The sequence below is a fragment of the Notamacropus eugenii genome, chromosome 5 (genome assembly GCF_028372415.1).
Source record: "Notamacropus eugenii isolate mMacEug1 chromosome 5, mMacEug1.pri_v2, whole genome shotgun sequence".
NCBI classification, from domain to species: Eukaryota; Metazoa; Chordata; class Mammalia; order Diprotodontia; family Macropodidae; genus Notamacropus; species Notamacropus eugenii.
The window spans coordinates 30,887,655-31,119,138 of record NC_092876.1 but is presented as its reverse complement, the minus strand read 5'-3'; the positions used below and the strand labels follow the sequence as shown (position 1 = coordinate 31,119,138).

Sequence of the window (231,484 nt, the reverse complement as noted above, 5' to 3'; positions counted from 1 at the left end):
CACATTTTTAAGTTTAATTTGTATCATTTACATTTTTCCCCATCACTTTCTTAAGCCTAGACTATCAACAAAACACTAAATCAGTTTGGTCTGGTTTGATCTGATCAGGTTTTCTGCTTTTTAATCCCTGGCCATTTCTGAAGTATAAGTACTCATTCTGAAAATGGAATTATTGGGTCTCTGGTTGACAGTGGTTCCTGCACAGCCATCAGGGCAGGAATCTTTGGGTCTCTGGATATAGGGACTAACATGCCAAGGACTAAAGGAGAACAAAATTCTGGGAAAGGACACATTCCTCTTCCCTTTTCCCTGGCCAACTGTGTCCTAGGAAGAATAGCTAACCCCAGAGTAATAAACAGACACACACAGACACACACACAGACACACAGACACACTCACAAACACACAGACACACACACAAACACGCATAGACACAGGCACACACACAGACACACACAAACACACATAGACAGACACACACACACAGACACACACAAACACACAAAGACAGAGACACACAGACACAGACACAGACACAGACACAAACACATACAGACACACACACACACAGACACACTCACACACACAGACACAGACACACTCACACACACAGACACAGACACAGACACACACCTGTAGTATCTGATTCTCTGTGTGCTCTTAGAGGAATGCTTTCTCCACTTCCTGCCTCAGTTTCCCCATCTGCAGCATGCCAGCTCTGTCGCCTACTAGTTTGGGCAAAGATGACCATGGTAATAACACCAATTTGAAAGTTGACATTTGCATGACAATTTAAGGTTTGTGAAATACTTCCCAGGATCATGTCCCATTAAATCTCAACCAGCCCTTAAGGTACTCAGTGTAGGCATTACTATTTCCATTTCAGAGGATGAAGTCGAGTTGCAGAGACTTTAAGTGACTATTGGTAAGAGACAGAGGTGGGGCTGAAGCCCCAGACTGGCTCACTTGGAGTTCTGGGATCTCAGTCTGGTGATTCCATAGCCCTTCAGGGTTCCCAGGGCTTGTGGGAGGAGGACAAATCACAGACCAGGTCAAATGTGAAGACAATTAGTGATGTGTGGAGTGGCCTTCTAGCCTCCCTATACCTTCTCCTTGCCCCCATTGGGATAAGTAATTCAGCATTCCTGCCTGTGCCTGATGCCCTGGCCCTTTGTCCCCAGTCTCTCCAACTCTCTGGTACAAGGAAGGACACTGGATGGGAGAGTCAGAAGACTGGGGTTTGAGTTCCAATTCTGCCACTTAGTTGCTATGTAACCTTGAGCAAATCACTTTCCTACTCTGAGCCTCAGTTTTCTCATCTGAAGAATGGGGGTAATGTTTACCTCACAGAGTAGCTATAAAGAAAGTGCCTCATGCCCCGAAGCGGCTCTACTCGGATTGAGGTGGGGCCGAAGGGTCAGACTGATTTCCCTGGTTTTAAGGGCTCTGGGGGAGAGGTAACAGGTCAGGTTGGGTAGTCAGCAGGGAGCTAGACTTTTCCAAGTTCTTCCTCCCTCCACTACTCATGTCTTCCTCTCCCAGACTCACCTGGCCCCGCAGATTGACATAAGGAGCAGAAGTAGGTCCACATGGTCCCGCTCTGGACAGAACTCGGTGTGCCCTGCCTGTCGGATCCCTTCCTGGCTGAAGCTACTCTGAGCCCTAGGGAATGAGGCCACCAGGGCTGGGGGATTAGCTCGAACTGCCTGTCAGCAGCTTTTGGGCACTCGTCATTGTCCCCCTCCGGGGCACCGAGGGCTGGTGGTTGCCCTGGTCTTGCACTGACCCATCCTGCCCTAGCCAGGGCCCATAGGATCTTAGAACTAGATGGAAAGGAGAACTCCCAATACCAGAACCAGAAGGCTGTTAAACCTGAAAGGACCTTAGAACACAGACTACAGAACACCAGAACCAAAAGGGGCTTTAGAACACAGGCTGTTAGAACATAAAAGCTAGAATATTAACCCAGAAAGGAACTGAGAACGTAGACTCTTAGAGCTGGAAGAGGACTGAGTACACAGAGGTTCCTAAGATTATAGAATATAGAACAGTCAGAGTTGGAGGGACCTTAGAACACACAAAATAGAAGTTAATCCTGGAAGGACCTTTGGAGACCCTGCAGGCAGAGTTTTTCATTATACAGATGAAGTACTCAAGGCCCAGACAGCTTGAGACTTGCCCACAGACACAAGGCTAGCCACTAACAGAATCAGGACCAAACCTAGGTATGTGGATTCCCAGTCTAGTAGGCTGGCTTTGATGGTACTCTCTAAGCCCTGGCTTCCTAGTTCCCAGGAACTTCTTTGCCTTGGGTGGGCTCCAGTGGGATTGGTGGGAACAGGGACTCTGGATTCCCTTCCCTTGGTATGGGAGGATGTAAGCGAGAAAGAAAACATCTCTCCCCCTCCTCCCCTAAAAATGCCCCATCCCCCTCCTTCCCTGCCTACTCCCAGCCACCAATGGGGAAGTTGGAATTTGCTGAGCTTTAGGAAATAACCTTTGGGCAGGCAGCCAGGCTGGACCCTGGCACTGAGTCCCCATGGTAGGGAGGTGCTGGGGATGGGGCGAAAGGAGGGGGCAATGGCCAGCTGTCTGGGCCTTCACAGGGGAGCCTTGGATCCCAGCTTCCTTTGGCTGTCAGGGTCTGCAGAAAATCCTTTGCTCCACCCTGGGCTGCCTCTGGGACAGCCATGGAGCAGAGCCTCAAAGACCCAACTCAGTTTAGGGAAAAGATTGAGATCAGAGGGCCTAGCAGGGTGGAGTTGGGCTAAGCATAGGGTTCAGTCTTGGAATGTGGAGGGTTTGTGGAAGGGGTAGGTAGGGGAAGGAGCAGGCCAGGGATCTCTGTAAACACAGGACATCCTGTGGAGGGGAGGAGAAGGGAGGAGATGTGGGGATGGAGGACTTCCAACCAGCCTGGGGACAGCCGGCCTGTGGGCATATCCACCTTCCACCTCAACAGCTCCCTCTGCCCTAGCCTGGTCAATGCCAGCCACAGGGCCTGACTCATCTTCTGCCTCACGGCCCTTGATCCTTCCTTTCATATCTGCTCAGTCTTGTCTTTTTCTTCTCTGAGCATCCCCACAGAAGCCTGACCCTCTGTTCTCAGGGCCCCCAGGTCTCATCTCTCCCCTCATTTGTCTTCCAGCCCTACCCCTCTGCCCCCTCATCCAATATTCCTCCAGTCCAACAGGAAAGCATATTCATCAGGCCCTTGTGGAAAAGCGGGAAGCCAAGGGGGTTTGGGGGCATCTCCGTCAAAGTGCTGGAGGGGACTGGCAGGGACAGAGGCCCTTTGAGTAGGGTAGGAGGGCAGCTCGCTCAGGAATGGTGTGGGCTCTGGGAATGTGGGTGGGGCGGGGAGGGGGGGGACTGGACAGAGCAGGACTGAACACAATAAGCAGTCTGACTTCGCTCAAAGCCTGTCTGAGCAGCAGGGTAGGAGGGACCTTCAGGACAGTCACCTTCTTTTATTGATAGGGAAACTGAGGCTCAGGGATTGGACATGTCCAAGATCATAAAGTAAGTAAAAGGAGACTATGCCAGGTATGGAAAGAGGCTTACCCAGGAAGTCTGAGGAGGGAGTGGGGAACACTTGGGATCTTAAAATGCAGCCTGTTGTAATGAAAAGAGGCCCAGGAGAATCCCAGTTGCCTTATCTGTACTGTCTGTGTGACCCTGGGCAGATCCCTTCACTTTTAGGGTCCTGTTTCCAGTTCTGTCAAAACGAAGGGTTTAGAAGAGATGCTCCTCCAAGTTCTTTTCTGCCCCTAAATTCCCTGTCTAAGGGACCCTCCCAGCCCTGACATTCCCTGTTCTAAGTGGCCCTCCCAGCTCTGACAATCCCTGTTCTAAGGCCCCTCCCTATCCTAACATACCCTGTTGTAAGCCCCCTCCCAACCCTGTCATTCCCTATTCTGAGGACTCTACCAGGTCAGAGTGGATGGTGTCTCCCAGCTTGGACTTTCTGTGTTCTAGGGACCCTCCTGGCTCTTATCGTCTATTTCTAAGACCCCCTCCCCACCCCCTCCAATTCCATCATTCAGTCATCTGTGTTCTAAGAGTTCTTCTGAAGGCCATGACCCTCAAACCCCATGACAGAGTAGGTGAGAGTCCCCAGAAAGAGCAAGGTTCACTCTCTGGACAAGGGTGGGAGGGGATTGAGTCTTGTCCTGCCCCAGGGTTCCTCCCCCTCCCAGGTCCCTCAAAGGCCCAGCCCATTTCCCTCCTGGGAGGGGTAGGATCTTCGGGCTCCCTGGCTCCGCCCTCCTCCTCCTGAATCGGGCAGGAAGCTGAGCTAGAGAGGGTGGAGGGTTGGGCCAGGCCCCGTCAGACAGGAAGGGACCTGTTCAGGGCTCACAGGCAGCCTGAGGATAATAGCACTTAGATCTTGAAGGAACTGAAAAACCCATCGAGTAAAGCCCTGGTATTTTACAGATGAGGACATTGAGGCCAAGGAGACCCAAACCCATCCACAGTCCCATGGCTAGCCCAGATCCACAGACTCTCAGCTAGAGTTGTTTCTGTTTTGTTACTGGACCATTTCCCCTAACCCCCTCAGTTTTTCATAGAGACTCAAGTATCTTCTCCACTCTAGCTCCCCAGCCCCATGCCTAAAAAACGGAGGTTTCTCCCTGGTGCTCATCCCCTCTTCATCTCACTGGAGACCAAGAGCACAGGTGAGGGAGGGCGCCAGAAGGGTGGAAGCCTCCTTAATTCCTGGAGTTGGGCTATTTTCCTTCCTTCTACCCCAGCGTGGAGGTTATGGTGCAGGATTTCTTTTTAAGCATCTTTTCTCCCCAGGGCTCCGGCTTTGGCCAGCCCCAGCTCCTCCCTCCTTCTGCCCTCAACCCACGTCCTCCCAACCGCCCCCCCCCATCTCCCCAGTCCCAGGAAGGACGCGAGCGCCCCGTGCCAGGCCGCTGAGTGTGCAGGGACCCCGCCCAACCCTACTCATTCCAAAGGACTAAGTGGCCTGAGGAATGTGGCCCAGTCATAGCTCCCACAGGCAGGGGACAGACAGATGCACCATCTTGTAGGCGCACAGAATGTCACACACAGCCTGATGGCAAGTGCTCAGAATGTATGAGAGCGGGAAGGGACCTTAGGACATAGCAGAGACTGCCCAGGTCCTTACTGAAGCAGGCTTAATACGATAGAAAACTGTTCCCCAAAGTGGAATGGGCTGTCTTGGGAAGCAGGGAGTTCCCCATCACTGGACATCTCCACCTGGAGGATGACCACTTATTAGAGTTGAGGACACTTTCCAAGTGTCCTAGAACTGGGGACTGTTTTAGGGAGTCTTTGAGATCCAAACTACTTTAATCATAATATTAAGATCTTTAATTTCCAATACAGTAGATTATCAATAGCTACAATCCATAGCCCTTAAGAAACTTCAGAAACCAACTCTTTCATTTCCCAGTTGGGGAAACTGAGGATCTAGAGAGGCAAACAAAAGGGGTGCATGGTCTTCAATTTTTAAGAGTGTAAAAGGGGCCTGAGGCCATAGTTTGGGAAAAGCTACAGTAAAGGACATTTTTGCTTGGATACAGGGGTGGGCTATTGAGCAACAAACATTTATTAAGCCACCTGAACCAGTTCCTGCCTTCACATGCTAGGGTCTTCCACTCCTCTCTGCAGAACCACCATTTTGGGAAGGACTCCAGCCATGAATCCTTCCACTCTCTCCAGACTCTACCCCCTTCTCTTCTAATGTCTTGAGCCTCCCTTTCCAACTTCAAATATTTGTTATTTTCCATGATTAAAATGTAAGCTAGTTGAAGATGGGGGCCACCATACTTACATTTGTGTTTCCAGAGCTTATCATATAGAATTTGGTACACAGGAAGCTTTTAAATGCTTCATCCATCCCCCCATCCATCCATATTCTACCGCACTGAGGTCCCTCTTAGTTCTGAGATTGTATATTATTCAGTGTGACCTTAGAACAGAAAGTTAAAACTGGATGAGGTCTTAGGGAAACACATCTATTCCAACCATCATACAGAAGGGAAGCTGAGGACCAGAGAAAGTGAGAGACTTCCTCAAGCCCACACAGAGAGTTGGAGACAGAGTTGAGACCTACAGATCACAGGATCCAACCTCTTCATTTCCCAGTTGAGGAAACTGAGGCCCAGAGGCAAATAACCTTTCCCTGAGATTACCTGACAAGTAGCAGTAGCAAGGGTCAATAATTCACTTTAAATATGCACAGATGGGGGGAGGGAGAGAGGGAGAGAGAGAGAGAGACAAGGAACAAATTGTTTCATATATTAATTGTTTTCATCTTAAAAACCGTCCACGCTTTCCTCCCCACAATTCCATGACCCCCCCTCACCCCTACAGTCTGTAACAGGAGGGGAGCTCCCAGCAGCTCTAGTCCATTTCAGGTCTCTTGGGGGCAGGCAGGGAACCATTTCCCTACAAAGTCTGTGTACCCACAAGCACATCCATGAGGTAATCTAGTTCAGACACGTCCAGCCCTGGCCCCTGTATCTTGTCCTCTGTTTCCCCAGAGTCTGTTTTAAGATTGGGCCACAGTTCACAGTCATACATGGAGGTGTCAATGTCATCAAAAAGACCCTCCAGTCCATCCTCCAGGAGGAGCTCCAGGGACCCCACAGGGGCTGGCCGCCCAGGATCCAGGCCCAGGTCCGGGGGCCGGCTAAGGGGGGCATCTTCAGGGAAGGCTGTCTGGGTGTCACTGAGGCCCTCAATGTGACTCAGGTCATCCAGAAGGGCTGAGACAGACGTGCACAGAGGGGCATCAGGGACCACTGGGAAGGGGTCAACAGGAGCTGGAGAAGGGGGTTCTGGGGCAGAGGGCTCCAGGGCCATAGAGGACTGAATTCTCCTCAAGGTGTTGACCACCAGGACAAGGTGGCGGAGATCTGGCTCGCCCCTCCGAAGGCCATGGTGGAGTTTGAATATAGACAGGCTGAAGAGTGAGCTGGGGGGCAGGGGTGCTGGGCCAGCCCCCTCCTCAGGGCTTGGGCTGGGAGTGGCCTCCTCTAGCCACCAGTCCTGTGAGGTCAGGTTTTCCTCCTCTTCCTCCTCTCGCTTACGTTTCACTCCTTTGCACAACATGGGTCTGTGGAGAAATGGGGGTATGGGGTCAGAAAATGGTCTTTTGTGAGCATTCTTTTGGTTCTCTCCATCAAAGGACTCTGAAAACCCCTCTCCTGATGCCTTGGGACAATGAATCCCAGAAAATTAGCGAGAGACCTTCTAGTGCAGGGAGTCTTAACCTGGGGTCTGTGAACATTTTAAAAATATTTTAATAACTGTATTCCAATACTAATGAATTCTGAATTCTGTGTTTTATTTCATACACTTTAAAACATTATTCTGGAAAGCAGTCCATGGGCTTCACCAGACTGCTCCAGGGGTTCCAATACTAAAAAGGTCGACCCTCACTCCGGTATAATGGCCCCTGGAGCCCCTTCCAGCTCAGACTAGGATCCCAAGTCACAACACCGCTGGGCCTCAGTTTTCTCTTTTGTACAACTCAGATTGGCCTGCCAGGAGCCGGGGACCCCTCCTCTCCTTCCACAGAGCGGGGCGCGGGCAGTGGGGGCTCGGAGGACGGGGCTCGCTCTGGGCCAAGCAAGAGTCAAGGGCAGAGGCCGGACGCCCCTGGGGCCGGTCGGGTCAGCTGGGAGTGGGGGAGGGGGCAGCCTCAGAAGGCGGGCGCCCCCGGCCCAGCCTCGCTCGGCTCCCCGCCTGGCCCGGCCCGGCCCCGCTTGGTTCCGGCTCCGGCTCGGCTCCCCGCCCGGCCCGGCCTCCGCTCCCGCTTCCGGCCCGGCCCGGCACGGCTGCGGCGGCCGCGGGGGCGGGTGAGTCACGCAGCCGGAGCCAGGGAGCCGGCGCCCCCGCTCCCCGCCCCCTTCCCCTTCCCCGGGGCTGGGGCGTGATTCACCCCGGGCCGGAGCAGGCGCCAGCGGCAGCGACAGCGCCCCGGGTCGGGCCCGGCCTGGCGCCCGGGGAGCCGCGCCGGGAGCATCGGACGCCGCCAGGGGATCGGACTCGCCCGGGATGGCGATCCCCTCTCCGGCCCCCAAAGCCTACCCCCTTCCCCCCTTCCCCTTCGCCTCATTTACATACCCAACTCGTCGGCTGCCAATCAGAGGGTCCGCGACGCCACCAGCAGCCAATCAGGAAGCGGCAGAGGCGACCGCATCGCTCGCTCGCTCACTCCTCCCGCGGCCGGCCCCTGGGTCGCTAGAAGCTGCACTGGCCCGGGCGCGCGGTCGTGGGGTTGCTACTTTCCTCTGTTTCTGCCCCGCCCCTGAGAGGCTCCGCCCCAGGAATTCGGGATTGGTTCGCTTCCGTGATGGGCGGGGCTAAGAGGGAGGCGAGGCCATCCAGGGGCCCAGGTTCCCCGAGCTGGATTCCCCAGGCCCTGAGGCCCGGGACGGGGGCACTCTCTGGTTGGCCAGTCCGTGTGTCTTTGGTCTCAGCTGTCGCTTTCCGGGCTAGGGAGGGCGAGGGCGGGGGTCCGTTCTTGGGCTTTTGGGAAGGGTTGGATGAAGGAGCTGAAGAAACGGATTCTCCCCCACTTCCCCCTAAAAGGGGCTGGGTCCTCCCCTTCTTGCTTGGGTTGACAAGACCCCCACAAGCACCTGTTTAGCTAGCCCACCCCCTTGGACCATCCTTTCCTCCTCATTTTTGCCACAGAGACTCTGGCACCGAAGCTGGACCGAAAGGCCCTGAGGGAAATCGTAGAGCCCTCTCCCCCTTCCCCCTTGCCATCACCTTCCCGACCCAGCCTCCTTAAAAAGCCTGCTAGAGCGAGTTCTGGGGGGGTGGGGAGGGAAACCCTGGGAGCATAGTCTAGGTCTCTAGGACTCGGTGGATCTGTGCGGGATGGAATGGAAAATGCCTGGGGGCTCCGAGGCCCCGAGCTTGAATTTAGGCTCTGCTCCAGGCAGGGTAGACCTGTGTGACCTTGGCAGATCACTTTCCTTTTCTGGGTCTCCGCTGCAAAATCAGGGCTGCACCAGATAGTTTCCAAGGCTTTTGCAGGCCCAGACTCCTAGGACCCTTCCCTCTTTTGGACCCAAGTCCCTGCTTCGAATGAGGAGAGGCTTGAGCTCTTGAGGTCGCTGGGGCTCTGCCATTGGGCGATTCCAAGCAGCTGAGTCGAGCCCTGTCCGTCCCTAACTTCTTGGCAGCTGGGGAACAGATGAGAGAGGCCCCGACGGAGGGGAACAGTGGGGCGGAGTGGGGGGAAGGAGAGGAGGGCCTGCCCAAGGCACGGAAACGAAAGTTACAAGAAAACGAGCGCGCGCGACCTGTGGCTCCGAAGCTAGAGCACCCCGGGGGCTTTATTAGAGGGAGAAACCAGAGTCTTGGGGCCAGGAAGGGAAGAGCTAGCAGGGCCCCCGGGGTGGGTGGGGCAGGTGGAAGGGGCCCAGCTAGACAGCTTTCTCAGGAGTCCTTCCAGCAGTGTCCAGACTGTATCCTGCACCACAAACATACCCCTTCTCTTTTCCCCAACTTGTAGTCTGGAGGAGGGAGAGAATTCTGCAGAACTATCCAGCTGGTCCATCCTAGACTGGAGGGGAGCCATGATCTCCCCACAGCTGAGTAAACTCTCCTCACCAGACCCTGCTTTGAGGGCCAGCTCCTGGGGTTGAGGAGCTCTGCCAGCCCTTTTACACCCCTCCTCCTAAACAAAGTGGGGTAGTAAGAAGAAAGGAGACACTGAGTCAGAGCCTGTCACCACTCTTCCACAAAGCCCCCCTCCCCCAGCAGAAGAAAAGGATTTCCTCCTGTATTACTACACCCCGATATGAAAAACTTTTGGGTTCCAGGACTCTTTTCCATTCTTAGAAATTATTGAGGAGGTACTTCCCGACCAAGAGCTTTTGTTTGTCGAATATCAATCTCTATTTACCATGTTAGAAATTAAAACGTCTTCGTATTATTATTAAAAGTTTTAACATTGCAGACTTCCAGAAAGGGCCCCAGGGGTTCCCCAGGGGTGCACTCTTTGAGAGCAGAGGATTTGAGGTAAGTTTCTTCCTCTTCCAACCCTAAATTTCCCCCTAAAATGTGGAGATTGGATGAGATGATGTCTAACTTCCACGACTAAGTCTAAACTGACCACCTCACCCAGGAGTACCCTTAAAGGCAAGGAGGGCCTGGTGGAGAAAGCGGAAACACCTGCCCCCTGCCCCTATAAGGCAGGCTACCTGTTCCTATCCACCAGAGGCTCCAGGCCAAAAAGCATGATGGGAAGAAGAATGGATTAAAGGGACATTATAGAATTTGAAAGTTTTATTCACAAAAAAAAAAAAAACCCAAACAGGTAAAATAGGTCTTTTCAAAACAGAAAAAAAAGGTGTGACCACAAATAAAGATTCCTTTATCCCTGTTGCACTTCATCAAAGCCTCTTTGGGTAGGGAAGGGGGTGATCAAGCACAAAGGAGGGGGGCAAAGGAGGGGGGTACTCCTGGCCAGGAGGGGGGGAGGGGGGAGGAAGAAGATGTGATTTCTTACTGTTTCCATACCTGTCAACCTTGGGAGTTGGGTGGAAGGGAAGGGGGGGTTGGTCTAGAGCCCCTCCTCCTGGCAATCTGGACTTTGTCTCCCCAGAGGCCCAGGCTCCTGGCTTTCAGCCCTGCCCTGCCCCCTTTTTTTCCCCAGGCAGTTACTCAACCCTGAAGCCAGCTTCTTCATGGGATATGAAGCCAAATTAAGGGAAAAATTAGGGAGTACCCGGGGACCAAGCTCCTAGGAGACTAACTGGAGTAAGAATAGCAGCCCCAGAGTGCTTGGTCCTTGCACACCATGGGCCAGTCAGGGTGATAGGGGGAGAGGAGGAGGGATTCCCTGGCAGCAGCTTTGGCTGTGGGAGGATGAAGACAGGGGGAGCAGTGTTCCATCAAGCCATCAAAAAAGAGAGATACAATCTGTTTTTTTTGCCATCAGCAGGCCCTGAGACTAGGCCAGGAGACTTTCCCAAGTCACAAGGAAGCTTCACTACAGCTTCCTGAGATAGGAAATCTTTGGAGACCACTTTCTTGAAACTCTTCAGAGGTAAGCAAGTATCTAAATGAAGGGTTCAGGGTCCTAGGGGACTTGGGGTCTTGCCCCACACCCCCACAGTCTTATGATCCCTTGATGATTTCCAAAATTTGATCCAGTTCAGTCCAGTCCCATTCTGTCCCAGAGGAGGAGGCAAGGGCAAAAAGTGAGGGCCAAGAATCCCTTTCCACATCTGATGTGTCAATGTCAGGGAAGAGGTCATCAGGAACCAGGTTTCCAAAGTACCTGTTGCCCATGATCTCAAAGCTGCCTAGGGCAGGTTCCTCAACTCTGACAGATGGGGAAATTGAGGCCCGAAGAGGGGAAGGTGTTGGCTTGCAGTCACTCAACAGATCAGGGGCAGAGGTAGGGCTACAACTCAGATCTGGGGGCTCACAGTGGTCTTGTGTGATTCTTAAGCCTCCAGCTTATCACCTCCAGCTCTCTGAGGAACTTGTTGGCAGACTGGGCAGTTGAGGGTAAAAGCAGCTCCAACCTAGGTTCCTGGGGCAAGGCTGCGCTCCTCTCCAGGTTCATCTCTTCCCTGATGTGGTTCAGGGTGTCTGTGATGAGCACTTGCCTCAGGAGGTTTGGGGGAAGGCTAGCTGGAATTTGTCCATTGAAGGGCAAATTAGGGTCTGGCCTATGCCAGACCTGTTGGACATGGAATAAGGGGCCTGCTCCTGGGACTCCTTCCCGACCTCCACCTCTTCAGGATCTTGGTGATCATCCAGGTGCTTTCCATTCACACCAACCACCATTGTCCCTTTATGGGAGAAGGGGCAGGAGTTAGGAGACCCTGCTTGCACCCCACAGGGTCCCTGCTGAAAAGGGTCCCCAGAGAGCCCCGAGTCCTAGACAAGTCTCTGCCACTGACTCGATATGGGGTCTCCGTTAAGACTCTTACCAACTCTAAGTCCCCCTGTAATAAAATAGTGGGGTAGGATTGGAGACTCTGTAAGGACCCTCTTCTGAAAACTGGTAGATGGATTGGACTTGGCAAGGAAAACTTGCCCTATTGTTTTATCCTCAAAGATAAATTTGGGAAATGCCCAGGATTTTGGTTTTATATTATTATAGTGTGAGAAACAGGCTGAAGCAATGGGTAGAGAGAGCTGGCTTCAGAACCAGAAAGTTCTGGGTTCAAATCCTACCTCAGACAATACCTATGGTGGGACCCTGGGTAAGTAACTTAATTTTTAATGCTCTTGGCAACTCAAGACTATTAATTACTGAGAAGGTGCTGACCTGCATAGGTAGAGGGATTAGCCTCATTTGGAATCATGAATTGAGACCTGGAAAGGAACAAAGATATCGAAGTTATTCAATTTTCCATTTTACAAATAAGGAGATTTAGGCTGAGTGGTTCAATGACTTGCCCATGGACGCTTGTTTATAGAAGGATTTGAACTCCCGTCTCTGACACTCAGTCCAGAATGACATCCACTGGGTCTTCTAGGAGTTCCTTTTACCAATAAGATCGAAAGCCCTTATCCTTTTAATATCTCAGTAATCAGAGTCCTCCCCTACCCCCTCCGTCTTCCCCTCTTCCCCCTTGATTTGGACCTCTGTTAAAATACTCTGTCACCGCTTGTGAGTAGTAAGTAGACCTTTCTGGGGCTCAGTTTTCTTATTTGCAAGATGGTTTTTAAGATCCCTTCTAGGTCCTATGATTCTGATATTCCAGGACTTTGATCGCCCGGGGATCACTGCAGTAAGGTCCCCTCATTTTACAGAGGGGAAAACTGAGGCACCAAGAGAGGGAAGGACCTTGCCCGAAATCATTCACTGTCAATTCAAGACTAGAAACCAGTTCTCTAAATTCTCACTGGACAAACCTCAAATAGTTAAACAAAGATGCGCAAAGGACTCATACGTGCCCCACCCTTGGGGCTAAGTACCCATTGGAGTATACTACCTTGCTCCGCCCCTCCCGCCTTAGAAATGTTCAGACAACGCCCATTTGGGCCTATTCTCCAATAAGAGCGCCTCATCCTCTCCAAGCCACGCCCAGAGAGGCGTAGCCCCTTTCCTTTCCCGGAGGCTATAGGGGAATGAAGTGCGGGTTCTGTTTCTGGAGAGAGAAAATGAAACCATTCAGGTGGTGGACTACAACTCCCAGAAGACCATTCCATCTGCAGCTGTCTGGAGCCTCTGGCTGCTCTCTAAACTGCTTTGAAGAAGGAAAAAAACCCATCACACACAAAAATGTAGCAGGAGCTCCTCCCCGCTCCCCGAAATTCCCCAGTCATCCACCCCCATCCCAGATTACTGCTAGAGAAATTCCGAGGTTCTTTTGGGTGAGAACCGGGGAGTTTAAGCAGAGACACAAGCACCTGGGTCCTTAAGCGAAGGGGTGGGAGAAAGGGGCCCCTTCACTTCTTCCTCCTCTCTCTCAGATAAGGCCTCTTCTGATTCTGACTTCCCAGGGCTGTAAGACCTGATCTGATTCTCCCAGATCTCCAGTTTTCTCCTCGACCCCAACTCCATTCCCGGAGGTCTCCCTGCCTCCTCGCAGCTCTAGTCTGATCCATAATAACTCATACGTTTGAATAATGCCTAAATTTCGCAATATAAGAACCATTATCCCCATTTCACAGGCAAGAGAACTGAGACTCAAAGGTTAAAATGCATGTTCCTGGGCACACAGCAAGTTGCACTGGAGAAAAGACTGGAATTCGAACCCGGGTCTCCTCAATCCCAATCTCACTACAGCACGCTGCCTTTTAAAAAGGGCTGTTACAGTTTCCCCATGGGCACCCACCTCCAAGAGTTTGACTTTACCTCACTATCACCACCCCCTTCTGATTCTGATCTCCCAGGGCTCCAAGACCTGGTCTGATTTTCCTAGATCTCGTCCACTTCCCAACCCCTCCAGTCCTCCAAATTTTCCTGCCTCCTCCTGACAGTTCTAGTCCAAGGGCTCTCCCTGCCTCCTCCTCCTCCTCCTCCTCCGACCACCCCCACTCCAGCTCACCAATCCCGGCTCCTTGGCTCCGGATTGGAGAAGGGGCAGAGGCGCGGAGCCTGCGCTTGTCACACCCAGGCTGCCCAGCCCACAGCCCGGCAGCTCTCTGACAGGTTAAAGCCTCCCCCGCGCCACGCGCTGATTGGCTGGGTGAGGTTACCCCTCCAACTACAGGTGATGCTCGTCTGCACTCACTCCTCCTCTTCCCTACCTGCCCTCCAGGCCATTTAAAAACCTGAGTCGCAAGACCACCGAACTAACTAGCCTCCTAGTCCTGCCTCCCGGTGTCGGGGTGGGCCCCGAGCCCGGAGGAAGGAGGTGAGGTGGGGAGGAGGAAAGTTATTTTTCACTAGCTGAAAGGGGACCCCTCCCGACCCCTCCCCCTCGCACTTGGCGGGGTCTACAACGCAGGCGTAAAGAGGCAGCTAACACTGCGGACCGAAGCCCCGCCTGCAGCCAATCGGAGGGGCCGGAGGCGGGGGAGGGGGAGGAAGCGTGGGGTCGCCTTGGCGACCAGCATCCAGCCTTTTCGGACGCCCCGAGGCCCCGCCCTGGAGGCCCGAGCCCTTGCATGCTCACCCTACACGTGTACGCACACCCCAAACGTGTACGCACACGTGCACACACACTAATCGACAGGTACCCGAGGGAATTGAGACTGATAAGGAGACAGAGACAGATTGGAGAGGGGAGATAGACAAGGACTGAGACGGGGAAGGGGAAATAAAAGAGGAGAAACAGAAAGGGAGACAGACGGGAGTGGAGAGGAGGGAGGAAAGGAGAGGTAGATAGACACGGAGGGACAATGGAACAACCAGCGAAGTGAGAGAGAGAGAGAAAGAGAGAGAGGGAGAGGGAGAGGGAGAGGGAGAGAGAGAGAGAGAGAGACAGACAGACAGACAGACAGACAGACAGACAGAGACAGAGAGACAGAGAGAGAAACAAGGGAGGTGATATAGACCAGGAAGTAAAAACAGGGAAGGCGAGATTGGAGACAAAAGACAGGAGAGACAGGTGAGTCAATCAGATGGGGAGACAAATACAGGGAAGGAGCCAGATGTAAGGGAAGGAGAAAGTTATTCTGTTATTCCGCCCCCCCCCCCCTGCAGATGCATTCCCAAAGCATTAATGAGGTGTTAAACTAACTGTAGAGATAATCTCACTTTTCAGATTAAGTCCAGAGGAGAACAATGGGGTTTAGCTAGAAGACAAATTAGCCAGCCTCAGGGGACTCTAAAAAGTGAAACCCTAAGAAGTTTAAGGTATTGCAGACTGCTGAATTGTGGCTTGAGACCCCTACTGGGAGGGAGAAAGCAGAATTTCCCAGCTCTATCAGCCACATCTGTCTCCTGGACTTGCCCAGAGGTGGAGCCCCTCCATCCAGCCGAGAGTTCCTTGGTTCCAAAGAATTTGAGGGCTGAAGGGATACACATTCCAGGCAGATGTGGACACAGAGAGACAGTCCATCATGGAAACAAAGCAGCTTCAAGGCCCTTGCCCTGGCAATGGAAGAGGATCACAGCCTAGGAGCTTGGGATGTGAGAACTACCATGCCTTTCAGGACTAGGAGTTTGTTGTCTGCCAGACGAACAATCTTGCAGACTGAAATTTGAGCGTACTCTTCCCGCGGACTTTGTATTTGTGGGAGAGTGATCTTCAAGCTAAGGGGGGGAAATGTCACATACTTACTGTTCTAACCACACTGTCTTCATCAATACCTTTTTTAAAAAAGGTTAATTAAGCCTACAAGATGGTTACTGAGGGCTTGTAAGTTATAGTGTTAGGAGAAAAGACCCATAGGGTTACTGAATCTGAGGTAGCAGCTGCCCCTCTGAAAACCCAACCCTGCTGAACAAGTATTAGAAATAAACCAGAGGGGTACTACATGGATAAAGAGGGAGAGAAAGAGACACAGAGATAGATATACAGAGAGAGACAGAGACATACATACACAGAGAAGGAAGGTAGAGAAGTCCAGGAGTCTGTATCACTCAGCACTTGGTACATGATCCTTTATTGTTCTGTTTGCTGCTTTCCCCTCATGACCCCACTCAGCAGTGGGCCAAGCCTTGCTCCTTCTCACCCATGGTCCAGCTAGGTAGGGGCTGGGCTCATGGTACAGATGCCTTGTTCTCCTAGGTATACTGATGAGAAGGGTAGATGCTATGTCCATCATACTCGGTTGTGGTGAGGCATCGAAGCATAAGGTGTCCCAGGTCATGTTTGGAGATCACTCTGAAGGGACCCCGTCCATCCACAGTCACATTGTAGGCCCCTGTCAGTGGTTGGTCCCCAGCTGCAGTGGGAAGAGGAAGGGAAAGAAAATCTTGAGGATCAACTTCCCCTTTCTCTCTTGTCCTGTCTAGAAAGGGGGATAGATGGATGTTCTCCTGGTTCTGAATGAAGACATCTCCTGGGGACCAGGGCTTAGGCTCATAGACTCAGAATCAACTCAGATACTCTCTCTTTACAGTTGGGGAAACTAAAACCCCAAGGTCACATAGTTGAGCCAGGGCATGGATTAACCACCAAATCTCAGAGTTGGAAGGGACCTCAGAGGTTACTGGATGAGTTTAAGAACTTTTTCTTTTTCACCCAAGGGACATCCTTAAGTAGGTATGAACAAGGAAGAGCCCAGGGCCTGCCTCCCAAAGTCACAAACCAATGTGTGGAGGCATCACAGCCACATAGTGTAGACCCGACTCCAACAGCAATTTATGCATACGGATGTGGTCATCGGTCACTGCCTGGAGCCGGGCAGGGACCTGAGCTGGGTCCCACAACAGGAAAGCTGCAGAGAGAGCAAGAAGGGGACAGTCTTACAGAATGGAGTAGACAGCCCTGGCCCAGCACCCTGAGAAGTGGTCAAATACCATCTATTAAAGACAGGGAACTCATTCCCTCTGGAAAAAGCTCATTTTACTTCTGGACAGCTCTCATCATTAGGAAGCCTCCTCCCCTCCCCATTAGAGAATCTCTTTTTGTTTTTAGCAGTTTTTAATTCATAAGGAAATTTTAGAAATACAAGAAGACAGAAAACCTTTGCTGTCTTAACACCTATATAATTTGGCTCAAGTTGGTGTTCCATCACAACAGGTTATATGTAAATTTAGATAAAAATTTGATGACGGTGTGTTGTGTCCACTAGTTTCACACTTTCTCATACTGTTTGGGTTTTATTTGTGTCTTCATTAGGAAATTTTTGCTTGTTTGTTTGCTCTGATGTTGAGCTAGCATCTGCCTTTCTTCTTTCTAAGGTTCCTAATTTTCCCCTCTAGGGGCAAACAGAATAAATCTAATCCCTCTTTCACAAAATAGCAATAATAGTTTTAGCTAACATTTTTATAGAATACTTGTTATATGCCAGGCATTGTGCTAAGCACTTTACAAATATTATCTCACTTGATAATAATGATGATAAGTAACATATAATACCTACTATGAGCCAGGCACTATGCTAAGTGCTTTAAAAATATCTCACTTGATATGAGTGATTATAATAGCTAACATTTATATCGTACCTATGATGTACCAGGTCAAGCAGTATCTCACAACAACCCTGGGAGATAGGTACTATTACTATTTTCATTTTATAGGTAAGGAAACTGAGGCAAATAGGTTAAGCAACTTGCCCAAGGTCACACAACTAGTAAGTGTCTAAAGTCTTCCTGACTCCAAGTCTAGCCAATCCTGGAAGATAGGTACAAGTCTAGCCAATCCTGGAAGATAGGTACATGTCCTTCTAAACTATTTCTATTCCAACTAAATATCCCCAGTTCAGTCACCTGGCATGGTCTCCAGACTGCTCTCCAACTTGGCTGCTCTCCTGTGGACCCCCTCAGTCCATATTTGAGGAAGCCACTCATAACCCGCCTCAGATCCTCCACCTTTTCCAATCCTTCCCCTACCCCCCAAGATGGGCCCCAGGCTGGCCAGGTTTCCAGGCTGGGGTTAAAGGTCCCCGCTCCACCCACCCGAGGTACAGGCCACGACCTTGTCCACGCCATGGGCCTTCATGGCGGCCACAATGTTCCGGGTGCCCTCTGACATCACGGTGGTGGGACCTTGGAGGGGAGGACAGAGAGTGATGGTCACTGGTTGGAGGGGGTGGAGGCAGTGGGAGCGGTGGAGGTGGTGGGGGTGGTGGTGGCTGAGGGGGCCGGGGCACAGGAATAGGCCGGGGGCACAAGGGAAGTTCAGTACTCAGGTCGCTGCCGGTGCCCAGCAATATAATGACAGCATCCTGCCCTGCCACGGTCTCGTTCACGTTGGCTGCTTTCAGGACATCACCCACCACCACCCGGGCTGGCTGAGGACCATCAGAAGGTAGCTTGGAGGCATCCCTCACCAGCACTGTTACTTGGTAACCTGGAGATGGAAAAGAGACAACAAGAGAGATGGAGAGGTCAGGTGTTGTCTAGTGATTAGGAACCTGGGACTCTGCATCTTAGAATGGCCCAACATCAACAAACTAGAATTTATTAATCACATACTGTATGTCAGGCACTGAGCTAAGGATACAAAGACAGGTGAAAGACAAGGCTTGCTCCCAGGGAACTTGAAATCTAATGGGGTCCCCAAAAGAGGAGACAATATGCAAACAATGAAGTACAAATGAGATATAGATAGGATAAATCAGGAGTGGTCTCAGAAGAAAGGCACTTAGATTAAGGAAGGCCTGGAAAAGTCTTCACACAGAATTTTAACCCACCAGACTATGAGAGGCATGGTTGGTACGATAGAAAGGAGCCCTGGATTTGGAGTCAGAATGCCTGGGTTCAAATGCTACCTCTGACACTTACTACCAAGGTGTCCTTGGGCAAGATACTTAACCTGTTTGCCTCAGTTTCCTCATCTGTAAAATAAAGGGGTTGAACTAGAGGGCCCCTGAGGTCCCTTCCAAGTCTGGCTCTGGGATCTCATGATCCTAATTCCCTCAGGAGGTAAATAATGCAAGTACGAAACAGGAGGGAAGGATCCGAATTGAACATCACAAACCCAGAATTCTCTCCCTTGTCACCTGCATCAAGCAGGCTTTCCTCACAGCTGCCCTTTGAGAGAGGCAAGGCAGATAATACTCTTGACATTTTACAAAGGAGTAAACTGAGGCTTAATGACTTGTTTGAGGGCTGTCTGATGAGTATACGTTGGAGCTCCAGCTCCAGCTTCGACACCAGGCTCCCCCTACAACAGAGGCTGTTGTCCTTATAGAGATTTGGGAAATGAAGGCCCAGGGATGTCCACATGTCCAGCCTGCCAAACCCTCTTGTATGTTCTCCCAGGGTGTAATCCCGGTGGTGAGCAGCAGGGAGAAGCTGGGGCAGGAGGAAGTTGGGAGAAGAATGACTCAGCAACTCCCAACTTCCTCACCTCCCCACACTGCCCCCCCTACTCCTGAAATACTAGTCAGCAAGAAATCCTTCTCTTTCTTTCTGCCCCCTCTCTCTATCACATGTCACAAAAGGGGATCCTTGGACACTGGGAGCTGGGAGGAGAGATTCTATGGGTTGGATATTGCTTGGGGAGTATCCATTTCAAGGGCACCCAGGTGGGGAGGGGTGGAAGGATACCAGAGGCACCCCCACCTGCCCTTATGGGGCCCTCAGATACCCTGTTATCTCTCTCACCAGCTGGGTCAGTTAGTGCCTCTCCCTGTTGCCAGGTGGTCTATCTGTGGGGCTCAGACTAGGCTCGGAGCTGGTGTCATTAGCAGGGGCCCCCAAGATCCCCTCCCAATACTCTCCTAAAGGAGCATTTACCCCCCTTCCAGATCCAGCCTCTTCTCCTGGCCCAGGCCAGAGCTGTAGCTCTGGGTTGTTCCATTCCAGAGGCCAACCTTATGAAATTACTAAGTCCCATGTTGGAGACAGTGTTACCCCGTGGTGACTTCTGCTCATAATCCTCCTCCCAGAAAACTAAGTGTTCCCTATGACCCAGCTTTGCTCTGTGCCCTACCCCTATGTGCCCCACAAAGATCCCTAAAGAATCCCCTTGGCTCTGGCTCCATCCCCATGTCTCCCACAGCCCTATCCCCATGCCTCATTCTCATGTCTCCACCAGATCCCCACCTCTCAGTTCCCTGTGTCCCAGAGTCCTATTTTGCATCTCATTTCCAAGTTCTCTCAGAACCCCCCTGTGCCCCATTATCTTCTCCAGGGACCCCTGTGCCCATTCCTGCTTTCCATGTGTCCTTCAAACTCCCTACACCTCATCCATTCTCTTCTTCAGAATCCCTTTTGCCCTCCCCCCAGTCCTCTCACTTAAATCCAGTTCACTTGCATGTCATGGCATCACCTCCCTGGTGTTATGGTCCTCTTCGAGAATGAAGGACAAACAGCAATTCCCTCCCCTCCCCTCCCCACCCCAGCTTTCTGTATTCTGTCCCTGTGCTAATCTTCATACCCGTCCTGTGCCCTCTCCGTGTGCCTCTTCTCCATGCCTCCCTCAGCCCTGGGCTAATCTCCAGGCCCTCCTCTAGGCTTTCTACGCCCTCTCTTGTGACTTTTCTCCATGCCTCCTCCCCCCCCCCCCCCCCCCCAGCCCGTGGGCTAATCTCCACGCCTCCACCCCTCGATTTTCCTCTAACCCTTCAGAGTCCCGCAGCCCTTCTCTGCGTCTCCACAGAGTCCTCAATGATGTACCCCATCCAGGTGACCCTTCACCCCCAGATCCCAGGGCCCTTCCCCCATGCCTGCTTGCACAGCCTGAGCCAGAGTGGCGAGCCCGGTCCTGCCAGTAGCTCCAAAGATCGCAATCTTCTTGATGTTCATGCTGCCAGGGACCGGGGATCCACTCTGAGAGAATCCCGCTCGTAGCCGCGAAATAACAGACCCGGATCTAAGGTCCCGCACTCTGGCCGCCCACCCCACCCCCTGGGGAGGCGGGCCAGCGAGGAGACCCCGCCTCTACACACGCCTCCCCCTCCCACCCCGCCCACAGATGGGCTGGCACGCGGTCCTCGTTAGCCCTGGGGTTTTAATTTAAAGGTCCCTGTAGTAGACACAGCCCGCTCCTTAGGGTTTGTCTGGAGAAAGCACAGAACTGGTAGTTCACTCAGAGAAATCCTCTACACCTTTATTTTACAGGTGAGGAAACTGAGGCAAAGAAATGACTTCAATTTAATACAAGTCAATTTAATTCAGCCAAAGTGTGTGCAAGGCACTGAGAGGATGTCAGAAACCAAACAGTTCTGGTCTTCAAAGAGCTTTTTTTCGGTCAAAGTCCAAGATAAAAAGTTGGGGATATATGTATGTATTGTCCTCTCCAGCCCATGTTTCCAAAAATATATTCCTAAAGCAATAAGTCTGACTTTGCTACTCCCTTGCTCAGTAATTTCCAGTGGCTCCCTCTTGCCTCCAGAATCAATGCAAAATTCTCTGCTTGACTTTTGAAGCCTGTCACAACTTGACTCCAACCCACCTTTCCGGCCTTACACATTTCTCTCCTTCCCCCTTTCTACAAGCCAGTAGAATGCAAGCTCTTGCCTGCAGAACTCATTTTGATTTTGTCTTTTTATTCCTAGCAACTAGCACAGTGCCTTGAATATATGAAGTCCTTTGTAAATACTTTTTGTATTGCCTTGGTTTGGAACTGATTGGATATGGGGGTTGGGGAGACAGAGGAAAGTATCAAGGATGACCTGAAGGTTTTGAACCTACGGTGATGAGAAGAACGATGGAGCTTTGGACAGAAACGAGCAAGTTGGTTGGAGGGACATATTTAAATAGAAAGACATTCTCTTTGGGGTCTATGGGGCTTGAGGAATGTGAACATGGAGCTGTCCAGCAGATAGTTGGCATTGTGGAGTTGAGGAGAGAGATTAGGGTTGCTTATTGAGGTATGAATCCATGAGAGCAAGTGAGAAAACAAAGAATGAAGCATGGGTTAGGGGGAGGAGAATCAGTCCCAGGGCATAACCTTGGGGAATTCCTACAGCTAAAGTGTAGAAGATGGATGAAAATCTAACAGTGGAGACTAAGGAAGAGGTCAGACAAGGAGGAAAACCAGGAGAGGGCAGTATTGGGAAAGCCCAGAAAAGAGTATCCTGGATGAAGGGGATGATTGATGGTGTCACAAGCTGCAGAGTGGTCAAAAGAGTTAAGGCCCAGGAAAAAGCCCTTGCAATCAGTAATTACAAATGCATTGGTAACCTTGGAAAGAGTGGTTTCAGTTGAATGATGATTCAAAGTCAAAATGCAAAGGGGCTGAGAAATGAGGAGATAGTAAGGAAATAGGTGATATTTTTACTAAGTTATAAAAGAAAAGATATAGCACGATAGCTTGAGGGAAGGCAGAGTTGAGTGAAGACTTTTCAAGGTTGGGGAATCTTGGACATTTTTGTAGATGGTGGAGAGGAGAGGTGAGAGGGGCAAAGGGGTAAAGCTCCTGGACATGGGAGGGGTAGGATTAAGAAAGAGATTGTGGAGACATTGACTTTGGCTAGGAGGAGAACTACCTCTTTCTCCCAGACTGGAGCAAGAGAAGGGAGAGTGGGGGGGGGGTGTTGTAAAGAGGGGTTTTGAGGTATAGAATAGGGAAGAAAAGTGTGTGTTGTGTTCGTCTTTCGCTGCCGAAGAAGACCATGCCATTAGAGAAATAATGACATGACTTGCACTTGACTTTGTTTTGAGTGAGGCAGGGCTGTGCAGGTCACCAGCCTCACTTCTCCTCCAGAGCCATCTGAATCCAGTGACCAGATGTTCATCAGGATGACTGGAGATGACCCAGAATGAGGCAATTGGAGTTAAGTGACTTGCCCAAGGTCACACAGCTAGTGAGTGTCAAGTGTCTGAGGTGAAATTTGAACTCAGGTCCTCCTGACTCCTGCACTGGTGCTCTATCCACAGAACCACCTAGCTGCCCCAGGGAAGAAAAGTAATCTCATGGCAAATGACCTTGATTTTTAGTAGAGGTGAGACTCTGGGAGATGTGGGAAAGTTGAGAAGAATCTGAAGAGAGAAAACTGCTGGGAATGTAATTTTTTAAAAAGTCAGTGAGAAAATAAAAGGACTATGAGCAACAGGGATGGTCCAGTCCTGATCAGACAGCATGAGGGTTTCCAGCCAGCATAGTTGAGTGACCTGTAGCATATGAAGAGTGGGGGAGGGGGATAGAAGGGGTGGTCCAAGTTTGTGGTTCAGAAATGTATGACAAACGTGTAAGGGATTCAAAGGTGGAGGAAAGTGTGAAATTTAACTGATCAGCCATTAGGATGCAAGACTGTGAAGGGAAGGGAAATAGAGCTAAAGTATGGACAATTAACTGGGAGAAGTGGGAAAGGAAAACACTGGAGGTTATGATGAGGATGAAGAATAGGGCTGGGGAGGATGGAAGGCTACGATCAGAGAGGTGAATTTCAATTATGGAGATAACAGTGATGGGTGATTGTGAGCACTCAACGACAGGTGACTACCTTGTGGGTGTCTGAGGTGGAGTGAAGTTGTAAGTCCTGGGAAGTGAAGAGATTGAAGATCTGAGAGGCCAAAGTATTCAAGGGGACATCAACGTGCATACTGATATCCCTGAGTATGATGTCAGGAGTTGGGATTGAGAGGAAGACTGTAAACCAGATACTAAACTCCTCAAATAAGAAAGGCTAAAGGTTTGCTGTCCTAACAGATGAATATCACAAAGATCTTGACCCATGACAGAAGGAGTGAATCTCAGAGGGTGTCGGGGGCAAAAGGATGGTTTGGAAGCGGCAGTGAAAATCAAGGAGTATATTTACTTCTTCCTTAGTTTAGTGTCACCTAGTGGGGGCATGAGGGAAGCACTCTTCGATGGAGATGATGGCCAAAGATGCTTGGTCTTTCAGAGAGAGAGCCAGGTTTCTCAGTGTGAGAAGCTAGAAGAAGTATAAGAAGAAGGGGAATCCACAGGGTGTGGTAGAACTGGAAGGGCAGAGATCAGAGACTTGAGAGGGCAGAGAACAGAGTCTGGGGAGGGCAGAGAACAGAGATCAGGGAAGAAAAGATGAGCTAGATGGGAATAAGAGGCAATAGCGAAAGATGAGTTTCTCCCAAAATCATACTTAAAGTTAGTCATGACACACCCAGGTTTCCAGAATCCAAGTCCAACCGTTCCTAATGCAGTAACTTGCATCTGTGTATCTCTTAGCATCCCTATTGCTTGTCCTTTTGCTTCCGAGTGTTAACTTCATGTGTCTATCAGTCGGTCTGTGTGTGGAGTCCTTGTCTCTGTCACCTGTTTCTTTCTGAATTGGTTTCTGGGTATCTACCCCTGGGTTTATTCCAGTCGGTGTCTCTGTGTGTGTGTCTTTCCTAATGTCTTGCTTTGTGTCTGTTTCTCAGTCCCTCAAGCTCTCTGCAAGCCTGCCTTGGTATTCACTTGAGAGATAAGCCCTGGAGACTAACAGGAAGGGGAGGACTGGAGGGGAGAGACTTATAATAAGGGGGATCTGAACTGCTGAAGCCCACTATCCTTATTTCCTTTGTGCCAGTGGGTCATGGTTGTACAGAAGTAAAGGCTGTTTCTGTGACCTCTGCCTCTCTCTTAGCCTCAGTTTCTCCTGGTTGTTCAGTTGTGTCCCTCTTTGTGACCCTGTGGACCATAGCATGCCAATAGTGGGCGCGGGGTTTTCTTGATTAAGGCAAACGGAGGTTAAATGACCTGTCCAGGATCACACAACTAGTAAGAGGTGTCTGAGGGTAGATTTGAACTCAGATCTTCCTAACTCCAAGCAGCGCTCTGTCTACAGAGTCACTTAGCTGCCTCTTTTCTTCAGTTCTATGGCCAAAATCAAGCCCCGCCCCTTGGGGGGTGGGGGATGTTAGGAAAGATTAAATTTAGAAGGGGAGTGAAAGTGTTTAGAAAGCTCATCACTAGGAGCTGGAAGTCAGGACTTCTAGTTAGGAAGTTCGTGATCCCAGACAGGAAGTGGGAGATGGTTCCTGAGATGAAGGGTAAGGTAAGCCGGGACCAAGCTGGCGGGACTGTGTCTCTGGCTGGACTTAGGGAGGCTCCAGCTGGTGAGCACTGAGGGTGAGAGTCTACTGCTGGGTCTGCTGTGATGGTGGTGGGAACTTGGGTCTTGTGTGAAAGGGGTCAAGGTTGGGAAGGGATGAGTAGGTTTTGACGGTGGGAATAGAGGTATAGGATAAAAGGGCCTCAGACTTAACTTGGGGGATCCAGGCTAGTGAAGGCTGGGGTGGGGGAGGGGTTGAGAGTAAGAGGAAAGTGGGGGACAAAGTCTTGGGAGCTCCAGTCACATGTGATTGAGGGGGTCACGCTAGAGTGGAGGGTTTCACGACGATGGAGGGAGGGGGCTAGAAAAAAGGGACTCTGTTAGCTTGGGGGATTCAGTTTAGTGGGGGTGGAGTGAAAGAAGAGCATGTGGGGAGCCAGGAGAGGGGAGAACTCTAGGTCACGTGCCGCTGAGGGGGTCAGGATGGTGAGGAGAGAGGGGCTGGTTTGGGGGATCCAGACCAGTGCGAGTTGGTGCTATGAGAACAAGAAGTACAAGGAGTGGCCGGGTCCCTCATCGCGTTTGGATGACGAGGTCAATGGTGGTGGAGAACTGAGCAGAGGGGACTTTCATATGAGCTCCAGGGGTCACATGTCAGGCTGAGTAGGGCATGAGGGGGTCCCTGGCCAAGTGCATGTTGGAGGACCTGGGGGCCCCAGGGGCCAATCGAAGGCGAGGGGTGAGGGGGCAGGTCGCTGCCGTGGATCCCGGCGGGCGGAGGGGAGCGCGGGGAGCTGGGGGCGGGGGGCCAGCGGCGCATCGGCGGTGGCTGCCGCGGCGGCGGCGCATGCGGCCCAGGCCCAAGCCCGGCGGCGGCGGCGGCGGCGGCGGCGGCGTCCAGAGGACCCGGGGCCAGCCCGAGCTCCGGCAGCTACTGCTGCAGCAGCTGCAGCGGCATCGGAGGAAGAGGAGGAGGAGGGGCGGACAGAGCGGAGGCAGCGGCTCGGGCCGGGCAGGCGCAGGTGAGACCCTGGGGCAGCAGGCCCTGCGCCCCAATTAGGAAGAGATGAGGGTCAGGGCTGGGCCCCTGCCTGCCTTCCCTTTCCCTCCGCTACGCTACGACCCCCACCCTGCCCTGGGCCGCCCGCACCTGCGGCCGGGAGGGAGGTGGGGGGAGAGAGCTGGAAGGCATCTTCCCACGGGCATCCGCGCCCCCAGTGCTCACTAGCCCAGGTTCCGCGGGCCTGGTACCTCACTCCCTGTCCCCCCCACCCCGTAATCTGAGGGCAGCTGGCCTCGGGGGTGCATGTGTGTGTGCGGGGATATTGGGACACGTGTGCTAATTGGATCAGTTCCCTTGGGGTCGCTGTCTCTGGAGGACTGTGGGACAGGGCAGGGTCAGGATGCCCTCCCAAACCCTTGGAATCTGGCTCACTCTCTTCTCATTCCGTGGTCATCTTCTGCTCATCCTAATGTTTCAGAACTGCAGTTTGGGGTGGGGTAGGTTTTGGACCGGAGGTTCTGGGGCCTGCTGGGGAGGGCGGATCTGGAAGATAGAGACCAGAACAGTCACTTCCCCGCATTCACACACCCAGCCCTAGGCTCCCTCCAACCCAGTCCTTGCTCCCTATAACCACGTGGTGCTTTAGACATCCCCAGGATGTCCCAGTCCTTGCCCTGTCCCTGCCTTTCTGTGATCATGACAGACCCAGGAGAACATTTGTTATTTTCCGGATCTGGCTCTTTCCCTCCCCTCTCCCTTATCTTGATCTTCAGAGAAAAGGGTAACTTGTCGCCCTCTCCTTCTGTCCTCCTCCAGAGGTGAGTGTTTGAGAAGCAGGGACTCCAGAATGAATGGATCATATACCCACAGGGCATATCACAGTATTGAGTCTCCTCCACTTCACCTTATCACCCCCAAAGCTAACAGAAAGAACTTGTTACTGTCATAGGAGTAAAGAATTTAGAATTGTCAGAGGACTTAGAAATCATGTGGTCTATAACTTTCATTTTAGAGATGAGGAAACAGAGATGAAACAATCCTGTCCCTTACATTCTCAGGCCCACCCTGTTAGTTTGACCTCAGGCTCCCTATGTTGTTTCTCCCGACTTCCCTTTCCCTAACTCAGTCTCTGAATGATCTTTCCCCTGAACCAAAGAATCATAGAGTTTAGCAGGACAGAGCTGCAAGAAACCTAAGAGTTTAGCTTCTGATCCTTTGATCACTTTCTGTCCTTTCCCAGCATTCTTAGCAAGAATCCTCTTGTCACATCTTCAGGCTACATGCTCTGCCCCCATTCTCTCACTACCTACTCATTTTCCTACCTGTAGTATCCTCAGCTTCCATTCCTTCTCCTGTCTTGAAACTGTGCTATCAAAGGCTACCTATAATCTCTTGCTAAATTCCTTTTTCTAATCTTTTTTTTTCTCCTGGATCTTTGAGTAGCTTTTGACATGGTTGCCAGCATCTTCCTTCTGGATACTATCTTCTTCCTTGACTTGGGTGACATTGATCTTTCCTGGTTCTTGTCTTCTTTGCAGGGAGTCATCATACACTTTCATATTCTTTCAACATACAGTCGTACTATTGCTAGCCAGCTCCTACTTCTTCCTCACCTAATCCTCATGATTTTAGAAAATCACCAGCTGTCACCTGGAAAATCATCTCTGTTCCTGCTTTTAGCCCTGTTCTCTCATCTCCATCTGCCCCAGTCTTATCCTTCCCCAGGAATCTACACAGCAGCACCCTCCTCTTGCACAGGACTCTCTCAAACTCTCATTCTGTCATTAGTCAGGCACGTAATGGGCTCAATGTTTGATTAACAAACTATCTTTCAGCTTAGACCTTCTCTGTTGGAACACTTTCCTTCTTCTGCTACTCAGGGAAAACTTGGCTCCTCATCGAGACACTGCTTCCTTGGGCATTCTCTCCAGGATGCCCTTCCTCATTCCACCTCCCCCATCTGAGTTACCAGAAATAGAAGATATGCTCCTTTCTCCTCAGGGTCATTTCCAGACCTTACCACTGCTGCCATCACTCAGAATCCTTTCCTCTTTTGAAGTTCTATGTATTTCCTTATCAGTTACCTCAACTGCCATGAGTTACACCTTTACTCACAGCCACCTACAGACCCCTTGGTCTCACCATCACCCATGAATGTTCCATTTCCATGACAAGAATTATGAAATCCTTTATCTGGCCCATAATAGTCTATCTTTCCATCTCTCCCTGACTCTCACCCCTTCCCATTCTATTCTTTGCCCTTACTTCACTTCTGGTTCCTCCATCCCTTCTCCAAGAACATCATCTTACCTTGGCTTTACTTTACTCCATTCCCAATCTTGACCTGGAGTTAACCAGGTCAATCACACACCATCCTCTACTTTCTTGACCACTTGCCCTGTCACAGCTTATGTCTTTCTCAACCCTCAGCATGCATGGGTTTCTCCCACTCTCTACCTTCTCCATTCTTACTCATTTGAACAATTTTGGTGGAGCTGAAATAGTCACATAAACCCCCTGACTGGATCTACCATAAATGGATATCATCCAATCTCAGTTGGGTTCTCATTGCCACAAAGCAATACAGTTTACTCTCCCCTAACAGACTGTCAGTAAGTGCTCCAAACCTTTCTTCTCTCCATAACCTTCCCACACTTCCCCTTCCCACTTCAGAAAAAGACCCCCTTGAGAAAATCAAGACCATTCGATGTAATTTCCCTCTCCTCTACTACTCTGTATCTCATGATCCTTCCACATCCTTCGTCCTCTCTTTCTTTGCCCCAATTTCTTCTCCTTGCTAAAGCAACACCCTGCATTTGTGCCCTCCATCCCATCCCTCCCCTTTTCTTCTAGCAGCTCCATTAAGAAGCATTTATTAAGCGTTTACCCTGTGCCAAGAACTGTGTTAAGCACTGGGGATATGGGGAAAGACAAAACCAGTTCCTGCCCTTAAGGAACCTGGGAGAGAAGAGGGACTGAACCTGGCCTTTCAGTGGCACCTTGAACTCCGAGGTGGTGAAGGGTCTTTGTCCCAAAGCACGTTTTCCAAAACTTAGAATCTTAGAGAAAGGTTTAGAGCACCCAGGGGTTAAGTGGCCCATCCAGGACGTGTCAGAGGCATGTTATGAAGCAAGGTCTTCCTGGCTTTGAGATCAGCTTTCCCTCTACTACACCATGCTGCTTCTCATAAACGAATAAGTACATACAAGATATGTATGGATGTATGTACACATACAATATACATACAAGATGGAGGGTGACTAAGTGGGGAAGGCCCCAGCATAGGAACAGCTAAGTGGTTGAAATGGACAAAGTACTGGGCCTGGAGTCAGGAGGATTTGAGTTCAAATCTAACCTTGGACACTTACTAACTGTGACTCGGGGCAAGTCACTTAACTTCTGTCTGTCTCAATTTCCTCAATTGTGAAATGGGGATATTAGTAGCCCTTACATCCTAGGGTTTTTGTGAGAATCAAATGAAGTGATATTTGTGAAGGCTTTGCACAGTGCCTGGCACATAGTAGGTACTATTTGAATGCAAGCTATTATTATTTATTCAAGCATTGTTATAGAAAGTCTAGTTATTATTACTATCTTCTCCTAATCTTTTGACTCCTTCCTTGCTTCATGTCTGTCTCATCCCTAAAATGTCCTAACCTGACCACAGGCTATCATCATACTTATCCGTCCACCTTTTCATAGAGAAACACTTAGAAAGAGTTGTCCATACTCATTGCCAATCTTTCCAGTTACTTTTCAACTCATTGCAGTCCAATTTTCAACCTCATCACTTAACCAAGCTTCTTTCTTCAATGCTAGCAAAGTTCTCTATTTAAAAAAAGTTCTTGCTAGTTTTTGCTTTTATGTCACCTAGGTTTCCTACTTCATCCTTCCCTTCCCTGATCCCTTCCAGGGGGATATTTTTTATAGCAAATAAAGAAAAAAAAGAAAGAAAGAAAAAATGTTGAGCAAAATCAACCAATATATCACAAAAGTCTGAAGTTGTACGCAGTGTCTCATACCCATGTCCCTCCACTTCTGTTAAGTGGGGCTTCTTTGGAGCCAAGCTTAGTCACTATAATTCTGGGCATTCCATTTGTACTGTTTTGTGTTTCTTTCTCTTTTCATTGTTAAAGTCATTTCATGGACTGTCTTTTACTTCTTTTTGTATTCCTGGCAAATAGTAGGCACTTAATAAATGTTTATTGATTGAGGTTGTACATTGCTTTCCTGACTCTTCATCTTTCACTCTGCAACAGTTCGTGCAAGTCTTCTCTGGCTTCAATATCTATCTACATATGCTCTGAATGATTCCATTCCATGTTATCACGCACTTCTAAGAAGGAGCCTCACCAAAGGCATAGGACCCCATGTCTGAGTCCTCATAGCCCAGTGCCCTGTGCCATCCATATTCATAGCACAGTAATATTTCATCACATTTGACATTACGTACATTTTTCAATATTACATTATATATGACAGTTTGTTTGGCCATTTAGGCATTGACTTTGTTTCCAGTTCTTTGCTGTCAAAGAAAGTGCTGCTATTGATATTTTGGTGTGTAAGGGGACTTTATTTTTGTCATTGACCTCCTTTAGGTAAATGCCTAACAGTGAGACCTCTGGGGCAAAGGGCATGGACATTTTAGTTACTCTTTTCAATATTTGACACTTAGACTACCCCTTCCTCCTGGATGTTCTCTTCTCCCTATTCTTTCTCTTGGTTCTCCTTGGTTCTATGTATCTGTTCCTTCTCAGCCGCCTTTAATGTCCTACTCCTTCCACTTGTCGATATCCCCAAAGATATTCTCATGTCCTCTGTCTCTCTCTCTCTCCCTCTCTGTCTGTCTCAGAGGGGTTAAGTGACTTCTCCAGGGTCACACAGCTAGTAAATGTCTGAGTTGGACTTGAACTTGTGTCCTCCTGTCTCAAGAGCTGATGCTTTATCCACTGCAACACGACCTAGCTGTCCCACCCTTAAGATTCTCTCTTGAGTTTTCTTCCTTTATCTCTTTCTGCTCTTGCTCTTGGTGATTATCAGCCCCTATGGGTTCTATTGTCATTCCTAAGTCCATGACTTTGGGGTCTACATATCCAACTCTCCTGTCCAACCTAAACTCTGTTCTCACATCACCAAGTGGGAAGGACAGCTAACCCACTGGGTAAAGATAGCTATCTCACTGGCAGTCAGGCCCCACAAAATCTTGAATTCAGAATTCTAATAAGATAGAATTCAATAGTGAGTAATGGAAAACTTGACATGCATCCAAATGGTCAGGAAAAAAAAGATAAAAAGAAAAAAACGAAAAACAAATACAGAATGGGGAAGGTGCGTGTAGGCAGTTCTGAAAAAGAGCCTAGGGTTTTAGTAGACTACAAGGTCATGTGAATCAGCAGAACGATGGGCCTGTCAGGAAAATGGATGAGCTTTGGGGGTGCATTGAGAGAGGTGGAGCTTCTGGGAACGCGGAAGTGAGGGTTACAATGTCATCTACCCTAGTCAGACCACAGCTGGACTGTTGTGGTCACAGTTTAAGAGGGCATTTAATAAGCTGGAGTGTCCAGAGGAGACCAGTGAGCATGAGGGAAGTCTTTTAGCCCATGACATGAGGACCATTTGAAGGAAACGGGGACGTTTAGTCCAGAGAAGAGGGAAGCGTGGTAGCTATCATCAAGGGTTTGAAGGACTATCTTGTGGAATAAGGATGACCTTTCTTTTGTTTTACCTCAGAGGGCAGAACCAGGAGCAATGGGTGGTGAGGGTGGAGTGAAGGGAGTAGGAGACCAAAAAGTGGTTAATTTAGGTTTGGTTTCAGGAGAAACTTCCCACCAATTAGGGCTGTTCCCACGTGCAGTGGATTGCCTCAGGGTCCCCAAGTACGGTGGGATGCCTCGGGAAATAGCAGGTTTCCTCTCAGTGGATTTCTTGAAGCGGAGGCTAGAATGATGGTCACTTGCTAAGTATGTTATAATAGGGATTCCTTTTGGGTCTGGGTTAGACTGGATTCCACTGAGGGTACATCCAAAATTCTGTGATTCTTTGACCTCTATATTGGACATTTTCCAGTGGATGTCCCATAGGCATTTCATCTTGACATTCACAGCAGAACTCTATCTCCACCTCCCTCAAATGCACCCCACTTTTTAACTTTTCTCTTGTCATTAAAGGCACCATCAGTTGTCTAGGTACCCAGATTCACAAGCCAGGTGTCATCACCTATTTTGCCCTCTCCCTCCGTTCCCGTGTCTTTAAATCTTGTCGTATCTCCCAGTTGGCTCCACTCCACTCACAAGGCCACTATACGCTCTCCCTTGGACTATGGAGAAGCCTTAGACTGAGTTTCGAATCCTTCCTCCGACATTTACTAGCCATGTTACACTGGGCAAGTCATTTAAATTCTGTGAGTCTCAATTTCCTCATCTGGAAAATAACAATAGAATCTATTCCACAGGATGGTTGTGAGGACCTGATAAGTTGATAAATGTCAAGCACTTTGAGGACCTTAAAGTACTGTATAAATGCTGACTAATATTATTATTGTTATTTCCCTGCCCTTATTGTCATTTTGCTGTTCCTAAAGCAGAGCTCCAACTATATTACTCACTTACTCAGGAAACTGCAGTGTTTCCCTATGACCTTTAGGATCAAACACAAACTTCTCTTTTTGGCATGTAGGGCCCTTCACAGACTGACTCTAGCCTCTCTCCTTCCCAGGCTTATTCCCTTTCACATCCTTCATTGCCACTGCCTTGACCTACTTGCTGTTCCCTGGTTCTCACCTTCCATTTCCTCGTCTCCTTGTCCTGTGCCTGTGCACAGGCTGGCTGTCCCCTGGCTCTGGAAAACTCTTCCTCTTCCCCTCTGCTTCTGAGGATCCCTTACTTCCTTCACAGGTCAGCACACAGGGTACCTCCTGTATGGGGCCCTTCCTGACACTCCCCGGCAATTGTATCCTCCCCTCCAAATATCGCTGCTCATTCACTTTGTAAAGATTTTGTATTCATGGGTCTGTGTATCTGTTGTGCCTGCCACCCCAATAGAATGCAGTCTTTGAAGGCAGGAACTATTTTGGTTTTGTATACCCAGTGTCTAACTTACAGGAATAGGAAGTGAATTTGAGATGGCCATGTAGTTGACATTACTGATCTACTAATTCAGATTAGCACCTCCTCTGTGGTCTTGTAGAGTTGGACAAATGCCTAGAACTCTTCTAGGTGAAATGACTTGCCCAGTGTCACACAGCCAGCATGTGTTAGGGGAAGGACCCAAGTCTTGCTAGCTTTGAGGCCACAATGCTTCCCATTATTGGATGAATGTTGGGGTCACCCCAAGCTCTTCTCTGTATCCTCTCCTTTGGTGAGCTCATCTGCTCCTGTGAGTTCATTGGTCACCTATGCCAATAGTGATCCCTAGATCATATACCGAGTCCCGATCTCTTTCCTGAGCTCTAGTCTCACATCTTTCATTGCTTGTTGATCATCTTTTCCCACCAGCACTGTAGATGCAACATGTCCAAAACAGAGTTTCGCTTCCTCCCTGAAATCCACCCCTCTCCCGGTTTTCCATTTCTCTTCAGGGCATTGGTATCTTCCATCTCACTCACCCAGGCACATAGCCTACAAGTCACCATTGACTTTACATTCTCTGAGTCTCCTAAAATCTAATCAGTCACTAAGTCTTGTCCATTCTATCTCCGTAACATCTCTGGACCTTGCTTTCTTCCACCTATTTGGGTGGATGACCCACATCATCTCTTGCTTAGACTATTACCCTAACTGGATGCCTTTTTAGCTTTCATTTTCTACCCCCTCCAACCAATCTTCCACGAAACTGTAAAAATAATTCATCTAAAGCCAAATCAGACCACGTCACTCCCCTGCCCAAGAATATCCAAAGGTTCTCTATTGTCTGTCGGATAAAATAAAAAAAAAATCCTCAGTGTCATTCCCGTTCAGATTCCAGCTAACTTTTCCAGGCTTTCATGTAATTCTCCTTTGCACACTCTGTTCCAGCAGCTACGTGGCACAGTAGATAGAGCAGTTGGACTTGGAGTTAGGAAGACGAGTTCAAATCCAGCCTCAGATATTTACTTACTAATAATGACCCTAGGCAAGTCATTTAAACTCTTTGCCTCAGTTTCCTCATCTGTAAAATGAGGATAATAATAGCGCCTACTTCCCAGGGGTTGCTGTGAAGATCAAATGAGATGAATAGTTGTAAGATGCTTAGCGCAGTGCTTGGCACCTCATAAGCCCTGTAGAAATGTTAGCTTTTATCACTCCTCCTCCTGTCATTAGTTGGTATTACCTGAACTTGGTCTCGCAGCTCCCAGCTCCTGGTCTCCTCACTGTCTCTTTCTCACTTCCCCTTCTTAGAATCCCCTGCTTCCTTCAAGACTCCACTCATGTGATACTTTCCTCCTCTGGACAATCTTTTCTGAACTCCTGAGTTATTACTGCTGTTTCCTTTCTCTTCAACTGATTGTGAATAGAAGCTCCTTAAGGTCAAAGGTTGTTAGTTTTCCTCGGTAGCCCAATTGCCCGACTCTTATAAGGCATTTCAGAAGTATCGTTGGATGGGGTCATGTAGGATGGAATGGTATGCCATGGGCATGACCTTTCCAGCCTTAGCTGACATGGTTGCTTTTCGTGGGCTCTCCTCCACAGCCAGACCACCCAAATCTTCATTCCTCAGACATGCTTTATGCTTTCTCATCTCCATTCTGTTTCTTAAATGGTTCCCTGGGCTCGGTGTCTTTCCTCCTGCCTCAGGAGGAAAGGCATCCCAATAGGAAGAGACTGTTAGCCCTGGCCAGCTCAGAGGGTTTGGATTCTAGGCAGTTCCCTATCTCTGGGATTCAAGGTCAGTCACTTAAGGTCTCCTCATCTGTAAAATAGATGGCATCTTCCAGCTCCACATCTGGATGCTCATCATCTACATAATTGGAACCTCAGTTTACTCCTCTGTAAAATGGGAAGACTGACCCCCATAGTCCTTTCCAGTCTTGTGACTTCACAAGTTGGTAATGAACATCCCTCTTGGATGACACATACCACTTTTTCTGCCCCTCCTTAACAGAGAGAATGTAGAATAACTGCATTATAGTTATTTGTGTGTGTGTTAGGATTTACCAAGCTCTCTACTTCAGGCTTGGCTCGTGGTGCCAACGTCATGTTTTACTGAATGAATGGATGACTGAATGGGGAAAATTGGGCATGGGAGCAGGGATGCCACAGACTGCTTAGGTGAATTGATTTCAGGCATGCCTGAGGCCCACGTCTGTGCTATGAAGAGGCTGGGGTTGGGGAGAGCGGAGCTGATAGTGCTGATCCTGGACTGAGACATTTCTAATGGATTTCCTTCTCTCCTTCCCAAAGGCCTGCACATTCCTTGATGGCCCACATGCCAGGGGGCCCGGGGGAACTGGACAACATGGAGGGGCCTCCCTCAGTCAACAACAACAATCCCACCCGATGGGAGAGCCCTGAGCGGGCCTGGGATCGGGAACCCACAGCGGCCCCCACTGCAGCTTCTGGGTCAGGCAATGCAGCTGCCTCACTCTTCGAGTGTTCCCGAATCAAGGCCTTGGCAGGTGGATGGTGGGAAGCCAGGAAGCTGGGGCAAGTAGGGACCAAAGGCTAGGGAACTGGAGGCAGTAGGGGTAGAAGTCTAGGGAGCTGGAGTCAAGTGGAGACCAGAGGTCAGAGAGTTGGAGAAGAAGTCAGAGAATTGGGGTGGTGGGGAACTAGAGGTCATTGGAACTGTGGGAGGCAGGGACAGGAGGCCTAGGACTTAGGGATGCAATGGGCTGAGAGGTCTAACCAGGTTGGGGAAGAAGCAGGATGACTTTGTTTCCTAGATGAAAGGGAGGCGGTGCAGAAGAAGACCTTCACTAAGTGGGTGAACTCTCACCTTGGACGTGTGGGCTGTCGAATCAGTGACCTGTATGGAGATCTGCGTGATGGTTATGTGCTAACCCGACTTCTGGAGGTGCTGTCAGGGGAGCAGCTGGTGAGGACAGACTGGGCTGGGGCTGGCTGGGGAGCAGGAGGCCCAGGGACCTGGACCCTAAATGTGGTGGGTGAGAAAGGACTATGTCTGCATTCTTTCTTCATCCCCTTCCTCCCTAGCCACGACCCACACGGGGTCGGATGAGGATCCACTCCCTGGAGAACGTGGACAAGGCATTGCAGTTCTTGAAGGAGCAACGTGTCCACCTGGAGAATGTGGGCTCCCATGATATTGTGGATGGGAACCACCGGCTCACCCTGGGGCTGGTCTGGACCATTATTCTTCGCTTCCAGGTACTCATGACCCAGAATCGTCTCCACCAGGTTCTGCTACAGAACCTTGGCTCTGGAGCTGTCCCATGTTCTAACCTTGAAATTTCTCACTGGAGGCCAATACAAGAAGTCTAGAATTCCTGTCTTCCCTGACCTAGATCCCAAACCCAGTGCCACACATAAGAGTCTCAAATTCTTACTCTGACCTCAAAATTCAATTCTCAAGCCTTGATCCATGAACTTGAGATGCTTACCATGACTCAGAACTCAATCCTAGAATCCTAATATAGATCTTTACAGCTCTTGCCATGATCTAGAACTCAGTCCTGCAACAACTTTCCACATTCAGGAATCTGGAATGCTCACTGTGACGTAGAACTCTTGACTACAAGTCTGGAACTCTTATTCTGACCCTGAATTTAATCCTAGTATCCTTATCTAGGAGTTTTAATCTTTAACCCTGATTTAGGACTCAGTCTTAGAACCCTTACCTGTGAATTTGCATTTCTTAACTAGAGTCAGAATTCTATTGAAATTCCCAACTGGAAATAGAACCCAACACAAGCATCTCCCCTCCCCCTTCCCCGGGACTTTTATACTTGCCTTGACCTAGAACCACTACTTGGGAGTCTAAAAATTTTTTCACTTTGACCTAGAACATTTTCCTTCCTGGCAGCCCAGAACTCTTACGGTGACCCAGATTCTAAAACTTCCCATGCCTCGGAGGCTACAATTTTCACCTTGACTCAGAACCCATTTCGGGAGCCTGAAAACCCAGAGAATCTGAAACTTTCATTCTGACCCATATATGATCCCATAACTTCTATTAACTATAGGACTTTCTCCTCTTTATTTTAGAATGCAGGTATAACAGTGGTATCCCTGCCTTAACTCTTACCTCTGACTCCCTGGGAGTCTGAAGTGCTTATTCTAACTTAGAATTCATACCCAGAGATCTGAAAAATTCTCTCTGACCTAGAGCATTCCTCTACCTGGGAGTCTAGTACTCTCATTCTGTCCCAGAAACAAACTCAGAATTCTCCCCTGGGAGCCTTAATTCTTTTTTTCCCCCCACTAACAATCAAGCATTTTTTTTTCGTTCCTCCCATATGCCTCCACCCTAGCTGCATGCTGCTGTACGAGTCACTTGAGCGCTGTCTGCCTCAGTTTCTTTAAATGTAAAATAGGGATATTAATAGCCCTTCCTTTCCTATATTGTGAGGATCAAATAAGATGGTATTTGCAAAGTGCTTAGCACAGTGCCTGGTATCCAGTAGGTGCCAAATAAATATTCTTTCCCTTCTCTTCCCTTCTCAAATATTCGTAGTCAAGCAAAAGAAAATGATCCTATTGGCCATGTCCAAAAATAAAAGTGTGTCTCATTTTGCATATTTAGTCCCTTAGCTCTCTGTCAGGAGATGGGGAGCATTATTTAACACTGATCATTGTATTGATCGGAATTCTTAAGTCATTCAAAACCATTTGCTTTTGCAACATTGGTGTTATAGTATAAATTGTTGTCCTGGTTTTTCTCACTTCACTTTGCATCAGTTCATACAAGTCTTCTCAGGTTTCCCTGAACCCCCCCCCCCCTTCATCATTTCTTACAGTACAAGATTATTCCATCACATTCAAATACCATAACTTGTTCAGCTATTCCCCAATAGGAAAACCATTTAGTTTCTAATTTTTGGCAGCTATGAAAAGAGCTGCTATAAATAATTTTGTACATGTAGGACTTTTTTTCTCTTTTTTTATCTCCTTAGGGTATAGGCATAATGGTGGTATCCCAGCCTTAACTCCTACCTCTATCTCAGGTCCCAGTTGTAACCTGCCCCCACCATCTGTATTACACTCTGTCTGACCCAGAACGCACTTTCCTGATGGAGGCTGGAACTTAAAAAGTAGATTTCATTGATATATTTTATTTTTTAACATCACCTGTATCTTCCACTCGATGTATTCCCCAATCCCTCCCCCAAAGGCATTTTTTTATAATATGTATTTTTAGAAATACTGTTTTTTTCTAATTACACATAAAGACAATTTTCAGAATTCATGTTTTATGAGATTTGGAGTTCAAAATTTTTCTCTCTTCCTCCCCCAAGGGCAAGCAATCTACTATAGGTTATACGTGTGCAATCACGTAAAACATATTTCTCCATGTCATGTTGTGAAAGAAGAAGCAGAAGAAAAGGAAAAAAACTACAAAAAGACAATAAAGAAAGTGAAAATAATGTGCTTCAATTTGCATTCAGACTTCATCAGCTCTTTATCTGGGTGTGAATAGCGATTTCCACATGATAAAGAATTTTTAAAAGAGGAAGAAATAAATTCAGCAAAATTAATCAATATATTGAAAAAGTCTGACCTTATTTCTACGCAGTTTCCCACCCATGAACCCTCACCTCTTCAAAGAAGTGGGAGAAAGTCTTATATTTCTTCTTTGATACCAAGCTTAGAGGCTGGAACTCAGAATCTGAGCCAGTCCCAACCTAGGGGCCCTTCTTAGGAGCTTGCGGTGGGGGGGAAATAATTTGGGATCTATATCCCATATCCACAAGAACCTTGATCTAGGACTCTGCCCTAAACCAAAGTCTAATTCTAGTAATTTGTTCATCCTAGAGTCTGGATCTTTACTTTGGTGAACTCTAGCAGCAAGACCCCTGGCACACACAGGAGGGCTTGTTGTACAGGTTCTTAGATCTCCTTTTCTAAAAGGAAAGCAACTTTTGAGGGGTCAACAATCTACTTTAATCAAACACATATATCACTCACTTAATTCAGGGAAAAAGTCAGCACCCTGAACTTCAGAGAAAATACCAACAGAGAAATAAAGACCAGCAGACAGGGCTTCCAACTATCTGACCATAGAAAATACATACATCATTACTAGAGAGAAACATCAATATATGAGTTTTCAGAGCTAGGGGGCATCTTAAAATAACTGCCTGGAGTCTCAATTGGCACAAGAATCTTCTTCCAAAAAATAAGCCCCAAAGCAAAACCTCACTTCAGAGTCTATATACTCTTCTCAGGGCTGGAGGGCATGACCCTCCATAACCCAGTGCCTCACTGAAAATCAACAAAATTAAGGTGTCTGAGGCCTATTAATGGGTGGGGAAGATCTTTAACTCCTCCTCCCTCCCACCATTAACCTCACATTAACCTTAGATGAACTCATGAGATGGTTGAGAACAGCACTACCTCAAGAGCTTGGGCCTCCATCCTAATCCTGATACAATTTAAGTTATTTTGACAAGCCCTTATTAAACACCTTCTGTGTACAGAGAACTGTCCTGGGGGCTGAGTAATAGCTGACATTTCTGTAGGCTTTCAGGTTTAGTAAGCTCTTCACACATATGATCTCCTTTGGTCCTCACCATGACAGAGCATGCATCACTATTCCCATTTTACAGGTGAGCACATTGAGTTTCCAAGAAGAGAAATTGCTTGTTCCATGATCACCAAGGTGGCTTCAGTTCCCCTTGATTCCACAATCTTTGCTGGTCCATGCTGGAAGCTCCAGGATCTAAAGCCAAAAATCTGACCTCCTTGAGATGTTTATTGCTATGAGAATTCTTGAGGTGCCCTAGAGTGTATGTTGGTTCAGACATCATCCTCTCCCAACTTATGTCTTCCTTCCTCATCCCAGATTCAGGTCATCAAGATTGAGACGGAGGACAATCAAGAAACACGGTCTGCCAAAGATGCCCTGTTGCTCTGGTGTCAGATGAAGACAGCGGGGTAGGGGCTCCCCTGCCCTCTTCTGGGACCCCCTTCCCTTCTCAGAGTATGGAAAAGTCTTCCAGTGGGGAGAGAGGGAGGGAGATATGGGCTGGGAGGCAGACTGCAGAGGGAGGGTGGATGGGAATGGGGGGGCAGAAGGTGCCTGATGGGTGAAGTGGCCTCTCTTTTCTGTCTTTCTCTGTCTTTCTGACTTTGTCTATTTCTCTCCCTCTCCCTTTCTCTGTTTCTCTCCATCCCCTGTCTTCTTTCCACATATCCACTTTTCTTTCACTTTTGTGCTTTTCTATCTAATTGTCTTTTTGTTCCTCCCCTTCTCTATTACTCCTTGGATCTTGGTTCTTTCTCTGAGTCTTTTTTTTTGCATTTTTATTTCTTCTCTCTCTCTCTCTCTCTCTCTCTCTCTCTGCCTCTCTCCCTGCCTATCTCTTCCCCTTTTCTGTTTTCTTCTATGGATGTGCTGTTTCCTGTCTCTTCCTATCTCTCTTTGTTTCTGTGTGTCTCTGTCTAACTTTCTGGGCTTCTTTCCATCTCTTTTTTCCTCCCTCTGTCTCTGTCTTTTATGTTGGCATCAATTTCTGCTTTGTTCTCTTACTGAATCTGTCTCTTTCATTTAATTTTCATTTCTGTCTTTCCATTTGACTGCCTCCTTGCTTCTTGGTCACTTGTGTCTGTGCATCACCCCCCCCCCCCCCCCCGCCCACGCCACATTCTGTCCACCCTCAGTTACCCTGAGGTGAACATTCAGAATTTCACCACTAGCTGGAGGGATGGCCTGGCCTTCAATGCTCTCATCCATCGACACAGGTAGATGCTCTGCCCCTTGTTCCTGCCTCTATATACACAGATATATGGAAAAATAGCTCTCCCCACCAACCACACCCCTTGCCCTTCCTGGCACTGGTACAATGTTTCATTCCTCTCAGGCTGGGAGCCATTCTGGGTCTGGGGCTTCCCTGTCCACACACCTCCGCTTTCACTGCCCTCCCCTCTCTGTTCCCATTCCCAGGCCAGACCTAGTGGACTTCAGCAAACTCACCAAATCCAATGCCACCTACAATTTACAGCGGGCGTTTCACACTGCTGAGCAGCAGCTGGGGCTGGCCCGTCTACTTGATCCAGAAGGTGAAGTTTCTTCTCCTGCTGTCCTAGAACTCTTCAGGATCCTCACTTCAAATCCCTTCTATCCTAGGTGTAGCTCCCAGGAAATGAAAACATAGACAGTCAGAGCTAGAAGTAATGTTAGAACATATAGCATGTTGGTGCTAAAATGGACCTAAGGGTTGGAAAGGATTGTTCAGATAGGACAATTGAGGGCCAGAGAAGGAAAAAGCAGTTCTTAAAGTCAGGAAGCCAGGGAAAGAGAGGCAGTCTAGCCTGATGGAAAGATAGTCAGCCTCAAAGCCAGGAATATGGAACTTCCCAGGAAGGAAACTCTTGAAGATACTGAAGTCCTCCAGAGAAAGAACTGATAAATAGAAATATGTATAGTATGGTTTTACACACACACACACACACACACACACACACACACACACAATTTTGTGTCTAATGGTAGCCATCTCTAGGGTGAGGTGTGGGAAGGGAGGGAAAAATATAAAAAGTACACAGCAGAGAACAAAAGAAAATATAGAAGAAAGCGTAGAAAGCTGAGCAGCCTCGAGAATGATGAGTAGTACTTATTACATAGTTTTTATTAATTACTTTATTTGTTTTCAGTTTTCTACAATCACTTCCATAAATCTTAGATTCCCCCCCCCTTCCTCTCCTCTCTCCCTCCCCGAGACAGCATGCAATCTTATATATGTTCTGCACATGCATTCTTATTAAATACATTTTCACCTTACTCATGTTGCCTAGAAGAATGAAAATGAATGGGAGAAACCATGAAACACAAAACAAAACATAACAGAAGAGAAAATAGTCTGCTTCATTCCGCGATCTAATTCCAGAATTCTTTCTCTGGATGTGGAAGACATTTTACCTCAAAAGTCCACTGGGAATTTTTAAATTTCTAGCATTGCTGTGAAGGGCTAAGTTTACCAGAAAAATTCCTCACACACTGTGGTTGTTGCTGTGTACAAAGTTCTCCTGGTTCTGTTCCTTTCACTCAGTATGAGTTCATATAAGTCCTTCCTGTTCATCATTTCTTATAGCACAATAGTATTCTATTACATTCATATACCACAACTTGTTCAGCCATTCTCCAATTGGTGGGCATCCCCTTGATTTCCTGTTCTTGGGCACCACAAAGAGAGCTGCTACAAATATTTATGTACATGTGGGACCCTTTCCCATTTTTGTGATCTCTTTGGGATACAGTTCTAGAAGCAATATTGCTGGGTCAAAGAGTATGCACATTTTTGTAGCCCTTTGGGCATCTTATATAGTTTTAAAAAGTGTAATCAGTGTGAAATGTAAATTTATGGCTTTGTAGTGAATCCTCTTTGTAGTCTGTGCTGTGCACGTGGTCTTTATGTACTTAAGTTCAAAATGTATAATTTTTTTAAAGGACACTAACGTCCAGAGAAGGTGCTGACTTGTACTGGTAGAAGGAGCTTATCATCAGGCACTTCCTTTAATGATAAAATCACTGGTCAAGTTAGAAAAAATACAGAGCTGGACTGGAACCTGGGTTCTTAAACTCCACACTTGATGTTGTTTCCACAACAGGAGTGGAACAAGACTAGTGTTTTATGGGTATGAGGAACTCCCCAGGTCAGAATCTTCTTCTCCCAACATAAGTTGTCACTTTCTCATAAGACTTATGGTCTTAGAAAGTTGCCTAGAGCATTGAGGGGTTAGACTTGCTCAGGTTCTCTAGCCAGTTTGTGTCAGAAGAGGGACTCTAACCCAAGTCCTTCTGGCTTTGGGCCCAGCCCTTTATCTGCTACTGTGCCTTCTTTCACTTCTCCAGTGACTCTCATCCCATTCTCTGCCAAAAAAATTTTCTAGTACTTTTCCAATATCTGGTTACCAAGTTGCGTTCTCTTTCCCAGGGTCTTGTTCCCTGGGCCCCTAGAGTTCCCTGTTTTCTTCCTCCTGCCTCCCTCACCTCAAACCCCATTTTTCCCCCACCCTCCAGATGTGAACATGGAAGCTCCAGATGAAAAATCCATCATCACCTATGTGGTATCCTATTACCACTATTTCTCCAAAATGAAGGCTCTGGCAGTCGAGGGGAAGCGGATAGGGAAGGTATCCAGGCTTGGGGCGGGGGGGGGGGGGGGGGAAGAATTGATGAAAGTCGTAGGGTAGCCCCGTCAGCCTCCCCACCCCAGTCCTCACTGTCCTTATCCCCTTTCCACTGCTGGGTTAGGTACTGGACCAGGTGATAGAGATTGGGAAGATCATGGAGCGTTATGAGGAGCTGGCCTCAGAGCTCCTGGCCTGGATCGAACGGACTGTAGCCCTCATCAGCAACCAGAGGTTCGCCAACTCTCTCAGTGGAGTCCAGCAGCAGCTTCAGGCTTTCACTGCTTACTGCACCCTGGAGAAGCCCATCAAGTGAGGAGCATCAGAACTAGACAGGGCTGGGATGGTATCCTTGGGAGAGGCTCAAGAGAATGTTGGAGTAGGGTGGTGGTGGGGTGGAGAATGGAAGTGGTCCTCATGTTACAGGAATGGTGTTAGAAGCAAACTACCAGGAATGAGAAATTATGGGGCAGAGTGCTGAAGAGAGAAAAATCTCACCAAGGAGCCCTGACTCATTTCCCCTTCCTTGGATTTTAGGTTCCAGGAGAAAGGGAACCTAGAAGTTCTACTCTTCAGTATTCAGAGCAAACTTAGGGCCAGCAACCGGCGTCTCTATGTGCCCCGAGAAGGCTGCAGCATTTCCGACATCAACAAGGTTTTGAGATGAACACAGGGCTGGGCTTGGCATGGCATGGGGATGGGCTTTGGTGGGACTGGGGTTAGAAGAGCAGGCTGGCTGGGTTTATGAGGCGATTGGGTGGCTGGGTCTAGAAAGGCAGTGACTTCACTGAGACTTCAGACTGAGAGCGATAATGCTGGGGCTGTGGAGAAGGGAGAGGAACCAGGTCTGGTAGGATTAAAAGGTTGGGTTTAAAGGGTGAAGAGAATCTGGTTTTGAAGGGGGATGGAGGGGCAGGGTTTGGGGAGGGAAGAGAAGCTGAACTTGAGGACTGTCTTTAGGGAACAGAGAGCCCGGATTTAAGATAACAGAGAAGGTTGATTTGGGGGATGGTGTGGTGAATTTGGGGAGGAAGATGGGGCCGAATTTGGGGGATGCAGGTCTGGGGTTGAGATTCTGTCCCATGTCCCTCAAACCCTAGGCATGGACACAACTAGAAAAGGCAGAGCATGAGCGGGAGGTTGCTCTTCGATCAGAGCTCATCAGGCAGGAGAAGTTGGAGCTTTTGGCCCAGAGGTTTGACCACAAGGCAGCCATGAGGGAGAGCTGGCTTAGTGAGAACCAGCGCCTTGTGTCCCAGGTAACGAAGCAGCACAGGGCAAGTTTCTGGGGGGTAACCAAGAAGGGTTCCCATCCCACCACCTCCTATGCCATTCCCTTCCCCTTGTTTATACCCATCTCTGCACCCAGGACAACTTTGGCTATGACTTACCAGCGGTGGAGGCGGCCATGAAAAAGCATGAAGCTATCGAAGCAGATATCTCATCCTATGAAGAAAGGATACAGGCTGTGGCCGACTTGGCCCAAGCACTGGCTGGAGAGGGTTATTATGATGCACGACGTGTTGCTGCCCAGCGCGACAGTGTCCTGCGCCAGTGGGACCTGTTGACTGGGCTTGTGGGAGCCCGAAGGACTCGGCTGGAGCAGAACCTGGCCTTACAGAAAGTGTTTCAGGAAATGGTCTATATGGTGGACTGGATGGAGGAGATGCAGGTGCCTGTGGGCTTGAGACTGATGGAAGAAGGCTGAAGGCAGAGATTGGGGTGGGGTGGCGGGAGGCGGGGGGAGAGACAGATAAGCAGACACAGAGAGAACAGAGAGAGACAGAAGGACAGACAGAGACACACAGGGAGAAAATAATAGAATAAGAGGCAAAGAAACGGAAAGATTGAGAGATAATTATGTAGTACTTTCAGTTAGGGTTTTACCTCATCAGAGGAAATACTCACATAGAAGGAATCACAGAGTTCCTTTGATTATTTGAGTTTAATGTTTGCAAAGCACTTTGCATTTGAGCCTCACAACTCTGTGAGATGATGTTAAAGGTGATATTCTGTCCATTTTAGTGATAAAGTAACTGAGTCATACATGATCCTACAACTATAATGTCTCAGAAGGTAGGATTTGAACCAAGGTCTCTTCTGGGTCATTTATACAATCTTGCCTTTCATTCAAAAGATTGAGAAAGAGATAGAGAAACAGAAGTGGGGGGGTGGGGACAGACACACACACACAGAGACAGAGAAATGTAAAGAGATTCAATTACAAGTCAATTCAGTCCAACCACAGTCAGTTAATCATCTAACAATGTGTGATGTCCTGTATTTTGCACTGGGAAAGATTTTTTAAAATTTACCTGGTTCCTTAATTAAGGGACACGCAGATGAGGACAGGGCCCAGGAGGTAGAGGCAGACAGGGCAAGACTGGGGATTTACAGAACTAGGGATGTTTACCCTGGAGAAACAAGACTTAGGGAGAACTTCAGGTGGTTGGGGTGTGGGGCAGAGTCTCTCATGACTGGGCATTAGGCTTTTTCCATCTTACTCCAAAGAACAGAGCTAGGATCAATGGCAAATTTAGGTTTGAGGAAAGGAAAACTTCCTGACAATTAGAGCTACCCCAAAGTGAAATGGGTTATTTGGGGAGTGAGTTTCCCAGGACTGGCAATCTTCAAGCAGAGCCTGGGTGACCACAAACTGAGGGTGCTGTAGTGAGACCCTGGAGGTTGATTTGGTTCCTTCCTTAAGTACCCTCTGAGGTCCTTAGAGCCTCTTGGAATCTATGAGACCAAGGGACAGTTAGAGAGGCAGCTACAAGAAAGACCAGTGAAAAAGAAGGAGCTGTGAATAACTGAGCCAGAGCTCTGCCATGTGTCCTTACCTCTGTCTCTGCCCAGGCCCAGCTTGTGTCCAAAGAGTGTGGCCAGCATCTCTTGGAGGTGGAAGACCTGCTACAGAAACATGGGTTGCTAGAGGGGGACATCACAGCCCAGAGTGAGCGTGTGGAGGCCCTCAATGCCACAGCACTGAGATTCTCCCAGCTACAGGGTACAGAGGAAAAGGGTGGCTGAGAGCTTCCCCTGGGGCACGGGAAGGCAGGAAGAAATATTCAAAGGTGGGATCAGGGGGACTCCCAAGGGTAGCAGGACTGCTGGGTGAGTGGGTGTGGGTTAGAAACCACTTTGAGTGGATCATAAATAAGGTGGCAAGTAGGTAACCATTATTTGGAAGTTCACTGTGGAATGTACTGCCAGGAGAGGTAGTGAACTGTCCGTTCTGGAGAACATAGGATCATCAGGGTTGGAAGGGATCTTAGTGATGTCACCTAGTTCAATCGCCTCATTTTTACAGATAGGGAAACTGAGGCCCAGAGATGGGAAGTCACTTACCCAAGGTCACACAGCTAGTAAGTGGCCAAGCTGAATTTTAAGCCCGGGTCTTCTAACTTCAAATCCAGTTTTCTCTTGTCGGCATCATGGTCTCCGAGTAGAGAATGGATGCCACACTCCTTCCCCACCTTTCACCTCCTGACTGTTGCAGGGGCGGTTCAGTTTAACAAACATTTATTAAATCCTTAGTAGGTGCAAGACACTGTGCTAGGGCCTTGAAGAGAAACGGAAATATTCTGGGAATCTCCCCTGCTGACTTCTGTGATCCGAGAGATACACGCTTCTCTGATTCTCTCATTCTCAAATATCCGGGGTTTGGGTGCTTAGGCACAGGGTTTCTGCTGAGCTGAGACGTTCCCAGGCAGGGCTCTAAAGGTCCACTTCTGAAGCTTAGGGACATCAGAGATGGGCAGAGACCGGCTCAGACCAAGACTTGAATGCTCTATGCATTGCTTTGCCCACAGGTTACCAACCCTGCGATCCACAGATTATCCGAAACCGAGTGAGTCACGTGCACGGTTGCCTGACTGAGCTTCAGGAACTGGCGGGAAGGCGGCGGGCAGAGCTGGAAGCATCCCGGACCTTGTGGGCACTGCTGCAGGAGCTGGAGGAAGCCGAGGCCTGGGCACGAGAGAAGGAGCACCTCTTGGAGAGCAGGGCTAGTGCTGGAGGCGGAGGCCCCCATGACCTCCCAAGCGCTGCCCGCCTTCTGGCCCAGCACCGGATCCTACAGGGAGAACTAGGTGGGCGGCGGACACTGCTGCAGCAGGCCCTGCAACGGGGGGAGGCATTAACCGCTAGTGGTAGCGGTGATGCTGCAGCGATGGGATTGCTGGAGAGGGCAGCAGGTGCCCGGCGGCGTTGGCAGCGGCTGGAGGAGGCAGCAGCGAGGCGGGAGAGACGGCTGCAGGAGGCACGGGCCCTCCATCAGTTCGGAACAGAGTTGGATGGGCTCCTAGCCTGGCTGAGGGATGCGTACCGCCTGGCAGCCAGTGGGGACTTTGGGCACGATGAAGCATCAAGCAGGCGGCTGGCACGACAGCATCGGGCTCTATCTGGAGAAGTGGAGGCACACCGGGGAGTAGTGGCGGGCTTGCGAAGGCAGCTAGCAGGGCTGGGCGGAACAGGGCGTGAGGCAGCCGCGGGCGCAGCCGCTGGTGGCGTCATGGCGCTGCAGGTCCGTGTGGTAGAGGTGGAGCAGCTGTTTGCGGAGGTGGCAGAGGTGGCGGGTCTGCGGCGCCAATGGCTGAGGGATGCCCTGGCTGTGTACCGCATGTTCAGTGAAGTTCACGCCTGCGAACTCTGGATTGGCGAAAAGGAGAAGTGGCTGCTAGCCATGCGTGTCCCTGATGACCTTGATGAAGTAGAGGTTGTACAGCACAGGTACCAGCCCGGGTATCGAGGCAGAGAATCTCAGGGGAAGGGAGGCGGGGCACAGACTGAGAGGGAAGGACCGAGCCAAGGACTCCCTCTGAAGGACACAGGGCTGCTGGCCTGGCTAAGCATGCCCCTTCTCCCCGGCAGATTTGAAAGTCTGGACCAGGAGATGAATAGTTTGATGGGGCGCGTGCTCGATGTGAATCATACTGTCCAGCAGCTGGTGGAAGGCGGGCATCCCAGCTCCGAGGAGGTGCGCTCTTGCCAAGACCATCTCAACAGCAGGTGAGCGCTTTCCTGTTTGATCTTCAGCCTTCTCTCTGTGTGACCTCTATCAAAAAGCATTGTAAGAGCCCACTCACTGTGTGCCACGCTGTGGGCGAGGCACTAGGAAACAGGGGCAAAAGTGAAGCCATCCCTGCCCTCCGGGAGATTCCTTTCTTCTGGGAAGAGGATATATAACCTCACATTTAGTCATTGAGATATTGACAAATAAAATTAAGGGCATCAGGAAAGGCAGTTGAGCCAAGCCACGGAGAAAATGAAGGATTCTGGAAAGGCAGAGATGAGGGTATGCATTCCAGGCGCCAGGGAGATAGCGGGGGAGGGCATGAAAGTGGGACACTGATCATAGAGTGCTGGGATGGGGAGTCATCTGAAGTGGAACCGGTCAATCGTAGAGGACTTACAGTGTCAGAATGGGAAATTGTATTTTATCCTAGAGTCAAGTGGGAGCCACTGATGGTTTTAGAGCAGGGGAGTCAAGATCTGTAGTTTAGGACAAGTCAAACTACTCTCTAGCTCTGGTATGTTGTGTATTGAGCTTCCTTCCGACTCTGACATTCTGTGTTCAAAGTTCTGTTTCTACTCCAAAGTTCTGTATTCCAGGTTCTCTTCCAGTTCTAAAATATAGTGTTCTAAATTGCGTTCCAGATCTGTCTTCTGTATTTTAATCTTTCATCTAGGTCATAATGTTCCTTATTTTAAGCTCCACTTCAACTCTTATATACTGTGTTCTAAGCATCTTTCCTGCCCTGTCATTCTACGTTCCAAGCTCCATTTAGCTCCATGGTGCTTTGTTCTAATTTCCTGTCTAGTTCCCAATATTCTCTGTGTTAAGCTCTTTTCATCTCTGACATTCTTTATTCCAAATTTCCTTCTACCTCTGACATTTGATGTTCTATTTTCTAAGCTCCCTTCCAGTGCTCTCATTTCATATTCTAAGTTCCTTTCTGTTCCTGACATTCTGTGCATTAAGCTGCCTCACAGCCTTTGACATTCCTTGTTCTAAGTGCTCTTCCAACTCTAGTTCTGCAGCTGTATATTCCATTCCAAGCTGGCTTCAAGCCCCTGTGAGTTCTGTGTTCTTAACTGCATTCTAGACCTTGACACTTTTGGTTCTAAGCCTCCTTTGAGTCCCTGCCATTCTGTCTTCTCAGCTTCCTTTCAGCTGTTGACATTCTGTCTTCTAATCCCCCTTCCAGAGGACATTCTGTACTCTAAGCTCCTTCACAGCCCTCGGCATTCCTTGTTCTAAGCCCCCTTCCAGCTTGGACATGTCTGGGTTCTGAGCTCCCTAATAGCTTTATTGTTTTCTGATTCGGTTTCTTAGGTGGAACAGCATTGTAGAGCTCGTGGAACAGCGGAAGGAGGAGGTGAACTTGGTTCTCTCTGTCCAGAATCATCTGCTGGAGTGTGCAGAGGTGAAGAGCCAGGTCCGAGAGCGGCGGATGGCAGTAGAAAGTGCACCGAGAGCCGGTGGGGCCCTCCAGCGGCTCCTCAGCTCCCTCGAAGCAGCTCTCCTGGCACTGGAGCCCAGGCTACAGGCTCTGAGAGAGGAGGGAGAGGCTCTAGTAGCCCGTTACCCTGCCCAGGCCCCTAGGTTGCAGCCAGAGCTAGAAGAACTGGACCTTGAGTGGGCAGCCCTGGGTCATGCAGCTCAGAACTGTGGGGAGGCCCTGGCCACTGCAAGCCGGCTCCAGGGATTCCTACATGACCTCGATGCCTTTCTTGACTGGCTGGTGCATGCCCAGGAGTCTGCGAATGGTGGAGGACAGCTGCCAGGCTGCCTGGAGGAGGCAGATAGCTTGCTGAGCCAGCATGCTGCCCTCAAGGAAGAGATGGACCGACGGGAGGAGGATTTTGGGCGCATCCAGGCAGCTGGAGATGCTCTGGCTGCAGATGGGGCTGAGCTGGGACCTGAGCTGGCCCTGGAGGACTGGCTGCCCCACTTGGAACTGGGCTGGCAGAAGCTGCTGAGTCTGTGGGAAGCCCGCAGGGAAGAGCTGGCCCAAGCCCACGTCTACCAGCTCTTCCTTCGAGATGTGCGCCAGGCACACACTGTACTCCACAACCAGGTGGGGGCAGTGCTAGCCTGCATGAGTGTGGAGGGGCTGGGGCAGGGAAAGCGCTCCCTGAAATTGAGCTTTCTCTGGATAATCTGGCAAGATTTGTGGATTACCTGGGGAGGATGATGCGGATTTAGCAGGTGGAGAGTTATTGTGAATTCACTCGGAGGGAGAGGGTAGCCTATGCGTTATCTGGGACAGGCAGTGTGCATGTTCAGGTTAGCTAGGGGGTAGCCAGTTAGTGGACTATTGGATTGAAAGTGTATGGATCTTTCAGTGTGCTAGTTTTGAGGTTATCTGGGGAAGATCCAGTTTATATCTATTTTGGGGGAAGTTTTATGTGTTAATAAAGGCCCTGCTATAGAGAATAAGGCTAAGCAAGCTCACTGGCAAGTACTGGGAACTGGAGGAAAAGGAGGGTCCTGGTCCTGCCTCCCCTTCCTGATTAACTCTTCACTTCCTCCCTGGAGGCTTGGACTTGAGTTCAAATCCAGGCTGACACTAGCTGTGTGACCTTGAGCAAGTAAGTTACTTAACTTCAGCCTCAGTGAATTCAACTGTAATTATGGGATAATGGGGCAGCTAGGTGGTTCAGTGGATAGAGCGCCAGTGCAGGAGTCAGGAGGACCTGAATTCAAATTTCACCTCAGACACTTGACACTCATTAGCTGTGTGACCTTGGGCAAGTCACATAACTTCAACTGCCTCATCCTGGGTCATCTTCAGTCATCCTGATGAATATCTGGTCACTGGATTCAGATGGCTCTGGAGGAGAAGTGAGGCTGGTGACCTGCACAGCCCTGCCTCACTCAAAACAAAGTCAAGTGCAAGTCATGTCATTATTTCTCTGATGGCATGGTCTTCTTCGGCAACGAAGGACGAACACACACAATTATGGGATAGTAATAGCACCATCATCTCCCAAGGGTTGTTATGTGGATCAAACCACATAATATTTGTAAAGTACTTAGCACACTGCTTGGCACCTGTTATGTTGTTCACTTCAGTTCAACTCTTTGTGACCTCATGGACCATAGTATACCAATACTGGCCATGGAGTTTTCTTGGCAGATACTGGAGTGGTTTTCCATTTTCTTCTCCAGTAGATTAAAGCAAACAGAAGTTACGTGACTCCACACAGCTACTAAGTGTCTGAAGCTGGATTTGAACTCAGATTTTCCTGATTCCAGGTCCAGGACTTTAACAAGCCACCTAGTTGCCTACTTTCCTTTCTACTTGGCACGTAGTATATACACTTACTAAATCTTTCCTTTCTTCCTTCACTTTTTCCTCTGTATCTTATTGCCTTCTTTCATTCCTTTTTTCTTCCTTCTTCCCTTCTCTTCTTTCTATTCATCCATTCTTCCTTCTTTCTTTTATTGCTTTCTACATTCCTTCTTTCTTCTGCCTTCTTTCATTTCTTCCTTCCTATCTTCCTTTTTCCTTTCCTACATTTCTTTCCCTTCTTCCTATCTTCCTCTTTCTTCCTGTCTTGTTTTTATTCTTTCCTTTCCCTTCCTTCCTCTTTTCTTCTTTCCTTGCTTCTTTCCCCTGCTCCACCAGGAGACAGTGCTGTCAGGCCTGGAGCTACCTGGGACAGTGGAGACAGTAGTGGAGGCCATCAAGCGTCACCGGGACTTTCTGACTACCCTGGAGCTAAACCTTCAGAAGATCCAGGTGGCGGTGCAGGCAGGAGAAATCCTGCGCAGGCAGGGAAATGTCTATGCTGAAAAGGCCCAGGAGCACAGGGTCCAGCTGCTGCAAAAGTAGGGACTCCTGGCACCTCACTGAGCCCTGCACCCTCTGCGCATGCCCCCCTTGGGCTGGGGAGGGAGACCCCACTGGGACCCCAACACCCTAGAACTTGCCCAAGAGGGATATTAGGGTGACACCGGGCTCCGCCTCCCTGGCCCTATCTGGACAGGCCCCAGCTCTGTCTCTCTGCCATGTCTCATGGTCCTTGTGCATCTCCGTGCTGTCTTTCTGTCTCTGCCTCTTCGTTCTTCCCCTTCTCCCTTCCTCTTCTCTCTGTCTCTCTCTTTGCCTCCTTTCTCCCCCTTTCTTCTCTCTCTCCCTTCTCCCTCCCCCATATAACTGTTTCTGTCTGTATATCTTTTTCTCTCCCAATCTCTCCTCCCCTTAATATATCTTTCATCCTGTTTCTCTTTTCTGTCTCTGATGTCACATTTTTGTCTCTCTCACTTTCTCTTCTGTGTGTCTCCCTCTCCTTCTGAAGTGCCCTCCTTTCTCTCTCTTCTCCCCCCCACCCCCATCTCTCCCTATTAGGCTGTGTCACCTTTTCTGTCTCTCCTTGTCTCTCTTTTGTCCATCTCTCAGTGACTTTTTCCCTTTCCTTCTTGCTCACAGACTCCTCTTTTTTCTGTCTCTCCCTTTCTCTGGGGGTTCTTTTCTGTCTTATACTCAATGTTTCTCTCTCTTTTCCTCCCTCTGATGTCTTGTTTGTCTCTCTGTTTTTCCTTCTCTGTGTTTCTATCTCTGTCCATGGGAGAGAAAGCAAGTGAAGGGTTCTTCAGTAATGAGATCATGTGCCTGGGATTCCCAGGCATGCCCCCACTGGGGCTGACCCGGGCTTCAGCTCTGCCTGTCCTGGCCTAGGGGCTCACTCTGGGTCTGTGCCAGAGGAGGGGGGAGGGGCAGCCTTGGCCCTCCATGGTCTTCAATGATCCTATGGGTTCTCACCCCCACCCATCTGGAGTGCCCAGAATTCCTGGTTTTCACCCCAGCCTCAGCCTCCTGCCCTCTCATTCTGCATCCCTCCATCCATGACCACCTTTTCCTATCTACCAGTAGGGCTCTCTCCCCCTTACCCTCTTTCTGTCTCTGTCTCTCCTGCTTCTTGTCTTTGTCTCTCCCTCAATCTTCTGTCTCTAGTTGGTCTGCCTCTCCATCTCCCTACTTTTCTGTCTCTTCTGCTTTTCTTCCTGTGCTTACCTCCCTAGGACTCATTCTGCCTCTTCAGCTGTTTCTTTCAGTCTCCTTCAGCCTCTCCTTCCTACTCCCTTGCTTGCTACTATCTTTCCCTATCCTTTTCTCTGCCTGTCTTTGACCATGTGACTTTCCTGCCATTTTGTCTTTACTCTCCACCTCCCTCTTTGTCTTATTTCTATTTCACCCCATTATTCTCTGCCTCTTCCATATCAGTTGTCTCTTTTTGTCTCTTACATTTCTCCTATATTGGACTCTATCCTCTGCCTCTTGGTTTCTGCTAGTTCCCCTCCTTCTCTGTCTCTCCTCTCTCTCTGTCTGTCTCCTCCCTCTGCCTCTATCTCTCTGCCTCTATCTCTCTGGCTCTCTGTTTCTGTCTCTCTCCCCACTCTCACTTCTCTCTTTCTATTCCTGATTCTTTGTTACATTCTCTTTCATTATTCCTCCTCACTTCCAACTCCCTGGCTCGTTCCTCTCTTCTCTCTTTCTCTGCTCTTTCCCCTTTTTTGTCTTCTTCTTTCTCTGCCTCATTCCCTGGTCTTTGCACCTTCTCTTGCTTCACCATCTCTACCCCTTTTGTCCCTGTCTCTGTCTCTTCCATTTCTTTCATCTCCGATGGCAGTCCACAGTGCTTTGTCATCCAGCTCCCCTTTCCTCTCCCCTTCCTCTGCTTGCCAATCCCTGCCCAATCCCCTGACGGTCCCCCTGGTCCCTGGGGCACCGAGCACCCCCTCCCCCGCCCCCCAGGAGCCAAGAAACTCAGCTTCGGGCCCAGCAGTGGATGCAGTGTCTCTGTGACCAGTTGGAGCTGCAGCATTTCCTAAGAGACTGTCAAGAGGTAAGGGGGAGGGGGAAGCAGGGGACACACTGAGTGAGCCCGGGATGACTGGAGACTCTCAGATCCTCAGCTGTGAGAAAAAGGAGAGGGCGAAGTTGGGATGAGAGAAACCGGGGGGAAATTCCCAGACTGAAGCAGGAAAGATCAAGGTTAGAGTGAAGGAATCCTCTCCTAGGAGTAGCCTGAAAAGAGCCAAAGAGGGGGGTCTGGGAATCGGGTCTTCTGGGTCTTTGTTGGAAGTCCAACTTCGTCCCCCTCCCCACTTCTCCCCATATTTCCTAGGGCGGGGGGAGGGGGCCGAGGGGAGAGGAGGAGGGAGCGGAGAGAAGGGGCAGGGTAGAGAATGGTCTAGAGCCACCAGACGGCGCCATCATCCCATGCTTCTTCGATGACTGCTTGTGAGGCCGGGCTAGGAGGATACCTTGGCAACTTTGTTTCCTAGCAACGTAGACCCCTCCTTCGCGCGTATCTGCGAAGGCACGTGAACTTGGGGGGAGGGAGGAGAGCTGGCCAGTAAGTTAGAGCAGGCTTCCCGCAGCTGAGGGGTGGGAGTTGGGGTGCACAAGGGGAGTTTGTGACCTCATGGGGACGGGGGCGCGAGCGGGAGGAGATGCATCCCCGCCCCCCCATCCCTGTGAGGCAGGAGATGGAGGGTGAACAGACTCCTCCCCTCCTCGTGCTCGGCTCCCTCAGTAGGAAGAGAGCTAGGTCTGAAGTCAGAGGACTTGGGTTCACATTCTACCGCCGTCGCCTATTACCTGCGTGACCTTGGGCAAATCATTTAACCTCCAAAGAGGTTAAATAAAAAGCCTCTAAAGAGGCTTCAGTAAAAGGGGAGGGTTGAAAGAGTTGGACTTGAAGGTCCCTTCCAATCCTGATGGTTGATTCATCTTCCAGCTCCTTGTCCCCACTTTCCGCCCCTCCCTAACCCCAACCCTTTCCTAACTCTGTGACCTTGGATAAGTCTCTTGACCTCTGTGAGCCTGTTTCTTCGTCTGTAAAATGGGGGTAATCATACCTCCCAAGACTCGTGAGGCTCATTAGATGAAACATATCAAACGCTTTGCAGACCTCCGGGGCGATACATAAATGTCAGCTCTCCGTATGATGACCCTCCTTCCCGCCTCTCAGTTAACTATCTAATGCTTCCCCCCTCCCCGTCTCCGCTCGCTCTCCTTCCTGCCTTGGTCCCTCCATCCTCAGCCTCCCCTCCTGATCCCCTCTCTCCATTTATTCCCAACCTTGAGCATTCTCAACCTCTTTCCTCGTCCTAAACCCTTCTCGTCCCGCTACCTCTCTCTCCTTCCCCCACTGTCGCCTCGAGGGCTCCTTCCACCCTCCTCCGCTGGGTCTCCCCTGTGCGCGCACCCTTAGAGACAGGAAGGTGGGGGAAAGGGGAAGAATAACCAGCGCACTTGCGGGACCGCGGTTGGGGGGGTGGGGAGGGGAGGGGCGGTGCGGGTGCGCGCGCGCGCGCGCCGTGGCTGTCTGTGCCCATTGCTGCAGTGGCTCAGGGAGCACCGCCTGCCGCAGGTACTGCGCGCCGCTTCTGGGCTGGGGGCGCGTAGAGGAGGGGGCTGGAGCGCGCCCCCGTGAAGGACGGTGGGGGTGGGGGAGGAGAGAGAGCGCGTGCGCCCCAAGAGGGCGGGAAGGGGGGTATCCCCCCCTTAGGAGAGGATGCTGTCCTTGGTGCTGAACCTGCGGGGGGGGGAGTGTTGGGGGGGAACTGGACTCGTGACTGCACTGGTCGCTGAGGCGGGGGAGGGCAGCTCTTGATGGGATAGGCCCCAGGGGAGGGGGCAGCTTCTTATTCAATTGCCCCCCCGGGGGGAGGGGTCAGCTGGCCTTCTGATTGGCCCCTGGGAACTATCCGTGGTTCTGAATCAGCTCCAGGGGTGGGAAATTGCAGGGTCCTCTAATCTATTCTTGAGGAAGTGTTGTGGGGTTTATGGGGGAGGGGGTTGCGAAGTGTCTTTGGTGCGTATAGCGTTCACAACTGGCCTTGGCAGTGGTGGTGTTTGGGGGGAGGGGTGCGGAGCTGTGACTTATTTTCCCTGAGAGTGATGAACTGAATTTATTTCTATGCTGTGGTTACCTTTTGGGGGGGGAGGGGGTGTTTGACTGTCTTTGTCTGATGGATATGGCTGGGCTAAGTGTTGGAATTGACTGAGGGGGGTGTGAGGTAACAGAGACCAAATCATTCCTTGATTTTTTTTTTTTTAAGTCGAGAAGCATTATGACTAGTTTTCTCTTGGTGGTAGTGGTGGTGTGTGTGTGTGTGTGGGGGGGGAATTGGAGGAGAACTGACCTAAATTTGGCCATATTTTGGGAGAAGGTTGGTGACTGGCTTTGCCTGAAGTGGCAACCTAAGTCTGTCTGTGATTGAGGAGAGGTTTACTTGGGGGTCCAGGAACTGGACTTAGCTTTGGGTGGGGCCTGCAACCTATTTTGCCTTGGAAGGGGTGAACTGCATCTGCCCCTATTTTTTGTGGGGTAGCTATGGTTGGAGGGGGCTTATGGCTGCTTTGTCTAGGAAGGAACCTGGATCTCACTTATTTGTTTCAATTTGGGGGGAGAGGGCTCAGGTAGAGACCTAGATCTCTTTTTTCTGTAAGGGTTTTTTTGTTTTTTTGTTTTTTGTTTTTTGGAGTAGGGAGGAGTATAAATGATTTTGCCTGGGTAAGAGATCTTGATCTGAGAGTTTTTTTTTTTTTGGAGTGAGGGACTTGTAACTGGCTTTGATCCTTGGGCTTTTGAGAGAGAGCAGATAACTCTGGTACCAAATTTGCCTAGAGACTCAAGATTCTTTCTCGTTGGAGGGAAGGCCTGGGTTCCAGGATGTAAAGGAATGTATACGCAGGCAATGGTGGAGTTGTTTTTTTCTGGGAAGGGCAGTCTTTTGCTAGCTGCCTCTCCTCAGGGTTAGACAGAATGGAGGCACCTCTACCACCCACCTCCAGAGGAGATGGGCCCAGAGGACCTCTTCAGATCTGTTCTAGAAAGCAACCTTGCAAATCCTACAGCTTATTCCCTTGAGTAGGAGGGGAGGGGATGGAGCAAGATACATAGGGGTCCCTGGGATCTGAGTGCTCAAAGGCCTCAGTTTGGGGCCTGTTTTGGGGAACTGGGAGTGAGGAGAGTCAGAGGCTTTTGAATAGATGGATAAGGAGTGGGGGGGGCTAGGTTTGGCTGCCTCTTACCAAGGGTTCCCCATCCCCCACCCTGCCTGTGTGCAGCTGGATGGCTGGATTCATGAAAAGATGCTGATGGCTCGGGATAGTACTCGGGAGGAAGGTCACAAACTGCGGAAGCGATGGCTCCGGCACCAGGCTTTCATGGCCGAACTGGCCCAGAATAAGGAATGGCTGGAGAAGATTGAGAAGGTGAGTGGGGGAAGGGCATCCTCATACTCACAGAGCATCTGCTGTCCCTCCCCTTCCCTCATGGAGCTCCTGGGTAGAGAAGATGCTTTGTAAACCTTAACAACAGAAATGGAAGGGGCTGTTATTGAAAGCTGAAGGACAGCCTTGAATGGTGGAGTCAGAGGCCCTGGGTTTGAATCCGCCTCTGCTTCTCGTTACACTGGGTGTCACTGTCTCTTTGTGGGCCTCAGTTGGCTCATTTGTAAAATGATCAATGTTCTTTAAGCTCTCTTTCAGCTCTAAATCTGATAAATCCTTCCCAGCCTGAGCTTTGAATGAAATTCACCAGCAGAGGGCCCTGGGGGAGCAGGCTCAATAGAGCAAGGCTCAGCTGTCCTCTCCCTTCCTCTCTCCCTGGACAGCCCTGAGGATGAGGGAAGGTGACACATGTCTCCCAGATGTAGGGCTCAAGGACCAGAAGGCCTGGGATCTGCTGAACTCTGCCCATCCCCCACTTCTCTTGTCCCAGTGATGTTGGATGGAAAGGAGGGTGGTGAATAGCCCCCATGGCCCTCTCTTCTCAACTCCTGGTTAAGCCCTTTCCCAGATCCAGGGGCTCAGTGTGCTTGTAGAAAACATATTAAGTTTGGGGCTTCCTTCAGAATTTGGCTTCATCCCCTGCAGGCCCCAGACAGAATCCTTGGATTCAGACTTCAGATCCTACTCTCATGGTTTCAGTCCCAAACTGAGCTGCTATGTAGTGGAATTAGGAAAGCACAGGCCAGCTGTCTGGCCTTCCTGAATTCCATCATTTGACCAGTCTTGATGACAGCAGCCCATTTATTATCTCTCTACCCACGTATCTGTGTCTTTCCCTGTGTTATTTACTCTTTCCTTGCATATTTCCCTGGTTGTATGACTCTACTATGGGACTGTCTTTAATGTATAAATCTCCTCCTGTATGTCTGTGTTTTTCCCCTGTGTCTCTTCCCCATATGTCTGTCTGTTTGCCTGCATGTGTCTGATCCTTCTTCTGTGCCTCTCTCCCCTTTCTCTTCTGCTCTGTCTTTGCCCATGTGTGTTCCATGTTCTTCTTCCCTGTGTATATCTCCTGTTGTGCATGTATCTTTCATTTCCTGTGTGTGTCCCTCAGTGTGTGACTGTTGCCCCCCTCCCTCCTCCAATGTCTGGGTATGTGTATCCCCCTTTCATTATATATCGATTTTTTCTCCACCTTTGGGTCTCTGTCTTTTTCACTGATGTTGTTGTTGTGTTGTTTTGTTGTGTGTGTGCACGCATGAGTGTGCCTAGCTCTGGCCTTGATTCCTGTCCTCTCCCTCTCCCCCTTGCCCATTCCTATTGTATATCTCTGTCTCTTGCTGTGTGTCTCTCACTCAACCCTGTCTGTCTCCTGTGGCAGGAGGGCCAGCAGCTGATGCAGGAAAAGCCTGAACTGGCGAGCTCTGTCCAGAAGAAACTGGGGGAGATTCGGCAGTGTTGGGCTGAGCTGGAGAGCACCACCCAGGCCAAGGCTCGGCAACTGTTTGAGGCCAGCCAGGCAGACCAACTGGTCCAGAGCTTCGCCGAGCTGGACAAGAGGCTCATGCACATGGAGAGTCAGCTTCAGGGGGTGGACCCTGGGGGAGACCTGGCCACTGTCACCAGCCAGCTGAAGAAGCTGCAGGTAGGCTGGGCCAGGAAGCCTGAGCTAGGGGCTTTGGAAGGGATGACCAGGGCTGGTGGAAGATGACCTTTCTCATTTTGGGGGACAGCTCCCATTTCTTTAGAGAAGTGGGGAACTATGAATGTGAAACACATAATACAACATCAAATTTTTCTGATATGTGGTTCAGTTTTGCTGAACTTTTTTTCTTCTTGATCATATTTCCTCCTCTACTTAAGAAATGGATCTCTGGTTAGGAGAGAAGGAAAGGGTACATTGGGAAATATAGGAGACATAAAATCAAAGTACACACATAACACACAGACAAACACATGCGCACACACATATATACGTACATATATACACACACATACATACATATACACATATATATATGAGATAGACCAATCTAAGAGTCATCTGCAAAGAGAAGATGGGATCTAATGAGTTCACCAAGTAAGAGTATATAGAGAGAAGAGGCCCCAGAACCTTGGAGGACACCCACAGTTAGGTGCATGGTATTGATATGAATCAATCGAAATTGAAAAGGATTAGCCAGACAGATGGGAGAACCAAGAGAGTAATATCACAAAATCCTGGATAGGGGAGAGAGGGAAGGTGGTTAGCAACGTCAAATGTCAAAGTGTGCATATGAGTGTACATATAGGGTGTGAGAGAGAAAGAGACAGAGAAGAGAATTATTAAACTGAGTGTATGGGAAACCAAAGTCCAGAGAAGAAGAAAGAAAGAGAATGAAATTCTCATTTACCTGTTGTTGGGCCTGGACAGAGAAAGAGGGAAACAAGGACACACATATCACATGCTACAGCGACAGAGACAGAGAATGACGGAACCATGCCTTACTCAGGCTAAAACAGAGAGGATGGTGTGAGTTGTGGCTTTCTGACGCTGTGTCTCTCTCCATAGCTCTGTCTTTGTCTCCATGGTGTTCCTCTCTTCGTATCTGCCTGTCTCCGAATCAGTCAGTCAACGAACATTTATTAAGCACCTGTGCTAGACTGTGCTAAGCAGAAAGGACATGGAAACAAAAGTGAAGCCAGCAATGAGCTTATTGCGTTCTGTTGGGAGGAGAAAGCAGGTCAATCTATGGATATATACAAAATAGATACAAGGTGATGTGTGTGGAGAGGTCATGAGCAGTTGATGAGATCAGAAAAGGTTCCATGAAGTCCGTGGTGCTCAATCTGAGTCTCTAAGAAAAGGAAGGATTCTGAGAATCATAGATAAGTGGGTGAGGGCATTCCAAGAATGAGGGACAGCCTGTACAAAATCCCTGGGATGGGCAGTGGACTGCTTTACGTGAGGAACACCAAGAAGGCAATTTTGATTCAACCATAGAGTATGTAAAAAAAAAAAACCCAAGAGATAGAGTATGTGAAGGGAAGAAAGTATGAAATAAGGTCAGAAAAGTTGGATGATTGAGGTTTTAAAGAGTTTTAAATGCCAGGTATTTTATTTTATTCAAAAGGCAATAGAGAGCAGTGGAAATTTATTGAGAAGGGCCTAATGTAGTCAGATCTATGCTTTGGGAAAATGTCTTTGGCAGTTGTATGGAGGGTAGATTTAAAGTTAGCAAAGCACTTTATATGTATTATCTCATTTGATCTTCATAATAACGTTATGAAGCATTATCACAGATACAGAAACTGAGGCTGAGAAATTCAGTGAGACTTATTCAGGATCATACAGCTACTTGAAGCAGAGAAGATAATTTAAGGGGCTAATGTAATTGTTGAGGCCAGAAAAGATGAGAACCTAAATTAGGGTGCTGGTTGTGTGGGTGGATTTGGGGACAGATGTGAGATGCTGTTAAAATGTTGGTAGCAGATTGGCTACATGGAATGAGAGTTAGGGAAAAACTGAGAAGGGTGCCAAGGTTGTGAACCTGGGTGACTTCAGAGATGATGGCCTCCTCTACAGTGTTAGGAAATTTCAGAAGATGAAAGGATTTAAGGGGAAAGACATAGAGTTCTGTTTTGGATAAATTGACTTTGATATGCCTGAAGACTATCCAGGTAGAAACGTCTGATAGGCAGTTAGTTGGTGATGCCACGCTGGAGTTCAGGAGAGAATCTAGTGCTAGATATATAGATATGGGAGAAATCTGTATGGGAATGATGATTAAATCCATGGGAGCTGGTGAGGGGAGAGAGAAGAGGGTCCTGGAAAGGGCCATGGGGGACACCCACAATTGGGGGCACGATCTGGTTAAAGATCAGTCCCAGATTAAGAAAGATCAGTCACACAAGAACCAAGAGAATTGTCACAACATTCCAGAGGAGAGAGAATACTTGGTAGCAGTGTTAACCATGTAGAAATATCTCCCTTTCTGCCTCTGTTCTTATGACACTGTGTCCTTTTTTTCTCTTGTATCTTGGCCTCTCTGTCTATTTATGATACTGTATCTTTTTCTTGACTGCCTGCTTCTCTATATGATATTACGTCCATTTTTTTCTTGTTGGTATACCTCTGTCTCTATTTCCAGTAGTGGTCATGGGTTTTCCTGATTACAGAGGGTAACATTATATCCTTCTACAATCTTGGAAATTCATCAGTATGTATTTATTTCAGTGTCTATTTCAGGTCTCTTTTTCATTCAGGACTACAAGAGAGAGACAGATGGATGAGGTGAAATTTCTGCCCTCAGGAAGCTCCTAGTCTAAGGAAGGAAAGAGCCATGAGGAGTTAATTCAGGGTCTCTATGTTAACTGCTTTCTGCATGAGACAAAAGTCGAAGGCTGGAAAATTAAGAGGTGGAATGGGAGAGGGTATTGTCCATGAGGTTGGTCAGCTCAGACTTCTGAGAGGAGGTGGTCTTTGAGGCAGAATCCTGGGATGAATGACAGTGAAGTGTTTGGGTATTTAGGAGGAGACCAAGTACCTCAGAATGATGTGTTCCATCTTGTCAGAGTGAAAGAAAAAGAGGCTGATTCTCTCTTCCCAAGACTAAAATGTATGTAGCACCTTTCAGTCTATGTACAAATCTTTCCCATACCTACTCTGACTTCAGCAATCCCAGCCTCTCTCTGCACCCCTGCCCTGTGTACCTTCTCTTCAAGAACAGAACACAGTGTCCCAGGGATCCCAGAGGACAAAGCCTCCTGCCTGTTTCCTTTCTAATTATGTGGCTGTTGAGTACTGGGGATCCTGGGCTGCATGGTACCAAAGAACATTTCTTTAGCTGTCAAGAGAACTTTGAGACAGATGGGTGGTGCTTTCTAGATGAGCTCCAGGTCACCATAAAGAGACTGTAGTCTCTGGGTAATCCTGGAGCCTGCTGGTCTACCATCCCCAGCAGTGCTGATTGGCAATTCAACCAGTCTGAGAGCCAGCACCTCACCTCAGCTACCCCCAGCAAGGTACCCCTGGCTTGGCCTCCCAGCTCCCACTCTGGGCCAGCTCTGGGTGCGGCTATTTCTGAGGACTCTTCCAGAAAGCTGAGTCACCAGATTCAGTCCTTGGGTAAACCCAGGCAGCTGAGGGGATCTCAGGGTGGGAGACACACGTCATGCAACCACTCTCGGTCTCTGAAGTCCAGATGCCTACTGGCCTGTCTGCTTGTGCTTTCTTCCCTCCCTTAGCTCTCCCATGTTCCTGTTGCCCCTTAGCCTCATTCACTATCCCAGTCTCAACTTGAGGAGATGTGCTGCCTCTAGTCTCCCCCCTTGATGTCATCATGTCCAGATGCGTCTATATGTGTCCAGCTTACTCTTTTTCCCTGTCTCTGTGCAACACTGTATGGCACTCAGCCAATTTCTCTCCCTGTGTGACTCTACATCCTTTGTCTCTCTAGGGTGGTGTCTCCGCCTCTCTCTGTACAGGTCTCTTGGTGTTTCTGACGTGGCCTTTCTCTCTGTGTCCCTCTTTCTGTGTGCTATTGCCGATGTCAATGTCTCCGCTGCTTTGCCAGTCTGTCTGTCTCTGTGACACTATCCATCTGAAAAACAAGGTACCCAGGACTAGATGGCCTCAGAGAATCCTTCTAGGACTAGATGTTATGATCCTGTGCCTCAGTTTCCTCAATTGCAAAATGTGACAGGAGTGTCTTTTGATGCTTATCTGCTTCTCTCTCAGCATATACTTTATCTCTGTCTTTATGTATTTTAGTCTGCTCTTTGTCATTCATTCATTCGACAGACACCTTCTCAGTAAATCAGGCTGTGTGAAGAATGAGCCATTTGGAGGTAGAAGAGAAGGCAAGGAATAAGCATTTATACTATGTGTCAGACACTGTGCTTAGTGCTTATAGTCTCATTTGATCCTCACAACAATCTTGGGAGTTGGATGCTGTCATTATCCCCATTTTGCAGATAGGGAAACTGAGGTAAACAGAAGTTCAGTGACTCACCCAAGGTCACACAGCTAGTAAGTGGCCAAGCTCAAATTTGAACTCGGGTTTTCCTGACTCCAGGCCCAGGGCTCTGTCTGCCATACCATTGGCTGCCTGCCGTTACTTCTCTGGCCCTCCCCCAGTCAGGGCACCTGCTTTTTTTGTCAGCCTGCTCTTTTTTCCTCTCTGTTGCCAGCACCCTAAGACCCGGGAACATTGAGAGGGGAAATGAGGCACAGGGTACCACCAGTAGGCCCCCAGGGGCCTTGACTGTCCCTGCCCCCCATCACCGCCAGTGGTCCCTTCCTGGAGGTAGTAGGGAGGGAGGAAGCCATATGGTGGAGGCAGGCCCAGAATCCAGGTCTTCTGCCTCCCCTGCAGGACCCAGCCAGCTGGTCTGGCTGCTGCTGGGGCTGCTGCTGCGGGGGAGGTGGCCTGTTTTCCTGCTTTGGAGGAGGCTAGTGGGAGGGAGGGTGGGGAGACGAAGCATAGAGACAATGGAAAATGCCTTGGAGATTCTGCAGCTGGGAGGAATTCTTTCCTGGTCTGAATCCTTCCACCACCCCACCCCCATTAGGGGTCTTGGTTGCCAATACTTTAGCTCCGCATATATCCTGTCTCCTCTCCCCTCCCCCACCCCCATCCTCAGCTTGGCTGCCTCCCTCTCTTTCTGTCTCTGTTCTTTCCATTTCCACCTTTCCAAGTAGCTGACGTTTCTCCTTGGCTCTCCTGCTCAGACCTCACTTAACACACCTTCCTTCTCTCTCCTCTTCCCTGTCCCTTAGTCCACAGCCTCTCTGTGTGAAGAAGAAAAAAAGTGGCAACCATGGCTTTGCAAGGGATGGGGGAGAAGAAAGGGGACCTGGGGTGGCAGTCGGGACCCCCTTTTCCCGCAGTAGCAATGAGGGTGAGACTAGAATCACCAAATCAATACATATTCCTTAAAGACCTACTATGTGCTAGGTACTGGTTTACAGAGACAGAAATGAAATATCCCTGCCCTCAAGGAGCGACCATTCTAATGGTAGGGGGAGGGGGAGGGCAAGGTGTACACACATATATGTAGATACTGAATACCTATAAAAAATATGAGATAATTTTAGGGATTAAGGTACTAACAACTGGGGGAGATTAGCCTTGACTCTGCTACTAAAATGCCCTTCGTGACCTTGGGCAGGAAGCTAGGTGGCGCCATAATGCACAGAGTGTTGAGGCTAGAGTCAGGAAGACTCGCCTTTGTGAGTTCAAATATGGCCTCAGACACTTACTAACTGTGTGACCTTGAGCAAGTCATTTCACCCTGTTTGCCTCAGTTTCCTCATCAGATGATCTGGAGAAATAAATGTCAAATTACTCCAGTATCTTTGCCAAGAAAATCTCAAATTGGGTCATTAAAAGTCAGACATAAATTAAAGCAACTGAACTTCGCCTTGGATGTTTCCATTTCATCCTATAAAATGGCAGTGAGGAGTAGGGGAAGTATCAGAATTAGTGGCTTGAGGCTTTCTCATCAGAACCAGCATTGATGCTTTCTAGATTTCATGAGCCTCATTGAGCCTCAGTTTCCTCATTTAGAAAACAAGATTGCCCCATGGAATAGTGGATATAGAGGACAGTAAGTGGGATAGAAGCCGTGAAGTCACAAAGGTCCAGATTCATGTCCTGCCTCTGACAGGTCTTGGTTAGGAGAGCCTGGGTAAGTCCCTTAATCTCTAAGTGTTCCAGACAGTTCTCTGAGGCAGTAGGTTATAGAGGGATTGCCCTCCTACAGGGTGTGGGAGTTTCCATACCCAGGCATTCCTAGCATTGATAAAGTCCCAAGTCTGGACCAACCCTCTCCTTCCCCTCCTTCTTAATGGCTTGTTGAGACCTATGCCTATTAATAATTAGAATGGCAGAGTCAGAGGTCATTGAATCCAACCTCTTCATTCAGTCAGTCACCTAGCATTCACCAAGCACCTACCAGGTGCCAAGCACAGGGCATACAAAGACAAAAAGCAAGTCTTGCTTTTAAGTAGCTTATAGCCACTTTAGAGAAGAGGGATAGTCCCAGAGAGATGAAATCACACAGTTGGCACGATTTGAACTCATTCTTCCTGAATGCAAGTCCAGCACTCTCTCCACTACACCACATTGCCCCATGTGCCTTCCTTGAAGGGATGATATTTAACTTGGACTCTCAAGGTTGCTGAAGATCAAAGGGGAGGATGTTCCAGGAATGCAGAATGTTGTGATCAAAGGCACAGAAGAGAGAAAATGTGAAGCTCCCGAGGGAAAGAATCTGACTCCCAGAAGAGGAGAAAGTCAGAGGGAGTGGCAGAAGCAGTGAAGAGCCCTGGCATTAACAAAAATCAGCCCTTGTTTGGTGGCCTGGGGCAGGATGTTGGATTTGGCACTGGGTTGGAACTCCAGGCCTGATATTTACTTCTTGGGTGGCTTTGGACAATGTACTTAATTTCTCTGAGCCTCAGTTTCCTCATCTGGACAAGGTGGGGTATCCTACTAGATAGTCTGTAATCCTCTCTGGTCTCTGCCTGGCCTCCAGGTAGGTGATAGACTGACCTGGAATCTGCCTGGTTGAGTCCTGGGGGTAAAGGAGTATATGGCCTGAAGGAGGCTTTGGTTGGCAGAGGACCTGCCTTCAGGCCTCACCTAAAAGGAAAGGGTCATACTTGATGGCCTCTTGGGTCCCTCCATGCTCTGCATCTAGGGTCCAGTGATGGATCTCTCCTCTCTGCCCTGCATCTGCCCACAGACCATGGAGTCCCAGGTGGAGGAGTGGTGCCGAGAAGTGGGGGAGCTTCAAGCCCAGACTGCAGCCCTACCTCTGGAACCCGCGAGCAAGGAGCTGGTGGGGGAGCGTCAGACAGCAGTGGGCACTCGCATCGTGCGCCTCATTGAACCCTTGAAGGAGCGGCGGCGCCTCCTGCTGGCCTCCAAAGAGCTGCATCAAGTAGCCCATGACCTGGAAGACGAGATCGTAAGTGGCCTGGGTTGGGATGGATGGATGGGGAGGGGTGTCCCCATGGAGGACTCCAAGTTCAGTGGAAGTTAGCAGAGGAATTGTGGAGCCAAAAGCTCAGCACTGTTTCATGCTGCATTAAGACAGCCATGGCATCACACTCAGACCACAGCCAGAGGATCATGTTTAGTTGTGGGCCAGCCATTTTAGAAAGAACATTGACCTGGTAGCTGTCATCAGATACCTGAAGGGCTATATCACATGGAAGAAGCATCAGACTTGTTCTACTTGGCCCCAGGGTATAGAACTGGAAGCTTGGGACAGAGACAGTTTGGAGGTTGATGTAAGGAAGAACTTCCTAGTGGTTACAGCCTGCCCCAAAGTGGGATTGGGTGGCCTCAGGAGGGAGTGACCATTCTCTCCCTGCAAGTCTTCAAGCAGAGGCTGGAACATCACCCACTGATGAAGGTGTTGGGTGGACTAGCCGACCTGTGAGGCCCTTCCAGCTTGGAGATTCATTGAGGGTGGAGGTTGGGGGGAAGACGGCTGTATCTTGCCTTCCTTACCCTGCTTTCCTCCTCCTCTACCAGGCATGGGTCCAGGAACGATTGCCTTTGGCGACTCAGACCGACAAAGGAAACAGCTTGCAATCTGTGCAGCAGCTGATTAAGAAAAACCAGGTGGGAAAGGGGTCTTGGAAGAAGGGGAGGGAAGATGAAGAAAACTTCTGGGGTCGGGTGATGATTGATGGAGGAGAGCAGGCATGGTGTTGCACTCAAAGAGATGTGGAACACTCAGATTCATTCTGGCTCATTTGTCAATACAAGCATCACAAATGTTCAGGTTCCTTAAGAGTATATCCAATATGGCAGATCTTTGATAAGCTTTACTTTTCTTTGGCTGGAAAAAAAGAGAGATATGGAAACTGCCTGTACCTAAGAGTCCCTAACATTGATTTTAAAAACCACATATTGGCATCATCTATGTTCTACTTTATTTTTATTTCACTTGTTATGTATTTCCCAAATATGTGTATTTGTGTTTGTAATGCTATGTGTTTGATGCCTCTGTGAGGATGGGAAAGGTGAGGAGACAAGAACTCAATTGTACTCCTAACTTATGGCGCAGCTTCTATCCACACTTCAATTTTCCCTTTTATAAACTAGAGGAGACATCACAGACTACTGTCTTGGATTTAGAGTCAGAAGAACTGTTAGAACAGCTTTGACACTGGGCAATTTGCTTAACCTCTTGGTTCCTTTCCCTGCTAAAAAAAAAAAAAAAAAGAGGAGGCATCAGGGCTTTGGGAAGAGTCTATTGTCCTGGGCTTGGAACCAGAAGTGCTGTTACAATCCCAGCTTTGACCTTAGGAATTCTTTGTGCCTCAGCTTCCTCATCTGTAAAATGGAAAAGTCAGATCAAATGATTCCCAGTTCTAAACCTTGCTCCATAATCCTAGTGCTAGGATGCCCTATGGGGGTTCCCCTCACCCTTGCTCCAGGCAGGGTCCCCCTGCATTAACGCAGAGGGATTGGGGGGCTGGGGGAGGAGCCCACTCTTCTGCCCACTCAGCCCGAACCTGACCTGTCCTGGCATTTAACCAATGTGCTTTTAGCAGCAACAATATATACAACATATATATATATGTAACAATAATTCATTACATTTATTCAGCATTGTGTGACTGAGACACACATTCAAAAACAGTTGTCAAAGGTCATCATTGCAGGAACTTTACCCCACCCTCCCCATTTTACAGATGAGAAAGCTGTGGCTCCGAGATAGGAATTCTCTTGAAATAAGAGCTTTGGAGAGGTGCAAAACTGAACGATGTATGGCATCCAAGGAGGAGACTTCCTGGAGGAGGTGACCTTTGCAGTGGGCTGAATTTAAAGTGAGAAGGCCTGGGTTTGAGTACAAAGTGAATCTCTTACTTGCTGTGTGACCTTGGACACAATCTGTTCCCCTTTCTGGGCCTCAGTTTTACCTTCTGTAAAAGAGAGAATTGGACCTGATAATAATCTTAAAGCTCTCTTCCAGTTTTCCCCGACTTGGGGAAAAGAAGCAGAGTTAGTTGACTTGCCCAGGGTCACACAACTAGTTACGTGACTGAGGGCAGATTTGAACTTGGGACCTCCTGACTTCAGGGCTGGCGTTCCATCAACTGCATCACCTAGCTGCCCTGGTCTCTTCTCCTTTTAAATCCTCTCATGCTATATTCCCTTTCTGAGCCTCAGTTTCTCCATCTGTAAAGGTTAGATGACCTTGAGCTAACTGTGTCTGTGGCCAGGAGCTGAGCTGGGACCGGGTTTTCACTTGGTGCTCTTCTCTCCCCATGCCAGAGCCTCCGTCGCGACATCCAGGGGCACCGAGGCCGGGTGGAGGAAGTGTTGGAACGGGCAGAGGCCCTGGCCTCCCTGCGCAGTCCTGAGGCTGAGGTGGTGAGCCAGGGCCTGGAGCGCCTTCGGGGCCTGTGGAGTTCCCTGCAGGAGGAGGCTGATCGGAGACAGCAGGTGCTGGATGCCGCCTTCCAGGTGGAGCAGTATTACTTTGATATGTCGGAAGTGGAGGCCTGGCTGGGGGAGCAGGAGCTGCTGCTGCTGAGTGAAGAGACAGGCAAGGTTCGCCTGGGGTCTGCCAGAGGGAGGGAACCAACCCCCATTATAGCCCCTTTCACAGCCTCAGAAAGGAGGGGGGAAGGCTCAGGACACCAGAATGGTCTGAGTATGGGATTTCGAATTGGGAAAACTTGGGGTCCTTATCTTCTCTGACCCTCAGCTTCCTTCTCTGTCTAATGAGAGGGGTTGGACTTGATTGACTCTAGACCTCTGATTCTGTGAATGTCTCTGGGCCTCAGTTTCCTCATCTGTCAAACAAGGGCCTCTAAGGTCCCTTCCCTAGTATCTTTGGAGGTCACAGTGGGACAGTGGTCTGATCCCCACCCACCCACCTTGTTGTCCCCTCTGGGCCTGCAGGATGAGCAGAGTACGCTTCAACTCCTGAAGAAGCATTTGCTGTTAGAACAGAGCATTGAAAACTATGAGGAAAGCATTGCCCAGCTGTCCCGCCAATGCCGTTCCCTGCTGGAGATGGGGCACCCAGACAGGTGGGCCAGGTCATTGACCAGTGCTCAGAGAGCTTACATGTAGAGGGGGAAATGTGGCCCTGCTTCCTGAGTAGAGAGCCCCAGGTCTGGGGAGGGGTCCCTATTCTGAGGGAGGAACAAAGACCCTGCCCCACATACTGGGCAAAGCCCAGGGCAGGATGGTCCAGTGAATAGGATGCAGTCCCCAGAGTCAGGAAAACCTGAATCCAAATTCCACCTAAGCCACCACCTGTGGGACCTCTCTGGGCGTCGATTTTCTCCTCAAGAATTGATGGTCTAGAGGTCCTTCCTAGCTCTAGCCCCTGATCCTCTTGTCTCACAGTGAGCAGATCAGCCGGCGCCAGTCTCAGGTGGATCGTCTATATGTGGCCCTGAAGGAGCTGGGGGAGGAACGCCGGGCACGCCTAGAACAGCAGTACTGGCTGTATCAGCTGAGCCGCCAAGTGGATGAGCTGGAGCATTGGATTGCAGAGAAAGAGGTGGTGGCTGGCTCTCCGGAGCTAGGCCAGGACTTTGAGCATGTCACAGTGAGTGCAGACTTGGGCTGGTGGGGCCTGGCGGGGATCCCCAGGAGGAAGCCAGAAAGGAAGAGTGGAGGATCTGAAGACAACCTTTGAAAAGGCAAAGGATGAGAATGAGCAGGGCCCCAGGGGTCTAAGATCAGGAAGAGGAAAGTATAGTGGGCACTTGGGTAGTTGGGACCCAAACTTGGACCAATACTCAAGACAGTGGGATTTGTCACTTGGGAGCTAAGAGGAGAGGATTGAGGAGGGGATCTGAGATCATTCAACAAGTCATTCCATCTCACCTGAAAGAGAGTGACCTTGGGAGAATTGTCCCTCTGAGAGGGTCCCAGGCTAGGACTGGGCTCAGAGAGCCCCTGCCTCTACCTATACATCGGGGGATGGGGAGAACTTGGGAGATCATAGAGCTAGAAAAGATCTTAGAGATGACTGAGTCCAATCCCACCCCTCACACCTCCATCAGGTCCTTCAAGAAAAATTCACAGAGTTTGCCAGCGAGACGGGTAATGCTGGGAGGGAGAGATTGGCTGCCGTGAACCAGATGGTGGACGAGCTGATCGAGTGTGGCCATACAGCCGCCGCCACCATGGCTGAGTGGAAGGATGGGCTTAACGAGGCCTGGGCTGAGCTGCTGGAGCTTATGGGCACTCGGGCCCAGCTGCTGGCTGCCTCTCGTGAGCTGCACAAGTTCTTTAGTGATTCCCGGGAGTTGCAAAGCCAGATCGAGGAGAAGCGGAGGCGGCTACCCCGCCTGACAGCCCCACCGGAGCCCAGGTCCAATGCGGGCAGTATGCAGCGGGCCCTGAGGGCCTTTGAGCATGACTTGCAACTGCTTGTGTCCCAGGTGAGGCTCAGCTGAACAACCCTGTTGGAAGCTCAGTTCCAACTTCTGTGAAGTGGGAATAATAGTCCCCACACTACCTACCTTCCAGGGTCAGCATGTCAGAAGGGTTTGTTTAGTCTTAAAGTACAAGAGAAATGGGCTTAGTGGCAATAATTAAGCCTGGAATAAGGAAGATTTGCATCCAGATCCCAGCTCAGTGACATCCTAGCTATGTGACCTTGGATAAGTCATTCCCTTAAAACTCCTTCTCTCTAAAATGGAGGAGGAGAGGCATGGATTAGCTCTCCATGCTGTGATCTCAACCATATAACCCTGGGCATGCCACTGTTCCCATGTGGGACTCACTTTGTTCTTCTGTAGGGTAGGAATAATAGTATCCCTCCCACAGGAATGTTATTTGTTGTTTTTTTGAGGCAGTCAGGGTTAAGTGACTTGCCCAGGATCACTAGTAAGTAAGTGTCCGAGGCTGAACTTGAACTCAGGTCCTCCCGACTATAGGGCCAGTGGTCTATCCACTATAGCACAGATCTATGTCTTGCATATTAACATCTCTATAGAAGCCTTGAATAAGAGGGATCTGAGTTCAAATCCCAACCCTGCTCTTGAGCTGTGTGACTGTATACAATCATTTCCATTCTCTGCTCTCATTTCTCTCCTTTATAAAATAAGGGAGGTCGGACCAGTTATTCTCCAGGGGCCCTCCCAGCTCTTGGTCCTGCGGTCCCTTAAGAAGATATCCAGGCAGCCTGATCAGTTGGCTGGTAAACAGGTCCCAGAGAGCCCCAAGCCCAAACCTGGACAGAAATGCCTCAGGGACAAGGGCAGGACCCAGAGCTTTGGAGCCTCCCAAACCAGGACCATCAGCTACCGTACCTGATCCAATCGGCTGCTGCCCAAGGGAGGTGGTTTTAGTGGCCAAATTGAGGCTGCAGAGTAGGGTTTGCCCAGGAAGCCTCCAGACTTAGCTCCTCTCTCCCCAAGGAAGCCTGCTCAGGGACGACTGGGAATTTTACGACGTCAGTGTCACCCCTAGTTACTGAGTCAAGCTCCCTGTGAAAAACCCCAGCCTCATTTTGTCTAAAAAAGGGGAGAAGAAGGCATGTTTGTCTGTACCCGTGTTCTAGAACGTTGAGTTCTGCCAGTGTGCAGAGGATGGTGCCAGGTCACCGGGGGAGGTGACCTTGTGGACATCCCAGTCTGGCAAAGGGGTCACTGGAATAGCCAGAGTGCTATGTGTGCATCATAGAGGGAGAGACCAGGAGCCTGCATGACATGCCAGGGGAAACCATGTTACTAATCTGGAGCCAAGCAAGAAAGATTGATGATGATGATGATAGTAATAACAGCCAACTCCGACTTAGGGCTTTACAACTATTGTCTCCTTTAATCTTCACAATAACCCTAGGAGGCAGGTGCTGCTATTATAGCTCGTTTTATAGATGAGGAAACGGAGGCAGGCAAGTTAAGTCAATCAGTAAACGTTTTCTAAGTGCCTACTATGTGTTAGGCACTGTGCTAAATTCCAAGGGAAAAATACACAAAAAATATGAAAAGTGAAAAATAATATGCTTTGATCTGCATTCAGACTCCATCAGTTCTTTCCCTGAAGATAGCATTTTCCATCATGGGTCTTTTGGAATGTCTTGGATCTTTGTGTTGCTGAGACTAGCTAAGTTATTCACAGTTGATCATTGTTAACAATATTGCTGTTACTGTGGACACAGTGTTCTGGTTCTGCTCATTTCACTTTGCATCAGTTCAGGTAAGTCTTTCTAGGTTTTTCTGAAATCCGCCTGTTACTCATTTCTTACAACACAGTAATAATTCATTACAGTCATATACCACAATTTGTTCAGTCATTCCCTAGTTGATGGGCATCTCCTCAATTTTTAGTTCTTTGAAAGCACTAGAATTAAGAAGGGTTGGGGAAGGCTTCCAATAAATGATGGGATTTTAGTTGTCACTTAAAAGAAGCCAGGATGGTCAGTGCTCAAAGTGGAGAAGAGACAGAGTTCCAGGACTTAGGGAGAGCCAGAAAAAATGCTCTGAGTTGAAAGAGAGCAAGCCCCTGGCTCACTGAACAGCCAGGAGGGGAGCGCCACTGTGTCAAAGAGGATGCATCAGGGAGGAGAGTGTAAGAAGACTGAAAAGCTAGGTTAAGTGACTTGCCTAGCAGCACACAGCTAATAAGTCTGAGGCAAGATTTGAACTCCGGTCTTCATGACTCCAGCCCCAATGCTCTCTCCACCAGGAAGGACTTCATGGGATTTTGAATTTAAGTGCTTTAAGGAACAGAGAGAGAAAACATTCTGGGAACAATGAAAGACAAGAATAGATCCTTTATATATGTGTTATTTTGTTGATTTTCACAACCACCTCTCACCTTATGAGGTAGGTGATGTTATTCTCATTTTAGAGAAGAGGAAATGGAGATGCAGAGATTTTAGGTGGTTTGGGAAGAGACACATAACTGATAAAGCATTAAAAGTGATATTGGAACCCAGGTCTCTTCAGATGCCGAGTGCACTGCCTTTTCCCCGGGTAACCTGTGAGAGCACAGACACAGTGGGTGGAAAGCCCAGGACATGCTGGGGGTCACCCAGCAGGGCAGGGGAGCCCAGGACATGCCGGGGATGACACAGCAGAGCAAGGTCAGAAGTGGCACCAGAGTACGGCTCCCTGGACAGCTAGCCTAGGGCTTTGTCAGAGCAGGGACCCTGTCCTCTCCTTAGGTGCGGCAGCTACAGGAGGGGGCGGCCCAGCTGAGGACCGTGTATGCGGGGGAGCATGCTGAGGCCATTGCAGGACGGGAGCAGGAGGTTCTTCAAGGCTGGCGGGAGCTGCTGGCTGCCTGCGAAGATGCCAGGCTGCATGTCAGCTCCACAGCAGATGCCCTGCGTTTCCACAGTCAGGCCCGAGACCTGCTGACCTGGATGGAAGGAATTGTGGGCCAGATTGGGGCCACTGACAAACCCAGGTGGGGGCCTTCCCACCCTGCCCCTGCCCCTGCCCCTTCGGACAAGTGACCCAGGCAGGGACTCAAGGGCCAGAGGGAGGGCCTGGAGGCAGCTCACCCCTCATCCAGTCTTTCACAATCAAGCAGAGAATCTCGGAGCTGGACAATGCCCCAGGCGTCAGCTAGTCCAGTTTGAAGAGGAATCCTCCAATCTGTCTAACAGTCATCCAGTAGTCCTAGTGATAGGAACTTCCTTCCCATCTCCTGAAGCAGCCCATTTTACTGTGGAACATCTCTGATGACTAGTGTGCTTTCTTTACATCGAGTGGGAACTGGCTTCTCTTTCCTGAGCCCCTCTCTCCTCCCTGTATCCCAGGGATGTGTCGTCGGTGGAAGTGCTGATGAACTATCACCAGGGCCTGAAGAGTGAAATTGAAGCCCGGGGCCCAGAGGTGGCTTCCTGTCTGGAGCTGGGCCGTTCCCTGCTGCTAAGCAAGAGCCCTATGGCAGATGAGGTGGGGAGGGGCCGGGGGGGCGAGGGGGACCCCCCACTATTGCACTAGGGATTGGGACACATGGGAAAGATGGGGAGTCCTTGGGGACCTTGTTCCCTCCTCTGATTCTCCCCTCCCAACTCACCCCCCTCCCCTGCAGATCCAAGCCCAGCTGGACAAATTAGTGTCTCGGAAGGAGGCAATGACAGAGAAGTGGGACCAGCACTGGGAGTGGCTGCAGCAGAGTGAGTGGACCCCTGAAGCCCCCCTGGGCATGGCTGCTCCATGCTGGAGGAGATAGTCAGTGATAGTCAGAATGACGGGGGAGGGAGTATTCAATGGTGGGTAGAGAAGGGGTCAAAATATATCTTGAACAGGAAAATCTTTTTTGGGGGGTACTGCTCTTAATGAAGCGGGGAGGGGTTTCTGACCTGGGGACAAGCAAAGGACTAAGGCTTTCTGGGGGTGGTGGTCAGTGTTAGTGTCATCTCAGGTGGCTACAGGTCAAGCATCAGAGTAGAAGATGCCAGCCACTTACACACACCTAGTTATAGGGCAGACCTCATTTTCTGATGCCCACTGGCAGCCACTGGCAGGCTCTCATTCCCAGGGGATAGCAGATGAGGGAGACAGGAGTGGGTCAGGCATCTGGAGCCCTATCTCACCCCTTCTGGGGTGGAATGGGGCAGGGGTGGAAGTGAGAACCCCCTCTCTCCCTCTCTCCCCCCTGCCCCATACTCCCCTCAGTGCTGGAGGTACACCAGTTTGCACAGGAGGCTGTGGTGGCCGATGCTTGGCTCAATGCACAGGAGCCTCTGCTACAGAGCCGAGAGCTGGGCAGCAGCGTGGACGAGGTGGAGCAGCTGATCAGGCGGCACGAAGCCTTCCGCAAGGCAGCTGCGGCCTGGGAAGAGCGCTTCAGCTCTCTTCGCCGCCTCACCACGGTCAGCCCTCCCTCCTCCTCTCCTTCACTCGCCTGCCCCTACATGGCCCTGGGGCAGGGCAGCTGACTATCCTCCCTCTTCCTTATCTAGATCGAGAAGCTGAAGGCTGAGCAGAGCAAGCAGCCCCCCACGCCTCTCTTGGGCCGCAAGATCTTTGGGGATCCTGCGGAGCTGGCGGCCAAGGCAGCGCCCCTTCTGCGGCCTGGGCCCTATGAACGAGCCCTGGATCCACTGGGTAGGAGGAGCCCGGAACCCCTGGCCATCCCCAGCCGACTGGACTCGCCTCTGGCTGAAGGCCGAGCCCGGGTGGGCTACGTGCGGCAGGAACTAAAGCCTGAGAGATTACAGCCCAGGCTTGACCGGCTCCACGAGGGCCCAGGAGAAGCATTGTCTGGGCTTGGGCTTGGGGCTGGGGCCGGGGCTGGGGCTGGAGCTGGGGCTGGATCTGGAGCTGGGGCTGGGGCTGGGGCGGAGGAGGCCTTTGGACCTCGGCGGGAGAGACTCGAGTCCCGAGGTGCAGCCCCAGTGGAGGTCACGGTGGAGCGGGCCCGACCGGAGCGCCAGGTATCCACTGACTTGGAGGTGGGACGGCTCGAGGAGCTGCCCCGGCGGAAAGCAGAGAGGCATCCGGAAAGGCAAGAGTCCATTGAACCTGAGCCTAAGCCCACTGCCAGCCTTACCTTGGGCCGCTACGAGCAGCAGGAAAGGCGGAGGGAACGCAGAGAGAGGAGGTTGGAGCGCCAAGAGTCCAGTGAGCAGGAGACCCCCCGGGCGGACCCTGCAAGGGGGTGAGTCCAGTCCTTAGGGGAGGAAAGGCCCCAGCTTCGCGTTCTGCCCCGCCCCTCCCCCCAAGATGAATTGTGCCAGATACCCGGCCAGGGGGTGAGTTGGACACCTGAGGGAGGGAAGGCTCTGGTTTCTGTTTCGTCCTGCCATGTTCCTCTCCCTGAAGTTGAATTGTGCCTGTTGGAACTGTCAACCACTGTCTAGCTGGGTGCTCCTCTTCTCCAGTCTCAGCTTCCTTATCTGAAGAAAGGGTTTCTAAGCTCCCTGGGAGCTCTGACATTCTGGGATTCCATGGGTAAATGCAGAGCATTGGGCAGTCTGAGAAGCTGGCTTGAGGTTTCCCTGGGGCTGTTCTATATCCCTTGACTGCACTCCCTTGGCTTTCCTGGGCACGGTGCCTTTCAGCCCATTACCCTCCCCCACTCCCCATGTCTCCCCATTTATCTCAGGACTGGGATTGAGGCTCCAAAGCAGAGAATAGAACTGGATTTGATGATTAAGCCTGATCCCTCCTAGGTGCCTTAGGGCTGAACTGGCTGTTTTGGGGTCACATCCTAATATCAGGATGTCTCTAATGTTAGGATTCTGAAACCTGAGCAACCAGGCATTGCTGCTGTGTAATGTCAGGATGGGGTGTTCCATCCATCTGTCCATCCATCCATCCATCCATCCATCCATCCATCCATCCATCCATCCATCTGTCCATCTATCCACAAGCATTTATTAAAAAGGCTACTACTGTACACCAGGCACTAGGCATGCAAAGTTTTACATTATTTTTAAAAGAAATATCTCAGACACATTTAAGTAGATCCAAGATAGCGAGATAGAAAGCCTTATGAAGAGTTTGTTATGGGCCAGTATCTAAGGGCTGAAGACCCAAAGACAAGTCTGGCAGCTGAATACTGGTTAATTTAGGAGGGGAGATTCTAGCCGCTGGGGGAAGGGGAGAGAAACAGGAGAAGGCGAAGTCTTGAAGGAGGCTGGATCCCACCCCTCGGTCACACCCCATCCCTGTCCCCTCATGCCCACCCCTAACCCTCTCCTACAGGAAGGCCACCCTGGCTGACATCGTGGAGCAGCTACAGGAGAAGGAGTCGAGCACAGGACCTTTAGCCAATGTCACTGTCACTGCCACCGCGGGGGTAAATTCGGCAGCCAACAGAGGCAGGGCTGAATGGGTACAGGGCTGAATGGGTACAGGGCCTCAGTGCTCACTGGCTAATGATACCCCTACTCACAATGCCTGGGCTGGCCAAAAGAACTGCACCTTGGTAGGCAGGTTTCCATCTGTAGGCCAGGCCTGTCTCCCCTACAGCCCACCCTCTCTCTTGTGTCCCCCCTTGGATGGGAACACCCCCCCAATCAAAACACTTGGCTTTGGTCCATCTGTCTCCCTCCCCACACACACACCTGAGCACCTTCCTCTCCCTGAACCTCAGCTTTCTCATCTGAACAAGGAGGGGGCTAGATAGGATGACTAAAGAAAGGCCCAGGAGATCTTGATTGGGAATGGGGAGGGGGTGCCCCAGAGAACCCCAAAGCCCACAAGTCTTCTTTTGCTCCTCCAGCCCTCGCTCCCACAATCCCGGGAACTCCCACCCTCATTCCCTGAGCGGATGCCCCGGCCTGACCGACCCCGTGCCCGTGACCGGCCCAAGCCCCGAAGGCGTCCTCGACCCCGGGATCCCAGTGGCGAAGGTGGCGGCGCCGGGCGGAGGTCTCGCTCGGCCCCAGCCCAGGGCACCAGTGCCCCGCCTCCTCCACCACCCAGCCACACTGTACAGCGAGAAGGCTTTCTGCTTCGCAAGAGAGAGCTAGAAGGGCCCAACCGCAAGGCGTCCAACAGGTGAGCCAGTGCATAAGAGGTCGAGGTCTGGGCATCCTGAGCTGCGTGGTCCAAGCGGGCCTCCTCTCCCTCCATCTCATCAGTGTTCAGTCAGTCAGTATGTCCTTTCTGGTCTCTCTCATGAAGCTGACTTCTTCAGGACTGGCTGAGCAGAGATGACCCTGGACCCTGGGCCCTGATACCCCCTAATCTCCCCCTCCCCTCAGGAAACTTCAAGGAGACAGGTTTCCAATCTTGATTGAGGAAACACTTCTAATGAGAGATATTTCCAAGTAGAGCAGGTTGGGGCCGGGCATATAGCAGAGTATGGGTGGATGATCCTGGGGCTTCCTTTCTGAATGTTGCTGGGGTGCCTCCCACCTCTAAAATTATGTGATTCTGAGCAACTGGGAAAGGCAGGGAGCTGTCCATACAAGTGCGTGCTCATTCTCTCACCACTCACAGGTGGTGTTGGTGGGGTATTTGAATGCTGTAGACAGGATGCCCTGGGTAGGTCACTTCTAATCTTATCTGTGTGGTTCTGGAAGGCAGATTGGGATTTCCATTCTGACTGGGGAGATGGGAGACACCACTCTCTTTTTCCCCCTCTCCCCAAATCATGAAATCCAGTGTAATAAAATGCCTCAGGGCAGAACCTAGGGCTAGAATCCTAGGCTTAGATTGGACGGAGATGTAGCTGGTGATTTGTGGCAGTCTGATGGAAAACAGGGAAGCCAGTTTAGGAGGCTGACTCAGCAAATGAGGCAGGCAGGGAAGGGCTCGGGCTGAGACTTGCTGAGATCATGGACTCTGCCAGCCAAATACTCCTTTCTGCCCGCTTCCCAGGTCATGGATGAATTTGTACTGTGTGCTCAACAAAGGTGACCTAGGCTTCTACAAAGATGCCAAAGGCCCGGCATCGGGTGGCACTCATGGAGGAGAGCCCCTGCTCAGCCTGCACAATGCCATCTGCGAGGTGGCCAGCGACTACAAAAAGAAAAAGAATGTTTTCAAACTCAAGTAAGCTTGCCAGCCCAGCCCAGAGGTGGGAGCCAGGAGACTCTGGGCTCCAGCTGAAACTCAGCCCTTGATTTTTGAGTGACTTTGGGAGAGTCACTTCCCTCCCCAGGGCCTCAGGCTGTTTATTCAGTCATTCCACAAGCATTATTTAAGTGCCAGCTATGTGGAGAACATGGGGGGGTGGGGAGAGATACAGAGTCTGACTGAAGTCTAGCCCCTGTTCTTAGGAACCTTACAGTCTAGTAAATGGACAAGGGTACAAACAGGTTACCGTGATACATGATATTTCATAAGTGCCCTTGAGTGGTTCAGAGGATATTGTGAGACCCATTACACCACTGGAGTAATTGAGGAAATCTTCATGGAAATGTGGTTCTTGAGTTTGGCATTAAAGACTGGGCAGTGGTGGGTTTGAATGGAATGGTCTGCCAGGCTGTGGTTTGGGGTGACTCGCCAAGGGGATTGCCCCTGGCATCCCTAAACTTATGCCTCCCCATCTCTCCCTACAGGACTCATGATGGCAGCGAATTCCTTCTCCAGGCCAAAGATGAGGTAAGAGATGGCCTTCATTTAAGAACAGGAGGATGTAGAGGGAGTTAAGACCGATCATCTCACCAGAGTCAAGGGCAGGGCCATTAGCTCGTGGTCAATTCAAGCACTGAATTCAACAAGCATTTATTTCCCATTAGTCTTGGGAATACAAAATGATAAACAATATAGTACCCTAGAGGTATTATCACATCATATTCTAAAAGGGAGAGGTAATGGGTGTTTTTCACAGAGTCGGCATTTAGTAAAATGCTTTTTGAATGAATGAATGAATGGCCCAAAATGTGCTCAAATAAGACAGAATGTGATAGGGGATCAAGGGAAGATCAGAATATTGGAGGTGGGAGGAAGTGCTTTCATGGTTGTTATTTGTTCCTCATTGTTGATCAAGAGCTGAGTTTGAAAGAAAAGGTTTCTGGGAGGGGAGTCGTTAAGGATGCACAGGGTCTGAATGAGGCTGGATAAGGTTGGGAAACAGTTTGCTTAAAGCAGAGGGTAGAGCAGCCCAAGACTGGAAAGGGAGGTTTTTATTCAGATTATGAAAGGCATTAAATGTCAGTTTAAGGAATTAGTAATTTATTCTTCATGTGAGAGAGACCCACTAAAGTTGTTTAAGAGGAGAAGAGTGACATTGTAGGATTTGTGCATTAGGAAAAGGACGCTAGCATCTTTGGGCTGGTTAGGCAGGGAGCCTCGTTAGAGGTCTGTGGCGATAGGGTGCTGGGACAATGCCTACCCACTCTTCTCAGTTCTTTAGGAAGTGTCTGTGAAGGGCTGCCCTACCCCCCTTTTATCGCCCTGATTTCACTGTGTCACCTTATTCCCCCTTCTGGCACACTGACCCCTTTAGAGCTGTGTCTAGAAGGGATGTCTGTGCTCTGCAATTGGTTGGGAGGCATGGGGGGGGGGGGGGGTTAGAGCAGGGCTCAGGCTAGGCCTTCATCCCTGGTCTCGACACTACCATTACCAACGCCAACCTGCCACCTTCCCAGGAGGAGATGAAGGGCTGGCTCCAGGCCGTGGAGAGCTCAGTGGCGGAGCATGCAGAGATCTCCCGTTGGAGCCAGACACTGCCCACCACATCTTCCACTGATGAGGCTAACCCAAGGCCAGAAGGCCCAGCCCCCCGAAGAGCTAGTGGCCGCCGAAAGTGACCCTGCCTTAGGGTCTCCAGCACTGCTATGGACCCAGGCCTTACCCCAGTGGGCGTGCCCATGCTGAGGGCCCAGAAAACCACACAGACATGTCTTCCCCCCCACCTTCCCCACCTCCACCTGCCTGGGCAACCTTCTCCCTTGGTGATGTGGAGAGCTGCCTCCTGGCCTGAACCTCTCCTCTGCCCAGTGGGCCTAGAGAGACCTGGACATTGAAAGAAGGGGGACTCTCCTGGGAGAAGGGTCCTAGTGCCCTCTCCTAGGATGGGGGAGGGGGTCCTCATGCCATCCACCCCTTGCTGGAGGCTCGCCCTCACAAGCCATATTGCTGTTTCTGCCCTTTCCCCAGGGTTTTGGGCTTCTTCTTTTTTTTTTTTTATGCAATAAACGAGATGGGGGGAGGGGACAAGGGGCAGTAGTTTGGGTCAGAGCTGGGGAAGGGTGAGGGGAGAACAAAATGAGCCAAATCTCCCTTCTCTTCACCCTTCCTACCCTCCAGGGTCCCTGGCCTAGAGGAGTGGGCAGGAGGACCCTCAGATCTGTGGGAGCAATAAAGCCTGCCTCAGCCCCATATTTTTTCAGGGGACAGGGAGCACAATGCTGTAATGAGATCAGGGTGGGTGGACAGAGGCCTGGGGGGTGGTGTGAGGCCTATTCCCTCCCTGGGAATACAGGGACCCCCTGTGGGGCAGCCAGCCCAGGGTGCTGGGGGTTGCGGGGGTTCCCTCCTCTGCCTTTACCTCACTTCCAAAGCTGCCTTGTTCTGCCTAAGAGCCCGGTCGGGTGAGGGGAGGAGAAGAGGGGATCCCAGAGTCTAAGCCCCCCATACCTCCTCCCATGCTCAGTGACACCTGGTTCCTTTTGGTCTCAGTTTCTGTTTGCAAACCTCCATCCTTCCATTGGCCTCCCTCTCATCCACCTGTAGAGACTCCAATGTCTTTCCATAGGGTTTGGGGGGAGGGTCGTAATCCAGCCTGTCTGACTCTGGACACCCCCAACAAGTGGGAAGGGGAGCTCCTGAGGCCTGCCAGGCACCGCACGGCTGGGTGCTGCTGCCCCTGCATGCTTCAGGCTGGAGCCCTGCTCCTCCATGCCGGGCACCCTCCCCTAGCCCTCAGGAACAGGGGCTGGCCCCGGGAAGCCCCAGGCTGGGGAGGGGGGCAGGGGCGGGCAGCGGCCCTGGCGCACTGTATGCACCTTTAATAAACCCTTACTCTGTCCAGTCTCTGCTTCTCCATTGCCGCCCCTTCTTTTTGGATTGGGGTGCCTGGGGGTGGGGGGGCTTGGCAGGAGATAGGGTCCCCCCCTTAGGGCTGGAGGTGGGGTCTCAGAGGCCCCCAACCCCAGCCTGCCCTGCCCGGAGGGCCCACGTCTGGAGGCCAGAAGGCTCCCCACGCAGCTCCCACAGCCACAGGAGGTAGGGGGGGCCCGCCTTGTCACCCCACTTTTCAGAGCAGCAAACAGGCTCCTGGGGAGATCAGGCGCCAGGAGAAAGACCATAGGGGGTTCAGTGTCTGAGCCAGGACTTTGACATTTCTGGAAACCCGAGCCAGAGAAGGCGTGAGTCCTCGGGCCCTAAGGGGAGACCAGAAATCTGGGGGCCTCGTGCGTTTGAGCGGACAGGGAATTGTTTTCGGGGGCTTCGCGGACACTCTTCCGGCCCTTTAAGAGGCGGGAGCTGTTGCCGGACGGGCGGGGCTTCTGGCCAATGACGGCCGCTCTTGGGAGGCTTCGGGCCAATCGGCGGGGGTGGGGGCGGAGCCTCTCCGAGACCCGGAAGCTAGCCCGGCTTGGCCCAAGCCATGGCGGCACCGGGCACTGTGGGCCTCTCGGGGGCTGCAGGGGAGCCGGGCCGGGGTCGGAGCGCGCCCGGGGAGGTCATCCACCTGAACGTGGGGGGCAAGAGGTGAGTCAGGAGGCCGGGCCCGGGGAACCCCTGGAGAGCGCGCGCGTCCCCGCGCTCTTCGCTGCGCCCATCTCTCGGAGGGAGAAGCTGAGGCCGGGAGGGAGGGGAGGAGGGGAGGGGCGCTGGGGGGGCCCTCTGCGCGGCCCCCACTTCCGGTGCCCCCTCCCCTGTCACAGCCTCCTCCTCCCTCCAGGTTCAGCACCTCCCGCCAGACGCTCACCTGGATCCCCGACTCCTTCTTCTCCAGGTGATGGGGGTGATGGGGACCCCCCTGCCCCTCCCTGCGCCTTCCTTTCACCTCGGGGACCCCTTCACCCTTCTCTGCTTCTTTGGGGAGCCCCCTCCCCCTGCACCCCTGGGGGACTCCTTCATCCCTCTCTGCTTCTGGGGACCCCCCTCACCCTGCACCCCTGGAGGACCCCTCCCCCCACTTCTCACCTCCGGGATCCTCATCCCACCTTTCATTGCTTCTCTGGGGACCCCCCTGCCTCCTACACCCCCGGGGGCCCCTGACCCCCTGTCTCCACTTCCCCGCAGCCTCCTGAGCGGGAGGATCTCCACTTTGAAGGATGAGACAGGAGCAGTGAGTTTGTGGGGCCCAGGCTGGGAGAGGGGGAGGGGGTGGAGGTGGGGGGCCGTGCCCTCCTCCGAACCCCCTCCTGTGCCCGTCTTCCCCAGATCTTTATCGACAGGGACCCCACGGTCTTTGCCCCCATCCTCAACTTCCTGCGCACCAAGGAGCTGGACCCCAGGTAGCCCCCCTGGGGAGCAGAGCAGGGGGCGCGGGTGGGGGAGGGGCCCTGGCCTTGTTCTGACCCGGCCCTGCCTCATCAGGGGTGTCAACGGCTCCCTTCTCCTGCACGAAGCTCAGTTCTACGGGATCACCCCTCTGGGTACGTGCACACCCCCTCATCCCCCCCAAAAAGGCATTTGTGAAGCACCTACTGTGTGCCAGCAAGAGGCAGATGCAAAGACAAGCATCTGCCCCCAGGGAGCTTCCTGTCTGGTGGGGCTGGAGAAGGAGGATTCCCAGCCTCTTCCTGGGGGAGTGGAGGGCTCCCCGTGTGGACCAGGAAGCAAGGACTGCAGGAGGTGGGGGAGGAAGAACTTGGGATCTGAACTGAAGTCCCAAATGAGGTCAGGGACTGGGGGAGGGGAGGGAGCGTGGCTGGAGGAACTGGGGAGAAAAGGATACCATGGGCCAGAGTGAACCCAGAACCCTTTGTGGAGAAGGGCACCTTCTTGTTCCACCCTGCCATCCCTCCTCAGTCCGGCGATTGCAGCTCCGAGAGGAACTGGACCGATCATCCTGCGGGAATGTCCTTTTCAACGGATACTTGCCCCCACCTGGTAGGACCTGGGGATTGGGGGGGGGGGGGGCGGGGAGGAGGCAGGACAATAAGAAATCATCGAATTGATGAGTGCCTCTGTGCCCAGGGGCATGATGGGAGTTGTAGTCTGAAGTGGGTGGAGGAGGGATGGTTCCTGGGAGGCCCCTGTCCTCAGTCTAAGCCTCCACTGGGTCCAGATTATGAGGGGTTTTCAGTAAGAAACCAGGGGGTATATTTGATCTCAGGGATTAATAGGGGGAGGTGGAGGGGGTGGAGGTGGGGGGCCGTGCCCTCCTCCGAACCCCCTCCTGTGCCCATCTTCCCCAGATCTTTATCAACAGGGACCCTGGTCTTTGCCCCCATCTTCAACTTCCTGTGGAGAAGGAATCTCCATCTTCCAGTGGAGATTCCTGAGCAGGTGCATGGCAGGGGACTCGCACCCACCACCACCATCCCCTCCTTTTCTAGTGTTTCCAGCCAAGCGGCGAAACCGGCACAGCCTGGCGGGTGCCCAACTGTCGGGCGGCCGCCCGGCCCCTGTGCGCCGCAGCCACACCATGCCCCCCAACTTGGGTAATGCAGGGCTGCTGGGGAGGTTGCTGGAAGACAAGGCACCCACACCCCCCACAGGTACGTCTCTGCGTGTTGATGGTGTCCCCACACCAGGCTGCCCCTGAGGTACTCCTGACCCTGTTTCTAAGCCTCTCAGTCACATGGGAATTGGCTGCTTTAAAAGGCCTGGATCTTGACTGCCCCCTCACTCCCTTGTGACCACCCAGGGACTCCAGATGAGCCGGGCATGGTGCGGCTGGTCTGCGGTCACCACAACTGGATTGCTGTGGCCTATACGCAATTTCTGGTGTGCTACAGGTATGGCTGTGGAGGCTCTGGATGGACATGGGAGCTGGGGGTAATCTGAAATGAAGTCAGAGCCTGGAAGTCGGAGATTAGGGGCTGGTGATCACACACAGGGAGTCTGGAGAGTGAAGATGAGAATCAGGGAGGGGTAAAAGGGGTGATGAGGACGTTGGGGAACCCTAGGCCTGTAGGGGAAGTCAAGGACACAACCTCTTGACAGTGGAACATCCCAGTAAGAGGTCAGGGAGAAGGTGATGGGGCTGGGGAGGACCTGAGAGCAGAAAGGCCAGAGATGGGTCTGGGAGCTTGGGGAAGAAGCCTAGGTCCACGGATGAGAGAGTGCGTGCGTGCACAGGCATGTGTGTGTGTGTGTGTGTGTGTGTGCACATGCGGGTACACACACATGTTCATGTATGTGCATGTGTGCACACATAGATGAGTCTAGATGTGAACAGTGTCCCTCGCTCCTCACCAGGCTGAAGGAGACATCAGGCTGGCAGCTGGTGTTCTCAAGCCCAAGGCTGGACTGGCCCATTGAGCGCCTGGCACTGACTGCCCGTGTCCCCGGTGGTGCCCTGGGCGAGCATGACAAGATGGTGGCTGCAGCTGCTGGCAGTGAGATCCTGCTCTGGGCCCTGCAGGCTGATGGCAACGGCAGCGAGATCGGTGGGAGCCCTCCCGCTGCGTATGAACACTTCCTCCCTTGGCCTCAGCCTCACTCACTTTTGGGCCCCTTCACCATCCGCCTTAGCTAGGATGCCCTTTCCCAGCTCCTTAAGGTCATGGTTACCTCCCAAGGGCCAGGATCCTTCCCTGAGTCTAAGCCTCCTTCTGCCCTTTAGATCCCTGAGTTGTGGGTTTCCTGGACCCTGTTCCTAGTGGCCTCAAGGGGATCTTGTTCCCTACCCTGCCTCCCTCCTGCCTCTGTCAGGTCTCTTCCTCCTCTAGCCCTGACTTCCCCTCTTGCTCTCCCTGGGCTGTCCCTTAAAGCGCAGCAGCCCCCAGACTCAGAGGCCTCATGCTTTCTCCCATGTGCCCCTGGGGCAGGTGTCTTCCAGCTGGGCGTCCCTGTCGAGTCTCTGTTCTTTGTGGGAAATCAACTCATTGCTACCAGCTCCACAGGCCGCATTGGAGTCTGGAATGCTGTCACCAAGCATTGGCAGGTTCGGGGGAGAGGAAGCATCTCAGGGACTTTCTGACCTTGCAGGGTGCCCAGATCCATGACAGGCCTTGGTGGGAGATGAGGATGGAGTGAACCTCTCAGAGAAGGTTCCAGGCCAAGCATGGGGCAACGTGTAGGGCTCACCCTGGGGCACTGGAGGAGGAGTGGGAGGGGGAGTGAACTCCAACTACTCTGGAGTGGGTAGAGGGCCAGGAGGTGGGAGATAGCCTAAGAAGAGGGGAGAAAGGATCTATAGGGGTCCTCAGTTTCCTCTTGTGGACTTCATAGTTTCCACTCTAGTCTCTGAAACTTTTTGGAAGGAAGAAAGCAAGAGGAAGAAAGGAAGGAAGGAAGGAAGAGAGGGAGGGAGAAAGGGAGGGAGGAAGGGAAGAAGGAAGGAAAGAAGGAAGGAAGGAAGGAAGGGAAGAAGGAAGGAAGGAAGGAGCAAAGAGGGAAGGGAGAGAGGAAGGGAAAGAGAGATGGAAGGAAGGATTATTAGATCTGCTGTTTGCCCAGCAGGGCCTGCCTGCATGCCCCCACCCCATGCCCACCTGAGCTTTCTCTTGGCCAGGTCCAGGAAGTGCAGCCCATCACCAGCTACGATGCCGCAGGCTCCTTCCTGCTGCTTGGCTGTAATAATGGAGCCATCTACTACTTAGGTGAGGCCTGAGGTACCTGGCTTCTTGCCCACCCCTGCCCCTGCCATGTGCCTCTGCCCGATGTTGGGTTGGATGAGACTGTCTCTGAGGGCCTCCACAGCTGTGCCTGTGGCAGGGGGTGTGTGCCTGTGGCGGGGGGTGTGTGGAGAGGATCCTTCTTCAGTGACCTCCTTCTCCGCTGACTTCCTTCCCCCTTGTTCCCCCCCAGATGTGCAGAAGTTCCCCCTCCGGATGAAGGATAATGACCTGCTAGTGAGTGAACTGTACCGGGACCCTGCCCAGGATGGAGTCACTGCCCTCAGCGTCTATCTAACACCCAAGACCAGTGAGTGACTCTTCTGCCATTCCAGGCCCCTCTCTGTCTGAAACTTGCCCCATTTGTTTCCCTCTCCCTCCTCCATTTCTGTCTCTTCGCCCATTTACCCTGTTTCTCCCTTCCTGTCTCCCTCATTTCTCTGCCTCCCCTTGTCCCCTCTCCTCCACAGGCCATCTGTGCCTCCCGATTTCTGATGCTCTCTGCCCTTCCGGCCTCAGGTGATAGTGGTAACTGGCTAGAGATAGCCTATGGCACCAGCTCTGGCGGAGTCCGTGTCATTGTGCAGCACCCAGAAACCGTGGGTTCGGGGCCACAGCTTTTCCAGACTTTCACTGTGCACCGCAGTCCTGTTATCAAGATCATGCTGTCTGAGAAGCACCTCATCTCTGGTACGTGCGGCTCAGCTCCTGTAATCGGCCCATAGAAGCCTCAGACTTCTTAGGTCATGCCCCAGTCTGAAGCCCACAGACCCCTGCCAGGAGGGGGAGGGGGTCAGGCCAAGGACTTCTAAGGGTAGAGGGAAAGGGTTTTCATGTCCCCGTTCTCTTACCCTTACCATTGGCCTGACCTTTCCCTCTAGTCTGTGCTGATAACAATCACGTGCGGACGTGGTCAGTGACTCGTTTTCGGGGCATGATCTCCACCCAGCCAGGTTCTACTCCCCTGGCCTCCTTCAAAATCCTGGCACTGGAGGCGGCCGACAGCCATGGGGGCTGCAGTGCTGGCAACGACATTGGTGATGCCCCTGCACAGGCCCAGTTCCTGATCCTCCTGCCCAGCCTTTGCCCTCTCTGTCCCTTCCCTGTTGACCTCTGTTTCTGTCTCTGCATCCTTCATCCTCCTGTCCTGTTCTCTTTTCTCCTGATTCCTCTGTTCCCTGTCTGTCCCCTGTCCATTAGCCCTTGCCTTTATGACTATGGGGATATGGCAGTAGGAGGATTCTCCATTCCCTAGCCTTCCCTCTCTCTCTCTGTTCCTCCTTCCACCATTTCTGTACTTTCCCATGTATTTGAACTTCTTGCATTAGTGGGATTTCCTTGGGGGCAGGGAAGTTCCTAGGCCCCACCCCTCGCCATCCCTCATCCCCCTGCCCATAGTCTAAGCCCCCTGAGGAGGGGAGGATCCTGAAGAACTCAGAGACTGGGGGGTCTTGGGGACGAGTTGTGACCCTTAGGGTCCTGTCCAGGCCCATATGGGGAGCGGGACGATCAGCAGGTTTTCATCCAGAAGGTGGTGCCTAACTCCAGCCAGCTCTTTGTACGGCTGTCATCTACTGGCCAGCGGTGAGGACCCCTGCTTCCTCCTGACCCCTCACCTTCTCCCCCTCCCTCTGGGTCCCAGACCATGGCACTGGGGAAAACTGGGTTTCTTAGGTCATGGGAAGCCTGGGAACATGGGAGGGAATGAAGGGGAGAGCCCAGGAGAAGGAGGGCAGAGCCTGGCCCCTGGGGTCCCAGGGAGAGTGATCCCCAACCCCTTCCCTTGGGCCAGGGTGTGCTCGGTGCGCTCTGTGGATGGCTCTCCCACCACAGCCTTCACAGTCCATGAGTGCGAGGGTTCCCGGAGGCTGGGCTCACGGCCCCGACGATACCTCCTCACTGGCCAAGCCAATGGCAGCCTCGCCATGTGGGACCTCACCACGGCCATGGACCGGCTAGGCCAGGCTCCAGGTAGAGCCATTGCCCCTACCCCTCTGAGCCACTCACTCGACTTTGAGTCAGGAAGACCTGGGTTCAAATCTTGCCCTCTCTGGGATCTTGCACACATCACTTCTTGTTTGTCTGTAGGATGAATGTTGGCCTCAATGATTTCCAAAGCTCCTTCAAGCTCTAAATCTGTGCTCCTGTGGTCTCTATGATCCTCAACTCTACTGATCTCTGACCCCTGGTTTCCCATCTACTCTGCCCCTGGGAGCCCTGACCCTGTCCCTGTTCCTGCAGCCGGAGGCCTGACGGAGGAGGAGTTGTTGGAGCAGCTGGAGCAATGTGAGCTGGCCCCTCCTGGGTCAACAGTGCGGAGCCTGGCCCCCAGCCCCTCGCCTCGAGCTTCCATTTGCAGGTATTTGGGAGAGGTGTGAGGGGCCCACGGTTAGGGTAGGAATGGAGAAGGTCATGGGCAGCCCCTGAGGGAATGGGGGTCTCCCAGGTCCAACTCCCAGGGCTAGGGGGTGAGGTGATTACTTGGGTCTCATCTCTGATCACAGGGGGAGCAGAGGGAGGTTAGGTGGCTTCCCCTATCTCTATTGACCTGCAATTCTACCCTACTTCCCTCCAATCTCACAGCTTCCAATCAGAGGCTAGCGTAGACTCCAATCCAAGTCATCAGGGGAGCCCAGGTCCCCCACAACCAGAGGCCCGGAGGCGGGGGGCTGGCAGCTTTGTGGAACGGTGTCAGGAGCTAGCCCGGAGTGGGCCAGACCCCCGCCGGCCCCCCACTCCAGCCCCCCGGCCTCACCCAGGCTCTGGGGGTCCCCTGTTGCCCCCAAAGGCTCCACTCAGCGAGACCTCCTTCTGAATGCCTGGTCTTCCTGAGGGAAGATGTGTGAGGTGCCTTCAGACGTCTGTCCCCACCTGTCTGTCCATTGTCCTATTCCCTCTCTGTCACCGTGGGGTCAGGGCTGGGGTCCCCATGGAGCTGTCACTGTTACAACCCTGCCACAAGAAGCCAAAGTCACCCTGTGTTCTCTCCACTGCACACCAATAAAGTATTCCCCATGTTTGCCTACATTGTTTTCGTTGCTCATTCCCTGGTGCCAGGCACCAGGCTACTTCCTGCTACAGCTTGAAGGCCTTTTTATTTCCAACTCTCTTCCCCTCAGCGGCTTCTGGGGAGGAAGGAAAGAGAGGTCTGGCTTGTGGCAACTTCATATGCCAGGTCCAGGAATCCAGCTTGGATTTATAGGGGGTGAGAGGCCTGAAAGAATGGCCATCTGTGATTGCTACGTAAACACCAGGGACCTTTGCCACCTTCTGGAGAGCAGGAGACAAGCCACAGGAGTAGAGAGTTCCCAGTTTTTCCAAAAAAGAGAAGACAACTAAGCTTGCAAATCATAGGTCAGGACATTTGACCTGACATTCTTGGGTATGTTGTTATTAATAGAATTGTTGGTAAATGCCTGCAAAAGGAAGTGGTGATCAAGCAAAACATCACATTTCAAGAGCTGCTCGTGCCACTGCTAACCGCATTTCCTTTTTTTGGTGGAAGTTAAGCTTGTAGATTAGGGAAATGCAACAGATAGACTTTACCTAGCTTTGTAGGAAAAAGCTTTCATGCTGTTAGAGACAAGAAGATATGCAACTCTAGAGGAGTGTCCTAGGAATCTGTGATGTTGGCACATTGGTGCTGCAAGAGGTAGGCAGCCACTGTATTGAATGACAAAGTCAGGATCAGCAGGTTTGGTTGTTAGGATAAATTTAATAAGAGGAAATTAAGGGTGGCAGTTTGTATGAAAAAGATTTGGAGAGGGACAGCTAGGTAATGCAGTAGTTAGAGCCCCGGTCCTGGAGTGAGAAGAACCCGAGTTGAACAGCCTCAGACACTATGTGACCCTCCTCCCCCGCAAAAAAATAAATTTGAGAAAGAAAAATCTGGAGTTTTCAGTGGTCCGTAAGCTCAATATGAGCATCTTCAACCTCTTCAAGTTACGAATGAAGAAACCGAGGCAGAGAGAGTTCAAGTGACTTGCTCAAGGTCCTGCAGCTGACGTCTGAGGTGGGATTTGAGCCTAGGTCTTCCTGAGCCTGATTCTTATGCCTTATCCACTATCACCCTGCCTCTTAAAACTACACCCAATGGGTTTTTTTTTTTTAAGTACACAGACTTTCAAAATTTGTTTCAGTTCCAAATTCTCTCTCTCCTCTTTCCCTCTTCCTTACTATGAACAAAGAAAGAAAAATGAAACCCATTATACATATATATAGTCATGCAGAACAAATTTCCATCTTAGCCATATTCCAAGAAAAAGAAAAAGAAGAAAATATATTTCAGTCTGCACTCGGAGTCTAACAGCTCTCTGTCAGGAGGGAGATAATAGTACATTTCATCATGAGTCCTTTGTTATTTTATTGCTTGGAGTAGCAAAGTCTTTCATAGCTGATTATAATTTTTGCTGTGACTGTAAATTATTCTGGTTCTGCTCCCTTCCTTCTGCATCAGTTCATACAAGTCTTCACAGATCTCTCCAAAGCATCATTTCTTATAGAACAAGTAGTTCATCCCAAATGTATACCACAACTTGTTTGGCCATTCAGTGGAATAGGTGATCATTACTCTGTGGCATTTTGCTCTTCTTACTGTCCTGGCCAAGCATGACTAGGGCTTATGATAAATGAAATGAAGCACTCCTAGACCATTGAACATTTAAAACAAAGGATGCTCAAAGCTTGCTACCAAAGAAGTAGTAAGCAAGGATATACCACTGTCACGAGGTCATGCCTCTGAGAGACATCTGGTCAGAAGGGTGTGTTGAGTGCCCCCACAGAACCATCTGTCAGACCAGAGGGGTATTCACTTGGGACTTTTTCATGCCCCTGGCTTTGTCAATGGCTTGAGCCCTGGTTCCCTGGATCAGTCCAATCTCAGGACAGCTTCCCTGCCTTTAGAGGTAAACTAACTTAGCAAGGTTTCTAGCACAAAATGTTGCTCCTACTCATCAGGTTCAGGCTTCACAAATCCAGAGGACTGTGTTTGGTTCTAGAGTTAACTTAAAAACAAAAACTCAACAAGACTGTATTACAAATATTAGGATATAAATGGACTTGTGGCTATATAGAACATTAAAGGAGAAGTCTTCATAATTGATGGCTGTGGCTTCTCAATCCTGGTCCCTCTCTTTCATTTCCTCTTGCTGTCTTTCCCCACTCATTCCAACTGCCAATTTTACGGACATCAGTAAGTTGTAAATTTCCAGAGGAGACCAAGCAAGTTGGCCCAGAGTCTCCACAAGATGTTGATATGGGAATCTATTGAAAGAACTAGGAATGGGAGAAAAGCCCTACAGGACCCCTGAGAGAGTGGTGTGCTGGTGTCTAAAGGGTGATCATTTAGAAAAAGGACTGGATTTGTTCTTAACTCCCCAGAGCAGAACTAGGAGCAATGGATTGGTTTCCAAGAGACACATTTAGGCTAGATAGAAGAAAAAATCGTTATGAGTGGAGCCACCCAGAAGTGAAATGGACTAGCTTGAGATATAGTGGGTTTAATGTGACAAGTCATTTTTAGGTGACTATGCTAGAGGCAGCACCTCCCTCTTTAAGCCACGCTGTAAAAGAGAATGGGATGGTGGAGTGGGGAAGATAATAAACGTTATTAAGTACCTACTATGTGCCAAGCACTGTACTAAACACTTTATAAATATCTCATTTGATTCTCACAACCCTGGAAGGTGGGTGTTTTAATATTCCCATTTTACAGTTGAAGAAACTGAGATAAACAGGGGTTAAATAACTTGCCTAGAGTCACCCAACTGGTAAGTGTTTGAGTCTGGATTTGAATTCGAGTCTTCCTGACTCTGGACTCAACACTCTATCCACTGCACCCCCAGCTGCCTTCCTATTAAGATGTGTAAAGTACATTATAGACAATGCCAATGTAAATGCTTCAGGTATGGGTACAAGACCTTGATGGCCTGTGATGTCCAGACTATGAGATTCTGTGATAATGGCTAAGCTCTGTATTATGAAAAATAATGAGGGGTTAACCAGAGTTGAATTTTTAGAATTTAGAGCAAGAACCTCAGATGTCCTCTCCCTGGACAAGTAAGGAAAATGAATCCAGCCCTTTTTATTCCTGATAACTCTAGTTTAGAATGCACTGGAATTGGAAGTTTGAGGGATGGGGTGAGAGATTGGGGTGGAGCTAGATCCTGGACCATAGGTAGCTTCTCAAGGGACCACAATGAAGGGTCAGGATTTTTGCAAAGGTGACAAGTTCCATGCCCAACGTTCTATGGGCCAGTCTCCCTGACACCCACAGGGAGGAGATTGTCTTCTATAGCCCACTGGGGCATGCTGGGCTAAGAGGAAGCCCTACTCTAGTTCTGCTCATTCTTTTGCTCCTCCTGGAGCTCTGAAGGAATGGACTGCTTCAGCATGTAGTGAGTTCCCTAAAAGTGTTCAAGAAGAGAATGCTGGTCTGGGATGCTATGGAAATTTCTATACAGGTATGGGATGCCCTCTGAAGACCCTTCCCCTTCTGAGATTCTGCAATTTGAGGAAGTCTGTTCTGTTCCATTATGGGGAAAGGAATGAAGACCGATCTAGAACACAGAGTGCCTAGAACATAGGCATAGCTAACATTTGAATAGAGGGGATATACTAGTCAGCGCTGGAGTCCTTTATTTATTTTCAGGAGTCACATTTTAGGCAAGAGAATGACAAATTGGAGCAGGTCTGCAGGAAGATGACAGGGATCATGAGACTATAGGGCACTTGTTATCTTTTGTTGGAGAATTGATTCAGTACTTTTTGCACATTCTTACTGAGCCAAGGCAATTTATCTTCTTATGCCCCAAACTGAAAAGCTCTAACATAGATGTGTGAAGAGGTGCTATAGCCAGGTCTTTTTCTAAAATGAGGTAAATCTGAACATTTTATTGTCTTTCTCACTGAAGAGAGAAGACAAAAAGCTAAGTGAAGGCAGTGTGGAGTTGGGAGCAACTGGAACATTCCAAGAACAAGTAATACATGTAGAGTATAAGGTTCCAACAGATTGAGCAGGTGTTTTATATATATATATATGTATATATACACCCACACATACAGAGAGAGAGAGAGAGAGAGAGAGAGAGAGAGAGAGAGAGAGAGAGAGTGAGAGAGAGAGAGAGAGAGAGGTGGGGGGAAGGAGAGGCCAGGTTTCCCTTGGGAAAGACAATTTCTCATAATCCTTCAGAGTAACAATGTCTACTCTGACCATAGCCCTTTGCTAGAATGTCAGGTTCTAAAACCTGGAAAGACTTGTATAAACTGATGCAAAGTGAAAAGAGCAGAACCAAGAAAACATTGTACACAGTAACAGCAACGTATAATGATCAACTATGAATGACTTAGCTCTTCTCAGCAATACAATGATCCAAAACAAATGCAAAGGACTCGTGATGAGAAATTCTATTCATATCCAGAGAAAAAACTAGCTGACTCTGAATACAAATCAAAGCATAAGATTTTCATTTTCTTTTTTTTTTTTCATTTTTTTTCCTTTCGGTCTGTTTCTTCTTCCACACCTGTAACTATTACGGAAATACATTTTACCTGATTGCATATATATAGCCTATACAAGAATGCTCACAGTTTTAGGAAGAAAGGAGGAGTAGGAGGGAGAAAAATTTGGAACTCAGAATTTTGTAAAAATGAATGCTAAAAATTTTCTTTTCATAATAAAATACTATTAAAATAAAATGAGACCTCCAAAAATAGAATGTCAAGTTCTAGTACAAAAGAAAGAGATAAGCCTAGAACCCTGTTTCCATCCATTTAAGGGTCAGTTAAAGAAATTGAAAATTCCTCAAATATAGTAAGTATTTAATAAATACTGATTAATTTATTGAATAGAGGCTGGACCAGACCAAGTGCACACCGAGGAAATTGATAATGGAAGAAACAAAAGCACTGAGACATAATTTTATAAGATATAACAGGGAAGAGACTGTTCCAAAAGAATGCAAAAAGAAAAAATTCACAATATTAGTGGCTCCACCCAAAATGGTGATTGCAAGATTTCTTATCAATAGCTGCTAATTCCCATGCTCACTTCCTCCTTCTTATAAAATCTCTACTTGATTCTAGTCAAATGATCAAGAAACATTTTCTTTTTACAGCCTGTATGAGAATTGCTTCTATACATATTGAAAGCATCCATGAAGAAATATGAGAAGGAAACAGGCAGGCTTCCTTAAATTATTTTCTTTTGTTGTTCAGTCTTCTTGGTGACCCCTTTTGGGGTTTTCTTGTCAAAGATACTGGAGGGGTTTGCCATTTTCTTCTCCAGCTCATTTGACAGATGAGGAAACTGAGGCAAACAGGATTAAGTGACTTGCCCAGGGTCACCAGTTAATAAGTGTCTGAGGCCAGATTTGAATGCAAGTCTTCCTGACTCCTGGCCTGGCACTCTATCTATTTCACCACCTAGGTGCCCATTGCTTTCTACATTAAATCATATCTTTGATGTTGAACTGTTAGTTCAAAGTGGAAGAGAATTCAAGATTCCTCTGTTATCATTGATCAACAACAGTAACAACTTGACTTGGTAAGATACGGTACAACCTGAAAGGTTCTCCTCCAATGAGGAGTCTCTCACACACATGTTAAGATCACATCAGAGTCATTGGTAAATGAAAACCTTTTAGTATTAATACCTAATATGATAATATTATATAATTGTATCTTATACAATGATTTATTAATATAATAATTAATTTTACATTAATTAAAAAAATTTTAAACTTAAAATACAAAATTAGAAAAGAAAAAAACATGACTATGTACACCATAAGAGATGATTCAATATAACTTTAATTATTAATGTTAGCAAGGCATGTAAAACAGAGAGACATCTGCTCATGAAAAGCATTCACCACATCCTGAAGGATGTCCTCTGCAAGGTCCAAATGGAGGAGAAGTTCCCCCTCTAGACCCTCTGAGACACTGTCCCAAAGCTGCATGAGCTTTCTGGGGAAGTGATGATTTCCTCAGTGTTGGAGATCTTTGAGCAGGGATTAGGGGATAACTTGTCTGGGGGAGTTGCAGGGATGGATGTGCATGTAAGTGCAGGTGAGATCCCCTTGGAGTCCCCTTTCCTGTTGTGAGACTATGAAGTCTAGAAAGTTCAATTCAATTAAACAATTATTAAAGGCTTACTGTGCTCAGATAACACAATAGACTTGAAATGCCAAGCCTTGGTGTCCTAGAAGTAGAGTAGGCATATTTAAACTACCCAGAGTGCAGCAAAGTCCCCCAAACCTTTGGTGCATTTGAAGCACTCTATGACTTAGAACTAAGTGACTCTGGAGTATTAAAGCACCCTGAATTCCAAGACCAGGGGAACCTAGTAGAATCAGTTACAAAGAATTTTGGAGCTAGAAGGTCCATCTGTCATCTGACAAAGAATTCCCACTACAGCACACACTATAAATGATCATCTAGCCACTACAGTGAAGGCCTCCCATGAGTCTTCCTCCCCCCTGTGCCTTCCATCCATCACCTCCTCAGACAGTCCATTACAGTTGCGGGCAGTTCTAGTTGTTTTGAAGGCTTTGGGTTTTTTCTTCTGATGTCATACCTAAATTTGCTCTTCCATTCTGCTCCTAATTCTGTCCTTTGGAACCAAAGAGAACAAGTCTGATCTTTCTGCCACGTGTTCTTTAAATATTTGAAAACAACTCTCTTCTGCACCACCTCCCAGTCTTCTCTTTGCCAGGCTTAGCATCCCCAGTTCCTTCTACCAATCTCCACAGAGTATGGACCCAAGACCTCTCACCATACTGGTTGCCTTTCTCTGGGTATTCTCTAATTTAACAATGTCCTTCCTAAATTGTGGCACTTAGCTGCCACAAGGGCAAAGGATGGCAGGGCTGTCACCTCCTTATTCCTTTTCCTGGAAAGCATGCCATTTGATGCATTCTAAAATCACACTAGCTTTTGGGGCTTCCATATCACAGGCACACTGCTTTGAACCCAGGAAGTGGTGACCCAGATCCAAAGTGAGTCTAGAATACGGCCTAGAATTCCAGAATAAGAATTCAATAAGGTAGGGCTGACCCAGAAGTGCCACTGGGGTCCAGTAACTGACCCACTCCACTTTTCTTCCTTCTGCATCCTATGGACCAAGATGAAGATGCAGTTGCTTAGCAACCAGAGGGTGCAATTGTGATGACTCAAAGGAGGAGGAGCCAGGGGTACAGAATCCTCCCTGTACTAAAAACCTGGAGTGGAGTGGGGGAGGCAGGAAATAGAAGACCTCCTAGAGTTGGGGGTGGGGTTCAGTTGGACTCCTCCCTGTTTTAAGAGGCGGGGCCGCAGAGGGAGGGGCTTCCAGGCCCAGAGGTGGAGGGTTTTGGCCAAGCCTGAGCAGGCTGACCTGCCTCCCCCTCCCCACCTCCGAGCAACGGAAGGAGGCGGCAGTCTGAGGTGGCAGGGCAGATTGGGGCAGGGGCGAGGCCTGGTTGAGGGTAGAGGACTCCGGAGTCCTGGCCTGGAAACAGCAGGTACGGGGGGCTGAGAACCACACACACAGACACACACACACACACACACAGACACACACAGACACAGACACACACACACACACACACACACACACACGTCCTTCCCCTCCCCCTCCCCAGTCCGGGCGCAGAGCGCACTCACGGGGCCTCCCTCCCACAGGCTCCGGGGAACCCTGAGGGTGGCTGCATCTGGGGACCGAGGTGGAAGAGGAGGCACCAGCTAATGCTGCGAGGAAGAGCAGGGGCTGATGCTGCGCCTGGTGAGGCGACCCGCCCTCTCCCTCTCCTCCCCTTTCCTTCTCTCTCGTCCTTTCCTCTTTCCTCTCTTCCTGGGGGCAAGTCTCATTCTCCAAGTGTGTGTCTGTGTGCACTTGGGTGTAACTGCGAGTATTCATGTCACTCTGTGTGTGTGTGTGTACATCTGTAAGCCTGTATCAGTGTGTATAACTGTATATGGGTGTGCATGCATGTACTCTCAGTGTCCCTGTATATATGTACTTCTGTATGTCTGCATGTGCCTGGGAGTGACTGGGTTCATATCTGTGTATCTCTGTGCATGTTTGTATGTACTGCAATTTGGCAGATGTCTATCTCTGTCTCTGGGCATCTCTGTGTACTGTCTGGTGTAGCTCTCTCTCTCTTTCTCTCTGTCCATGGGCCCCTGGGAGTAATTGTGTGTGTGTCTGTGTGCATGCGTATGTCATATATGGAATTCTTTCTGTATCTCTATATTTGAGTATTCTGTTTCCTGCATGTACATTTCTACATTTCCTTGTCTACCTTGAGTAATTGAGTGTGTACCTGTCTGTGGGCATCTGTGTGTAATTGTGTGTTTGTGCAGAACTCAGTGTCTCTCCTTGCATATGTATGTGTGTGTACTTGGGAGCAATATTGTGTTCATATCTGTGTCTCTGTCATCTCTTTCTGTATCTCTAATTCTTTATGTGTATAGCTGTCTCTAGGTATCTCTTATCTTCTTTGTAGTCTATCTCTATCTCTGTATCGGTTGGCTGTGGAGGTGTTAGAGAATGCTCATTCATTCCACAAACCTTTCCTCAGATGCAAGGAAGGCCCTAGGAGAGTCTATGGCCCATGAGAGATGAAGGCCGGGCCTGTCTGTAGGATAGCCCCCATGCTGACAGAGGTTTTCAGACTGACACAAACCAAAACAATAACTCACAGCACTGGGAACTAGAGAAGGCAAGGATATGATGGTCCCTTTCACCGAAGCTTGGAGGAGCCAAGAGTTAGTGATTTGTCACACAGCGAGTGCCTTGAGGTGGAGCTCAAACAGATCTCTAGAGGGTCCAAGTCCAGGACCTGGTCAGTATCAGGGGAGAGGGACTGCCACAGCAAAGTAGGTGAAGACTTTGCTTAGACTGGAGGGAGGTGAAGAGCAGTAATGAAGAGGATGGAGGATAAGGGGGAGATGGATCCCAGGGCTTCTAGGAGGTTTCATTTTTTTTCTGTGTATATTAGTAGAATCTCTGAGAAGAAGAGCTTTGATGGAGCTTAGCCACCATGCATAGAGTCAGGCTTTCAGCTAACCTCAGTGGGAGACTCATGTGTGACAGAAGCCTGGGGTTGGAGGGAGGGAGAAGCTGCTTCTCTGTCTCTCTGAGTGTCCCTCTGGGTCGTGTCTCGTGTCTCTTAAGGCTTTCTTTGTCACAGCCTCGGTTATTTTTCTTCTCTTTCTGAGTGTCCTCTGTCTTCCAGGGCTTTCGTTTTCTCTGTATCCTCTATCTATTTCGCTGTTTCTAGAGTCTTCGTCCTTGGACCCTCACTGTTTATGGCTGTCTCCGTCTTTCTCTATCTCTACGTATCTGACTCTGTCCTTTTACTCTTGGGGAATGGGGCGGGGGCTGGGGACTAGGGGAGAGACACTGGACATGGTCCTGAGCAGCCGGTTGATGGGAGGAGAATCTGGGGATGGGGGAATAGGGCCTCTTTCCTGGCCCCGCCCTCTGCCAGACCCCTCCTCAGCTGCTCGGGTGGTTTCTACAGGAGGAAGGGAGGTTGCGGATGGACGAGCCCCAGGAGCCAGAGAGCGAAGAGAGGCTACTGGCGTTGCTGGGCCTGGTAGGCACAGCACTCAACCTGTTGGTCCTCGTCTGTGTCTACGTCTACACCACCCTCTGAGCTGATGTCACCTACTTCGGGCGGGGCCCGGGAAAACCCCTTACGGTTTTCCTTAGAGTCTATGGAGCTGGAGGCGGGGTCTTTACATCTTCTGAAGACTGGGTCTGCATGGAGGGGGCGGGGCCGGGGAACAGGGGTGGGACTTGGAACCCCTTTCTGAGGGAAAGAGCCACTGGTGACAGGAGGCGGGTCTTGAAAAGAAGTGGGGGGTCCTTCCCACCTACAGAGGGTGGAACCCTCGGGACTGGGGGCGGGGACTGACTTTAGTCTCAGAAGGTGGGGCCGGGTGGAGAGAGGCGGAGCAGGTAAGGAGGCAGCTGGGTCCTCCTCACTCTGTTGGGAGGCAGAATGGAAGGAGTACTACGCTCTAGATGCTTTGACATCAGCGCCTCTCACGTGGAGATTGTGAGGAGGGAGGAAGGCCCACCTGCTAGAATAGTCTATACCGGCGTGGAAGCAGATCAGCTCAGTAGAGCTATCCCTCTCTATGCAGTCCCTGTGGGGCAAGATTCCCAAGTGTGGGGTCCTGGGGAGCTTTAAATCCGACTTTCAGAGAGTTCTGCATCTCTCCAGAATCTGAGGTCGGAGGTGGGGAGGATGGAGTCTCTCTTCACGAGAATCCCTCTGGGGGGTTAGGGTGGGATCAGATGGGATTTTCTTTGGTACTATGGAATTTGAAATAAACCCGCCCTTGGCCATGGTAACTGACCTGGAAGAGCTAGCCTCTTCACTGCGCCTGGGGCCTGGGGCCTGAGGTTGGACCCTACTGCGGGATTTCCTAACCCCCTGCCTCCTTAGTCAGGCCTGCTGCACGAAGGGGTCAGAGCGGGACAGGGCTCATGAACCCCTGCCTCTAGGGGATCCATGCAAAATGTGCTTTGCCACTTACCCGCGGGCAGTCCAGGGCACCCCCCTCCTCGCTCCCCGAAGTCCTCAAGGGCACCTGTCTCAGACACCCCGCCCCAGTGACATCCTCATTGGCCCTTTCCGGGGTCCCCCAGCCGGCACTGTTCTCTTATTGGTCAAACCTGGGCTCCCCCGGCCGGCGCCGCACCCCCATTGGTCCAAAGTTGGAGCCCGGGCAGCGGGAGAAAGTTGGTCTGGTGGAGCTGGCGGGGAGGGGAGGGCGGGGTAAGAGGAGGGAGCCCAGGGCGCGGGAGACAGAGGGGCCAGAGCCAGGGACTGGACGGGATAGGGACAAGGGCAGGGACAGGGACACGGAGCAGGACAAGATGCTGCTTCCCAGCCCCTACTGCCGCCTCCGCCGCCGCCCCCTCCTCCTGCTCCTCCTCCTGCTGCTGCTGCTGATTCGCGAGCCGCGCCCAGGCCAGGCCGTCGGGGCTGCAGGGACACAGGGGAGTAGAGGCCGGGGCCGCCCAGGGGGCCAGGCCCGGTAAGTCCGCTCACTTCCCTGATTCGCTCCCTTTCCTCTCACTCTCAAACAGTACCCCCCCCCCCCCCCCCCCCCCGCCCAGGAGGGTCTCACATGGACTGAGGTGGGTGGGTGGATGCCAAGGGAGAGGGGAAGCTTATAATTCAGGCCCCGCCTCAGTGTCCCAGGTGGTACCATCACATATTCCCCCCCCCGCCCCAACCTGCAATTGGCGCCCCCAGAATTAGTAGAAAAGGAGGGAGAAAGGAAGGAGCTCGGGAGGAATGCAGACCCCTCCCCCGAGAGTGGACAGAGAACCGCCCCCCCCCCCCCATTCCCAGGCAGTGCCAGCCCGCCCCCTAAGCCTGCAGTCGGTTCCCGGCGTGGTCCCTGCAAAAGCAGGGAGGGAGGGACACAGAGACCCCAGTGTGCGCACATGGAACCCCCTGTACCCCTCAATCCAGGCGGCGGCAGCACCCGGCTGTGGTCCGTGCCCCCAGCCCCATTAGAAACGAGGCTAGGGAGAAAGGAGGAAAGATCCTCACCTGACTCCCTCTACCCCTGGTCCCGGACCGTTCGTCCGGGGTGGAAGGCCAGGCCCCATCCTCGGGTTTTAGGAAGAGAGAGAGCCGCGCCTGGTCGTTCCTCCTCCCCCCCCCCCGCCCCCCTGCCAGATCGGCCCCCTCTCTCCGCTACAAAGGGCCAGGGTTCCGACTCCCGCCTCTGCGAATCCGCTTAGTAACCCGAGCTCAGCGGAGCCGCGCCGCTCCGGGGGCGGGGCCGGGAAGGGGTTAACTGGCAGGCTCGGGGGGAGTGGGCTTCTCCTAGGCTTTTTTCTTCAACGCTCCTTCTCTATGCGGGCAGCCGCGGCCTGGGACTGGCGACCAAAAGTCCGGCCATACTGTGCCCCACATCATCTCACGTTTCTATCCCCTTCCCATCCTAGGGGCCTGAGCGCCCGTGGGTCTCGCAACCCCCTCCAGGGGAGAATGGAGCGGTCTTGGAGGGGTGCAGAGGAGGGGGTGCGCCTGCGCAGGGGCTGGAGGTGGAAGGGGAGGAGGGACGCAGGGGGTTTGGGGGCCCCAGGAGCCTAGCCCCAATTGCGGAGCCCGGGCCTCCGGGAGGGCGGCGCCACCTTGTGGAGGCAGGAGGGAGTGCGCTTGGGGGGGCCTCGGGGAGCTGGGGGAGTCTGGAGGCTAGCAGCTGAAGCCGCGGGTGGAGATGCCCAGCTGACCCCGGCTTCTCCTCCCTCTGGTGCCCTTCTGCTTCCAGCCCTGCAGCTGCCTGCCGCCGCTGCTGCGCTGGGCGCCCTCCACGCCCGGGCCCCTGTTCTAGAGGTGAGTGTCCACGCGGGGCGGAAGTTGGACGGGGAGGTCGGGGGTCGCGTGGGCCGAGGCAGAGCGCTAGGGACACCTATCTGAGCTTCTGCTGCCGTCTCCGGGGTGGCACTGGGCGCGGCGCGCGGGGGATGGAGGCTGAGTTGACGGCTCTCTGGTCCCACGGAGCCCGAGGGGAGGGAGGCCCTAGCTCACGTAGCCGTGGTCTCTCCCTGCAGCTCCCTGTTCGTCTCCGCAGTGCCCACCAGGGGGGCAGTGTGGAGCCCCGCAGCTGTGCCCCTGTCGGCCCGGCTGTCGGGCTGTTCGGGTTCCCCGGGCCACAGCGGCCCCCACCCCCAGCTCCGTGCCAGTCACGCGTAGAGAGGCCTCCCTCACTTGGCAGCCGCTGACGTGAGTGCGGGTTGGGGGCTCCCCTCCTAACCCCAGCGGATGCTCCCCCTGCCTCCGATTGTCCATCTGTTTCGCTTCTCATCCCTTGCTGGACTTGCTGTCCCACGGTGACTGTGTGGCACACCCCCTCCCCCCCTTTCCCCCAGTTCTCTCGCCTCTTGGGAATCGCTGTCTCTCTCTGAGTCCAGTCTGACTGGGTTCATCGAGAATAGCTCTCTCTGGGTCTCTATCTCCATCTCTGTCTTCTTCAAGAAGATGCAGGACTCGAAGGAGAGGACCTGAGGGCAAACGAGTCCCAACCCTTTTATTTTGGCAAGTACTTAACTTCCTGGGAACTCAGTTTCCTCATCTGTAAAATGAGGGAGTTAAACTAAATTACCTCTAAGGTCCTTTCCAAGTCATGCTTTAGAATGTTATTGTCTTGTGTCTCTGTCTGTGGAAGACCTGAAATCAGTACTCCCTCTCTTCATTTCCCCCAAGTGGTGAGGTCTGTCTTCTCACCAGGGCTCTCTCTCCACCTGCCTCTCTAATGGATATTCCTAAATCTGCTCTCCTTCATCTCTCTTCCCAGATCATCTTTGTTTCTAGCTGCTTCTCTCTCTCTCTCTCTCTCTCTCTCTCTCTCTCTCTCTCTCTCTCCTTCATTTTTCCATGTCTCTGACTCAGAATCTCCCTCTAAGGCTCCATGCCCCCCCTTCTCTCCCCCTCTTCCTTTCCTTCTCCCTCTCTCTCCCTCTCCCTCCTTCCTACCACATGTTGGTCTCTAGTGCCTTCTCTGTGGGTGGGCCCCTTTCTGGGAGTCTCATCTCTCTGTGGGTGTCTTTCTGTATCCACATGGTTCTGCCCGTGTATCCCTATCTCACTGAGTGTTTCTGGCTTATTCTCCTGTCTTTGCTCCCTGTCTAAGTCTCTTTCTTCTTACTCCCTTCTCACCTTTTCCAGGCTCTGTCTCTCTCCATGGTTCTATCTGCATGCCATCTGGTTCTCCTGTCTCTAAGTTGAATTCTCTGTCTCTTTCTGTCAGTCACAGTCTTAACTTTCTGGCCCTGTGCCTTTCATCTCTTCCTCAATCTCTTCCGTTCTCCAGGTTTTTCTTTCCCAAACTCTCCCCGTGTGACAGTTTCTCTCAGTTATCTCTTGCTTTCTCTGTCTCAGATGGAAGCCTCCAACTTCCATCCTCCAGTGGCCCTCTTGCCTCCCCTCTCCCCAAGTCTCTGCCTCACAGGCCTTGTCTTGTCTGAATGTGTCTGTCTGTAGTTCCCACTTTTAAGGTATTCACAAATCTCTGGCTCCCCCCCCCCCCCCCGTATGTCTTCCCCTTTTTCAGGGGAAGAAGCCGGACTGGGATGAGGACTCTGCGTTGGTCTTCCCAGTCATAGTATCCCGCATCAGCTCCCGAGTCTCCCCACCTCTTGGGGTCCGTGTCTGGATTTCTTTCCCCTGCACTGTCTCACTCACTGCCTTTCTCTGACTATATCATCCCCATGTCTCTATTTCCCGGAGGTCTCAGTTCTTTTTCCACGTCTCTACTGCCAGGGCTCCGTGCCATCTGCTTCACCACCGATCAATCGCCTCTCTCTCCGTGTCAGTAGGTCACTCTTTGCCTTTGTCTCTGTCTCAGGGCTCTCGGGGTGCCCTCACCCTTCGGGCGGTGCCAGCAGAGGGCGTCTGTCTTAACCTCAATGGGGAGGAGGGGGCAAAGCTCGTGGCGGGGAGGGGGCTCTTTCTTCATTTTGCCCCAGGAAGAGCCAGGGGGCGCCCTCCCAGGCCGGGGCTGACCACCTCCCTTTCCCCCCCGTAGACTGCAGGAGGCCCGGGCACTGCTGCAGCGCCGCCGACCCCGAGGGCCGGGATACAAAGGCCTTCTGCGGCTAAGCCGCCAGCTGGAGAGAGCGGCGGCTGCTCCTGCCCGGGCCCCGGGTAAGCGCTTCAGCCCCTCCTTTCTCCTCCCCCGGGGCCGATAAGGCCGTCTGGTTCCCACGCCCTTCATTGTCCAAGGGGAAACCCCAAGGGTCCGGGCGTGCTGGTGGCGCCGCTGCCCCAGGCCTGGGGTGCCCTCTTGCTGGGCTCAGGCAACTCTTTTCCCCAAGTCTCAGGGGACCCCAGGGTGGGGATGGGATGGGGAGAGGGGTCTAGGGTCCAGGCTCCTCACGCCTTCCTCTTAACTCTCTCTTCCCTCCCCCAGGGCGAGAGCTGAGGGACCCTGGCATCCAGCCCCTCTCCCAAAGTGGCTCCGTGACAGCGGGCGTGGGGGAGGGAGGTAAGGTGCGGGGGGAGGGAGATTGTCAGGGAAGATGTTGTCCAGAGCCGATGACCCACGGGGCGGCTGGCCCAGGGAGCGTACCCCACCCCCACGCATTTAACCCCTTCCTGGTCGCCAGTGGGGGGAACTAGGAGTCCGAGCCCCGCTCCAAGTCTCCAGGGAAAGGGCAGGCGGGAAAGGAAGAGGGGTCCCGAACGACCCCCGCTGGCTAGGGAGCGAGGGGCGTCTGGCGGAGCCCCCAGTCCAGACAACAAAAGGGATTGTGAAGCGGCGGCGCCGGTGGAAAGGTCTGGTCTGATGTTTCGGGACTGGGGGGAAGAGAAGAGGAAGTGGGGGTGTGTGTGAAGGAGAGACCTGGCGGCGCAGCCAGAAAATCTGGGAACCCTGTCTCCACCTCTAGGCTGCTCCACCTTTCGCCAATGCCCCTGCCTACAGCCCCCTGAAGCATCTGTAGCCCCACAATCTTCTCCAGCTGTGTCTCCCTGCTGCCACTTTCTTCCCTCAGCTCTTGGCCCCCGAATGTGCCCTCCTCAGAGCGCTGTCCCGCCCCCGACTTCTTAGTCCAGCAGTGCTCTGTCCCCTCGACCCCAAATGTACCCCTACTGCCTGCCCTCGCTGGGACTTTGTATTCTAACTGTACCTAGTCATCTTTCCAGCTGTGTGGGCCCGCTCTGAGCGGAAGGGGAGGGGGGGAGAAAGATTCCAGGTGTGCGCTCCTGGGTCAGCAATTCGGCTATACGTGAGCCCTAAGAAACGCCCGAGGGGTCCCTGGCGCCCCCACCTGTTCCGCACCCTCCCAACCACTTGCTGCAGCTGGGGCGGGCTGGGCTTGGCTTGGACTGGGTGTTGGGGGGGGGGGGGATGGAGGGAGGAAGGGGAGGGAATGGGTTGAGGAAAGCAGTGTGTGTGAGTGGGGAGGGGGGCGGTGATCAGGCCCGTGCTCTCCCCCGCGTCGCGCACAAACATTGGTGTTGGCACCGAGCCCGGCCCCACGCGCCCCCGCGTGGTTGCCAAAGAGCTAGGAGGGGGTTGGCCCGGCTGGGTTGGGCTGGGCCGGGCCGACCCGGGCCAGGCTGGGCCGGGTTGGGCGGGGGCGCGTGGGGCCGCCCCCTCCCCGGTCCATCCCCCTCCCCTCTGTTCCCCTCCCTTCCCCTCCCTTCCCCTCCTCTCCCCTCCCCTCCCCTCCCGCACTGCGCAGCGCTAGCTGCTGTCTGGGCTTGGGCCCCTCGGGCGCGCGGCAAGGCAGCTCAGTGCGTAGCTATGGCGGGCGCCGGGGAGCCCCGGCACCTCGTGCTGCTAGTGCTGTCGCTGCTGCCGCTGCTGCCCGGCCCGGCAGCCCGGCCCGGGCCCCGCGAGCGACTCCGAGTACTCTTCACCCCAGCTGTGTGCCGCCTGCGCTGCACTGGGAATCGCTGCGTGCCCCACTGCGTGCGCGCCAACACCACCAGCGTGGAGAGCGGCTCCCCTGGCGGGGCAGCGCCCGGGGGGCCAGGCTTCCGAGTCTGTGAGTGCCAGTCCAAGGACGGGGCCGGGAGTAGGAGACAGGGAAGGGAGCCGGGAGCCTCAAGGGGAGGGAGTAGGGTGCCCCTGGATGGGTCAGTGATATCCTGCACGAGAGTCGGTTTCCCTGCTCAGGGTCGGCCCTGAGCCTCCACAAAGGGAGGGGACCTTCTAGAGCTGAGTGGAGGGCAAAGGGTCCTTCCTAGATGAGAGTCTAGCATCCCCACTAGCATCCTCCCACACGGGGGAGAGAAGGTGTCCAGGGATTCCCTTCAAAGTGCAGACTATGGAACAGTGTGGGGAAATGGGGCTGCGCACCTTAGAGAGGGCCTTGAAGGAGGAGGACTAAGGTGCTCCTTCGAAGCCGCTCCTGGGGGGCCCGGGGGAGAGGCTGGCTGTCCCAGCTGGAAGTGAAATTAGATACTCCCTTCAGGTACCCTACACTTAGCTGCTGTACCGAGAAGGTCTTGGTGGTTGGGTGAGGTGGGGAGTGACGGTTGTACAGTTCCTGAGGGACCGCAGGGGTCCTTTAAACTAAAAGGAAATCCAATCATATAGTATCTCCCCACCCAACCTGTTCCTCTCAGTGGAGGGCAGGGGAGAGATGAGGCAGGATTGATCCAGGCTGGACACTGCCTGCCCTTGCTGGGCCACCCTTTCTCCCCCAGGCTTCAATTCTCTTCAGTGGGACCTCGCTCAGTCTAGCTGTGTCTTGGATTGCTGACTGAGAGGAGAGGGGAGCCTAGCTCCCCTATCCTGTGCCTCGACCTCTACCCCAACTTTGAGTCTCTCCCCATCTCCTCACTTGCCCCCGGGGGTGGCCCCCAGCCTCAGAGACTGCGGCAGCCGGCGAGGAGGGAGCTGGGGGCCCCCCGGGCGCCGGGAACAGGCCAGGCCTGGCCCTGCTCCAGACCCGGCCGGCGTGAGCTCATCTCCCGCTCGGCCCCCGCCCCTTTCCCCCGCCCCCGCCTCACAGACCCAGCCCGGGGGGCCCCGGGGGAGCCAGGCATTCAGGCCCACGATGCCAGCTCTCGTGCCAGGGGCTGAACCCTGAGATGGTGCCAGGATGCCTTGGCCTCTTGCCTAGGGAGGCAGGCGCAGTCGGGATGCTTGCAAGGCCAGGCCTGACCTTACCAAGACCCCGGCATCCTAGTCCCCCAGCCCGTCTTCTCCCCCTCCTCCCAAAGGGGCGGGAGGAATTGGCACTACCCCCAAGGAGCGCCCCGCCCATGGCGTGGGCCTGGCCCGTGGGAGCGGGGCTCTGCTGGCGCCAAGAACAACGGGAAAGAATTTCCACCGGACCCCTCCCGCCCCTGCGCCCGCCTCTCCCCCTTCCTTACTCCTGTGAGACCCCAGCATACAACACCAACACCAACTCTGATCTCCAAAACTGAAATCTCTGCCTGCAAGACTTTGGCTATAGTCCTGTCCCCCATCTTGCACAGAGAACCCCTGACTTCCCTTCCCCCTCTTCTCTGTGAGATTCCCGCCCTCCCCCCCCCCCCCCCCAGCAGCAAAGCTCCTAGTCCCAGCGCCTCCTCCACTCCCAGAGACCTAGGACCCCACAGTTCCGCCTCCACTCTGGGCTTGGCTGGCCCCCGCCCGGCCCCACCCCACAGCTGTCTCCAGCTGTTGCCGCTGGCGGCTTCGGGGGCTCCCGTGGGGGAAGAGGCCGGCGGGATAGAAAGGGGAGACAGGACTCAGAGAAGGACCCGCCCCTGGTCCCCTGGAGCGCCAAACAGCTGTCCACAGCTGGGCACAGCTGGGCATAGGGTTCCAAGAAGGCAGAGGCAGAAACGCCTATTTTTTGGGTGGGGGGATAGAGCTGCATCCCTCAAGGCCTCCATGCTGAGCCAGGGGAATGCGGAGCCGCCCTCCTTCCCCCCAACGCGTTTGTTTACCCGGCCTCACCACTGGCGGCACCAAGCCCAGATTGTCCCTGCGTGCGGGAGCTGAGCCCTATGTCCCATATGGGGACCACGCGCTCCCCCTCCCGGGGTGCAGCTGGAGGGGAGAGCTAAGCTGTAAAGTGGGGTGGGGGGAGGAGCAGCTGAGGGAAGAGGACATTTGGAGTGTGTAGAGGGGGGAACTGTTGAAACAGACGCTTCGAAAGGATGGAGAGCAGGCACTCTTCCCCAGGCAAGAGGGAAGCGCTGAGCGAAAGGAAAATGATGGGTTCTTGGACAAAATGAGGGGAGAAGTGAGAAGGAGACTTTTGGGTTCTGCTGGCAGAGGGAGACGGGGGAGGGGCGGATGCGTGACCCTCCCCTGCCCCTTCCATCTCTTCCTAGTCTTGTGTCCACTCTTGTGCCACAACGGGGGTGTGTGTGTGAAGAAAGACCGCTGCCTTTGCCCCCCGGACTTCGCGGGCAAGTTCTGTCAGCTGCCTGCCTCCCGTACACGCCACGAGGCCCCTCCACCTCCCCCACCTGGGGTCACCAAGTCGGTGTACACGCTACCCCTGGCCAACCACCGAGAGGAAGAGGACGGTGAGGGGAGGGGAGAAAGCACACGCCCCCAACTAGGCAGCTCTCCTAGGTCTGGGGAGTGGGGCGGGGAAGCATCACGGTTCTCTTGGGGGGTGCAGTGGAGGCAGGTCCAGGAAGTGAGTTCGGGGGCCTGGCTTCTATCCTGGGTCCCCTCCAGAGCAGGTGTGCACTGGGCCAAGGATCTATTCTTCTCTAGGACTGAATTGTGCTATGTGGAGGGCTAGATAAAAGACATCTGTGGTATGATGTAGTGGGACTTTTCCCTGCATTCGATTATGAGTGTTTTTCTGGGCCTCAGTTTCCTCATTTGTAATCTGAAGGACTTAGACTAAAGGATTTCCAAAGTCCCTTCCAGATCTAAATACTCTCTTCCCCCCTGTGTGATGTTAAGACCAGAGTGATGCTTTCATGTGGCCTCTTCCTCGCCCACTGGCCTCAGTTTTCCCACTTGTTAAATTTCTTAAAAGTCCTTCCTAGTTTTCCGTTCTTCTGCCTAGAATCTTTGTCCCTGCCATTCTCTTTCGTGGGTCCCCGCAGACCTACTCTTCTCGGTGAGACTTAGGCTTCCCCTCCTAGGTTGTCTCCCGTGGGACCCCACCCAAGGCTATGTTATCGAGTCCCAGGTCCGCACAAACGCTCACTCTACCACCTCCCACCCCTAGGCGTGGCGTCTCTGGTGAGCGTGCATGTGGAACACCCGCAGGAGGCTTCAGTCATCATCCACCAAGTGGAGCGCGTGAGTGGCCCGGGGCCCAGCTTGGGCCCCCAGGAATCGGAGGCTACGGGCCAGGGCCAGTCTCGGGCCTCGGGGGTGCCATCGGACCGCGCCGCCTTGTACACGGTGCTGGCCCAGAGCAGCCCCCGGGGTGAGGAGGAAGAGGGCGGCGGTTACACTGACGCCTCAGGCTTCGGCTACTGCTTCCGTCAGCTCCGGGAAGGCGAGGTGAGCCCTGGAACTGGGACCAGCGAAGGGTAGGTCGACGCTGGCGCCCAGACGAGCTGAGCCCCTCCCTTTGTTCTCTGCAGTGCGCGTCCCCTCTCCCAGGGCTGCGAACTCAGGAGGTTTGCTGTCGCGGGGCTGGATTGGCCTGGGGAGTTCACGACTGCCAGCCGTGCTCCGAACACCTCAGTAAGAAGGAATCTGGCCTGGATTAAGGAAAAGTCCCTCTATCCCCTTTACTCCCCTCCCTCCCCTCTCCCACTGCCCAAGAAGGCGCAAGCACCCCTAAGAGCGCCAGGTGCTAAGCCTCTCCTTCCTATCAGATCTTATTCCCTTCTAGTGGGCGTTATCTGTACCAAAGCCACCCCCCTCAGGGTTGGGGAGGTCTCTTCACACCACTACTCTAATAGCAGTTTCTTCGGCCAGGGGCGGGGCTAACCTACAACCTCTCCTGTTTCCCCAGGCAGTGTTGGCCGGGTGGGATCGTCAGACGCAGCTTGCCCCACAGGCTTTGAAAGAGTCAACGGTTCCTGCGCCGGTGAGGGGACACTCGAGCGAGGCGGGGCATGGAAAAAAGTGTCCGGGAATGGGGTTGGTCAGCGCCTAGAGAACGGGGACGGGCACAGGGGCACTGGACCCTACCCCCTCCACCAGGCCGGCCTGCCCCCATTTCCCTGTCCCCTTTCTTAGATGTGGATGAGTGCGCTGAGCCAGGGCGGTGCCAACACGGGGAGTGTGCGAACACTCGCGGCGGCTACACGTGTGTGTGCCCGGACGGCTACCTGCTAGATTCATCCCGGAGCAGCTGCATCTGTGAGAGATCCCACCTTGGCATCCTCTGCTCCTCCCTTCCGACCTTTGTACTTCAGAACCGCCTGCCCGTAACCAAACCCTCAACTCATAAGCTCCGCCCCACTCCTTTCCAAAGCCCTAGTCTGCCCCCTCTTAACCTTTCCCGGTTCAGATCCGAGCCCACCCCTCCGAATGCCACTGTGTGCTCAATACCAGGATTCTCCTCTGCTCGTCCAAAGCCTTGCCCCCTTTACCTCTGCTCCAAGCCCCGCCCCCATTCCCCAATCCTGCCTCCCCACTCACTCTAAGCCACTCCCGTCGACCCAGCCTCTCCCCACTCCGACTCCCTCTTCCCAAAATTGTCCCTCTGACCACAGCCTCTGGCCCCCGGCTCTTCTCTAGCCCAGCATGTGATCTCAGAGGCAAAGGGCCCCTGCTTTCGGGTACTCAGGGCTGGAGGCTGTTCGCTGCCCATCCTGCGCAATATCACCAAACAAATCTGCTGCTGTAGTCGGGTGGGCAAGGCCTGGGGCCATAGCTGCCAGCTGTGTCCACCTTTTGGCTCAGGTGGGCCCCAGGATTCCCCTGTATCCTGGTTCCTGTATCCTTCTTCTACATCCTTACCCCTCCCCCCAACTCTTACCTCAACCTCCAACATTTTCCAGATCCTCTACTGTCTTCTTCTGACTGCAAACACCCACACCCTGAGGGGGTGCCCTAACTCGTACAGTCACACATCTTACACTCAGTACTGGTCCCTTGGCCCTCAGATCACCCAAATTCCCATCCACATCCACAATTCCCTTCATATCTCACAAAGCTATCTGAGCCTCTTTATCCAGCAGAACCCCCTAGGATCTATACACCTTCCTATCCAGAGCCCCAGCAGTCCCCAAATCCTACACTCTGTCCTTATGCCCCCAGTTCAATACCTCTACAAGTCCTACTGTCTCTGCCTCCCTCTTTTACTGACTTTCATCTCTTTGTCTCTCGCAGTTTGTCTTTATAGCACTTCATTCCCTGACCTCCCCACTTTTCCATCTCTCCTACAGAGGGTTTCAGGGAGATATGCCCAGCTGGCCCTGGCTACCATTACTCAGCCTCTGACCTCAGATACAACACTCGCCCCTTGGGCCAGGAGCCACCCCGAGTACCCATCAGTCAGCCCCGGGTACCTCCACCTATCACCCCAGCACCCCCAGTCTGGGCCCCTACAGGTAAGCTCTGGGTCTCTGGGCTTCTCCATCTACCTTGGAGGTAGCAGTGGATATCACTGGGAAATGAGACAAAAGCATGAATGGCATGAAGTGTCACCCCTCCCCCGCCAATACCATAATCTTGACCTGACTCATCACTTATTTCCCTCTGCAGTTGTCTGGAGCCACCCACCCACCTCTCGCCCGGAGCCCAGACCCAGACCCTGGCCCCAGCCCCAACCTAGGCCTGAGGAACCCACCATCCCCATCCAGCCAATCCCCGAATTTCCTGAAAGAGGTAAGGAGCCTCAGATGATGGGGGATCTAGAATGGGAACTCTACATGGAGAAGGGATCAGAGGGGGAGATTTTGGGAGAGAGGGGGAGATCCTGGGGGCATGAGGAAGGTCTGAGGGGACAGGGGAGAGAGATGCCCATTCATTTGGGGAAGGAAACAGAAGGCATTGTACTTCAGAGGAGGTTGAAGGGGAGGCCAGACACCAGAGCTGGGGCAACATAGTGATCCTTGGATGGTCTACCAGGTCCAGTGGCAGGGGGAGTGTGTCAGCGGAACCCCCAGATCTGTGGCCCGGGGCGCTGTATCCCCCGCCAGGGTGGTTATACGTGTGTGTGTGACTCGGGCTTCTGGCTCAGCACCCATGGCACACACTGCATCGGTGAGACTGGGAACTGAAGGGGGAAGGATGGGGAACTTGGAGGAGGGAGGGTTCATCACCTCTGACCCCTTTGACTTTACTTCCCCTCCCTGTCCAATTCTCTGGGACAGATGTGGATGAGTGCCGCCAGGTACCCCGGCCCTGTGCCCATGGTCGCTGTGAGAATTCGGCAGGCAGCTACCACTGTGTCTGTGCTCCTGGTTTCCATGTTAGTCCACAGGGCACTGAATGTTTGGGTGAGTCTTTGTCCCTGTCTTTCTCCCAAATCTGACAGGATAAACACTTTGCCCTCCCCAACTGCTCTGACCAACTCTACCCATAGGCACAGATCTTTGGGATCTGCATATGGGGTTCAGGGAGGAGCAGGGAGATGTGGGAATGCCCACTGGGGCCAAGCCTAGAGCTGAGGTGAAAGTTAGAGTTGTTAGCCACTGCCCATTACTGATCCCTGGTTCTTCTCCAATCCTTATGCCTGCAGATGTGGATGAATGTGTCCAGCAGCCCTGCACCAATGGGCGTTGTGAGAACACTCCTGGCAGCTACCTGTGTGTTTGTCCGGCTGGCTACAAGGCTGCTCCCCATGGAGCTGGCTGCCAAGGCAAGGGGGTTGGGGGGAAGAATCAGCACACAGATCAACAAAGGGAACGGAGGAGGGAGGCTGAGGGCTAAGGGGATGTGGAGGGTGGGGGAATGGGCTTGAGGGGGAAAGTAGAGGATTGAGAGTGATCTTTGAGGCACTGGACCCCACATCCACTTGGATATGCTAAGAGTTGAATGTCATGGGTTGGCCAGAGGAATCCCAAAGGCTTCCTTAGGTGTCCATGTGGACTGGTGGTGAAATGGAACCCTAACATCCAGCTCTGTCTTCCTTCCCAGACATCAATGAATGTGCCCAGAGTCCAGGACCCTGTGGCTGGGGCCACTGTGAAAATCTGCCTGGTTCTTACCGTTGCTCCTGCCCACCTGGCTTCCAAGGCCCTGAGTGTGAAGACATAGATGAGTGTGCCCGAGACCCTCCTCCCTGTGGGCCTGGCCGATGTGACAACACAGCTGGGAGCTACCACTGTGCCTGCCCTGCTGGATACCGCTCCCATGGGCCTGGAGCACCATGTGTTGGTATGTCCCTTCTGCTCATCAGTACTATGCCCCACCCCTTTGTCTCCTTCTATTATGTGCAGGGGCTCATATTCAATTTACTCATTTGATGGATGAGGAAATTGAGTCTTATTGTGGACTTTTCTCAGAATCACACAGCTGGCATCAGAGGCAGGGCTTGAACCCAGGTCTTCCAGACTCCAAAGTCAGTGCTCTGTTCACTTCTCCACATTTTCTCATTTCTTCCCCATCCCATCTCCAGACATTCCAGTTCTCTGCCTCCTGATTTGTGCCAGCCCAGCAAGTCCTCTCACATTTCTCACGTTCCTCCATCTATAAAATAGGGACTTAATGCACTTGGAAACTTCAAGCGCCCTTCCAGTTCTGAACTCCTGCTGAAAAGACCACAGAAGAATCCCTGACACTTGCTCATTCAGATATCTGAGCCTCAGTTTCCCTTTATGTAAAACCTAGATAACAACCTAGTAGTTACAACCTACTAATAATGTAGTGAGGATAGAGCTTGGTAAAGTTTAAGAAACCTAAACTGTTTTTGTAAGGGATTCCCTTGGAAAATATGGGAGCCGAGATTCAAAACCACATTTCTTGGTTCCAAATCACACTGTCCCATTGGCCTCAATCTCTGTATGGTGGCAGGAGATGGAAAGGGGCAAGATGTAATAATAGTTGCGCCTTGAAGGAAGAAAAAGATTTGTCAATAGAGATGAGAATGGAATATGTTTCAAGAAAATTCTTGAAATTGGAGATTGGGAGATGGAATAACATCTTACTGGGAGTCGGGGATTTGGCTTCTAACTTCTTGCTCCGTCCCTGATCCTCGTGATTCTGGGAAAAACTCTTTGCCTAGCTGAGCCTCAGTTTCCCTATCTGTAAAATGAGAGGGATCCTCTGGATGGTCTAAGGGGTCATCTTTTTATGATGTAAGGAAGGGGGCGGTGGCCAACCTCAGGAATACCCTTCAGGGTGTACCTGCGGGTGCGGGTGGGGAGTCGCTAGGCCTCGTGCCCCATCTGTGCCGCCTCATCTCCCGCAGACGTGGATGAATGCCAGCGAAGCCCTCCGCCCTGCAGCTACGGACGCTGCGAGAACGTGGATGGCTCCTACCTGTGTACCTGTCCCACGGGCTTCCGGCTGAACGCCGCGGGCCAGGCTTGTGAGGGTGAGGGGGGGGGGCTTGGAAGGAGGGGCATGGCTTAGGCGCCGGGGACAGGGTTTAGGCGCCCCAAGGACTGGACTTAAAGGACCCTTCCCTTGCTCGGTTCTCTTTCCCCCAGATATAGATGAATGTGAAAACCACGTGGCCTGTCCAGGCCAGGAATGCGTCAACTCGCCAGGGTCCTTCCAGTGCCGGGCTTGTCCAGTCGGCCATCGATTGCTCCAGGGGCACTGCGCTGGTGAGACTAGTGTCCCACGACTTTTTTCACTCTTAGCCCATCCAGCCAACCCCTGACGCTTCTCCTGATTTAGGGCCCTGGAACACATTCTCCTTCCACTTCCCATCCCTCTGATAGGGAAGGCCTGAACAATCCCCCCACACCCTGTGACCTAGATCCCAGACCTCCAGCCTTCTGATCTAGGGACCCTATCACCCCATCCTCCCAGTCCCTCCGGCGGGCCCCCACCTTGATCTGGACCCTGCCCCTGACCTCTTTCAGATCCTCCGATGGGAGGTTCTGGAGCACCATCCCTCACCTGGACTCCAGACCTTCAACCCTCTGACCGTGATACAAGTCCGACATCCTTTTTCTCTCCCGACCTGGGAAGCCCAGGCCTTGAGATACGGTTGATGAAATCAAAGCCCCAGATTCCTTCACTCACCCCTTTTGTACTGTAGACTTTCTTCTTAACCCTCTCCCAAATTTTGAGCGCCTCACACCCAGGCTTTTCTCGTTTCCAGACGTGGACGAGTGCAGTTCAGGCGCTCCCTGCGGACCCCACGGCCACTGCACCAACACGGATGGGTCCTTCCGTTGCAGTTGCGAGCCTGGCTATCGGCTCCCACCTGGAGGGCGATCCGGTCCTTGTGCAGGTGGGCGAGGACAAGGGGAGTGTGTGGCTCACCCGCAAAGATCCCGACTTCTTCAGCTCTAACCTTCAGCCTCTACCCGCTGTTTTCCCTAGATGTGAACGAGTGCCTGGAGGGAGACTTCTGCTTTCCCCACGGGGAGTGTCTCAATACCGACGGCTCCTTCGCCTGCACATGTGCTCCGGGTTACCAGGCTGGGCCCCGCGGGTCTTCCTGCATCGGTACGCCTGGCCCTAGAACAGAAGTAGGCTTTGAAGGGACCCAGCCTGGAACGTAGCCGGGTGGTATTTAGAATGCGGGGCATCGCAAACGGGGATGGGGTCTGGCGTGGGGGTGGCACTGACAGAACAAGGGTCTGGGACTGGGACAGTAGATTGGTGGAGAAGACTGGGTGGGATTAGGGAGGAGGGCTGGGGTGAGCCATCCTTAAGCTTCCTTCCTTCTGTTGTGCTGTCCCCTAGATGTGGACGAATGCCAGGATGGAAGCTTGTGCCAGGGAGGGCTTTGCACCAATACCGACGGCTCCTTTGAATGCGCCTGTCCTCCGGGATACCGCGCCAATGCAGATCTGACCTCCTGCAGCGGTGAGAGCCCATGTTGCTCCCTTTTCTTTCAAGTCTTGGGCCTTGAGCATTCCCCCAGTGACTGACCCATTCCTGGATCTGTGCCGCATTTCTCAGATGTGGACGAATGCCGTGAAGGAGGGTCAGCCTTGTGTGGGACCCAGCGCTGTGAGAACTCCCCAGGCTCCTACCGCTGTGTTCGGGACTGTGACCCGGGTTACCACGCGGGTCCCGAAGGCAACTGTGATGGTGAGAGAACTCACGGAACTCTCACGGACCTTGTACGGAAAGGACACAGGATATCCAGTGTCCTCCTCCCCGCGCTCAGGGTTGCAAATGGGAGGTTGGGGGGTCTCCCCGCCCTGGCACTGATGTTCTGTCACAGAAGGTTCTGTCTCGGAGGGTTCCGGCAGCTTTGGGGTTTGGTCAGAATCCTCGTGGCAGGGGGATGAGGTGGAGTGAGCACGCTGTGTGGTGCACTTGTGCGCCCTCGGGCTCTCAGAGCTGCCAGCTGCCTGTCCCTCTGCTGGGCACGAGACGGTTCCTCAGCCTTCTCTTTTATATTCTTTTTCTTTTCCTCCCAGATGTAGACGAGTGCAGAGAATATGGACCCGCACTGTGTGGGGCCCAGCGTTGTGAGAACACCCCGGGCTCCTACCGCTGTGTCCCCTTCTGTGACCCGGGCTACCAACCCACTACCAGCGGAGGATGCCAGGGTAATGAGTGTTTGTGGCATGAATGGGTGAGATCCTTGGTGTGCACAGTACCTTGGGGGCGTTGGGCAACTTCTCGATCTCTGAGACTTTCCCCATCTGTAAAATGATGAAGGTGGACTAGGGGATTTCTAGGGCCGCTTCTGGTTTTAATTTTTGGGGCAGGGGAGGGGAAGAATGGTTAGGCAATCTTCCTTGTGAGGTAGGGAAGGAAATGAACAACTATGTAGTATCTACTGTATGACAGGCACTATTATTATCCTATCTTCCAGCTGAGTAAACTGAGGCAAAGGTTAAACCCAAGGTCTCATAGCTAGTAAGTATCTGAGATCTAATTTGAACAGAGGTCTCCCTGACTCTATCCATTGGGTTTGTAGTCAGGAGACCTGGGTTCAAGTTCCCATTCAACCTCTCGATCTCTCTGAACTTGGGCAGGTTACTTGGTCACTTGTGGCCTTAGTGTCCTCATTTGTAAAATGAGGCAGTTGTGTTAGATGGCAGAGGTTAGTTCAATTCATTAAGCATTTGTTTATCAATCACCTACTGTCTAGTCTGCTTGGGTGCAGAGGTAATAAAGACATAAATGAAATGTTCCATCGAGAGCTAATTCTGTGGGTCTAGGAATGCCGGATTCCCCTAGGCTAAGTTCTTCAGCGTCCCAGGTTAGCTCTGATCTCAGTCTTTCCTAAAGCCACCAGCCCTTACCTTGTTTCTCCATGGCTCCCCCGGAATAAGAAAACAAAATTACTGCTTTTTGCTGATGATCTGATGGTGTGCATAGAGAACCGGAGAGAGCAAATGAAAATAAATGGAAATAACTAAGAACTCTGGCAAAGTTACTGGATATAAGATAAATCCACATACATGATCAGCATTTCTATATAGCAGTCACCAACAAAACCCAGCAGGAAGAGCTGGAAAAAGAAATTCCACTTAAAATTACTAGAGAAGCTAAAAGATACTTGAGAGTGTATCCCCAGGTATATCCGGGACCTATATGAATCTAAGTATAAAACATTCTTTGCTGAAATAGATATACCTAAATAACTGGAGAAAGATTTATTGTTCAGAGGTAGGTCAGGACAATAGAATGAAAATGGCAGTGGGAAGGAAAGGGGTCTTTCCCTTACCAGTCTCAAACTATGCTACAAAGTTGTGATTATTAAAATCATTTGGTGTGGTTATTCAGTTGTGCTGGACTCTCCCTGAACCCATCTGGGATTTTCTTGGTAGAAATCCTGGAGCCATTTCCTTCTCCAGCTCATTTTACAGATGAGGAAACTGAGGCAAACAGGGTGCAGTAACTTGCCCAGTGTTACCCCGCTAGGAAGTATCAGGCTGGATTTGAACTCAGGAAGATCAGTGCCAAGCACTGTTATTCTAAATGATTTTGTACTGGTTTTTAAAAAAGGACAGAGGAGGTCTATGCCTCCTCTAGCCCTCTCCCTACTGTAGGGCCTGGATAGAGCTCCCAACCTCCAGTCTTCTAGACCCACTCTGGCTCAAGAGGTCCTTTCCTGGTAGGGTTTTCCAGTGTCCTTAGATGACTCCCACATTTTAGTCCTGGGTTTTCTCCTGTCCTAGAGAATTCCTTGAGGTTCAATGGATTTTGAGCCAGGAGGGAACTTAGAGACTGTTAAGGCCAATTCCCTCATTTCACAGATTAAGAAACCCAAACCAAAAGAAATTAAATGACACATGACCCAGGTGGAATCTGGACCTAGGTTTTCCTCTCCCCAAGGCCAGTGTTCCATCCGCTATAGCACATGGTGCCATGTGATGCTGGTGCCACATGATGTGGGTGTCACATGGGGTGAATCCTTTCCCTCCAGGTCCCAGGACCCCAGGAGTGGTGAATGGGTAGAAATCTGTGTAAAATTTCTGGTTTGATTGCAGATGTGGATGAATGTCGAAACCGAACCTTCTGTGGAGCTCACGCCATGTGTCAGAATTTGCCAGGCTCCTTCCAGTGTCTCTGTGACCAGGGCTATGAGGGAACCAGGGATGGGCGCCACTGTGTGGGTATGACGAGCCCTAGGGAAGACATGGTCACAGATGGGTATTAGGTGACTGGTCCCTTGACTCCTTCCTTTCCTACTCCCTGGCAGATGTGAATGAGTGTGAGACCCTCCAGGGCGTGTGTGGGGCTGCACTGTGTGAGAACGTAGAAGGCTCCTTCCTCTGCGTTTGCCCTACCAGCCCTGATGAATTCGACCCCATGACTGGACGCTGTGTTCCCCCAAGACCCCCTGCCAGTGAGTGTCCTTCTCTGTTTAACTGCTGGCTGCAGCAGACACCTGTGGGTCTTTGTGACCCCATTTGGGGTTTTCTTGGCAGAGATACTGGAGGGGTTTTCCATTTCCTTCTCCAGCTCATTTTACAGAGGAGGAAACTGAGGCAAATAGGGTGAAGTGACTGGTCCTGGGTCACCCAACTAGTAAGTGTCTGAGGCTAGATTTGAGCTCAGAAAGAGGAGTCTTCTGACTCCAGGCCCTGTCCTCTGTGCACTGTGACACCACCTAGGTGCCCCTTATGGCTCTTAGCAATTAAAATAAAGGAAAGCTATCATGTGTGGCTGTTCCCTCCCTGGACCCTTTCTGTCACTAAAATTTGGAGGCTGGCCCTGTCTACTCTAAAAGTTCACAATCTGGTTAGTTATCACAGCATCGACACCTGTCTTGCCCAGCTGCACAAACATCTTGATGGGCCCCTGAATATGGATAGTGGGTTAAATTAGAAAAGAAAAGTCAGACTGAGACACAGGCCTGACCTGCTGGTATTCCTTATGGTCAGCGGACATGGTATGTTTTTGTTCTGGGGCCTTGACAAGAACCTCCCATTTTCTCCATTCTCAGGGTCGAGTCCTCAGCTGCCCTCGAGCCCAGGGCTCCCTGCCCGACCACCACCTCCACCAGCTCCTCCTCGGCGACCCACTGCACCTAGGCCGGGCCCTGGTCCTGTGGCTAGCAGTGGACGAAGGGAATGTTATTATGACACTGGGGCCCCTGATGCCTGCGACAATATCCTGGCAAGGAATGTCACCTGGCGGGAATGCTGCTGTACCGTGGGCGAGGGCTGGGGTAGCGGCTGCCGCATCCAGCAGTGTCCAGGACCTGAGACAGGTCAGAGGATGAGAAGGCTGGCAGAAAATGGGGGCAGGGGGCCAGACCCAGTGGGAAGGTGGAAGGGGCGCACTGGGTGAGAGAGAAGGAGATACAGAAACAAATATACAGATAGAGAGGAACAGAAAGAGAGAGAGAGAGGGAGGGAGGGAGGGAGGGGGAGAGAGAGAGAGAGAGAGAGAGAGAGAGAGAGAGAGAGAGAGAGAGAGAGAGAGAGAGAGAGAGAGAGAGAGAGAGAGAGAGACACAGAGAGAGACAGAGAGGGGCTGGGATGCCTGAGTCCCCAGGGCTGGAGATGGAGTCAGAAGACCTAGGTTTGAGTCCTACCTCAACAAGTTTCTAACATAACATGCCCTTCTCTTTGCCCAGTGGAATACCAGTCTCTGTGCCCACATGGCCGGGGTTACCTGTCCCCCCCAGGAGATCCCAGTGTCCGAAGAGGTGAGTCTTTTGGCACAGTGGAAAAGGGTAGTGGATGATGAGTTAGTATCTCCCTTCTGCTTCTTACTCTTTGAATGATCTTGGGCAGGTTTCTTCTCTTTGGGGTTCAGTTTCCTCACCCCTAAAATGAAAAGGTTGGATGAGATAACCTCCAAGATCCCAGCTGACTCTGAGTCTGTCGATCCCACAAGCCTGATTTCTGACTTTCCCCACTTCTCCTGATGGCTCCTTGTATCCCAGCTTGTGGCTCCTGCCAAGGCTGTGTGTTAATAGTGTCTGCCCCATTTCTTTCTCAGTTTCCCTCTGAATTTGGGTGAGATGAGGTTAACAGTGGGTGGCCCTGATCACCGTTGAGCCTTTGGACCTCTCTTCCACAGATGTGGACGAATGCCTGTTGTTTGGGGACCAGGTGTGCAAGAGTGGGGTGTGTGTGAACACAGCCCCTGGCTACTCCTGTTACTGCAGTAATGGCTACTACTACCACACCCAGAGACTGGAGTGTATAGGTAAGACCCCCTCCCAATGCTGGGGAGCCTTCTAGGAGTCTGACCTCCATGCTGCCTTCAGTAGAAGATATTCAGTGTGCCTTCAGAAGGGAAGATTGGGCAGGAAAGGGCTTTGGAAGAGGCTGGGGCCAACATGAAAATGTTGGGCATGAAATGGGGCATGAAATCTGCCCAGAAGTCTTACTTCCATTCCTTCTGATGTAGCCAGGAAGGTGATGAAATGGGGGATCAAGGGGTAAAGCTGAGGCGAGTGCCACCACCCATCCTCCTTGGGATGCTTGACCTCTATCCTGAGCAAGCAATGAGCTGGAGGGTGGAGGGGGCATCTCTGGGCTTCCCTCCTCAACCTGTCTCTCCCCAGACAATGATGAATGTGCTGATGAAGAGGAGGCGTGTGAGGGTGGCCAGTGTGTCAACACCGTGGGCTCCTACCATTGCACCTGTGTTCCTCCATTGGTGCTGGATGGCTCCCGAAGACGCTGTGTGACCAATGACAGTCAGAGTCTGGGTAACCCACGGCCCTCATTTCACCCCTCCCCTGGAGTTTCCCATGTGGAGAGTGGAGACTGTCCCAATAGAGTCTTCTATTCACCCTAGACCTCCAGGGCTGGAAAGGAGCCCAGGCCTTGGGTGCGGGGCTCATTCTTGGAGAATCACAGCGCCAGGGTTCATGGAGACCAGACTGGAGAAAAGAGGAGACAGAATTGGCAGTGGGTAGGAGGGTACCTATGGCGCATCAGGTGGGAGACAGAGTGCTGGGCAAATACCTTCCTTCCTTCCTTCCCTCTGCACCCTATTCAGATGACAACCTGGCTGTGTGCTGGCAAGAGGTGGGACCAGACCTGGTGTGTAGCCGCCCTCGACTAGACCGGCAGGCCACATACACTGAGTGCTGCTGTCTGTATGGGGAGGCTTGGAGCATGGACTGTGCTCTGTGCCCAGCCCGAGACTCAGGTACTGCTCCTTCCCCCTAAGCCCTGGGGTCTGTCCATGCCCTTGACAGGGTGACAAAAAACAGAATTCATTTCTAGATCACAAAAAGTCAGCCAGGCTTGGGCAGGGAGAAGCCTGGTTGGTTGATCTATGGCCTTGGGTACTACCTGCCACCTGGTGGCCATTGCTGAAATTACAGGCATGGCTCCTAAGAGAAAATCCCATTATTTCAGAGCAAGAAGGCCAATATTTAAACCATAGATTTAGAGCTGGAAACTTAGAGACTCCCTCAATATACAAATGAGGAAACTGAAGAAAAGACAGGTAAATATGCTCAGTTGTCATGTGGGTTTTAAGTGGAAGAGCCCAGTTTTGAATGCAGGTCATTATAAAATTAATAACAATAATTTAATCATTAGTAATGTTGATTATTAATATATTGTTATAGCATGACATATTACTATAATAATGCTGTTGATATTTAACTTTAATATTTTAAATGATCATCCATTGCATTTAGTGTTTATTATAATTTATTATAATACATTCGTAAATCTATTAATTATTAATAATTACTTGTCCAGTCATTTGCAGCTGCGTCTGACTCTTCATGACTCCATTTGGAATCTTCTTGGTAGAGATGCTGGAGTGGTTGGCCATTCCCTTCTCCAGCTTGTTTGACAGATCAGGAAACTTAGGCAAACAGGGTGAAGTGACTTGCCCAGGGTCACACAGCTAGTAAATGTCAAGAGTCAAGATTTGAACTCAGGAAGATAAGTCTCCCTAATTCCAGCCCTCACACTCTAGCCACTGCACCACTAGCTACCCATTGATAATTTAGTAATGATCATCAATAATATTATTAACATGCTACTATATCACAATAGTACAATGTATTACTATAATTAATAGTGTTAATCATTAACATATTCTTGATTATATTATTATTAATCATATTGACCTGAGTTCCAAACTGAGACTCTCATACTGTTCATCACACTAAAGTTCTTATTTCACCAGCATCAATATATTTCCCTCACAATAACCCAGTATTTCCCCCATTTTCATGGATGAGTAAACTGAGGAGCAGAAAGCTGACGTGATTTTCCCAAGGTCCTACAGAGAGAAAACACATGATATTGTCACGAGAGCCAGCCTCCGAGGCAGGAAGGACTGAAGGCTCATGTTCTGTTTCTGATACCTCCAAGCTAAGTGACCCTGGGCCAATCACTTCATTGCTCAGTCTCTAAGATTCGGTTCTTTATGGGTATGTGACTAAAAATCTCATGGGTCTGCACTGGCTGAGAATTAGGGACCTGGGAGTTAGACACCTAGACCAGTGCAGTCACAGGTTGGCACTCAAAGAAGGACCACTTGGCTAATTACGTATTGGAGGTGAGATTTGAACTCAGGTCTTCTGTCTCCAGAATCTGTGTGACTACTGTCATCCCTAATTCATAAGATCAGAGGATTTTGAGTGAGAAGGGGTCTTAGAGATCTAATCTGATGCTTCCATTTTATAGACGTGAACACTGATGCCTTTGGAAGGGATGCCTAAGTTTATACCTGTCAGTGACAGAATTATTCATATTATGAAATGACTTTTGGAGAGGGGAGGGGAATGGATGCTGGGGAAGATGATGGCAATATAAAAAACCAAAAGATATTGATAAAAACATTTTTTAAAAGGGCAGTGGAAGCATTAGGCCTCAGTCTAGTGTTCAGGCTCCTGGATTCCCAGCTCAGGTCCCAGGCAGACAGAAGGAGTCAAGGACTTGAAGGCTGATCTAGATCTTTGACCTCCTTTTACCCTTCCAGATGACTTTGAGGCGCTCTGCAACGTCCTACGCCCACCAGCCTATGGCCCAGCCCGCCCCGGAGGCTTTGGGATCCCCTACGAATATGGACCAGACTTTGGACCGGGCTATGGAGGTCTCCCCTATGGACCAGAATTGTACCCACCCCCGCCCCCACCAGTCCCTGGGCTGGGCTACGACCCTTACCCACCTCCTCCAGGGTCCTTACCTTTTCCTGGCCCAGGTAGCCCCTATGGCCCACCACCCTTTGAGGTACCTGACTTTGATTCTGTTGCTGCCGGGGCCTACGGGGAGCCTGGGGGCCGCCCACCTCTGGACTCTACTGCCCGATGGCGTTATCGGCCCCGGGACACAGGCGGCTCCTTCCCAGAGCCTGAGGAGGAAGAGGAAGAGGAAGCAGGAGCCCCCTATGCTGGTGAGTACTTCCTGGGTACAGACACCAGCATGCTCACAGCTCTTTCAGGCTGCTGGACAGCACTTCACTGGACTTCCCTCTGGGGTTCTAGGCTCCATGCAAGAGAGGGGCCGGTCCAGAAGTGTCTCCTTCCACTCCTGCCCTTTAGGGCAGACTGATCATTCCCTGCCACCCCTCAACTCCTCTCCACCTTAGACCAGAGTCCTCCAGTCTCTGGTCTCTATTGGCTTTTCTGCTATTGTGGCTCTTTTATTAGCTCGGTCCAAGGGGGCAGCCATGACACAAATACCACCTTGCCTTGCCCATTGGCCTCCCCCTGAGACCTCTGTGAAGGGTGAGTGGGTCACAGGATTCCTCAGTGGAAGCAAAGTCTGCCCCCAGCTAGCTGGGCCTGCTCTTTGCTATTCCACATCATCAAAAATGAGTCTTGGAGCAGGGAAGGAAGGTGTCCCAGGTCACAGCAGTGTGACCTCCCCATTTTTCCAAAAGCACTGAAAGGGATAGTCAGTCAATGGTTAAACATTGGTCAGGTGGCACATCTGTGTAATGCCCCAGGCAGGGCTTCGGTCCTACACACACACGCACACACACACACACACACACACACACACACACACACATCCTGGATGGGCACTCAGTCATGGGGTGGCCCCATGACATTTCCCACCCCTGCCACCCTCCAGCAGGCCGCTATGAGCCCTTCGAGGGTCTGCAGGCTGAAGAGTGTGGCATCCTGGACGGCTGCAACAACGGGCGCTGCATTCGAGTCCCTGAGGGTTACACTTGTGACTGCTTTGATGGTTATCGACTGGATATGACCCGCATGGCCTGCGTGGGTGAGCTTGGGAGGGGTGGGCAGGACAAAGGAGGGTAGGGAAAGGGAGCCGCTCGGGGCAGAATCACTATTCCTTCCAGCCCCACCCCACACATCCTGAAGGAGACAGAGTGTGGAGACCCGACTCCTTCCCTTGGTACCCAGGAGGTCTGGCTCCCTTAGGGAGATGGTGGTACCAGACTCCTGGAGCCTACAGGCAGCTAAGCCAGGTTTTTTGGGCAAGGAACCCTGAATGTCTCAGTACTAAATCCAGCCCGGCCCTCCTCCTTCAGACATCAACGAGTGTGAGGAGGCTGCAGACCGGACCTCGCTGTGCGTTAATGGGCGATGCCTCAACTCTGACGGCTCATTCCGATGTGTTTGCCGCCCTGGCTACATGCAGTCGCACCAGCCTCACCGATGTGTCCCTGCTCGCCCCCAGGCCTGAGCTGGGTCATCCCACCCGCCGTGGCCCTGGCAGAGCCAGAGAAGGACCTGAGCCCAAGCCCCAGAGAGCCTGCTTCCGTCAGGGACTGGGCCCATTTAGCATGGCCCCAAGGCCGCCCCATCTACTGTACACCCCTCCCCCGCCACACTGTGTACACGCATGTCCCATCCCGCACACAAGCTTTGCCTCACTCATCTGCTCAGATGCACGGGACTCATGACTGGATGGAGAGATGGGCAGAGGGAAAGATTGATACCACTACAGGCACATGCCCTCCAGCTCAGCTCAGGGTCCACAGTATCCTTTCCTTCTTCCCCCAAAGGAACTGTGAGGCCCAGAGGCAAGAGTACCTGGGTCCTGGCTTACACCCATCCCTCCCTTTTTTTCAATAAATTTCTTTTTTCTACCTGTTGTCTCATCGATGTTGCCCAGTCCAGTTCGGAGAGACAGATGGGACCTTGGGCTTGGAAACCCTGTGGCCCTTTTAGCCTGGAGAGTCACTCGAGGCTGCTGCCCGATTCTCCTTGGAGCACATCTGCAGCACCTTCTCTGGATGGTTTTGGGTGACCCTTGGAAGCCAGCTCCCTACAATGGGATGTGTCTTCACTCAACTCATTCTTAGTAAATGCCTATTGGGAGTGATTATCGTCATCATCATCATCACCATAGCTAACTATATAGCCAGGTGGCAGAGGGGATAGAGTGCTGGTCTTAGAACCAGGAAGATATCTTCATGAGTGCAAATCCAGCCTCAGATGCTTACTAGTTGGGTGACCCTGGGCAAATCACTTAGCTCTGTTTGCCTCAGTTGCTCCTTTGTAAATGAGCTGGAGAAGAAAATGGCAAACGACTCCAGTGTCTTTGCCAAGAAAATCGCAAATGTGGTCATGAAGAGTCGGACATGACTTTAACAACTCAACAACAGATAGCTCTTACTACCTGCCAGAAACTGTGCTAAGCACTTTAGAAATATTATCTCATTTGATCTTCACAACCACCCTGGGAAGTAGATGCTATTATTATCCCCATTTTACAGATGGGAAAACTGAGGCAAAGGTGAAGAGAGAATATCAACTACAGGTGATAAGCCAGTTTAGGCTGGAATAAAGAATACACTGTGTGGGGTGGGAATGGAGAATAATGAAAAATCAACTAGGAAAATAGATTAGAGCCAGAAGTGAAGGGCCGTCAATGTCAAATGGAGGAGTTCACCCTGGAGGAAATAGGGAGTCGTTGATGATTCTTGACCAGGAGAGTAACAAAGTTGGAACCACATTGGCCAATATTGGTTTGGAGGCCATATGTGGGATAGGTTGGAAAGGGGAGAGGCTGGAAGCATGGAGATTTACTTTCATAATGGTCCAGGTGGGAGATAAATAAGGACCTGAATGAAACAGAATGAAGAAAAGAGGATGATTCCAACACTGTGAACCTGGATGAGTCCATTATCCAGAACCCAGGAAAGCATGTCATCATGGAACTGGCATACAATACTGATGAACTTCTCTGGGCAAGCTAATTTTGTCCACAAGCCCTCACAACTGACAGTATCAAAGGACTTGATCAGATCTATGAACATAGCGTGCAGACCTCTGTTCTGCTCCTGGCGTTTCTCTTGGAGTTGTGAGGCTGCAAACACCATATTGAACACCTTTCTGAAGCCACACTGGCTCTCAGGTACATGACCACCTTCCAGGTGAAGGATCAGCCTTATTAAAGAGGACTCTGGCAAGAATCTTTCCAGCAATGACTCAGAGAGAGAGAGAGAGAGAGACCTCCCCTACCCCGGGATTGTTGCAGGACAATCTATTTCTTTTACCTTTATAGATATGGACAATGGAGGCATCCTTGAACTCCTGGGGGATAACCTCCTCTTGCCATATAACCTGGGATATTTCAGTCAGCTTTTGTATGAGCAGTGGTCCCCCTACTTTGTAAATCTCAGATGGAACAGAATCAGCACCAAGAGCTTTGCCACATGAGAGGAGCCTAATGGCACTCAAAACTTCTCCTTCAGTTGAAAATTTGGCAAGAGAGCAATTGACTTCAACCTGAGGTTTATGGTCAATGGCTTCAGCATTGATTGATGATGGTCTGTTGAGAACACTATGGAAGTGTTCAGCCCATCTGGCCAGGATTATGTCATCATTAATCAATGTGACTCCATCAGTATTGAGTAGTTGAGATGCTCCATAGGTCTTTGACCAATAAATAGCCCTCAGGATGTCATAAAAGTAATTTGGATCAGTACTATCAGCATAAAACTGAATTTCATCTGCCTTCTTACTGAGCCAAGAATCTTACATCTCTCTAAGCTTTGCTTGCACTTTACTTTGATAGAGTTAAATACTGCCTTCTTGTTGTGTTTGTCCTTCATTCTCAAAGGGGACCATGACATCAAGATGACATGACTTGCAGTTGACTTTGATTTGAATGAGGGTGGACTGTGCAAGATCACCAATCTCACTTTCTTCTCCTGAGCCATCTGGGTCCAGTGGCCTGATATTCATCAGGTCGACTGACATGGCCCAGGATGCAATGCAATGGCCCTGTTAGGCTAAGGTCTTATCACATTCTCACTTTAAGTGAGATACACCCATTCAATGAATAAGCTTCTTTAAGTAGTTACTTTAGAGACAGATGAACTATCATGCTGGTAACCACTGTGGAGTTCTCATTTTTTCATTTAACTGTTTCTGAATTTTCTCATCATTTTTGTCAAACCAGTCTTGATGTTTGCTAGTGTTCAGGCTCAGATGAGTTAAGGTAGTATTGTACACCAAATTTCTGAAAGCTGCCCACTCCTTTTCTGCTCCACTGTTGCCTCCAAGATAGCTTTCCCTCTTGCTCAGAGAAGAGCTCTAATCTGTTGACATTAAGTCTTCTGGTAGTTGTCTTCCCAGCTTTTGTTGAATGCAGATATTTAAGATAAGTCTGTGATCAGTCCAGCTTTCTACATCACTTCCATTGCTCCTACATCCTGCCTGCCTTTTCTCCTTACAATGAGAGAGATACTGGAGTGGTTTGTTATTCCTTCTCCAGCTCATTTTTACAGATGAAGAAACTGAGGCAAACGGTGAAATGACTCAGGTCTTCCTGACTCCAGGCCCAACAGCACTCTATCTGGAAGACCTGAGTTCAAATCCAGCCACAGAAATTTACTAGTTGTGTGACCCTGGGCAAGTCACTTAACCTTTGTTTGTCTCAGTTTCCTCAAACGTAAAATGGGAGAAAGAATAGCCCCTACCTCACAGTGTTGTTGTGAAGATCAGATAAGATAATGTTAGTAAAATCACTCAGCAGATTGCTTGACACCCATCGCTGCTTAACCTTTTCCCTTCCCCCACATAAAAGGAGGGCATTTGAGTGGATAAATAGGAATTGAGTAAGTAAAATTTATTTCCTTTACGCATACATCTCTTGCCTCCAAATTGTCTCAGACTTAACAGAAAACCTTTCTTTGATTCAAGACTTAGATTTGGATGAGATTTTATAGAGTATTTAGTCCAACTCCTTCACTTTATAGATTAGGAAACTGAGGCACAGAGAAATTAGGGAGGAATTAGAACCTAGGACTACCCGACTCAAAGTGCAATGGCTCATCCACTAGGGCATGGGTCTAGCTTTCCATCTCCTCTGCTCCCAGACTGAGACTTGGCCATTAGTTTCTCATAGTTCCCTAAAAGAATGTGTTATAATAGTCCACCGTCCTAAACAAAACAGGCTCAATTTAGCCTCATTCTCAGGGGAGGGAGGGACATTTCATTCCCACCATCCCTTCCTCCTCTGGTCATGTTTCCGTTGTCATAAAATCTAGGGGGTCAGCCTTGGGGACCCATTTCTCATAAATTACAGGACCATTTTTGTATGGTCTTGTAAGTGGTGGAGCAGCGCCCCCTGGTGGTTAAAGTTCCTGAGCCCATTGAGTCTCTTCTACCGCCTCCATGGGCTCAGTCACCTAGATCATTGTTGCTTTCCTGATATGGATGACTCTAGAGGGTCCCTTGGTCCTTGTCTCCTGCCACATTCAGAGCCCAGCCTGGGGAGAGGGTGGGTGAATCTGGGGTAGGTATCAATAAGTAAAAATTAAGTACCTGCTATATGCACTGTGAAACCGTTGAAAGAAAGCTTACCTTCTAAAGGGGAGATAAAGATCTATCTATCGATATATATAGATAGATAGATCTTTATATATATGTATATATACAAATACATACACACACATATATCTCTGTTGCATGGATATGTATATAATATACACTGATAGTAATAGTTAACATTTATATAACGTTCTAAGGATTTTCATTCCAATTATTCCCCATTTTACAGATGGGGAAACAGAGGCTGAGAGAGGTCAAGTGACTTGCCCAGAGTCACACAGCTATGTCAATGTTGGAGACACAATTTGTCCTCCAGCCTTCCTGACTGCACACCTGCTGCCTCAAAGCAGTTGAATACAAGATAGTTCGGGAGAGAGAGTGGGGGTAGGACACAAGAAGGTGCAGTTTGGGTTCATCCTTCACCTCCTTTTCCTTTAGCTAATGTGGGCGAAGAGACCGGAGTGTGGCCTCACACAACCTTGGTTCTGACTTGTCAACTCTGCTGCTGCTGCACTGCGTGAAAAGCTCTCCCCCTACCCCTACCTTTCACCTTCGGGTCCAGCTCAGACTTCCCCTATCTCTGCTCCCCTGCTGCTCTTTCTGTAGCTTCTTCACCCTTGCCAAATTCCTCTCCATTCTAGATTTCTTCCATCCTTACTGCATTCATGGAAGCTTGGCTTCCTTTGGGAAACACCAGGTTCCTACCTATCCCAAGGCAGCACTTTGCAAATGTTAAAATTCTTGGTTAATACTAATATCGTCCATGATCAAGTTTCTCCCAGTCTCCTGGTGTCCCAGAACAAGAAGGCTGTTCTATGAGAAGTCACAGGGCAAAGACACTTGATGCCATTTCTGCCCTCCACTGACCAGAACTAGGCTCCTCTGAGGGGAGCTTTGGGCTGGTTCACTGATGGAGAAGTGTCCTGCACGGTCACCATGCGCATTTGATGGCTTACTTTAGGGCATGAAGCTGAGGCCCAGGCTTGGCTGTGCTGTTTCCTGAATATCCTTCTCCCATTTCCTTCCCTTTGTACAGGCTTTCTCCCATCCCTAAAATGTGCTCTTTCCTCATCTCTGCCTCTTGGAATCCCTTACTTTTTCCCAAGTCATTTCTGATCTTTCCAGGGGTCAGTGTTCTCTCTCTCCCCTGAGCCCCGATGACCTGACATTTATTGTTCTGTGTACATGCCCTGTATCCCAGGAGGATGTAAGCTCATTGAGGGTAGGGGTATTTCATTTTTGTCTTTGTACTCCATGCCTTGCACATAGCATACGTCTAATAAATGTTTAGCCAAATCTGGGACCAGCTTCAGCCCCTAAAGAGACAGAAGATGTGATTGTTACGTGCTTTTTGTGATGTATCTTATTAAGCAGCTACTTGCAGAGGGGATCTCTGTCTCTCTCTCTCTCTCCCCCTCCCTCCCTCCCTTCCTCCCTCCTTCTTCCTCTTCCTGCTCCTCCTCCCCATCCCCACCACCATATACCTTGGTGTCTGTCAGCTGAATTACTTGTGTCCACACGGAAACACTCCTATCTACAGTCAGAGAGTCATGTCAAAAGAACTGAAGGGAATAAAGACACATTTCAGCCACACATAGATCCAGAGAGACGCTCATCCCACCTGCAAGCAGCATCTGAGAGTGCAACCCCTGAGAGCAGAGCAGAAAGCCACCTATGGACTCCAGACAGAGCCAGTCCTGGCCTTTGGGAGTTGAGTTATAGTTTTTGGAGGAATGGATCTGAAGTGAGGAAGACTCATGTTCCTGAGTTCAAATCCAGCCTCAGACACTTACTAGCTGTGTGACCCTGGGCAAGTCACTTGACTCTCTTTGCCTCAGTTTCCTCATCTGTAAAATGAGCTGGAGAAGGAAATGGTAAAACCAGTCCAGGATCTCTGCCAAGAAAACCCTAAATGAGGTCCTGAATAATCCAACATGATTGAAAAAAAGACTGAACAACAACTTCCTAACTGTAGGCCCAGTGCTCTAGCCACTGTGCCACCTAGCTGGCTATATAATGCATCTCAATACATACATACATACATATGTGTGTATATATATGTGTATATACAAAGAGATGAGAACAGACATATATACACATGTGTATGTGTGTATATATACATAGACATACAATGTGCGTGTGTGGTGTGTGTCTATGTATGTAGAGACAACATGCATATTTCTTTGAGAGACAGTTGCTACCTCTGGCACATACTGACCGTGTGACTCTGGATAAGTCATTCACCCCTCAGGGCTTTAAGACTACCGGTTAGGGAAAAGGTGCTAACTGACAATGGTAGAAGAACTTTCCTAGTCTAGGAGTTCCCTGTGCCAGCGAAATCACAGGTTCAGTCCCTACACCTTTTTCCCTTACAATTTCTGGAATCTTGTATGTGCTAGACAAGGACAGGAAAAGCAGGCCTGGGAGGGGAGTTGCCAGGTACTTTGAATGTTAAAGTCATTTGGGTAAGGTCATTTCATGTTGAATTGCAGGGAAACCAAGGAAAATTGCTTTCCAGGAAACATCCTGAGGGAAAGGCAGTGTAGACAGTGAGCATCCAGCTACAGGTCATTCAACAGCATTGGGGGACCCTTCCTCATGCTCAGTAGCCACAGCTGGTGATGACAAATCATACTATGGGGACAAGCCAGAAGGCAGATGCTTTCCCCAGAGTTGGAGAGAATGGAAAATACCAATCACTAAGGTCAGGAGGAACATTTAGGGCTGGTCTGAAGTTCTATGTTCCCCTTTGATGTCTGAGACCCAGAAGGTTTCAGGGATGATCCCCAGCCTGTGGGGAGCCCTGCAGTACAGCGAGGTGAGCAGGAGCAGGTGGTGGTACTGGGTTTTGTCAAGAGCAGCAGAGGGGTGCCCCAAAGTCAGTGCCCAAAGCCTTCCTTTGGTATCTAGTTAAGTAAAAGCATATTTAATTCACAGGGAGCACTTCTTTCAGGTTAGCGCCGTTGAGATAGTGCATGTAAGCAGCCCCAGTGAAGGAGATTAAAATCATAATGAGAATGAGGGCACGAGTGAAGCACATTCAATCAATTATGAATTACCATGGGAATCTATTTATACCCTAGTTAGAATCTGGGCTAGGCTCTAACAGGATGGGGGAACCTCACCATCTGGTGGCAGATACTGAGATTGCGCTCTGAATATTTAGACCCCAGAAGGTCCAACGCGCCAGTGGAAGGCCATGGTTTCTGTTGAAAAGAGCACCCCGGCTTTCCAACTAGGCTTCATAACCTTCCTGAGCCTCAGTTTCCTCATCTGTAAATGGGGGACCAGGACTAGATGATCTCTGTAACTCCTTCGACTTTTTAAAAATTTTTATTTAATTTTTATTTATTTATTTTTCTTCCACTTCTAAATTGATCCTGTCACAGGTTCACCCTCATTTGCCAAGTCAGGGCTGTTCCCAGCAGCTCTCCCTATCTCTCCCTTCCTCTTCTTGTGGCCAAATCTAATTGTCTTTCGTCATTCTTATCCTTCCTGCAGCCTTCCACACTGTCCATCACCTTTTTGTACTGGATATTTTCTCTTCTCTTGTTTTGTTTTGACAACCTCGCTCTTTCCTGATTTCCGTCCTCCCTAACTGCTCCTTTCTCGCCTCCTTTGCTGGATATTCTTTTAAGTCACAATCACTTAGATGGTGAGATTTTTGAGGACAGGGACTGTCTTTTGCCTCTTTTGTATCCCCAACTCTTAGCATAGTTTGTGACACATAGTAGGTGCTTAAAATTTTTTTTAAAAAACTGAGTCAAATCCATAAGCATTTATTTTAAGTACCTACTATACTTAGCATTGTGCTAAACGATAAGAATACTTAGGGAGGCAAACCAAGTCCCTGCTCTGATGGAGCTCACAGTCTCATGGGGGAGACAATATATGAACAATTATGTGCAAATAAAATACACTTGGTATAAAAATAAGATAATAAGCTCTCTCTCTCTCTCTCATTCTCTGTCCCCCCCAGTCAGTTTCTATTTTCCCACATCTTTTATACACACTCCCTTCTCTCCTCTGACTTGCCACCTCCTTGGTTCAGGCCCTCACATCTGATCTGTTGATCTGTTGAAATAGTCTGATGATCGGTCTCCCTACCCCACCCACTCCATTCTACACTCTATTCAGCCACCGAAGGGATTTTCCCAAAGCCTTAGTCCAAACATGTCATTCCTACACTCAGGAAACATTGGGGCTTCTCATTACCTCCACATTAAATGCAAAGTCCTGCCCCCCCCAGCCTTTGCCAGATCTTTTCATTTCTTGTTTTTTTTGTCCTTTGTTCTCGAAGAGGACCACAACGACAGAAAGATGATGTCACTAACAAGTGAATTGGATTTAAGTGAGGGAGGGCTGTGCAAAGACACCAACCTCACTCTCTCCTTCAGAGCCATCTGAGCCTAGTGGCCAGAGGTAGATCAGGACGACTGGAGACAGCCTAGCTTTTACACCTTACCACTTCGCCTCCATCCTACTCCTCACATACTCTTTTACCCAATGATAGTAACTTCCCTGCTCCCCTATGAACAAGACACCATCTCTAAGTGCTGGCCTTTTTCTGGCTGTTCTCCAAGTCTGGCATGTTCTCCGTCTTCATCTCCGTCTCCCAGCTTCCCTGGTTCCTTCAATTCCCACGTTCTCCAAGGCTTCTTCCCAAATCCTTCTCAATTGTCGTGCATTCCTCTCTCCACAATCTCCACTTTGTTCTGCTTATGCACCGCACGTTGCCTATCCATTACCTTCCGGAAAACGGATTTTTTCCCTTTATTGTATTCTCAGCGTTTAGCGCAGTGCCTGGCTTACATAGCTGATGCTTAAGCAATGCTTGGTGACTAACAACGTCTTAAGCAGAACTTTCGATTTAAGTCCCTCCATCCTTTAGACTGTCTCTCCCTGTCCTATGCTTGACTACAGCTATAATGCGTCCTTCTTGGACAGTGTTGCCCAGAACACAACCCGATGCTCCGGATGAGGTCGGATGAGGGCAGAAGAGAGTGGAACAATCACCTCCCTATTCCTGGAAGCTTTGCCTCCTTTAATGCAGCCTCAGATAGCGTTCACTTTCCTGGCTGCCTCGTCAGAGCTGACTCACACTGAGCTTGTCGCCCAATACTCCTCCCTGCCCCCTTGCCTACCCCCCACCCCAGTGTTTTTCAAACTGCAGCCTCCATTCCTCCACCATCTTGTCATTGGGAGTTGGATTTTTGGTTCCCAAGAGTAAGACTGACATTTACGCCTTTGGAATCTCATCCTTCCAGAGCCCAGTTGTCATCTTCATCTCCCTACTCTGTATTGTCTGCAGATTTGATGAGTGTGCTGGCTATGCCATAATCCAAGGCAAGGCAAGTCAACGAGTATTTATTAAGTACCTGCTATGTTCCAGGCGTGATGCCAAGCTTTGGAGATACAAAAAAGAGGCAAAAATAGGCCCTGTTCTCAAGGAGCTCACAATCGGAAGGAAGGAAGGAAGGAAGGGACAGAAGAAGGGAGGAACGAAGGAAAAGAGGAAGGGAGGGAGGAAAGGAGGAAGGGTGGGAGGGAAGAAGGAAGGAAGCTAGCATTTATTAAGTTCCTACTATGTGCCAGGCACTGTGCTAGGAACTTTATAAATTTTATTTCATTTGATAATGGAAGAGGTCATTGACACAGGTATGTACAAATAAGATATAGACAGGATAAATTGGGGCTAGTCTCGGAGGAAAAGCACTGAAATGAAGGAGGCCTGGGAAAGGCTTCTTACAAAAGGCAGCTTTTGAGTTCAGACCTAAAGGAAGCCAGGGAAGCCAGGAGCCACTCCACTACAGACTGCCTTCCTCATTGACATTGAACCATTAGCCATTCTTCGAATCTGAGCATCCAACCAGTCCTGAATTCTTCTGACTTTGTTATTATGTGATCCAGATCTTTCCATCTTCTCCAGTCATTTCAGTTGTGTCTGACTCTTTGTGACCCCATTTGGAGTTTTCTTGGCAAAGAATACTGGAGTGGTTTGACATTTCCTTCTCCAGCTCATTTGACAGATGAGGAAATTGAGGCAAAAAAGATGAAGTGACTTGCCCAGGGTCACACAGCTAGGAAGTGTCTGAGGCCAGATTTGAACTCAGGTCTTTCTGATTCCAGGCCTAAAACACTATCCACTATGCCTCCTAAGAACAGGACATTTGCACTCTCACTTTCCATAATCTTTTCAATATCACTTATAGAGTCTCAGTAGTTGGATCTTCCAGTTCTTTTTCCCCCCAAAGATGTACAATGACGTGTAAATTACTTAGGATAAAACTAGGTGGTGTCATAGTGGATAGAGTACCAATCCTGGAGTTAGAAAGACTCATCAAATCTGACCTCAGACACTTCCTAGCTATGTGTCCCTGAGCAAGTCACTTCACTCTGTTTGCCTCAGTTTCCTTATCTATAAAATGAGCTGGAAAAGGAAAGGGTAAACTATCTCCAGTATCTCTGCCAAGAAAACCCCAAATGGGGGCGCAAAGAATTGGATACAACTGAATAACATCAAAATAAATTTGCTGACTCTTACAACAAATCATTAAAAAAAAATTAATGTGTAATATATCCTTCTTTTGCTTCTATCACTTGTTTATTGCATGATTAGTTTTGATTATATCCCTCATGTTTTCCTTTTCAAAAAATATTATTTAAAATGGAAAAAAACCTTTATTTAGTGTACAAAACAATATATGAGTTTATGAGATTGACTATCCTGACCTTTTCTGAAAACTTCCACACAACAAAAGTTGTAACTCTACTAAAACTTTCCAAATCTGTGTTCCAACAGGAAATAACTACTTATGATTTGGCGGTAGTCATGATGTAATGCATTATTTCAAAGTACAATTCACTTGTTTACAATTCTGTACTGCAAATCTTTCCCATATTCATCTTTAACCCAGTTTCAACAGATAAGTAGAGAAACATGTAACTTGAACTACACTCACATTCAGTGCAAGAGCTAAGTGTAATAGCTTTTTTCTAAATACAGATTCAACGTATCTTGTCAGCTCACAAAAGTAGTGACTAATGATGTCTTATTTTATGGTATTTAATAAAAGAAAGTACTTTTTTTGAAAATAGAAGTCAAGGGATCTATAATCTGAGAGAAACAACTTCAAATATTCATGCTGAATTAACTCTTCTCGTTACAAAGATCCCAAGAATGTATATGGCAGATATACACTATTCGATGACATGGTAGGATATATGAATATTAAGGGCATGAATCCTCAGCACAGACCTTGTCAAGGAATCAAACAACTAAGGTAGGGTTTGCCACTCACCATTTTAAAAACAGCACTGTTTCTCCCTATAGTCTATGACTCCCTAGAAAATAGACTCTGCCCAGTTATTGCATATTTAAATTACACTTTTACAGAACTATTTAGTACCTGATATAGAAAAGTGGTAGCAAGTCATTCATTTTTTGAGAATCATTTAGCATGAAATTATAAATACAATGTGTAATCAACACAAATCCACATTTGTCATAACACAGATGGTAAAGGACAAAGAAAAAATAAGAAAACAATGAGTTGCTGGACAGCTAGGTGGTGCTGCAGCAGATAAAAGTACCCAGTTTAGAGTCAGGAAGACATATTCCCAAGTTCAAATACAGCTTCAGGCACTTGTTAGATATGTGACATTGGACAAATCACTTAACCCTGTTTGTCTCAGTTTCCTTATCTGTCAAATGAGCTGGAGAAGGAAATAGCAAGCCACTCCAGTATCTCCGCCAAGAAAACCCCAAGTTGGATCATGAAGGGTTAGACACAAATGAACAATTACAATCAGTTGCTATATACAATCAGACACAGTGGTATCATGTACACTAAAAGTCTTTAATATAATAGACATCTCAGATCAATAGAACACTGCTCTCCATTCAGAGTCATCATCCTGCAAGACAGTTTGCTATAACATCTGCATCTGTTTCCTCCATGTTTTCCTTTTGTATGGCTGGTCAATGTTTTGATGTTTACCACCCCTTCAGGGTGCCTTACCATATTAGGCTTTGTGGACCCTCTATCCCTGTCCACATCCACAGTTCCCATACTTATACACTGTAAGCATAATCATATCTGCCCTAGATACTCTCACTTTGATCTCCACCATAGGCAATATTGTTTAACATCCATATCCTGGATCATTCTTACTGTTCAGTCATTTTTAGTTTTATCCAACTCTTTGTGACCCTGTTTGGGATTTTCTTGGCAATCCTGGATCATAATAGCTATTAAATCCTTGGTTCCAATATTGGCTCTGATTCAGCCATGACCCCCAGTAACACCTCATCTGCCAGCTGTAGCATCACTTTCTTACGTCTGTTGTTGCTGTTGCTGCTAGGATATCTACCTCCCTGGGCTATGTAACTTTGATTTTGTAATTCCCAGAATCCAGTTGATATGTTTTCTAATAATTCCTTTAGTGGCGCAGTGGATAGAATGTTTGGCCTGGATTTAGAAAGTTGTTCAGTCATTTTTCAGTTGTGTCCAACTCTTTGTGACCCCATTTCAGGTTTTCTTGGCAAAGATAATGGAGGGGTTTGCCATTTCCTTCTCCAGCTCATTTGACAGATGAGGAAACTGAGGTACATAAGAGTGAAGTGATTTGTCCACGGTCACACAGCTAAGAAGTGTCTGAGGTCAGATTTGAATTTAGGTCTTCCTGCCTTTGGATCTGGTACTGTAGCCACTGTGGCACCTAGCTGCTCACATTTAGCACAGTTTAGCTGCCAATAAACATTTTATCATCAATCTGCTGGTTCTGACTTAAACTGATTTTGGAGTCTTGGTGAATTCTGCCATGTACTCATTCTGACCTCTATGCCAATTGGGCTACTGCGGACTAGTGACAGGTAGTGTGGAGAGAGAAGAGAAGAGAGAGAATTGATAATAGAAGAGCACCCATACATTTTCAATGGAATTTATATCAGGTGAGTTCCCAGGGCATTTAGCATGTTCATCTCCAATTGGTGGAAACATTTATTTTAAGCTTTTTATGATATATGGCATGGTGTAAAATCATGTTCCATCTCAATATCGGAATTTATGTCGTTCCAGAATAATTCTATTTCTCAGGATATTAATTGGATTATCATAGTTCATTAATCCCTTCAAGACTTCTAGGTACACTGGAAGTAAAAAGAAAATTTCAAAACATTTTTAAGGGGGTGGATGTTTTGTCTGATGAAGATGCCCAGATCTTATAGGTTCACCTGGATGTCTGTTTTGGTATAGCCTAGAATGGGCAAAGTGAGTTGGATTAGTACAAATTATCTTTTCCCAGTCTGTACTAATCTGGTTTATAATGTCTTTCCTTTCTAGCAGTGTTCTTTTTTTTTTTTTGAGGCAATCAGCATTAAATGTCCAGGGTCACACAGTTATTAAGTGTCTGAGGCCAGGTTTGAACTCAGGTCGTCCTGACTCCAGGGCAGGTGCTCTTTCTACTGTACCACTTACCTGCCCCCATAGAGGTGTTCTTAAAACTGGTCTTCTCTATGTTCTTCCAACTTCAAAAAGCTTATTCCACACTCTAGAGAAATCAACAACAACCCTTGCAGGTCCCCCTCTAAAGGTTCTTTCTTGTTTACCTGAGAATTAATTAGGCTATTGTGCAACAATATTTTATCAGTTTAGGGTGTGTTTTTTTTCTTTTTTCCACCCTCACTTTCACTGGTACTTTGGTGTGACTCATTTTCTTTCATGTTGGGCTTAAATGATTCTTGAAATCCTTAGCTTCCACACACCAACAACCACTAAAATATCTCTAGTAGCCATTGAAGTGTGCTCTTTAAAAGATATGAACATTTCCTCGGAGTAACATCCATTATCTAAAATCATAGAATTAAAATACAACAAAAGAAAGCAATTTAAGTCATGTGTGGTACGTAAAATCCAGCATTCATCTGCTAGAGAACTAACCAAAGGTGGATCAACCAGCTCATTTCAATTTCATCTGGTCAACGTCAGACATTTTGAGTCAGCCTAATGTTAGTAAAAAGCATACATGCATCACCATTGCCATCACAGGATAGAACCATCTCAAAATTCTTGCTTGTATCAAGTAGTTCACACACCACCTGACTCACCTGTGCCAGGTGCTTTGAATCAAACACAACCAGGTGTTCTCTTACTTATCAACTCCCATAAGTCACTTTTTATTGTCCTTTCTAGCACACAGATCATCCTTGAAGGCAAAGAAAACAAATAAAAAGAGAGTTGAGCAAAGAAGTTAACAAAGAAGTCATCTTCATCCTATCCATGCTAGCAAAGGTTCAGTCTCTTCTGGGATCCTCCTTTCTTTTCCAATATAATTAAAAATACTCTTTTTGTTGTCCTTGACTTCCCTCACTATTCATCAGCTCATTCTGAAATTTATTTTGCTTTCCTGACACTTTTAAAAGTAAATAATAATAAGAAATAGCTAACATTTATATATCCCCTACTATGTGCCAGGCACCGTACTAAACACTTTGCAGCCATCATCTCATTTGATCCTCACAACAATTCTTATCCTCATTTTGCAGATGAGGAAACTGAGGCAGACAGAGGTTAGCATCGCACAGCTATGTTAATCGTCTGAAGCGATATTTAAATTTTGGGGTTTTTTTCCACTCCAAGCCCTATCCACTATGACAACTAAATATTTTTTCAAGTAACAAAACTTGATTTCCTCTCCTTCCCACGTCCTCTTCACCATTGAAAAAAAAGGAAAAAACTCCTATAACAAAGATGAAAATCCCTTTATTGGCTGTCTCTAAAACTTTATGTCTCATTCTGCATCTGGAGTCCATCAGCTGTCTCTGTCAGGTGGGTGAGTAGCATGTTTCATCATCAGTCCTCTGAAATCGTGGTTGACTAGTTTTGATTTTTTTTTTTTTTTGAGCCTTGGTCCCCCTATCTCACCCAGGCTGAAAGTGCTGTGGCCTCTCATTGGCCTGATCCCAATGTTTATCTCAATAGATGCTTTAACCGGTTCCATTTTTCAGACCTGGGCTGGTTCAGTCCTTTTTAATTTGCAAATTCTGAGCTATTGTAGACCTGTGTGGTGAGGCCCCAGGAGCGTACAGTAGCTCAGAATTCACAGCTCAAGGGATTCACCCTCCTCAGCCTCCCCAGCTGCAAGGACTAAAGACAGGCACATGCCAACAAGACCAGCTATTAATAGGATTCCTCAGAGATTTCAAAGTTGTTTATTTTTAGTGTTGTTATAGCATAAATTGGATCTTCACACTTCCCATCATGCTTTCTAACTCTGGTTCTCCTAATGTTTCCACCATCTATGATCTCATTGATGCGGGCACACATATGTCCAATAATGGGACTGTAATTATTTAATACCTTGTATACTTTGCAAGTCTTGTCCATTTCCTACTCCTATCCTTGGGGGAGCAAGGAGTGGGGAGCAGACCTTCTAGGGCTCTGGGAGCCTTCTAGACTTCTTGCCATTGTCTGAATACCCAAGGAGCACTTGGGTTGCCCATTAAGTGTACCTTGCAACTAATCACCCCTCAATTAGCCCATCTTCTTTTCCAGCCATACATTTTTCTCATCATTTCCTGGTCCTCTATTTAACATTCTGGCTATACTTTAACCATCATCTGTATTCTTTCTCCCTCAACCCCTCAATTTTGGAATCTGTTCCTGGGCCCCTTAGATATGGCAGGGGAGCTTTTGCCTCATCTACTCTGGAACCAGGCCTTCCAACCACCTTCAGGTGTATTCATTAACACCATACCACCTAAGACATATCTCCCCCCAGCTAGGGTTCTCCCCTCCCCAATCCCAATTTTCCAGGTCCACCTTATATGTTGTCTTCTCCCATTAAAATGTAAATTTCTTGAGGGAAAGAACTCTTTTGTTTGCTTGGATTTATACCCTCAACATTTAACACAATGCCCAGCCCACAGTAAGTGCTTAATAAGTTATCTATCTGTCCATCTATCTACCTATTTGTTAGGATAGGCCTTAACCCCCTCCCAGACATTTCTCCATTTGTGTAACTTCTGCTTGGCCAGGATTTCTTTTTTCCCTTCTTTATTTTCTTGCCATTTCTAGGTACCAGACAAAAGCAGGAAGTGTGCATGTGAATTGTCTGGGGGCATTTAATATGAGAGCATTTACTTAAGTTTATTCTGATGTCATATTATTAGGGAGACATTTGAAAAGAACCACCACACTTTAAGGTAAAGACACCAGAAAATGACAAAGGAGGCAGATACTTCAGAAACACTCTGGAAAACCATGAGCAGATGCTAGGATGATGCCTGGCCATGGGCTCTCAGTGACCCACTTAAGATTATCCTGCAGGGCTTCAGGTACACATTGACCAGGAAGACACTGAAGAGCCTGGCAAGGTGGTGAGCTGAAGTTGTGGTGGACTGAGAGAGAGCTCCACCTTCACCCTTTACCTTTGAGACCTTTGAGAGGATAACCTACCAAGATGGTCTTTGGGAGCACCTGGGAAACATCAGAATTGGAAGAATGTGAGTCCAGAGCTGAAATTTTACACCTTACTAGAAGTAACAGGTCGATTGCTGCTTAAGAGTTTTAAAGTTGACCTTATTCATTTAATTTTTACTGCAGTAAAGAGTCTATTTGGGAAGTCATGTGGCAAAGGGTATAGAGCACCAAGCCTGGAGTAGGAAGACTCATCCTGAGTTCAAATTCAGCCTCAGACATTTACTTACTGTGTGACCCTAAGCAAGTCACTTAACCCTGGTTGCCTCATTTTCCTTATCTGTAAAATGAACTGGAGAAGGAAATGGCCAACCACTCCAGTATCTTTGCTAAGAAAACTCCAAATAGGGTCACGAAGAGTTGGACGTGACTGAAAACAAATGAATGACAGTAAAAGCATCTATTTAAGTAAAGGAGTAATCCTTGTGGATATTTGGAAGTTAGGAAAGAAGTTAGAATCTCTAAGAGATGGGGCACAAGCAAGGTTAGTTGTAAATCATGATGGAGTTAAATTGTACCCTTAGAAAAATACCCTACCTTTGTCTTCTCAATGGATGGGAGAGGTGAGAGGGAGAATTTGGAACTGAAAATAAAATAAAATTGAATATTTTAAAAATTAAAATAAAAACACCCTAGAGAGAATCCTAGGGGAAAATAAAACAGTTGTGATTCCCAATAAGAAAATGGCTTGGGATTGCAACCTAAGAATTGTTCAATGAGAGAGCTGGAGAAATTCAAACTGAGGGTAAGAGGGAAGGTGGGAGGGGAGGAGGGTTTAGGTGGGGTCAGTCCCTTTCTTTCCAGTCTCACAACTCTTGAGTTATTGTGAAGGTAAAAATGGCAACAGATTGGAGAGGGTGAGAGAGAGTGAGAAGTTAAGGATGACTTCTAAGTTCTGAGACCAAGTGACTGGAGAAATGGCAGTGCCCTGAAAAGCACTAGGTAAGTTAGGAAGAGAGGAGGGTCTAGGAAGAAATCAAATGAGTTCAGTTTCAACCATGATGAATTTAAGATGTCTGTGTGACAGCTAGTTTGAGATGTCTAATAAACAATAGAAGATGAAAGACTAGAAGTCAGGAGACAGATTAAAACTGGACATAGATCTGAGAATCATTTGCATAGAAATGATCATTAAATCCATAGGAGTTGATGGAATCAGGTGAAGTAGTATAGAAAGAGAAGAGAAGAGGAGCCAGGATGAAGCCTTGGGGGAACACCCATGGTTAGTGGGAAGGACCTGGATGAAAATTCAACAAAGGAAACTTAGCAGGAGTGGTCAGACAGGTCAGAGGAGAGTCAGGAAAAAGGTGGGGGGTATGGGGGAAACAACCTAGAGAGAAGAGAATATCCAGGAGAAGAAGGGCAATATTGTCAAAAACTGCTGAGAGGTAAAGAAGGATAAGGACTGAGAAAAAATCATTGATTTGGGCAATTAAGAAATCACTGGTGACCTGGAGAGACTCAATTGAGTGATGAAACTCACCCACCGTGTGCCATTCAGAATCAATAACTGGCTTAAACTGGTTTAATTGGAATTGTGTTAATTGTACAGAGTGCCTTTCCATGTTCACCCTTTCAATTTGTCATTGATTTCTAAATTTGCTCTAATTAGTTAGTGATCTGACAGCTGAAAAGATGTCACATCTGTAACCAGTGATTTCCTTTCAATTAAGATTTGGTCAATTTCATCTTGGGGGCAATGTTTTGAAATTCCACCAACTCTTCCTTTTTTTATTGTTTAAAATTTTTTGTTGCTGTCTTTTGTTTTTACAGCACCAACAGTTCCCAACATATTCTTTTACTCCTTCTCCCAGAAAGACATCCTTAGAAGTGAAGCACTCAGGGGCAGAGTAGACATCAAGGTGGCCAAAGGAGTCGATTCGTGGTGAAGACATGCCCTTCCTTCTGCTTCCCCCTCCTCCCACTGGCCCCACTAATCCAGGGTGGAATGTCTTGGCCTAGTGGACAAATCGGAGATCACAGACCTCTTGCTGCCAAGCATAGCATGGCCTAGAAACCCAAACCTGGAAATCCAGACTGACATGGAGAACATCCATAATTCTAGGACGTGCCTAATCCCATCCTCAGTTATCATCAGTCCCATGGCCCAAACAAAATAACAGAAAAAAAAGATCAAAGGCACAAAAGACATGAAAAATATACAAGAAAAAGGAAGGAGGAGGGGGCCTTCAGTACCACTTGGGTTGAGGGTGTCGTGGGAATGATAGGTAGTGTTGCACATGGTTAATTTATGTGAAGTTGCTTACCTTCTTCAGGGATGGGGAAGAGAATTTGGCACTTTAAAAGAAAAAGAATGTCAAAAATTGTCTTTACATGCCAACAGGGAAGAAAAAAGAAAATATAATTCACAGAAGACATCCTTTATTATGAAAAATAAAAAAGAGGAAAAAACAGTTATGAAAAACCAACCAACATGTCAACTAAATCTGACATTGTGGTGTTCCACACTCATAGTCATCCACCTCTGCAAAAGAAAAAAATGTGCTTCCTTCTGTCTTTTCATTGGGATCAAGCTTTCTCATTATCATTTCAGAGCATTAGATTCACTTGTTTTGTCAAAGGACAACTCTTTTTCAAAAGTAATATGTTTTCCTCCAAGTTAAATGTGACAACTCTCTTCCTGAAGATATTTTTCATGAAAGGCATGGATTTCTGAATACAAGCCTTGGATGTCTTTCATTTCTCTCTTTTATTTCACGGTCCTAAATCATTGCCCAATGTATTTTTGCTATCTGCCCCATGTCTACCTTTGCATTAATGTCACTACCAGGGTTATGTTGACTTGGTTTGGAGAGTCTCCTCAAGGGCTTCTCTACCTCTCTATCATTTAAAAAAAGATATTGATGTATGCACTGCAATGAACTTCATGTTTGAGCTAATGCTAGCCATGAATGCTGTCAAGTGGGATAAGCTGTCAGTGAGCTTGGGAAAGTGGAGAAACTGAGAGAAGAGCTCTGTTGAAGAATGTTGGAACCATTGTTATAACAAGGTGAATTGGGGCTTTAGGACTGGAGGGCATGCCTAAATTGGAATTTGGTTCCTCTTTGGAATGTCCTTGGGGAAGGGAAATATGCTCTCCTGCACACACACACCCCCAGGTCTATCTCAACATATTTATCATTTTTTTCTCTTCTACTCAAGAAGGCTTAGAAACCTGCTAAGGTCTTTTCTCAACTCCAAGGTCTTTGCTTCTTATTCTGGTGAATCTAATTCATAGATGCAGGGCACAGAGCTGAAAGGCAGGGCTTTAGTAGGGAGGAAAAGGGAATCCTAGTTCACAAATGCAGGGCACAGAGCTGAGATTTTTCATGGAAGGATTTCTCATAGATGTTTAATTAGAGAGAGGCCTCTTAACTCTACCACTTACCTAGTGCATGAAGACACAACACTCATGGACTCGAAGACACAGAACTGGACAGAGCTGATTAACATTTTTCTTCCACAAAAAACAATATGGCAGGAAAAGCTGGTCAAAGTTTTCATTCACTAGCATTGTCTCCAAGTCTAAACAACCCAGACTGTCTGGAGTAGGCTTCAGATACTTGAAGACTGAAAAGAAATGAGTCACTTCTAGAACATCTGAAAGTTAACAAGAAGAGGATTGTTTAGTCCTAACGGTAGAAGGCTGAGTTCAGTGCAAGGAAAGGATATGAGGCAAGAATGTAGCATTGATTCAGTTTGGCACAGCTTCTATTCCTCTATGTTACCCATAATGTTCTGCCAGTCAGAAACTGGAGGGAGGGTCCAGGTGACTAGTAAGGTCCTAGATTTTATACTAAAGGTTCCAGAAAGAAAAATAGCCTGAGCCTTTGACTCTGATATAATTAAATATCAAAGATGATTTTGATATTGTTAAAAGAAAAAACTGGTCTAACTTGTATGCTTAGTGTATTGCGGGGGGTCTTAGGATGATCATTTGACTCTACACCATTTTTCCCCCAATAATTTCTTATTCTCAGTACTAAGTTACTGTCACTGGCTTGAAATGGACCCAACTTCTCCCTGGACTCAGACCTAGATGATATGATGGGGATCTTCTCTAAGGAGAAACTCGGGTCCCCTTTTCCTCTCTACCAAAGCCTTGACTTTCAACTCTGTACCCTGCATCTATGAATTAGGGTCACCAGAAGGAGGAGCAAAGACCCCACAATTGGAAAAGACCTTAGTAGCTTTCCAAACCCCCTTAAGTGGAAGAGGAAAATGATAAAGATGTTGAGATTGACCTGAGAGGGGGGTGCAGGAGGTTTCCTTCCCTAATGACATTCCAAAGAGTGGTCTAATGCAAATGTAGGCATACTCCCAAGTCCTAACACACCAATTCATCTTGTGAAAAATAGTGACTCCAACATTCTTATTCCAGCTCTAATCTTCCCAAAGTAAAATCAAGGCTCAGCTCTCTCTACTGTCCCATTCCTAGGAGTAGAAACCATAGACATCCCAGGGAATAGGGGAAGGGTAAAGCAGCACCTGGAAGGTAAGGCCAGGTGAAGAAAGACACATATCTGGTCTCTCCTTCCCTAAGGATGAGTAGAGGAAAATGAGTTCTCCTACATTCCCTTGGATCCCCTTCCAGAATCTTGGGTGACCCATGACTTTCTATCATAATAGAAGAGAAGGGGGACTCAGACCACTGTTTTATTCATTCTCTATTTAGAATTGGATCCCTAGAAGCAGGAGGAAGAGGAAACTAGGAGAGTCTCAGGGAGATGGGGGCTGTCTGATCTCTGCCATTGGCTCAAACCCCCTACTGGTTGTATTCCCCCAATTTTGAGGTGTTCCTAGAACCCCAGTTCTTACTGGCCACTTGACATTCAGATTCACTTTTACAAAGGAATATTTACTTCAAAGGTATGGCAAAAATAAATTCTCCTAGAGCCTGGGGGCCTAATCTTCTATTTCCCCTCCACTCATCTCTAAGAAGGAGAAGGGGAAATGGTTTACAGTTTAGGTCAGTTTTTAAATAGCATCAGCCTGACTAAGTTTCGACTACAAAGTCCTCTTGGGGTCAAATACCAGCACCCTAGCTTCTCAGGTCCTTCCTGGTGGGATGGTAACAATATCTGGCTGGAATCCTGACTTCAAGGCCATCTTGGCTCCAGCTCCTGGGTATGAGCACTCCACTACCTTCACCTAGAACTGAGAAGGACAAGCAAAGCAGACCAAAACCCCAAGTCCATTTCTTTTTTTAAAAATTTAATTAATTTATTTGTTTTCAGTTTTCAACAACCACTTCCATAAGTCTTAAATTTTCTCGCCTCCCTCCCCAAGACGGCTTGCAGTCTTATGTGGGTTCTACACATACATTCTTATTAAACACATTTTCACATTAGTCATGTTGCACAGAAGAATTTTTTTATTCATTTTATTTATTTTCAGTGCTCTACAATCACTACCATATAACTTAGATTTTTCCCCCTCCCTCCCCCCTACCTTTCCCCTCCCTCCTCGAGATGGCATACAATTTTATATAGGTTCTGCACATACATTTCTATTAAATACATTTTCATTATAGTCATGCTATGTAGAAGAATTAAAATGAATGGGAGAAAGCATATAACAAACCAAAACATAATACAAAAGAAAATGATCTGTTACATTCTGCGATTGAATTCCATAGTTCTTTCTCTGGATGTGGAAGGCATTTTGCCTTAAAAGATCATTGGGGATTTTTTAAGTCCTTGAATTGCAATGAAGATCCAAGTCTACCAGAAAAAACTCTTGCACACTGTAGTCGTTGCTGTGCACAAAGTTCTCCTGGTTCTGCTCCTTTCGCTCAGCATTAGATCATATAAGTCTTTCCAGGCCTCTCTGAAGTCTTTCTGTTCATCATTTTTTATAGTGCAATAGTATTCCATTTGCATAGCAGAATTAAAATGAATGGGAGAAATCATGAGAAACAAAAGAAAATATAACACAAGAGAAAATAGTCTGTTTCATTCTGTGCTCCAATTCCATAGTTCTTTCTCTGGATGTGGATGGCATTTTGCATCAAGAGTTCTTTGGGAATGTTTTAGGTCTTTGCATTGCTGTGAAGGGCTTAGTCTATCAAAAACAGTCCTTGCACGCTGTGGCTGTTACTGCGTATATTGTTCTCCTGGTTCTGCTCATTTCATGCAGCATCAATTTATGTAAGTCTTTCCAGGTTTTTCTGAAATCTGATTGTTATTTCTTATAGCATAATAATATTCTGTTACATTCATATACCACAACTTGTTCAGCCATTACCCAATTGATGGATATCCCCTTGATTTTCAGTTATTGACCACCACAAAAAGAACTGCTATAAATATTTTTGTAAATGTGGGGCCTTTTCCCATTTTTATGATCTCTTTGGGATACAGCCCTAGAAGAGATATTGCTGGGTCAAAGGGTATGCACATTTTTGTAGCCCTTTGGGCATAGTTTCAAATTCCTAAGTGCATTTCTTGGGGCCATAGGGCACAAAGGAAGAAAGGAAAAGTGGCCCATGTCCTGGATGAACAAGACTTTCAACTCTGGATGCTTCTGAAAAGAGAAAGGAAGAGAAGGGAATAAGTATTGATAGAGGACCCATGTGCCAAATACTGTGCTTAAAGTACTTTTTTTTTTTAACAAATATTATTTCATTTGATCTACACAGTCACCATGGGACATAGGTGCTAATATTATCCTCATTTTATAGTTGAGGAAACAGAAACAAACAGAGGTCAAGTGACTTGCCCAATGTCACACAGTTATTAATTATCTGAAGCAGGATTTAAATTCAGGACTTCATGACTCCAGGTTCAGTGCTCTATCCTCTGCACCCTTTAACTGTCTAAAGATAGATGAGTGTGTTCCCCTCAGGCATATTTAAAGGCTCAGCCAGTTCTGGTCAAGTAGCTCTTGCCTGGGTAGTAAAGGAATGCAGAATGCTTTCTTGCACAAACAGTTCCTGCTGTCTCCTACATGGGCACCTTCATTTTAGTTGATCTATTCAAGTTCTGTTCCACTATAATTTGTTCTTTTCCATTTTAAGTGAAGGAGATTAATATGAAGATTCCAACTTTGTATTGTGAAAGGTCAATGAGCATCTGGGTATCTGGGTGTCCTGATAGTCAAGTGAATGACATTTGAAGATAGCTCAGCACCAACACTGCAAGGAGAGGGGAGTAACTTTCAAAACCCAGTCTAGCCAAAGCTAAGATGAAGACTCATCTAGATGTCATGCTGCCTCTGGAAGTGAACTTGGTGGTTCCAATGTTACCTAGAAACTGTGCTGAGGGAATCCATTCCTCTGACACCAAGGTAGGATGGATATGTGTTCTTGAGTTGCTGGGGGAAATATTTATATTCTTGTTCTTATTGTATCTTCAAAGAAAACATCCCTTTGTAAAAGCTAATTGATATTAAATAGTTAAATGGAACTGAGGCACTAACCACTGGTGACTCACATTGAGGGGAAAGAAGGAAACAAGTATTTTTTAAACACCTACCTTGTGCCAGACATTATTCTAAGCACTTTACAAATATTATCTCATTTGATGTTCACAGCAACCTTCTGAGGTAGGGACTATTATTATCCCCACTTTATAGATGAGGAAACTGAGGAAAACAGAGCTTAAGTTACTTGCCCAGAATCACACAGCTAGAAAATGTCTAAGGCTAAAACAATAAGATAAGAAAAAGAAACTGAAGTAATAAGAATGGGCAAGGAGGAAACAAAACTTTCACTTTTTGCAGATGGTATGATGGTATACTTAGAGAACTCTAGAGAGTTCAACTAAAAACTAGTCAAAATGATTAACAACTTCAGCAAAGTTACAGGAAAACAAAGCTACACAAATCATCAGCATTTGTATATTTTACCAACAAAACCCAGCAGGGAGAGATAGAAAGAGAAATTCCATTTAAAGCAACTACAGACAGTATAAAATACTTGCGTCTACATGCCAAGATGTACATAGGAACTATATAAACCCAATTACAAAATACTTTTCACACAAATAAAGACATCTAAATAACTGGAGAAATGTTCATTGTTTATCAGTGGGTCAAGTCAATATAACAAAAATGACAATACTACCTAAACTAATTTACTTATTCATACCAATCAAACTACCAAAGACTTACTTTATAGAGCTAGAAAAAATAACAAAATTCATCCAGAGAAAAAGAGGTCAAGAATATTAAGAGAATTCATGGGGAAAAAATGTAAAGGAAGTCAGTCTACTAGTACCAGATCTCAAATTATACTACAAAGCTGTAACTATCAAAAAAATTCGTATTGGACAAGAATTAAAGTGGTTGATCAATAGAAGATATTAGGTACAAAATATACCAAAGCAAATAAGCACAGTAATCTTGTTTGATAAGTCCAAAGATCCCAACTATTGGAGCAAAAATTGGTGGGAAAACTGGAAAGTATTCCGTCAGAAACTAGGCATAGACCAAAATCTCACACAGTATACCAAGATAAGCTCAAAATGGGTATGTGATTTGACATAATGGGTGATATGTATAAATTAGTGGAACAGGAAAGAAATTACCTATCAGATTTATGGATGGGTAAATAGTTCATAACCAAACAAGAGAGAGAAGTTCAAGAGATGTAAAATGAATAATTTTGATTACATGTAATTAAAAAGTTTTTGCACAAGCAAAACCAATGCAGCCAAAATTAGATAGAAAGCAGAAAACTGGGGAAAGATTATTTGCACAAGTTTTTCTGATAAAGGTCTTATTTTTCAAATATATAGGTAAATGAGCCAAATTTATAAGAATGAGAGCCATTCCCCAACTGATAAATGGTTAAGGGATATGAACAAGTAATTTCAGGGGGAAAAAATCAAAACTATCTTGTCAATAGTTACATGAAAAAAAAATTCTGTTACTAATATAGAAATGCAAATTAAAATAATTCTAGTGTACCACCTCATACCTACCAAAATGTTCAAGATGACAGAAAAGGAAAATGACAAATGTTAGTGGGGATGGTGGGAAAATAGATGGACTGCTGGAACTACAAACTGCTCCAAGCATTCTGGAGAGTAATTTGGAACCATATCCCATAAGCATCAGTTCATGCAAGTCTTCCCAGGTTTTTCTGAAACCATCCCCTTTATTATTTCTTATAGCACAATAGCGTTCCATCGAATTCATATACCATAACTTCCTCAGACATTCCCCAATTGATAGGTATCCTCTCAGTCTCCAGTTCCTTGCCACCACTAAAAGAGCTGCTTTTCCCCTTTCTTTGATTTCTGTGGGACATAGATCTACTAGTAGATTACCGGGTGAAGGGTACAGATTCAGGTTGCAGGCTGAAGCTTATTTCTCTCTCTCACTCTTTCTCTCTCGGTACATGGCTAATGCAGAATTTTGTTTTGTATTTTTATTTTGTAATTTTATTTATATTTGTATGTTTATCATATATTTATTGTATATTGTATAATAATTAATTGATGCTGCAAGTGTGAAGAGAATGATGTGTGAGTTTGTGGGAGCCCAGACCCACGGGGGAAGCTCGTGGTGATGCTGGAGACCTTCTGGTGACCACCAGGAGCAGAGAAAATTGCGAGTGCTCAGAAAGTCTCTGCCATTTCTTTTTTTCTCCACTTAATTAATTGATATTTATATCATATGTGTATATTATAATATGATATCGTATATATTGTATTTGCATATTTATATTTGTAATGTATGTTATTTTTCTTGCCTTCTTGATGGGTGGAAGGGAGAGAATTTGGAACTGAAAATAAAATTGAATTTAACAGAAGAAAATGTTTGAAGCTGAATTTGAACTCAGGCTTTTAGGTCAATTCAAAGCCTCTGGAACACAAGCACTATGGGGCTTGATCCAATATTAGTCAAGAAAAAATATCCTAGACCCCTCAGCGTACTCCAGAATTGGCTAGAACATATCTGCTGCACCGTATTCTCTTACCGTAATTACTCTGTTTTATTTCTTATGTATACACACACACACACACACACACATATGAAACCAACTCTATATTACATTTCCTTTTGAAAGGAATAAGAGCTGTGGGAAGATTACTGCAAGTCAAGATATACGGGGACCAAAAAAAGTTTAGGCACCTCTGACTTAGATCCTCTGTCTTCTGGAATAATAGTGGGCATTGTGAATGTGTCCCTTAAATTTTCTCAGTTTGGGTCAATTCCCAGCACAAACGAACCCTCCCGAGAAGCAAGAGGATGTGTGAAGTAAGACCTGAGGTCAGCAGAGCTGTGAGGCAGATTCCACATGTTTCCAGTTCTGCCCCATGCTCCCCTCCTCCCCAAATATCTGCTCTGCTCGATCAGGTTCAAAATTCTTTAGCATCCCCTATTTTTTTTTCCACATGGAAGGAATCAGAGGGATGGGAAGCACCTGGGGCTTGTGTAGCCTCAGGGGATTAACAGAAAGTTGCCGGAAATATCATTCAACTGTGGGGCTGCAGACAAAGGTTAGCCAACTGCTTTGTGCCAAACTCACCAGGAGAGGTTGAGATGAGGACATGGAAGAAACTGGCTGGAGATGCTGCAAATGTGAAGAGAATGATGTGTGAGTTTATGGTAGCCCACATCCATGGGGGGAAGCTCATGGTGATGCTGGAGACCTTCTGGTGACCACCAGGAGCAGAGAAGATTGCCTACTGCGTGCCCAGAAAGTCGCTGCCATTTCTTTTTTCCTGTATTTAAAAGTATTTTATTTTTTCAAATTATTTGTAAAGATAGTTTTCAACATTCACTTTTACAAGATTTTGAGTTCCAAATTTTTCTCCCTCCCTCCCCTTTCCCCTTCCCAAGACAGCAAACAATCCAATAATAGTTTATACATTTACAATCATACTAATTATATTTCCACATTAGTCATGTTATGAAAGAAGCGTCAGAAAAAAAGGGAAAAATCACAAGGAAGAAAAAACAGAACAAAAAAAAACACAAAAGAAAAGTGAAGATAGGATGCTTCGATCTGCATTTAGACTCCATAGTCCTTTTTCTGGATGTGGATTGAATTTTCTATCATGAGTCCCTTGAAATTGTCTTAGATCATTGTAGGACAGAGAAGAGCTAAGTCTATTATAGCTGATCATTGTACAATGTTGCTGTTACAGTGGACAATGTTCTCCTGGTTCTGCTCACTTCACTCAGCATCAATTCATGTAAGTCTTTCCAGGTTTTTCTGAAATCCGCCTGCTCATCATTTCTTAAGCAGCTGCCATTTCTATAGGAGTCAGAATGGGGCTTCCACTCCCCAGATGAAACTGTTCCTTTCCCATTATTTTGGTTGAAAAGCAACATAATAGAGTAGATGGGACACTGGACCTGGAATAGGGAAGACCTGTTTGCTGCCTCAGCCACTTACTGGATGTCACAACCATTGCTGAAAGTCACTTAACCACTTTTTGCCTCTTTTCATTCATCTGGATAATGGCAAGGTCAGGCTTGTTAGCTTCTGAGATCCCTCCCAGTTTTCAATCTCTTATCCTAAGATTGTGGTCTGGGAAGAATAAATGATTGCCTGCTCTTTAAATGCTTCCAGGAAGATCTATTCCCTTCTGTGAAAGAGGGAACTGAGAAGTCAGCTCTTGTCAGGAGTGGAGATTTCAGAGCCTTGCCAGAGAAGTGACATCACTTGAAATTTTAATGTACCTTCTTGTTTATGATTCCATCCCGTAAATGTATTCTAATCAATACTGCAAGTGTGTTATTCCTCTGAAATAGGGAAAGAGATGAGTAATTGAGGGGCTTGGACCTCCAAAGTCCCACCACAGAACATCCTTCTCTTGCTTGGGAAGGCTCAGCTTTGCTGGACACATTTACCTGTCCTTACCATCATCTGAGTAGTTAGGCTGAGCCAATACAAAATATTGAATGATAATGATTTTTACATTTAACAGTCTTGAGGGAGCCGAGTGGGCAGACCTTAGAAGTCTGGGACCATTTCCTGGTACTTTCTCAGAGATCTGATAGGCACCCTACACCTGTCCTTCCAGGAGCTCCACGCTGGTACAGGTCAGGAGCACCACCTGGTGGTTTAAACAGAGCTTGCACCTTGAGGTGCTATTTGTAAGTCCTGTCCACAAGCTTTCCTTCTCCTCTCATGCAACTTCCAACCTCATCAGTCAACTGAGATTGCTCTCTCTGAAATTATCAATGATCTCTTAATTGTTAAATATGATGGTCTTTCCTCAGTTATCATCCTTCTTGATGTATTTGCTACAATAGATTCTATTGACTGCCTTCTCCCAGACATTCACTCCTCTCTGAGCCTCTATGGTATTATTTTTTCCTGGTTCTCCTCCTGTTTCCCTGACTGCTCCTTTTCAGTCATTGTTGAGTCATCATCCAGGTCATTCCTCCTAACGGTGAACACTCTCTAGGTCCCCTACTCTTCTCTCTCTGCGTTGTCTCTCTTGGTGACCTCATCAGCTCCTATGGGCTTAATCACCATCACTACGCCAATGACTTCTAGATCTATATATTCCAGCCCCAGTCTCTCCACTGACTTTTAATTCTTTGCGACCAATTACCTGTTGGTCAAGTCAAAGCAGCTGCAGACATTTTCTCCAACACCAACCCCTCTTCCAAGCCTCCCTATTTTTGTTGAAGGCACCTCCATTTTGTCAGTCTCCCAAGGTCATAACTTTGTTCTTATAGTTCACTCCTCACTCTCCTTCACCCCACATATCTAGTAAGTTGTCAGATTTGTTGTTTCTACACGAAGAATTTCTCTTGAATTCAATCGTTTTACACACAGCTACCACCTTGATTCATCCCCTCTCACTTAGATTATTGTGGTGGCCTCCCCACTTAGCCTCTCTTCCAAACAGCTGCCAACTTGATTTTAAATGTAGAGTAGGTGTAGATTTTACTCCATCATATCCTTATTCAACAAATGCTAGTGGCTCCCCATTGCTTCTAGAATCAAACATAATGCCCCTCGTTTAACTTTAAAGCTCTTCCCAACCAGGACTCACTCTATCTCTCCAGTTTTATTACAGCAGTCTGTGATTCAATCAATCTGGTCTTCTCTCTGTTCCTCATACAAGACACTCTATCTCTCTCATACATCTGGGTCTGTACTGGCTGTTGTCCATACCTAGAATGCACTCCTTCCTCCCTCATGCTTCAAAGAATTTCTGTCTTCCTTTAAGATGTAGCTCAAACACTAACCTCCATATGACACCTTTTCTCATTCCCCCCAACTGCTAATGCCTTCTTCTAACCACCTTGCATTTGATTGTTTTGTTTTTTAAAACACATTTATTTTAAAAATATATTTATGATCTCTACTACCTCCCCTCCATTAAATAGCAACAGTCTTTTAAAATGAGAAACAAAGTCCTCATCATAGACATTTATATGTGACCCAGCAAAGCAAATTCCCACTTTGGCCGTGGCCAAAGATGTTACGTATCTCCATACATTTTAACTTTATCACTTCTGGGCAGCTAGGTGGTGCTGTAGTGGATAAAACACTGGCCCTGGAGTCAGAAGGACCCAAATTCAAACATGCTCTCAGACACTTAATAGCTGTGTGACCTTGAGCAAGTCACTTAACCCTGATTGCTTCCCCAAAAATAAATATATAAAATAAAACTATAGGAGAAGAAAAAGCTCATCACTTCTCTGCCAGGAAATGTATGATATATTTTACCTCCAGTCTTCTTGACTCCTGTTTTGGCATCACATCAATCAGGATTCTGAAGTCTTTAGAATGTCTCCACAATGTCATTGTTATTGAATTGTCATTGTTATTGTGCCCTAATTGTGCTCATTTCATTCTGTATCAGTTCATAGTGGCCTTCCCAGATCTCTCTGAAACTGCTAATTTCATCATTTCTTATGGCACAATATTCCATTATGTTTATAAATAATTTGTTTAACCATTCCCCAACCGGAAGATAGTGCCCTAGGTTCCAATATTTTACTACTATGAAAAGAACTGCTATAAATATTTTGGTACGTATGGGTCTTTTCCCTTTATTTGATACCTTTAGGGTATAAGTCTAGTAATAGTTTTGCCTGGTCAATGTGAATACACAATTTAGTGAATTTTCAGATATTGTTTCAAATTGCATTCCATAATGACTGGACCCATTCACCATTCTGCCAACACTTCCACCATTTGCATTTTCCAATTTTTGTTGTCTTTGCCATCGTGATGGGAATGAAGCGGAACCTCAAAGTTGCTTTAATTTGCATTTCTCTAATTTTTAATGATTTAGAGCATTTATTCAAAAGATTCTTGATAACTTGGGTTTCTTCCTCTGAAAACTAGCTGTTCATATCCTTTGATGATTTGTACATTGGAAAATGGCTTTCAGTTTTATAAATTTGAAAAGTGTTCCCTGTATATCTTGGTTATGAGACCTTTATCAGAGAAACTGTCGACAAAGATTATTTTCCATTTTCCCCTTCTAATTTTAGCTACATTAGATTTATTTGTGCAAAAACTCTTAATTTTAATGTTATATTATAAATATCATAAAATTAATATTATCAATATCCTCCATTTTATCTTGTGTAGTCCTCTTTAGAATGTTTAGTAATGAACTCTTCCTGTATCCATATATTTGAAAGACAATGTATTCCTTACTCCTTTAATTTATTCATGATGTGACTTTTTATATCTTTTATATCTATGTGGTGCTTATCTTGGCATATGGTGTGAGATGCTGGTTTAAATCTAATTTCTGCCATATTATAGCCCAATTGTCCCAGAAAATTTTGTCAAATAGCAAATTCTCTCCACAGTCCTTTCCCCTGGGGTCTTTGAATTTATCAAACACTAGGTTACTGTGCTTGTTTTTGCTTTATGTATACCTCATCTGTTCTATTGATTGGACTCTATTTTTTAATCAGTAACAAATGGTTTTTAACGATTATTACTTTGTGGTACAGCTCGAGATCTGGTACTGTTAGACTTCCTTCCTTCCCATTTTTCTCCCATCATTACCCTTGAGATTCTGGACCTTTGTTCCTCCAAATGAATGTCACATTTTTTTCTGGGTCTGTAAAATATTTCTTTGGCATATTTAACTACCTTGTATTTATTTCTTCATATTTACCCTGTACATATTTATAAGTGTAATTGTTGTTTCGTCCTTTAGAATATAAGCTTCTTGAGAGTATGAATTGTTTCATTCTTTGTATGTGTATCTCCAGCACCTAACACAGTGTCTGGTGTGTAAGAGTAACAATATAAATACTTGCTTGAGGATTGAATTAGGACTTGTCTGCCCAACCCACTATCTTTCGACTCCCAGTGCTTTGTGAGATCAGCCACCTTCACAGAACGGAAAATCCCATCCAGCTATCCCATTACACTAGCCTTTACTTGGAGGCAACTGGTATAGCAATGGCTAGAACCCTGGGCTTAGAGTCAAGAAGACCAGAGTTCAAATTTGGCCTCAGATACTTCCTAGCTGTGTGACCCTGAACAAGTCCCTTTACCTCTGCTTGCCTCAGTCTCCTCAGATATTAAAAGGGGATCATCATAGCACCTACATCCTAGGGTTGTTGTAAGCAGCAAATGAGATACTATTTATAACATGCCTAGTAGATAGAAGATGCTGTATAAAATCTAGCTATTATTATTAGCTCATCAGGGAAGTTACTTTGAAACTCATGGTATCAATAACTTTGAAGATAGGGATATTTTACGGAGAAAGGTACATGTCCCAGGTTCAATGTCTAAACACGTATCTCTTCGTATTAGAGAATCTTCCTCACTCTATGTCAGGGGTCAATCTATCAGAAATAGTTTGAAAGTCAGAGTCTCTCATCAGTCCCTGAGTAGAAAGTTGAGAGCCAGAAATGCAGGATCATGGGAAAACTGACTTAGAGCTAGAATGGATATTAGAGGTCACCAAGTCTGACCTCCTCATTTTAAAGGTGGGGAAAATGAGGCCCAGAGACATAATTTATGCAATGTCACACAGGCAGAAAGTTTTTCCCAAGCATCCTTTATCATTGAAAGACAGAGCTTCTCTCTGTTTGGGAGAGGCCTTAGCCTCCAGGAGGCTGCCCCAAAATGTGTAGAATTCTTCTGTCTGATCTCCTTGAGAGTAAAGGCTGTTCTGTGCCTTTGTTTGATACCCCCAGCACTTAAGGTAGTACACACTGCAGACACTTAAATAATGCTTGACTCTACCTTTCCAGGACACACACAAATTGCACAATTGAGTGACACTACTTTAATCAGGTGCTTATTATATGGTTCCTATGGGACAACTAACTTATCCTTTAAGGCCCAGGTTAAGGTTTCATCTCCTCCAGCCCATGTTGGTCTTCCCCTACCCATACCAAAAGTTCACAGTGGGTTGTTATTCAACTGCGTCTGATTCTTTATGACCTCATTTGGAGTTTTCTTGGCATAGATACCAGAGTGGTTTGCCATTTTCTTCTGCAGCTCATTTTATAGAGGAGGAAAGCGAGGTAAACAGGGTGAAGTGACTTGCTCAAGGCCACCCAGCTAGTAAGTTACGAGGGCAGATTTGAATTCATGAAGATGAGTCTTCCTGACTCCGGGACCAGCACTCAGTCCATTGTGCCCTCTAGCTGTATCACTCACTTAAGCACTTAAAGAATGAGGTAATACAGTTCCACATCCTACACATCCTACCTCTGTTCTCCCAGAGGGCTTGGCCCAAGGTGAGTCACACAGTGGAGGGGATGATACATATCCATTTAATTGATTCTTCAGGTCACAGATTGAAAAGTTTCATCTCTCTGGAGGCTGGAGAGGTGCCTGCTTTCAGGGGAGGACTCAGCCAGGATCCAGTAGCCTGAGCTATGACTGTCAACCAGAGGAGCCTTTCTATATTAGATAAAACCCTCTTGCAATTTTCTCATTCAGTTTGGAGAAAAAAAATTATTTTCTCTAAGCTTTCCCATTTGGCAAGGAAATATAGACTGAAGTTGACTCTAGTGGAAAGTAAAGGATTTTGAACTGGGAGCCTGAAGGGTGGAAGCCATAGAAGCTCTAAACTTTGGGTAGTTGCTTAAGGAGTCAAAGAGGTATTGATTTTTGGGGTTGTCCCCAAGGGTGTATCCAGTCCACAAGTCCTGCAAACTCTCCATTAACTGACAATCAACTCCTGCTCACAAGGCAGGGAAACCATCCTAGCTGAAGTAGCAAGGCATCCCAAGAGAGAGAAAGGAGACAGCATGTGTCCAACAATTCAAATGACAACCACCTTCTTGACCACCACCTCCCTTCAGTCACTAATGGGGACAGCCCAGGACTCAAACCTTGGGAATATGAGAAATAGGCATTGCTTCAGTCAAACTGAAACCTGTTAAAGGTTGAAAAGGCCAAGGTCCCCCACTGTATCCTGGGCCATCTCTAGTCATCCTGATCTATATCTGACCACTGGACCCAGATGGCTCTGGAGGAGAAAGTGAGGCTGGTGACTTTGCACAGCCCTCCCTCCTTAAATCTAATTCACTTGCATATCATGGCATCCCCTCCCTGATATCATGGTTCTCTTTGAGGATGAAGGACAAACTGTAATCCTCCAATATAGCAGACTTGACTGCAGTACAGGGGCCTCAGCCATCAACCTTCAAAGCAAATCTTGTGGAGATACAGCCTGGCCACTGCTCCTGCAGTGCTCCTGCAGTTACTGAAAATCCGGAAAAGAAAGGTCTTATCACCAAAGTCCATGACCCTGCCAAATAGACCAGCTTCAGAAACTGATGTGATTTTGTCCGTGGAGATGATATTCAAGAAGAGTTATAGAGTTATGACCATCCACTTTGCCACATAAGGGACCTTTGCCGTAATCCTGACTTGCACCTGAAACCTTCCAGGTGTGTTGTCTCTTCCATCAGAATGTGACCTCCTTGTCTGCCTTACTTTTCTACTTCTATCCCTAGTGCTTTGCACACACACAGTAAGCACCTAGTAAATGCATCACTCATTCATTCACTCACTCACTCATTCATTCATTTATTCGTAAGACCCAACAACTTAAGACATGACTGCTAACAACCTACAACTACTGCTATGATCTCTTGGGAGGCTGCTGCTTAAACCTCATCAGAATGTAAAGACATTTGTAGGGCTGCTGATGAGGCATGTTACATTTCACCTCAGCTCTGCATCTCCATCAGATGTCTCCATCAGAGTCGTGTACCTTCTGGCAGGCCAGGCCAGGGTTTGGAGCCCGTCCTTTTACTGGTATTGACCTTCTTCTCTATGGCTCCTCTTTAGGCTCACAGTCAGCTCAAAAGGACTCAGGACCTTCTTCAAGACCCAGGATCATTTTCAAGAGACCTTCAGATCACTTGAAAATACAAAACTACCTCCAAACATGCCCATGTACTTCCTGAGATAGATAATCATTGACATAAGATCAGGAAAATATGAACGCAAAAGAAGCGATCCAAAACTCAGACTCTGGTTTGTTTGGGCGAGATATGTGCTCATGGTCTCCAGTGGCCAGGCAGGTAGGGGATCAGGCAGTCACCCTTCCTCCACCTCTCATGGGAAGGGTAATATTCGGTCAGAGAAATGAGCACTGAGGGTGGGGTCACTCTCTTTTAAATACCCACTGAGTCATCAACTCTTCCTGCTTAGTAGCCAATATGGCACCGTATTATGATCTCAAAGCACCAAGTTCTTTCAATGCCAACTCACTACATGAATGAAAGCAGCCCAGAAGATCTTTATCTCCAAGCATTAAATTACCGTGGTGCTGGAGCTCTGGGTGGACATGCTTTGGGATGGCCCTGAGAGGCCACTTCAACCCACCCTCTATTTGTATACTCAATACTTACTACAGGGCCTGGCACATCATAACTGCTTAATAAAGCCTTGGATAACATTAATAAAAGATTTTAAGTGCTATAACATTTGAGTTATCACATGAGCTCATTCTCCTGTATACAGTAAGTGCTTAATCACTGTTGTTAAATTGAATTAGCAACACCACCCCATCATCACTGCCACAAGGAATGATGAGTTGATAGAGTGGTGACTTAAGATGAGGAAGACTTAGGGTGAAAATATGCCTCCAATATTTACTGTCTATGGGACTATGGGAAATAATTTCTGAGCCTCAGTTTCTCTATATGGAAAAGGGTACAATAACACCTGCAGCAACATGTATAACCTATATCAAATTGCTTACCATCTCAAGGAGTGGGTAGAGAAGGGAGGGAGGAAAGGAGATCATTTGAACCTCAAAAAAATTTTTTAAATGAATGTTGAAAGTTGTTTTTATGTGTAATTGGGGGGGAAAATAGAATACTATTAAAAATGCAAGTTGATTAAAATGATACCTGCCATATATGCCTCATAGTGTTGATGATGTCTCTATAGGCACATGTCTCTTGAGCTGCCACCCCCTCCCCTACTCATATGTGCAGATAACCTGGAAGAATCCCTACCCCAGGTTCAATGGGTCCAATGCCTCTTAGTCAGCTGACCTCTAATTATCATAAGGAAGATACAATTGGTTCCAATTATTTCATTCTTCAGAGTTGTGTCCCTTACCTAGCGCCTAGCACAGAATTCACAAGTAATAAGTTCATTTTTGTTGATTGACTGATTGATCAAAGGTGTTTATTGAAATAGCATGGCATGATAGTGATAAAATACTTCCCCCTTTTCCAGTCCCCCACAATGAGTCTGATGTGTATTCCCCACACTCACTCAGTCAGGGGGAAAGTGGAAACACCCATGAATGAGTAGAAGCTCGCTAGTGAGCATTCAGGTAGAGATGCACACACTTAAGGAACACAAAGCCTGGGTATTATAGGATGCCTTCTCTGCGTTCGATACTCTCCTCTTGATGCAATGTCTCTGCTGGGCATTTAGCTCTGTGCCTTCTACAGCATGAACAGCTTTGCTGAATGACTCTATCCATGACTGATGGATGGTTAAAGAGAGAGAAATCCTCTCCCCAACAAGAGGCAAGGAGTGATTCCTTCTCCAGAGTTGGTTCTTCCGCAGTTGCCTCTCTTTACTGGCAGCAGTCATGCTCTTCAGGACCATCTCCTACCTCAGCTGACTCTCTAGAGAGCAGACTTTGCTGTATATGTTGTGCCTTGACCCCAACACCATGATATCATTTGGATCCTCTTCAAAAATGAAGGACAAAGAACGAGGTATGTTTTTGTTTAAAGGGTCACCAGGAGCCTTGGGTCAGCCAGTTCTATCAAGTTTGATAGAAGAACTTTAGGTTTTATCAAGGGATAGCAAAACTTAAGTACTTTTTAATACTTCTAGTAAGACCTTAACAATTCCTTACCACCAGGGTAACATAGTGCCTGGCACACAGTAGGCACTTAATAAATGCTACTTAACTGACTCCCTGTCTTTTTTACCCACTCCTTAGGTTCTGTAAGGGGGAAAAGGGGAAGGGAACGAGCACTTATTAAACATCTATTATGTCCTAGGGATAGGGTTCAGTAGTTTACAAATCTTACCTCATTTGATCCTCACCGCAACCCTGGGAGGTAGTGTTGTTATTACACCCATTTTACAGAAAACTATAGATAGAGAGAGGTTTAGCGGCTTGCCCACATCAAGGGGGAGCAATCGATTGTTCAAGGACATAATGATTATAGGGCAGTTAGGTGGTGCAGTGGATAGAGCACCATGGTGGTCTAGAGTCAGGAAGACTCATCTTCATGAATTCAAATCTGGCCTTAGACATTTAGTGTGACTCTGGGCAAGTCACATCACCCTGTTTGCCTCAATTTCCTCATCTGTAAAATGAGCTGGAGAAGAAAATGGCAAACCACTCTGGTATCTCTGCCAAGTAAACCTCAAATAGGGTCACCAAGAGTGGGACATGACCAAAAATAATGATTATATGCCCTATACATATGTAAAACATTTTATAAATCTGAAAGGGCTCCATAAATGATGAATTATTTCTGTTCATACTGTTCCCTTTCTGCTTGCTTCCAAATAATTGGTTCTTTTTGCAGCATTGGCACTCACGCCAAAAAGACCAGCTTGGAGTTTTTAATAAAGGGATTATTTTGAAGGGTTCATTTGTGTGTGATGCTTGATTCCACAAAGTATCTATTAAGTGTGTATTATGTGACAAGCCCCATGCTAGACTCTTAGGTTTCAAAGATTAAAATGAAATCATTTCTAGCTTCAAAAAATTCACATTATATTGTGGAAAATAAACATTAACACATAGACCTAAGTTGTGTGTGTGTGTGTGTGTGTGTGTGTGTGTGTGTGTGTGTGTGTGTGTACATATTCAAGCTCTGGGGAGGTTCAAGGAAATTCTCATGGAGGAAATGTCATGGGAGTTAAGGTCTCAAAGGCGCTAAGGATTCCAAGAGTCAGCAGTGAGGACGAGGAGGGGGCTGCCAAAGGTACCAGGAGACAGGGAATTCAGCCTCTTGTGTGACAGTGAATAGGCCAGTTTGACAGACAGTAATGTGCAATAATTCTGTAAGGATGAACCAAACGGCCAAGGGCTTTGTATGCTAAAGAAAGGCATTTATATTTTACCCTAGAGATGACGTGAAGGTAAATATGACAAGATTTGGCAACTGACTGAATCGGAAGGGTGAGGGAAAGTGATTAGGTGAGAACAACTCTCTGAGGTCAAGAACTCAGGTAACAGGAAGGACCAAAGTGCAGTTTGGAAGAGGAGTGAGTTTGAGAGGGGGAGGCAAGAATCTGTTTTGGACACAAGGCAATGTGTGATGGAAGATGGAGCAATGTTTTTCAGACACAGTCAGGGACATTCTCATCCCTCTCCGATACTGGCTTATCTCCTCTTTTGCTTCTCTCTCTGTCTCCAGGTTCAAAGGCAGTCAAAAGGGAACATTATCAGTATATCACTAAAGTTGTAGAAACTCTCTTCTAACAGGCCCATCCCTACACAAGCATAAAATTGGCTAAATCCTTTACCGCATTGGCTGGCTTCCCCTCTCTCAATCTTGAATCTTAAATTTATGGGCTTGGAAAAAATCACCGCTAATGCAGTGTGATTTATTATTAGGATCAAGTAACATAGACACGTGATAAACATTTAGGCAAAATAATAGGAGGCATGATGGGACTTGGAGCTGGAGGCACCTCTTTCCCCTCTTCTCCATTCTCCTCCCAGTTGGTCTAGGAGGCGGAGTAGGTTCCTGAAGAAAGGAATTGAGGTTTAAACTCTGGGAGGAAAGCTTGCCAGTACTGTACTCTGAGAAAAACAGTGGAAGAAAGGAGCTGTTGACTAGACTTCACTCTCACTAACTGCCACAACAGTCAATCTGGTTTGGTTTGGGCACCAGTTTGCCACTGCCCCACCTCCCCTTTTCTCTTTGGAATTTCCAGTCTACACATTCATCTGATTGTATCTGGCTCTAACTTCTCCACTTCCAAAAACTCAGATGGAAGTCCCATCATCAAAAGTCACAGAAACCCCTAAACAAATAGAGCTCTCCTGATTATTCAACCCAGTGGTGTCAAACTCAAATAGAAATTGATCCCTGCTAGTCACATATTGACTTAGGAAACCACAAATTAACATTATCTATATTTTATTTATGTTTATATATTTCTATTTTATATTTATAATATATTTTATTATAGTATATTGTTATATAAAATCCTACATAGTATATATTTATATTATATATGACATTTAATAAATATATATTTTAATTTGGCTTGGGCCTCACTGGGGAGTTTTGTGGGCAACTTTTGGTCTAGCCCAAAGATTCTCTACCATCATAGGAAGGTCTAAAGTCTCTGTAATTCTGTGTCTCAGTCACTCCAGGCTACAGACATGTGGAATTTAGTATGTCTGTGAAAATCCGGTTCAGCATTCCAACAGCCAGCTAATGATGCAGGACCAGAGCTCAGAAGAAACGGTAGGGCTGGAATCATCTGTATAGAAATGAGAATGGGAAGAATTCCTAACTACAACAGTTGTTCAAATGTGAAATGAGATGACCTAAGAAGTTGTGTGTTTGCTCTCCTTGGAGTTGTTCCAGTAGAGACTATAAGTGTCAAGTATATTATAATGGGGGTTCCTTTTAGGTATGACTGGGACTAGGTAGTTGCTGGGGTTTCTCGCAAGCCTCAGATTCGGTGATTCTGGACATCCGTGGTTGCTGTTGGGATCAGTAATGGAGATGGAGGAGGTTCAGGAGAGAAGTTTAGAGTACACCAACAGTTAGAGAATAGGACATGAAACTGAGAAGAAGCAGTTGGACAGTTATTGCAGTTGTCTGTCCATTTTCAAAGAAGACATAAGGAAGGTGCTGTCATGACTTGCAAATGAATTGGATTTAAGTGAAGGAGGGCTGTGCTAGGTCACCTGTCTCACTCTCTCCCCTGACGCCAGAGGGGCCAGTGGCCAGATATAGTTCAGGATGACTGGAGGTGGCCCCCAGTTGGAGAGGTAGGAGAACCAAGAAAGAATAGTGTTACAAAAACCCAAAGAGGAAACAGTGCCCAGGAGTGGGTAATTAATAGCGTCAATAAAGACAGCAGAGAGGTCAAGAAGAATGGGTTTGGTAGTTAGGAGATTATTGGTAACTTTGGAGAGAGCAGTTTGAATTGAGGGAAGTGGTTGGAAACCTGATTCCAGAGGGCAGTGGAGTGATAGAGGAGAGGAAGTAGAGCCAATGGGATGGGAATTTGGCAGTGAAAGGGAAGCCAGATTTAGGATGATAGACTGAGGGAATATCATTTCAAATGAAAGCTTTTTAAAGATGAGGGAGACTTGGGGGATGTGTTTGTTGGCAGCAAGGAAAGGACCAGTAGACAGAACGAGATCGAAAATCAGAGAGAAAGGAGGATCATAGATTTAGAACTAAAATGGATCTTAGAGGTTATTGAGACCAACCCCCTCATTTTGCAGATAAGGAAACTGAATCTCAGAAGTCATGTGACTTGCAGAGGGTCACATAGCTAAAAGGTATCTCAGGCAGGATTCAAATCAGGTCTTCCTGACTCCAGCACTTTATCCACTATACCTTGTTGTCTGTCAAGACCTTATGATGGGAGTGGATGGGATCAAGGGTAAAAGTAAAGGGACTGATTGACTTTCACCAAGAGAAAGGCAAAATCTTCATCTTCATCAGAGACGGGAGGAAAGGTGAGAAGAGAGAATGACAGCAAGGTTTTGAGATACAGAGCAAGGGAGAAGAAGGAGCTGAATGGAGAAAGGCTTCTTTTTTTTCAGTCAGTATGAGGTGAGGTCCTCTGCTGAGAGGGAGGAGATAAAATCTGTGTCTTGAGAATACTGATTTGGCAGCTCTGTGAAGAATGGATTAGAGAAGGGAGGGACTATAAACAAGGAGGCCTCTGCTCCTCTACCCTTCTGTCTCCTCTGTGACCTTGTTCCGTCAATCATCCCTACTTTCTCATCTTCAATTTCTCTTTATCTACTATTTCCTTCCCTACTTGCCAATAGACAGTCTCAGATCTCCCCAATTCTAAAACAAAACAAAGCAAAACAAAAAACCTCTCTTCCATGGCCTTTCTGTCCCTTCAAACTATCTCTCTACTTCTGGCCTTCTGTTTCTGCTAAGATTCTAGATTGAAATACCGTGTGTGTGTTCGCCCTTCATTGCCAAAGAAGACCACGTCATCAGAGAAATAATGACATGACTTGCCCTTGACTTTGTTTTCAGTGAGGGAGGGCTGTGCAGGTCACCAGTCTCACTTCTCCTCCAGAGCCATCTGAATCCAGTGACCAGATATTCATCAGGATGACTGGAGATGACCCAGGATGAGGCAATTGGGGTTAAATGACTTGCCAAGGTCACACAGCTAGTGAGTGTCAAGTGTCTGAGGTGAAATTCAAACTCAGGTCCTCCTGACTCCCGCACTGGTGCTCTATCCACTGCACCAGCTAGCTGCCTGTTTGAAATATTAAAATGCACTTGGATCCTTCTACTTCTTCATGAGCTACTCAGTCCTTCAACCTCTTTCTTGTAGTCTGGCTTCTGTTACCAACTTTACTGAAGCATCACTCTCTCTGAGGGAAGCAAATGAGCTCTCCCTTAGGAGGCTGCCCACCTCATCTCAAGGCTCACTCTCCTTGAGCCCTCTGTTTTACCGAGCACTCCCTCTGCTCCTAGAAACTCTCTCCTGCCCTGCATTTCTCTGATATTATCATCTGCTTCTGCTCCAGTCTTGTCAGCTCTTTCTCTGGACTCTATTGTGGCATTAACTCAAATAAATTCAACAAACACTATTTGAAAATATTTATTATTCATGATAATAACAGCAAACATTTTTTTATAATGCTTTAAGGTTTGCAAAGTACTTTATCAATATTATCCTCACCACAACCATGGGAGATAGGTGCTATTATTATCCTCACTTTACAGAAGATGAAACTGAGGCACAGAGTAGGACTATCACACATTTATTTTTATATCAACTTCATTTTCCATTATAGTCTTCCCCTCCTCCAAACCCAATATAACAAAGAATAAAAAGAAGCCGGGGAAAAATGTTTGGCAAAACCCCCCAACACATCAACCAGTTTCAACATTATTTACTCTTTGTGGGAGGTCTATTTTCTCATTCTTTCCTTGGGGCCAAGCTTGGTCATTCTAATTACCCAGAGTTCCGTGTGCTGGTCATTTTTTCCGATCACACTGTTGTACTCATTATTATGTTGCTTTCCTGGCTCTGCTTAATTTTACTCTTAGCAAGCACCTACTGAATTCACAGCCCTGAAGATACACAGGCAAAAAGCAAAGCAATCCCTGATCTCACAGAGTTCACATGCTTTGGAGAGGTTATAATAATCAACCCAGGGCTTTCTCTGTACTATGTCAGATACAATGGTAGGAGCTGGGAATACATAGACAAAAGGGAACAGATCCTGGTTTCAGGGAGCTTCTATTCAATGTATTCAAGTAATGAGAGAAACAAGCCCTCCCCGTTCAATCTGCTGGACCTTTTGTCTCTTCCTAAAGACTACGTGATTCATTGCTGACAGTTTAAAAGGAGGGATCTGATCAATGGTAATCTCTTCCTTCTTGTCTCTGGAATATGTGGCAAGTATTTCTAGGTTTTGTGTGATGCCATGTCCTCACGCCAGCAGAAATGTCAAAGTACTTAAATCTGACAGCTGGTGAAGGCAGCTTAGATTAAGCTTTGAGGTTCTAGCTACTTCTGTTTTATTTATTTCCCTGAGAATAGGTGACTTGGAGATCCCAAGATGGGCAGTTTTCAGCCTTGGAGGTAACCTTGTGAGTTTGAGAAGTTAGAAGCCCTTGGTCTCCTCAGAGAGATACTCTCTACCTCTACCACAGCGCTTGCTGAAGACAGCCACCAAAAGCAGGTCTATGACCACTATGGCTTGTCTTATCAAAAGATGTGAACCTCAAGGAAGACAGGGTGGAGCCAAGGTGAAGATGAAATGCTTACTTGGCAGTCTTTATAAAGTATTTGAAACTTTGATGTCTTAAGTCATCATACAGCCAGGTGAATGTATCAGGTGCTCACCCAGGCTACTCATCATTCTGTTTTGGTGAGTCTCTTGGGTTTTTATTGTAGCACATTGGCTCTGGGTTCACCCTTCCAATTCTCCTACCATTAGCAAATCTGGTCTTCAGAACTCAGCTGATTCCATCTCCCCTTCCTCAGGGTTCTGGTGGGGGTGGAGCAGTTGGGGGTTATCTAACACTGTCATTCCCAAGCCAGTGTTTTCCCCTCATTACATGTATGTATTATTTCCTCTGATGGAATGTAAGTTCCTTGAGGTTAGGGATCAATTTCACAGAGTCAGTCACTTAGTTAACATTTACAAAGTACGTGCTACGTGCCAGGCACCATACTAAAAGAGGCAAAAAATCAGTCCCTGCCCTCAAAGAGTTTACAATCTAATGGAGGCAACATGCAAACAAATATATACAAAGCCAGCTCTATCCAGGAGAAATAGGAGATGATTACCAGAGGGAAGGCACTGGAGTGAAGGACAGTGAGGAAGGCTACCTGTAGAAGTGATGGGATGTAGGCTCTGGATGCCCCCTGGAACTCTCCTTGAATCTTCCTACTTGATCTGGGTTGGCCTGAGGCCATAAGCCTTCTGTGATCACTAGGTCCAAATCTGTTACCCTTAACCTAGTCTAACCTTCCATTGTCTGCTTTCTCCAGGTAGCTTTCAGCTCTCCTCCTCCTTAATCCCATTCTCTTGGTTCCTGGAGTCCAACCTCTAGTCACCCCAGTCTATAGACCACTACCATCAAGACCCTCCCTGGACCCCTCTTCCCATCACCCCAGACTACTAGAGCACCCTTAGATCCCTTCCATAGTCATTCTGTGCATAAGATCCATCTTGCCTCCATGAAGGTGCTCAGATTCAGTCTGGCCTGCTGGCATTAGCCTTGCAAATGCTCAGATTCCTTAAGAGTCTAGCCAATGGTGAGATTTCTTAAGAGTCTAGTCCATATGGTAGATCTTTAATAAACTTTGCTTTTTTTTGACTGAAAGAAGGCTTGAGTCGTGTCAGTATTTCAGAGTCCTTCAGAAGGTGGAACTGAAAGGAAACCAGGGAGGTCAGTGGTTGGAGTGGAAGAGAAAAGAGCATTACAGGCATGGAGGACAACCAGAGAATATGCTGATAGTTTAGAGATGGAGGATCTTGTTCATTGAAATAGCCAGGTAAGTGTCACTAGATTGAACAGTGTGTGGCAGTGGGTAAATTGTAAGAAGACTGGAAAGGCAGGAGGGGTTGGATTATGGAGGACTGAATGCCAAACCAAGGAACTTTGTATTTGAGCCTGGAGATAATAGGGAGCCACTGGAGTTTGAGTTGAGAAGGTGACCTGGTGGAACCTATGCTTTAGGAAAATCACTTTGGTGGCTAAATGGAGGATGGATTGGAGTGAGGAGAGACTTGAGGCAAGCAGATCACTCTGCTCCCCACTCAGATTTCATAATAGTCCTGGGAGAAATTATTGTTTTAATATTATATTAATAACAACTTACTAATTTGGGATTCAGGCTTTTCTCCTTTATTTCTTCATTTCAGTCCCAGAACCTGTAGAAAGGTCAATCTCTGAAGGACACTGGCTGATTGATGAGATTGTACTAGCCTCCAAGGTATATGCTCTTTAATCTTGGCAGGACTCCACCCAACTAGAAGACCCTGCTTCTGACCAATCTAGGCAAGTTCTTACCCAGAGGAAATGAGCCCCTGTCCTTGTAGCCCTCCATTAGAGTTTAGGGTGACCCAGTTCAGGAAGGAGAAGACCAATCAGAGTGGTCTGGAGGTATGGATGAAGATGTATTTGCTTGTCCAGATTGCTGATGGCAGCTGAGTCTCGCAATCAAGCCATGTTCTCAGCAGGAGGCTCTGAAGACTTCCAGCCTACCTCCTCATTAAATGTTCACCAATCAGGGTTGATTTTCAATTGTCAAGGGAATTTACTTTCAAGGATTATTTAAAACTTTTAGGCCCTCTGTGTCTTTTGCCTTTGTTTGCCAAGAGAAACTACTGATCATGGATTTATTGATTATTAACTAGCCCAATTAATAAATTGATTATTAATTACCCAGAAATTCTGTCTCTTGGGGTATTTCATTTATCTCAGTCCAGGTATGAGTTATGTCTTAAATATTAATTTGACCAGTTGATTCTTTCTCAGTATCAATTTGCCAATTAACATAAATTAGCTTTGATAAAAGAATATTTAAATAAAAGGTATATTAAGACCCAAAACAAATTGAAAAAGCTCTTCTATCACTTCAGTCCCTGGGGAGAGTGGGCTCAAAATGAAAGTGGCTCCTAAAACATCGCCCTCACCCGGTTTATTCCTGGGTGTGATGCAGTGGATGGATGAGTCATTTGCTTGTTTGTAGGGTTTAAGGTCTCAGCTGCCATCAGTTAATTGTTGGGCTGGGTCAAATGCTGGCTCCTCACCAGCCTTGGCTGTTGCTCTTGGCAGAGTCTACTATGGACTCCACTTGTTGGGCCTCTGGAGGCTCTTCTGACCTTTTGGAGAGCACAAGTTTGTAAGAGTTTGAGATTTGGGAGGTTGGGACCCAGGATTTTATAAACATGAAGACTTCCTCCATGAGCACTGCCCTTTACCAATGGAGACTGGCGATTGCTCTGTATCTTCCAGTCTGAGAGAATTTTCTGGGAGCACTTAGGGTCTTAATGAGGGTCACATGGGCAGTGTGAGTGAGAGACAGGAGGTGGGCTCAGTTGCTCCTGCCTCTGAGCTTAACAGTTGTTCTCTGTCTGCTTCTCTGAAGGAGAGGCAGCAATGGGGAAAGCAAGGCCCATTTTCCACTCCCAAGGCTCTATCCTGGGTGATCATTCTCTCTTTCTCTGTCTTTTCCTCTCCCTCCCCCTTTCCTCAATCTCTCTCTCTCTCTGTCTCTCTCCTCCTTCTTTTTCTTCTTCTTCTTCCCCTTCTCCTCCTCTTCCTTCTTCTTCTTCTCTTCCTTCTTCTCCTTCTTTTTCTTCTTCCTCTTCTTCTTTATCTCCCCCTCCTTTTCCTTCTCTCTGTCTCTCTCCCCATCTCTCTCTCCCCATCTCTCTCTCCCCATCTCTCTCTCTTCCCCCTCTTTGTTTCTGTCTCTCTGTCTCTTTCTTTCTCTCCCTCTATCTGTATTTCTCCCCTCACCCTCCCTTGGTGATATCAGTTGTTCCCAGAGGTTCAATTATGATTCCTACCCAGATGACTTTCAACCCTAAGTACCTATTCTCAGTGTCCCATTGAACTTCAGATCTACATAGCCAGCTAAATATCTCTGCTTGGCTATGCCACCAGCATCTCAAACTCAACAGGTCTGAAACTAATTGTGGATACAGAAAACCTGGGTTCAAAACCCATTTTTGATGCTTACTGCCAGTATGACTTTGGACAAATCATTTGACTTCTCTCAGCCTCAGTTTCCTTCCCTGTTAAATGTGAGTGTTTCTGGCTTTAGATCGAGGATCCTATGATCTCCCTTCAAACCTTTCCCTCCCTCAAACTTTTATTTCCATTGATGTAGCTGTCAATCATCCTTTGGAACCTCAGGCTCATGGTCTCAGCCATCTTTGTTTTTCCTTTCTCTCTTACCCCTTAAATCCAGTTGGTGCCAAGTCCCATCAACTCTACTTGGATAATATTCTTCCTGTCTGCTCTTCTCTCCCATGACCACCAGCCTTGTTTGGTCCTGATCTTCCACCTGCACTATTTTAAGAGTCTCCTAACTGGTCCCATTGCCTCTCATCTTTCCCTTCTACAATTTAGTGACCATAACTTTTCTAAAGCACATACATGACCATGCCCCTCTCCTGGTCAAATTGCTTCAATGATTCCCTATTGCTTCCAGGATAAAATAAAAAATTCCTAGGACCAGCATTCAAGGGTCTCTACAACATGATCTCCATCTATTTTTTCCGACCTTATTTCACATCCCTCCTCTTCTAGCACTTGGTCCTAGACACCCCAGACTAGGTCTATTCCTCCAACATTAGGAACACAGATTTAGACCTAGAAAAGACCTTTAGAGTCAATCAATCAATCAATAATTAGTAAGCATTTATTATGCCCTCAAGCAGTCTTCTGAGGACACATGTTTACATAAACTAACAAATACAAGGTTGGAAAATTGAGGCATTAAGGGTTAAATGCCTTGCCCAAGGTTATACAAGGAGTAAGTCAGAGAGACAGGATTTGAATCCAGGGCTCCTAAATCCTGATTTAGCTCTCTTTCTATCATACCAAATGGACTGTCATATTTTGCCTCTGCATATTCACACAGTTTGTCTCTCCTTCCTCATACCTCTACCTTGCCCACTCAGATCCTTCTTCTCTTCCTTCTGGAGACTATGTGCTTCCTCCTCCAATAAATCTGCCTTGATCCCCCTTCTCCAAATGTTCCTGGCGGACAATGGAGCTCTCCATTGCCACTTGGTACTGAGACAAAAATTGAGGAGCCATTGATTAGGTTCTACTGCCAAATATACCATCAATGATGTAGAGATAAGGAAAAAACCACAGTCTATTATGCTGAGCACAGGCATCATTGAACAAAAGACTCAGTGAACCCTAAACATCAGTCTCAGCAACCTTCTATAGGTTTTGGTAATATAAACAAGATGGATACAAGGGAATTTCAAAGAGCAAATAAAGGAAGATAAAGATTTCTAAGGTAAAGAACAGAAGTTCAAAAGAGGAAGATCCATGGCATGTAAAGTAGGACACTAGCCAGTTAAGACTGGAGTTAGAGCTGCAATCTGCTTGAATTTGTGGGCAGGCAGAGCAAGAACTAACCACTTAACTCTAGGGCTATAGCTGATGTCTCAGCTTGATTTTGCAGGCTCTAGCCAATTATATAACCTCATCTTAAGGAAATGGCAATAAGATTTAAGCCAGAAGTTTTCTCATGACGGAATCATGCTAGTTTGGGTATATGACATATTGTGCTCTCAAGTGGAATCTAAGTTTCTTGAGGACAAGGAGTACTGTTTTCCTTCTTTGCATACTGTGCAAGGCATGTATTATAAGTATTTAATATATTAGACCTGATGGGGGTGTGGGGTCTGGGCACACCATGACGGGAGTCCCCGTCCCCTCAACATCTCTCCTCAGGAGATTGCTGTAGACAGGTTATTTAGTGAGTATTGACTCTTTATGCTTGGTAAAACCCCAGGGGCAAGAGAAAGTGTCTGATAAGTCTTTGTTTCTTTCCCAGAACCCCATGATGGATGGCTGTGTGTTACCCTGGAAGATGCCTCTATCCCTGGAAGATACTTCCTCTCCTATAGCCCTTACCTCTGATTGGTCAGTTCCTATTGTAACTTCTATTTTAAGGAAGTACTGGAATCAACCATTTCTCTGTGGCTCTATCTCTGCCCCTGACTCTCTACTATCCCCCCCATACCTTTTCTCTCCTCCCCTTTCACCTATGTCCCTCCTCTGTTAGAATGTAAACTGTCTTCTTTATATGTGTGTGTGTGTGTGTATGTGTGTGTGTTATTTGCAAGCGCAGTAATTGATGAATGAATGCTTGTTGACTTGACTGTCTAGAACTTTAAGTCTAGTTCGTAATAAGAAATCACAGGGAAGCCTCATGGGGATATGGGTCATATTCTGTTGAATTTAATCTCATATTGACTAGGGGGTACAAGAAAGTTTGCTGCAATCAAAAAAAGACAAGAAGTCCCACTGGAGAGAATCCTCTACATCCCAAAGCAGCAAGACCATCCTTTCCATCTCTTTCCTCATGCCCAAATCAGAGCCCACTGGAGGCTAAAGAGCTTGGATGAATTTCTCCACTCTAAATCGGGAAAAGGACTCCGTCTAGGCCTGCTCCTCCTACAGAAAGGCCCTCTATGGTTCTGAAGCCTCTCTGACAGAGGACAGTCCAGATTGTCTGGATGCTTTCATTAACCAAGAGGTCAGCCTATCCCAGCTTTGCTTTATGCTTATGATGATAAGCATAAAAGTATCGGGGAGTACCATGGATAAGGCCAACCTCATGGTCATGAAGTCATGCTCAAGTCCCTCCCCTTGGCACAGATGACTGTGTGACTTTGGACTAGTCCCCTGCACTCCAGAGCAGCTCTCTAAGTCTCAGAGCTGCAGAGTGAGTTCACATTTGCATTGACAGGGGGAGTTTCCTTTACTGATTAAATCATAAGTTCAGACATGACATGACATTGAGTTAAGGGGAAAGAAGACAAGCATTTGTTAAGCTCCTACTCTGTGCCAAGTACTTTATAAATATAATCTCATTTGATCCTCTCACAACAACCCTAGGAAGTAGGTGTTATTTTATCCATTTTACCAATGAGGAAAGTGAGGAAAATGAGGTTAAATGACTAACCCAGGGTCACACAGCTAGGAAGTGACTGAGGCTGAATTTAAATAGCTGTCCCTGGGTGTTAAAACCTGCCTCCCTAGTTTTCCTCTCCCTGGGGACCTCCAGAGGCTCCAAGATGGGAGAACCTGAAGGGATTCTAGAAGTCATCTTTCATTTTATAGATGAAGAAAGTTCAAAGACTTGCCCAAGATCAAACAGGATGGAGAAGAGATTTGAATCCAAGATCCCTGACTCATCTAGAGTACCACACTGCCCTAAGACATCCCGAGGAATGAGGGCTAGCTCCCTCAGACTTGTCTCTGCCTATCTTACTATCTGTGCCAATCTCCGGTGCCCCTTCCCCAGGAGGGCCCTTCAGACGACTGCAGCCAGGAAATAGCCGTTTCCTCTTTTCCAGGTTAAGCATCTCCTGCTCCTTCAGTGGACCAACATCACATCTTTTGCCCTCCCCCATCCCCAAAAGGAAGCTTCCTGTGGAGCTGGGGAAACTAAAGGGTCTCAGTTTACTCATCTGTAAAATGAGACAGTTAGTGGAAATGATCGCTGAGACCCCTTCCAGCCCCAGATCTCAGAGCTGAGTCTGCCTTCATCTCCCAAGTAGTGAAGTAATGTTGGATAACCTCTTTTCAGAGATGCTCAAGAGGGCACTAGAATTCGATCTGAGGCTGGAGTGGATGGTCCCCTGGAAGGCTGGGCTCTTTCCGTAGCTCTATTCGAGCTGGCCTTGCTGTGGGATTCTGCACAAGCCCCTTTTCTTCTCGGAGTCTCCGCTTCTCCGGGTTGGTCCTGGGAGGGGAGGGAGAGAGGCTCCGACTCTCAGACTCCCCAGAAGGAGGGGGCCTCTCCTTTCCAGATGAAATCTACACTGGGAGGCTGGAGGAGAGGGCGGAGGTGGGGAGCGGGGTGGGGCTCCTGGGGAGAACCGAGCCCTGGTCGGCCCACACTAGCCCCAGGCGCCCAGGAAGGTGGGGGCGGGGAGCAGAGACGCGTCATTGGGAAGAATTAGCTCCTTCCCGGAGAGCTCTCCAGGCGCAGTTCCCTCCCCGCCCCCTCAAAGTGCTTGCTGCTCAACCCAGATCCAAAAAAAAAAAAAAAAAGAGAGAGAGTAGGGAGAAGGGGAGGGTGGATAGAGGGGAGCTAGTTGGGCAGGGTAGAGCGAGGCTGAGCAGGCATCTCGTCGCGCGGAGTTCAGGCCACTCTTTCGCTTTCCCTAGTCATTCTATAAACATTTGTTAAGCGCCTACTGTGTGCCAGGCACTGTGATAAGCGGCCCCATCTCCAACCTTCTCCCCAACCTGCCAAGCAGCTTCACACTTGGCCCACGTCCACCCGCAAGGGACAGGCAGTTCCGAGGGGAAGGAGAGTCACACTTCATTCCGTGAAGACCTTAGAAATGGACCGAGTCATCAGCGTGAAGGGTCACACTGAGCTCTTAGGGAACATTAAAAAAGGCCACCAAGGGGAGACGGTCACATCGAGCCACCAAGAGGAGGGGGTGGGTGTCACGTCGTATTTGTAGGAGACATTAAGGGATGATACAGCCACTGGGGGACATTGCCAGTGCCCATCCTGAGACATTAATAATGTTAATTACTAATAATAGTAGCACTTAAGGTCTGCAAAGCACTTTCACAAATATCTCATTTCATCCTCACAACTCAGGGAGGTGTTATTATCCTTACTTTACAGATGAGGAAACTGAGCCAGATGAGGTTAAGTTACTCGCTAAGGGTCAAACAGCTAAGTGTTTGAGGCTCGATTTGGTCTTGAAACCAAGGTTCAATCATTTAATCCTCAGTGCTAGTTAGCTGGACGCATTAGAAAATTATAAGGCTAAAGGGACTGGGTAGGGTAGCTAGGTGGTGCATCGGATAGAGTTCCAGATCAGGAATCAGGAAGACTCATCTTCCTGAGTCCAAATCTGGCTTCAGACACACTTAGTCTTGTGACCCTGAACTAGTCACTTAACCCTGTCTGCCTCAGTTTCCTCATCTGTAAGATGAGCTGGAGAAGGAAATGGCAAACCACTCCAGTATCTTTGCCAAGAAAAGCCCAAATGGGATCACAAAGTATCTGACATGACTGAAAAAACAACTGAACAGCAAAGGAATTGGGGGTGGGGGAGTGGAGAAAGAATGTCTCACTGAGGTCTGAGGGAACATCAGAAAACGACCTGACTATAAGAAGAAAAATGTCACACCTTAATGGAAGTGAGATTTTGGAAAGCAAATGGACTGATCAAATTCATTTCCACTGAGAACAAGCAAAGAGAGGAAAGAGAGGAGGCACCAGGTGGGTGTAGGAAGGGTTGATCCCTGGACTTCTGGGGCATTGGCTTTCTCCCCCCCAACTCCATTCCCATCTTGTTTGACTATTCCTGTTGATGGAAGTTGACGAGATTATCTTACTTCCTTATCTCCTCCCCACCCCAATAATCTAGCTCCAAATGGTTTAATGACTTTAGGCGACTCTTTCGGGTCTCGGTTCTTTCTTCCTTGGTGAATAAGGGGTTTGAAGAGAAAGCCTAGACAGGAAGTCCCTCTCTTCTCCAGATTCGCTGTGCTTTGGGAGGGGACCTATTCTTCTGTAAACCTCAGTTTTCCCATCTGTGTGGACCTTTCCTGACCCTCTCTTTTTGTGTACACTTCCTCCCTCTTGAAGTTATTTTGCATTTATTTGTATATGTTATTTTTCCATCAGATTTAGCGCCTACTATGTGCCAAATGCTTATATAATCTCATTTGATCCTCACAACAATCCCAGGAAGCAGGGGTCATTATTGTTCCCATTTTATAGTTGGGGTAACTGAGTCTGAGAAAGGTTAAGTGATTTGCCCAAGGTCACACAGCCAGTAGTAGCACTGAACTCAGGTCTTCCTGACTTTAAGCCTAGTGATTTATCCTATGTGCCCCTTCACCTAGCTGCCTCTGAATACACACAGTTCCATGAGGGCAGGGACTTTCTTTTTTCCTTTTCTGTATCCTTAACATCTGCTACCCACCTGGCACATAGGCATTTGGAGCATAATAAATGCTTACTGAATTAACAGGAAGTTTTCATTTTCTTAATGACAGGATAGGAGTGGTCAGTCAGTCAACAAGCATTTATTAAGAACCTACTGTGCTAAGTGGTGAGGATACCAGTCATGGTAGAGTGCCAGCTCAAAGAGGGCCAAGAGAAGCTGATGCTGCCTGGACCCAAGTGTGTGACTGAGCAAACCCCTCCCTCTCTCTCTTGTTTCTTCTGTGTCAGATGGGAGAAGGCTTCCTGCTCCACCTCCAGGGCTGTCCATGTAGGGGCCACACTATTGGGGGGGGGGCTGGGCTCTGAGGTGCTTCCTAGCTGGGTGACCCCGTATCTCCCACTGTCAAATAGAATACTTCTTTTGGAGTCCTTGGGAAGAAATGGGTCTGAAAGTCTTTGGGGTCTAGAGAAATGTGGATTTATTTTTTCACTAAGGAGCTCTTCAAAGAGAGTTTGTTATTCATTCCCGGGGATTGGGGGGGGGGGGGCATTAGGGTCTTTCCTTCAGGAACGCAGATTTCTTTGGTACTTGAATAAAATGGGTCTTGCTGGAGGAAAAATGGCCTCACCCCTCACGGCAGGCTTGGAGGGAGCTGTCATATCTGGTTCATGTGTGGGCATTTTAGGGAATGCCAAAATATTTTGGAAGAAGCTGTGGGTAAATAAGCATCAGACCCAATCAAGCTCTGGGGAGGGCCAGCCCTGTCTCTGGCTCCTCCACCTAGGACCCAAAGGCCTGTCAGATCTAGTCCAACCCCCACACTTTGCAGATGAAGGAACTAAGGTTCAGTGACTCACCCAAGGAGTAAGAGGCAGGGTTGGGGTGCTCTGGACTGGAGTCTCTGTCCCACACTGGACAGGAAAGGAAAGAAAGAGGGATAGTTTCTCCCTCTTCTCCCTATACAGTGTCTCCCATAAAGGCAGAAACAGTATAGACTGTCCACTGTTATGGGAACTGACCTGTAAACTCCATGGGGGAGTTTGGAAAGCACTTTAATCCTCACAAAAGCTGAGGTTGGGAGGATAGGCATTGTTATACCCATTTTCCAGATAAGAAAAGTGAGGCTAAGTGACCCGCCCAGGGACCCTGGCAGAGGAGAGTGCTCCTGACTCCAGTTAGAGCACCAGCCTTGGAGTTAGGAGTCCCTGGGCTCCCATCCAGGACCCAGCATTAGCTGTTTGACCCTGAGAATGCCAAGTAGCCTCAATTTCAGCCTCAGTTCCTTCCTTTGTAAAACAGGGATCAAGATAATACCTACCTCTCAGGTTGTTGTGAGTCCCCAGTGATAAAGTCCTGCTTGAACCACAATTTGCCATTTATAAGGGGAGCTCCAAGGACCTTCAGAGCCCAGTTAGTCCATTTTGTAAATGAGGAAACTGAGGCAGGGAGGGTAATTGATTTGGCTGAAGTCATATGGGTGGTAAGCCTTGGTGGACAGATCTGAACTTGGCTCATGTCAGAGATTGGCACTGTAAACACTGTGAACATTGTAAACCTCATCTCCAAACCCCTGACCCAACCTTGTCTGTGTGTCCAAGCTCTCTGGGGCAAAATGGGGCTAACGATATTCATAGTGACTATGTGGAAAGGGTTAATAAGCCCAGATGATTTAGAACTGAGAGACCTTTTCTCATCCAATTGAAGTTTTTCAAATAAGGAAACTGAGGCTTGGGGAGGTTGACTGTACATCTGCCAAGGATTTCTTCCCAGGCCCCTCCAACCTTGGTGGAGGAGGGGAAGGGATAAGGAGCCAGGCAGGGATTTGACTCCTCTTTGAAAGGTCTCTTTCCTAGGTGGCTCAGGGGACAGCACCTTGACTTTCCAGGCAGCAAGACCCAAATCCAGCTTCAGACCCTTACCCTGGGACAAATAACTTTAGCTTTCTAAGCCTCAGTTTCTTCATCTGTTAAATGGGAATAATGGTGGCACCTACCTCCCAGGGTTATTCTGAGGCACGCTTAAGGATATGACTCCAGGGCCAGCTCCTACATGAAGTCTTCTCTGATTCTCTGTCCCTTTCTTCCCCTCTTTAATGACCTCCTCTGTATTTATCGATGGGGATATAGTGGCCCCCTCTGATAGAATGTGAGCTCCTTCAGGGAAGGGTCTGTTTGATACTGCCAGCACCTGACCCAGTGTCTGGTGAATACGTAAGGAGATGCTTTCTACCTCTCCCTGAGCCCCTGGACACCACTGGCTTCACCCAGGGACTTCTGGGTCCCCATTCAAGCTTTCTTCCACCATGCCATGCATTGTTAAGTATACCCTCCCAACTTGTGTGTGCAAGGCATGGTCCTGGAGTCCTGCCCTTCACCATCTCAACCTTCCTGTCCCCCACTCCAGGCCTGGACACACAGACAGGATCCCCCCCACCCCTCCTCCACCTCCCCCAAGGCTCCTTTATATTCCTTCTTTATTGGCTCTCATTGTATAATACAAATCTGCAGGTTTAGATACAAAAAAAAATCTGGAGATAAAAGATAGAAAAGTCCAGGCGGCGATGGGCACAGCCCCTGTGCCCATCGGGCATCCGTTCCCTGCTCCCCTCTTCCCTCAGTGGCGGACACAGGAGTGAGGTAACAGCATCTTTCCCCAACCTGCCCAGCTTCTGGGCAGACCCCATATTCACTTCATCTCTCCCCATCCCACCTCCCCAGCCCTGAGCAAGAGGGGGACGCCCAAACGTTACCTGGGCATTGGCAGTGGCAGTGGGCTGGGCTGGGCTGGGGGACAGCCCCTTGTCTTGTGCTCAGGCATGGACCCCAGGGGCAGGCATCTTTCCCCTCACACCCCCAGGCCAGGGGAGCAGAAAGAGGAAAAGAACTCTTACTTGTGAGGGGGAAAGGGAAGGGAGAGACACAGCCCCCATTCCCCCAAGGGCATCAGAAGAGAAGGGGGGAGGGCAGTGCTAGGCCAATTTTGTGTTCTAAGGGGCAGTGATGTGAATCCATCCCTGAATTCCACCCCCCTTCACCATCCACGAGCCAAATATGAATTCTTCCCTTTGGACAAACGTGGGGACAAGGGAGAGGAGAGGAGAAGGATGGGTGGCACAGCCCCAGGGAACATGGAGCAGATGGAGGGGGGAGATGTACAGAGATACTTGGACTGGAGAGAAGGGTGCTCACAGGCTTAGGCCCCCCCAGGCTACAGTTCAATCTCAAAAGTCTTATGGAGGTCTCCAGAAAAAGGGTTTGATGGCCGCTCAGGCTGGGGTTTCCCCTCCAGTGCTGCCCACTGAGCCTCAAAGGGGTCCGCCTCTGGGGCTGGGGATGGCCCAGGCTCAGGGGGCCAGGGGGCCCCATTGGGTCGAGGGGGTGGGGGTGGGGGGCAGGGGGCAGCTTTCCCAGCCAGGGACGCAGGCTGGAGTTGGGTGGTCGAGGGGGCAGCAGCGGAGCAGAAAGCATTGGCGACCATTTGGGAAGGTGTGATGCCCACCACGGGCACCCGGGGCACTGGTTGGTAGCCCAGGCCTGGGTAGGTGGGGACAAAGGCAGGCTGCATGTGGGGAGCAGGCAGGAAAACTGCCATGGGGGCAGGTGCAGCGGGGAAGGGCTGGAGAGCCGGTGGCAAGGAGGTAGGTGCAGCAGGGGCCCTGGGCCCTGGCAGCCCCTGCTGCTGCCCCTGTTGCTGCTGCTGCTGCTGCTGCTGTTGCTGCTGCGCTTTGGCCACCTGGGCCACCTCCTCCAACCACCGCTCAGCCTCCGAAGGTGTCCTCTTGTGGCCTGATGGCAGTGCGGGCAGACCTGGCTCAGTCCAGGTGGAGGTCCCTGGGAAAACAGGGGGTGAAGGCAGATGGGCACACAGGGGGCAAGGCTCAGGGGGCACCTCCCTGCCCCTCCCCCAGGTGACACTGGGCATTACCTGCAGTGGAGGGCTGGGGCCCTGGCAAAGGGGCACCTGCATTGGCAAAGGATGAGCTGATCTGTGTGCACAGGGCATTGATGCTGTCACTGTCACTGGCCCCTGGGGGTTCCATCTCTAGCACTGGCAGGAAGAGACCCAGAGAAACTTAGTTACACATTTAGTCTTTCAACAAGCATCTATCAATCCCGTTCTAGGTGCCAGGCAGTGTGCCAGACTGGAGACATGGACAAAATGGGGCAGAGGGAAGCGGGACCAAGAGGACATCTTGTGTCTCTGAGACTGCTGTGCCTCAGTTTCCTTGTTTGTGAAATGAGGGGACTAGAAAGAGCCTCAGTCTGGGAGTCAGGAGAGTGAGCTTCCAAGCCCTGCCCTGCCCTTTTCTTAGCAGATGTCTGGTCTGCTCTGGGCCTCTGTTTCCTCGTTGGTACAAAGAGGGCAGAGTTGGCCTTGGGGAGCTATCAGCTTCCCTCCCAGCTCTGACATTCTCCGTTCTGGGCTCTCTTGGCTCTGGGGTCCCATTTTTCTTGGCAAGGTTATTGGAGTGGTTTGCCATTTCCTTCTCCAGCTCATTTTACAGATGAGGAAACTGGGGCAACCAGGGTTAAGTGACTTGCCCAGGGTCAAGCAGCTAGGAAAGATCTGAGGTCCAATTTGAACTCGAGTCATCCTGACTTTAGGCCCAGTGCTCTGAGCACTATGGTGCCCTCTAGTTGCCTGGACTGGCTGTACAGCTAATTTAATTTCTTGTGGCCTCAGTTTCCTCATCTGTAAAATAAGGGGACTAATGAGATGATCTTTAAGGGCTCCTGCAGTCTTTAAATCTGTGATTCTTCCATGCCCATTCCAGGAGCTGCCTGTCTCTGAGCTCTCCCACAGTCCTGTGGTCCCTCAGCCTCTGCCTCTCCCCTGGGCAACTGGACACACACCCCACCACTTCCCAGCCCAGTGCCCCCTTCTGCTGGGCACAGCCGACTCTCACCTGTGCCTTTCACTTGGAAGTCCGTGCGCCGCTGGAGGGTTGAGGGCAGCTCATTGAGCCTCAGTGACAGCTGCCTTTTGAAGGGTGAGTTCTTCTGACTGAGGGCAGGGAAGCCTCGGAAGGAACCCTGGCGTACCAACTGCTCCAGGGGTGCATGGCGCCGGGGGATGGCAGCAGCCGCGGGCCCAAGTGGGGCTGGCCCTGGGGCACCCGCTTCTCCCTTTTCCCCAGGTGATGTGGCTGCAGGGGTTGGGGACATGTGACCTGGCTGAGCAGGGCCTGGGGTGGGCACAGCAGGTACGGCGGCTGCCTCCGCTGTCATGAGCACAAAGCAAAGAGGAGTAGGGGTGATCATAGAGCCAGCACCCCTAGACTCTTCTTAGGCAGAACCCCGCCCTCTCCCCTTCCCACACACTCGCCTCCCCTTCTCTCTGTTCTCCCAGTGCCCCCTGGCCTGGGGGGCTCAGCTGCTGCCTTGTCAGGAAGGCTGCCCTCCAGGATTCCTGGCTCATTTCCCAGGTTGGGCCACCCACCTTTCTTCTTCTCCGGGAGCTGGCGCTCAGTGGGACGGCTACCCCCGGTTAGGCGGAAGGAGCCCTCCCGGGCAAAGCTGGTGCGGCTAGCATCAAAAGCAGCTGTGACCCCACACTCCTTCTCTCTCCTCTGCTTCCTCTCCAGGCAGGCAGCGAAGGCACACCCTACAGCATGGCTCAGTCGTTCCCCCTGCAGGAACCAGCCAGGTTCAGGGCGAGGCCTCTCAGGGTCAGGGACCTCGTGGTCACCGCTGCATCCAATCCCACCCTGACCAAACACTGTTCCAGAGCCCCTGATGGCTTTCCTGGGAGACTCCCACTGCTAGGAGGCAGCCTAGGAGACACCTCCAGGAGTTATCCAGCTTTTCCTTCAATTAAGCCAAAAGCTGCCTCCTTTCAGTGCCCAGTCATTGCTCCCCATTCTTCCTTCAAGAACAGGTGGAGCCTGAGCCCTTGGTTCAGCCCTTGGTTGATCAGGGTTCCCTGATCACAGCAGTCTTGGGGGCTGTGCCCCCAGCCTTCTCTTCCCCTGGACAGATTTCCACGGATTCTGAGAAGACCTGGGCTTGGGGCTGGGAACACTGCTGCCCACCCTTCTCTGGATGCCCCTCAGCCTGCCGTGGCCCCCTCTAGAATGGGTTCTCAGCACTGAATGCCAAGCTGCTGGGGTGTCTAGAAGCCAGTTGCCGCTACCCACTGGTGATCTGGGTGGCATCTATACTCTGAGTGAATCTGCAGTGCTGTCCAACTATACCCCAGCCATATTGACTGGGGAAATGGATATTGGGAAGTCCATGAAGGACTCTGTATTGATTCTTTTTTTGGTACTGGGTGGGTTGGGGGGATAAAGGGAAGGTGAACAGGAGGATCACAGGAAGCAGTTTGGCAGAATGAACAGAGTCTGATTCAGAGGGACCTCTGTTCAAATGTTTGTTACTTTTGTGGCCTTGGACCAGTCACTTTTCCTCCCTAGGCTTCAGTTTCCCTTTCTATAAAATAAGAGAATTAGACTCTATGACCTCCAAGATTCCTCCCAGTGCTACAGCCTTCTGAGCAACCTTGGGTGAGTCCCCTCTTTGGGCCTCAGTTTACTCTATTTGAATAACGAAGGAGATGGACAGGGCTGTGGGAAGGACTACTCTGGATCAGGTGTGTCTCAGAGAAAAGTCTGGGGTCATGCTCAGTGGGGTGGGCTAAGGTCTGACATTTGGGGCTTTTTTTTGCCTGGCACTCAAGGCCTTCGACTATCTATCCCTACTCTATTTCCCATCCTGCTCTCTTCTATGTCCTCTTCCTTCCAGTCAAACTGGAATTTTGTTCCCCAAAAGAGCACCGTGTGTTCCTATCTTGGCTCACACTGTTCCCTATGGTCTGCCAGGAATGTTACCCGCTCCACACTCCATTTCTCAGCCCCCAACCTCAGCTGGCTGAATTCTTTAAAAAAACAACTCAGATACAAGCACGGATTCAGCCCTGGCCACCGAGTCCTAGCCCACCTTATGGATGAGGAAACTGAGGTGCTTGAAGCAGAATCCGAATGCGGATCTGAACCTCTAGTCACTGAGCCACAGCTGTCTTTCTGTAGTCTGCCCTGGGGCCCCTGGGACTTTGCTTATATCTCAGCGGCCTCTTAGGCTATGAGCCCCAAGAGGGCAGGGCAGGGGCTTGAAGCTTATGGAGACTTTGTGTCTCGACCTAGTACCATCTGCACCCAGCCCTGGGTCACCTAATGCCACCTGCACCCAGCCCTGGGCCATCTAGTGCCATTTGCATCCAGAAGATGCTCAGGCTGGGAACTGGGGAAGCAGGGGCCAGAAGAATGTAACCTTCTCCCTCAAGGACTTGCCATTCCATTGGGTGGGGGGGAATAATGTGCACAACCCCTGGGGAGGAGTCAGTACCCTGCTTACTTCCATGGGCTCAGAGAACTGTCAGGATGAAGAGATTAAATGTCTAGCCTAATAGATGGTCAAGCAGGGACTACCACCCAGGCTTCCCTGCCTCTAAGGCTAGTGTCATTCTCTGTGATCCTCCTATACACATACATACACATATATATGTATATACACACACACACACACACACACACACACATACACACACACACACATACACACACACACACACACACATACACACACATATACGCTGTTGTTCAGTCATATCCAACTCACTGTGACCCCACTGGGGGTTTTCTTCGCAGACATGCTGGAGGGGTTTGCCATTTCCTTCTCCAGCTCATTTTATAGACGAGGAAACTGTGGCAAACGTGGGGTAAAGTAACTTGTCCAGGGTCGTACAGCTATGAAGTATCTGAGGCTGGATTTGAACCCAGGAAAATGAATCTTTCCTGCCACTAGCCGCCCCATATTTTTGTATGTATGTACATATACGTATATATAAACTATGTATAGTTTTATATAATTACATATAGTTATATATGTATGTATACAACACAGACTATACATGTCACATGATCTCTATATGCCATATCGTATCTTTCTCCATCAATCACTCTATCAATCTATTGTAAATAACTGAAAGTGATCAATTGGAGGCGGGGAGCCAGGACCAGCAGCTGGGGTAGGTGGTAGTTAAGGATGGGATTTTGGCAATAGGCGGTCTTTGAGCCAAGTGCCCTCCAGGCACAAAGGGAGGGGAATGAGAGCAAGCCCAGTTGGCCAATCCTTCACTGGGGCTGACCGGAGGAGGCTGGGCCCCCATGGTAGTAGTAGGAGGTGGGTTCCCTCTCTGTTTCCAGGCCTAAGTCCTTGTGGCAGGATTCTCCTGCAGGCCTTCTCCATGCCAGCTAAAGGAGCCTAGTCATTGTACCCCATACTCAACATCTCACACAGATCGTGTGCCATGAACTGTCCTTTGGCAATCCTTAGCTTGGGGGGCAGGAGGGGAACAAACATTTATTAAGCACCTACTATGTTCTAAGCATTTTCCTAAGCACTTTAAAAATTTAAATCCTCATAACAACAGTTGAGGAAACTGAGGCAGATAGAGGTCAAAGGACTTAGCCAGCATCACGCAGCTGGCGTCTGAGGCTGGTTCCACTGTTACCTATTGGCCTCTAAGGCATTCCTCAGGTCCCATTTCCTGCCCAGTGAAGTCTTTTCTATTTCTTTCCCTTTGCAAATGTTAATACCCTTTTTCCCCAGATTACTCTCTGTTATTTTGTATGGTCTGTCTTTACTTATCTGTGTCCTCGCTGAGTCCCTCAAGGTACTCTGTAAGCTACCAGAGGACAAGGACTTGTATTTTCATTTTTGTTCTTGTCTCTCCCTTCAGCAGGTAACACAGTGCCTTACACATAGTAGGTGCTTAGTAAGTGTCCAGAAAATTCAACTGAGATTCCAGGGGGACCAGGCCGGTCTTTTATGGTTCCAGGGCCACTGACCGAGTCCTTGAGTGCCAGGAAACAATGGCAGATCCAGCGTCGGGTGGTGCCATCCCTGCAGATGTAGGAGAAGGCTTTGTCTAGGTTTCGATCAGGGGCACAGAATGAGACCTTCTCAATGGTCTGATCCACCAGCAGGTCCTAGAAAGGCATACAGAGGAAGGGCATCAGGGCTTTCCAGCCTAGAGCCGCAGACACAGGGAAGTGGAGCAAGAGACCCTTAGAGAATTTTTAAAAATACCAGGGCTGGAAGGGACCTTAGCAACCAAAATACAACCCTTGCATTTTACAGGTGGAGAAATTAAGACTTAGAGGAAAGAGACTTGTCCAAGGTCACAGATTAAGTTGGGCTAAATTGGAGACAGAAGATCATCTTACTGGCCAAACTTCTTTCCACTAAGTAGACCAGGGAGCGCAGAGAGAGAAGGGTATAGGAGATGAGACAGGTATCAGCTGGAGAGACTCGAGCAGGGAATCTTTCCTGGCCGGTAGTATTAGGGTCAGAGATGGGGAAAGGGATAGGAATGGGGGCGGGGGGGGGGGGGGGAATGGTGGTGGAGATACCTTGGTCTTGTCATCCACCACTCGAAGCCCATCTGCCGACACCCACAGCACAGATTTCACAGATTTCCGCCCGGTCTGGGGGAAGGAAGAGGAGACTAAGATGAAGGGAACAGCCCAGTTCCAAGTCATGAATTCTCACTCACTAAGTACTTATTAAGCACCTACTTTGCACCAAGGAATCTGCTAGGCCCTGGGGATAAGGACAAAATTGAGACAGCCTCTGCCCTCAAAGAGCTTACTTCTATGGCAGAAGATGACATACACACATACATACATGTATAGGTATTTATGTATACACACATATACCTATACATATATACACACACACATATATGTATGTGTACATGCATGCACACATACAGAGAAACACATATACACACATAAATGTACGTATGCACATAGACAGCTACAAAAAGAATAGATCCAAAGCAGAGAGAGAAAACAATGGGGGGAGGTTCCAGGAGCCGGGCAGGAGTTGGGGGGGGGGGTGTCAGGGACCAGATGGTGCCTTTAAAGAAGCCAGGCATGCTAATCAGGGCTTCTCACTCACCGCCTTCAGTTTCTTCACGGCATCTTCACACACGTGCATGCCGCGGGACTCTTCCACCTCGACATGACCAAGGTACTGAGGGAGGGAGGAGGAGGGTAAGGATGGTGCCTCCAGCACGAACCTACTCGGTTCCGTCTGCCCAGTTCTCTATCCCATGCTGGTCCATCCTGCTTCTCTCCTCTCCCTCCCTATTTTCTCATCGCTTTCCTCTTCACGCTTCCGTCCCTATCCATTGGATACCATAAGACCTGGCTTCCAATTCTACCTGGAATTTTAACTAGCTATATGACCCTCGGCAGGTGGATTAACTGCTTCAGCCTCAGTTTCCTCATTTGTAAAATGGAGATAATAATAGCACCTCTGATCTCACAAAGCTATTGTAAGGATCAAATGAAATAATGTACGTAAACTATGTTGCAAAGCTTAATGAGCTCTGCAAATGTCATGGAGAGCAATTATTCCCAGCTCTCTGTCCCTTCCTCTCTCCAGCCTCCGTTCCTTCATTCCTCATTTGTCCATTCTCACCTTCCATCTCTCCTCTCTCCATTTCTTCATACTTCTCTCCATCCCTCCATCCCCTACCTCTCCATCTTTCATCATCCCCATCTCTCCATCCTTCCATCCTCTCTGCCTCTATCCCTTCATCCTCATCTTTTCATCTTTCATTCCCCATCTCCCCAGTCTTATCTCTCCTCCATTCTTTATTTTTCCATCCCTTCATCGCCCATCTCCTCAGTCCTTTCATCTCCCATCTCCTCATCCCTCATCTTATCCTGGACATAACCTCATCTTGAGTTGCAGATTGTCAGAACTAGCAAGGACCCTGCAGTCATCCAGCCCAATTCCCTTGTTTTTACATAAGGGGAAACTGAGGTCTAACAGAGAGAGGAATTTGCCCTGGGCCTGACGCACACAGGAAAGAGACTAGAGCATTGCTTTCCCAACTCCCCTGGGATCCCAGAGCTCTTGCCCCACCCTGGTGCCCCCCACTCTCACCCTGACTGGGAAGCTGCACCTGCCCTTCCGAACAGCATCCTCATCAGCCTGCCATTGGTGCGGGCGGGAAGCCTCGGGGACATAGGCCGGCTTCCTGCGCCGTAGGCTCTGACGCAGCTTGTTCATGGTGCCAGCACCGTCTGGGGACAAGGAGGGTCTTCAGGGTCAGGGGCCAGAGTTGGAGCAGGAGTGGTTGTGGTTCTTAGTTCTGAGCTTGTGGCTTCCTGTAGATGCATCTGCCCAAGCACCATGGGGGAGGCAGCTGAGGGGCCCAGACACTAAACGGATTTATCACTTCTGCTCCTGACTGGGCTCTACTTCCCCAGGTAGGCTGGGAGCTTTTCAAAGGGGTTCTTTCCTATAGACTTTGCTTCCCTTCCAGCTCCCCACTAAGACACCTCCCTCAGTCTCCCTGGCCTCCATGGGCTTTCCCCCAACCCCTCTCCCCACCAGACTGTTGTACTCACTCACCGGGCTCCGTCCTGAAGGTTTGGGGGGGCCCCAGGGCCAGGCGAGGAGGGGCTGAGGACAAACGCTGATGGGCCCTCCTGGGCCTTTCCTGCCCAGACACAGGACCAGGCTTTGAGGGTCTGGGGTTCCCCTATCTCATGGAGCTCCCCTTGCCTGGAACACACTGATCCCTGCTCCACCTCTGTGACCTTTGGCATAGGCCCCTGGAAGGGACCAAGGAGTCCTGCCCCTTTTGCCTTGGCCTGCCTGACTCCTGCCCTGGTTGCTATAGCAACAGTTACCAGGGAGACCATTCCCATGGTTATGAGGCCCCAGGAATGAGGGGGTAGGGGTAAAGACAGGGTAGAGGTAAAGAGGGTATTAGCTGTATCCTCCTAGTTGTCCCAGCTATCTCCCAGGGAACACCCCTTTCCATGGGCCTGGCTGACAGCGGCCCACTTATATCTTAGATAGGGTGTGGGCTCAGAAATGAACATGGCTCATCCACTTAGGGAAAAAGAAGGGGCTCGGAGCTTTAGGGGTATAGAGGGAAGGCCTAAGTCTGTTTCAACTAAGACACACCCTGAGCAACACAGACACTCTCCCAAAGGGACAGTTTCAGGTGACAGAGCAGCAATCCCGCAGGCAGGCACAGTCCCACACAGACAGGCAGCCACACAAACCTAGCACCCAGACACACTGAGAGGCCTTGGAGCTACAAGCGCACCAACATGCAGTCTTAGCCATTAGCCACACATGATCGCAGACACACAAACATACAGCACAGACTCCCGCAGGCAGAATATGGAGACAATCACAGAAATCTACAGTGATAGCCACAGGGTCTAAAATCACACATTATCCCTCACACACAGGCCCAGGGAGAGAGCACCATACCCACAGACCAACAGACAGCCACGGAAGACACACACACACAACCTGCAAAGTCACAACCTGTCTCCCAGCCAGACAAACACACACACAGAGGCACAGACCCACAAGAGTTCCCCAGCCTATCTGGAAGTCACACACACACACGAGGACGATCACATAGGGCACCCAAGACCAGGCAGAGGTATCCGTCCTGCACAGCTGGCTCCGAGGGTAGGGGGCTAGTGACCCTGAAGGTGACAGGTGACAGGGAGACGCCCCCGGCTCTCTCTCTTCACGGGCCTCCAGGATCGGGTCGGATCGGATCAGACTGGATTGGGGGTTGGGGGGAGGCAGGCCCGCATTTTCCGCGGGCGGGGCTCTCAGTCGCCTCCACAACAGCTGGGCTGAGGCCGAGGACAGCCCGAGTGGGGACAAAGGGGAGGGGGCTGGACGGGGCAGGGGGGGCGCTATCTTTGCAGAGCCCCCCTCCCATCCCCGGGCCCCCTCGCAGCATCCCCGTCCTCGAGTCTCCCTTTCTCTGAGCCCTTCTCGGGTCCCGAGTCCTCGGGTCCCATCCCATCCCACCCCATCTCATCTCACCCCATCTCATCCCAGCCCGGCCCAGCCCGGCCCAACTCGGCCCAGTCCCACCGCGCAGGCCGCTTACTGCGCTCGCTCCGCTCCTCTCGGGGGCTGCCGCCGCACTCCGGGACATCCAGGGGCCCCGGCGCCCCCGCCTTCTGCGGACCCCGGTGGGTCCGGCTTCCCTCCAGTCCCGGCCCGGCCCCGGGACAGCTCTGCAGCAGCGGTGCCGACTGACGGAGTCGGGGCACGGGGACGGAGGCCGGGGGATGGTGGGGGCCGCACACGCACGCGCCTGCTCGGCTCCCGGGAGGATTCCATTGGGGGGGCCGCCCCCCCCCCGCCCCAGCCCCGACTCCCCCTCACAGCGCCCCCTTCGCCCTTAAAACCCCACCCCCGTCCCCGCCCATTGGCCCGCCGCCCGCTCTATATGCAAAAGAAGACCTAGCCCTCCCCTCCGCCACGTCCGACCCGGCCGCTTGGCCACGCCCCTTTCCCCCCCACATTGGCCCACCTCCCCTCACTGGCCCACCGCCCACTCAGTATGTGAAAAGACACCGCCCATTGGCCCAGTGCCTGCTCAATATGCAAAACAGCCCCTCCTCCCCCTGCGCTCCTAGACCCCGCCCTAAGCCGCCCCCCGAAAATATTCGTCAGTAACAGTTGCTTCTCCCAGGCGTTGCCCAGCCAATCCCCGGGTTCCGCTCCGCGATGCCCTTTGACTCCAGGACTCCTCAGTCCGGGAGCCCACAATGGCTTTTTTTTGTCCGTCCTCACACCCCAAGCCCCCCAAGTGGGGGGCACATTTTTAGATGGCGGGGTGGTTCAGGGTTCTGGGGATCTTTCCGGTCAAGTCTGTTCTTAGGGCCCTCACCCACCCCTGCAGCCTCCCGGGGCTTGGGGGAACTGTGGCTGCGGAAGAATATGGGCCTTTGGGAGGTGGGTGGGGTTTTTTGGGGCAGCTCCAGGCACCCCTTCATCCTATGGGCTTGGCAACTGCCGCCAGACCTGGGCATTAAGATCCATTAGCGGGCTAGCCAGTTCAACCAAGCTACCTTTGGGCAACAGTAATGAACACAGAAGGGACCCTGCCTTAGGCACCACCCATTACACCCCCAACCCTCTTCTCTAGTCCCCAGGGCCCAGCTGTGCCCCCTGGGCGTCCCCTAGTCCCACTAGGGGGAGCTGGGATATGGGGGGGTAGGGGCCAGTCTGTCAGCTAGCAGAGCAGGTGGCCAGCACGTGGGGGGGCAGGGAGGTTGTTCCTTTGGCAACAGATGGTTGGGGGCTTGGGCTTTTCAGGACTAGGGGGAAGGGGGAGGAACAAGCCTGGCCAGGCCATCTGCACCTGGAGTCCCTACTCCCAGTAGCCTCGCCCATCTTTTCAGCCTCACTCCACCCCCAATCCCAGAAAATGAGAAGGGGTAGGAGAGAGGAGGATGGCTCCCTTTTATTTAGTATACCATTGAATGCGCTGCCCATTGGGCCTGAAGACAGCTGGTGAGGGTGGGAGGACCCATGCACACAAGCCATCTGGAACTCCACTCCCCTTGATGGGGGCTGGGTTGGGGCTCAGAACAGGAGGGAGGGTGGTCACTAAGTTCCAGAGGGTATGTGTGTGGGAGGCCCCTGATGGATCCCCCTGGCCTAGAACAAAAGCTGGAAGCCCTGGGGACCATTAGGGACAGGAGAAGAGTCTCAAACCTGGTAAGGGGCTCTCTGGAGGTCTCTGGGAGCTCTTGGGGTGGTCCCAAGGTGAGTCATGGAAGAGACCTGAGGGATCCTGCATCAGGTCCTTGGGTGAGGGCTGGTGGGTGATTCCCTGAAGGATCAGAGTTAGCCTGAAGGTTGGGGAGCCCAGTAATGGTCATAGACCTCATGGAATAGGTCCCCACAAGAGATGTTGGCCCCAAGTCGAGCACAGGCCAGGAAGGCCCCTGCCAGCTTTCGGTGAAGGGCATAGGTCTCCTCTGGTGGGGGGCACAGCCGATGGCGAAGCATTACGGGGACCAGGTTCTGTACCCGGCGTGCTGTGTCCCCTGCTCCAAAATCATAAGGGCTGGCACTCGCAAAGGGCTCCCCTAGAATCATGACCGCTTCCACATGGGCCTCCGAAAATGCCTGGGGAGTGGGAGAGAGGAGTTAGGAAGGATTTGGAGGGTCATGCACCCGCCCCCCTCTCCCCCAGGCTTCTCACCTTGGTTTCAAAACCTGTCAGGAACTTCAGGTCCTGGGATTTCTTTAGGACCCGAGCCCGGTCCCCATCTGCAGCAGCCTTTACCACCTGGGGATTTGGAAGGAATGCCCCAAGCAGTTGGATGGAGCCCCGCACTCAAGAGATACCTTCCTTTCCCTTTCCCCACAGTCCAGCTAGAGGTCCTTTCTCCTCCTTCTACCTAGGGCACTGACCCTGCTGACCAACTCTGGCTTCCCACAATCTCACCAGGCCTCCTCTCCCAGTCTTTCCTGCTTTGAAGGGCTAGGGAGAGGGAACCGGGGAAGCAGCTCATCTCCAGCCATATTGCCCAAATTCCAGGAGAGGTCAGAGATAAGTGTCATCTTCCATCTAGAACAAAGGACCTTAGAGAGAATCACTCCCACCCCCTTATGTGACAGAGGAGGAAACTGAGGCCCAAGGAAGTGAAGGGACTTGGCCAAGGTCATTTAGGCAAGAAAGTCTCAGAAGTGGGATGTGAGCCCTGGGCCCCTCCCAGAGAACGAAACCTGCATTTCCGAGATAGGGAAGGCTTCCGTGGCTAGACAGGCACCCACAGGAACCACATGAAGGTGGGGGAGCAGCTCTATTCTTATCTGCATCCCCTCTCCTCCTCCACAGCCACTCGTCTGAAGGCCGACCCACACCCCCAAGCATCACATTTGGCACTCAGGATTTAGCCTCCCACTGTACTGAGAAAATGAGGGCCATCTGAGGGGAGCTGCCTAGATTGCCCTCTCATGGGCTCCTCCACACGCCTCAGTTCCCAACCCCCCTCTCCCTTCCCTCTGGTCACAGACAGCAAACAGTGCCTGCTCTGCAGTGGGGCTCATCCCCTGCCACTTGGAGACAGGTCCCAGCCCTCCCTCCCCCATTTGTGTTAATTCCTTGGGTAAAGGCAGGGCCAGCATGCCTTACCACACATGTAGATGACACAGAACAGGAAGGCAGAGGACCGAACTTCAAGTTCTAGCTGGACCACCCACCCATACCAAGTCCTGTCACCTTTCTGTGCCTCAATTTCCCCATCTATGAAACAACGAGGTTAGATTAAATGATAGTCTCTAAGGTCCTTCTGCCCCATCTCTCTCTTCCTCTTTCTTAACGAAGTTCTGGATAACGTCTACCACTGCAGTCTGTACCACCCCCCCCACTCTGTGCGGCTGCTGTGGAGTCACGTCTGACTTTCTGACCCCACTTGGGGTTTTCTTGGAAGAGATACGGGAGTAGATTGCCATTTCTTTCTGCAGCTCATTTACAGATGAAGAAACTGAGGCAGAGTAAAGTAACTAGCCCAGGGTCACATAGCACTCGGGAGATATGTGCTCCTTCTGGCTCCTCCACTGAACTTGCTGAGGCCAAGGCAGCCAAGGATCTCCACTGGCCATGCTGACCACCGCCAGCCCCTTCCCCCCGACAGTGGCTGCTTACTTTGAATTCCCTCTAAGGCCTTTGCTTTCTGGTGGGTTCTGGGTACCCTTGAGCCTTCAGGGCAGGTACCCCTCCCCCCCTTAACCCTCCCCTTGCCACTTCCTAGGACCTCAGACTGCCTCTTCTACGCACATGACCCTCAAAGACTCTCTACCTGTGTCCTCTCTCTCTCTCTCTCCCCCGCTCTGGATGTCCGGACGGCACCTCAAACACCCAACACAGGACCAAGGCTCTCCTTTCCACAATGGACAGAGTAGAAAAAATGTGGCAGGGAGTATTCCAGGTGCAAGTGGATCTGCCCCATTGAAGAGAGGAGCGAGGAGGCATTCTCCAGGGCGCAGGGAGGCTGAAGACTGACTCAGTGTGAAGGCAGAGAGGACACCCTGTCAGGGGTGGCAGAATGCTGCACTCAGGGGAAGAGCCGAGCTTGAGAGCTGGCACAGCACAGGAGGCCCTGAAAGTTCCCTGGAGAAACCTCCAAGGCCTTTCTGTCCATCTGGGCCATCTGACTGTCCCAAAGGAAGGAGCAAAGGACAAGGTGGGTGGAGGGGGGGTGGATCCTTGTTGAGGCCCATTGAGGCACCTTTTGGTCAGTTTGATAACCCCAAGAGAGAGGCCCAGCATCTAAGATCCAACATGTGGCTGAGAAGAGGTGGAGCCTTGTTGGATCAGGTGACCACTGTCCACCTCAGGTAATTCCTGTGGGCACAAACAATATGTCTGGAGGTAACTGTCCAGAGCAATAAAAAGGCCAGGAGCTCTTCAGGGCACAGGTGGTGGTGTCCTCATTTCTGCCCAGAAGGAGTGAGTGGCTGGTGGAGCCAGGTAGTGTTCCAGACCATGGCTTATAGAAAGCAAGGCTCAGCTCCAGGCTAAGGGGCAGTGGTCGTCTGTTCTTGCTCTCCTTGGCTCCATTCTGGGCCCTCTTCTTGGGGATATGTTCTCAGCTCCATGGGTTCCAGGGTCATCTCTAGGCACATGACTTCCAAGTCTATGTGGACGGCCCTCTTCTCTCCCCTAAGCCCTAATGCCAAGTCACCAGGTGCCTGAAGGCCCACCACTCCTGGGTGTATCCTGGGCACCACAAACCAAGCACTGCAGACAGGACTGCCCCCTCCCCTCTGGCCTCATCACCTAGAGGCAGTGCACCTCCTCACTGGCTTCCCTGCTCCCAGTCTCTCTCCTCTCCAGACTGATCCCCACACAAGCAGCCACCAAATTCCCATGCCCAAAGCTGGGCTTTCATTTGTACTTCTGGAATGGACTATGCCCTCCCTGCCCTGGCTCCTGTCCTTCCTCATGCATCAAAGTTCCAGCCCAAGCAGCACTGTGGCTATTTCTGAAGATGCCATGATTCTGAGCAGCTCTCACCAGACACGGACCTGCTATCTCCACCCTCTAAAGGAGCCCACAGGTGTCCCCTCTTCCAGAAGGTCCAAGAACTTCGAGTGGCCTGGTGGAGTGCCAAGCCTTGAGGTACAAATCCTCCTGGCCCAGACACTAGCTGTGTAACCCTGGGCAGGTCACTCCACCTCCCTCAGCTTCAGTCTCCCCAGCTATAAATTGGGGTTACAATAGCACTTCCCTCACAGGATCACATGAGATTATACTTGTAAAAAGTATTTAGAAGAGAGCCTGGTACAGCAGGTGCCATATCAATGCCTGTTCCCTTCCCTAGGCTGTTGTGTTGCTCAAGTTGAATCATCTTTCTAAAGCACTTTGTGAACCTCCAAGAGCCCTGACATCACCCTCATCCTTGGCATTGCCCCTGCTGACCCCCGGCTCTTGGGGATCTGAGGGAGCAACCCATCCCCAGTCAGCCTGCCTAAAGTCAGCATTAACTTACATTCATTTTACAGAGGAGGAAACTGAGGCCCATCAACCCTAAATACCAGCTAGTACTGTTCTTATCTGACTCCCCCTAGCAGAATGGAAGCTTTCTGAGAGCTCATACCCCCAGTACCCAGCACAGGCCAGGCACACAGCAGATGCTGAACTGAATGCACCTAAGAAGGGTTTCCTAGAGCAAATTAAAGGGGCCAGAACATGGAAAGGGGGGGGCAGGGAACATTCTGTACTGCCCCATAGTCATCTCTAATGCCACAGACAGAAACCACCATGCAGAGACACCCAGAATTTCACAGGAGACAAACTCCAAGAAAAGTGCCCACAACTGAATATCTGTCCTCTGATTTTCAGGCCCAGATGCCTACAGGAAAGTTAACAAATGAGGTGAGCCAGCTATATGAAAACAGGAGGCAAATGGGACCTTGTCAGTCATTGAGCTCCATGAATGGACCCCAGGTCTGGAGGGGGGAGTTCAAGAACAGGGGAGGAGGTAGGCGGGGGTGGAACAGGGTGTAGGGCATTTGGGCCCAGAGCCAAGGAGGCAGAAAAGGCAGCTGGGTCACAGGAAGGGGAGGCAGAGGCAAGTTCAGCATAAACCTAGTACTGAGGCCTGAGAGAGCAGGACAGGGGACTTCAGTCATCCAGGGACTGCAAGGGCATTCTCACTGTCAAAAACAAGGCACCAGCACCTCCTTTCCTGGCCTTGACAATGCCTCCATCCTGAAAAAGGTGGAGGCTGCCCCTAGGGAAAGCCTCCTCTGCTTCCAATTCCCAAGCACAGGGAGGATCTGGTTGTTGGTGGAGATGATGGGTGGGCTAGGGGAAGCACCGCTCTACTGTTCAGGTAAGCAGAGAATCCATGCCTCCAGGAGAGGAGACTACATAAGGTTCAGGGAAAGGACAGGAAGCTTCTCAAGAACCATAATTGTGCAGAAGTCCCCCAAGGAGGGATGGTAATCTGAAATTCTGCAGACACACAGAGAAACAAGGCCAATGGGGCCACAGGAGCACTGGCTAAAGACAACCACATGGTCCCATCAAAAACCTGATGAAAATGTTAGATGGTGAGGAGAAGATGGATTCCCCAGCAGAGAAGTGGTCAAAGCACATGAGCAAAGACACATCAAAACAACTGGAGCATAAAACACCACCTTCTGCAAATCGACAAAGATGAGAGTGTCGGTCAGTGGGGGAGGGGTTGGGGGAAGGTGGGTGCACCAGTGCATTGTTGGTGGAGCTGTAACTCATGAGGTACCACCATTCTGGGAAGCAAAGTGGAATTATGCAACTACCATGACTAAAATGTCCACAGGCTTTGATCCCAAGATCCCTCTGCTAGGTCACTGACAAAAAACCAGGCCCAACACAGACCTTGGTACTTAGATGAGAGCTCTTTGGGCAGCAAAGTAAAAAGTCAATGCCCATCTACTGAGGAAAGGCTAAGCAAACTGGTCTGTGACATGATGGAACCTGGCAGTGCAGTAAGAGGTGACAACGAGATGAATGCAGAGAAGCCTGAGGACACTAACATGAACTGATGCAGAGCCCGGATGGTGATGACCTAAGTGCCAAGAACACCCCCCCATAGTGATTGAAACTGAACGTTTCCGAATGAGAATGAACAACCTCGGGCTGTGAAGGTGAGCTTGGAGGAGTGGTGCTGGCCCAGGACAGTGTCAAAGTCAGGGGTAGGAGGCTGTGAAACGCTGCATAGCGCTGTTTGCGAGAAGAGAGCCCCCACCTCACCCCCAGTCTGAGTTTCAGAAGGACACACACGAACTTGCTTGGAGGAGGAGGGGTGGCCCCTTCTCTCCAGACTTGGGATTCAGACGGGAGAGCCACAGTGACATGGCTAAGCAAGGTAGATGAAGATGGAAGGAGAAGTACGGGTATTTGGTAGGATTTGGGCGAAACCAAAACACAAGCATTGGTGGAGCCATCTCCCAAGTCCTGTATGAGGATGCCCCAAACAAGAATGATCCGGGCAGCTCCAGGGGCTCAGCATTTGAGTTAGTGGGGTCTGGTGGATCTAAACAATATAATACTTTTCCCAAATAACATAATATATCATTTTTCCTAAAATATGATGTCAGATTGTTTCAGAGGTCCATAGTGATTTGGCTGACTTGTTCTCTTTTTCCTCTCTTTCTTTATTTTGGAAGCAGACAGGGCAGTGAAGTGATCACAGGAGGGTGGAGACAACGGTGGTCCAGGCGCAGGCCTGAACTGGGTGATGGCTATGAGTGGAAAGAAGGGGAAGGATGTGACATAGTGGAGGGAGAAAGGACACTACGTGGCAACCAACTGGTTTAGAGTGAAGGAGAGCAAGGGGTCAAAGATGACTACTGGGAAATGTCAAAGTGAGGGAAGGTCTGGGAGGAGAGGGAGCATGGAGGACAGGCAGGTTTAAGGAGGAGTCCTATTTTGGGAATGGGACATCCAGGTGAAGGTACTCTGGAGGAAGGGGGTGATGCTGGGCTGGGGACACCAGAGCTAGAAACTGAGATGTCCCAGTGATGATGCCTGAGGCCAGGGTAGCTGAAATCACCAGGAGGGGCAGTCCCATGATGAGCGTCATGGAGGATGCCCAAAGGCACAGGCTAGGGCACAGGATGCAGCAAAGGAGGTAGAGGAGCGGTCAGACCTTCCGAGGCTATCCACAAGGAAAGAGAGGGCAGTGGTGTCCAGAAAAAGACCTTTCTGGACAGGAGAGCCTAGTTTATGCTGGATGGTGGCATCAGAAGTTGGTGTACAAAGGGTAAGAAGAATGTGAGGAGGGGAAGGTAACAGGAGCCCCTGGGATTTTTCTAGGCATCTGGCTGAGAGACACAGGACAACTTCAAGGGGTGGTAGGCCCAAGTGAAGACTTTATAACTTTTTAGGGGAGATACCTGGGCTTGTTTGGATGCAGCAGGAAAAGGAGAAAAAGAAAATTTGAAGATAGAAAAGAGTGGATGAGTAGATGTGCAGATTCCAGGAGGACTTGGGAGGGTGTCAGAGGCCTGGACAGGCAGGCCAACTCCTTGTCAAAGTGGAGCTGGGATGTGGGATTGAGGATCCGGAGGTAAGAGGTCAGGAAAGGAAGGGCAGGGACAAGAAGTCTGGACCAGTCACTGTGGGGCAGTGAGGGCTGGTATGGGTGTAATCCAGGCTGACGTCCCACAAGAATGAGATGTGAGGATGCTGTGAAGCTGGCTAGTGGAGGAAGAGAGTGAGGCCTGCACAGGGGAGCCCAGTGGGAAAAAGGGCCCAGAGAGTGTGGGCTCCATGCGGTGCCAGAGGAGGAAGGGGCACTCAGGATGTGACAGAGGACAGGGGTATGGAGGGCACACTGGGCCTTTAGGAGATCAAAGACCTAGCAGTCCTGGGCTCCAGGGAGCATGGAGTGGGCTGCTGGTCCTGATAGAGAAGGGTAGGTGTGGGGCAGGAGAGGAAGACTGAGAAGTGAGCCAGATCTACTGGGCTGAGAGAGGAGGAGAAAGAGGAGAGGGAGGAGGAGGGGGGGGAAGGAGAGCAGGATGAAGGGGAGGAGGTAACAATCAGCAGTTAGCTGGGGCTGAACAAGGAGTCAGAAAGACCTGTGTTTGAATCCTGCCTCCGACTAGATCACCCAACCCTTCACGCACTTTTTGTTAATTCAAAGAAGAGGCAGATTTTCAACTTTTTAGAGGCAGCCAGGTAGCTCAGTGGATAGGGCACCAGGCCTGAAGTAACAAAGACCTGAGCCAAATGCAGCCTCAGACCTAGCTGTGTGACCCTGGGCAAGTCACTTCCCCTCATTCTGCTTCAGTTTCCTTATCTGTAAAATGGGGATAACAGCAGGGCCCAGCCCCCAGCATCAAATGAGAAGGCCAACCACCTCCACAAACACCTTGGAGCCTTGTCTGAGTGCTCACTGCTGGCACTGCTATTATTACTAAGAGGACTGCCTTGTTCTCTTCCTGGCCTCTGTGGCTGGAGAGGCAGGGATGCCCAGGGCTGTGTGTTTTCTGTGAGTGCAAGGAGACAGAGAGAGCATGAGGAGAAGCAGGTAAACCTCAGCACAGAATGAGAACCCAAGAGGGCCCAAGGGAGGGAGGAGAGGAAGTGGATGAAGGTGAAAGGCTGGGGGTCAGCAGAGGAGGCTGGAGTCAGCCAGCATAGTGTGGACCAACTGGGTTCTCACCTTCAAGAACAAGGGAAGATTGGTGAGGAAAGCTAAGGATGACAAGGTGGGAAAAGGAGAGGGCACAAGCAGGGATGGCACTGCAGCTGGGGCAGCTGACCCAGGACTGGGCCCCTGACCATGAAAAGCAGCCAGGGCGGCTTCATCTCCTGTCTTCTCTGCCCCAGAGAAGGATCTTTGGATAGAAAAGGAATGAAAATGAGCAACAGGAGCCCATATGATCTACACCATCAGGAAATGGAGGAGGCAGCAGATGGGATGGCTGAGACACTGTTGGAGACCTGCGAGAGACCATGAAGAATGGCACAGGGACCAGAGGGTTGGAGAAGGGCAAACACAAGCCTGAAAAAGTACCCCGGGCATGACAGCCAGGTAGTGCCAAGGCTGCCTGCGTCATTGCAATGGAGATGGCGTGCGCCCAGTGGCTGCCCTGGATGGCAGGATACTTCCAGAAATTCAGGACTGGTGGGGGCAGCCACATGGAACTAAGGAAGTCTGGGGGACCTGGGCTTGGCCCTGGGTAGTTGGTATCTGAATCAGCTCTGGCTAGAGGCCTCACTGGCATGATAACTAAATCTGCAGGGGACCAGTAACTGGTGGAGGTGCTGATTTGGGTCCAAATCTCACTTCTGTCCCTCACAACTTATGTGGCCTTGGGCAGCTACTTGACTTCTCTGCCTCAGTTTTCTCTTTTGCAAAATCTATTTATTGTCTTCAGTTTATCCCATCCCTGCCTTCTCCCTGCTTTCTTTGCACATGTTGTGAGCTCTGTGAGGGTAAGCAGGGCCAGGCTCTTGCCTCTCTCAGTATCCAGAGGGCTGAGCAGGAGCTGACTGATTGGCCAAGGGGGCTGGCACTATCACCTAAGGGCCTCTGACTGCTCCAGGAGTGCCACCCATGATGGCCAGCCTAGCCTTCCCACCTGGAGATTGGTGCTTCCTTCCAGCCTGGGGGGGAGGGAAGGGGCAGCCTCTCTGGCTGTCTGCCTAGGCCTTGCCTGTGGGCTCCAGCTGAGCCCACAATGGTGGATGATGATGAGGTCTCAGCATCCTACGGGCTAAGAAGGGCAGCCTCCCTTCCACAGGATTCACTTAACGATCCCATGTGCGGGCAACATGAGAGTCTAGGTCAGGAGCACAAGATAGGCCTGGATACAACTTGGGAGTGGGGGATGTAGGAGCAGTTTTGATTCCTATTTTACAGAAGAGGAAACTGAGGCACACAGCACTGGATTTGAACTCAAGTCTTCCCAACTCCAGGTCAGTCACTCTATTAACAGTGGCGCTCCCTAGTGGCTGTTCAGTGCTTTTCAATGCAATGTCTACTTCTGCCCTCTGGGTCAAACATGGTAAGTCTACTCCCTTTTTCATAAGCCATTGGGTGCGTTCTTGAAGGGAGCGAGCCAGCCCTCTCCTCTCTGGGCCAGGACCTTCCACTGCCTTCCTTTGAGCCCACAAGGACCCACTTATGGGCCCTGGCTTAGCCTCACCCAGTCACGGGCAGCAGGAGGGCTGCCAGCTGCCCAAGCTCTCTGGGGCACCAGCTGAAGGCCAGGAGAGCATGCCAGGAAGCAGAGGCAGCAGACAGATGCCCAGTGCCTTCTACAGAGAGGAGAGATGAGCCCTGCTGCGAGCAGGCTCAGGAGGCCTTGGTTTACCAAGGGCAGCACCTGGAGGCAGGACTTTCTAACAGTCAAAAATGCCACCCTGGGAGGTGCCCAGGCCCAGGCTGAGCCCATCCTGAGGGATCTGTCCTTAAGGGTAGAGCATACTAGAGGATTCAGGCAGGAAGAATCTGAGGGGGAAGGGCAGGGAGAAGAGTGGGGCAGCAAACAGGCCCTTCCCCCAAGGATAAGAACCTCACCTCAATGTAGTGGTCTGTGAACTCTGACCCAAACTCTCGGCTTGCCCCGAAGTCCAGCAGGGTCACCTATGGGGGCAGGAGCAGAGGCCAGGGGTTGATAAATGACCCAGGCCTGATACCACCTCCCCACCAGGGTGAGCCAGGTCTTGAAGCACCCACCTTGTGACTGGAGAGATCATAGAGGAAGTTGGCCCAGTTGGGGTCCGTCTGCATGAAGCGGAACTCAAACAGTTCCTGAAGGCAGAGCCGTAGGAGTTCACGGCAGATCTGGGATGGGGGGGGAAGATTGGAGGGAGGGGTGATCCTAGGGATCTCGTCCTCACCCTGTGGTTACCCCCATCCCTGCCAGACCTGCCCAGCCCCTCCTCCCTCAGGGGATCCCAGAGGTGCGTACTACCAAGGGTCTTAAACAAGGTAGGCTTGATGGTTCTCGACTCCTGTTCCAGCCCCTGGGGACTCCTTACCTGGTTGCGGACATCTTGACTCAAGCCCTGGCACTGATCCAGGGGCACCCCGCTGGCCAGCTCCATGGCCAACACACGGCCTGTGCTCAGCTCCTCGATCACAGCAGGCACCCGGAAGAAATGGTCCCCTTGCAAGAGCTGCCTGTGGATCACAGGGACAGGAGGTGAGAAAAGGAAAGGGCCTGGCCCCCTCTGGACCTGCTCTCCTCTAAAAGGCTATATGATCTGGCAGCCAGAACTGGGCTCTACTACTGACCCCCAGGGGCATCCCTTCAGGACCCAACTCCTCCCTCAGGAGCCAAAGCCTTTTCTCTGGACTAGCCATTGTGTGTCTCATTTGGCTTCCTCCTGACTGAATGGAAGCTTCCTGAGGCCAGGGTCCAGCACGGTGCCTGGGATTTTCTGGGGCACCAGCCTCTAAGTCAATCTTAGACTTATCTCATGCACAGGAGGCTGAAATCCAGGCCTTCCTGGCCTTGTGCTCAGCATACAGTAGGTGCTTTATAAGTGCTGGGTGAAGAAGAGCTAGAAATCAGCACCCCCACCTCCTCTGCAGGGGGGTGGGGTGTCCTGGGGCGTGGGACATGGCAGAGGACATCAGGCTTGGTCGACATACTGAGAAGCTTGGCTGATTTTTTTCTCTTTCTTCCTTCAAAATCTATTCTTTGTTTTATGCTCTATGATTTGTTCTTCTGGGAGGGCAGATGGGAGGAACACTGGAGAAATTCTGGCTCTATTATCCATCCAGATGTGTGGAATAAATATAGCCATGCTTGACGAGAACTCGGGTCAGCATGGCCTGGATTTGAATCTTGCTTCAAGAACTTACCGATTGAATGAAGTCGCTGAGGGCTCTGCCCTTTGGAAGGACTCAGCCTCTTATGGCTCCAGGACTAAATCTGGGATCTTCTGAGTGAATTTCACACATGTGACCTCCCATCTCTGGCCTTAACTCCCCTCCCCTTTAAAACAGTAAGTGGGATGGATAGGCCCCCTCTCCCAGCCCCTAGCCCCAGAAGGCTCAAGCTAAGGAGGCTCTCAGGGCCTCAGTCCTCTGCCTGAAGACTGCTGGGGCAGAGGGAGGCTTGTGTCCACTTTAGGCTAGCTCTGTCAGGAAGCATTCCCAGACAGTTGGTCTTGACTGACCCTGTGCAATTCCAGTGCACTGTTCTCTGAGGCTAAGCCCTCCTCCACAAGAAAGCCCTCCAAAGGGCTATGATCATGCACCTCCTGAGCCTTCTCTCCTCCAGCCAAAGCATCTCCAAGTGTTTCTCGGGTGACACAGACTCAAGGCCCCTCCTGCTCTGGCTGCCCTCCTCTGGGCACTGGTCAGCTTAGCAACGTCCATTCTAGGATGTGATGGTCAGAAGTGGATGCAGCATACCAGAGAGATGTGAAATAGATGAGGGGCTTCTTTGCTCTGGGATGTCCTGGGGTGTGTGTGTCAGGGGTGGGGGGATGGGGCCTTGTCTATTGCTGCCTAGCCTGAGCCAAGAGTGAGGCCACAGTGGGTCAGGGAGGCCTGGTCAAGGCTCAGACAGCACCAAATGCCCACTGCTCACCTGAAGGTGCGGGCGCAGACAGCCTCCCGGCGATAATCACACTCCCATGCCAGCTCCCGCTGCAAGGCCTGGAGACTCTGCTCAGCAAAGAGGCCTGTGAGAAAGGGCATCGCAACCAGCCTGTACTAGGCCTCAAAGGGTGCAAAGTGCTTTACAAATATGATCTCACTGAGCTGGGAGGGAGGTGCTATTATCATCCCCACTTTACAGATGAGGAAATGGAGGCTTTGGAGAAAATGTCAAATGCAGGATCTGAATCCAGCCTAGAAATCTACCTCCTGGGGGGCCAAGGATTCCAGGGCTTCAGGTGCCCTCCCTCTAAGCTCACCTTCGGGCAAGGTCACACTCATCTTCAACACGGCTAGCAGATTCTCCACGTCACTCTGGATGCTCTGTGCCACCCCTGGGTACTGGGGGGAAGGGGACATGTGCCACTGAGACCCTTGACCCTTCGTCAGGACCAGATGTCTCGCCTGCTCACCTGGGCCTGTGGCTTACCTGGATCTTCACAGCTACCTCGGTCCCATCTGGCAAGACACCCTGGTGGACCTGGCCGATGGAGGCGGCGGCAAAGGGCTTCTCTTCCAGAGAGGCCATCTTGGTGCGCCAGTTCCTCCCCAGTTCTTCCTCCAGGACTCTCTGTGGGTGAGGCAGGCCATTGGGGGGTCAGGTGGGCAGCCCTGGTACTGCCCCTCAAGAGCTTTCCAAGGCAAGACCCCAGTCACTCACCATCATCTGCCATTGGGGCATGAAGTCAGCACTCTGCCGGACCCTCTCAAAGATGCGCTGCAGCTGGGGACTGATGAAGCTGTTGTCTGGAGATGGCAGGGAGGGGAAGGAAGGTCAGGAAAGAAGGAGCCCAGAGGGCCAGAGCCAAAAGACTCAAGAGTATATCCAGGGCCCTGGGAGAGTGAGAGGCTACCTCAGGACTGGGCTAACTGGAGGGGCCGGGGGTCCATACCCTGGATGCTTAACATCTGGCCAACCTTGAGGGCTGCTCCTCGAACCGTGCACAGAGTCCTCACTATCCGTTCAGCATTGGCTTCAGAGAGGAAGGGGCTGGAGTCCAGGGCAGGGCCACCTTCTAGGGAAGGAAAGGTGGGAGTGGGATGGATGGAGCACCTGCAGCCTGGGCAGCCCCAACCCACCAACCCTTCCTGGTATCCTCACTTACCCCCTTGCGCCTGCCCTCCCGATAGCGACGTCTTGGCCACTTCAACCAGGGCACCAAGGCTCAGGCCCACTGCTAGTCCTGGGGCAGGAGGCAGAGTGAGGAGCTGCCCTGGATCCTGCCCCCTTCCTCCACCTTTCCTGTTGGCCCTGCCTCCCCCCATCACCTATCAAGGCATCCCTGGAAGGCCATGAGGGCTGTGTTTGCAGCCCAGCGCACCTCTGTGCCACTCTCGCTGTCAGATACAGGGCTCTTGCCAAGTATCTTGGGCTCTTGCTATGTTTCCAGCAAATGCCTCTCAAGCTGTTTGTCTTTTTCTGTTTTAGTCACAGGCTCAAAGCTTTCAAGCAGGGAGAGATCTCAGAACCCAGTCTAATCCCTCAGTTTATAGATAAGGAAACCAGAGGTCCAGAAAGGTTAAGGAATCCGTCCCAGGTCACACAATAACTAAATAGCACAGCCTTTCCCTCGTTCCCTCTGTAACCCCTGGCTTTTTTCTGGCCCGATTTTCCATCACCTCCCTTCTGGGCTCTATGGATTCACTTGCTCTTTCTTCAACTACATATTCTGTCTCCCACCTCCATGCCTTTGCCTGGGCTGTTCTCCACCCCGACAACCCTGACCTTACTTCCAGGCTCAGGACAGAGGTTTTCTCCTATGGGAAGACGGTGCTGGCCCCTCAGCTGTGAGTCCTCTCTGCCTCAAACTTTATCAACTCATTTCTATAGTGCTTCCAAATACTGCGAATAGTATTATGTAATATAGTAAGCATCACTGTGTGGCAGGCGCTGTGTGCTGCAGACAGAGACAAAACTGGAACAAGCCCTCAAGGGGATTACAGTATATTGGGACAACCCAACAGCTACATCACTAAGTACAAAACAGTGGCAAAGGGATTTTTAGGAATTGCTGGGAAGGTCCTTATGATCCTGTAGGAGGGAAGGGCCATGCTGGGGCTCCCGAGGGCCAAGTGAGGAGCAGGAGTGTGTAGGAGTGTGTGTGTCTGTGTGTGTTTCTGTGTGTGTGTCTTGGAGATGGGAGATAGAAGGTTCTGTATAGGAACCAGCTAGCTGGTCAACATGACTAAGGACATGAAAGAACGGTAGAAGATGGCGGACAAACTTTGGAAGGCTTGAAACGACAACTTTGGGAATTTGTATTTGATCCTGAAGGCAGATTTTTTATTTGGGGGGGCATAGGGTGATGACAAGGTCAGATTTGTGCTTTAGGAAAATCAGTTTGGAAGCCTGTGCAGCTTGGACTGGAACAACTGGAGGCAAGGAGACCAATTAGGAGAATGAGGAGGACCTGGCCCAGGGCAGATGTTCTACAGAAGACACAGATGTGATGGAAATAGGACTGACAAGATTTGGCAATCAAGTGGTCAGTGAAAGAGGGTGAGGCATGGAGGCCGACTCTGGGGCTGTGAACCTGGGCGCCAGGAGAAATGGCAGTGCCCTCAGCAGGCAGATGGAGGTTGTGAATGGTGGGGGAAGGCAATGAGCTCCACTGGAGACACACTGAGTCATAGCTTTAGTCCATGATGGTGAGTGGAGGTGTGGAGTCAGGAAGATCTGAGTTCAGATCTAGCCTCAGACACCTACTAGTCATTTAACCTCTGCCTTAATTTCCTCAACTGTAAAATACACCTATCAGCCAGAGCTGTTGTAAGGAAGAAATGTGATAATAGATATCTGTTGCAGGGCAGAGGCTACATACATGCTTATTCTCCTCCCCCCAGTTAGGGGGATGGTAAGAATGGCCCACACTCCATCCTGGAAGGGCAGCTCCATTTCCCTGGCTGATCCTCCTCTGACCCTCGTATTCTGTCCTGGGCCCTCTTCTCTTCTCCCTCCAAGACTTCACCTGAGGATCTCATTAACTCCCGTGGATTTAATGACCATCTCTATGCTGATGATCCTCACAGCCACCTTTCCTACCCCAGTCTCTCTGACCTCTGACCTCACCTCTTCAGCTGTCTTTCAAGCATCTCAAGCTGGAGATCTCAAACTCAACATGTCCAATATGGAACTCATTTTCTTCACTAAATCCTCCCCCTCCCCTGTTACTGGGGAGAGCACCACCCTCCTTCCAGGCCCTCAGGTTCCCAACCTAGGAGTGGCCATGGACTCCTCATTATCTCTCACCCCCACCACATCTTCCTCATCTCTTATCCAATCTGAAGTCATGGCCTTGGATTTCACCTCTGCAGCTTCTCTTGAATACACTCCCTTGTCTCTCAATGATCTGGCTCCCACCCTGGTGCAGGCCCTCATCCCTTCACCCCTGGATCACTGCAGTAGCTGCTGGGGCCTCTGCCAGCCACAAGTCTCTCTCCACTCCAATCCACCCTCATTCAGCCACCAAAGGGATTGTCCTGAAGTGAAGGTCTGATCATGTTGCCCCCTACTCCGTGAACTCCAGGGGCTCCCAGGATAAAGTACGAAATATTCAGTTTGTCATTCAAAACCCTCTCCTCCCCTTCCCCTACTTCTTGACATGTTCTCCTCAATCTAGTGACCCTGCATTCCTATCTCTTGCCACCAAACATTCTCTCTGGCTACCCCCCCCTCCCCGCCATGGCTGGAACTCCCCCCCCCCCCCTCCACTCCAGCTACTGACCTCCAAAGCTTCCAAAGTCCCAACTTTAAAATCCGGCCTCCTCCAGAAAGCTTTCCTCAATCCCTTTTCATTTCAGGGCCTTCCCTCCGTTAATTCTCTCCTACTTATCCTACACCAAGCTTACTTAGTATAGATTTGTTTACACATGGTCTACCTTTTTACATTGTAAGCTCCCTGAGGGTAGGGGTTGTCTTTTGTCTCCCTTTGTATCTCCAGCACTTAGCAGCGGGCCTTTACACTTTATACTTGCAGACCAGCCATCCCTCGGGCTCTCAGTCTCTGTGGTGTGGGCTGCACAGCTTGGCCGTTTCTCCTGGCTTGGCTGGTCTCCCTCACCTGATCTCACTGTCACAAATCATGGAAGCTTGGTGCCAAATGGAATGAGAAAAAATAATGGGGTCCAACCTGTAGCTGAACAGTAATGCCTGACTAGTGATCCCTCTATCTCCCTGGTCCCTTGAACACATCCAGGGAGGGAACCTGCTACCTTCTGAGGTGGCAGATTGTCTGCACAGGACTGTCAGTGCTCTCATTCTCTTGACTTGTCTCTCAGGCTTTGTGCCCCTGGAAACATCTTGTCTCTAGTGGCTTAGGGTGGTACCTACCCCCAAAGTTGGCCAGGCGACTGATTCGAGAAGCAGGCACCTTTCGCTCCCGGGCACGCTCACTCAGCTGGGGAAATGGGGAGGAAATGGGGGGCAATTGACCAGTGAGGCCTGGGGAGGAGGGGAAGGGGCTGGGGTTGAGCCAGTGGGAGTCATCAGGAAGAAGATAGTATAGAGGGTACTGTAAGGGGTAAGGCCAGGGGATAGAGGTGTGGGCACCAGGGAGACCTGCAGGGGAGGCATTACCTGGGGCCTTAGCCTCACTCTGGGCCTGGCCGCTTCTCTGGCTCTCTGGATATCTTCTTGGCTCAGACCAGAGGCTGTGGCTGGCCTCTCAGGATTCTGAGTCCTGGTACATGAGGCATCATGGGGGTGTGAGGGCGAGGCTGGGGGCCACTGACAATTCCCTCTTGAGACAGTAGTCGGGCGCACAGCCTGGCCCAGTCTCCTGGCAGTGCCTCGAAAGTGTTCAGACCACATGGCCTAGGGGAGGGAGGAGAGGAGGCGTCTGAGCTCTTCCCCTCAGCATGACTGCATTGAGCTCAGGGGTTTTTGCCTCCCCCTCCCCCTATTTCCTTGTGCCTTCCTTCTCCATTCTCTCTTCTCTACTGCCCCTCCCCCTCCTCAGCACCCTTCCTCTCCCCATCCCCTTCTCCCTCTCTCCTGGCCCCCTCCCGATTCTCTCTCCCCCTTGGTCCCCTTCTCTCTCTGGCCCCTCTCTCCTCCACCCCCTCCCCCTTCTGTCTCCTCCCTGAACCCCCTCCTCTACCTCTCCCACCCCTCTCTCTCTCCTCCCTGACCCCCTCCTCTACCTCTCCCGCCCCTCTCTTCCGTACCCCCTCCCCATTTTCTCTCCCCCCTCTTCCAGGCTCTCCCTTCTCTCTCTCTGTCCCTTCCTTTTCCCCCTTCTTCCCCTCCCTTTTTTCTGTTCCCCCCGCCTAGCATCGTTTATCTCTCTCCCCCCCTCCCCTCCTGTCCCTTCCTCCGTTGCTAGGCACCCACAGCTCCTCCGCGTGCAAGCCCCCTCTTCCTCCAGGGACGGTCCGTAAATTCAACCCCCACCAACTTCCGGGAGGCCCCGCCCCTCTGCTCGAGCCTGGCCAATGACAGGGTGGACAGCCGCGATGACTGACGGGAGTCCGAGCCCCGCAAGAGAGGAGGGTTGGACTGGGGCGCGTGCGCGTGCTGAGGCGGGGGTGGGGCCAAGGCCTCAGGGGCGGAACTAGAGGCGTGGCTTCCCGTATCGCTGCTTACGTCCCTTCCAGTCCCCGGCTCCCCTCTAAGTCTCCCTTCCCACTCCTCATACTTGACCTCCTCTTCCCTAACAGGCCCCCCTGCTGATCCCCCACCTCTGCTCTCCCTCCCCTCCTTTTAAGGCCCCCTCATGTCTGCTCTCCTTTCCATGTAAGCACCCCACCTCTGCTCCCCCTCTCCACTTCAGCTCCCTCTTCCTTGCAGTCCCCTACGTCTGTTCCCCTTTTCTTTGCACAGCCCCCCACTTCTGCTCTTCCGCGCATTGTCCCTGCCTTCTGCCCTCTCACTCCACTTTCCTTCCTTGTTCCAAAGCGAAGTAGAAAAAGCTTGGAGAGAAGGAGATCTGGGTGGCCATCCTGCCTCCATCACGTGATAACTGTGTAACTGGGTCAGTCGTTTAACCTTCCCGAGCCTCAGTTTCTCCAGTAAGGATATCTGTACCCTGAGCAGCCAGGGTTCACCTGGGTCCTCGAGTCTTTGACTTAGTTGCCCTGAGGGTCAAAATACTGGGCTCTTCTTTCTGGGCTCCTTATAAATACAAGTTCTTATCTCTCCCTCACTCACCCTCCTTCCTATTCACTTCCACAGACATCCTCAGGCTTAGTTCCACCTGGGCTTCTCTCTCCTTACACTTCACTCCTGCTGCTCAGGTCTGAGGAAGTGGGAAGAACCTGAGGGAAGGGGAGGGTGCTGTGCCCTGGATATTGATAAGAATGAGATGCAGAACCCTAGGAACCTGAGTCAGCTCTGGCATTTTAGGAAATCCACGGTGGGGGGAAGGGGGGAGGAGATTGAGGCCACCAGCTGGAAGCCCTGGAAGAATTCCAGTCTCCATACACAGCCCAGGAGTGAGCATAGCTGACTCATCCCAGCACCTGTCATTTCTTACTGGTCCCATTCTCCCTAAGGGCTAGAGAATGGGGCCCCAGAAACCTCCTCTTTACTTTCAGCCTGCTCCCTTGTGACTCACTCTAGGCTGCACCTGACCCCAACCCCTCTGAGTGACTCAGTTTCAGCAGAAAGTCCCCTCTATGTTCTCACCACCCCTCACACTTTGCTGTGGTGAGGCATCCACATCTGAGTCAAGTGGTGGGCTGGTGAGAGAGGTACTATCTAGGTACAGACACCTGGACCCAGACACCAGGAATCTCCTATTACAAGGGAACTTAGGTGCCTGTCCTTTGTCCCTAGCTCCCTCATCCCCACCACACACTCTGTCTTGCCTTTGAAATTACCTCACAAAAACACACACACACATACACACACTGTATATATCTTGTATGAACATTGTTACACGTTTTTACTCTAGCTTTTAGCACAGTGCCTGATACATAGTAAGAGTTTAGTAAATGTTCATTGCTTGAGTAGACTGACTTTTGACCTGACTGAGGAATCTGCGCATTCTGTGTCTTTAGCCTTTATAATAATTATAATCATTAACCTTTGTACTTTGCTTTAAGGGTGGTAAATTGATTTTCACACATTTCACTCCAGGCTTGAAATAGCCCTGTGTGACACAGACTGTAGGAATTGTTATCCTGTACAAAACCAACAATGACAGTAACGATGATAGTGTTGCAATAATTTTCAGGGTCTACACTAGCTACTTCCCAAATGAGTAAACTGAAATTGATTGACTCAAGAGCTTGACACAAGCTATCCAAAAGTCTCACAGTTCCAAGGATGACATATATGTAGCCTTCAACAATACATAATTTCTCTTCTCCCAGTTATGTGACCCAACTATGGAACAGCAAAAGAGAAGGCTTGTTTCTTACCTAGGAGTTTGGTTAAGTTGTGGTTTGGGGCATCCAGACACGAAAGGTACTTAATTATTAAAACCACAGAGGATGCTTAAATTGTTACAAAGGAAAGAATGCCCCTTTTAGTATTACCCATTCCCACCAGATCTTCTCAGCAGTCAGCCGATAAATTTCCTTTCGTTCAGGACCTCCTAAGTATTTTACCCGATGGGATAAAGAGGTTGACGCCTTTGAACTCCGGGGGTCCTCCCAGTTTTCTAGGGTGCATTTAAAGAGATTAAAAAGAGGGAGTAGAAAGGGGCTTGCTCTACCCAAGTCAAAGAGGCATCATTCTGCGGAAGGCAAGGAGCAAGCACAGGACAAAATGTGTGGGTCGCGTCCTCCCCCAAATCCGTTTCCAACGAGAACAGTAACAGCTGGCACTGGACTCAGACCCTCACAACCACCCTCATTGTCCCACGTTACAGATGAGGAGACTGAGGCTGAGAGCGGGTCTCTTTTTCTGGATTAGGACATGGAGGGAGCTCAGAAGGGGTAAGACGGGGTCTTGTAGACCCCGAGGCCAGTTTCGGGGCCCCGGCTGGGTCACGCCCAGGATGTTTGGAAGACGCTTGGAGAGGCTCCCGGGACTGCCGGGTTTCGGTCTGGGCGGCGGGGGCGGGGCCAGGGATTCCCTCCCCCTAGTGCGTCACCGTACGCACGTCCTGGGCGGGGCTCAGGGCTTCCCCTGGGAGGGGCGGGACCTGGAGGAGGCGGGGCCTCAGTTAACCCCTTGGTCGCCGCGGTTGGGCCGGAAGGAAGCGGCGGCTGCAGAGGGAGGGAAACCCGGAACCGCGGCGCCCCGGGCCGGCCACACCCCCGGCTTTAAAGGGGCCCGAGGCGGATCCCGGGCCAGGCCCGGCCGGCCGGAGCCTAGCTCAGCAGCCTGCAGGAGGGCATGAGACGCTGTCCCTGCCGGGCGCAGCCGGCCACGGAGGCGCGAAGGCGGCGGAGTCGGGGCCCGGGGCCCGAGGGGGGCGGGCTTCCCCAGCCGCGGGATCAGCTGGACGCCGTCGGGGCCCGGGGGACGCCGGACACGGCTGGGGATCAGCCGGACGCTGCAGGCCCCCGGGGGACACCGGACACGGCTGGGAATCGGCCGGACCCTGCAGGGCCCCCGGGGACGCCGGACACTGCTGAGGATCGGCCGGACGCCGCAGGCCCCCGGGGGACGCCGGACATTGCAGGGTCCAGGGGGATGCTGGACACTGCCTTGGCCAGAGATCAGCTGCACATCGGTGGGACCCAAGGTCAGCGGGGCAGAGCCGGGCCCCAGGGGCCACTGGACACCACCGAGGCGCGAGTGGACACTGCTGGGATCCGACTGGACAACACTGAGCCCCAGGATCAGCTGGCCAGAGCCGGACTTCTAGGGATGCTGGTCACCATCAGGTCCCAGGATCAGCCCGCTGAGGCTGAGCCCTGGAGACAGCCTGACATAGACATCCCTGAGCCTCCGCTGGACAGAGGAAGCTCTCAAGGATGGACAGAGGGGACTGGCCCCTGGGAGCTGCAGGACAGAGAAGGCTCCCACGGAGGGCCCTACAGAGACAGCCACAGAACAAGGCCAGCACAGGAGGATTCTAGGGACCAGCCAAACAAAGACAACTACCAGGTGATTCCTGGCAGAGCTGGGTCCTGTGAATGGAAGCAAAGAGACAGTCCTGAGACTCCACTGGACAGAGACAGCCCTCAGGGACAATTGCAGAGAGCTGGCTCTTGGGATCACTGGGACAAAGATGGTCCCCAGGGAAGACACAGCAGAGTTGTCTCCCTGGCAAGGCCAGGGAAAGCTGGCTTTGGGGAACAATCAGGTACAAATGATCATCAAACAAAATGGACTGGTGATCACCATTCCACTCCAGGTCAGCCAGAAAAAGACACTGCAAAACCTGAGACAGAGAGAGCAAGCCTCTGGGTACTGCCAGACAAAGATACCCCCCAGGTAAGCCCAGGGAAAATAGGTCCCTGCGGGCAGTTGGACAGACATTACTCAGAAGCACAGCCAGATGGAACCATCTCCCAACTCAGTCCAGAGAGAGGTGGCTTTTGGGCACTGAACAGAGATGCCCTCCGAGGCTGGCTGGAGGGAGGTGATCCAAAGAGGGACAACCTTTGGGGCCAGCTGGATGGAGAAGACCTTACCTCACAGCCAACTGGTGAGGATCTCCTAGGAAAGTTGGATGTTGAGACCATTCTTGGGTGGCCCAAGAGAGACAAATTGGAGGCACAGTCAGAGAGACAGGACTGCCGGGGACAGTTGGACAGACACTCCTGTGTGCCACAGCCAGATAGTGAGGGAGGTCCTCTGGGGAGGCTGGATGGCAGCATTTCCCAGGGGCAACCAGCTAGAGACTGCCTAGAGGTGAGACCTGAGAAAGACAATGTCTGGGGATGGCCAGGCGGTCTAGGCAGACACAGCCCGGTACCAAAGCCAGAGAATGAGGGTCCTCTGGGGAAACAGGCTGGTGATGTCCCCAACCATCAGGCCAGTGGACATGGGCCTCCTATGGTGCCAGAGAAAAGTGACTTCTGGGGACAGTCAAATAAAGATGTCTCCATGGGACAGTCGGACAGAGACAGTCCCTGGTTACTGGCACTCAAGAATAATTCCCTGGTAAGGGCAGAGAGACCCAGTACCTGGGCCCAGTCTCACAGATACGGCTCTGAACTACAGCCAGGAGGTAGGGGTCTGCTGGAGCAGTTGGATGGCAAAGTCACTGTGGGGCATCAAAGGAGAGATGGCCCTCTGGTGGGGACAGAGCAAGATGACCTCTGGAGGCCCAGGGATGGAGATATTGGCACTGGGAGGCAGCCGGACAAAGAAAGCCCTGAGACGGGGCTCAGACCTGGCCTCTGTGGACACTTGGCCAGAGATGACTCTGAGCCCAGGGTGCTTCAGGATGGGCCCCTGGCTACTCTAGACAGCAGGTTTCCTGCAGGGTGCCTGGAGGTGGGGGATCCAGGGGAGGCCCTGGAGTTCCTTCTGCTGGAAGAACAGTGCCACCGCCTGCTCTCCAGGGGTCCGCAGGGGACTGTGCCCCAGGTGATCATCACCTCTGAGCCTGGAACAGGACTGCTGGACCGAGAGCAAGAAGGTCCTCCATCCCACCCTGTGGGGTCCCCAGCCAGAGGCCCTGGTGGCAGCGGAGGACTTTCATCTGCTTCGTCCTTTGATGAGTCTGAGGATGATGTGGTCATCGGTGGTGGAGGCAGCAGTGATCCTGAGGAGGGTCCAAGGGTGAATAGAGCCCCGGCCACCCCACCTGTCCCTTCTTTCCACACATACTTCCCTGGAACATTCTTACTCTCGTTCCTGTCACCTCCACCAGCCCTGGTCTGTCCTTCCTCTCACCTCCACCAGCCCTGGTCTGTCCTCCCTCATCCCCACTGGCCCTGGTTTTTCTTCTTAAGGAGGGTCTTCACTCAACTTGTTTTTACTCCTTGTCCCATTCCACATGCCTCAAAAACATGGGGTGGGGCCTGCGGTGAGTCAGGGCCCTACCTGCCCTCACCAGGCTGGTTTGGAGGGACCAGGAGCCAGGTGTGTGAGTGATAGAGCAGGAATTCTTTGGTCAGGCACCTGGGGGTTGGGGCAAGCTACCAGGCTCTGTGAGGATGCCAGCTGTGGCTGCCCCACACCCATCTCCTCTCAGTCTGGGGGGTGGGGGTGGTGGTGCTTCTTGGAAGAGGGAGTGCTGGGAACAAACTTCAGATGAGACCCCTTCCCTGCCCCCCCAATTAGGGCAGGAAGTGTGAAGGAAATCCAAATTCATGCATAGGCATGAAGGTACAGCAGTCCAGGAGAATGTAAACAGACACATGAAAAGAACATGCTGAGACATGCATGTGCATACAGGAGGCTGGCACGTGCAATCACGTACTGTCATGTTGCTGTGTCTCAGACTCACCATCTCTGTCTCTCCCCTCCACCTTTCGGAGTTGGGAAGGCCCTTGTAGGCCCCAGTCCTTTCATTTTATAGATGAGAATACTGAGGCTTCAAGGGGGAGGGGGATCTCCCAGTGCATCTCGTGAGTCAGTAAGGAAAGTCCCAGGTGTCCCATCTCCCAGTCCAGGGCTTTTTGGCCCTGTCCCTTTCACTCTGGCACACCTCAATCACATGTTTCCCCACCTCTCCTGCTGCCCATGAAATCGCTCTTTCAGCAGGCCCCAGGAGACTGGATTTGAACCTCCCACCTCATGCTCCCATAGCCTGAATGGGAGTTGGGAGGGCCGCCCAGGAACATGGCTTTCCTTTGGCATGGCTCCCTGTCTCCCCAAGCTCCTTCTAGTCCCCCTTCCCTTGGTCATCTTCCCATCTCCCCTTCCCTCTTTTGTTTCCGTCTCTGCCTCCTTGTCTGTCCCCGTTTGGCCTTTCCATCCCTCCTCAGATCTTTCTCCCCTAGGCTTTGAGAAGGGCCGATCTGACTGGAGAGCTTGGAGCCCTTAGGAGGGTCTGGGCTACTGTCTTCTCCCCAGTTCCTCCTTTGTTAGTGGGGCCATCCCTGGGGGGGGAGGGGTTCCCTCATCCCTCTGTCTCTTTCCCCCTTTGTCAGTGGGGCCATCCCTGGGGGGAGGGGTTCCCTCATCCCTCTGTCATTCTGCTCTCTCTCAATTAGAACATGTCCTGGAGGAAGCTGAAGACAGCCGTGCACTGTGCGCCCTTTGTTGTGTCTTTCAGAAAGCACTATCCCTGGGTCCAGCTCTCAGGACACAAGGGTATGGGCTGGGATTGGGCATGGGAAGTATAGAGCTGCTCTGGCCCCAACTGGCCACTGTCCCTTCTCCACCTTGGAAAGAAAGAGAAACAGAGGCAGGGAACAGAAGTGAGGCAGCTGTGGGACAGGCCTGCCAGGATCCCTGATCTCTAGTTTGGTGTGTGGAGGGAGGCGGGCTCTCTCTGCCCCAGTTCTGGCCCCCTCAGAGAGCTGCTGCTTTGCTTCCAGGGAACTTCCAGGCTGGGGAGGATGGGCGGATCCTGAAAAGGTTCTGTGAGAGTGAACGGCGGAGCTTGGAACAGCTGATGGGGGACTCTCTTCGTCCCTTTGTACCGACCTATTATGGGGTGGTGGAGCAGGATGGAGAGGCCTTCAACCAGATGGAGGACCTGCTGGCTGATTTTAGCACACCTTCCATCATGGACTGCAAGATGGGCACCAGGTGGGCTCTGGCAGGACTACAGGGCCCCTGGGTGGACTCCTTAGTGCCAAATCATCTCAGGAAGGCAGAGGATAGCCCCAGGGAAATGGCTGGTGGGCAGTGAGTAGGCACAGAGGGCATAGGAGAGTGCTGGGAGGACTCTGTGGGATCTAAGGAAGGCGAGGAGTTTTGGGGCATAGATGTTCAAGGCTCCTAGCCTAACATTGGCCTGAGACAGCTCTGTGGTGTGGAGGGTGGTGGTACCTGATGTGACCCCTCACCCCTACCCCCTGGCATCTTCCCCCAAGAACATACCTGGAGGAAGAGCTAGCAAAGGCCCGAGAGCGTCCCCGGCCTCGAAGGGACATGTATGAAAAGATGGTGGCTGTGGACCCCAGCGCTCCCACCCCAGAGGAGCATGCCCAGGGTGCTGTCACCAAGCCACGTTACATGCAGTGGCGAGAGACCGTGAGCTCAACGGCCACTCTGGGCTTCCGGATTGAGGGCATCAAGGTGAGAAGGGCTCTGGGGGACACACGCACCCTGGAGGTAAGGGAACAATTGGGAAGAGCTTGCAGCCATTCACTTCATGTGAGCCTTAGTTTTCTCATCTGTAAAATGGGGGTTTACATGTGTATTTCTTATCTCAAAGGGCTGTTATAAGAAAAACTTTAAAACGTTACAGAAATTTGAGTAATTTCATGTTTGAAGAATTCTAACTGGGAGGAGGGCAGGTTCCTTTCCTTTGACTAGAAGGGTCCTTAAAGTTTTTGTGTCTTGGATTCATTCTCAGGAGACTATTTTTAAAGGCATAAAACATGAGATTACAACAGAAACCAATTAATAACTGAAATTCATTTATCAAAGTTGTAAAACAAAAATCCTCCAAGTTCAGACCTTCCCATGATGCAGGAGCTTCTGGCCCCAAGTGTAAGGGTCTGATTGGGATATAAGGGGTGATACCTGGAAGTGGGATGTGTGCACTGATGGGTTCTGAAGCACGGCTGACCCTGGGGTGGGTGGGGTACTGTCCTTGACCCCATCATGCCTTCTCCATGCTCCCTCAGAAGGCGGATGGCACCTGCAACACTAACTTCAAGAAGACCCAGGGGACAGAGCAGGTCACCCGAGTCCTGGAGGACTTTGTGGATGGTGACCGGAACCTCCTGGTGAGTGAAATCTTCTCCTTCCCATCCATTTCAAACTCATCCCTGCTCCTTGATTCCTCAGGAGCCAGAGGACCTTGGTTCAAATCCTGGTCCTATCATTCACCATCTCATTGAATTTAGGTGGGTCCTAGCACATTTTATGGACTTCAGTTTCCTTATTTGTGAAATGGGTTGAACTCAGTGGCCTATAAAGCCCCTTCCAGTTCTAGAGCTCTGATCCTGATTGGATGAGCTGGGTCCTCCTTAGGGAAGCAAGAATGAGTCTGGGCATCTTTAGAGGGAGAGTTCCTAGGCTTGGCTAAGCAGGACAAGGTGGAAGGAAGGTCTGCCCCCACCTACAGTCCTGAGAAGTTGACAGCTTCCTCATCTGCACAGAGAAAGTATGTGAAGCGTTTGGAAGAGCTTCGAAAAACCTTGGAAAACTCCCCCTTCTTCCGGACTCACGAGGTGAGCATTGGATCCTCTTGGGAACTGGATCTTGGACCTGAGCCACACGGTGGGGGAGGGGGAGGGAGGTGGCCATCCAGCCCTGCCCTCAGCACTAGGAAGGCTCCTATGAGGCCCTTTCTTCTAGAGATTGTAAGGGAGGGCTGGTTGTCTGTGCCTCAGTTTCCCACCCCTCATCTCTGTGATGCCTCTCTTACCAGTGGAGTGAACTTTGGCTGGTCCCTGTACTATCCTGTTGTCTTTGGGAGGGGGGAGGGTGCTGGCCTGCCTCCTTAGTCTCCTGGGTCCCTTCCAGCCTGCCCTCCCTAACCTAGCCTTCTTGTCACCTTTCTCCCCCAGGTGGTAGGCAGCTCACTCCTCTTCGTCCATGACCAGACAGGCCTGGCTAAGGTCTGGATGATCGACTTTGGCAAGACTGTCCCTCTGCCTGCACCCCAGACCCTCAGCCACCGGCTGCCTTGGGAAGAGGGCAATCGTGAGGATGGTTACCTGTGGGGTCTGGACAACATCATCCAACTTCTGAACAGCTTGGCTGAGAGCTGAGCCAGAGACTCACAGGGAAAGACTGACTTAGGCCTGGGGAGGAGCTGCCCCTGGCTCTCACCTTAGCATTTATTTATTTTAAGGTATTTAAGCTGTTGAGACAGGAAGGGACAGAGCTAAAAGGAAGCAGGGGTGGCATCTGAAACAGGATGCATTCATCCCAGGTGACCCCGGCTCCCCGTAGGGGGACCCATGCTGGGTAGGGGTGGTCCAAACTTAGTGCCAGGGCATGATGGGCTCAGATCTGCTGTGCACAAGGTGCCAGAGCCCCAAGACCAGCTGCTTACTATGCTTTGGGGTGAAGCATTGGCAGAGAAGGCCCTTTCACCAGCACAGTTAACACTGTGATTTCTGCTCTCTTCCTCACCTCCCTCTTGGCTCTGGAGGCCTGCCCTCAGGGCTCTGCCTCTGCCAGGGTTGTGGAGGGAGCCTTCTTTGCCCTGCTGTTCCTACCATGGGCTTGCGTTTCCCAGCTTCCAGTTGGAGGAAGAGGCTAAGGAGTGGGGATGCCAAGTGAGTCTCCTCCAGAAAGGCTCCCTACCATAGTGGGTAACTACCACTGCCTATAATATAGGTGCCCAGGGCATGGGAGGTGCCATGCTGGCAGTGTACAGTGCCAACCCTGGCCCTCTCTGAGCACAAGAACCAAAGACTACTCCATCCATGCACCTTGAGGGTGAAGGAGATACAGGGGAGAAAACCCTGGCCCCTTAATTTGTCTTCCTGCTCCCTAAGGAATATTTGGGGAGGGGTCTGCATTTACCCAGGAACTTGAAGAGGCTATAGGGAATGATCAAGTCCATGTCTCATTCTCTACCCAGAGCTATGGGAAGTAGCAGAGCTGTGGGTTCGAGGCCAGACCTCCCTTCCCCCTCGCTGTCTTTTCACTACATACCCGCTGCCTCCCAAGAGTTCTAGCCTTAATTAAGCTTCTTTTCCTGGCCTGGAAGGGGGATGGAGGGGTGGGGGTGGGTCCTCTTTCTATGTATTTATAAAGAAGATTGGGCTGATGCTGGAAGAGATGGGATGGGGAAGGGACCTGGCCATTCCCTGAAATAAACAAAGCCTGATAAGACTGTTTTTCCACAAGTTTGGCTTCTGGTGAATTCCCTTCAGAGGGGAGTCTCAAGGGATCCACAGTTAGACAATACAGGATGCTCTTCTCATGCTGGCATGGCTGTTTATGAGACATTACATCCCCTCACCACACTCCACTACACAAAGGGGAAACTAAGTCCCAGGGCCAAGTAATAGCACAGACAGCCAGGACTAGGCCTTGGCTTCTGCTCTCCAGGTCCAACATTCCTCTACCACCAAAGCAGCTCGTTTGGGCCTCTCAGAATCTCCGTAGGACAGAGGATGGATGGGGAAACCAAGGACCTTAGCATCACACACGTGCACACACAGCAGGCCTGACTCCCAGGGGGAAGGTCTGAGTCCTAGGGTCGGAGCAGCAGGCTTTGGCCACAGAGGCCTGCTTGCACTCCGCCGGGAGGCACCACGTAGACCTTACCATCTGTGGTCCTGACTGGGGCCAGGTCAGTGAGCTGCAGGTTACTCTCACAAAGCTGTTCATAATCCCAAAGCTGGTAATGCCAGCTCTTGCCCTGCTTGGAGAGGAGGTAGACGGCCTCAGGAGGGTCTTCGGGGAGGAGAGGGAGCTTGTCAGATGCTGGGTAAAACAGGCCCTTCAACTCTGAGTCCTCTTCATAATCTGGGCTCAGTATTGGACTAGGAACTCCTAGCAGGAGGCCTGTGGGGGGACAGGGAGGGAAGGGCAATGACTGATCCCTGGCAGCTGACCTTACACACTTCTCTTCTGCCTGCCTCAGTTTCCTCATCAGTAAAATGTGGATAACAACAGCACCCACCTCCCAGGGTTGTAGCAAGGCTCAAACAAGATAACGTTTCTAAAGTGCTTAGTGCAGCACCTAGCACGGTAAGTGCCATGCATGGCACTTATTATTTTTAAGGCTCTTCTCCTTGGCCTTTCCCCAGGAAGTAGGAAGTCCAGCCCAAGGTGGGGATGGTCCTATCCCATTCCTTCCAGAGATGATGAACCCGATGCTGAGGGGGACAATCCTGGTCCCAGCCAGGGTCTCCAGCCACTGCCCCTGGGGGAAGGTGTGTTCTGAGGGCTAGCCGCTATTAAAGTAGCAGAGCTCTGCACTGAGGTCAAGGGTAGGGTGACCTCAGTCCCAACCTAAGCCAGAGTTACCTGCACCAACTGCCCAGTGGGCCTTGTGCCCCTTCTTCTTGCAGGGCTCATGGTTGTAGTCCTCATCATAGCTGGGCAGGGCCAGTCAAGGCCAAGACCTGGAGGGCAAGGAGATGTGAGCCCCTCTCTTGGTCCATACCACCCCAAAGAGTACCTGTGGCCCTAGCATGTAAAGGATACGGGACCAGCAGTGGGAAGCCTGCGATGAGGTGCTGGAGGATGTGGCATCGATTGGGCTCGCCCAGGCCCCCAGAGAGCAGCTCCACTTGGCATCCAAAGACCTCCTTGGCCAGCCTGGCCATACTGGCTGCTGCAGGGAAGAGGGGGAGGGTGTCAGTCCTAGGCAGATCTGGTCTGGCTAGATCACAGCTGCCATCTCCCCTGCTTTCACTGACCTGAGAACATCTCTCCTTGAGCTGTGTACCCTCTCTCCAGAGCCACGGCCACAATATTCTCCAAGGGGATGTCCTGGGGGAGAGCAAGCAGAGAGCCTGCCATCCACAGCGCTACCAACCCACACCTGAGAGGAGATGGAGGGCAAAGCAATGTCACCCCAGCCCTGAGGCCCCTCCCCAAACTCCAGCATGTTCCCAGGCCAGCCTACAACGGGAAGAGGAGGGACTTCTATATAGGCAGCATTCTGAAGAGACTAAGGAGAATTTTCCTGGAAGAAATCCAGGGCTAGAGTTGAGGGCTCATCCTGGGAGGCTGAGGGAACAGAAGGTGTGAGAAGAAACCCTAGGCCCCAAAATCTTGAAAGTGGGGAGAGGGCTCAGTGAGGTTTGGCAGGATGGAGGGACTGAGAAGGCTGGGGGAGTATTCTGAATTGGGTCAGCCTGGGGATCAGACCTGCCTGATGGGGGGAGCTGTGTACTAGGCATGAGGCCACAGAAGGGGACCTAGCCACTCATTCTCTCCTACTCTCCCTCCTTGGCTCTTTCCCCCTCGATGGAGCCTGGGATCCTCTCTGTGGCCTTGACTCTCACTCTGGGCAGTGGTGGCAGCACTAACATGAGTCAGTGACAAGGAGGACTGGCCCCTGCCCTGTCCAGACCCCTCACTGAGGAGCCTGGAGCAGCAAAGGACCTTCCTGGATTAGTCCAGGCTTTACTTTCTAGATGAAGAAACAGGGACTGAGCTGGGACTCAGACAGCCCAGTGGCTCTTTCCATGGTACTTGCTGGGTACCGGGAGCCTCGAGCACCTGGACGTGGATCCTGAGGACCTTTGTCAGTGTCTTGGCTAGGCAACAAGGATAGTATTAAAAGACTGATGGTGCTTCATGCAACCTGAAGCCATCTTCTCCAAGCAGGAGCTATTGTGCTCATCTCCCAGGCAGGAAGGCCCAGAGCAATGCACTGCTTGGTCCAAGGTCACACAGCTAGTCAGCAGGCAGGGCGGGCCAAGCCCAGAGTTCACAAATCCCAGCTCAGTGTGTCATCATGCAATACTGATCCATCCTCTGACCCAGCTTATGGAGGCACCTTCTGACCCCTGGTTCTTCCCCCCAAACATCTCACTGGGCCCATCTCAGCTCTCAAGGGTGGGTGGACTCTATCAAGGACCCCTGTTCTCTGCCCCATCCCAGGAGAGTGAAAGCGGCAGGGAGCGGGGAGGGCTACCTACTGAGGCCCTTCTTGGATGAGGGAGGGCACATCGGAGCAGAAGAGGATCCACTTCAGATCGCTCCTGAAACTGATGAAGACGCGTCATTGGCCAGAGTCCCCGGGAAGCCATCCAGGCCAACCTGCCACATCCCACCAGCTGGGGATGGTCTGGGTGAGATGACCAGAAGGAGGGGACGCCGCCCGTGGGGCGTTCCCTTCCCTTCATCTCATTCTTCTCCCCACAAGGGTGGGACTTGGCAGCCTCCGATGACATGCTAGGCTCATACTGTACGTTTTTACGAAATGAGGCAGGGCCATCGGGAGCCAAGGCGTGCCCCAGCTCTGCTTTCCCAGGCATCCACCTAACACCCCTCACGATCCTGGGAAGCAGATGGCGCACATACCATGGTCCTTGTTTCACAACAACAGCTAAGGTGGACAGAGTGCCTACTCTGTGCCAGGGGCTGCACTGCGCCCCTCAGGCCCTGGGGGCAGGGTCTGCAGTTATCCCTGCTTTGGAGATGAGGAAACTGGGGCAGGCTGAAGTGCAGTGACTCGTCCAGCACCCGTCTGAGGGCACAACCTGAACTCGGGGCACAAGTCTGCCGGATGGAGGTCACCCCCACGGCACCCCCCAGGCCAAGGCCTCCTGCTCCACCGGCTCAGCGGCTGTACGCCGAGGTCACTGGGATGCTGCCCATGGGGCGAAGCTCTGTCCCTTCCTGGCTGGGTGGACTCAGACCTTTCCCTGCTCCGGGACTCAGTTTCCCCATCTGTAAAATGCCAGTTGGGTCACACGATCCCTAAGGGGTGTGAGGTGTGGATGAGCCCCCCGCCCCCGTCTGGGCCCCTGGGGGGGACAGAGGCAGCGAGGCCGGGACCCCTGGGGAGTTGGGCCCTACCGGTCTCTGCGGAGCCTCAGGAGCCGGCGGACATCCTCCCGAACCCCCAGCCCCGGGTCCGACCTCGCCAGGGCTTCCTTCAGGAGCCGGCCCTTCTCGAGGCCGAAGACGTGGGGGGGGCTGGCAGGGGGGGCCGGGGGCGGGGGCAGCGGAGGGGGTGGGGGGCACCCCACGGCAGCCATGGCGGGGCGGGGTGCAAAGGGCACGGGCCGGAGGAGGAGGGTCTGGGGGCTCAGGCCCAGGGCCAGGTGGAGGCAGCGAGGGTCAGGGGTCAGCGGCCCCGAGGGCCCAGGGGAGGGACCGTCAGGGGTGAAGCGGGATGGGGGGAAGGGGTCTGGGGAACAAAGAGTGGAGCGGGGGCCCAGAATAGGTCAGGAGGAAAGGGGACTTTCCAGCTAACGAGTTCAAGTCTGGGGTCAGCCTCGGGGGCAAGAGGGAGGCCAGAGGGCAAAGGTCAGGCTGAGCCCGGTGCAGGTGCCAGCAAAGAAATGGGCTCCAGGGCCAAGGTCCAAAAGGCAGGAAGCAGCAGGGGGGAGGGCGAAAAGAAGGCTACCCAGGCCGAAGTTTCCGAGCTCCCGCCCACGCCCCCAAACCACCACCTTCTCAAGATGGCGGCCGCCGCCGAATCACGTGACAGACTGCCCCTCCTCCCCTTCCCCATCAGCGTCCATCCCCGCCTCCAGTAAGACTCCAAAGTATACGAGCTGCGTAACAGGCCATGCGCAGCGCACAAGGGCGCGGCGAAGGAAACGAGACTGCCAGACCTCCCCTTCTTCTTCTTGTCCATTCCAAGACGCGGCGGGAGTCAAAGATACGTTCTGATTGGCGAAGCCTGCGCAGGTGGGGCGGGGATATCTCTGGTTGGCCAGACGGCCAGACATCCTGCGCCTGGATTGGTTCTCCTTAGGATGGGGGCGGGGCCTAGCGCCGCTGAGCCCCGCGGAGGAGGGACCCGCCACAGAGCGACCGGCGGAACTCGCGGACGCACGCCATTAGTAAGTATTGTCCGCGGGCGGCCGTCATCGGGCCTGGGCTGGCGAAGTTTCTCCGCCCCGTACCTTCGGCCGCCGGTGTTCGGCGTCCCCCTCGACGACCCCACTCCCCAATCTGCCCCCTCCATCCCCTATCCGTTGCCCCCCCCACGGGCTCTCGCCTCCCGAGGAGGGGCGGGGCTACGCGAACGTTCGCCCTTGGCGGCGCGCCAGCCGGCCTCGGACACGTGGCCGGGAGCGCGCGCCCGGTGGCCTCCGCCGGTACCCTCCTCACCCCCTCTCCTCCCTCGCAGGCCCAGCCTCCGCGGTTCCGGGGGGGACCCGGGAACGCCGCTGCTCCGGGATCAGCCGCCCGGGGGCAGGCCCGGTGGTGCGGTGGCCGGAGCCCTGGATTTGGAGCTAGAGCTGGCGCCCGCGTGAATCGGGCAAGTCGCTCGGGGGGGACCTCGCTGACACCCCCGGCCCACAGCGCCCTGGTTAGCGTAAGCTCCCTGCGGCCGCCCAGGCCCGCGCCTGCACGAGGGCCCCGCGGTGTCACTTGGCCCTTTCGAGGCTCCCGCCCTCCATCTCCTTGGTCTTTGCCATCGTGAGCCTCTCCGACTTGCCTTGGCTCTGCCACGGCCCTCACCTTTCTGCAGAGCGCCGCCCTTCCACGGGGCCAAGTCCCTGTGTCCAAAACGGGACCCCTTCTCTTTGCCCCCAAAACGGTTGTTCTAATTCAGGGGCGCCACCGTCGATGCAGTCATCTCCAAGGTCGGCTCCTCACTGCGTTCATCCCCCTGTGTCCCGTCACTTGGGAAGCCCCCTCCACTGTAGGCTTCCTATTGCCCATCTCATACTGGCCCGGGGTACGGGCCCCTATTCACCTCTGTGTCTTTTTCCTGGGGCTGGCAGTGCCCTCCTTTCTTCCTCCTCTTAGGCTCCAGTGCCCATCAGCTGTGATGCTGTCCCAACCTCATGGGAAGCCTTTCCTTGGCCATGGGAGCTCATGCTCTTCCCCACCTGTTACCTGGCATGGGCGTCTCTTGGCCCAGGCTTGTCCTATTTCTCCCCCATTAGAATTAGAGTTCTTTGAGAGCAGGGACTGTTTGAACTGGGCCCAGCACATAGCAGGCTGAAATAAGTGATGATGGGGGAGGATTGAAATGGATGTTGGCCTGAACCACTGGCTGGGCAAGAAGATTGGGAGATACTTGGGCTGGGGCCATCTTGGAAGGCCTAGAATACCAATGAAGGCAACAAGGGTGTTGATGTGCTTTGGAGGCACCTTGTAATTGAAAGAGTCCTAGACCTGCTTTGAATCTCAGCAGGAGGTTCAAATTGGGGTTAAATGAGTTGTCTGGGGTCACACAGCTAGTAAGTGTCTGAGGCTGTAGTCCTGACTCTAGGGCTGGTGCTCTATCCACTTCAGTTAGCTGTCTCTCAGCTTTGAGTCTTAATGGTTCTAAGTTATATGCCTTTGAATCCTGCGTTCACCTCTTGTGTTTCTGTGTCCTCATATAAAAAATGGGTGTAGTGGTGTCCCTCCTTGCCTCACAGGGTTGTTGGGATGATAGGTAATGAGAATGTATTTCAGAGCACCATATCCAAAGAACTTCATGTTTGGTTTGGCCTCTGGTCTTGTCTGGGTGGGAGTTTCCCCAGATGTAGTCAGATCAACAGCTCATGTGGAACTTAGTGTTGTGCTTGCTTGTATCACAGAGCTCACAGAACTCGCCAAGGGTCCCCCAGGCAGCATGTGTCTGAGGCAGGACTCTGTTTCTTTAGGCTTCCCCTTGAGCCTGGGTGCCAGGCCCAGTGACCTTCCTCTTCTGTAGTTCCTTTACTCTTTCCTGTCCAGAAGGCTTGGCCATGGCATCCACATGGCCTTTTGGCACCTCTTGTAGTGTTAATGATTTTCTCATGCTCTTTGTTCCAACAAGCATTAGTTGAATTGAACTGAGAGCCTGCTTTGTGGGAGCCATCAATGAGATTGAATTCCATTTCCTTGGTGCTCTTTGTGAGTGAGCTCCATTTGTGGAGCCTACATCTTGTGGCTAGGAAGGTGCCTAGGATTGAGTTGGTGAGATCTCTGCTTTCTTCCCTCCTGCTGCCCCAGTCACTCTGGGAAGTTCATGGGAGACAGGATGGGAAGGGGAGAGGAGTCAGGCTTTCTCTGCTTGAGTCTAGAAGGCAGTACTAGAATTGGTGGGTGACAAGTTGTGGGGAGGCAGATTTTGGCCAGTTTGTAAACAGTAACTTGTGAGTTTCCCAGAAGTGTCCCAGGGCCCAGCGAGCTGCCTCATGAAGTCTTCTGGCAGATGTTGAAGCAAGAAAGGCCCCTTGTTGTCTTGCCTTTGGCCTAGGTGGTGGCCCTGGGATTCTTGGGACGAAGGGGCTGAAGGATGTCTCAAGCCGGACTAACCTAGGCCCACTGTTTTTTCAGGCCATATTCAAGGGTTTTCCACTATGGCAGTTCCTGAGTCACGTCCCAACCACACCATTTACATCAACAATCTCAATGAGAAGATAAAGAAGGATGGTGAGTGTGAGGCCCTTTCTTTCCCCCCAATCCTCGGAGTAGCCCATTTGAGGCCTGAGAATGAAGTCTCAGGGCCTTGGGCTGGGTCACCGAGTGTGGTGGCTGGGGTTTCCTCTTTCCCCTAGGGAGGCTGCTGCCTGACAGCCCATCTCGGGGCTTTCTTTCCCCAGAATTGAAGAAATCCCTGTATGCCATCTTCTCCCAGTTTGGCCAGATTCTGGATATCCTGGTATCGAGGAGCCTGAAGATGAGAGGCCAAGCGTTTGTCATCTTCAAGGAGATGAGCAGTGCCACCAATGCTCTGCGTTCCATGCAGGGTTTTCCCTTCTATGACAAACCTATGGTTAGCACTTTAACAAATTCAGGTCCCTTTAAGACAATGATAAACATTGTGAGACTCCCACAAGTGTGTCAGGGGTCTGAAAAGGGGCACCATCCCTCATTCAAAGAAGTAACCTGGGAGTAGAGAGAGAGCACATGCCAGTAAGCATAACATGAGGCTGAGCGTGATGGGACAAAGGCTGGGTCCCTTTGGGTTTGGAAGGGAGCATGTTCTAGGCATGAGAAGCCTGTCTTCTGTGTCAGAGGAGAGGTTGGACAGGACAAGGGGAGGTGAGGGCACAGTGGGCTGTCCTGACTGGCCCAGTGCTATGTGTGATGTGGGGATGGAGGCTAATAGGAGAAATAGACTGGGGAGAGGTGAGTATTGGGTTATGGAGAGCTATGAATGAATGAAAAGGCACTAATAACACTCTTACTGTGTGTAGCGTTTAGCTGAAGAGACATATAGAGGGCTCAGTCAGCCTCTAGCCTCTCTCCCAGGGCTCACATCCTAATGGGGAAGACTTTGTAGTTTAGCCTAAAGCCATGGAGCCTGGAGTGTGGAACACCTCCCACCTAGAAAACCACATGTTAACATTATCTATGTTTTGTTCTATTTTTGTTTATTAAATATTCCTCAGTCTCATTTTAATCTAGTTTGTGCATAGGCTCCTGAGTTTAACCCCTCTGCCCTTGAGGATTTTGAGTACGGGAGCAGCATGGGCTTAGAAGACTACCTAGGAGAGGGCAGAGACCCCCAAGTCTTGGAGGGCTGTCCCAGGTGTCTATAAATAAGGACGTCTGCCTGTACATTTCAGATGTTAACACTCTGGGGGAGGGCTTGTCTTGTACCTTAGCCTCAAATTTAACTGGCATCCACTCCAGCTCTTATTTTATCAAGGAAACGACTGAGACCTAGTGAGGTTAAGTGAGTTCCCTGAGGTCACAAAACATCAAAGACAGGGTTTGAATCTAGATCCTGTGACCCTAACCATGGCTCTCTTTCCTAACTTTGCTGCCCTTCCCTCAGCAGACAGTGAGAGTTGCTGGGGCCACCAAGGGCCACCTGGGGACCTGGCTTTGTGCTGGGCCTTTGGGTCATAGTAGGGGAGGAGGTGACTGGCCCATCTTCCCTGGCTGCCCTCTCCTCATCCCCAGTAGCTGCTGAGACCAGGGGCCCTGTAGGCCCATGCTCTTCTCCATCACAGAGCCATTCCAACATGGCCCCTCAGGGGTCATCCCATTGTCTTGTCAGAATCTGGGTTCCAGTCCCAATCGTGATTCTAGCTGTATTGTCCCACTGGGCAAGTCTGGGAGCCAAAGTTTCCTCTTCTGTGAAATATTCCCATTTCATAACTACATTTGAACCACTTGCCTCATGGAGCCAGTGGTCACTCAGCTCAGAATCTCTCAGAACTCAGAATCGCATGGAGACTTGCACACAACTTTTTATAAGCAAGACCTAGGCAGGGTAAATGGTGTAGTAGCGAAGCGGCGTAGTGGAAGGAGCACTGGGCCTGAACTTCAAATCCCCCTGATCTTGTCACTTCACCTCTGCCTCAGTTTCCTGTGCTGTAAAGTGGGCATGATGACAGTGTCCACCTCCCAGGCCAGTTGTGACAATTGATTGAGAACATGCTTAGTACAGTGCCTGACACACAGTAGGAGTGTGGTAAATGCTCATTTTAGTGGATAAGGAAAGTGTTTTTGGAGCCTTAGTGAAGTGGGATTTATGTTGTATGGGCCCTGGGTCTCATACAGAAATAAATGTAATCTCTGAAAAGTTTTGGTCACCTGAGTAGCCATGTCTTGTTGGTACCGCAAGGGTGGGTGATGGGGGGCTCATTACCTCCATAGGTAGAGTTCATTTTTCTACTGGCTAACTTGGGTTACTGAAGTTCTTACTTTGAGTAGACAGAGGCTGTGGGTTCAGTCTGAAAAAGCCAGACTTGAGTTGGTTCAACAACCTTGGGTTCTAATCTCCTTGCTGTTGAGTGTTGACAGGCCCTATTAAGAGAAAAGCAGGGGCTTGGATTGGAGGGAGGGGGTCCACAAGGGCTCTAGCTTGGTGTGATGAAACTTGTCTCCTGGACCTTGCCATGGGTCTGTGGGCCTGAGCAGAGCCTGGCTGCTGCCTCCCATCCTCTCAGTCCTGTCTCGTCCCCCTTCCTCCCCGGAGGTCCCCCATAACTTCCTTGTACTCTCCTGGGCGGGGGGACTGCTTCCCAGAACTGCTCTACATCTGTCGGAGGGTGGGTGGAGAGGGAGCCCTTTGCCCACACATCTTTCTGGGTGATTCAGAGAATCCAGTATGCCAAGTCGGACTCGGACATCATTGCCAAGATGAAAGGCACCTATGTGGAGCGTGACCGGAAACGAGAGAAGAGAAAACCCAAGGGCCAAGAAACACCAGCAGTCAAGAAGGCTGTTCCAGGTGGGGCAGCTGCCCCAGTTGTGGCTGCTGTCCAGCCTGTCCCAGTGAGTGTCCCCTGGCTTGTACTCAGCTAAGTTTGTGGGCTTGGTGTTGATGTGGCCCAATTTCTGCCCTCATGCATGCATGCATGTCCACTCTTACACAACTGCACACACCCAGACACCTCCCCCACTCATCCTTTCCTCGGAATGTTTCTGTGTTCCCTTGTTTTTCTAGAACTTAGTCTCCTTGTCTCAGGCTCAATTTCCCCACTTGAGTATGAGCTGGTCTTTGTATCTCGCCTCCTTACCATGAGTCACCTTCTCACCTTGATTTCCTATTATACCTTCTCTCCATGACTTTGATTGTTTCTTTTCCCAAGGGGATGCCACCCATGACCCAGGCCCCCCGCATCATGCACCATCTTCCAGGGCAGCCACCATATATGCCCCCCCCAGGGATGATCCCCCCACCTGGCCTGGCCCCTGGACAGATCCCACCTGGTGCCATGCCCCCACAACAGATGATGCCTGGACAGATGCCGCCTGCCCAGCCGGTGAGCTAAATCTTGATCCTTCCAGCTGCCGTAGGGATAGAATTCATCCTGGGAATCTCCTCCTCATATCTGGCTCCTCTTTTTTCCTTCTAGCTATCTGAAAACCCGCCCAACCATATCCTATTCCTCACCAACCTGCCAGAGGAGACCAATGAGCTCATGCTGTCCATGCTCTTCAATCAGTAAGTCTTGTGGGGGACAGGACAGGGAGACTCAGGGTCATGGGCATGGCCAATGCAGACCATCATACCCCTCTGTGGAGCAGCTGCTCCTCATCCCCTGGCAGTCTTTGAGCTGTCCTCCCCCTCTTCTTGCTCAGCCACAGCTGGATCTGGTCTGGACACTTGCTTTGGCTCTATCTTAGGCGATGTGTCCCTTGAATCTGAGTCTTTGGGCTTAGCCACAGAGCATATGATGTCCTCCTGTCTGTTCCTGGCTGCATCAGGAAGTCTGGGCTGAATTGGGAGTTCATGTCTGGGTCATGGGACCTCTTGAGGCCTCTCAGTTTCGCTTTTGTATGAAATGGCGTTGGATTGGATGAACCTGCAAGGTCCCTGCTCTTCCTGGCAGTCTAAGAGTGTGGGATTTCTTTAGAGCTCCCCTCCGTGGTTCCAGTGGAGGTGGACACCTTGGGTTTGGATCCTGGCTCTGTTGGCTGCATTTCTTCTCCCCTGTGACCTCAGCTTCCCCTGTGTCAAAAGTGGGGGAGTCTGAGCTCCTCTCTAGGAGCTTTCAGGCTGAGAGCCCTCGATCTCTACCTTCCAGGTTCCCTGGCTTCAAGGAGGTACGTCTGGTCCCCGGGCGTCACGACATTGCTTTTGTGGAGTTTGACAATGAGGTGCAGGCTGGGGCTGCCCGTGATGCTCTGCAGGGCTTCAAGATCACCCAGAACAACGCCATGAAGATCTCTTTTGCCAAGAAATAGCCCCATCCCCATTCCTTCCCCTGTCCTCCCCTTCCTTCCAGGGTGGCCCTCCCCCTGCTCCTCTGCTCGGGGCTGTCGTACCCTGAAGGTAAGTCCCCGCTCCCTTCTCTCAGTCGGTAGCATGAGTGTGCCTGTGCCCAGCATTGTACCCAGAGTCTGCCCTTCAGACATTGCACCTGGAGCTGGGGGCAAAAATAAAAGGTTGGCGGCCTAGGTTTTTTCACACACTGTTGTCCTCAGCTCTTTTATCTTTGTCCACCTGCCTCAAGCACACAAGAGACCTGTTCCCCTCTCACTTTGGGGCTGCAGAGTCCTGAGCCCCCCCACCTTGGTGATGCATGAGCCTCTGTACCTGCTGTGGCTGGGCTGCTGTGAATGGATGGGCCTGGGCAGTGGTCTGGGAATACTCTTGTCTAGTCAGTATAACTAAGGCTTGCTTCTGGTCCTCTTGGCCCCTGCCCCAGGCTTCTTCTCATGCACAGGGTTGGTCCATGGTCCCTTGTACCCCCCTTCGGGCAAATGGGCATCAGCACAGTTTAGGGCTGTGAGAGCTCAGTCAGTACAAGACCCCTGT

General features: G+C 50.1%; 11 protein-coding genes and 1 long non-coding RNA gene across 29 annotated transcripts; 6 read left to right on the top strand and 6 right to left on the bottom strand.

Moving 5' to 3' along the window:
- Positions 1 to 6,263: 6,263 nt before the first annotated feature.
- On the bottom strand, positions 6,264 to 8,316 carry SERTAD1 (SERTA domain containing 1). Of its 2 annotated transcripts, none has more exons than XM_072608230.1 (2): positions 8,107 to 8,316; positions 6,264 to 7,093 (listed from the first exon to the last, which is right to left on the bottom strand). In XM_072608230.1, the coding sequence occupies exon 2, from the start codon at positions 7,087 to 7,089 to the stop codon at positions 6,424 to 6,426; it is 666 nt and encodes a 221-aa protein (XP_072464331.1). In that variant the 5' UTR covers positions 7,090 to 7,093; positions 8,107 to 8,316; the 3' UTR covers positions 6,264 to 6,423. The 2 variants fall into 2 exon arrangements, with proteins under 2 accessions (XP_072464331.1, XP_072464332.1); XM_072608231.1 differs by lacking the exon at positions 8,107 to 8,316 and adding an exon at positions 7,922 to 8,073.
- Positions 8,317 to 10,269: 1,953 nt separating this feature from the next.
- SERTAD3 (SERTA domain containing 3) lies at positions 10,270 to 12,554 on the bottom strand. The gene is given in 4 exon segments (XM_072608228.1): positions 10,270 to 11,460; positions 11,462 to 11,632; positions 11,635 to 11,801; positions 12,284 to 12,554. Coding segments are annotated over 4 exon segments (717 nt in total). The 5' UTR covers positions 12,321 to 12,554; the 3' UTR covers positions 10,270 to 11,118.
- Positions 12,555 to 16,001: 3,447 nt separating this feature from the next.
- On the bottom strand, positions 16,002 to 20,952 carry BLVRB (biliverdin reductase B). Of its 2 annotated transcripts, none has more exons than XM_072608233.1 (5): positions 20,695 to 20,952; positions 18,207 to 18,371; positions 17,978 to 18,067; positions 16,666 to 16,794; positions 16,002 to 16,299 (listed from the first exon to the last, which is right to left on the bottom strand). In XM_072608233.1, exons 1-5 carry the CDS (start codon positions 20,771 to 20,773, stop codon positions 16,139 to 16,141), a joined length of 624 nt encoding a protein of 207 aa, XP_072464334.1. In that variant the 5' UTR covers positions 20,774 to 20,952; the 3' UTR covers positions 16,002 to 16,138. The 2 variants fall into 2 exon arrangements, with proteins under 2 accessions (XP_072464334.1, XP_072464335.1); XM_072608234.1 differs by lacking the exon at positions 20,695 to 20,952 and adding an exon at positions 20,406 to 20,462.
- Positions 20,953 to 25,804: 4,852 nt separating this feature from the next.
- SPTBN4 (spectrin beta, non-erythrocytic 4) lies at positions 25,805 to 81,774 on the top strand. Its single transcript, XM_072608267.1, has 36 exons — positions 25,805 to 25,949; positions 35,308 to 35,522; positions 35,790 to 35,941; positions 36,061 to 36,234; positions 39,869 to 39,960; positions 40,687 to 40,767; positions 40,970 to 41,085; positions 43,046 to 43,158; positions 43,280 to 43,467; positions 43,693 to 43,810; positions 44,256 to 44,414; positions 44,525 to 44,827; positions 46,012 to 46,162; positions 46,968 to 47,886; positions 48,028 to 48,165; positions 49,493 to 50,237; positions 51,792 to 51,994; positions 53,922 to 54,012; positions 57,249 to 57,395; positions 58,795 to 59,058; positions 66,144 to 66,368; positions 66,941 to 67,030; positions 68,693 to 68,971; positions 69,326 to 69,456; positions 69,779 to 69,983; positions 70,444 to 70,824; positions 73,557 to 73,801; positions 74,157 to 74,295; positions 74,435 to 74,519; positions 75,022 to 75,218; positions 75,309 to 76,006; positions 77,056 to 77,149; positions 77,576 to 77,853; positions 78,679 to 78,852; positions 79,362 to 79,404; positions 80,394 to 81,774. The coding sequence occupies exons 2-36, from the start codon at positions 35,324 to 35,326 to the stop codon at positions 80,553 to 80,555; spliced, it is 7,779 nt and encodes a 2,592-aa protein (XP_072464368.1). The 5' UTR covers positions 25,805 to 25,949; positions 35,308 to 35,323; the 3' UTR covers positions 80,556 to 81,774.
- A 539-nt stretch (positions 81,775 to 82,313) lies between these two features.
- Positions 82,314 to 89,511, top strand: SHKBP1 (SH3KBP1 binding protein 1). Of its 2 annotated transcripts, XM_072608265.1 has the most exons (18): positions 82,315 to 82,461; positions 82,655 to 82,708; positions 82,999 to 83,044; positions 83,140 to 83,213; positions 83,296 to 83,354; positions 83,731 to 83,811; positions 84,261 to 84,422; positions 84,572 to 84,662; positions 85,126 to 85,316; positions 85,698 to 85,813; positions 86,384 to 86,471; positions 86,680 to 86,796; positions 87,006 to 87,176; positions 87,368 to 87,523; positions 87,974 to 88,070; positions 88,279 to 88,457; positions 88,728 to 88,845; positions 89,070 to 89,511. In XM_072608265.1, the coding sequence occupies exons 1-18, from the start codon at positions 82,358 to 82,360 to the stop codon at positions 89,299 to 89,301; spliced, it is 2,136 nt and encodes a 711-aa protein (XP_072464366.1). In that variant the 5' UTR covers positions 82,315 to 82,357; the 3' UTR covers positions 89,302 to 89,511. The 2 variants fall into 2 exon arrangements, with proteins under 2 accessions (XP_072464367.1, XP_072464366.1); XM_072608266.1 differs by lacking the exons at positions 88,728 to 88,845; positions 89,070 to 89,511 and adding an exon at positions 88,575 to 88,719 and having other exon boundaries at positions 82,314 to 82,461.
- Positions 89,512 to 96,798: 7,287 nt separating this feature from the next.
- LOC140503870 (uncharacterized) lies at positions 96,799 to 99,833 on the top strand. Its single transcript, XR_011966900.1, has 3 exons — positions 96,799 to 96,985; positions 97,146 to 97,245; positions 98,990 to 99,833. It is a non-coding gene; the product is annotated as an uncharacterized lncRNA (long non-coding RNA).
- A 426-nt stretch (positions 99,834 to 100,259) lies between these two features.
- On the top strand, positions 100,260 to 125,399 carry LTBP4 (latent transforming growth factor beta binding protein 4). Of its 3 annotated transcripts, XM_072608206.1 has the most exons (34): positions 100,260 to 100,517; positions 101,769 to 101,833; positions 102,052 to 102,223; positions 104,025 to 104,143; positions 104,409 to 104,483; positions 108,278 to 108,475; positions 109,138 to 109,418; positions 109,502 to 109,604; positions 109,879 to 109,953; positions 110,106 to 110,228; positions 110,610 to 110,774; positions 111,260 to 111,424; positions 111,579 to 111,701; positions 111,945 to 112,079; positions 112,190 to 112,315; positions 112,558 to 112,677; positions 112,956 to 113,195; positions 114,229 to 114,354; positions 114,470 to 114,589; positions 115,093 to 115,224; positions 115,317 to 115,442; positions 115,683 to 115,805; positions 115,902 to 116,033; positions 116,369 to 116,500; positions 118,394 to 118,519; positions 118,606 to 118,752; positions 119,353 to 119,619; positions 119,989 to 120,060; positions 120,438 to 120,566; positions 120,928 to 121,074; positions 121,368 to 121,520; positions 123,318 to 123,731; positions 124,415 to 124,567; positions 124,839 to 125,399. In XM_072608206.1, the coding sequence occupies exons 1-34, from the start codon at positions 100,357 to 100,359 to the stop codon at positions 124,991 to 124,993; spliced, it is 5,100 nt and encodes a 1,699-aa protein (XP_072464307.1). In that variant the 5' UTR covers positions 100,260 to 100,356; the 3' UTR covers positions 124,994 to 125,399. The 3 variants fall into 3 exon arrangements, with proteins under 3 accessions (XP_072464307.1, XP_072464306.1, XP_072464305.1); XM_072608205.1 differs by lacking the exons at positions 100,260 to 100,517; positions 101,769 to 101,833; positions 102,052 to 102,223; positions 104,025 to 104,143; positions 104,409 to 104,483 and adding an exon at positions 105,537 to 105,990 and having other exon boundaries at positions 124,418 to 124,567; XM_072608204.1 differs by lacking the exons at positions 100,260 to 100,517; positions 101,769 to 101,833; positions 102,052 to 102,223; positions 104,025 to 104,143; positions 104,409 to 104,483 and adding an exon at positions 105,537 to 105,990.
- Positions 125,400 to 179,751: 54,352 nt separating this feature from the next.
- On the bottom strand, positions 179,752 to 190,511 carry NUMBL (NUMB like endocytic adaptor protein). 3 transcript variants are annotated; one of them, XM_072608201.1, is made up of 10 exons: positions 190,241 to 190,511; positions 188,722 to 188,809; positions 188,251 to 188,390; positions 187,255 to 187,329; positions 186,705 to 186,779; positions 186,141 to 186,281; positions 182,735 to 182,924; positions 182,202 to 182,516; positions 181,220 to 181,342; positions 179,752 to 181,125 (listed from the first exon to the last, which is right to left on the bottom strand). In XM_072608201.1, exons 1-10 carry the CDS (start codon positions 190,286 to 190,288, stop codon positions 180,503 to 180,505), a joined length of 1,818 nt encoding a protein of 605 aa, XP_072464302.1. In that variant the 5' UTR covers positions 190,289 to 190,511; the 3' UTR covers positions 179,752 to 180,502. The 3 variants fall into 3 exon arrangements, with proteins under 3 accessions (XP_072464302.1, XP_072464304.1, XP_072464303.1); XM_072608203.1 differs by having other exon boundaries at positions 188,251 to 188,486; positions 188,722 to 188,924; positions 190,241 to 190,258; XM_072608202.1 differs by having other exon boundaries at positions 188,722 to 188,924; positions 190,241 to 190,257.
- Positions 190,512 to 191,580: 1,069 nt separating this feature from the next.
- COQ8B (coenzyme Q8B) lies at positions 191,581 to 209,206 on the bottom strand. 4 transcript variants are annotated; one of them, XM_072608249.1, is made up of 15 exons: positions 209,104 to 209,206; positions 208,348 to 208,584; positions 208,102 to 208,168; positions 204,878 to 204,955; positions 204,665 to 204,787; positions 204,433 to 204,518; positions 204,202 to 204,342; positions 204,032 to 204,113; positions 203,704 to 203,797; positions 202,142 to 202,283; positions 201,837 to 201,944; positions 201,678 to 201,743; positions 193,956 to 194,184; positions 192,353 to 192,439; positions 191,581 to 192,276 (listed from the first exon to the last, which is right to left on the bottom strand). In XM_072608249.1, exons 2-14 carry the CDS (start codon positions 208,579 to 208,581, stop codon positions 192,360 to 192,362), a joined length of 1,530 nt encoding a protein of 509 aa, XP_072464350.1. In that variant the 5' UTR covers positions 208,582 to 208,584; positions 209,104 to 209,206; the 3' UTR covers positions 191,581 to 192,276; positions 192,353 to 192,359. The 4 variants fall into 4 exon arrangements, with proteins under 4 accessions (XP_072464350.1, XP_072464348.1, XP_072464349.1 ...); XM_072608247.1 differs by lacking the exon at positions 193,956 to 194,184 and having other exon boundaries at positions 209,104 to 209,205; XM_072608248.1 differs by lacking the exon at positions 193,956 to 194,184 and having other exon boundaries at positions 204,665 to 204,784; positions 209,104 to 209,205.
- Positions 209,207 to 211,929: 2,723 nt separating this feature from the next.
- Positions 211,930 to 219,536, top strand: ITPKC (inositol-trisphosphate 3-kinase C). Of its 2 annotated transcripts, XM_072608245.1 has the most exons (7): positions 211,931 to 214,398; positions 215,778 to 215,877; positions 216,105 to 216,318; positions 216,606 to 216,810; positions 217,365 to 217,466; positions 217,842 to 217,913; positions 218,253 to 219,536. In XM_072608245.1, exons 1-7 carry the CDS (start codon positions 212,056 to 212,058, stop codon positions 218,454 to 218,456), a joined length of 3,240 nt encoding a protein of 1,079 aa, XP_072464346.1. In that variant the 5' UTR covers positions 211,931 to 212,055; the 3' UTR covers positions 218,457 to 219,536. The 2 variants fall into 2 exon arrangements, with proteins under 2 accessions (XP_072464345.1, XP_072464346.1); XM_072608244.1 differs by lacking the exon at positions 218,253 to 219,536 and having other exon boundaries at positions 211,930 to 214,398; positions 217,842 to 218,189.
- Positions 217,138 to 223,831, bottom strand: ACTMAP (actin maturation protease). 3 transcript variants are annotated; one of them, XM_072608253.1, is made up of 6 exons: positions 223,183 to 223,831; positions 222,300 to 222,368; positions 221,070 to 221,194; positions 220,855 to 220,981; positions 220,675 to 220,745; positions 217,138 to 220,209 (listed from the first exon to the last, which is right to left on the bottom strand). In XM_072608253.1, the coding sequence occupies exons 1-6, from the start codon at positions 223,362 to 223,364 to the stop codon at positions 219,896 to 219,898; spliced, it is 888 nt and encodes a 295-aa protein (XP_072464354.1). In that variant the 5' UTR covers positions 223,365 to 223,831; the 3' UTR covers positions 217,138 to 219,895. The 3 variants fall into 3 exon arrangements, with proteins under 3 accessions (XP_072464354.1, XP_072464353.1, XP_072464355.1); XM_072608252.1 differs by having other exon boundaries at positions 220,855 to 220,984; positions 223,183 to 223,822; XM_072608254.1 differs by lacking the exon at positions 220,675 to 220,745 and having other exon boundaries at positions 220,829 to 220,984; positions 223,183 to 223,827.
- A 243-nt stretch (positions 223,832 to 224,074) lies between these two features.
- Positions 224,075 to 231,135, top strand: SNRPA (small nuclear ribonucleoprotein polypeptide A). 5 transcript variants are annotated; one of them, XM_072608257.1, is made up of 8 exons: positions 224,115 to 224,177; positions 224,468 to 224,599; positions 226,600 to 226,695; positions 226,866 to 227,038; positions 229,318 to 229,494; positions 229,812 to 229,985; positions 230,079 to 230,167; positions 230,751 to 231,135. In XM_072608257.1, the coding sequence occupies exons 3-8, from the start codon at positions 226,623 to 226,625 to the stop codon at positions 230,908 to 230,910; spliced, it is 846 nt and encodes a 281-aa protein (XP_072464358.1). In that variant the 5' UTR covers positions 224,115 to 224,177; positions 224,468 to 224,599; positions 226,600 to 226,622; the 3' UTR covers positions 230,911 to 231,135. The 5 variants fall into 5 exon arrangements, with proteins under 5 accessions (XP_072464357.1, XP_072464358.1, XP_072464359.1 ...); XM_072608258.1 differs by having other exon boundaries at positions 224,468 to 224,650; XM_072608259.1 differs by having other exon boundaries at positions 224,468 to 224,656.
- Positions 231,136 to 231,484: the final 349 nt, after the last annotated feature.

Coding starts and splice junctions, on each gene's coding strand:
- SERTAD1 (XM_072608230.1), bottom strand. CDS start 7,089: ATGTTGTGCAAAGGAGTGAAACGTAAGCGAGAGGAGGAAGAGGAGGAA.
- BLVRB (XM_072608233.1), bottom strand. CDS start 20,773: ATGAACATCAAGAAGATTGCGATCTTTGGAGCTACTGGCAGGACCGGG. Junction 18,372..20,694: donor GGCTCAGGCTGTGCAAGCAG/GCATGGGGGAAG, acceptor TTCCATCTCCAG/GTTACCAAGTAACAGTGCTG. Junction 16,795..17,977: donor GGTCGTGGCCTGTACCTCGG/GTGGGTGGAGCG, acceptor CTCTCTCTGCAG/CTTTCCTGTTGTGGGACCCA.
- SPTBN4 (XM_072608267.1), top strand. CDS start 35,324: ATGGCCCACATGCCAGGGGGCCCGGGGGAACTGGACAACATGGAGGGG. Junction 78,853..79,361: donor AAGAATGTTTTCAAACTCAA/GTAAGCTTGCCA, acceptor CTCTCCCTACAG/GACTCATGATGGCAGCGAAT. Junction 79,405..80,393: donor TTCTCCAGGCCAAAGATGAG/GTAAGAGATGGC, acceptor CCACCTTCCCAG/GAGGAGATGAAGGGCTGGCT.
- SHKBP1 (XM_072608265.1), top strand. CDS start 82,358: ATGGCGGCACCGGGCACTGTGGGCCTCTCGGGGGCTGCAGGGGAGCCG. Junction 83,812..84,260: donor CGGATACTTGCCCCCACCTG/GTAGGACCTGGG, acceptor CTCCTTTTCTAG/TGTTTCCAGCCAAGCGGCGA. Junction 84,423..84,571: donor GGCACCCACACCCCCCACAG/GTACGTCTCTGC, acceptor GTGACCACCCAG/GGACTCCAGATGAGCCGGGC.
- LTBP4 (XM_072608206.1), top strand. CDS start 100,357: ATGCTGCTTCCCAGCCCCTACTGCCGCCTCCGCCGCCGCCCCCTCCTC. Junction 111,425..111,578: donor CCCAGTCTGGGCCCCTACAG/GTAAGCTCTGGG, acceptor TTCCCTCTGCAG/TTGTCTGGAGCCACCCACCC. Junction 120,567..120,927: donor CCAGAGACTGGAGTGTATAG/GTAAGACCCCCT, acceptor GTCTCTCCCCAG/ACAATGATGAATGTGCTGAT.
- NUMBL (XM_072608201.1), bottom strand. CDS start 190,288: ATGTCCCGGAGTGCGGCGGCAGCCCCCGAGAGGAGCGGAGCGAGCGCA. Junction 186,282..186,704: donor TGGTGGATGACAAGACCAAG/GTATCTCCACCA, acceptor ATGCCTTTCTAG/GACCTGCTGGTGGATCAGAC. Junction 182,517..182,734: donor GCTCCCGGAGAAGAAGAAAG/GTGGGTGGCCCA, acceptor TGCTCATGACAG/CGGAGGCAGCCGCCGTACCT.
- COQ8B (XM_072608247.1), bottom strand. CDS start 208,581: ATGTGGTCTGAACACTTTCGAGGCACTGCCAGGAGACTGGGCCAGGCT. Junction 204,519..204,664: donor CCAGATGTTAAGCATCCAGG/GTATGGACCCCC, acceptor TGCCATCTCCAG/ACAACAGCTTCATCAGTCCC. Junction 192,440..201,677: donor TCACAGACCACTACATTGAG/GTGAGGTTCTTA, acceptor CCAAATCCCCAG/GTGGTAAAGGCTGCTGCAGA.
- ITPKC (XM_072608244.1), top strand. CDS start 212,056: ATGAGACGCTGTCCCTGCCGGGCGCAGCCGGCCACGGAGGCGCGAAGG. Junction 214,399..215,777: donor ATCCTGAGGAGGGTCCAAGG/GTGAATAGAGCC, acceptor TCTCTCAATTAG/AACATGTCCTGGAGGAAGCT. Junction 217,467..217,841: donor ATGGTGACCGGAACCTCCTG/GTGAGTGAAATC, acceptor TCATCTGCACAG/AGAAAGTATGTGAAGCGTTT.
- ACTMAP (XM_072608252.1), bottom strand. CDS start 223,364: ATGGCTGCCGTGGGGTGCCCCCCACCCCCTCCGCTGCCCCCGCCCCCG. Junction 222,369..223,182: donor CTGAGGCTCCGCAGAGACCG/GTAGGGCCCAAC, acceptor CGTCTTCATCAG/TTTCAGGAGCGATCTGAAGT. Junction 220,210..220,674: donor CCACTGGGCAGTTGGTGCAG/GTAACTCTGGCT, acceptor GTCCCCCCACAG/GCCTCCTGCTAGGAGTTCCT.
- SNRPA (XM_072608256.1), top strand. CDS start 226,623: ATGGCAGTTCCTGAGTCACGTCCCAACCACACCATTTACATCAACAAT. Junction 226,696..226,865: donor TGAGAAGATAAAGAAGGATG/GTGAGTGTGAGG, acceptor TTCTTTCCCCAG/AATTGAAGAAATCCCTGTAT. Junction 229,986..230,078: donor AGATGCCGCCTGCCCAGCCG/GTGAGCTAAATC, acceptor TTTTCCTTCTAG/CTATCTGAAAACCCGCCCAA.